At 40.2% G+C, this 288,358-nt stretch overlaps 2 protein-coding genes, 1 long non-coding RNA gene and 2 pseudogenes across 3 annotated transcripts; 3 read left to right on the top strand and 2 right to left on the bottom strand.

Annotated features, from left to right (window-relative positions):
* Window positions 1–6,799: 6,799 nt before the first annotated feature.
* Window positions 6,800–7,720, bottom strand: LOC131277864 (olfactory receptor 7A10-like; the record flags this gene model as incomplete). Its single annotated transcript, XM_058292961.1, has 1 exon — window positions 6,800–7,720. A coding segment is annotated over exon 1 (921 nt), but the record flags the coding sequence as incomplete, so codon positions are not given.
* Window positions 7,721–51,028: 43,308 nt separating this feature from the next.
* Window positions 51,029–54,946, top strand: LOC131277849 (uncharacterized). The gene is made up of 3 exons (XR_009184891.1): window positions 51,029–51,140; window positions 54,343–54,407; window positions 54,552–54,946. It is a non-coding gene; the product is annotated as an uncharacterized lncRNA (long non-coding RNA).
* Window positions 54,947–70,850: 15,904 nt separating this feature from the next.
* LOC139438556 (olfactory receptor 7A10-like) lies at window positions 70,851–200,987 on the bottom strand. The gene is made up of 5 exons (XM_071213666.1): window positions 200,065–200,987; window positions 126,104–126,170; window positions 125,485–125,643; window positions 74,283–74,454; window positions 70,851–70,939 (listed from the first exon to the last, which is right to left on the bottom strand). Exons 1-5 carry the CDS (start codon window positions 200,985–200,987, stop codon window positions 70,851–70,853), a joined length of 1,410 nt encoding a protein of 469 aa, XP_071069767.1.
* A 31,966-nt stretch (window positions 200,988–232,953) lies between these two features.
* LOC139438555 (olfactory receptor 7A10-like) lies at window positions 232,954–233,920 on the top strand (annotated as a pseudogene).
* Window positions 233,921–244,803: 10,883 nt separating this feature from the next.
* Window positions 244,804–245,761, top strand: LOC139438554 (olfactory receptor 7A17-like; annotated as a pseudogene).
* Window positions 245,762–288,358: the final 42,597 nt, after the last annotated feature.

The raw sequence follows: 288,358 nt of genomic DNA, 5'->3' as shown, positions 1-288,358 counted from the left end.
ATGGTGGTGAAAACAGCATGGTATTGGCATAAGGAGAGACACATAGACCAATGGAATCGAATTGAAAGCTCTGATATAGAACCTCACATATACAGCCACATAATATTCGATAAAGCCACCAAACCCTCTCAATTGGGAGAGAGTGGCCTATTCAACAAATGGTGTCCGGAGAACTGGATAGCCATATGTAGAAGAATGAAAGAGGATTACCATCTCACACCTTATACAAAGATCAACTCAAGATGGATCAAAGAAATAAATATAAGAGCCAAGACCATAAAAACCTTAGAAAGCAGTGTAGGGAAACATCTACAGGACCTTGTAATAGGAAATGGATTTATGAATATCTCACCAAAAGCACGAGCAGCAAAAGAACTAATAGATAAATGGGACTTCCTCAAAATTAAAGCCTTCTGCACCTCAAAGGAGTTTGTCAAGAAAGTAAAAAGGGAGCCCACACAGTGGGAGAAAATATTTGGCAAACATATATCTGATAAGAAACTTATAACTTGCATATATAAAGAACTCCTATATCTTGAAAATAAAAAGATAAACAACCCATTTAAAAAATGGGAAAAAGACTTAAACAGACACTTCTCTGAAGAAGAAACACAAATGGCAAGAAAGCACATGAAAAAATGTTCCAAATCTCTAGCTATCAGGGAAATGCAAATCAAAACTACAATGAGATACCATCTTACACCCATAAGATTGGCAGCTATGAAAAAAACAGAAGAATACAAGTGCTGGAGGGGATGTGAAGGAAAGGGAACACTCATCCACTGCTGGTGGGAATGCAGAAGGATCCAACCATTCTGTAGGACAGTATGGCAGTTTCTCAAAAAACTAGCCATAGATTTGCCATATGACCCAGCAATACCACTGCTGGGTATATACCCAGCAGAACTGAAAACAAGGACACAAACCGATATATGTACACCAATGTTTATAGCAGCATTGTTCACTATTGCCAAAAGTTGGAATCAACCCAAATGCCCATCAACAGATGAGTGGATCAATAAAATGTGGTATATACACACAATGGAATACTACTAGGCTATAAGAACAAACACACTACAAACACATGTGATAACATGGATGAATCTTGAGAACCTTATGTTGAGTGAAGCAACCCAGATATTGAAGGACAAATACTACATGACCTCAATGATATGAAATAAACAAGCTGCCCTAGATAGCAAGAGACTGAACGATAGGCTTACAGGAAATTGGAGGGTGGAGGAAGGATATGAGCCAATGTCTGAAGGGGTGGAATTTAAGATGAGATGGTGGTAAGTATGAACACAAAGAAGAGATAAAATGGGTGCAAGGGGTTGCCTTTGGTTGGGGCTTTACGGGTTTGAGGGTGGCTGGGGAGGGACGGTTGGGTAACGTTGCCCAAAAGTGGGGGGAGGGAGTGGTAGCATACGAACACAGGAGAGGGTCAGGAGGTGGTGGAGAGTAAAATGCCGAGAAAATCATATCAAAATATAATAAAGAGGGTTACCTGTTTAGAATGCTCGGAGGGGAGGGTCTGATGCAGGACGGGCTCCTGGGGAATGTCTAAATGCTCATTCTGCCAGAGTGGGTGACACCATGGGGTAGAATCCCAAGTAGTGAGAGTGGGGGTGGACCCACATCCTGGGGAGGACTAATGCCACCAAATAGAGGGAACTGTATCCCTCGAGAGAAAGGGTGGCTCCCAGGGCATTGGGGCAGTTGAGCAAGTTAGGCCCTGAACACTATTCCATCTATCTCTGGAAGTGGCTCCTCAGGAAACGGAGGTTGGCTGTCACTGTGGGCACCAAGGTGGAAGGGAAAATGGACGTTAAATGTGTGGAACCAAAGTAAATGGGGGGCAAGAGTGGAGTTTCTTGAGAGTACACAAGGATGGATATAAAACATGTAATATTACACCATAACATATAGGAGATGACAGACTGATAATGTAAACCATAATGTAAAACATAGGATAACTAAAAATGTAAAGAACTGTGTATCCTAAAGTATGCACCATAATGGAAGCACAGATATTACCTTGTTAGAAAGCTAATATCTCAGACTCTGTACATCACCTTAAGTAAATATGATGTGAATAGGGTGTAAGAGTATCGCTGTGGAAGGAAAAAGGTTTTGTGGTGGATGTATGGGAGTGCTGTATATTATATATATGCATTGCTGTGGTCTAGGACTCCTGTGAAGAAATGCTGAATAATTAGGGGGGGGGAAAAAAAAAGGATAGGATGTGGAATTTTTTCAAGTCAACATTCTTTATCTAAGTTCTTTATCTAACTTTATCCAAGTTCTTTATCTATCCTTTAAACCCATCGCTATATGCCATTCCCTAGTAAGGGACCATGACATTATATTGGGCTTCAAATTTCGGGGAGTTCTGGATCACAGAGTGTTTCAACAATGGCAATGGAGGGATACTGGTATGGGATACCAATGACAGGTGATATATGGCTGACAGGGAGCTGTACAGAACATATGTCCAGGGTGCATGGTAATGATTGGATATACTCATAGTGGCAACAATTAAAAACCACAGCAGGGGGGCTACTGGGTTCCTGGCCAGTGGTGCTCTGTCATAGTCCCTAGGGGAGCAGCGACAGTCTCCCAGGTACAGCGGCGGGGACCGGGAGGGAGTGAGGGTTCAACAGTGAGCCCCTGATGCTAATGACTATGCTTGTGAGCTGATAAACCTAAAATAAGAACAAGGCCTAGAGCAACATTGTGCCTGGGAATTTCCTCCTGTCAGCCTTCATGTTCCTCAAATGTGGCCAGTCTCGAAGCCACACTCAGCCTGTAAATGCAATGCCTTCCCTCCAGCGTGGGACACCCGGGGATGAGCCTCCCTGGCAACGAGGGACCACTATCAAATACCAACTGATGATGCAACTGGAAAAGGACCTTATACGGAAGGTTCAATGCGGATCAGCAGAATATCCATGTCTACATAAAATAACATGACTTTAAAATGCTGTTTGACCTAAAGTAAGGGGGAAATGGAAAGGAGAAATGAGTTTATATGGCTACGAGTTCCTAAAAAAGAGTCTGGAGGCTGGCAGAAGGATTGCCCTCATGCACAACTGAGCAGAGTCAGAGAGACAGATAAAGCAGATACAACCTCCAGATATTGGTTCCTTTGAAGGCTAAAGAGACCCATGAGAGTTATGGTCATGGCCGATGGGGTTAATACCAGGGCAGATGGCCCCTCTTTGGAAATGGTGTTTATGTGTGATGAATCTGGACTCAGATGGGATCTCCCTTCATAAAACTTTCATGCTAATGTGCTGGAGGTGCAGTTAACGTTGGGGTTTAAGATATATTTAGGGGATTTGAATCTCTGGACTGACAATGTGATAGCCAGGTCCTGAGCCTCAACAGACTCCAGCACCTACAATCTGATTTATTGGACTTACCACACTCAGCTAACATGGAGTTGAAGATGGACAATCACCACACCATGGAGCCTAGAGTGATTACAACTGAAAATGGGAGGATTGCATCCAGCATCCATGTGGAATCTGAGCCTTCTCTTGACATAGATGTGCAATGGACACAACCAATCCAATGTCCACATAGAAGAGGTGGCATTGGATTGGGAAAAGTGGACATGGTGGCTGATGGGTATGGGGAAAGGCAGGAAGAGATGAGAGGTGGAGGCGTCTTTGGGACATGGAGCTGTCCTGGATGGTGCCTCAGAGGTAATCACCGGACATTGTAAATCCTCACAGAGCCCACTGGATGGAATGGAGGAGAGTATGGGCCATGATGTGGACCATTGTCTATGAGGTGCAGAGGTGCCCAAAGTTGTACTTACCAAACCCAATGGATGTGTCATGATGATGGGAACGAGTGTTGTTGGGGGGGGGAGAGGGGGGGTGGGGGGGTGGGGTTGAATGGGACCTCACATATATATTTTTAATGTAATATTATTACAAAGTCAATAAAAAAAAAAGAAGAGGAATGTGTAGAAAGAGCACATCTGAGTCCAACTCCATCACACTTCAGAGCACAAATTCCAAAGTAAGGCCTACTGGCAAAGCACAGAACTCCAGAGCCATCTGCCATGACTGTAGGAATGAGGTATCTCTGTGTCCTCAGGAGAACGACTGCCTGGGGTAGTATCTACTTAGGCTGTCTCTGAGATCCTGCTGAAAGGTGCATATGCCTAACCCATCTGATGACCTCCTGACTCATTTTGAAGTCTCCTAGCTGTATGAACTCCTTTGTCTTTCCCATTTACCCTTTTTATTCAAGGTATTTTTCTAATTGTGTCACCAGCTGGTGCTTGGTAGTAATTCCTCAGCACCAGAGATTCTCAACCCAGGGGACATGTCTCATGCTTGAGGGAAGGTAATGTTGAGTTGACTTAGGGAGTGGCCACATTTGAGCAACATGGAGGCTCTCAGGAGGTTATTCTTAGGCACCCTGCAGCTCTAGACCTAGTTGAAATTTCAAGCTCAAAGCTCCTAAGCATAGTCATCAGTATCATGTGCAATCATTGAACCATCCTTCTTCACTGGTCTTTGTTCTTGCACTTGGGGGATAGTGGCTCCTCAATTGGGGAATGCAACATAGTTTCCCAGAACAGGAACTCAGCACTCCCTCAGTTGTCATGTGAATCTCTACCTACTATGAAAATACCCAATTAATATCCAAGTATATTTATATACCCTGTATGAATGTCCTGGAGAACTGCCTCCCACCCATACATCCCCCATTAATGACATCCCACACCACTGCTCCAGCCCTGCAATTGTGTAACCACTCTGTGATCCAAAACTTCTTCAAAATTATATGTTAATATATTTCCAAACTCAATTAATAGGAAAATGAAATAGCAGCGATAGGTTTAAAGATTAAAATTAGAATATTTTTATTCTATATTTAAGAAAAACTAAAATAAAGTAAAAAATAAATTGGGGTATTAAAAATGCAAAATATCATAAAATATAGTTGACATTTTGCCTTCCTTTCATCACTGTAATAGGTGTTGCCCTGTATGTACAGTAGTAAAGCTATCTCCTCCATTCATTTCTCAGGGTCTTCATCCTTTGTTTTAAAAAAATTTTATTATGTCTTCAAAAAAGTTTTAGATCACAATAAAGTCACATATAAAATATAGGGGAATCTGATATGCCTACATCAAACACTTTTCTCCCTTCCCCAGCAATTATCTTTTTAAGGTGCATATATTTGCTATAGTTGTTGTACAGATATTGAAACATAGATAAAAACCATGTTTCCACTATAGTTTACATTGTGGTTTATATTTTAGATTGTACAATTTTATAAAAATTTGGTTGTGTTATGGTTTACATTTAATTTTTTGGTGAAATTTAACAAGGCCTATATCCATCACTGCATGATCTTGTGGAACACTTCCATTGCCCCCAGTTGCCCTCTCTTCCTTCTATTCTATTCTTCTTTCCCCCACTCCTTGGGGCCCACAGTGACAACTAAGCTTCATTGCTTGAAGGACAAGACTCACAGATACTTGCAACAATGCTGAGGATTTGACACACTAGTCTGTCTGGAGAGAGTGGCCATGGGAGTTGCTGAGTGATGGAAGAAGGAAGATGTGTGATATGGAGGCATTTTCAGGGCTTGAAGTTGTCCTGAATGATATAGCAGGGACACATGAAGGACATTACATACCATGCCATAAGCCACTGAATGGACTGTGGGAGAGTGTAAACTACAATGCAAATGATAATCCACACAATCAGAGGTTTTTGATGTGAGAGGAGGAGGGTGGGGTGGGGAGTGGTATATATGGGAACCTTGTATTTTTAATGTTACATTTTGTGTGATCTATGTATCTTTTAAAAAAGACAACAAAATATTTCATTTTCAAAAAGAATCTTCTAGTGTTTGATCTCTGTTAATCATGAGCACTTTTGTAAACTTGAGACAAAGTATCCTTTTATAGACAGAATGTTTCCCAGCTTTTTATTTTTTTATTTTTTTATTTTTTTAAATTTTTTAAATTTTTTAAATTTTATTGACTTTGTAATAATATTACATTAAAAATATATATGTGAGGTCCAATTCAACCCCACCCCCCTACCCCACCTCTCCCCCCACCCCCAGCAACACTCCCTCCCATCATCATGACACATCCATTGGGTTTGGTAAGTACATCTTTGGGCACCTCTGCACCTCATAGTCAATGGTCCACATCATGGCCCATACTCTCCCCCATTCCATCCAGTGGGCCCTGTGAGGATATACAATGTCCGGTGATTGCCTCTGAAGCACCATCCAGGGCAGCTCCATGTCCCAAAGACGCCTCCACCTCTCATCTCTTCCTGCCTTTCCCCATACCCATCAGCCACCATGTCCACTTTTCCCAATCCAATGCCACCTCTTCTATGTGGACATTGGATTGGTTGTGTCCATTGCACCTCTATGTAAAGAGGAGGCTCAGATTCCACATGGATGCTGGATGCAAGCCTCCCACTTTCAGTTGTAATCACTCTAGGCTCCATGGTGTGGTGGTTGTCCTTCTTCAACTCCATCTTAGCTGAGTGTGGTAAGTCCAATAAAACAGATTGTAGGTGCTGGAGTCTGTTGAGGCTCAGGACCTGGCTATCACATTGTCAGTCCAGAGATTCAAATCCCCTAAATATATCATAAACCCCAAAATTAACTGCACCTCCAGCACATTAGCATGAAAGTGTTATGAAGGGAGATCCCATCTGAGTCCAGATTCATCACACATAAACACCATTTCCAAAGAGGGGCCATCTGTCCTGGTAGTTAACCCCATCGGTCATGACCATAACTCCCATTTTCCCAGCTTTTTAAAGGCCTGCTTTATGTCCTTGTTTCTAAGACTGTAAATAAAGGGGTTCAACATGGGTGTGACCACTGTATACATCACTGAGGCTATTGCATTTGCCCTTGAGTTTTGGGTAGCAGCAGAGCTAAGATACACTCCAAGACCTGTACCATAAAACAAGGTCACTACTGAGAGGTGAGACCCACAAGTAGAAAATGCTTTATATTTACCATGAGCTGTTGAGATTCTCAAAATTGAGGACATAATTTTATAGTAAGAGAAAAAGATCCCAGTGAGTGGTATAATCCCCAGAAGTCCACCTGCAAAATACATCACAAGGTCATTGAGGAAGGTGTCAGAACAAACATGTCTGACTACCTGATTAAGTTCACAGAAAAAGTGGGGCATTTCCATCTCTGTACAAAAAGACAATCTCAAAACCATTAAGTCATGCAAAAGAGAGTCCAAAACACTCAATAACCAGGATGCTAACAGCAGGAGGCCACAGAGCCAGGGGTTCATGATGACTGTGTAGTGCAGGGGGTGACAGATGGCCACAAAGCGGTCATAGGCCATTGTAGTCAAGAAGGAGTTATCTAGTTGTACAAAAAGCATGAAAAAATACATCTGGGTGAGACAGTTTTCAAAAGTAATGATTTTGTTGCCTGTCTGGATGTTCAGCAGCATCTTTGGTACCGTGGTGGAGGTGAAACAGATATCAGTAAAAGACAGGTTGGAGAGGAAGAAGTACATGGGTGTGTGGAGATGGGAGTCCAAGATGATGGCCAGGATGATGAGCAGGTTGCCAATGAAGGTGACCAGGTCCATGGACAGGAACATCCCAAAGAGGAGGGACTGCACCTCTGTATCTTCTGAGAGCCTCAGGAGGATGAATTCTAAACCATATGTTTGGTTTTCTGTTTCCATGTGGATGATGAATTTCCTGAGGAGATATTCAAAGCAGTGCAATTTAGCCTCAAGCAGTAATCAGAAAAATATCATAAATGGTACTGTTTGTATTGTAATTACATTAAGTTAATATTTTTATGGATTTTATAGAGATCTAGTACCCTTTTCTGAAAATGTCAGGGAAAACATATGTTCCTGCATCTTCTTAATAGTTGTGATGGCTAGAAACCCTGGGCCATAATAGAATACACTTTGCCAAGGCAATAATTTCCATGATAAATTCTCTCAGACTTTATTTTAAGCAACAAACATTATGAGGAGTTTTTTTGTACCCTGTAACAAAATAGAAAAGAAGAACAATATTGTAGGAATCATATTATTTGGTTGTAAGAGTTACTATAAAAACACAATAATTTAAAAAATTCTGTTGGTGAAATGGACAAATGACCCCACATAAATGGGTTCCACTGATGTTTCACAGAGGACAAGGGTAATTCAATGTAGAAAGTATGATCTTTTCAAGAAGTGGTGGTGGAACAAACGTGAAGCAGGCTAGTAAGGTAGGGAATAGATGGATCTGGAACCTGACAGAGAGTCCACATGGACATCAAAAACCCCCAAGATGGCTGCTGGAGGAATCTCTCCCCTGGGATTCTGCTACCCAGAACAAAGACTCCTTCCTGAAAATATGAAAAAGCCCGGATGTTCCCTGGGAACTTTATCATTGGGTCATCACTAAGGAATTTATGGGCAGGGTAATCAATCCAAACAGCAAACAACTGAAACCTCCTTCCCTGTCATTAGCAAAGGAGTGGAATAATTAGTTTAAAAGCAAACCATGAGGCTTGAGCTTGCTCTTGCCTAGCTTTTTGCCTATGGACCCATCTTGCCCTCTGCGTGTTGCTTTCATCATTTTTCCTCTGCCATGTGACCATGCAAGTTACTCTGGGGACTTATAATCTATAATGGAGAATTGTAGTTTCTAAATCAGCCCTCCTCATCACTTTTTATCCCCTTCCTCACCACCTGGGACTATGCTCTGTTATTTTCTCCCATTTCTCTTCCCTTCCTACCTGAATAAATTACTGGCCTAACTGACCTGGCATTCTCTTGAAATTCACGTCTGCAGCATAGCCAAGAACTTAGTTAGAATATGGTAACAATAGGATGCACTCATGCCAAACAAAAAAGGAACTTAGGTACTGATTGAATTCATTTCACAAAAATTAAATCAAAATGAATCATACCACTTTAAAGTAAAATACATTGTAAAAGTGCTAGACTAAAATGTGAAGAAAATCTAAGGGCCCATAGGTTGGAAATGAGTTTTTAGATATAGTAATGGAAGCATGATCCATGAGAGATTAAAATTTATAAGTCGGTTTTTATTCAAATGTAAAATATCTACTCTGTGAAAGACATTGATAAGGGGTTGTAAGAAAACATACAGATTTGGAAAAATACTTACAAAACACATCTGATAAATGATTTGTATACAAATGTAGAAATTAATATTAACACCACAAAATAAGAAAGCATATGCTGAATTTAAAAATCTGCAAAAGATATAAACAGAATCCTAACATAGGAAGAAATTCAAAATACAAATACAAAATACAAAATATAAAAAAAAAAATTCAACTTCACTGGCACCTAAGTATTATTACCAAATGCCAGCTAGCAATGTATCTGAAAAAGACCTTGACCAAAAAGGGGAAATATTCAGTGCAGATGAGATTTTATGGTTAAGAGATTTGAAAGTGAGTTTGGAGGTCATTACAGAGGTTATGCTTATGCTCATCTCAGCAGAATCTCACTATCTGTTACAGTAAACAGAGCCTCAAACAGTAGGGATCCTGATGGTTCTAGAGATAAGTAGTGCAGGAATCTCAGGAATTTGGCACCCTGTCAGTAGACCTTACTTTGGAATTTATGCTCCCCAGTGTAAAAGAGTTAGCCTCATTTGTAGATTCCGAACATATGGCTCTTCTCTATATGTTATTTACATAAAGCCATGTGTTGGCACTATCCTTGTTAAATACATGAGACAGAGCATTATGTTTTTGGTCTGTTCATGTGCCATTTGAACTCTTAATCTAAGCAGAGTTTCAACACTTACTCTCCAGGTCATTGGACCTATGTAGAACAACTAATAAGGAGATGGTAACGGACAACACCTATCCTAAGGAGCAAAGAATGTCCGCACCTCTAGGCAAGCTAGTTCCACCCATATATCCCAAGGGATCTAAGCCCCCTCTCAATTAGAAACAGTGGGCATCACCATCACAAAATCCTGAAGATTGGAGAATGAACAATGGACTAAAGTAGACATTATTTTTATATTATAGACTTATTATTCTAGCAATGGAAGAATGTCTATCATTGATATAAAGGCCAGGGCCACCAGAGATTCTGAGAGGAGGGAGCAGGCAGAATAGTTGTAATATCAGGGCATTTTCAGGACATTGGGATTGTTCTGCGTGACATTGCAATTACAGATACAGGCCATTATATGTTTTATCAATACCTAAAATTGTGCAGGACAGGCTATTAACTATAATATAAACTATAATTCATTGTTAACAGCATTGTTTCTATATGCGTTCGTCAATTGTAGCAAATATACTATACTAATGAAAGGTGTTGTTACTATGGGAAAGAGTGGGAGGGTGAAGGTGTAGGACATATGGGTCCCCTCTATATTTTATGTAACATTTATGTAATCTAAACCTACTTTAAAATTTTAAAAATTTAAATAAATAAATGAATAAATAAACTAATTAAAATCTTTTAAAAATTAAACATCATCTGTCATTAGGGAATTGGAAGACTATGAACACAGTGATATATGAACACACGCTTATTAGAAGAGATAAAAATCTAAAAACTGAGAATACCAATTGCTGTTGAGTATATGGAGCAATACATCTCTCAATCACTGCTAGTGAGAACACAAAATGGTTCGGCCAGAAGACAGTTTAAGTGTTTCTTGTAAAACTAAACATTGTCTTACCATACAATCCAGCAGTTTTGCTTATATATATATATATATATATATTATATGATATGAAAATTAGAGTCCACACAAAAGTCCACACATGAACGTTTACAGCAGCTATATTTGTAATCTCCAAATCTGAAAACAAACAAAATGTTGGTCAACCACCACAACAGGGAACAGAGACAGTCCACAACTGCAAGCAGAATTCCATCCATCAGACATGTGGGATCTAAGGCCCCTCTTGATTTAGAGGTGGAGTGGTCATCACCATCCTCAGGATAGAGAATAAAATAAGAAGTAGAGTGGACTTAATGGTATTCTACTATAGACTCATTGTGACTCTAGCAATGGAAGAAATTGTGTCATTGTCGTGGAGACAGTGACCATTGGAGTTGTTGAGTGCAGGGAGAGGGAAGAAGAGGGTGTGATATGGTGGCTTTTTTGGGGACTTGGAGTTCTCCTGAATGATATCACAGGGACAGATGCAGGATATTATATATCCTACCGTATCACACTGAATGGACTGGGAGAGAGTGTAAACTAACATGTAAACAATAATCCAAGCTTTGTAGCAATGATCCAAAATGTATTCATCAAAAGGAATGTGCCACACTGATGGAAGAGGTTGTTAATGTGGGAGGATGGGGAATTTAGGGAGTGGGTATATGGGAACGTCATATTTTTTAAAGTAAAATTTAGTGTGATCTATGTATCTTTAAAAAAGAAGACCATAAAAAATTTTGCTAAAGAAATCTCATAGCCCATTTATAAAAAAAAAAAAAAACAAGAAAAATATTTACCTCTCGGTGAACATACTCTAATAATGACTGAAGTAATAAATGCACAATTATGTCATTATGGCAACTACAACAAATTTTACATGTCACAGGAATTGTATGTTTTTAAATATGTATCAATAAAGTTGATTTCTTTTTTAAAAAGAACTATTTTTAAAACCTCACCACACCATATAATTATATTGACTCCATATTTGTGTCCATGTCATCTCTTCTTCATGTACTTCTATCCTTTTCTCCTTCTGAAATTATTCTAAATCCTCCTTCAAGGCTTATTACAATTAAAATCTCCCTTGTGATGCCTTTACTAACCTCCCCAAGATGAGTCTGTAATTTTTGATCCACTTCACCAGTATTCCAGAGCCACATATATTGAATGACTAAAAGAAAAAAAATGAATAAACACAGGTAAACAGATAATTTCTACAAGTGTAGAGAAAGAAGAATGAGTCAAACAAGTAAACAATGCTGCTGAGAGAGGGAAGACCCAAGAGTAAGAGATCAGAGGAAACAGATTGGGAAAAAAAATCTATTTTAGTTTATCTGCTATTTCCATGCAGGCTTTATAATAAGACAGAACTTTGTGTTTTAAGCTTTCTCTATGGTCATAATCTGTTGATTTCCTTAAAGCTTCTACCAATAAAAGGTGCCCATGGAGCCAAAAATACATTCTGCCAGTACCTGTGAAGATTCTGTAAGTCGCTCTGAAATTATCAAGTCAGGGTCTAAGTTCACCAATGCAGGTTCTTCCTTGAATGATGAAAGAAGTTGGAAGCTCTGCTCGCAAGAAGTAAAGTGAGATGGAATGAGCCATAAGGTCTGTAGAAGACACATTGTGTTTTCTTTGATATAGTGAAGGAGAAGCACATAGAGTATCCCAGCAATTAGGGATTTCATTCCCATGAACCACATTAATGAAGTATTCTTCTGTCTCAATCTCCCTGAGATAATTATTTCTCTGGAGATAAGAAAGGAAAACACAATGCAAATTTGAGCCAGTTTTGTCTCTTGTGACAGCTTTGGAGCTCCGTGATCATCACTTATCCCTGTGGACACCTACCTCCCAGGAGGAGGTCACCCTTAATAAGGTGTGGGCTCTAGTCTTGTCAGGTTTCCCATACTGATTTCCCTCTTGCTGTTTCTGGAGAAAGATTCTGAATACACTAAACTATCTTATTTCCCAATTTTTCTCCTCTGGAGTTGGCTGTCATGAATCATGAATGGAGACACCCATTCACAAGCGAATTTCCTCTTGTCTCACTGCTTCTCCTTTCTCCCCCATAATTAGCAATGCAGTATCTGTTCAACCCACACAACCATTTGGTTTCTCAGTCATTCAACAATATTTATTCATCAATACTGTATGGTAAATCCTAAAGTACATTCTGGGAATGAAGAGAAGTCAAAGGTACTGTGTTTCCAAACAAACTGTTCACAGTTTTAAAAAACCAAGAAATGAGCACTCACACAATCCCTAGAAGCCTGCCCCTGGTGCACCTTGTGCCAGATGTCCACCATCCAATACCCTAAAACAATAACCCTTCCTCATTATATTCTATACAGTGTTTTCTCAAGGATGGATATAAGACATGTTAAATTACACCAAAAATATATAGGGGCTGATAGCCTAAAATGTAAATCATAATGAAAAACATAAGATAACTAAAAATTTAGAAAATTGTATAGTCTAAAATATCAACCACAATGTAAACACAAATGTTACCTTGTTTGAAAGCTATTGTCTCAATAACTGTACATCAGTTTTAGTAAATATGGTATGAATATGTTAAAAGATTATTGCTGTGGAAGGGAAAAGGTTTAATGGTGGATGTGTGGGAGTACTGTATATTGCATATATGAATTACTGTGATCTAAAACTCTTGTGAAGATAAGCTTAATAATTACAAAGAAGAAAAGAAAAACATAGGATGTAGAATTTTTCCAAATTAGTATGTATTCTATATCTAACCTTTAAACTCATCGCTATGTTCCATTTTACTATTAAGGGAACCTGGCAATACATTATTGGGCTTCACTTTTCAGGAAGTTTTGGATCACAGAAAGGTTCAACAATGGCAGCGGAGGAATACTAGTGTGGATTGTTATGGGCAGGGGACACATGGTTGGAAGGGAGTTCTACCCGGCATATATCCAAGGTACATAAAAATGTTTGGATATTTTCATAGTGGAAACAATTAAAAACAACAACTGAGGGAGTGCTGAGTTCCTAGCCAGGGGAGCTCTATCACAGTCCTGAAAGGAACAGCAACAATTCCCCAAGTGCAACAACAAGGACCGAAAAAGAAGGAAGGTCCAACAATGAGCCCCTGACACTAATGACTATGTTTGTGAGCCTGTGCACCTGAAATAAGAACAAGGCCTAGAGCAGCAGTGTGTATAAGAGTTACCTCCTGAGAGCCTCCGTGTTTCTCAAATGTGGCCAGTCTTGAAGCCAAACGCAGCATGTAAATATGTTGCCTTCCCCCCAGCGTGGGACATGACTCCCAGGGATAAGTCTCCCTGGTGCCGAGGGATTACTATCTAGTACCAGCTGATGATGTAACCAGAAAATGACCTTGAATAAAAGGTTCAACTCAGACCAGCAGAATATCTCTGTCTACATATAACAACAGGAGTTAAAATGTTTTTTGACCTAAATCAAGGGGGAAATGGAAAGGACAAATGAGTTTATATGGCTATGAGTCTAAAAAAGAGCTGGGAGGTTATCAGAGGGTTTGCTCTTATGCACACCTGAGCAGAGTCCCAGAGACAGATAAAGTATATTCAACCCCAGGTATTGGTTCTTCTGAGGGATACAGAGACCCACAGGTATTATGGTCATGGCGGATGGAATTCACTGCCATGTCAGTTGGCCCTTCTTTGGAGTTTGTGTTTCTGTGTGATGGAGCTGGACTCAGATGTGACCTCTTTTCACAAGCCTTTCCTGTTACTTTACCAGAATTGTAGTTAGTGCTGGTGTTTAATATATACCCAGGGGATCTGAATCTCTGGACTGATCATATGATAGCCAGGCCCTGAGCCTCAACAGACTTCAGTTCCTACACTCTGGCTTTTTAGACTTACCCCACTCAGCTAACATGGAGTTGAAGAATGTCAACCACCACACCATGGAGCCAAGAGTGCCTACAACTGAAAGCAGGAGAATTGCATCCAGCATCCATGTGGAACCTAAACCCCCTGTTGGTATAGATGTGGAATGGACAAAACCAATCCAAGGTCCACAGGATGGAGGAATAGAATATGGATTAGAGTGGACTTACTGATATTCTATTCATGAACTATTGTGAATAGTAATCAAAGAAAATGTGGCATTGGTGTGGAGAAATTGGCCATGGTGGCAGCTGGGTGTGGGGAATGGGGTGAAGAGATGAGACTTGGAGATGTTTTTGGGACTTGGAGTTGTCCTGGGTGGTGCTGCAGGGACAATTACCAGACATTGTGGGCCCTCCCATGGCCCACTGGATGGAACATGGGAGAGTGTGGGGTATGATGTGGACCACTGACCATGAGGTGCAGCGATGCTCAGAGATGTATTCACCAAATGCAATGAATGTCTCATGATGATGGAGGAGAATGTTGTTATGGGGGGAGGAGTGGGGTGAGGGGGTATATGGGGACCTCATATTTTTTCAATGTAATATGAAAAAAATGAATAAAGACATAAAAAATGAAAATAAAATAAATAAATAAAGATGAAGAATGAGGATTATAGTAAAAAAAAAATAAAGTGTTTTCTCAACATTATAGTTTCAAACACATACCCATCAATCCTGCGTGTTCACCTTTTCCACCCCCAACATACCCACAATTCCATGGACCATCTGACCCAGTGTGTTATTTTTGTAGGTGTAGACCAATACAATGAGAAGGAATTGTTGTACACCGATAATGGAGAGGAAACATAGATGTTCTCAAATAGAGGGGAGAGTGTCTCTCAAGAGCAAGGCTGGCTCCTAATTTGAGAGGACTGACCAGTGTGTCAAGTCCTCAGCATTGTTGCAAGTATCTATGAATCTTGACCTTCAAGCAATGAAGCTTGGTTGCCAATGTGGGCCCCAAGGAGAGGGAGAGAGAGAGCGAGAATAGATGGAAGAGGGGGTAACTGGGGGTCAATGGAAGTGTTCTGTATGATCTTGCAATATGGATACAGGCCATGATAAATTTCAACAAAAATTTATAAAAGTGTATGGTCTAAAATATAATCCATATTGTGGACTACTGAGCATGGTTGGTAGCTATGTCCCAATATTTGTACATCAGTTGTAGCAAATGTAACATCCACATGTAAAAACATCATTGGTGAGGTAGAGGATGTTGGGTATATGGGAGATACCTATATTCTGTGTATGACTTTACTGTGACCTTAAAATTTTGAAGACATAATGAAAAATAAAAGAGGTAAGACACTGAGGAAGAAATAGAAAAGATTGCCTTGCCACTATATATACAGGACAACACCTATTAGAGTGATGAAAGGCAAAACCTTAAAAAAAAAATCATAAAAAGTTCATTTTTGTTTTCTTTATCTGAGGTCCTCATACACCCCCTCTATATGAAGTCCCCATATACCCCCCACCCCCCTTACCCCACTCCTCCCCCCTTAACAACAATCTCCTCCATCATCATGAGACATTCATTGCATATGGTGAATACATCTCTGAGCACCGCTGCACCTCATGGTCAGTGGTCCACACCATAGCGCACACTCCCACATTCCACCCAGTGGGCCATGGGAGGACATACAATGTCTGGTAACTGTCCCTGCAGCACCACCCAGGACAACTCCAAGTCCCGAAATCACCCCCACATCTCATCTTCTCCCACTCCCTACCCCCAGCAGCCACAATGGTCCCTTTCTCCACAGCAATGCCATATTTTCTTCGATTACTAATCACAATAGTTCATGAATAGAATATCAGTAAGTCCACTCTAATCCATACTCTATTCCTCCATCCTGTGGACCTTAGAATGGTTGTGTCCACTCCACATCTATATCAAGAGGGGACTTAGAGTCCACATAGATGCCAGATGCACTTCTCCTTTCAGTTGTAGGCTCTCTTGGCTCCCTGGTGTGGTGGTTGACCTTCTTGACCTAGATGTTAGCTGAGTGGGGTAAGTCCAATAAAACAGAGTGTAGGGGTTGCAAGTCTTTTGAGGCTCAGGACCTGGCTATCAGATGCTCAGTCCAGAGATTCAGGTCCCCTGGGTATACACTAAACTCCAGCACCAACTACAGATCCTGTAAAAGTAACAGGAGAGGCTTGTGGACAAAGAGCATATCTGAGTCCAGCTCCATCACACAGAAACACAAACTCCAAAGTAGGGCCATCTAATATGGCACTGAACTCCATCTGCCATTACCATAGATCCCGTAGGTCTCTGTATCCCTCAGAAGAACCAATACCTGGGGTTCTATCTAATTTATTTGTCTCTGGGACTCTGTTGAGGTGTCCGTAAGGGCAACCCCTCTGATAACCTCCCAGCTCTTTTTTAGACTCATAGCCATATAAACTCATTTGTCCTTTCTTTTTTTTTTCTTATTGATTTTGTAAAAATATTACATTAAAAAAATATGAGGTCCCATTCGACCCCACCACCCCCACTGCACCCCTCCCCCCCCCCCGAAACACTCACTCCCATCATCATGACACATCCATTGCATTTGGTAAGTACATCTCTGGGTATCTCTGCACCTCATGGTCATTGGTCCACATCATGGCCCACACTTTCCCCCATTCCATCCAGTGAGCCCTGGGAGGATTTACAATGTCCGGTGATTGCCCCTGAAGCACCATCCAGGGCAACTCCAAGTCCCAAAGGTGCCTCCACATCTCATCTCTTCCTGCCATTCCCCATACCCATCAGCCACCATGTCCACTTTTCCCACTCCATTGCCACTTTTCCTCTGAAGTCCTTGGATTGGTTGTGTCCGTTGCACCTCTATGTCAAGAGGAGGCTCAGATTCCACATGGTTACTGGATGCAATCCTCCTGCTTTCAGTTGTAGGCACTCTAGGCTCCATGGTGTGGTGGTTGCCCTTCTTCAACTCCATCTTAGTTGAGTGTGGTGAATCCAATAATTCAGATTGTAGGAGCTGGAGTCTGTTGAGGCTCAGGGCCTGGCTATCATATTGTCAGTAAAAAGATTCAATCCCCTAAATATATCTTAAGCCCCAATACCAACTACAATTCCAGTAAAGTAGCATGATAGTCTTATGAAAAGAGATCCCCTCTGGGTTCAGTTTCATGCAGAAACACCAGCTCCATAGAAGGGCCATCTGACATGGCAGTGAACCCTATCTGCCATGACCATAGAACCCATGGATCCCTTTAGCCCTCAAAGGAACCAATACCTGGGGATTGTATCTACTTTATCTGTCTCTTAGACTCTGCTCAGTTGTGCATAAGGGAAATCCTTCTGACAGCCTCCAGACTCTTTTTTTTTTAGAGACTCATAGCCATATAAACTCATTTCTCCTTTCTATTTCCCCCTTACATTAGATCAAACAGCATTTTAAAGTCATATTATTCTATGTAGACAGGGATAGTCTACTGATCCACATTGAACCTTCAATTCAAGGTCATTTTCCAGTTGCATTATCAGTTGTTAGTTGATAGTAATCCCTCGGTGCCAGGGAGGCTCATCCCTGGGTGTCATGTCCCACGCTGGGGGGAAGGCATTGCATTTAGATGTTGAGTTAGGCTTCGAGACTGGCCACATTTGAGTAACATGAAGGCTGTCAGGAGGAAATTCCCAGGCACAGTGCTGCTCTAGGCCTTGTTCTTATTTCAGGCCTATAGGTTCACAAGCATAGTCATTAGTATCAGGAGCTTACTGTTGGACCTTCATTCCTTCTCGGACCTTGCCGCTGCACTTGGGGGACTGCCGCTGCTCCCCTAGGGACCACGGCACAGTAACCCAGGCCAGGGACCCAGTACACCCCCAGCTTTAGTTTTTAATTGTCATTTGTCCTTTCCATTTCCCCCTTTTTTTCAGGTCAAAAAACATTTTTAACTCCTGGTATTCTATGTAGACTGAGATATTCTGCTGGTCTGAATCGACCCTTTTATTCAAGGTCATTTTCTGGTTACATCATCAGCTGGTACTTGGTAGTAATCCTTCAGTGCCAGGAAGGCTCATCCCCAGGAGTCATGCTAAGTTTGGCTTTGAGACTGGCCACATTTGAGCAACAAGGAGGCTCTCAGGAGGTAACTCTTAGGCACTCTGCAGCTCTAGGCCTTGTTCTTATTTCAGGTGCACAGGCTTACAAGCATAGTCATTAGTATCAAAGGCTCATTGTGGGACCTTCCTTCTTTTTTGGTCTTTGTTGTTGCAGTGGGGGGATTGTTGCTGTTCCTTTCAGGACTGTGATAGAGTTCCCCTGGCTCTGAACTCAGCATGCCCTCAGTTGTTTTTAATTGTTTCCACTATGAAAATATCCAAACATTGTTATGTACCCTGGATATATGCCCTGGAGAACTCCCTCCCCAATGTGCATCCCCTGCCCATAACATCCCCGACCAGTATTCCTCCCCTGCCATTGTTGGGCCTCTCTGTGATCCAAAACTTCTTCAAAAATGAAGCCCAATATATAGCCATGTTCCATTAATAGTCAAATGGAACATAGTGATGAGTTTAAAAGTTAGATATAAAATACATATTAATTTAGAAAAAATAAGGTAAAAATAAATTGGGGAATCAAAAAATTTAAAAAATGCAAAAGCTTTGTTTTTGATTCTCTGTCTTCCATCTCTGCAATACATGTTGCCCTGTATGCAAATTGGCAAGGCAACTTCTTCCGTCTTTTCCTCAGTGTCTATGTCCTTCCTTTTTCTTTTTTTCCTAATTATTAAGCTTATCTTCACAAAAGTTTTAGAGCACAGTAATTCACATATACAATATACAGTACTCTCACATATCCAACATTAAACTCTTTTCACTTCCACAGCAATAATTTTTTTTCACATGTTCATACTATATTTACTGAAACTGATGTACAGATATTGAGATGACAGCTCCCAAAAAAGGTAACAGTTGGGTTTACATTGTGTTTTATATTTTAGACTATACAATTTTCTAAATTTTTAGTTATTTTATGTTTTACATTATGATTTACATTTTAGCCTATCAGCCCCTATACATTTTTTGGTGTAATTTAACATGTCTTATATCCATCCTTGCGTAATCTTGTGGAACACTTCTATTGCCCACACAATTATAATGGTTCCATCTATTCAATACTTCTTTCCCCCTCCCATCAGGGCCCACAGTGACAGTCAATCTTCATTGCTTAAGGGTCATGTACAGAGATACTTGCAACAGTGTTGAGGGCTTGACATGCTCAACTGCCCTAATGCATTGGGAGCCACCATTTCTCTCAAGAGATATAATTTCCTCTATTTGAGAACATCAGTCCTCCCCAGGATGTGGGTATACCTTCACTCTCATTATATGGGTCTCTACCCAATGGTATAACCCACTATGGCAAAATGAGCACTCACACACTGCCTAGAAACCTGTCCTGCATCAGATTATCACCTTTGAGCATCTTAAATAGGTAACTTTCCTTATTATATTTTTGAAAAAGTGTTCTCAGCATTATACTCTCAACCAAATACCTGACAATCTCCTATGTTCCTATGTTCCCCCACCGTCTCCCTAATTTCTTGGGCAATATTTCCCATCCTCCCATCCCTAGCCCTCCTCAAGTCCACAAAGCCCTACCCAAAGTTAACCCTATGCACCATTTTACCCGTTCCGTGTACAAATACCGCCAGCTTATATAGATTTCTCCCATGTAGGTGTCAGCTTACATCCTTCCTCTACCCCTCAATAACCTTTAAGCCTATCATCCAGTTTCAAGCTCTCTGACGCAGCTTGGTTTACTTATTTCATATCGAGATCATGTAGTATTTGTCCTTCAATGCTTGGGATGTTTCACTCAGCATAAGGTTCTCAAGATTCATCCAAGTTATCACTTGTGTTTGCAGTGTATTCATTCTTAAAGCTGAGTAGTATTCCATTGTATGGATATACCACATTTTGTTTATTTATTTATTTATCCATTCATCTATTGGTGGGCATTTGAGTTGATTCCAACTTTTGGCAATAGGAAACAATGCTGCTATGAACATTGGTGTGCATATATCGATTTGTGTCCTTGTTTTCAGTTCTACTGGGTATATACCCAGCAGTGGAATTGCTGGGTCATATGGCAAATCTATAGCTAGTTTTTTGAGAAACTGCCAAACTGTCCTCAGGAATGGCTGGATCCTTCTGCATTTCCACCAGCAATGGCTGAGTGTTCTCATTTCTCCACATCCTCTCCAGCACTTGTAGTCTGTGTTTTTGATAGCTGCCAGTTTCATGGGAGTAAGATGGTATCTCATTGTAATTTTGATTTCTGTTTCCCTAACATCTAGTGGTTTTGAGTATTTTTCATGTGCTTTTTAGCCATTTGTATTTCTTATTTGGAGAGGTGTCTGTTTAAGTCTTGCCACTTACTAAGATGGATATGTTGTCTTTTTATTTTTTGAGATATAGGAGTTCTTTATATTTGAAGGATATTAGTCTCCTATCATATACACGGTTACCAAATATTTTTTCCCATTGGGTAGGCTCTCTTTTCATTTTCTTGACAAAGTCCTTTGAGCTGCAAAAGGCTTTAATTTTGAAGAAGTCTCATTTATCTATTTGTTCTTTTGCTGCTCGTGTTTTGGGTGTGAAGTTCATGAAGACATTTCCTATTACAAGGTCCTGTAGATGTTTCCCTAAATTGCTTTCTAAGGTCCTTAAAGTCTTGGCTCTTATATTTAGGTCTTTGATCCATCTTCAGTTGGTTTTCGTGTAAGGTGTGAGTTGGCAATTCCCTTTCAGTGGGTTTGGTTTCCTTGGGAATATCATATGTCTGTATCTATAAGGTTCTATATCAGAATTTTCAAATTGGTTCTATTGATCAGTGTGCCTCTCCTTGTGCCAATATCATGCTATTTTCACTAGTGTACTATGTTTTGAAGTCAGGTAGTGTGATTCCTCCAATTTCATTTTTCTTTTTCAATATGTATTTGGATATTCGTGGCCTCTTTCCTTTCCAAATAAATTTCATAACTAGTTTTTTCTAGTTCCTTAAAGAATGCTGTGTTGATTTTTATTGGAACTGCATTGAATGTGTAGATCAGTTCTGGTAGGCTAGACATCATAAGAATATTTAGCCTTCCTATCCATGAACAGGGAGTATTCTTCCATTTGTTTAAGTTTTCTTTGATTTCTTTTAACAGTGTTGTGTAGGTTTCTGTGTATAATTTTTTTTTCATCTTTAGTTAAATTTACTCTTAGGTATTTGATTTTTTTATTTACTATTGTAAATGGTATTTTTTTCTTGATTTCCTCCTCACATTTTTCATTATTGGCGTACTGATTTTTGCACATCGATTTTATAACCTTCAACATTACTGAACTCATTTATAAGTTCTAGAATTTACATTGTAGACTTCTCAGGGTTTTCTATGTGTAGGATCATATCATCTGCAAATAGTAAATTTTGACTTCTTCCTTTTCAATTTGAATGCCTTTTATGTCTGATTCTTGCCTCAATGCTCATGCAAGTACTTCTAACACAATATTAAATAGAAGGGGTGATAATGGGCATCCTTTCCTTGTTCCTGATCTTAGAGGGGAAGATTTTCAGATTTCAAAATTGTAAATGATGTTAACTGGGAGTTTTTCATATATATCTTTTATCATGTTCAGAAAGCTTCCCTCTACTCCAATCATTTGAAGTGTTTTTATTAAGAAATAGTGCTGTATTTTGTCAAATGCTTTTTCTGCATCTATAGATATGATCATATGATTTTTTTCCTTCAATCTGTTTATGTGATTTTTACATTAATGTATTTTCTTATGTTGAACCATCCTTGCATACCAAGAATGAATTCCACCTGGTCATGGAGTATAATTAATTTATTGTACTGTTGAACATGATTAGTAAGTATTTTGTTGAGGATTTCCACATCTATGTTCATTAGAGAGATTGGTCTGTAATTTTCCTTTCCTGTGGTGTCTTTATTTGGCTTTCATATTAGGGTAATGTTGGCATTGTAGATGAGTTATGCAATGTTCTTCTGTTTCAAATTTTTGGAAGAGTTTCAGCAAGATTGGTGTTAGTTTTTTATGGGAATTTTGGTAGAATTCACCTTTGAAACCATTTGGCCCTGGGCTCTTCTTAGTTGGGAGGTTTTTAATGACTGATTCTATCTCTTTACTTGTGATTAGTTTGTTGAGATCATCAATTTCTTCTTTCATCAATATAGGGTGGTTATGTGTTTCTAGGAATTTGTCCATTTCCTCTGAATTGTCATTTTTGTTGGAATATAGTTTTTCAAAGTATCCACTTATGATAGTCTTCATTTCTGTGGGGTCAGTGGTGATATCTCCTTTGTCATTTCTTATTTTGTGTATCTGCATCTTCTTTCTTTTTTTCTTTGTTAGTCTAGCTAAGAGTTTGTCAATTTTATTGACTTTCTCAGTGACCCAGCTCTTGGTCTTGTTTATCTTTTCAAGTGCTTTCTTATTTTCTATTTCATTTAGTTCTGCTCTTATCTTTGTTGTTTCCTTCCTTCTTCTTCCTGTGGGATTACTTTGTTGTTTTTTACTAATTCCTCCAAATATGCAGTTAGTTCTTCAATTTTTGCTCTTCTTTTTTGATGTATGAATTTATGGCTATAAATTTCCCTCTCAGTACTGCTTTTGCTGCATCACATAAGTTTTGGTATGTTGTGTTATAATTTTCATTAGTTTCAAGGTAGTTATTAATTTCTTTTGAGATTTCCTCTTTGACCCACTGTATTTCAAAGAGTGTGCTGTTTAATTTCCATATGGTGTGAAATCTGGGCCTCTGGCCCTTGCAGATTTCCAGTTGATAGTGGTGTATTAAAGCCCCCCACTGTAATTGTAGAGGCATCTATTCCTTCCCTTAGTTTCTCCAGTGTTTGCCTCAGATATTTGGATGTATTCTTGTTAGGAGCATAAATGTTTATAACTGTTCTTTCTTCTTGAATGATTATCCCTTTCACTAATATGTAGTGTCCATATTTGTCTCTCACAATTGTTTTGCATTTAAAGTCTGTTTTGTCTGATATTAACATAGTTACTCCTGCCCATTTTTGGTTATTATTTGCCTGTAAGATTGTTTTCCAGCCATTCACTTTCAACCTCCTTGAATCCCTGGGTCTAAGATGTTTTTCATGTAGACAACATATAGATGGATCATACTTTCTTATCCAATTTTCCAGTCTGAGTCTCTTGAGAGGTGAGTTTAATCCACTGACATTCACCATTATCATTTTCAAGGAATTATTTATATTCCCATGTTTTCTTTGGATTTGTGTTTGTTATATTTTGTTTGGTTTTTACTTTTTTTGTCTTTTTAGTTGTTCTTACACTCTCCTCCAACCCTGTCTCTCCTGTTTTTTTCTTTCCTCCTATACAACTTCCTTTAGTATTTCTTGAAGGCCAGGATTCTTGTTGGCATACTCTATTAATTTCTGTTTATCTGTGAGTATTTGAACTCTCTATCATATTTGAATGTTAGTTTACCTGGATAGAGTATTCTTTTTTGGAATTTTTTTTTTTTTTGTACCTTGACCTTGTCATACCACTGCCTTCTTGCCTCCATGGTTTCAGATCAGAAATCAGCACTCAATCTTATGAAGCCTCCTTTGTGTGTGTGGTTATTTTCTCTTGCTGCTTTTAGAATTTTCTCTTTGTCTTGAGCATTGAATAATTTGACAGGTATATGTCTTTGGGTAGGCCTGTTGGGATTTATGCTATTTAGGGTGCATTGTGCTTCCTGGATGTGAACATTCATCTCCCTCAATAGGTTTGGGAAGTTTTTATCCATTGTTTCCTCCAACACCCTTTCTGTTCCCTTTCCCTTCTCTTCTTTTTCTGGGATGCCTACAATGCCTATGTTTTCACATTTTGCATTGTCATTCCAGTCCCAAAGTCCCTGTTGAATTTTTTCCCTCTTTTTATCTATCAATTCTACTACCTGTTTGCTTTCAGATGTACTGTCTTCCACATCATTAGTTCCTCTCCCTCATAAAATGTGCTGTTATTTGCTGAGAGTGTGTTTTTGATTTCTTGGATTGTGCTGTTCCTCCCCATCATATCCGTTGTCTTTTTTTTTTTTCATGATTGCAATTTCTTCTGTATGCTCCCCAAGTGTTTTCTTCCTATTCTTATTTCTTCTTTCACCTCATTAAATGGCCCCTATTAAATGTTTTGAGAGCTTTAATTACTTGTTAGATATTCTACTCTTCTTCCTATTTTTTAGTTTGTTCATCCTATTGGGTCAAGTTTTCCTGATTATTGGTTTGGTTTGTAGTTTTTTGTTGCTGTCTGGTCATCATTTTATCTTGCTAGTTTGATTAACTTCTTTGTCTAGTCTCAGGGATAATTAGTTGTTGTTTTTGCATACATGTTAAGTCTTCTCTTTGCCATTTTGTTCTTCTTATTCTATTTCCTTGCTGTTGGCTCAGTTCACTTGAAGGAAAATATTAGGGCAAGTGAAAGCAAAACAAGTAAGAAAAGAAAAAACTATAATAGTAGTATTGATAGTAAATGTCAGCAGAAGAACCTTGTAAGATCTAGGAGAATGGGTATTAGACTCATGTAAGCTGTGTAGAGTTAGAACAGTAAGAAAAATGGAGTATGTATAATGAGACAGTAAACTGAATATGGTGAGGAATATAGTATGAATTAAAAGAGCAGTGTGGTCAGGAAAGTGGGAAAGAGAAAGGAAAGGACAATAATATAGAGAGTGAATAAAAGACAAAACAGCAGAAAGATATTAGAAATAAAAATTGAGGGCTAAATTAAGAGCAGTGGAATGTAAGAGAAACACTAAATGATGGAGGATAAAAAGATGTAGAGGAAAGGGGTTAGCATTGGAGGCCAAAGTCAGTACACACAGAAAAGAGGAAATCGAGGATGAGGAAACACAGCAAAAGTGAATCAATTCCTGCCACACCTAATATAAAAAAAAGAAGAGAAAGGGAAAAAAGGGGGTAAGGGGGAAAATGGGGGATAGAAATGCAAGGAAGAAAAACAGGAAAATGAGGAAGAAGAAGACAAGGAGGAGGAGGAAGGGGAGAAGGAGGAGGAGGAGGAGGAGGAGGAAGAAAGGGCTGTGGGGGTATAAAGAGGAAGGAAAAAATGAGAAAACAAACCAATAAAAAAGACCAAAGTTTCAAGCAAGGAATCCTTTCTGCATTTAAATAAAATGCTTAGGATTCTGACCTTCCCCCTTTCTCCCTTTCTCACTTCTCCCTCTCCCAGGGCAGCAGTGAAGCTGTTTGAGGTGTCCAGTAGGAGATTCAAGAGGGTCCTTGGTTAAACAAATCACCAGAGAAAACAAAATGTCTTAATTTCCAAAGACAGAGTGCCCACACCTCACCAGGAAACCCAAATATGCTAATGGAAGTTTTCAAAACACATCTTACAGTCCATGTCCCTTAGGTGTGTTATAGGAGGGCTATTTGATTTTCTGACTCCACCTTCTTCCAGACCAAGTTTCCTATGCCAGTACTTTTAGGTAAATTGGGCTTTCTCAGCAGATTTGTCTCTCCTTTCTTCCCCAGCTTTCCCCAAGCCAGCTGGTATGCTCCTCCAAGCTCAAAGTAAAAGGGGGGGCAGGACCTGAAAATTAAAACCACACTCATTTTTCTCCTCTGCACCTCCCACTCAAACCCTCCAACTTACAGAGTCAGTTCAAAACTGAAGGGCTAGTGTATTCCCTCACCACAGGGAGCCCTGGATTTGGGAATGGGAAGTCTGGCATATTGCAGACTTGGGGTCTGTGGGTCTGTGGAATGTGGGCTGTGGTGGCTTAGGGGTCACAAACCTGGCGACCATGCTTCTGGGGAACACAGGGCTTGGGAATGCCACCACACTACTGACAGTCCAGGGAACGCCTTAGGGGGAAGAATCCCACCTCTCCACAACTTCCGACCTCAGTGCTACAAACCTACAATTCTACCTTAGCGAGCATAATTTCTGTCTCTCCAAATCGATGTCCAAACACCTCCTGCCTTGCAAGTCCCCAAAACAGCCCACTGCAGCAAGATTCCAACCCTACTCAGCTGCTCTTTTGTGGGAGCAATTATGAAGTGCATTCACTCAGATGTCATCTTGCCCCACCCACCAGCTATCATCCTTTAATATCACCATTTGTTCACCCCAGCTTGTGCTTAAAAGGATAGTACATGTCCCTCATTATTTAATAAAAGATGAAGAAATGCAAATGCTGGCTGTTCTTTAATCCTCCCCTGGTTAGCCATGTATATCACTCTGGCTGCTTAGATCCTCCCGACAGTGAACTCAGACACTTGTTCTTGCTGGATTTGGGAAGTATCAGGTCTCAAACCTAATGCCAGGTTGCCTAAGTTTGTTTTTGCATTACTTTTTTCCTCTGGGTAGTAACACTAGGAAGCATTTCTACCAACTGCAAGGCACAAGGTAGAAAGTACAGTTAAAATAATGCAGCACTTATGCAGAGTATGTTGGAAAATCCAGTAACCCCCATGCTCACTGACTCCAGGAACACAGACTGGGTGAAAGCAGCTTCAATTGATCCTCTACAAACCCTTCACACATCTTCCATCTTGTGCAAGACACCTGGTCATTCTGGGAGAGGTGTGAAGGTAAGTCAGCCTGGTTGTTGTCCACAGTCACCCTGCTAAGGCCAACAAGGCAATCCTTAGTACTGTCTTAAAGTTCTTGAGAATACCAGGGGTGCCATACTGAAGGAACTTGTCTCACAGCTGCTGGAAATCCTGGTGTGCCTGTGCTCCAAGTCACTTTACAGGATGGGGAGGACAGAAAACCTCCCAGCATGGGCTCAGGGCTCCTGCTCCCACACCACCGCTGGCCAGAACAAACCCACCATATTTCAGCTTCCTCCCACTGCTGCCTTCAAGCTTGTCCACTTCTGGTGTGGGTCCACTGTGGCCTTCACTTCTGCAGAAAGCATCACCTCTAGTATGGCTCCTACACTCCGAGGTTAGCAAGAAGTCCAAACCATGGCCAGTGATAAAGCTTTCAGTGTTTGATACTGTGAAAACTGGATAGCTCTTTGGGTTAAAAATAAACTTGTATCTTCCCACTTCATTGTAGACAAAAGAAAATTCTGGATGGATTTTAAAAGGTAAGTGAAAAAACATCTCTAAGGGCCTTCTAATCATCAAAGCAATAGGGAGAAATCACAAAGAAAATATCAACCACTTTGACTATATGTATTAGTCAACAAAAGGGGTACTGATGCAAAGTACCAGAAATCTTTTGGCATTTACAAAGGGGATTTATTTTGGGTAGAAGCTTATAGTCACAAGGCCATAAAATGTAAGTTACTTCCCTCATCAAAGTCTGTTGCCACATGTTGGAGCAAGATGGCTGCTGGTCTCTGTGAGGATTCAGCCTTCTTCTTCAGACTCCATGGTTCCAGCTTCTTCTGGTCTCAGCTGTTGGCTGGCATAAGGCTTGTCTCTGTGTCTGGGGCTTGTTTCTTTATGGGCTTGGCTGCTCTGGTGTCTCCACAAGGTCAGCTGTAGACCATCAGGTTCTTTCTCTTCCCAGGCCTCTGCCATGTCTATGGAGCCATCTCTATTCCTCTGTGTTCTCTCCTGTGTGTTTACTTCCCCAGGTTCCAGCATCAAAACTCCAACTACTTCCTTTGCCATGTCTTTTTCTCGGTGAGTCCCTGCCCATCAAAGGGGGGGAAGAATCAATGTCCCACTGATATGGGCCATTCGAACCCCTGATCATAATTTAATAAAGTAAAAGTGAAACCTCTGAAATTAATACAATCTATTATGCCCAGAGGAAGAGATCAGTTTACAAACATAATCCAATATCTATGTTTGGAATTCATAAACAATATCATATGGCTACACTATAAAAAAATTGAAGATATTTGAATTAAATCAAATAAAATCCAACATTTTGAAAAATGCATTACACCATGGAGAGATCATATTATCCTTAACATACATAACGTAGGATGTTGATTGGCTGAGAGTCTCCTCTAGCTGACAGTGTTATGTCCCCTTGAAGGAAACTTTGTAGGCAAACCCCCAGACCAGAAGGCCCTTCAGGAACCCAAGGAAGCCCAAGTGTCCCACACACTCTCCTGGGATGATGGAAGGTCAATTCTCCAAAGGAGGAACTTGGTCTCCTGTCAGGGAAAGTTCTGGAATCCAGAGGTTCAGAGTTACTGCCCAGCCCACTTGAGGACAGCTGGCAAGAAAGAAAGATAACATGAACCCCTGAAAAAATGGCAGCGATATCATCCAGTGCTCTGGAGGATCTTAGAAGCTGGACAAAGACTCCATCAACATTGAATTGAAGAAAGAGGAAAATACCAGGTAAGACACAGGAGTGGCATGTAACTCTTGTGTTATTTAAGATTGGGATACAAGAAGAAAAAATTTGAACTCCAGGTGTCTTTTTCCAGACAGCTTTCTTCTTCTATTTGTGTGGATTTGAATGAAAATCCAGAGGAAGATAGATTGCAGCTGAGGTATTGACAATGGAATCACAGGAGTTAATTACCTTCAAAGATGTAGCTGTAGACTTTACCCAGGAAGAGTGGGACATGCTAGATTCCTCCCAGAGAAAGCTATTCAGAGAAGTGATGCTGGAGAATATCAATCACCTGGTCTCAGCAGGTAGCAAAAGTGTCTCTAAAAAATGGGAAATGATAGAAATGATATTCAACCCACCTATCTGTAAGAAAGATACTTCTGAAATCATGTCATTGAGATCTAACATTAAAAGGAATTCCTTCAAATACAATTATTTGAAAGAAGATACCACTGACAGATCCACAGTGACACAATATGCTTTAATTTGCAAGACACAGAAACCATATTTAAGGAGTTCAATGGCAAAATTACACAGGGACCTCTCAGTTATTAGTCAGCATAAGCAGATTCATGAATGTCACTATTCTCATTTTAGAGAAGATTAAAGAACTCATAGTGTCCAGAAACACTACTTATGCCATCTTTGGGGGAAATATTTTGTTCATTGCTCTTACCTTAAATGCCATGAGGAGACTCACTCTGGAGAGAAACCCCATGAATGTCTTCTATGTGGGAAATGTTTCAGTCAACATTCTTCCCTTAAACAACATGTGAGAACTCACACTGGTGAGAAATCTTATCAATGTCATCTATGTGGCAAAGGCTTCCATCAATATTCTAACCTTAAACAACATGTGAGGACTCACACTGGTGAGAAACCCTATGCATATTCTCTATGTGGGAAATGTTTCATTGATTACTCTTCCCTTAAACAACATGAGAGGATTCACACTGGAGAGAAACCCTATGAATGTCATCTTTTCGGGAAATGCTTCACTAATTGCTCTTCCTTTAAAAAACATAAGAGAACTCACACTGGAGAGAAACCCCATGAATGTCATCTATGTGGCAAATGTTTCAGTCAACATTCTCACCTTAAACAATATATGTTAACTCACACTGGACAGAAACCTCATCAATGTCATCTATGTGACAAAGGATTCATTGGACATTCTGAACTTAAATGACATGTAAGAACTCATATCGGTGAGAAACCCTATGCATGGCATCTATGTGGGAACAAGGAAATCAAAGAAGACGTAAATAAATGGAAGAATATTCCCTATTCATGGATAGGAAGACTAAATATTATTAAGATGTCTATCCTACCAAAACTGATCTACACATTCAATGCAATCCCAATAAAAACCAACACAGCCTTCTTTAAGAAACTAGAAAAACTAACTATGAAATTTGTTTGGAAAGAAAAGAGGCCCAGAATAGCCAAAGACATACTGTAAAAGAAAAAGGAAATTGGAAGAATCACACTACCTGACTTCAAAACATACTACAAAGCAACAGTAGTGAAAACAGCATGGTATTGGCATAAGGAGAGACACACAGACCAATGGAATTGAATTGAAAGTTCTGATATAGAACCTCATATATATAGCCATATAATATTCAATAAAGCCAACAAACCCTCTCAACTGGGAGAGAATGGCCTATTCAACAAATGGTGCCTCTAGAAATGGATATCCATATGTAGAAGAATGAAAGAGGATTACCATCTCACACCTTATACAAAGATCAACTCAAGATGGATCAAAGACCTAAATATAAGAGCCAAGAACATAAAGACCTTGGAAAGCAGTGTAGGGAAACATCTACAAACCTTGTACTAGGAAATGGCTTCATGAACATCACACCAAAAGCACGAGAGGCAAAAGAACCAATAGATAAATGGGACTTCCTCAAAATTAAAGCCTTCAGCACCTCATAGGACTTTGTCAAGAAAGTAAAAAGGGAACCTACACAATGGGAGAAAATATTTGGCCACCATTAATCCGATAAGAGACTTATAACTTGCATATATAAAGAACTCCTATATCTTGAAAATAAAAAGATAAGCAACCCATTTAAAAAATGGGAAAAAGATTTAAACAGACACTTCTCCAAAGAAGAAATACAAACGGCTAAAAAGCACATGGAAAAATGCTCCAAATCTTTAGCTATCAGGGAAATGCTAATCAAAACTACAGTGAGATACCTTCTCACTCCCATATGATTGGCAGCTATGAAAAAAAAACAAGAATACAAATGCTGGAGAGGATGTGAAGAAATGGGAACACTCATCTACTGCTGGTAGGAATGCAGAAGGATCCAACCATTCTGGAGGACAGTTTGGCAGTTTCTCAAAAAACTAACCATAGATTTGCCATATGAATCAGCAATACCACTGCTGGATATATACCATCAGACCTGAAAACAAGGACACAAACCGATATATGCACACCAATGTTCATAGCAGCATTGTTCACTATTGCCAAAAGTTGGAATCAACCCAAATGCCCATCAACGATGAGTGGATGAGTAAAATGTGGTATATACATACAATGGAATACTACTCGGCTGTAAGAACAAATACACTACAAACACACATGATAACATGGATGAATCTTGAGAACCTTATGTTGAGTGAAGCAACCCAGGCATTGAAGGACAAATACTACATGACCTCAATGATATGAAATAAGCAAGTTGCCTCAGAGAGCTAGAGACTGGAAGATAGGCTCACAGGAAATTGGGGTGTAGAGGAAGGATGTAAGCTGACATCTACATGGGCGAAATCTATGATAAGCTGGTGGTAAGTATGTGCACAAGGAAGAGATAAAATGGGGGCATAGGTTACATTTGGGTGGGGTTTGCGGGTTTGAGGGGGGCTAGGGATGGGCAGATGGGTAATATTGCCCAAGAAATTGGGGAGAGGGAGGGGCAACATACAAATATAGGAGATTGTCAGGTGTTGGTTGAAAGTAAAATGCTGAGAAAACCTTTTCAAATAGAATTAGGAAAATTACCTGTTTAAGATACTCAAAGGGGATAATATGACACAGGACAGACTCCTAGGGAATATATGAATGCTCATTTTGCCAGAGTGGCTTATACCATTGGGTAGAAACCCATATAATGAGAGTGAAGTTAGACCCACATCCTGGGGAGGACTAATGCCATCAAATAGAGGGAACTGTATCTCTCAAGAGAAAGGGTGGCTCCCAGGGCATTAGGGCAGTTGAGCAAGTCAAGCCCTCAACACTGTTGCAAGTATCTCTGAACATGGCTCCTTAAGAAATAAAGATTGACTATCACTGTGGGGCACAAGGGGAGGGGCAAATAGATATTGAATAGATGGAACCAAAGTAAATGTGAGGGCAAAAGAAGTGTTTCACAAGAGTTCACAAGGATGGATATAAAACATGCAATATTTCACCAAAAACATATAGGGGACGACAGACTAATAATGTAAACCATAATGTAAAACATAGGATAACTAAAAAAATTAGAAAACTGTATAGCCTAAAGTATAAACCACAATGTAAACACAAATGTTACCTTGTTTGAAAGCTATTGTCTCAATATCTGTACATCAGTTTCAGTAAATATGACATGAATAAGTTAAAAGATTATTGCTGTGGAAGGGAAAAGGTTTTATAATGGATATGTGGGAGTACTGTATATTGTATTGATTAATTACTGTGATCTAAGGCTCTTGTGAAGAGAAGCTCAATAATTAGCCAAAAAGAAAAGAAAAAGATAGGATGTAGAATTTTTCCAAATCAACATATATTCTATATCTAACTTTTAAACTCATTGCTATATTCCATTTTACTATTAAGGGAATGTGACATTATACTAGGCTTCACTTTTCAGGAAGTTTTGGATCAGAGAGTGGTTCAACAATGGCAACAGAGGAATACTGGTATGGGATGTTATTGACAGGCGATATATGGTTGACAGGGAGTTTTATACAGGGCATGTGTCCAGGGTGCATGGAAATGTTTGGATATACTCATAGTGGAAATAATTAAAGACAACAGCTGGGGGGGTACTGCGTTCCTGGCCTGGGGGGGGGGGCTCTATCTTGGTCCCTACGGGAGCAGCGGCAGTCTCCCAAGTGCAATGGTAAGGACCAGGAAAGAATGAGGGTCCAACAGTGAGCCCCTGATACTAATGACTATGCTTGTGGGCCTATACACCTGAAATAAGAGCAAGGCCTAGAGCAGCACTGTGCCTAAGAGTTCCCTCCTGACAGCCTCCGTGTTACTCAAATGTGGCCAGTCTCGAAGCCAAACTCAGCATGTGAATGCACTGCCTTCCCCCCAGTGTGGAACATGACACGCAGGGATGAGCCTCCCTGGCACTGAGGGATCACTACCAAGTACCAGCTGATGACATAACTAGAAAATGACCTTGAATTAAAGGTTCAACGTGGACCAGCAGAATATCCCTGTCTACATATAATAACAGGAGCTAAAAATGCTGTTTGACCTAAAGTAAGGGGGAAATGGAAAGGACAAATGAGTTCATATGGCTATGAGTCTCTAAAAAAAAGTCTGGAGGTTGTCAGAAGGATTGCCCTTATGCACACCTGAGCAGAGTCTCAGAGACAGACAAAGTAGATACAACCCCAGGTATTCGTTCTTTTGAAGGCTAAAGACACCCACAAGTTCTATGATCATTGCAGATGGGGTTCACTGCTATGTTAGTTGGCCCTTCTTTGGAGCTGGTGTTTCTGTGTGATAGAGCTGGACTCAGATGGGATCTCTTTTCACACGCCTTTCATGCTACTTTACTGGAATTGTAGTTGGTTCTGGGGTTTAAGATACATCTAGGGGATTTGAATATCTGGACTGACAAAATGATAGCCAGGCCCTGAGCCTCAACAGACTGCAGCTCCTACACTCTGATTTATTGAACTTACCCCACTCAGCTAACAGAGTTGAAGAATATCAACCACCATGCCATGGAGCCTAGAGTGCCTACAACTGAAAGCAGGAGGATTGCATCCAGTATCCATGTGGAATCTAAGCCCTCTCTTGACATAGATGTGGAATGGACAAACCAAGCCAAGGTCCACAGGGAGGGGGAATACAGTAAGGATTAGAGTGGACTTAATGATATTCTATTCATGAACTATTGTGGTTAATAATCGAGAAAATGTGTCATTGGTGTGGAAAAAGTCGCCATGGTGGCTGCTGGGGGCAGGGAATGGTAGGAAGAGATGAGATGTGGAGACATTTTCGGACCTTGGAGTTGTCCTGGGTGGTGCTGCAGGGACAATTACCTGACATTTTATGTCTTCCCATGGCCCACTGGATGGAACGTGGGAGAGTGTGGGCTATGGTGTGGAACACTGGCCATGGGGTGCAGTGATGCCCAGAGATGTACTCACAAGATGCAATGGATGTGTCATGATTATGGGGGAGAGTGTTACTTGGGGGGGAGTAGTGGGGTGGGGGCGGTGGGGGTGAATGGGGACCTCATATTTTTTTAATGTAATTTTTTTTTTAAAATGAGTAAATTGAGTAGAATTTGGAAAAAAATAAAATAAAAGATAACATGCTCCCCATCACTCACACCACCTCCGTATGCCCAGTAAATTAAGGACTTAGAAGGAAGCTGGGCTTCTGGTCATTCTGTGGTTTAATTCCCACCTGGCCAGCCCACCAGTGGAACACATGTGTGGCTGGAGAAGAGCCACAGGTTTCAACACATAGACCAGGCCTCCAGACACCTAGTGGAGAGGTGGGCGGCACCATCCTCTCTCACACCTGAAAGGCTGGTACCAAAGGGGATAGGGCAGCAAGTCATCCAGCAGGGGGCAGCGCTAATAGCAGGAGAACAGGGAAACAGAAGATACTCATGGAAAAGGCTAGACTTGGATTTTCTCTGACCCTTCTGAGCTGAGTAAGTCCCTAGGGTTCTTATTCTGAGGGGAAGATCCTAAAGGGGAAGAACGGACTCAAGAACAGAACATGCAACCACCCTGCACTGAATGTGAGAGCAAATGGCAATTTATTTTGTTCCCTAAGCTGGAGAAAACCAGAATAGAGTATGATATGCATAAAGACAGAAAAATGCTCATTTCTCGGCCTTCTAATCAGTTTTAAAACTCCCTTTAAAGTAAGAATGATGAGAAAGCAGCAATGTCTGCCTCCCATGCCCTGGATTAGTTACCAGGAGCCTATCATAGCTCAGAATAACCTTCCTTAGCGATGTTGGTGGATGTTATCAGAATCTCAGGCAGCTTTTCTTTGTAGGGATTTCGCATATTCAGAACTTCTGCAGAACAAAATGAATTTTTTTATCACAGAAAAATAAAGAAAATAATATTCATCACCAGCCAGCCTCAGTTAGTAACATGGCTATCCATTTCCAACAACTAATCAAACTGAAAAATCTGCTTTTCCTTGATTTGTTTCATCAGTTTTTCTTCTTTCCTCTTTTTTTTCTTTCACTACTTTATGGATTAAGCAGAATGTCATTAATAAAACCAATCCAGATTTAGATGCTACCACAAAACTGAGCTTCTGGGTTTATTGGTATTTCATTATTACCATTTCTCAATGGATTTCTTGTTTCACACAGGATGTTGCTTTTTTTTTATTGACTTTGTAATAATATTACATTAAAATATATATATATGAGGTCCCATTCAACCCCACCACCCCCACCCTATCTCTCCCCACCCAGCAACACTCATTCCCATCATCATGACACATCCATTGCATTTGGTAAGTACATCTTTGGGCACCTCTGCACCCCATGGTCAATGGTCCACATCATGGCCCATACTCTCCCCCATTCCATCCAGTGGGCCCTGTGAGGATTTACAATGTCTGGTGATTGCCCCTGAAGCACCATCCAGGGCAGCTCCATGTCCCAAAGACGCCTCCACCTCTCATCTCTTCCTGCCTTTCCCCATACCCATCAGCCACCATGTCCACTTTTCCCAATCCAATGCCACCTTTTCTATGTGGACATTGGATTGGTTGTGTCCATTGCACCTCTATGTCAAGAGGAGGCTCAGATTCCACATGGATGCTGGATGCAATCCTCCCACTTTCAGTTGTAATCACTCTAGGCTCCATGGTGTGGTGGTTGTCCTTCAATTCCATCTTAGCTGAGTGTGGTAAGTCCAATAAATCAGATTGTAGGTGCTAGAGTCTGTTGAGGCTCAGGACCTGGCTATCACATTGTCAGTCCAGAGATTCAAATCCCCTAAATAAATCTTAAACCCCAACACTAACTGCAACTCCAGCACATTAGCATGAAAGTCTTATGAAGAGAGATCCCATCTGAGTCCAGATTCATCACACATAAACACCAGTTCCAAAGAGGGGCCATCTGACCTGGTAGTTAACCCCATCTGCTATAACCATAACTCCCATGGGTCTCTTTAACCCTCAAAGGAACCAATACCTGGGGGTTGTATCTGCTTTATCTGTCTCTCAGACTCTGCTCAGTTGTGCATAAGGGCAATCCTTCTGACAGCCTCCAGACTCTTTTTTAGAGACTTGTAGCCATATAAACTCTTTTCTCCTTTCCATTTCCCCCTTACATTAGGTCAAACAGCGTTTTAAAGTCATGTTATTTTATGTAGACAGGGATATTCTGCTGATCCGCATTGAACCTTCCATATAAGGTCATTTTCCAGTTGCATCATCAGTTGGCAGTTGATAGTGGTCCCTTGGTGCCAGGGAGGCTCATCCCCGGGTGTCATGTCCCATGCTGGGGGGAAGGCATTGCATTTACATGCTGAGTTTGGCTCCGAGACTGGCCACATTTGAGTAACATGAAGGCTGACAGGAGGAAATTCCCAGGCACAATGCTGCTCTAGGCCTTGTTCTTATTTTAGGCTTATCAGCTCACAAGCATAGTCATTAGTGTCAGGGGCTCACTGTTGAACCCTCACTCCCTTCCGGTCCCCGCCACTGCACCTGGGAGACTGTTGCTGCTCCCCTAGGGACCATGACAGAGCACCACTGGCCAGGAACCCAGTACCCACCCTGCTGTGGTTGTTAATTGTTGTCACTATGAGTATGTCCAAACATTACCATGCACCCTGGACATATGTTCTGTACAGCTCCCTGTCAGCCATATATATACATATATGTATATATATACATATATACATATATATATACATATATATATAGGATGTTGCTTTTAAAACACAAAGCAAAGCAAACCCCATTTACCTTTCTCTCTTGATGTCCATTTGGCCCTTTGTGTTTTGGGTATTGTTGGAATTCAGTGTTTCCTGATACTGGTTTGGCTCTTGTTGCCTACCATCAGTTTTCTCTCATGAAATAGCTGATGTGTGAACAAAGTGGATGGTGACACAGAAATAGGGTTGTTGAGGTTGGTGGGGCTGCGGATAGGAAACAGATGTGACATTGGGGGAGACCTTGCTCCTGCCGGTAGAGCTGCTGGCTGAGAAACGGCACTTGGTAAGAGAAGCAAGGGCTTTCCAACGGTGGGAAATGGAGCCAGAGGCCCAACCCCAGAGGGCTCTTCAGGATCAGCTGAGTGGTAGACGGCACCAATAGCCAATTCTCCCCGACTCCTAGCCACCCACAGGAGTAACTGTCCCTGCTCCTCTGCTAGGTGCTTGCATGTGACCAAAGAGCCATGTGTGACTCTTCAGGCAGAAGCATGTAAGCACCCATGGCCAGGAGCTCCAGAGACTTCACACTGAAAGGACAACAGCCTGAGTGGTGGCCCTCCCTCCACCTTGGCTCCTGAGACTGGACTGAGCAGAACCTCCCTGCCACACACACACACCCACACCCACCCACACACACACACACACACACACACACACACACCTTGGGACAGGAAGTCTATCTTTACTTTTAGCCACTGTCTCAGTTTGCCAGGGCTGGTCTGACAATGCCCCAGAAACGCTCATTTAAGCCCCCAGGTTGAAGTTTCTATCATGTGCATCTCTGACAGTGACCAGATCAGGAAGGAAAGGCTTGGCCCTGTGGACCCAATCCTTAGCAAAAGGGCACTGACCGATTTTCAGGAGGAGGCAAGATGGCGGCTGAGTGAACTTCCCTGTTACTAGCTCCTGGAGGGAATCGGCTGGGAGGTGTCTGAGACTCCTTGGGACTGGGCTGTTTCTGGAGTTTTCCTGGTCCCAAGGTGTTTAGACATCGATTTGGAGGGAAGGTAACAGAGAGGGTCCATCCGTGAAATATACACAGAGATCCCAGCTACGTGTGGAGGATTCCCTCCTTGGGTAGGCAGAGCCGAGGCAGCTAGCACCGGGCCGAGCCCCGGCGGGCGGTGGCCAGGGTAGCCTAGCTGGGCCGCGGCGGGTGGCGGGTGGGGGATCCGAGCCACGCCGCAGTGGGCGGCGGGCGGGAGAGCCGATCCGCGCTGTGCCACGGCGGGCGGCGGGCAAGGGAGCCGAGCCCAGCCTAGCTGGGCCGCGGTGGGCGGCGGGCGGGAGAGCCGAGCCTCACTGTGCTGCGGCGGGTGGCGGGCAAGGGAGCCGAGCCCAGCCGAGCTGCGGCGGGCGGCGGGGGGCGGGCGGGAGAGCCGAGCTGCGCTGTGCCGCAGCGGGCGGCGGGCAAGGGAGCCGAGCCCAGCCAAGCCTAGCCGCGCTGCGGTGGGTGGCGGGCGGGGAAGCCGAGCCGGGCCGAGCCCAGCTGAGCCGCGGAGGGCGAGGGGGCCGAGCCCAGCCGAGCTCAGTCGAGCCCTGCCGCGCCGCGGAGGGCAGCGAGCGGGAGAGCCGAGTCGCGCTGCGCCGTGGAGGGTGGCGGGCAGGGAAGCCGAGCCAGGCCGGGCCCCGCTGAGCCCAGCCAAGCCACGGCAGGCGAGGGAGCCGAGCCGCGCTGTGCCGCGGCGGGCGGCGGGCGGGAAAGCCGAGCCCAGCCGTGCCCAGCCGAGCCGCGACGGGCGGGGGACCCGAGCCCAGCCGAGCCTAGCCAAGCCCAGCCGAGCCTGGCGGCGGGGTTTCTGTTCTTTGTTTTTTGTTTTTTGTTTTTGACTTTTTTTTGTTTTTTTTTATTTTATTTTATTTTTGTTGTTGTTGTTGTTGTTTTTAATCTTCTCTTTCCTGTCCCCAATATTCTTCTTATACTATTTTATCTTAACAATACAATAGGTTCTACAGGCAATACCTCACATTTGCTGGGTTTCCTCACCCTCCACTGCCTCATTTTTCTGTGAATAGATTTAGCCTATCTACACTATCCCCTTTCCCCTACAACTTGATATCCTCCACCATCTCCTATCTCTCCTATATTCCATCTCCCTTTCTTTGATCCGCAAAGTGTCTAACTCTTAATTTCTAATACCTTTGTTTAGTTTTCCATCTGGTATTCGTCCCTGAAACTATTACCTTTCTTTTCTCTTTCCCTCTCTCACGGAAACAATAGCCTCTAAGTACGTACCACATTCCTCCCATATTCAGTCGTCTACCTCATTATAGGTACTTTCCTACTACTATAACTCTACACAATTTACATGATCTAACCTCCATCCTCCCAGAACTCATATTGTTGCTTTGTTAACATATATCACCAATACTACTTCACACTTTTTCCTCCCTTACACAATTGCCTTTCCCCAGCACTAATACTTTCCTTTAAAGTGAGCTTAACTAGCAATAAGAAATTGGAATAAGAAGAACAAAGTGACAAAGAGAAGATATAACACTTACGCAAAAACAACAGCTAATTAATCTCCAAGACTAGACAAAGAAGCTAAGGAACTGATTAAACCCGTCAAGAAAAAATGTTGACAAGACAGCAACAAAAATCTACAAACCAAACCAGTAATCAGGAAAACATGGCTGAATCCAATCAGGAAGGGGGGCAGGACTTCGCACAAGCAATGAAAGATCTCAGATCATTTATCACCGACAAATTTGATGAAGTAATGAAAGAGGTTAATAGCATGAAGACAACACTTGGAGGGGAAATTGCAGACATGTGCAAAAAAATAATAGATATGATGGAAATGAACACCACAATTCAAGAAATCAAAAATACACTTGCAGCAAATATCAGCAGACTAGAAGAGGCAGAGCAGAGAATTAGTGATGTGGAAGACAGTGCATTGGAAATCAAACAGATAGTAGAAGTGGTCAATAAAAAGGTATAAAAAATCCAGATAGGACTTAGGGGCCTGAATGATAATGCAAAACGCTCAAACATACGTATTATAGGCATTCCAGAAGGAGAAGAGAAGGGAAAGGGGTCAGAAGGACTGTTGCAGGAAATAATGACTGAAAACTTCCCAAATCTACTGAAAGAGACACATGTACATATCCAAGAAGCACAGCGCACTCCACTGGTCATAAACCCCAACAGGCCCACCCCAGGACATATACTTGTCAAATTATCCAATGCTCAAGACAAAGAAAAAATTCTAAAAGCAGCAAGAGAAAAGAAAACCATCACATACAAGGGAAACTCCATAAGATTAAGTGCTGATTTCTCATCTGAAACGATGAAGGCAAGAAGGCAGTGGTATGATATAGTCAAGGTACTAAAGGAAAAAAATTTCCAACCAAGAATACTCTATCCAGCTAAACTAGCATTCAAAAATGATGGAGAGTTCAAAATATTCACAGATAAACAGAAACTGAAAGAGTATATCAACAAGAAACCTCCCCTTCAAGAAATTCTTAAGGGAGTTCTGCAGGAAGAAAGGAAAAAACAGGACAGTCAGAGATGGAGGAGAGTGTAAAACAACAAGAAAGACAAAAATAGAAGGGGAAAATAAAATAATACAAACAAAATATAACAAACACAAATCCAACCAAAATATGGCTACCACAAATAACTCTCTAAACGTAATAACACTGAATGTCAATGGACTAAACTCACCTATCAAAAGATTCAGACTGGGACACTGGATTAGGAAATATGACCCATCTATATGCTGCCTACAAGAGACACATCTTAGACCCAGAGACTCATGGAGGTTGAAAGTGAATGGCTGGAAAACAATCATACAAGCAAACAACAACCAATAAAAGGCAGGAGTAGCTATATTAATATCAGACAAAATAGACTTTAAATGCGAAACAATTGTGAGAGACAAAGAAGGATACTATATTTTAGTGAAAGGGACAATGTGTCAAGAAGATCGAACAATCATAAATGTTTATGCTCCTAACAAGGGCGCCTCTAAATATGTGAGGCAAACGCTGGAAAAACTAAGTGAAAGAATAAATGCATCTACAATTATAGTGGGGGATTTTAATACACCACTATCAACTCTGGACAGAACATCTCAAAAGAGAATCACTAAAGAAACAAAAAATTTGAACAGTATATTAGAAGAGCTGGATCTAATAGACATATATAGATCATTACACCCAAACACAGCAGGATATACATTTTTCTCAAGCGCACATGGAACATTCTCCAAGATTGACCATATGCTAGGCCACAAAGAAAGGCTTAATGAATTCAGAAAGATCGAAATCATACGAAACAATATCTCTGACCACAGTGGAGTGAAGCTGGAATTTTGCAAGGGACAGAGACCCAGACTCCACACGACAATTTGGAAATTAAACAGCACACTCTTAGAAAAACAGTGGGTCAAAGAGGAAATCTCAAAAGAAATCAATGACTACCTTGAAACAAATGATAATGATAAGACAACATACCAAAATTTATGGGATGCAGCAAAAGCGGTACTGAGAGGGAAATTTATAGCCATAAATTCATATATCAAAAAGGAAGAAAGAGCAAAAATTGGAGAACTAGCTGCACTTTTGACGGAATTAGAAAAACAACAACAAAGTTACCCAACAGGAAGAAGAAGGAAGGAAATAACAAAGATAAGAGCAGAACTAAATGAAATAGAAAAGAAGAAAGCACTTGAAAAAATAAACAAGACCAAGAGCTGGTTTTTTGAGAAGATCAACAAAATTGACAAACCTTTAGTGAGACTAACAAAGAAAAAAAGAGAAAAGATGCAAATACACAAAATAAGAAATGAGAAAGGTGATATCACCACTGACCCCACAGAAATAAAGGCTATCATAAGAGGATACTTTGAAAAACTATATTCCAACAAAAATGACAATTTAGAGGAAATGGACAAATTCCTAGAAACACATAAGCAGCCCATACTGACGAAAGAAGAAATTGATGATCTTAACAAAACAATCACAAGCAAAGAGATAGAATCAGTCATTAAAAATCTCCTAACTAAGAAGAGCCCAGGGCCAGACGGCTTCACAGGTGAATTCTACAAAACATTCCGGAAAGAACTAACACCAAGACACCACAAGAAAGGAAAATTACAGACCAATTTCTCTAATGAACCTAGACGCAAAAATACTTAACAAAATACTTGCTAATTGTATTCAACAACACATTAAACGAATTATACACCATGACCAAGTGGGATTTATTCCAGCTATGCAAGGATGGTTCAACATAAGAAAATCAATCAATGTAATACACCATATAAACAGATTGAGAGAAAAAAACCACATGATTATATCTATAGATGCAGAAAAGGCATTTGACAAAATACAGCACCCCTTCCTGATAAAAACGCTCCAAAAGATCGGAATACAAGGAAACTTTTTGAACATGATAAAGAGTATATATGAAAAACTGAAAGCCAACATTGTTTATAATGGCGAAATCCTGAAATCCTTCCCTCTAAACTCAGGAACAAGACAAGGATGCCCATTGTCTCCGCTCCTATTTAACTTTGTCTTGGAAGTACTTGCTCGAGCACTGAGACAAGAACCAGATATAAAAGGCATTCAAATTGGAAGGGAAGAAGATATAAAAGGCATTCAAATTGGAAAGGAAGAAGTCAAAATTTCATTATTTGCAGATGACATGATCCTATATATAGAAAACCCTGAGAGATCTACAACAAAGCTCCTAGAACTCATAAATGAGTTTAGTAAAGTCGCAGGTTATAAGATCAATGCGCAAAAATCAGTAGCATTTCTGTACACCAATAATGAGCAAGATCAGGAGGAAATCAAGAAACAAATACCATTCACAATAGTAAATAAAAAAATCAAATACTTAGGAATAAACTTAACTAAAGAGGTAAAAAACTTATACATCGAGAACTACACAAGATTGTTCAAGGAAATCAAAGAAGACCTAAATAAATGGAAGAATATTCCCTGTTCATGGAGAGGAAGACTGAATATTATCAAGATGTCTATCCTACCAAAACTGATCTACACATTCAATGCAATCCCAATAAAAATCAACACAGCCTTCTTTAAGGAACTAGAAAAACTAACTATGAAATTTATTTGGAATAGAAAGAGACCCCGAATAGCCAAAGACATATTGAAAAAGAAAAACGAAATAGGAGGAATCACACTTCCTGACTTCAAAACATACTACAAAGCTACAGTAGTGAAAACAGCATGGTATTGGCATAAGGAGAGACACACAGACCAATGGAATCGAATTGAAAGTTCAGATATAGAACCTCATGTATACAGCCATATAATATTCGATAAAGCCACCAAACCCTCTCAACTGGGAGAGAATGGCCTATTCAACAAATGGTGCCTGGAGAACTGGATAGCCATATGTAGAAGAATGAAAGAGGATTACCATCTCACACCTTATACAAAGATCAACTCAAGATGGATCAAAGACCTAAATATAAGAGCCAAGACCATAAAGACCTTAGAAAGCAGTGTAGGGAAACATCTACAGGACCTTGTAATAGGAAATGGCTTCATGAATATCACACCAAAAGCACGAGCAGCAAAAGAACAAATAGTTAAATGGGACTACCTCAAAATTAAAGCCTTATGCACCTCAAAGGAGTTTGTCAAGAAAGTAAAAAGGGAACCCACACAATGGGAGAAAATATTTCGCAACCATATATCTGATAAGAGACTTATAACTTGCATATATAAAGAACTCATATATCTTGAAAACAAAAAGATAAACAACCCATTTAAAAAATGGGAAAAAGACTTAAACAGACACTTCTCCAAAGAAGAAATACAAATGGCTAGAAAGCACATGGAAAAATTCTCCAAATCTCTAGCAATCAGGGAAATGCAAATCAAAACTACAATGAGATACCATCTTACTCCCATAAGATTGGCAGCCATGAAAAAACAGTAGAATACAAATGCTGGAGAGGATGTGAAGAAAGGGGAACACTCATCCATTGCTGGTGGGAATGCAGAAGGATCCAACCATTCTGGAGGACAGTTTGGTGGTTTCTCAAAAAATTATCCATAGATTTGCCATATGACCCAGCAATACCACTGCTGGGTATATACCCATCAGATCTGAAAACAAGGACACAAACCGATATATGTACACCAATGTTCATAGCAGCATTGTTCACTATCACCAAAAGTTGGAATCAATCCAAATGTCCATCAACAGATGAGTGGATCAATAAAATGTGGTATATACACACAATGGAATACTACTCAGCTGTAAGAACCAATACACTACAATCGCACGTGATAACATGGATGAACCTTGAGAATCTTATGTTGAGTGAAGCAACTCAGGCATTGAAGGACAAATACTATATGACCTCAATGATATGAAATAAGTTAACTGCCTCAGAGAGCTAGAGTCTGGAAAGTGGCTTACAGGAAATTGGGGTGTGGAGGAAGGATACGAGTTAATGTCTGCAGGGGTGGAATCTGTGATGAGCTGGCGGTAAGTATGAGCACAAAGAAGCGACAAAATGGGGGCAAGGGGTTACCTTCGGGTGGGGTTTTCTGGGTTTGAGGGGGGCTGGGGATGGGAAGAGGGGTAATATTGTCCAAGAAATAGGTGGGAGGGAGGGGCAACATACGAATATGGGAGAGTGTCAGAAGTTCGTTGAGAACTAAATGTTGAGTAAAACGTATCAAAGTATAAGTAGGAGGGTTACCTGGTTAGGACGCTCAGGGGGTATGGTCTGATGTGTGACGGACTCCGGAGGCAATAGCTGAAGGCTCATTTTGCCAAGGTGGGACTACCATTGGGTGGGGTGGACCCATATCCTGGGGAAGACTAATGCCGTTGAACAGAGAGAACTGTATCTCTCCTGAGAAAGGACGGCTCCCAGGGTATTAGATTGGCAGGCGTTGTGGGCCCTAAGGGGAGGGGAAAATGGATGTGGAATGGATGGAACAAAGGTAAATAAGGGGGCAAAAGAGGAGTTATGTGAGAGTACACGAGGATGAATATTAAACAGCTAATATTACACCAAAAACATATAGGGGACGACAGACTAATAATGAAAACCATAAGACCACATAGTAAGCACAAATGCCACCTTGTTTGAAAACTATAGTGTTGGAATCTGTACATCAGTTTCAGGAAATATGATATGAATAAGTTAAAAGATTATTGCTGTGCAAGGGAAAAGGTTTTATGGTAGATCTGGGGAAATACTGTATATTGTATATATGAATTTCGGTGATCTAAGACTCTTCTAAAGCTGACATTATGTTGGGATTCACTTTACGGGAAGTTTTGGACCACAGAGTGGTTCAACAATGGCAGCGGAGGAATACTGATATGGGATGTTATTGACAGGATATATATGGTTGACAGGGAGTTATACAGGGCATATGCTCAGGGTATATGGTAATGTCTATATATACTCATAGTGGAAACAAAAACAACAGCTGGGGGGGTACTGGACTCCTGGCCGGGGGGTCACTTGTGGGCCCTGGGAGAGCAGCGGCAATCCTCCAGGTGCAACGGCAAGAACCAGGAAGGAAGGAGGGCCCAACAGTGGGCTCGTGATACTAATGGTTACACTTTTGAGCCTATACACCTGCAATAAGAAGAAGGCCTAGAGTAGCATTGTGCCTGGGGGTTTCCTCCTGACAGCCTGCATGTTACTCAAATGTGGCCACTCTCACAGCCAAACTCAGCGTGTAGATGCTATGCATTCCCCCCAGCGTGGGACATGACACCCGGGGATGAGCCTCCCTGGCACCGAGGGATCACTACCACATACCAGCTGAAGAAGCAACTAGAAAATGACCTTGAATTAAAGATTCAATGTGGAACAGCAGAATATACCTGTCTACATATAATGACATGACTTCGGGAAGCTGTTTGACCTAATGTAAGGGGAAAATGGAAAGGAGAAATGAGATTATAAGGCTGTGAGTCTCTAAAAAAGAGTCTGGAGGTTGTCAGAAGGAATACCCCTATGTACAACTGAACAGAGTCTAAGAGACAGATAAGGTAGATACAACCCCAGGTATTGGTTCTTTTGAAGGATAAAGAGACCCACGGGTTCTATGGTCATGGCAGAAGGGGTTCACTGCCATGACAGATAGCCCTTCTTTGGAGCTGGTGTTTCTGCATGATGGAATTGGACTCAGAGGGTATCTCTTTTCACAAGACTTGCATGCTACTTTATTGGAATTGTAGTCGGTGCTGGGTTTAAGATATATGTAGGGGATTCGAATCTCTGGACTGATAATATGACACCCATGCCCAGAGCCTCAACAGACTTCAGCTCCTACACTTTGATTTATTGGATTTACTCCACTCAGCTAACATGGAGTTGAAGAAGGTCAACCACCACAACATGGAGCCTAGAGTGTCTACAACTGGAAGCGGGAGGAGTGCATCCAGTACCCATATGGAATCTAAGCCCTCCTTGACATAGATGTGCAATGGACACAACCAATCCAATGTCCACAGAGAAAATGTGGAATGGGTGTGGGAAAGGTAGCCATGGTGGCTGCTGGATGTGGGGAACGGGAGGAAGAGATGAGATGTGGAGGCATTTTCGGGACGTGGAGTTGTCCTGGATAGTGCTTCACGGACAATTACGGGACATTATAGATCCCCCAGGGCCCACTGGATGGAACATGAGAGAGTCTGGGCTATGATGTGGACCATTGACTATGGGGTGCAGTGATGCTCAGAGATGAACTTACCAGGTGCAATGGATGTGTCATGATGATGGGAGAGAGTATTGCTGTGGGGGGAGTGGGGGGAGGGGGGGTGGGGTTGAATGGGACCTCATATTTTTCATAATGTAATTAAAAAATAAATAAATTAATTAAAAAAAAGGACACTGACCATCACTAGCCAAAGCCAATTACAGTCTCTGAGGTGCAGCAGTGCTCCAAAATGTATTCAACAAATACAATAAATGTGGCACACTAATGGAAGAGGTTGTTGATATGGGAGGAGTGGAGTGAGGGGTGGGGATATACAGGAAACTCGTATATTTTTTGAATGTAACATTTTTTGTGATCTATGTATCTTCAAAAAATACAACTAAAAAATGATTGGGGTGGGTGGTGGGGAGTGGGGTATATGGGAACCTCTTATGTTTTTTAATGTAATGTTTTGTGTGATCTATTAACTTTAAAAAAAGGTAATTAAAAATTAAAAAATAAAAAAAAACAGTAATTAGAGCTCCACTGACCCAGGGCTTACTGTGAGCCACTGTATGCATGCTAAATACATTCATTCTCATAAGTGGTCCATTAGGTCGGTTCTGTTTGATCTGTCCTAGAATGGCAAAGTGAGACAGAGAGGCTGTGACTTGTGAAGGCTCCACTGCTAGTCACCACAGAGCTGATACTTCCACTTGGGGCTCCTCACCCAGGGCTGCTAACCAACACACTGACTACTGTTAACTGTGCTCCAAAGAAATTGACTTAGGAAGTAATTTGATCAGTTTTGGTAAGGCCTGAAATAACTTGCAGTGAATTTTGGGGCAGTTCAGTCTTTCAGCAAACCTGTAGTGTGGAATTCACCCTCTTTATGACCAATGATCCCAAGGTCAGAGGAACTGCTCCTGGAGCCCTGGAGTTGATCAGATACCAGTGCCCATAATCCCAATATTATGGTGTGAACATTGGTTCAAATAGACTTTGAAATGCTTTTTGCTGTTCTTGCTGCTTTTAAGGCTCTTTTCTTCAGATTTTAATTAATATTTATTTCGGTTGCATCATTTCCTTTTGGCATGTACAAAGCCCCAGGACTTGAATTTGCCTGTAACCTCAGCTAATCAAAACTGCCCTGAAATGCTTTAAACACAAAATCCCATTAGAATCAATGTATTCAAAAGACAATTCCCATTTTCCAGGGGGCAGTAAGGCATTCCAGCAGGAGTCAGTGACTTTGTCTGTGCAGGGCCAGGTGGGAACTCTCCTGGCCCTGAGGGCTCTGTCACTATCACTCAACCCCAACATCCTAGACAGAGATAATAGGAAATGAATGGGTGTGGCTGTGTTCTAATAAAACTTTGTCAAAACAGGCAGGGGCCAGGTCTTAGTTTGCCAACCCTGTCATATAGAAAGGAGTGCTTATGGCTCATTCCTGATTTCCTTCCAAGGGACAGAGCCCCAGTCACTTCCTACCTTGGGGCTCCTATCCGGCCCTTGTTCAGTCAGCCATGGAAGGCTGCCAAATTCAGACCGCCAAATTCAGGAAGGAGAAACTGAGTCTTCAGGCTCACTCTGCCCTTCTCCCTCTTGGGCCTGGCCCGCAGGGGGCAGGGGTTCTGCTCTGCTTTCCACCACATTCGAGCTTCAGAAGCCACAAGCCCCACTGTGCAGTCCTCAGTGGTACCTTCCATCAGTGGCACCCCATCGAGGAGCAGTCTACAGGCCACCTTAGGGTGCTATGGAAAGAGACTCCTCAAAGGAACAAACAAAAAGGTGTAGCGTGAACTCTCTTTGTTATTCTGAGAATCCAGATGAATTTTATATTCTCTCAATAAAGAAGCATTGAACAACTTCATACACCAAGATCCTGGCTTTTTGACTATTAGCTCATGATGGCCATCAACTCACTGGCAGTGTCATAGGTACCGTAGACTCAAAATGTAAACCCCACTTAATAAGTGAAACTATTTACAGTTGTTCAAAACCTATTGCTGACAGGAAGAAAACAGATGAGGTGTATGTTGGCAGAAGGTTGGGAACCCTTCTGTTCCACCCCCCTCCTGTTTTAATGGCCAGCAGAGTCAGGTACCTTGTCAGATGGCCCCGGAAATCCCCTTCCTCCATCCAGTCCATCCACACGCTAGAAGCCAGGCAGAGGGGTACCTCAGATGCAAGAGACATCCCGGGGGGCAGGCTGAGGGCCATGGTTGCTTCAACTGGAAAGTACGCTTCTGTGTGTGAAGTGAAGCTCATGAGACTCAATAGGCCTCCCACCAGTACTCCAGCGAGAGTTGACCTGAACTGGGGACTTACCTGGGCACCACTAATTGTGGGTGGCTAGGAGAAGAGGAAGGAGGCATTTTGTGGGATTATTTTATACACCATTAACTTCCTTTCCAAGGGAATCTGCGTTCCACATTATGGGTTGAGCTGTGTACCCCAAAAAGATACCCTGAAGTCCTAATCCCAGGTACCTGGGAACACAAACTTTTTGCAAAAGCGTTATTGCAAGCAGAATCATTTAAACTGAATGAGGCCGACTGCAGTGGGTGGACCCTTAGTCCAGGATGGCTTGTGTCTTTAGAAGGGGGGTGTGGGCACAGACAGAAGGGGAGGGCGCCATGGGAAGAGAGACAGAGCAGGCCATAGTGTGACTGAGGAGACACGGAAAACCCAAGGCTTGCTGGCCAAGGGACAGGCGCCCCAGGGGCCAGGACTGACACACCAGCACGGCCCATGCACTTGCGGCTTCAGCCTGCCGGGCTGAGAGAGCCGTTTCTGGTGTTTTTAGCCACCCAGTTCATGGCACTTGTGACAGCAGCCTGAGAAAAGTGAGGTGTCCCTCTTCTGGCAGTCCCATCCCTCCAGGAGGCCTGAGGGATAGCCCAGGTGCCCAGCTGTCCGCCAGGCTGAGGGTCCCCAATCAAGGCTTTTATCTAATCAGATGCCCTGAGGAACGCCCTGGGGACGGACAGAAACAATGTTGAAAAGAAAGGAATGAGAGACCTGGACAACTCTGAACACCCTTCTCTTCCTTCCTTCAGCCCTCTCTTGGGAGCTTCAGCTGCTTAGACCCCCGAGGTCTTCCCACCACGCACACCTTCCCAGAGGGGCCGGGCCAGACGGTGCAGACTTATTCCTTGTTCTCCTTGTCGGTGGGAAGGCAGCCCGAGGGTTCCAGTGGCCCAGGACCGTCCATCAGCCTGGTTGCTTATTCACGGCCGCGGGAACCACCGCACATACTGCTCAGGGGGCCGCACCCCACACACTGGATACCCTCGAGGCCCCCGTTCTAGACTGTCTGTGCGCCCTTGGATGGCCGCGAGACCCCTCCAGCTCCGGGGCGGGGTCGGGGGAGGGTGGTCTGTGTCTCGCAGTACTAAAAGCTCTGCTCTTTCGGGTCCAGGCACCCATCTCACTGACCCCACCGAGAGCAGCACCTGCCCCCTCCACCCCAGGGCGCCCCATCGAGTCTTCCGAGTCTTCCTCCCTGGTGAATATTCCCTCCTCCCTCCCCCGCCCCCCCCCCCCGCCCCTCGACCTTCCCGGTAGCCCTTTCCCACTATGATATCCTGCTCCCACCCCCACAGAGCATCCCCCACCCTGCCCGGGCCCCACCCCCAAGCCCTGCCTGGCCCCCAGACCCCTTCCACGCGGTGCCACTGGGTCTCCAGTCCCCGCTCCGGGTGGCAGAACCCCGCCCCAGCCCCTCCCTGGCAGGGGACACCTGCCCCCAGCCCCGCCTCACCCCAGCCGCGCGGTGCCGCCCCTCCCGCCTCACCCGGGCCTGGCGGGAGAAGTAGCTGCGCTCCTTGGGGTCCAGGCACCGTGGCGGGAAGTAGCTGAAGGCGGTCAGCGCCGAGATGGGCGGCGGCCGGGGCTTGCCCCGCAGCGTGGCGGCGGTGATCTCCTCCTTGTGCTCCAGGCCGCCCGCGTCCACCTTTTCCGCCGAGGCCAGATCGGTCCCATCCCGCCAGGGGCCCCGCCCGAGTCCGCCTCCTGGCTGCCCGGAGCCCGCGTTCCGCAGTTGCCCGGAAACCGCAGCCTCGCGTCACAAAGCTGGGCGGGGGGCGCAGGGCTGGGGTGCAGGGCCAGGGGCGCAGGGCGGAGGGCGCTGCCGGGATGGGAATGGGACCGTGCCCTCCCTTCTCCTTGCGGGTCCCTGGAGGGCCCACTTGGGACGCGAGGAGCCATCTGCTGGACTGGCGGCTTGCGTCGGCTTGCCCTTGCCCTTGCCCTTGCGCTCCCGGAAGGTTCCAAGCGGGCTGTCCAGGAGAAGTGCAGGCCACCCCAGCGCGGCATCTGAAACCCTCCAGGAGCTGCGGAACAGTAGTGGAAGGCACAGGTGGAATTCATTGCCTTCTTATATTAACTCTGTATCCGCAGCAGCATTGTGTCAACGTACAACGAGTTAGTTTTCAGCGCCTCGGTCAGCACGAGGGGCCACCGCTCACGGTACTGGCAGGTGCGGGTGTGCAGCGGCACGAATCCAATCCAGCCAAGTGGTATCTGGCAAAACTGAGCTGTTCCGCAGCGCTCTGCTGTTTCTTGAGTCAGATGCTGGTTCAAGAGGCGCGTTCCTTTTGTCGAAAATTCACTTAATTCTAAAGCCTCGAATGTGTGTGTGTATCAGTAAAAAGGAAAAGGGGAACTAAACAGGCCTTGGGAATACTTTAACCAGGGCGGCTCTAGGAAGGCTGGCTTGAAACATAAATGATAATGAGGAGCCAGACTTGTGAAATCTGGGGAACAGTCGGTCATTCCAGGCAGAGGGAAGAGCATCTGTGGTGACCCTGAGGCCGAGCCCATTGATGTGCAGGTGGCAGAACGGGAGGACAAGGGCTGTGCAACTTTCAGAAGGGGAAGGCAGCAGGGAGTGCAGGTGGACAGGCAGGCAGGGGAGGGGTTGTTCTCAGGCCCGGACCAACGAGCCCCCTCTCGTTGCTTCTTGCCTGCAGGTCGTTGACTCAAGCAGAGGTTTTTCAGTACCATGTCCTTGATGCTAATTAACAAAAACAATAACCACACGTTTACAGTGGCACCCCTACAAATAGAGCACCCTAGAAGTATGACACCCCTAGAAGTACAGCACACCTAGCAGTAGGGAACCCTAGAATTATGGCACCCCTAGAAGTATGACCCAGCAAGCCAGTCTGTGCTCATCCTACACCTCCTTACACATGGACACAACCATTCTAAGGCCCACAGGATGGAGGAATAGAGTATGGATTGGAGTGGACTTAACGATATTCTATTCATGAACTACTGTGATTAGTAATAGAAGAAAATGTGGCATTGGTGTGGAGAAAGTGGCCATGGTGGCTTGGAGTTGTCCTGGGTGTTGCTGCAGGGACAGTTACTGGATATTGTATGTCCTCCCATGGCCCACTGGGTGGACTGTAGGAGAGTGTGGGCTATGGTGTGGACCATTGGCCGTGAGGTGCAGTGGTGCTCAGAGATGTATTCACCAAATGCAATGAATGTCTCATGATGATGGAGGAGGTTGTTGTTATGGGGAGAGGAGAGGGGTGAGCGGGGTGGGGGGTATAGGGTGGGGCAGGGAGGGGAAGAGAGCTCACAGAAGGCAGAAGTGACACTGGGCTTGGACTCGGTAGTGAATAGGGACTGTGGATAGGTTTCTGAGGCATAGCATGATCCAGAATGGGGCTCAGACCCAAAGCCATGAACTGCTCTAAGAACTGTAAGTGAGACCACTTCACAGGTTTCCAAGAGATGTGAGAATCCTTTTGGCCTGGCCCCCAGGTGAGCGGCAATTCACTTGGGTATATGAAGGCATCCCAATCAATTGCAGCTCTCTCCTGGTCAATCTTTCATTTGCTTTTATTTGTCCCATTCCTTCTCTGCAAAGAAGCATAAAATTTAAAAGTGAACTTGGAGCTCTAGAATTCATAGAGTTTCAATAACCTATGCTAAAGTTTAAAAAACCTTAAAAATTAAAGATAAACAGATCTAAAAAGTTACAGCATGATGGGGTCATGCGATGGTTAATCACCGTCCAGTTGGTGCTGAGTCATTGGATGATGCAAGCCCTGGCCTGCCAGTGTGAGGGCATTCTGTAGGTGGCTTTAGACCATTAGGCAGTTGGTTGCAGCTATGGCTGATTATATCCACAAACAAGGGCGACTGCCTTCAGCAAGGAGGGGAGTCCCATTACCCCAGCAGCTGTAGGTCTTAAAGCAACACCGAGGCTCTCAGCAGTCGCGCACACATAAGAATGGAAGCTCCTTGAGGGCAAAGTCACAGCTATCTTACTCAGGTACTCCCAGAGCCCAGAACAATGCCTAGCGCATAATAAGAGCTCAATAAATATTTGTTGGTTAAATAAGAGGGATATTTAAAGAAGTATCAAATATGATTCCTGTCCTCAAAGACACAATCAATACTAGAAGTACACAACAAACCAGAGCAGCGTGTGTGAAGAAAATCAGCATTCCAGCTCTCAGAGGAGGTCAGGGTTTTAGGTTGTAGGGAAAGAAGAGACCTGAGTGGGGTGCTGCTGAGTGGACAGAATTTAGTCACTGGGAGATGCTGTCTGGAGGGAGAGGGGGCACCTGGGCAAAGGAGCAAGGTGAGAGAGAATGGAGTGGGTTAGGTGGGAGGGAAGAGACCACCAGCTTGGAGCCAGGCAACAAGGTGCAGCCTCAGGGGGTCCCAAAAGTCAAAGCAGAGGAGGTTCTACTGTATCCTGTGAGCAGGAAAGAAAAAAGGTTTCTGATCACAGGCTGGCATGCTGAGGGTTTTCAGAAGATTAATCTGGGATGTGCAAGATGAACTGGACAAGAGTAAGCCAGAGAGGAAACCAGGGAGCAGACTAGCACCAATACCTTAGAGAACTTGGGAAACTCATCTACATTCTAGTCACTCATCATCATAATGCCTTATTAAGTAACTTACAAAGGAAACAATAAGGTCTTAGGTATTAGGGAGTGATGAAGATTATGGTTTTAGTGAGTCATCTTGTCTATTCTTACACTTACATCAGGAGGAAATTAAAACAGATATTCCAATAATTTAATAAGATTCTCAGTCCACTGGGCTAGCAGACTACTTAGGACCCTGGAAAAAGCAAGTATGAATTAGGGATTACTTTGGGGGGTGGAGGGAATGGACCCATACCTGGACAACTTGATAACCAAATAAATGTAGTTGCCGTTGTTTAATAGCCTCTTTTCCTAGTAAATTTTTGCTGTTAAAACAAACTCTTTTGGGGCCATTGATGCATAGTGCTACTCTGAAAAAAAAATCAAAGAGAAATGAACTTAGTTTTTATAACCATCCAAAATATTATTTTTCTGGCCAGTTTACTCAAGATTTGGCTTTTCCTAATGGCCAGTACTCTCACATGAATCATGAATGTGTTACTCTTTAGTCTACTGAAAAAGTACTTGGCTTAATTAATGATCCTGTTTATAAAATATTACAAGGAATTTCCAAAAAACATATCCTGAAATGTACTTTTAATTTCTGGAATCATCTATTTTTCTCACCTTTTTAAGAAAATGATCCTTTTCTATTCACCTCAACAGGCCTTGTAACATAAAAACAACAGCAGTTTCTTTACCTTTGGGCCCATCTTCATCAACTGTAAAAGGTAATATAAATCCTTCTTTATCTAATTTAATTTCAATATCTGGTGAGATAAGAAAAAAGGTCTTCATGTGATACCCTCACAAACGTTATCTTCCTTTACTTCTTTGTTCTATTTTGATTTATTCCAAACTGTATTTATCAATAGGACAGAAGGCTGCAAAGAAATGACCACAACCAAATGAGGGTGAGGATGTTCACTCACTCAGCTTCAAGAACAAGCCTGTCAGCCTGAAATTAAGGAGGCTTCCTGGGCTAAAGCAAGGAGTAGGTCCTCAAATTAACAGGGGAGCAGTAGGAACCACATACTTCCTCCTTCTCCTTACAAATGGCAGCACACTTTGAATTCTGACAGTGAAGAAAATGTCCTAAGTTCAGCAAAATTAGACAACTAAGCAGCTCACCACATCCATCTCTTCCAGTGCCTCCTGACAGCTAATGCAGCCCATATCTGTGGCACCCCACAACTGCAACATCTGGCCAAGGGGCATAGCTAGAATTCCCTTCCCAGCCCTCTGGTGTATGCCATTCCTTCTGTAGAAAGGGCCATGAGACAGGTGAGGTGGAACATGTGACCATTTGAAACCTATTAGAGATGGTTCTCTTTGAGATGACTTTTTTTTTTTAAATTTATTTAATTCCCCTCCCCTCCACCGGTTGTCTGTTCTCTGTATCCATTTGCTGCATCTTGTTTCTTTGTCAGCTTCTGTTGTCAGCGGCACGGGAAGTGTGGGCAGTGCCATTCCATGGCAGGCTGCTCCCTCCTTCGCACTGGGTGGCTCTCCATATGGGCGCACTCCTTGCGCGTGGGGCTCCCCCACGCGGGGGACACCCTTGCGTGGCATGGCACTCCTTGCGTGCATCAGCACTGCGCATGGGCCAGCTCCACACGGGTCAAGGAGGCCCGGGGCTTGAACTGTGGACCTCCCATGTGGTAGACGGACGCCCTAACCACTGGGCCAAAGTCCGTTTCCCAAGATGACTTTTTAATTGATGAAAGGAAGGACTTGGACTCAAAGTCAGCATAGTCCAGCAGCTATTTCTGGGAGGATTTGTGTGCTTATATCTGTGCTAATGTGGTAGCCACCAGCTATGGGAGGCTTTGGAACACTTGAAATGTGATATATGATTAGGGAAATGAATTATAAACTTTACTTATGTTTAATTTAAATTTAAGTAGCCATCTGCACTAGTGGCTACTATACTGGACAGTGCAGGCCTAGACTATAAGAGCGGCTAAACAGACATGAGCACTTACTGTGTTATTCCCTCATGTATTCCTTCTTACCATAGGTGTTTGAGGTCAAATTTTACAGATGAGGAAGCAAACCGAAAAAAGTTAAAAAGGGTAAATACTCTGTGCAAAGGCATTCTGCTAATCTGTGGCAAGCTGGATTCAAATATAGTCTATATACTATATTCTACCATCTACACTCTAGAGCCATATGCAGGGCAGGGAAGATTCCATTTTGCATTCTGTGGCTACTAAGCTCCACCTGTCTCCCAAAGAGATAACAACTCACAAGGTTCTGTAAATAAATCCCCTGGTACTTACCTATTGTATACCAATAGGGTATTAACATTTTGGAAGCAAAGTAGGATCTTGCACCTAAAAGGTCGATCAATTCAATTACCTCAGATTTATGAGAGTGAAAATCCACAGGGGTCTCCAGGGAATGGTATGGAGTAAAAAAAGGTTTCATTTGATATTTAGGAAGGAGTTTGGGATTCTAAAAATCATATATTCAAGCATGAGAGAGAAAAATAAGGTACAAAACCAGAGAATAAAGTGAAGGTAGTGAGTTACCTATGTATAAAAGTTTGATACAAAATTCCTTTAACAAATGGTATTTTTCTAGGACTTAGGACTGATATCTTTCTTAACACAGCAATGAAAAATATTCTTGTTATAGTTAAAATCTAATAGCTCAAAATATCTTTAAAATGTGTTTTGAAAGTAGTCACTGTAAAAAAGAACAATAGACATCATGACAATGCTGTCAAATTCAAGAAACATCTCTGAAACTCTCAGAATTGCTTTAAGGACCTGAAGGACACTCAGTTAAAATTTTTAATCCAAGAAGAAATGATAAAACTGACATCTCAATTCAATAAATAAAGGATTGCAATGAAACAACTAGTGCTGGAAAATTGCCTATCTGTCTAGTAAAGAAGAGTTAAACTCCTACCAAACATCAGACTATGGGTATATATCCTTTTACTGAGTTTTGCTTTATTCCATTTTGCAGATATTGTGGGGGTTTTTTTCTAAATAAACTGAGGGTTTGTGGCAATCCTGTGTCAAGCAAGTCTATCAGTTCCAGTTTTCCAACAATGTGTACTCACTTCATCTGTGTCACATTTTAATTGGGGTATATACATTTAAAAATAAAAATAATGCTTTTGCATACTTAAAAGACTGTAGCATACATACACTGGGAAAGCAAAACATGCATGTAACTCACTTTATTATGGTGGTCTGGAACTGAACCTGCCAAATCTCTGAGGTATACCTATATAATAAATCACAGGTGGATTAAAGATCCAATGGGGAAAAATTAGTAAAATATTTGCACTAACATATATTTTGTGAAATAATCTTATGCATGATGGGAATATCAGGAACCATTAAAAGACAGGTAGATTTGGTCACACAAAACTTAAAAACACAACACAATAGAAAGATGAATTAGGGAGCAGGAAGGCAATTCCTAGGAAATACAAATGGCCAATAAGCATATGACAAAATGTTCAACTTCATTATTGCTCACTCAAATGCAATTTAAATACATGAGAAGTCACCCTTTTCCACTGAACTGAGTGGCAAAAGCTAACAGAACAAAAATACTGTGCAGTGGCAGTGGGGGTGACACAGCCACCTTCACTCTCTGCTGGGGAGGTGTGACATCTACCATTCAGAGTCACTATTTATTGACATTACACCAGTGGTCCCACTCTTAACATTCTAGTCTGCAGCTTAAAGGAACATGGGCCCCAGTAGAATGACATGCAAGAGTGTTTACTCTAGCACTGCGGATAGATGCCAAAGGTGGAAAGAACCTGAAAGATCATAAGCTGGGGAACTAGTAAGTCCCATAAAATACTGCACCACTTTGAGAAAGAACGTATTTGATCCACACACATTGGCCTTGAGGAAGGTCTATGTATACTGGACATAATGGTAAATTGTATGATATACTGGACATAAAGAGAAAAGAAAATTGGTTTATATATTTGTGTACATTTGGCATAGAAAGCACAGTTACAAATTTGTTATTGCAGGGAAGGGAGGTGGTTGGGGTTAACTAATTTTAGTGTTTATCTTTATAAGCCTTGGCATTGTTAAATTTTTTTAAAAGAGTAATGAATTTCCTTATATTTACTTTATGCCAAGAATATGATCCTGAGTCAAGTCTGAAGGACAAAGCAGAAGGTGATGAAGTCTGGTGAGACTATTTCCAATCACACAAAAAAAGGTGTGCTGTGAAATTTATGAGAGTGAATCTTTATAGCACAGATACCACCTAAACTAAAGTCTACCAGAGAAGAGTGAAATTTCTGACTTGGTTTAAAAATGCACTCAGAAATAATTATTATTTGTAGAGTTCAGAGATTCAGACTTCTTTTTTTTTTAAAAAAAGATTTATTTTTATTCATTTAATTCCCCTCCCCTCCCCCGGTTGTCTGTTTTCTGTGTCTTTTTGCTGCTTCTTGTTTCTCTGTCCGCTTCTGGTGTCGTCAGCGGCATGGGAAGTGTGGGCGGCACCATTCCTCGGTAGGCTGCTCCCTCCTTGGCGCTGGGCGGCTCTCCTTATGGGTGCACTCCTTGCGCATGGGGCTTCCCTACGCGGGGGACACCCCTGTGTGGCACGGCACTCCTTGTGCGCATCAGCACTGCGTGTGGGCCAGCTAAACACGGGTCAAGGAGGCCCGGGATTGAACCACGGACCTCCCATGTGGTAGACGGATGCCCCAACCACTGGGCCAAAGTCCGTTTCCCCAGACTTCTTAATCAAATGGCTATTGTGCATGCTAAACCCTTTAAAACCCTTGAAGTGAATCAAGGAATACTAAGACTCATACACTGTCAACACTTGAAACCGTCTAGAAATCTCATACAGCAGGAACTGGTCCTATAGGACAAGACAGAAATGGGGTCAATTTATCAAAGAGAAGGCCAGCTGTTCCACCTAGCTCCAAGTAAATGAAAGTTTTCCCTTTTAATAAAGTTATGGAGACAGGTCAAAAGAGAAGGGCCTTAGTTTTCAGAAGGGGCACAAGCAAACTGTTCTCCCTCAGTGAAATAATGCCATACACTTTTTGTTTTTACCTTATAGAAAGGATATTCTAGGACTGAGGATAAGTACAATTGTGTCAGTTGTGCTAGCCTCAGTCTGTCCAGACATGATTCTTCACCTGAAATGAAAAGCATCCCAATCAGTTATGCTTCAATTTTCCTACATGTAATGAAAAAAATCATGAACATCCAGAACAAATTAATTCATTCCAGAAGTGTGATGGATTTTTAAGTAACACTAGAAAATGAACTTGTTAGAATTATGCCCTCATGCTTGCTTAACCAGTGACATCTTATTTTGACTTCTACAAACCCAAGCTCCTAACTTCTGCCCCTTGTTGGGATTCAGGCAGTTACAGCAGCAGACCTCTGCTAATGGGAGCATCTCGATGATCCCCCACAGGAGCATGAATGGCCTGTTGAGGTGCTGATGTCTTCCACCTATAGGAAGCATATCCACCAGCCCATCAAGCCACTGAACCACCACCATGGCAGCACTAATCACATGAGGGCTGACTTCTACAGGAAGAAGGACATCCCCAGCATCAAGGTCCCGGCTTTGGGTACTTTTCTCCAGCCTGAGGGTCACCCCAGCCCCCAAAGGCCCAGGGGCTCCTTTCATGGGGGAGGAGGGATACCTGGGGCCTTACATCCTCATTGTGCTGACATCTAGAAACCACAGAGATTCCCCCATCTGGCCTTATGGTGGGGACAATGAAAGACAAGCAGCTTCCCTAAGGGGCCTTGGTCAAGAGCCTGGCAGACACCTTTAGGATTTAGGCACATCCAGCAGGTGGATTTTTACATTAGACTATTTCAGATTAAGTGATGCTGGTGACTCATTCACTGCGGGCACCTTCAAACCTTACAAATATCCCCCCAACTTAAGTGACTGGGATTTTTGTTCATGGGTTCTCTGCATTTGTATTTGGGGAGGGGTGTGCAGTTATTTTCCTAATAGTCTCAGAAGCCACAACTGCCTGATATTATCTCTAGTGTACATAAAACAATGCTTGCATTTTACTTTCTTTAAGAGGAAATATCAGGAAAGTTACATGTTAGCACAGTTGAACTCTAGACATACTGCAATGCACTTTCTCCCCAGTGATCTGAACTGCAAATAATGGAATTTTGTTAACTCAAGGACAAAAATCCCTAGGAAGGATGGATGGCCCTGGAGGCCAGCATTTTCTGTTGTCACCCTGTAAGTGAGAAGCAGCTGAGGTCATGAGGAATGCATGGGACTTGGCATTCACCAGGGTTGGGTAAAATTCTGGCTCCTCCATTTTCTAGCTCTGAGGACTAGTGTAAGTCATGTCCTGTTTGAGCCTACATTCCCCCATCTTTACAGTGGGGGATGCTAACCTCATCTGTCTGAGTCTGGCAGGTCGACTGTAACACATACCATAGGCAGCAGGAATTCAGTAACTCAGGGTTTGGAGGCTAGACATCAAATCAAGGGATTAGCAGCCACACAGTCCTGCAGGGGGGCATCCTGCTGGTGGCTCAGCCTCTGCTCATCTCATGGTCATCTGAATCCTGTGGTCTCCACTTCTGCACAGGGGTACATCTGCCTAGATCCTCTCCTTGTGAGGTCTCCAGTCCTGTAGGATGAAGGCCGTCCTGTCTCAATTTGGTTTCATCTTAAAAGGATCTTTGAGAATCTTCCAAATAGCTCCCACCCACAGCACCAGGGACCAGGATTTGAATGTGTCTTGGGGAATATGAGTCAGTCCCCATCACTAAGTCTTTGAGGGGCTTGGTGAGCTCTCAGAGTTGGTCATAAAACAGGTGGCCCTGTGGTACACCCCCTGCTCATCAATCATGGTGAGGATCCTCAAGTTTGGATGGTTTTTATTTTTTATTTTTATTTTTTTTGATTTTTAATTATTTATTTATTATTTTTTTAAATTACATTAAAAAAATGAGGTCCCATTCAACCCCACCGCCCCCACCCCCCACTCCCCCCACTCTCCCCACAGCAACACTCTCTCCCATTATCATGACACATCCATTGCACCTGGTAAGTTCATCTCTGAGCATCACTGCACCCCAGAGTCAATGGTCCACATCATAGCCCAGACTCTCTCACGTTCCATCCAGTGGGCCCTGGGGGGATCTACAGTGTCCCGTAATTGTCCGTGAAGCACTATCCAGGACAACTCCACGTCCTGAAAACACCTTCACATCTCATCTCTTCCTCCCATTCCCCAAACCCAGCAGCCCCCATGGCTACCGTTCCCACACCCATTCCACATTTTCTCTGTGGACATTGGATTGGTTGTGTCCATTGCACACCTATGTCAAGTGAGGGCTTAGATTCCACATGGGTACTGGATGCACTCCTCCCGCTTCTAGTTGTAGACACTCTAGGCTCCATGTTGTGGTGGTTGACCTTCTTCAACTCCATGTTAGCTGAGTGGAGTAAGTCTAATAAGTCAAAGTGTAGGAGCTGAAGTCTGTTGAGGCTCTGGGCCTGGGTGTCATATTATCAGTCCAGAGATTCAAATCCCCTACATATATCTTAAACCCAGCACCAACTACAATTCCAATAAAGTAGCATGCAAGTCTTGTGAAAAGAGATCCCCTCTGAGTCCAATTCCATCATGCAGAAACACCAGCTCCAAAGAAGGGCCATCTGTCATGGCAGTGAACCCCTTCTGCCATGACCATAGAACCCGTGGGTCTCTTTATCCCTCAAAAGAACCAATACCTGGGGTTGTATCTACCTTATCTGTCTCTTAGACTCTGTTCAGTTGTACATAGGGGTATTCCTTCTGACAACCTCCAGACTCTTTTTTAGAGACGCACAGCCTTATAATCTCATTTCTCCTTTCCATTTCCCCCTTACATTAGGTCAAACCGCTTCCCGAAGTCATGTTATTATATGTAGACAGGTATATTCTGCTGTTCCGCATTGAATCTTTAATTCAAGGTCATTTTCTAGTTGCTTCTTCAGCTGGTATGTGGTAGTGATCCCTCGGTGCCAGGGAGGCTCATCCCCGGGTGTCGTGTCAACTTTGGGTGGTTTTTAAAGCAGTCTCTTTTAACCTCACTTGGAAATGTTTACTTTGGATAAAATTTGAAAAATTGTTCGAGTGTTAAGATACCATCTATATTTTTAATGAAGTGATCCCTTGGAAGAGATAATCCCTCATCTTTTGTGATTAAATTCTCCAGTTTAGTGGTTGATGGATAGGTGATTTAGTTGATTTCAACCCCGATTCCTCAATCATTGGTTTTATTGTTTTGAAGACCAGGTCATTCTCAAAGGACCCATGACATTGAATGACTGGAATTTCAAGGCTGAGTGACTTCTAAATATGTCTTTATTAATTTGAAGCCAGCTTTTTTCACAGTATGTGCCTTTTATTTTTTTCAAACAATTAACAATATTTTATTCAGAATGCCTTTGGGTTCATTATATCATATTGGTTATACCATAAAAGAAAATATATAAAGTTTGGGTTATAGGCATTTTTATAAATAATTCTTTCTTCAGTCCAGATTACCAAGAAAAACAATGCATCTGTAGGAGATGCCTTCATCTGAAAGTGACAGCAATAAATTAATTTCAAACTTAAGTTATTTTCATTTAGTTTAAATTAGGTCTTTAACCTTTTAGTGCTTACTTTTAATAAGCAGGGTTTGAGATGGGCAAGATTTCAAAAGCTCTCATGTTTGTTAGACAGCTAGGGAAATTAAATGTATTTCTGTAGATGAGACGTTTTCAACTTAAATGTGTTAAGTATGCCCATTAAAGCCATATCAAGCAGAAACATATTCTTAGATTAAAATAATTTGTTTCACTTAATCAGATTTCCACCATTAGTCAAAAATGATTTTTCTATTGTTAGACATATCTAGAGCAAGGGGAAGTGGAGTGGTTGCTGCCTTTAAGAATTGCACATTGAGTTTGGAAAAAGAAAAATATAGAGGATTCAAGATAAAGCCTAGTCATTTCTAAACAGATGCTTTGAAATACAGGAATTTTAAAGGATGTGGACTTAAAGTGTTTGTGTGTTTTCTAAAGATTTTATTATTTATTCATTTATTTATTTAATTTATTTATATATTTCTTACCTGCTCATTGTTTATACTCACTGCCTGCTCTCTATGTCTAGTTCTTTTTTTTTTTTTTTAGGAGGCATTTGGAATAGAACCCAGGATCTCTCATATGGGTGGGAGGTGTTCAGCCACTTGAGCTACATCTGCTCCCTGCTTGTAGCATCTTTTGTAGTGTTTCCTCATTGTGTTGTCTCATTGTGTCATTTTGTTGTGTCAGCTTGCTGCACCAACCCTTTGCATCAAATCTCTGTCTTGTTAGTTTTCTTTAAGAAACACTGGGAACTGAAGCCAGGATTTCCCAAGTGGTGCCCAACTGCTTGAGCCACATCTGCTTCCCTTAAAGTGCTTTTCATGAAAGAATACTTCCTACAAACCTTAAGGGTTTAGGAGAACTTTGAGTATGTGCATTTTTACTCACCTATAGATGTCACTGTTCATTGGCTTGACAGAAGTGAACTCCAAGGTTTCTGATTTGCATTTTTAGCTCACAGAGTTGTTTTCAGTTGCCTGAAGCTTTGGGTAGGTTTTACTCTGTCTTAGAATTCAGGGAAGAGGCAATTTTCCATTCCATTCTTGCCTCAGTCATTGGCCAACTGTGAAAATTTGGAGAAGTCCCTTATCCTCTCTGCAACTCAGTTTTGTTTTTGTAAAATACAGGGGCTGGTTTAGTGCCTGGATTCTCAGCCACAGGGTCTTAAGATTGACCTTGAATCAGAGTCTCCTGGACAACTGTTAAATAAAACAGCCTGCCCCATCCCTGGAGTTTCTGATTCAGCAGGTCTGGATCTGGGTCTGAGAATTTGCATTTCTAACAAATTCCCAGGTGATGCTGTGACTGCTGGCAGGTGGGTTGGGGGAACCCCACTCAGCCAGGCCCTTGTATGCACAGAGTTTCATCAGGTAGACTCTGATCATAATGCTGATTGCTTTTAAGGCCTATTGCTTAGAAAGACTGCTGATAAAGCCTCAGGAAAGAAAAATCTTCCCTTTGTGTTCTTTTTGCCATAAACCCCAAATTGAGATAATCTCATGGGGGTAAAAGGGAGGGATCATATTTAAGAGAATTTAGCAACCACTGGCTGTGGACATTTCCATGGGCTAGCAAAGAGGAAGGTTTTGCTACCTCAGGAAGGTCACTGTGATGTGGGTTATGGGTGGGAGGGTCTTCGTCTCTTCAGAGATAACTTAAACATCTGACTTGTGGGTGTGAAATGGTAAGAGGCTGCAGTCCTGCCATTGGTGACAATGACAATGACTCCAGTCCCAGGAAACAGTTTAACAATGCAAGGTCTATAAACTTTAAGTATTTAGGGGAAATGCAAACAAAATATGATAAAAGCTTATCTAATATGTATGAAGTCCATGTTAAAAGCTTACCTAGAATGTGGAAGATATATATGCTAATTCAAGCCTTTTGAGAACTGAAACAAAGGGACCATTCAACGTTTCCTCTCTGTATAAAACAGATTCAAAAATATTGTTCGGGGCTCGGGATTGAAACAGAAAGCTCCAGAGTCTGGCTGGCCATCAATAAACCTTTTTTTCCTTCTCAAAATCATTCCTGAGTCCTGGCCTCTCTATATGCAAATAATTGAACCTCTCTCAAATTCTACAACATTTTTGGTGACTCTGGTGGGATTGCAAATGAAGGCCAGAGATGGTAGCATTTTGCTGACCCTTCCAAATCCCCAAGTGTGGCTGAGCATGAGGGTCTCGTCCTCGCTCAGGCCCAAGAGTCGGGGGGGCTTGCTCCTGTCGATCAGCCAGCAGGGGGTGCCCCGAGAGGGAGCACCGGTTCTCCAGGCGTGGGGGACGCGCGGTTGGGGAAAAACCATGGAGACCGCTTGAGCGCAAGAACAGGTCTGCTTTATTATGGAAGTACACTTAGCTATATAGGGTTGGGTAGAGGGAGGGGTGTGATGAAGGGAGGGTTGGCTAAGGGGCGGCTGTGGACAGGCTGAAGCTGATGGATAGACCTGAGGTAAGCAGTTACTGGGGAAGAGGGCAGATTGTGGGTTGGCAATATGGGCGGGACTGGCAGGAAGGATGGCGGGGGCTGGAAGGGGAGGAGGGGTGGAGAAAGGTGGCAACAATTGCTCCTTTTGTTTTTAAAAGGAAATAGAGGCAACAAGTTTTGGTGCGCACTGTGGGTGTGAATAACTCGGTGTGCGCAGCAACAAAAGACAAGGATTATGAGGAGGAGGAGGAAAAGGAGGTTATAAGGATGGGTATTGGAATAGGACGAGGGGTGGGGGGAGACCATGAGGACCTGAGGACCGGCTGGCCGTGAGCGGATGACATAGCATCTGGCCAGGACGCATGTGCCCGCCATTAGGGTCGGCGCACGCCGGTGCCTGGCGCGCGCCAAGCCTTGCTAGCGAAACGGGCTCGTGATGTCCCCGGACCCCCCGCCCGAGGGGGAGGAACAGTTGGGGAGAAGTGAGGGGAGGAATACAAGAAGCTATAGGCATGCGGTCTGGAGTAGCTGGTGCGGGCGGAAGGGGCGAGGTGGACGGCTGGGGGGGGACTCAGCGGTGGCGAGGCGTTGGTAGTGGACTTGTACAAAGGAGCTGAACACTGCATTGGCTTGATCTTTGGCAAGGTGGACTATCCTTCTGATGGCCCAGGGGCCCACAGTGAGGGCTAAGAGGATAATGATAAGGGGGCCTAGGAATGGGAGCAGGTATGGGAGGAGAGAGATAGGTAATATCTTGATCGACTGCCTGCCGGAGGGCAAGGGCGGCGGTCCCCGTGCCTGTTCCAGCGAGACCTAAAAGGGTGGCGATGGGAGGGGGCTGGGGTACAGAGTAGGGGAAGCGAGGCTTGGGGTTGTGGGAGGTGAGGGAGGCAGTGGCGGGGGGGGTGCCGGGCGAAGGAGCGGGCGAGGTGGAGTGGGGCAGAGAAGGGGGCTGTGCCTTTGGAGGATTGAAAATCTGATTTGGGCCCACTGGGGTGGAACGTGTGAGAATTGGCTCCTTTTTTATAGTGATAATGGCGTCGTAATTGTAGCCTACTGCATACAGGCGGGCTCCCCACATGCGGCCTCGTAACCAGAGGTCGGAGTTGGGGTCTTTGACTGTGAGTGTGATGGTGTTCCATCGAGTAGCATTACGCTGGAGAGTGAGGTATGGGTCTTTGTTAGGGGCGCTGGACCATCCGTGGGCGATGGTTTCGCACCCCCAGGAAGGACAGTAATAGAGCGTTGGGTCATGGCATCCTCTGGCGGAGGATGGGCGCATGTAGAAACCTGTGGCAGCAGGGTTGTGTCCCCCCCACTCATAAGACGGAAGGTTCGTGCGTCCAGTGAGGTTGGCGACATCAGTAGTGAAAGAGGGGGTGGAGGCGGTTACGTTCGAGGCGAGGAGCCATTTTTGTTGCCAGAGGGAGAGGGTCCAATTGAAGGGCTGGTGACTCGGGTTGGCAGTGGCTGGGAGAGCGAGGGAAGCCAGGACGAAGAGAACGGCTGCGAGGCTGTGTAGAGGCATCATCTGACGGTGCGGCATCTTGATGATGGCTGGTGCTGGATCCGGGTGAATGGGGCGACCTCTGGGCCGTATCCACTGTCAATGTTATCTCTCACTGAAGGCATAGGGTGCTGATCGTTCGGTGGAACTAGTGGGTCAGTGGCGGGCCGAATGCAACGCCCAGGAACCCAGAGCGGCTGCGGCTCAGACTCTGGAAAGACGCAAGCAAAGCCCCTCCCCTGTGCTAGGAGGGGAGCTGGATCTTGCCAACGATTTGTGGCAGGGTCTTTCCAATGGACAAGGGGAACTTGCGAGGGCTGCCACATGGGTCCCCAGTGCTTATGGGTAGGGGAGAATCCATTGTCATCGAAGGTCAGGAGATTGTGGTGAATGAGGCAGGCAGTTACGACGTCGGCTGGGGCCTTGTGGGGAGAAGAGGCCCTTTCTTTTTTAATAAGTAGCTTGAGCTGTTGGTGAGTGTGCTTGACGATTCCTTGCCCCTGTGGATTGTATGGAATGCCAAAATGATGCGTGATGTGATACATCTGCACAAAGCTGGTGAAGGCGGCACTGCGATACGCTGGTCCGTTGTCTGTTTTGAGATCCCATGGAATTCCCATGAACAAAATAGCTTGGCGAAGCACCTGGACGCAGTGTTTAGCACTTTCTCCCGCAAGAGGGACTGCATAGCACAGATGCGAAAAGGTGTCAATTGCCACATGAAGATATTTGAGGCGGCCGAATGCGCTGACATGAGTGACATCTAATTGCCACATTGAGTTTGGGCAGAGGCCGCGGGGGTTAACACCCTGAGGCTGCAAATGCCCAAGTGGCAACAATGGCACACAGGTCCTGCACACGCACGCAAGGTGTTTGCAAGTTTCAATGGGAAGGTCTGGGAAGAGCTTCTGGATGGACCGCGCAGAGAAGTGGAATTGGGAATGCAGGAGCTTGGCTTGATTAAGAAAGTCTCCAAGCCGCGGCCCGTCGGCAGGGCTTTCATGGAGGAGGACTGGGTTTACCTGGCGGCTGGACACAGAAGCATCAGCGAGGTCATTCTCTTGAGCCAGTGGTCCTGGTAGGCCAGAGTGGCTTCTGATATGAGCAATGAACCAGGGCTGCTGCCTCCGTTCAAGCAGTCGCTGTACGAAGGCGAGGGCCCGATCGATGTTTGAGTCACCTGGTAGGAAAGTAGCAAGCGGGAGGCTGTGACACACCTGAAGAGTGTATAGGCTGTCAGTAAAGATGTTGAGAGGCTGGTCTGGGTGGAGATTGAGGACTGTAGCGACAGCTAGAAGCTCGCCCACTTGAACAGAAGAGTCATTTGCGAACAGCAGTTGCCGTGGCTCAGGATTCTCAGGAGTGTATATGATGGCAGCAAACGCAGTTTTTGAGGCATCTGTGAAGGCAGTGATAGCAGAAGGGATCGGGTTCCGTGCGGGCAATGGACGGAACGGGTTGGAAAATGCCAATTGAGACATTCCCTGCAGCAATCGGTGATGAGGATAGTGGTTGTCAAAGGAGCCGCGAAAGAGCTCTACCAGGCTCTGCATTTGGGCATTGTTCATGATGAGGGAGGTAACTTCCTTGGCATCTAAAGGCCAAACAATAGTGTGTGGCGGGATGCCATACGTTTGTATGGAGAGAAGTACTAAGTCAGTGGCCAGCGCGATCCAGGCTCTTATGAAAGGGCAGATTTTCGGGAGTTTGCTCTTTGACGTATGCAGAAAAAGGAGAGGGCCATCTTGCCACAAGAGACCTGTGGGAGTGATTGGCGTTGGCAGAACTAAAGCCAAGATTGGAAGGGTGGGGGAGAACCGCTCCAGGCGACACTGTTGCAGGGCGGCGCTGACTTGTTGGACGGCTTCTCGAGCCTCTGGAGTGATGATGATGCTGTGAGTGGTCGCCGTTGGAGGGCTGTCCCTTGTCTGCAAAAGCTCAAAGAGAGGCTGCATTTGTGCTATTGTGATGGGAAGCGCCGAGCGAAGCCAATTGATTTGCCCGCAGAGCTGTTGGAGCTCAGGTAATGTCATCCTCGGAGAGAGGTGGATTTTTGGGCTTGTGGGCTGGATAAACCGATGAAAATGAAAGCCTAGGAATTGAAAAGGAGGCTGGAGGTTTATTTTGTTAGACTGCACAGTAAGCCCGAGGCTGGAGAGGTTTGTTATTATTGCCGAGAGCAGATCATTGAGGAGCGCACTGGAGCTCGCTGCTAAAAGGAGGTCGTCCATGTAGTGGAGGATGTATGTGTGCTCCGATTGAACTTGGAGCGCAGCGGCTCAACAGCATGGTTGACATACAGTTGGCACATAGTTGTGCTGTTGCGCATGCCTTGAGGCAATACTCGCCATTGAAATCGCTGAGCTGCGCCTTGGTTGTTGATGCGTGGAACCGTGAACGCGAATCGTGGACAGTACCGGGGGTGAAGAGGAATAGAGAAAAAGCAGTCCTTGATGTCAATGGATGCCGCATGAAAATGCTGGGGGACTGCGGTGGGGTGCGGGCATCCTGGTTGAGGTGATCCCATTGGCTTAATATGTTTGTTGATCTCACGGAGGTCGTGAAGAAGGCGGTATTTGCTGGTGTTCTTTTTGCTAATGACAAAGACCGGTGAATTGTAGGGACTAGTGGACAGTTCTATATGCCCTGCTTGTAGCTGCTCTTTGACGAGGGCAGAGAGAGCCTGCAATTTGTGAGCTGGCAAGGGCCACTGCTCGACCCAGATGGGCTCCTCTGTGTCCCATTCCAGAGGGATAGGGTCAGGTTTTGAGATGGGAGCAGTGGCCCCTAGAAGGGGGGGGGCAGCGCAGCTGAGAAGGCTTCTGTAGTGATTCGGGCCTTTAGCTGGCTGAGGACATCTCTCCCCCATAAGATGGTCTGGACTGATGAGAGGACGAGTGGACGAATTTGGCCTTCGTGGCCTTCTCAGTCGCTCCAATGTAGAGGCTGGGATGTTTTCAAGGAGGCAGCAGCTCCTGTGGCGCCGATGACTTGAGGGCCGGTTTCGAGGGGCCAGTGATTGAATGCGGTGATTTCGAAGGGAACACAGGAGACTTCAGCGCCAGAATCCAGAAGCCCATCAAGCCATTGCCCATTAATCTTAAGTTCTAATGAGGGTTTCTGGCGGTGTGTGATGGCATTGTCCACATTATGGCTTGGGAATTTTTCTGGGGGCCTCTTGGGGGTGGGGCTGAGGCCTGCCCCGCTGGAAGTTTAAAGGCTGCTGGGAACATTGGGCGGAACAGCAGTCGCGGGCCCAGTGATAACCTTTCCCACAACGCGGACACGGCGTAGAAGGGCCCCTTGGCCGTCACATCGGCGGGTCTGAGCGAGGCACTGGGCCTGGCTGGGAGCACTCGCGGATGAAGTGGCCCGGCTGGCCGCACCGAAAGCAGACGGAAGTGGGGCTGGATGAAACAGCCATGGCAGAGGCAAAGGCAGCGGTGAGTGTTTTGACTTGTGGGTCGACGTCACGGCAAGCAAGGACCCATTCGTGCAGAGCTTTGTCGCATATGGGAAGGATTACAGCCCGGAACGGTGCAAGGCACCCGTCAATGACTAACTCTTTGGCTAACGCAAATTGGGCATCCTCGCTGGAAATTTTCCGCTGACAAGCTTCCAGTACACGGGCGACAAATGCTGGGAAGGTCTCATTGGAGTCCTGTAGCAGCTGCATGAACTTGGTGGGCTGCTTGGTGGAAACTAGAGAGAATGACCACTGGACGAGAACCTTTACCCGGTGCCAAAACCCTGGGTCAATTTCGAGATAAGAACGAGGGTTTGCATAATTGTTGGTGCCCGTGTATGCATCGGAGGGATCGAGGACGCCAGCCTGGGCATTCTCCATGATTTGCCGGCCAACAGCCGCTTGGTAATGGGCGCGCCATTCGATAAATTGACCGGGCGTCAGGATGGCACGGGCTAATGCAATCCAGTCATATGGGAGAACGAGTTGGGTCCCCAACTCCTCAAGTAGTTGCTGCGCATAAGGGCTGCCAATTCCATCTTCCTTTACAGCTTTGCGGAGGGTCCTGACCTCTTCCGCTGTAAAGGTTAGCCAAGTTTGGGGTCGCTGCGGCGTGGGCTGTGGATTCAGCGGATATAGCTGGGGGGTTTGAGAAGACGTGGCACCGGGGACTGATGGAGCAGCCAAGGCAGGTGAAGGGCTATTGCCGTATGGCGGCGGCAAGGGATAAGCGGAACACAGGTGAGAAAATGGCAGCTTAGTGGCTTCCGGCCAACAACAAAATGGCGGCGGGACCCTTCCGGGCACCGGCAAAGATGGTGGAGCAGCGATATCTGGCAGCGGACAAGATGGCGCAAGGGGCGTTTCCGGTTTAGCGGAAGATGGCGACCATGTAGTTTCCGGGCCCGAACCAGATGGTGACTGGGCAGGAAGAGGCGGGTAGAGGCGGGAGGAGGACACCGGCAAAGAAGAAGCCAGATGCGCGCCATCTTCAGCAGAAGTGGGGGAAGAAGGCGGAAGTCCGCCATATTGGGGAGCGGCAGGAGTGGTTTCTGTCTGCTGCGGGGAGCTTGGGCGGGGAGGTTCGCGCTTGAGCGGCAGCAAGTTGGTTAGACAGAGAGTCAGTGTCGGCGGGCTCATCAGGATCACAGTCTAGAGGCCGTTTGGGAGAAGCTTCATATACGGCCTCGGTCGGAGTGCCAAGGAGACAGGCGCGATGGCAACGAGAACGGGTAAGAGGCCTGTTGGGAAGGTGCGTTTCTCGTGCTCCATGGCAGAGGTGACTCGATCTATGAGTCGCGAGTATGTGTCCGGGCTCCAGAGTTGGCAGGTGGCGAGCCACGGATTAAAAGGGAGCAAGAGATCCCAGTACTTTTGGAGCTGCCGCAAGGAGACGCGGACTCCATTGGCATCGAGCAGTGCAGCGAGGGCCCTGACTTGCGGCGCCTGATGCAATGACAAAGAGGCGCCCATGACGGGATAGGGACGGGACGACGGCGAGGGGTCCCTTGGGGCTCGTCCGGGTGAGGGGTCCCTACCTGGAGAGGAGGACGATCACAGCAGCAGCAGCAGCAGAGAGGGGCCGGGGGAGGAGCCGCCACGTTGGGCGCCAGTTGTAGCTGAGCGAGAGGGTTTCGTCCTCGCTCAGGCCCAAGAGTCGGGGGGGCTTGCTCCTGCCGATCAGCCAGCGGGGGGTGCCCCAAGAGGGAGCACCGGTTCTCCAGGCGTGGGGGACGCACGGTTGGGGAAAAACCACGGAGACCGCTTGAGCACAGGAACAGGTCTGCTTTATTACGGAAGTACACTTAGCTATATAGGGTTGGGTAGAGGGAGGGGCGTGATGAAGGGAGGGTTGGCTAAGGGGCGGCTGTGGACAGGCTGAAGCTGATGGATAGACCTGAGGTAAGCAGTTACTGGGGAAGAGGGCAGATTGTGGGTTGGCAATATGGGCGGGACTGGCGGGAAGGACGGCGGGGGCTGGAAGGGGAGGAGGGGTGGAGAAAGGCGGCAACAGGGTGTGGCTATGTTCTAATAAAACTTTATCAAAACTGGCTGGGGGCCAGATTTGGCCCACGGGTTTAGTGTGCCGACAGTGTCATATAGAAAGGCGTGCTTATGGCTCATTCTTGATTTCCCTCCAAGGGGCAGAGCCCCAGTCACTTCCTACCTCCAGGCCCCTCTCCGGCCCTTGTTCAGTCAGCCCTGGAAGGTGGGACTGCTTATCAGACCGGCAAATTCAAAAAGGAGACACTGAGTCTTCAGGCTCACTCTGCCCTTCTACGTCTTGGGCCTGGCCCGCAGGGGGCAGGGGTTCTGCTCTGCTCTTCACCACATTTGAGATTCAGAAGCTACAAGCCCCACTGTGCAGTCCTCAGTGGTACTTTCCACCAGTGACACCCTATCAAGGAGCAATCTACAATCCACCTTAGGGTGCTATGGAAAGGGACTCCTCAAAGGTACAAACAAACCGGTGTAGCATGAACTCTCTTTGTTATTCTGAAAATCCAGATGAATTTTATATTCTCTCGATAAAGAAGCATTGAACAACTTCAGACACCAAGAGTTCTGGCTTTTTCACTATTATCATATGATGGCCATCAACTCACTGGCTGTATCATAGGTACCATGGACTCAAAATGTAAACCCCACTTAATAAGTGAAACTATTTACAGTTGTTCAAAACCTATTGCTTACAGGAAGAAAATAAATGAAGTGTGTGTTGGCAGAAGGTCGGGAACCCTTCCGTTCCACCCCTCTCCTGTTTCAATGGCCAGCAGAGACAGGTACCTTGTCAGATGGCCCCAGAAGTCCCCTTCCTTCCTTCCTCCATCCAGTCCTTCCACATGCTAGAAGCCAGGCAGAGGGGTACCTCGGATTCAAGAGACATCCCGGGGGGCAGGCTGAGGGCCATGGTTGCTTCAACTGGAAACTATGCTTCTATGTGTGAAGTGAAGCTCATGAGACTCAAGAGGCCTCCCACTAGTACTCCAGCGAGAGTACTAGGGGACTCAGAACTAAGGGGACTCAGAACTGACCAGAACTGGGGACTCACCTGGGCACCACTGATATTGGGTGGCTAGGAGAAGAGGAAGGAGGCAATTTTTGGGATTATTTTACACACCATTAACTTCCTTTCCAAGGGAATCTGTGTTCCACGTTATGGGTTGAGCTGTGTACGCCAAAAAGATACCTTGAAATCCTAATCCCAGGTACCTGGGAACATGAACTATTTGCAAAAACATTATTGCAACCAGAATCATTTAAACTGAATGAGGCCGACTGCAGTGGATGGACCTTTAGTCCAGGATGGCTGGTGTCTTTAGAAGGGGGGTGTGGGCACAGATAGAAGGGGAGGGCGCCATGGGAAGAGAGACAGAGCAGGCCATAGGGTGAATGAGGAGGCACTGAAAACCCAAGGCTTGCTGGCCAAGGGACAGGTGCCCCAGCGGCCAGGACTGACCCACCAGCACGGCCCATGCACTTGAAGCTTCAGTCTGCAGGGCTGAGAGAGCGGTTCCTGGTGTTTTTAGCCACCTAGTTCGTGGCACTTGTGACAGCAGCCTGAGAAAAGTGAGGTGTCCCTCTTCTGGCAGTCCCATCCCTCCAGGAGGCCTGAGGGATAGCCCAGGTGCCCAGCTGTCCTCCAGGCTGAGAGTCTCCAACCAAGGCTTTTATCTAATCAGATGCCCTGAGGAACGCCCTGGGGACAGACAGAAACAATGTTGAAAAGAAAGGAATGGGTGACCTGGACAACTCTGAACACCCTTCTCTTCCTTCCTTCCACCCTCTCTTGGGTGCTTCGGCTGCTTAGACCCCAGAGCTCTTCCCACCACGCACACCTTCCCAGAGGGGCCGGGCCAGACGGTGCAGACCTATTCCTGGTTGCTGGTGGGTGGGAAGGCGGCCCGAGGGTTCCCGTGGTGGCCCAGGACCGTCCATTAGCCTGGCTGCTTATTCACAGCCCCGGGAACCACCGCACATACTGCTCAGGGGGACGCATCCTGCACGCTCCCTTTCTAGACTCTTCGAGCACCCCCGGATTGCCGCGGGGCCCCTCCAGCTCTGGGGGGAAGGGATGCCTCTGTGTCTCTCAGTACTAGAAGCTCTGCTCTTTCGGGTCCAGGTGCCCGTCCCAGCGAACCCGCCAAGCAGACCCTGCCCCCTCCACCCCGGGCGCCCCATGGAGTCTTCCTGGTGAGCACTCCCTCCTTGCCCCCCACCCCCCCACCGTCACTTGACCTCCCCGGTAGCCCTTTCCCACTATGATGTCCTGCTCCCACCCCCACAGAAGCATCCCCCACCCTGCCCGGGCCCCGCCCCCACGCCCTGCCTGGCCCCCAGACCCCTTCCACGCGGTGCCGCTGGGTGTCCAGTCCCCGCTCCGGGTGACACAGCCCCGCCCCAGCCCCTCCCTGGCAGGGGACCCCTGCCCCCAGCCCCGCCTCACCCCCGCCGCTCGATGCCGCCCCTCCCGTCTCACCCTGGCCTGGCGGGAGAAGTAGCTGCGCTCCTCGGGGTCCAGGCGCCGCGGCGGGAAGTAGCTGAAGGCGGACAGCGCCGAGGTGGGCGGCGGCCGGGGCTTGCCCCGCAGCGAGGCGGCGGCGATCTCCTCGTGCCCCAGGCCGCCCCGATCCAGCTTCTCCGCCCAAGCCAGGTCGGTCCCTCCCGGCCGGGGGCCCCGCCCGAGTTCGCCTGCCTGGCTGCCCGTCGCCCGCATTCGGCAGTTGCCGGGAAACCGCAGCCTCCCGTCACAAAGCTGGGCGGGGAGCGCAGGGCTGGGGCGTAGGGCCGAGGGCGCAGCCGGGATGGGGATGGGACCGTGCCCTCCCGTCTCCCTGAGGGTCCCTGGAGCGCCCACTTGGGACCCGAGGAGCCGCGTCTGCTGGACTGGCGGCCTGCGCCGGCTTGCCCTTGCCCTTGCCCTTGAGCTCGGGGAGGGTCCCAAGCGGGCTGTCTGGAAGAAGTGCAGGCCACCCGCGCGCTGCATCTGAAACCCTCCAGGAGCCGCGGAACAGTAGTGGAAGAAACAGGTGGAATTCATTGCCATCGTATATTAACTCTGTGTCCGCAGCAGCATCGTGTCAACGTGCAACGAATCAGTTTTCAGCGCCTCGGTCACCACGAGGAGTCACCGCTCACGGTACTGGCAGGTGCGGCACGAATCGAATCCAGCCAAGTAATATCTGGGAAAACTGAGCTGTTCCGCAGCGCTCTGCTGTTTCTTGAGTCAAATGCTGGTTCAAGAGGTGCGTTCCTTTTGTCGAAAATTCACTTAATTCTAAAGCCTCAAATGTGTGTGTGTGTATCAGTAAAAAGGAAAAGGGGAACAAAACTGGCCTTGGGAATACTTTAACCAGGGCGGCTCTAGGAAGACTGGCTTGAAACATAAATGATAATGAGGAGCCAGACTTGTGAAATCTGGGGAACAGTGGGTCATTCCAGACATCTGGAAGAGCATCTGTGGTGGCCCTGAGGCCGAGCCCATTGATGTGCAGGCGACAGAAAGGGAGGAGAAGGGGTAGGCAGCAGAGAGTGCAGGTGGACAGGCAGGCAGGGGAGGGGTAGCTCTCAGGCCAGGACCAACGAGCACCCCTCTCAAGGGGCTTCTTGCCTGCAGGTCCTTGATTCAGGCAGAGGTTTTAGTGATTTTTCAGTACCATGTCCTTGATGCTAATTAACAAAAACAGTAACCACACATTCACAGTGGCACCCCTAGAAGTAGAGGACCCTAGAAGTATGGTACCCCTAGAAGTACAGCACACTAGCAGAAGGGAACCCTAGAATTATGGCACCCCTAGAAGTATGACCCAGCAAGCCAGTCTGTGCTTCTCCTACCCTTCCTTACATGTACCCTCACCAAAAGCTGTGTCAATAAAATTTGACTGGAAAAGAAAGCACCCTAGCACCTCTATGAGAAGTGACGATAGCACCTGCCATTGACTAAGCTTTCCCTTCACTGTTTGCCAGGTGCTGCCCTAAGCAATTCCATGGCATGTTTCATTGACTATCCTACAATATTTAGACTACACTTGTTTGAAATTTTGGGGATATTTCAGCCTCCAGAGGTGCTCAGTTCACCAATGAGCCAAAATCCCTTCTGGATTTGTGGCCCAAGCCCTTGTGGTGTGGAGTATTTTTGGAGGGAACTGACTGCCCTTCTTCCACAGGAGTATCTCAACTACACTGATTTCTGCTCCTCCCTAGTTTTCCTTCCATCTGACAAGCATTCCCCAAGTTCCTTATGCACCAGCCTATGAAGGTTTGGAAGGCAGCAACTTTAGGACCACACACTCCACAGGCACCTCTCCCAGCAGCACCATCCCTCTGCTTCCAGGCCTGGCTCAGGCAAAGTGCTTCTTCACTGGGAGGAAGGTAAGCAGTGCAAGAGAAACTGCTCCCCTTTTGCTCAGCCGGAACTGTCACTGTACCGTTCTGCAGCTACTGCTCTGCCCAGCAATTACAGGATCCAGGGACCATCCAGAGTTTCAAGGGTGGCCAATAAATCTACTAAGTTTTGCTGCCCCCTACTGACCGGAGAATACCTCCATTGCTTAAGAGGTGATGCTCACAAGTACAGCTCTTTTTAATCATTTTCCTTTCTCTGCTTTAATTTTGAAGACTAATGGCAAGAAGATGCTGTGTTCAAAATTATCTTCAAATGCATGGCTCCAATACTTCCAACAGGGACACTGGGAAATGTTTTGCTAATCTCTAACCATTTATGTGAATGTCACCTCAAATTCTTCAGGGTCATCATCAGAGACCAGTGCTACGCAGTGAATACTAAAATGGTTTGAATCTTGGTTTCACTTGCTACTAGATGTCACCTGCTTTGTCTAACACCACTACAGAGTTGGTGGGCAGAGTATATGAGGAAGTCAGATGTGTGAAGTGTGCAGGGGGAGGCCAGATGAGGCAAGGGCTCCATGGAGGAGGGAACTGAAAGAGCAATGCAGGAAAAGGCCATGATGGATGAGGACCTGAGTGGAGAGGGTGGAGGAATGTTCTAGGCTGCACGTTTTCTTGACATTATTCACAACCACATTAACAATGTGCATGGCAATGTAGTCAGGTCTCCCCTCTTTAAACTCTAAACTCAGGGTTTACTTTCATACCAAGGGTGAGCTGAGAAACAAGGAGGATGGACTAGAGTTGTGGGTTGGTGGGGGAGGGCTGCAAGGTGGGGCAGAGAAGGACAAGAGAGCTCACAGAAGGCAGAAGTGACACTGGGCTTGGTCTCGGTAGCAAAGAGGGACTGTGGAAGGGTTTCTGAGGCATAGAATGATCCAGAACAGGGCTCAGGCCCAAAGCCATGAACTGCATGAACTGTAAGTAAGTACTGCTAAGAACTGTAAATGAGACCACTTCACATGTTTCCAAGATGTGAGAGTCCTTTCAGCCTGGCCCCCAGGTGAGTGGCAATTCACTTGGGCATATGAACACATCCGAATCGATTGCATCTCTCTCCCGGTCAATCTTTAATTTGATTCTATATGTCTCATTCCTTCTCTGCAAAGAAGCATAAAATTTTAAAGGGAACTTAGAGCTCTAGAACTCATAGAGTTTCAATAACCTATGCTAAAGATAAAAAAAAAAACTTTAAAAAGTAAAGATAAAGAGATCTAAAAAGTTACATGTGATGGTTAATCACCATCCAGTTGGTGCCGAGTCATTGGATGATGCAAGCCCTGGCCTGCCACTGTGAGGACATTCTGTCAGTGACTTTAGATTATTAGGCAGTTGGTTGCATCTAAGGCTGGTTACATCCACAAACAAGGGTGACTGCCTTCAGCAAGGAGGGGAGTCCCATCACCCCAGCAGCTGGAGGTCTTAAAGCAACACCAAGTCTCTCAGCAGTCACAACTCCTTTCTCTACTTCTCCAGCTTCTCCCGAGGAAGTCATCTCCTGTGCTGTTTCCAATGCATGGCCTGCCCTAGGAAATCTGAACTTGCCTATCCCCAGGGTCACTAAGCCAATTCTACTAACAAATCCCTTCCTATTTACATATGGCCCCATATCCTATTGGCTGTTTCTTCAGAGAACCCTAATATTGGTAGAAATGCAGACATTACTAGCTAATATGTCCTGTGATTACTTTGTGGTGGGCCTTTTGCTAAATGTTTTTATGTGTATTAACTCATTTCATCCTTATTTTCTGATTAGCCATTTGGAAATGAGGCCCAAGGTTATACAATTTGCAAGAGAGGTTGAAATCAACCCCACGTGCCTGACTCCTGAACACAGATTCTCAGTCCTCTGCTGCATCGCTGCTCAGACCAGGTTCAAGTCTCATCTTCACCCGTGGTTCTGTACCCAAGGCATGCATTGACCATCTCTGAGCTTTGGAGAGGGAACACTGCCCAAGTCCAAGGCCCCTGGAAGTCATACAGGCCTGTGTTCAAGTGCTTAGCATGGAGCTTGGCACAGAGCAGGTGAAAAGTAAATGGCAGCTACTTCCCCTGTTCAAGGTCCCAGAAATAGCCGGAGGTAGAAACCCAGTCTCCTAACTCTGCAGCCCTTTCCACACCTGCCTGCCTTGTCTTACTCTCCCCTTAAGCTTTAACCTGAGCGTAATGGGCATCTGTACTTCACTAAATACAATGTAATTCACTCATGATTTACATTTTAGAAGATTTCCCCCACAATCAAACCTGCCCCCTCACAACCCTCCCTAAATTTACTTTACTTCATTGTACATTTAAAATAAAAGCTCCTGAATACATATATATTTAAGATTTTATTTTAATTGACCCCCCCCAGTTGTTTGCACTTGCTGTCTGCTCATCTTCTTTTTAGGAGGCACTGGGAACAGAACCTGGGGCCTCCCATGTGGGAGGGAGGCACCTAATTACTCAAACCACCTCTGCTCCATTTGATATGTCTCATTGTGTTTCTTCACTGTGTCTCTTAGTTACATCACTCACTGCATCATCTGGTTGCATCAGCTCACTGTGTCACCTTGTTGCGTCTGCTCACCAAGTAGGCTCGTCCTGCAAGGTGCAGCCTGCAGGGGACACAAAAGTCAGCAGAGGAGGTTCTACTGTATCCTGTGAGTAGGAAAGAGACAAGGTTTTTGATCACAGGCTGGCATGCTGAGGGTTTTCAGAAGATTAGTCTGGGGTGTGCAAGATGAACTGGACAAGAGTAAGCTAGAGAGGAAACCGGGGAGCAGACTAGCACCAATACCTTAGAGAACTTTGGAAACTCATCTACATTCTAGTCACTCATCATCATAATGCCTTATTAAGTAACTTACAAAGGAAACAATAAAGTCTTAGGCATTAGGGAGTGATGAAGATATTGGTTTTAGTGAGTCATCTTGTCCATTCTTTCCCTTATATCAGGGGGAAATTAAAAAAGATATTCCAATAATTTAATAACAGACTACTTAGGACCCTGGAAAAAGCAAGTGCTGTCAAGGTCAAGAAACATCTCTGAAAATCTCAGAATTGCTTTAAGGACCTGAAGGACACTCAGTTAAATTTTTTAATCCAAGAAGAAATGATAAAACTGACATCTCAATTCAATAAATAAAGGATTGCAATGGAACAAATAGTGATGGAAAATTGGTTATCTGTCTAGAAAAGAACAGGTAAACTCCTACCAAACATCAGACTATGGGCATATCTCCTTTTACTGAGTTTTGCTTTATTGCACTTTGCAGATATTGTGTTTGTTTGTTTTTTTAAATAGACTGTGGGTTTGTGGCAATCCTGTGTCAAGCAAGTCTATCAGTGCCAGTTTTCCAATAATGTGTGCTTGCTTCATCAGTGTCACATTTTATTTTGCCCGTTTTCCAACAACATGTGCTCGCTTCATCTGTGTCACATTTTAATTGAAGTATATGTATTTAAAAATAAAAAATAATGTTATAGCATACTTAAAAGACTATAGTATATGTGCACTGGGAAACCAAAACATGCATGTAACTCACTTTATTATGGTGGTCTGGAACTGAACCTGCCAAATCTCTGAGGTATACCTATATAATAAATCCCAGGTGGATTAAAGATCCAATGGGGAAAAATTAGCAAAATATTTGCACTAACACATATTTAGTGAAATAATCTTATGTATGATGGGAAAGTCAGGAACCATTAAATGACATGTAGATTTGGTCACACAAATCTTAAAAACACAACGCAATAGAAAGATGAGTTAGGGAGCAGGAAGGCAATTCCTAGAAAATAGAAATGGCCAATAAACATTTGACAAAATGCTCAACTTCATTATTGCTCACTCAAATGCAATTTAAATACATGACAAGACACCCCTTTCCTCTGAATTGAGTGGCAAAAGCTAACAGGACAAAAAAACTGTACAGTGGAGGTGGGGTGACACAGCCACCTTCACTCTCTGCTGGGGAGGTGTGACATCTACCATTCAGAATCACTATCTACTGACATTACACTAGTAGTCCCACTCTTAACATTCTAGTCTGCCGCTTGAAGGAACATGGGCCCCAGTAGAATGACATGCAAGGATGTTTACTGCAGCATTGTGGATAGAGACCAAAGATGGAAAGAACCTGAAAGATTATAAGCTGGGGAACTGGTGAGTAAGTCCCATAAAATACACCACTTCGAAAAAGAACATATTTGATCCACACACATTGGTCTTGAGGAAGGTCTACGTATACTGGACATAACGGTAAATTGTATGATACACTGGACATAACAAAGAGAAAAGAAAATTGGTTTCCATATTTGTGTACGTTTGGCATAGAAAGCACAGTTACAAATTTGTTATTTCAGGGAATTGAGATGGTTGGGGTTAACTAATTTTAGTGTTTATCTTTATAGGCCTTGGCATTGTTAAAAAATTTTTAAAAGAAAAGAGTAATGACTTTTCATGTATTTAGCTTTTACCAGAATATGATCCTGAGTCAAGTTTGAAGGACAAAGCAAAAGGTGTTGAAGTCTGTTGAGACTATTTCCAATCACACAAAAAAGGTGTGCTGTGAAATTTATGAGAGTGAATCTTTATAGCTCAGATACCACCTAAAATAAAGTCTCCCAGAGAAGAGTGAAATATCTGACTTGGTTTAAAAATGCACTCAGAAATAATTAGGATTTGTAGAGTTCAGAGATTCAGACTTTTTAATCAAATGGCTATTGTGTGTGCTAAACCCTTTAAAACCCTTGAAGTGAATCAAGGAATACTAAGACTCATACAATTTCAACACTTGAAACCATCTAGAAATCTCATACAGCAGGAACTGGTCTTATAGGACAAGACAGAAATGGGGTCAATTTACCAAAGAAAAGGCCAGCTATTGCACATAGCTCCAAGTAAATGAAAGTTTTCCCTTTTAATAAAGTTATGGAGAAAGGTCAAAAGAGAAGCGACTTAGTTTTCAGAAGGAGCACAAGCAAACTGTTCGCCCTCAGTGAAATAATGCCATACACTTTTTGTTTTTACCTTATAGAAAGGATATTCTAGGACTGAGGATAAGTACAGTTGTGTCAGTTGTGCTAGACTCAGTCTGTCCAGACATGATTCTTCACCTGAAATGAAAAGCATCCCAATCAGTTACGTTTCAATTTTCCTACATGTAATGAAAAAAATCATGAACATCCAGCACTAATTCATTCATTCCAGAATTGTGATGGATTTTTAAGTGACACTAGAAAATGAACTTGTTAGAACTATGCCCTCATGCTTGCTTAACCAGTGACATCTCATTTTGACTTCTACAAACCCAAGCTCCTAACTTCTGCCCCTTGTTGGGATTCAGGCAGTTACAGCAGCAGACCCCTACTAATGGGAGCATCTTGATGATCCCCCACAGGAGCATGAATGACCCGTTGAGGTGCTGATGGCTTCCACCTATAGGAAGCACATCCACCAGCCCATCAAGCCATTGAACCACCACCATGGCAGCGCCAACCACGTGAGGGCTGACTTCTAAGGAAGAACGACATCCCCAGCATCAAGGCTCCTAGCTTTAGGTACTTTTCTCCAGCCTGAGGGTCACCTCAGGCCCCAAAGGCCCAGGATCTCCTTTCACGGGGGAGGACGGACACCTGGGGCCTTAAATCCTCATTGTGCTGACATCTCAAAATTGCAGAGATTCCCCCATTTGGCCTTATGGTGGGGACAATGAACGATAAGCAGCTTCCCTAAGGCGCCCTGGTCAAGAACCTGGCAGACACCTTTAGAATGTAGGAATATCCAGCAGATGGATTTTTACATGAGGCTATTTCAGATTAAGTGATGCTGGTGGTTCATTCACTGCGGGCACCTTCACAACATTAAAAATATCCCCCCCACCTTAAGTGACTGGGATTTGTGTTCATGGGCTTTCTGCATTTGTATTCTGAGAGGGGTTTGCAGATATTTTCCTAATAGCCACAGAAGCCACTACTGCCTGATATTATCTCTAGTGTACCTAAAACAATGCTTGCAATTTACTTTCTTCAGGAGGAAATATCAGGAAAGTTACATTTTAGCACAACTGAACTCTAGATATACTGCAGTGCAATTTCTCCCCAGTGGTCTGAACTGCAAATAATGGAATTTTGTTCACTCGAGGACAAAAATCCCTAGGAAGGATGGATGGCCCTGGTGGCCAGCATTTTCTGTTGTCACTCTGTAAGTGAGAAGCAGCTGAGGTCATGAGGAAAGCATGGGGCTTGGCATTCACCAGCATTGGGTAGAATTCTGGCTCCTCCATTTTCTAGCTCTGAGGTCTAGTGTAAGTCATATCGTCTCTCTGAGCCTACATTCCCCCATCTTTACAGTGGGGAATGCTAACCTTGTCTGTGTCTGAGTCTGACTGGTAAACTTTGACACATACCACGGGCAGCAGGAATTCAGTGTCTCAGGTTTTGGAGGCTAGACATCAGATCAAGGGATTAGCAACCACACAGTCCTGCAGGGGGGCATCCTGATGTTGGCTCAGCCTCTGCTCATCACATGGCCATCTGAATCCTGTGGTCTCCACTTCTGCAGAGGGGTACATCTGTCTAGATCCCCTCCTTGTGAGGTCTCCGGTCCTGTAGGATGAAGGCCCTCCTGGCTCAATTTGGTTTCATCTTAAAAGGATCTTTGAGATTCTTCCAAATAGCTCCCACCCACAGCACTAGGGACCAGGATTTGAATTTGTCTTGGGGGATATGAGTCAGCCCCCATCACTAAGTCTGTGAGGGGCTTGGTGAGCTCCCAGAGTTGGTCATAAAACAGGTGGTCCTCTGGTACACCACCCTGCTCATCAATCGTACTGAAGATCATCAACTTTTGATGATTTTAAAGCAGTTGCTTTTTTTTTTTCCAAATTCTACTCAATTTATTCATTTTTTTAAAAAGATATTACATTAAAAAAATATGAGGTCCCCATTCACCCCCACCAGCCCCACCCCACCACTCCCCCCACAGTAACACTCTCCCCCATCATCATGTCACATCCATTGCGTCTGGCGAGTACATCTCCAGGCATCGCTGTACCCCATGTCCCGTATTCCACACCATAGCCCACACTTTCCCACCTTCCATCGGGTGGACCATGAGAGGACAAACAACATCCGGCAATTGTCCCTGGGGCACCACCCAGGACAACTCCAAGTCCTGAGAATGCCTCCACATATCTTCTCTTCCTCCCCTTCCCTGCACCCAGCAGCCACCATGGCCACTTTTTCCTCATCAATGCCACATTTTCTCGATTATTAACCACAATAGCTCATGAATAGAATATCATTAAGTCCACTCTGATCCTTACTGTATTCCTCCTTCCTGTGGACCTTGGCTTGGTTGTGTCCATTCCACATCTATGTCAAGAGGGGGTTTAGATTCCACATGGATATTGGATGCAATCCTCCTGCTTTCAGTTGTAGGCACTCTAGGTTCCATGTTGTGGTGGTTGACATTCTTCAACTCCATGTTAGCTGAGTGGAGTAAGTCCAATAAATCAGAGTGTAGGATCTGAAGTCTGTTGAGGGCAGGGCCTGCCTATCATATTGTCAGTCCAGAAATTCAAACCCCCAAGATATATCTTAAGCCCCAGCACCAACTACAATTCCAGTAAAGTAGCATGAAAGGCTTGTGAAAAGAGATCCCATCTGAGTCCAGCTTCATCACGCAGAAGCACTAGTTCCAAAGAAGGGCCATCTGACATGGCAGTGAACCCCATTTGCCATGACCATAGAAACTGTGGGTCTCTTTAGCCCTCAAAAGGACCAATACCTGGGGGTGTATTTACTTTATCTGTCTCTAAGACTCTGCTCAGGTGTGCATATGGGCAATCCTTCTGACAACCTCCAGACTCTTTTTTAGAGACTCATAGCCATATAAACTCATTTGTCCTTTCCATTTCCGCCTTAATTTAGGTCAAACAGCATTTTTAACTCCTGTTATTATATGTAGATAGGGATATTCTGCTGGTCCGCATTGAACCTTTAATTCAAGGTCATTTTCTAGTTACATCATCAGCTGGTACTGGGAAGTGACCCCTCGGTGCCAGGAAGGCTCATCCCCGGATGTCATGTCCCACGCTGGTGGGAAAGCATTGCATTTACATGCTGAGTTTGGCTTCGAGACTGGCCACATTTGAGTAACACTGAGGCTGTCAGGAGGGAACTCCTAGGCACAGTGCTGCTCTAGGCCTTGTTCTTATTTCAGGTGTATAGGCTCACAAGCATAGTCATTAGTATCAGGGGCACACAGTTGGACCCTCATTCCTTCCTGATCCTTACCGTTGCACCTGGGGGACTACCGCTGCTCCCCTCCAGACAATGGCAGAACCCCACTGGCCAGTAACTCAGTACCCCCCCAGCGGTTGTATTTAATTTTTTCCACTATGAGTATATCCAAACATTTCCATACCTTCTGGATGTATGCCTTGTATAACTCCCTGTCAATCACATATCGCCTGTCAATAACATCCCATACCAGTATTCCTCCACTGCCATTGTTGAACCACTCTGTGATCCAAAACTTCCTGAAGAGTAAAGCCCAATATAATGTCAGGTTCCCTTACTAGTAAAATGGAATATAGCGATGAGTTTAAAGGTTAGATATAGAATGCATATTGATTTGGAAAAATTCTACATCCTATCTTTTTCATTTCTTTTTTCCTAATTATACAGCTTCTCTTCAGAGGAGCCCCAGATCACAGTAATTCATATATACAATGTATAGTACTCCCACACATCCACCATAAAACCTTTTCCCTTCCACAGCGATAATCTTTCAACTTATTCATATCATATTTACTGAAACTGATGTACAGAATCTGAGACAATAGCTTTCAAACAAGGTGACATCTCTGCTTACATTGTGGTCCATACTTTAGGCTATAAAGTTTTCTAAATTTTTTAGTTATCCTTTGTTTTACATTATGGTTTACATTATTAGTCTGTCATCCCCTATATGTTTTTGGTGTAATATTACATGTTTTATATTCATCCTTGTGTACTCTCACGAAACTCCTCTCTTGCCCCCACATTTACATGGCTCCATCCATTCAACATCCATTTTCCCCTCCCCTTGGGTCCCACAGCGACAGCCAATCTCCATTTCCCAAGAAGCCACGCCCAGATATACTTGCAAGAGTGTTCAGGGCCTGACTTGCTCAACTGCCCTAATGCCCTGGGAGCCATCCTTTCTCTCGATTGATACAGTTCCCTCTGTTTGATGGCATTAGTCCTCCCCAGGATGTGGGTCCACCCCCACTCTCCTAGTTGGGGCTCTACCCAATGGTACAACCCACCCTGGCAAAATGAGCATTCAGACATTCCCCAGGAGTCTGTCCCGCATCAGACCGTTCCCTCCGAGCATCCTAAACAGGTAACCCTCCTAATTATATTTTGATACGGTTTTCTCTGCATTTTACTCTCAACCAACACCTGACACTCTCATATGTTCATATGTTGCCCCTCCCTCCCCCAATTTTTTTCACAATATTACCCTTCCGTCCATCCCCAGGCCCCCTCAAACCCGCAAAGCCCCACCCAAAGGCAACCCCTTGACCCCATTTTATCTCTTCTTTGTGCTCATACTTACCGCCAGATCATCATAGATTCCACCCCTGCAGACGTCAGCTTACATCCTTCCTCTACCCCCCAATTTCCTGTAAGCCTATCTTCCAGTCTCTAGCTCTCTGAGACAGCTTGCTTATTTCATATCATTGAGGTCATGTAGTATTTGTCCTTCAATGCCTGGGTTGCTTCACTCAATATAAGGTTCTCAAGATTCATCCATGTTATCACGTGTGTTTGTAGTGCGTTTGTTCTTAAAGCCGAGTGGTATTCCATTGTATATATATACTACATTTTATTGATCCCCTCATCTGTTAATGCACATTTGGGTTGATTCCAACTTTTGGCAATAGTGAACAATGCTGCTATGAACATTCGTGGGCATATATCGGTTTGTGTCCTTGTTTTCAGTTTTGCTGCGTATATACCCGCAGTGGTATTGCTGGGTCAAATGGCAAATCTATGGTTAATTTTTTGAGAAACCACCAAACTGTCCTCCAGAATGGTTGGATCCTTCTGCATTCCCACCAGCAGTGGATGAGTGTTCCCATTTCTTCACATCCTCTCCAGCATTTGTACTCATCTGTTATTTTCATAGCTGCCAATCTTAAGAGAGTAAGATGGTACCTCATTGTAGTTTTGATTTGCATTTCCCTGATAGCTAAAGATTTGGAGCATTTTTTCGTGTCTTTTTAGCCATTTGTATTTCTTCTTTGGAGAAGTGTCTGTTTAAACCTTTCTCCCATATTTTAAATGGGTTGTTTATCTTTTATTTTCAAGATATAGGAGTTCTTTATATATGCAAGTTATTCATCTCTTATCAGATATATGGTTGCCAAATATTTTCTCCCATTGTGTGGGTTCCCTTTTTACTTCCTTGACAAACTCCTTTGAGGTGTAGAACGCTTTAATTTTGAGGAAGTCCCATTTAACTATTTGTTCTTTTGCTACTCGTGCTTTTGGTGTGATGTTCATGAACCCATTTCCTATTACAAGGTCTTGTAGATGTTTCCTGACACTGCTTTCCAAGGTCTTTATGTTTTTGGCTCTTCTATTTAGGTCTTTGATCCATCTATTTAGGTCTTTGATCCATCTTGAGATGATCTTTGTATAAGGTGTGAGATGGTAATCCTCTTTCATTCTTCTACATATGGATATCCAGTTCTCCAGGCACCATTTGTTGAATAGGCCATTCTCTCCCAGTTGAGAGGGTTTGGTGTCTTTATCGAATATTATATGGCTATATATATGAGGTTCTATATCAGAACTTTCAATTCAATTTCATTGGTCTGTGTGTCTCTCCTTATGCCCATACCATGCTGTTTTCACTTCTGTAGCTTTGTAGTATATTTTGAAGTCAGGTAGTGTGATTCCTCCAATTTCATTTTTCTTTTTCAATATGTCTTTGGCTATTCGGGGCCACTTTCCTTTCCAAATAAATTTCATAGTTAGTTTTTCTAGTTCCTTAAAGAAGGCTGTGTTGATTTTTATTGGGATTGCATTGAATGTGTAGATCAGCTTTGGTAGGATAGATATCTTAGTAATATTTAGTCTTCCTATCCATGAGCAGGGAATATTCTTCCATTTATTTAGGTCTTCTTTGATTTCCTTGAACAGTCTTCTGTAGTTCTCGGTGTATAAGTTTTTTTACCTCTTTAGTTAAATTTATTCCTAAATACTTGATTTTTAAATTTACTATTGTGAATGGTATTTGTTTCTTGATTTCCTCCTGATCTTGCTCATTATTGGTGTACAGAAATGCTACTGATTTTTTGCGCATTGGTCTTGTAACCTGTGACTTTACTAAACTCATATATGAGTTCTAGAAGCTTTGTTGTAGACCTCTCAGGGTTTTCTACGTATAGGGTCATGTCATCTGCAAATAATGAAATTTTGACTTCTTCCTTTCTAATGTGAATTCCTTTTATATCTAATTTGAATTCCTTTGAATTCTTGCCTCAGTGCTCGATCAAGTACTTCTAAGACAATGTTTAATAGAAGGGGAGACAGTGGGCATCCTTTTCTTGTTCCTGACTTTAGAGGGAAGGATTTTAGGATTTCTCCATTGTAAACAATGTTGACTGTAAGTTTTTCATATATACTCTTTATCATGGTCAAAAAATTTCCTTGTATTCCAATCTTTTGGAGTGTTTTTATCAAGAAAGTGTGCTGTATTTTGTCAAACACTTTTTCTGTATCTATAGATATAATCATGTGATTTTTTTCCTTCAGTCTGTTTATATGGTGTATTACATTGATTGATTTTCTTATGTTGAACCATGCTTGCATACCTGGAATGAATCCCACTTGGTCGTGGTGTATAATTCTTTTAATGTGTTGTTGAATATGATTAGCAAGTATTTTGTTAAGTATTTTTGCGTCTAAGTTCATTAGAGAAATTGGTCTGTAATTTTCCTTTCTTGTGGTGTCTTTGTTTGGCTTTCGTCCTAGGGTAATGTTGGCAAGAAAGAAGGAGTTAGGTAATGTTCCTTCTGTTTCAATTTTTTTGGAAGGGCTTCACCAGGATTGGTGTTAATTTTTTCCGGAATGTTTTGTAGAATTCACCTGTGAAGCCGTTTGTCCCTGGGCTCTTCTTAGCTGCAATGTTTTTAATGACTAATTCTATCTCTTTACTTGTGATTGGTTTGTTGAGATCATCAATTCCTTCTTTCATCAATATAGGCTGCTTATGTGTTTCTAGGAATTTGTCCATTTCCTCTGAATTGTCATTTTTGTTGGAATATAGCTTTTCAAAGTATCCTTTTATGATAGTCTTTATTTCTGTTGGGTCAGTGGTGATATCTCCTTTCTCATTTCTTATTTTGTGTATTTGCATCTTCTCTCTTTTTTCTTTGTTAGTCTTGCTAAAGGTTTGTCAATTTTATTCATGTTCTCAAAAAAACAGCTCTTGGTCTTGTTTATCTTTTCAAGTGCTTTCTTATTTTCTATTTCATTTAGTTCTGCTCTTATATTTGTTATTTCCTTCCTTCTTCTTCCTGTGGGATTACTTTGTTGTTTGTTTTCTAATTCCTCCAAATATGCAGTTAGTTCTTCAATTTTTGCTCTTTCTTCTTTTTTGATGTATGAATTTATGGCTATAAATTTCACTGCCAGTACTGCTTTTGCTGCATCTCATAAATTTTGGTATGTTGTGTTATCATAATCATTTGTTTCAAGGTAGTCATTGATTTCTTTTGAGATTTCCTCTTTGACCCACTGTTTTTCTAAGAGTGTTCTGTTTATTTTCATTATTTTGGTGTGAAATCTGGGCCTCTGGCCCTTGCAGATTTCCAGCTTCACTCCACTGTGGTCAGAGATATTATTTTGTATGATTTCGATCTTTCTGAATTCATTAAGCCTTTCTTTGTGGCCTAGCATAGGTCTATCTTGGAGAATGATCCATGTGCACTTGAGAAAAATGTATGTCCTGCTGTGTTTGGGTGTAATGATCTGTTTATGTCTATTAGACAAGCTCCTCTAATATACTGTTCAAATATTTCATTTCTTTGGAGATTCTCTTTTCAGATGTTCTGTCCAGAGTTGATAGTGGTGTATTAAAATCCCCCACTATAATTGTAGATGTGTCTATTCTTTCACTTAGTTTTTCCAGCATTTGCCTCACGTATTTGGAGGAGCTCTTGTTAGGAGCATAATTAGTTATGATTGTCCATTCTTCTTGACAGATTGTCCCTTTCACTAATATGTAGTATCCTTCTTTGTCTCTCACAATTGTTTCGCATTTAAAGTCTACTTTGTCTGATATTAATATAGCTACTCCTGCCTTTTTTTGGTTATTGTTTGCTTGTAAGATTGTTTTCCAACCATTCATTTTCAGCCTCCATGAATCTCTGGCTCTAAGATGTGTCTCTTGTAGACAACATATAGATGGGTCATATTTTCTTATCCAATGTTCCAGTCTGAATCTTCTCATAGGTGATTTTAATCCATTGACATTCAGTGTTATTACTTTCAAGATATTATTTATGTTAGCCATATTTTGATTGGACTTCTATTTGTCATATTTTGTTTGTTTTTTTTTTCTTCTTCTCTTTTTGTCATTTTTGTTGCTCTTACACTCTCCTTCAACTCTGCCTGTCCTGTTTTGTCCTTTCTTCCTGCAGAACTCCCTTTAGAATTTCTTGAGGAGGAAGTTTCTTGTTGGCATACTCTTTCAATTTCTGTTTATCTGTGATTATTTTGAACTCTCCATTATTTTTGAATGCTGGTTTATCTGGATAGGGTATTCTTGGTCAGAAATTTTTTTCCTTTAGTACTTTGACTATATCATACCACTGCCTTGCCTCCATGGTTTCAGATGAGAAATCAGCACTTAATTTTATGGAGCTTCCCTTGTATGTGACTGTTTTCTTTTCTCTTGCTGCTTTTAGAATTTTCTCTTTGTCTTGAGCGTTGGATAATTTGACAAGTATGTGTCTTGGGGTAGGCCTGTTGGGGTTTTTGATGTTTGGGGTTCACTGTGCTTCTTGGATATGTACATCTGTCTCTTTCAGTAGATTTGGGAAGTTTTCGGCCATTATTTCCTGCAACACTCCTTCTGACTCCTTTCTCTTCTCTTCTCCTTCTGGGATGCCTATAATACGTATGTTTGTGCATTTTGCATTGTCATTCATGTCTCTAAGTCCTAGCTGGATATTTTCTATCTTTTTATCAATCAATTTTTCTATCTCTTTGATTTCCGGTGTACTGTCTTCCACATCACTAATTCTCTGCTCTGCCTCTTCTAATCTGCTGCTATTTGCTGCAGGTGTATTTTTGATTTCTTGAACCGTGGTGTTCATTCCCATCATATCTGTTATCTTTTTGCATATGTCTGCAATTTCCCCTCCAAATGTTGACTTCATATTGTTAACCTCTTCCTTTACTTCATTAAATTTGTCTGTGATATATGTTCTGAGATCTTTAATTACTTGTGCGAAGTTCTGCTCCCCTTCCTGATTTTTAGTTCGTTCATTGGATTCAGCCATGTTTTCCTGATTACTGGTTTGTTTTGTAGTTTTTTGTTGCTGTCTGGTCATCATTTTATCTTGATGGGTTAATCAGTTTCTTAGCTTCTTTGTCTAGTCTTGGGGATTAATTAGCTGTTGTTTTTGTGTAAGTGTTATATCTTCTCTTTGTCACTTTGTTCTTCTCATTCTAATTTCTTGTTGCTGGATGAGTTCACTTTGGAGGAAAGTATTAGGGCCAGGGAAAGGCAATTGTGTAAGAAAGGAAAATGCATAAAGTAGTATTGGTAAGAAATGTTAACAGAGCAACAATATGAGTTCTGAGAGAATGGGTATTAAGTTCATGTATGTTGTGTAGAGTTATAGCAGTAGGTAGAGTACCTATAATGAGGTAGTTGACTGAATATGGGTGGAATATGGTATGAATTAAAAAGCTAGTGTTTTCGTGAGAGAGGGAAAGAGAAAAGAAAGGCAATAGTTTCAAGAGTGGATAAAAGACAGAAAACAAAACAAAGGTATTAGTAATTGACAGTTAGACAATTTTGGGGATCAAAGAAAGGGAGGTGGAATATAGGAGAAACAATAGATGATGGAGGATATCAAGATGTGGGGGAAAGTGGATAGTGTAGGTAGCCAAAATCAATTCACACAGAAATGAGGCAGTGGAGGATGAGGAAACCTAGCAAATGTGAGGTGTTCCCTCCAGCACCTATTGTATAAGTAAGATAAAATAAGAAGAAAATGAGTGACAAGAGAGAAAGAAGAAAAAAAAAAGACCTTGGGGGATACAATGGGAGAAAAGATTAGGAGATAATGCAATGTTATCAATCACTGCAATAAAAAATAAAAAAAACAAAACAAAACAAAACAAAAAAACAAAAAAGAAAAAACACAAATGTTGAGGGCTAGGACATTCAATGACATCAGATGGACCTCAGGGCGTGGTGGATTCAGGGATGGAAAGTCTGTGATATTGCAGACTCAAGAGGTGTGATTCTTGGGGTGTAGGTCACCAGGGTTTAGGGGACACAGACCTGGCAACCTCAAATCTGGTTAACAGGGAGCCTAGGAGCACCGCAGTGCAACACAGCCTTCAGGGATCCCCACAGCTCAGTGCCAGACCTATGGGGGAGATCACATCCACAAACTCTGACCTATGCTTCAGAACCCCACAATTCACCCTCTCACTAGTGTCTCCTCTGTGGCTATATCACTAATTCGACTTCAGGACAGCTCCCGCCCTGCAATCACCCGAAACAGCCACCTCTGGGTCCCTCTACACTGCAGCCAATTTAATGACACTGCAGATCAACAGCCAGGCCCAGCCGGCATGGCTCCAGCCGGAAGCGCAGATATCAGTGTCCTAACCCGAAATTCCCATGCCTCGCAAAAGATTCCCCTAATCGGCTTCCAGACATCTCCCACCCTGCAGGCCCCTGAACCAACCTCCTGGTGATGTCTTTTTTTTGTGTGTGATTTAAGGCTGCTACAGATTGGCAGCCAGCCTTGGGGTTGTGGCTCTAGCCGGAAGCACTATTATTCATGTCAGAAATAAAAAATTTCCCCATCTCACACAAAACTCCCATCTGTCTCCCCAAATCAGTCTGCAAAGGCCTCCTGCAGCTCCACTCACCCCAGCAGGGAACGTCCCACACACAGCCCCCACCACTGTGTAGGAGAAACTCAATTTTATCTTATACATGAATTTTCTCTATTGCCTTCCCACCAAATCAATGTCCAGACACCTCCTGCCCTGCAAAATCCTGAAACAGCCTGGTCCCGAAGAATTTCCAATGCTGCCCAGTTGCTTCTATGCAGGAGAGACACTCAGGTGCACTCACTCAACCACCATCTTGCCCCGTCCCTCTCCCCCTGCCTTTGAATTCAGCCCCCTGCCCTCCAGCAAGTGTGAGGGAGGAACAATTCTTATCCAACAGTGACCCCTAGTGGTGGTAGTTTTGCCTCTGACTTTCCACCACAGAGCCACTTTCTTTTTCCTATAGCTTCTTCTGCCTCTTTTCTTCCCATCAGACATACATGAGAGAACTGTCCAGGACACAAGAGCAGAGGTTCTCGTCTCACAAAATGATTTTAAGAGCCAAAGATGGGTTCCACATATTAGTAAAAGGGGTTAACTTTCAAGAAGAAAGAACGAAAATAAACTTTTATGCACCTAAGCACGAGGCTCAAAATACATGAGGCAAACACTGGGAAAATTAAGTGGAGAAATAGATGCTTATACAAGTATAGTGGGGAGATTTAATACAAAATTATTATGACTAGACAGAACATCTCAACAGAGAATCAATAAAGAAACAAAGACTCTGAATAATACACTAGAGGATCTCGACCTAACTGACATATACAGAACAATACACCCAAATACAGTGGGATATACTTTCTTCTCAAGTGCACATGGACCATTACCCAATATACACCACACACTAAGCCACAGAATAACACTCAAAGAATTAAAAAAGATTGAAATTATACAAAGTAATTTCTCTGATTATAATGGTATGAAGCTTGAAATTAGCAGCGGCCAGAAAACTAGGTCAGACACAAATATATGGAAATTAAACAACACACTCTACAACAAACACTGGGTCAAGGAGGAAATTACAAAAGAAATCAGGAAATACCTTGAAATGAATGAAAAGGACAACAATACATATCAAAACTTATTGGATTCAGCCAAAGCTGTATTGAGAGGGAAATTTATAGACATAAATATATAAATTAAAAAAAAAAAAAGAAGAGCAAAAATCAAAGACCTAACTACACACCTGTAGGAATTAGATAAAGAAAAACAAACTAACCCCAAATGAAGTAGAAAGAACTAAATAAAGATTAGAGTAGAATTAAATGAAATAGAAAATAAGAAATCACTAGAAAAAATTAAGAAAACTAAAACCTGGCTCTTTGAGAAGATCATTAAAATTTAAAAACTCTTAGCTATACCAACAAAGAAAAAAGGAGATAAGATGTAAATACACAAAATAATAAATGAAGAAGGGGATATCACCATTAACCCCATAGAAATAGAGTACCAGAAGAGGATACTTTGAGAAATAATATGCCAACAAGAAGGATAATTTAAAGGAAATGAAAAATTTCTTAGAAACACACAAGCAGCTTACATTGACAAAAGAATTTGAAGAACTCAACAGACCAATCACAAGTCAATATGGAATCAGAACCTCCCAAATAAGAAGAGTGCAGGATCAGACAGCTTCACAAGTGAATTCTACCAAACATTCCACAGAGAACTAACACCAATCCTGCTTAAACTCTTCCAAAAAAAACAGAAGTAGAAGGACCGTTGCCTAGCTCATTCTATGATGCCAACATTACCCTAAAAACAAAGCCAAACAAAGACACCACAAGAAAGGAAAAATACAGACCAATTTCTGCAATGTCCTTAGATGCTAAAATCCTCAAAAAAATACTTGCTAATCATATTCAAAAAAACATCAAATGAATTATATACCATAACCAAGTGAGTTTCATCCCAGGTATATAAGGATTATCCAACAAAAGAAAATCAATCAATGTAATACACCACATAAACAGATTGAAATAAAAAATCACATGATCATATCTACAGATGCAGAAAAGCATTCACCAAAATACATCACCCTTTTCCTGATAAAAATCCTGCAAAAGAGATAGTAATAGGAGGAAAATTTTTGAACAAGAGTATATATGAAAAAGCCACAGCTAACAACATGTACAATGGTGAAATCCTAAAACCTTTCCCACTAACATCAAGAACAAGACAAGGATCTCCACTGCCACTGCTTCTATTTCACATTGTGTTAGAAGTACTTACTGAAGCACTTAGGCAAGAAAAAGATATAAAATGCATCCAAATTGAAAGGAAGAAGTCAAAATTTCACTATTTGCAGATATCATGATCCAATATATGAAAGGCCCTGAGAAATCTACACCAAAACTTGTAGAACTTATAAATGATTTCAGTAATGTCACAGGTTATAATATTAATGCACTAAAGTCAGTAGCATTTCTGTACACTAGTAATGAGCAATCTGTGAAGGAAATCATGACAAAAATCCAATGTACAAGATCAAATAAAAGAATCCAATACCTAGGAATAAACTTATTGAAAATGTAAAGGATTTCTACACAGAAAACTACACAGCCCTGTTAAAGTAAATCAAAGAAGACTTCTTAAAAAATGAAGAATATTCCATTTTCATGGATGGGAAGACCAAACTTCATTAAGATGTCCATCCTACTGAAAATGATCTACACATTTAAAACAATCTCAATAGAAATCAACACATCCTTTTTATTGAATTGGAAAAACTAAATATGAAATTTAAATGCAAGGGCAAGTGTCCCCAAATAGCAAAAGATATATTGAAAAAGAAAAATGAAATTGGAGGAATCACACTTTTTGACTTTAAAACATTCTATAAAGCTACGGTGGTCAAAACTTCATGGTATTGACACAAGGATAAACATACCAACAAATTGAGCCAAATTGAGAGTTCTGATATAGAATCAGATATTCAAAAAGGCCACCAAACACATTCAACTGGGAGAGAATGCCATCTCCAACAAATTGTGCTTGGAAAACTGGAATCCATATCCAAAAGAATGTGAGAGAAACACCATCTCACACCATATACAAAAATCAACTCAGGATTGATCAAAGATCTAAATGTAAGAGCAAACAGCATAAAGACCTTGAAAGATAATCTAGTGGAGCATTTACAGGACCTTGTAATAGGGAATATTTTTTCATCTTTTTATTGTTTTTAATATTACATTAAAAAAATATGAGGCCTCCATATACCCCCCACCCCCCTCACCCCACTCCTCCCACATCAACAACTTCTTTCATCATTGTGGGATATTCATTGCATTTGGTGAATATAATTTGGAGCACTGCTTCACCACATGGATAGTGGTTTACATTGTAGTTTACACTCTCTCCCAGTCCACCTAGTGAGCCATGGCAGGACATACATTGCACAGTGTCTTTCCTTGCAGTACCACCGAGGACAACTCCAAGTCCTGAAAATGCCCCCACATCATATCTCTTCTTCCCTCTCCCTAACCTCAGCAGGTACTGTGGCCACTTTCTCCACATCAATGCTACAAATTCTTCCCTTACTAATCACAATAGTTCCATAGTTGAATATATCAGTAAGTTTACTCTAATCCATACTCTAATCCTCCAGCCTGTGGACCCTGGGATGTTTATGTCCACTCCACCTCTATATTGCAGGAGCTTAGGTTCCACATGGATGAAGGATGCAATTTTCCTGCTTGCAGGTGTAGGCACTCTTGGCTCTGTGGTGTGGTGGTTGACCTTCTTCACCTCTCTGTTAGGTGGCGAGGGTAAGTCCAATAAACCAGACAGTATAAGTTGGAAGTCTGCTGGGGCTTAGGGCCTGACTATCACATGGACAGTCCAGAGATTCAGGTCTCCTGAATATACACCAACTCCAGCACTAACCACAGGTCCAGTAAAAGTGACAGAAAAGCATGTATAGAAAGGTCATATGTGAATTCAACTCCATCACACTCAGGAACACAAACTCCAGAGTAGGGCCCACTGACATGGCACTGAACTCCAGAGCCATCTGCCATGACCATAGAACCTGTGGGTCTCTATAGCCCTCAAGATAACCAGTACCTGAGGTTGTATCTACTTTGGCTGTCTCTGGGACCTTGCTGAGGTGTGTGTAAGCACAACCTCTTTGATGACCTCCTGACTCTCTTTTAGAGACTCATAGCCATATAAACTCATTTGTTCTTTTCATTTCCCCCTTTTATTCAAGATCATAAAGCAGTTTTTAATGCCTAATATTACATGTAGGCTGAGGTAGTCTGCTCTTCTGAGTTGACCCTTTTATTCAAAGTCTTTTTCTAGTTACATCACCAGCTGGTGCTTGGTAGTAATTCCTCAGCACTAGGGAGGTTCATCCCTGGGAGTTGTGTCCCATGATGGGGGTAAGGTAATGCATTTACATTCTGAGTTTGGCTTGAACTTCACATCCAAATCCCAAGCAGTGAAAGAAAAAAAATAGATAAATGGGAACTCCTCAAAATTAAAACTTTTACACCTCAAAGGTGTGATGGAAGAAAATATTTGGTAATTATATATCTGATAGGAGCCTAACATACAGCATATATAAAGAAAACATATCTAAAAACAAAAGACAAACAACCCTTTTAAAAATGGGGAAAAGAGAAAGACAAAGTAGATACACCTCCAGGTATTGGTGCTCCTGAGAGGTATGGAGACACACATATTCTACGGTCATGGCAGATGGCTCTGGAGTGGGCCTTACTATGGAAATTGTGCTCCTGAGTGTGATGGAATTGGACTCAGATGTGACCTTTCTACACATGCCTCTTTTGTCACTTTTATTGAACTTGTAGTTTGTCACTGGGGTTGGTGTATCCTAAGAAGACTTGAAGCTATGGACTGGCCATGTGGCAGCTGGGCTCTAAGCCTCAGCAGATTTGAACTCCTATTCTCTGGTTTGCTGAACTTGCACAGGCCAGCTAACAGGAAAGTGAAAATGGCTAACCACCACACCAGGGAACTGAGATTGCCTACAACTTTAAGTAAGAGAATCATATCCACCAACCATGTTGGATATAAGTCCCCTCTCAATATAGAGGTGGAATGGACATCACCAACCCAGGGTCTACAGGATGGAGGAATAAATTATGGAATAGTGTGAACTTATTGGTATTCTTCTGTAAAATTATTTTGAATAGTAAGGGAAGCAGCTGTAACATTGATCTGGAGAAAGTGGCTATGGTAGTTGCTGAGGGAAGGGAGAAGGAAGAGTTGAGATGTGGGACATTTTTGCTACTTGGAGTTGTCCTAAATGATATTGCAGGGACAGATGCTGGACATTATATATCCTGCCATAACCCACTGAATGTACTGGGGAGAGTGTAAACTACAATGTAAATTATAATCCATGCGGTCTGGCAACGCTCCAAAATGTAGTCACCAAATGCAAATAATATGCCACAATGATAAACAAGGTTTTTGATGTGGGAGGAGTGGGAGGGTGGTGTGTCGGAAATGGAAGAACCTTTTACATTTTTTTAATACAACTTTATTTTGTGATCTATGTATCTTTAAGAAACATACAATTTAATAAGTAAAAAGAAAGAATACGGAACTAGCTCATGGAATAGCATGGATGAACCTTGAGGTCCTTATGTTCAGTGAAGCAAGTCAGACATTGAAGGACAAATATTACATGACTTTTGATATAAATTAAGCAAATCAAGCAGACTCAGAGAGCTATTGTCTGTAAGAGATATTTAGAGGAAATATAAAGGGAGAAGTTTGTGAGCCAATGCCCATATGGACCAAATCTATGATAAGGTGAAAGTGTGTCATTGGGTAGTGAAGGACTATGACAAAACATTGGTGATACTATTGGGTTAGGCATTGCTGGTTTGACAGGGATGGGGTAGTGAGGGTAAGTTGGACGGCTCATGGAACTGGGGGAGGGTTGGGCAATGGACCATGTGAACACTGGGAATTGTCAGGTATGTGGTTGAATGTAAAAAGTTGAGAACACTCCTATGGCAATATGACAAGGGAGGGTTACTGCCTTATGGTGTTGGATGGGGAGCATTCAGGACAGGGTGCACCTGGGGCAGGCTTCTAGGGAGAGTGTGCGTGATCATTTTGTCATAATGTTTTGTGTCGGTGTGTGGAAACCCACATAATGAGTGGGAAGCTGTTGAACTCCCATCCTGGGGAGAACCTATATCTTCTCAAACAATGGGACAGGAGTCATTTGAGGGCATAGGTGATTCCTAAGAGGGGAGGACAAACCAGAATGTCAGGACTTCAGTGTTGCAAGTAACTATGAAACTTATCCAAGTAGTGAAGCCAGATGATCAATATTGGCCCCAAGGGGAGGCAGAGGGAGCACACAGAGTATATGAAAGAGGGTTATTTATTGGGCAATGGAAGTGTTCTACATGATCTTACAATGATGGACACTGGTCATGTTAAATGTCATCAAAATTTATAAATGACCACACCATGGAGCCTAGAGTGTCTACAACTGAAAGCAGGAGGAGTGCATCCAGTCTCCATCTGGAATTTAAGCCCCCACTTGACATAGATGTGCAATGGACACAACCAATCCAATGTCCACAGAGAAAATGTGGAATGGGTGTGGGAAGGGTAGCCATGGTGGCTTCTGGGTTTGGGGAATGGGAGGAAGAGATGAGATGTGGAGGCACTTTCAGGATGAGGAGAAGTCCTGGGTGGTGCTTCATGGACAATTACAGGACATTGTAGATCCCCCCAGGGCCCACTGGATGGAACGTGGGAGAGTGTGGGCTATGATGTGGACCACTGACTAGGGGTGCAGTGATACTCAGAGATGTACTTACCAGGTGCAATGGATGAGTCACGATGATGGGAGAGAGTGTTGCTGTGGGGGGAGTGGGGGGTGGTGGTGGTGGGGTTGAATGGGACTTCATATTTTTTTAATGTAATTTTTAAAAATAAATAAATAATCTATTAAATAATTTATAAATTAATGTGCTGTAAAATGTAAACCATAATATAAACCATTGACCGTGGTTAGTAGCTATGATTTACTGCTTGTATAACAGTTGAAACAAATGTACCATCCACATGTAAAACGGTATTAACATGGAAAGGGGAAAAGGGGGGAGGATGTTGGGTATATCGGGTCCCCTATATGCTGTGTGTGACTTTTCTGTGACCTAAAACTTCTTTGAAAACAAAATTTTATATTTTGTTTAATGGAATAAACAAAATGGAGTAAATGGAAGGAAATGTCAGTATACACACAGTACAATATATATTAAACTGATGAAAGAAAAAAGTTTTTAAGAAAATAATAGTTTTCATTATTTTGTAATATCCCAAATTTTAAATTTTATTTTAATTTTTTTTGTATTTTATTTTTAATATTTAACCTATCATTATTATTTGATTTTCCTAATAATTGTATTTGGCTATTTTATTGGCTTCATTTTTGAAGAAGCTTTGGATCACAGAAGAGTTACAATTGGAGAAGGGGAGAATCATTAGTGTGAAGTGTCAGTAATGAGGGATACATGGGAGGAATTTCTCCTGGAAATACACGTAAGGTATATAAATGTTTTCACATATTCATGTGGCATTGCCACAGTGGGTGGAGAGACACACAATAACTGAGAGAATATTGAATTCTAATGCTGGAGAGCTCTGCTACATTCTCTAATGGAACAGCAGCAATCCCCCAAGTACAGGGGCAATGACTAGTGAAGAAAAATGGCCCATTGATGGACCCTTGATATTGATGACTATGCTTATGAGCCTTTGCTCTTGAAATTGAAACTTAGCCTTGTGTTTAGGGTGCCTAAAATTACCTTCTGAGATCCTCCTTGTTGCTCAAATGTAGCCTCTTTCTAAGACAAATTCAGCATACAAATGTGTTGTCTTCCCCCCAGAGTAGGACATGACTCCTAGGGATGAGCCTTCTGTACATTGAGGGATTACCATCACCAATCAAATAGCAGGGTAACTGGAAAAAGATGTAAAAGAAAAGGGGGGGAATGTAAAAACAAATGAGTTCAGAAGGCTGAGAGACTTCAAAGTGAATTGGGAGGTCATTTCAGAGGTAGCACTTATGCACATCTCAGCAGGATCTCATAGATTGCCAAAATAGATACTACCCCAAATAGTCTCCTGAGAGCTCTGGAGACACCTAGGTCCTATGGTCATGATAGATAGGTCAGGAATTTGGTGCCTTCCCAGTGGGCCTACCTTGGGGTTTGTGCTCCCCATTGTGACAGAGTTGGGACTCAGTTATGACTTCCCTACACATAGCTCATCTGTCCCTTCTATTTGAACTTGTACTTGGTGATGGTGTTAGTAGGTATACACCCAAGAAACTTAAGTCTTTGGACTGCCCATGTGCCAGCTGTGCCCTGAGCCTCAGTGGAGTTGCAACACCTACTCTCCAGTTCATTGGACCCACCCAGGGCAATTAACAAAGAGGTGAGGATGGGCAACCACTATACCAAGGAAATAAGAAAGCCTACAACTGCCAGCAAGAGCATCCCATCCATATATGGGATCAAACTCCCCTCTCAATTAGAGTTGGATTGGGCATCACCATCCCAGATTCCTTAAGAATGGGAAAGAACTATGGACTAGAGTGGACTTACTGGTATTCTTCTATAGCCTTATTGTCTATACTTATTGCTACTTATTGTAATTCTAGCAATGGAAGAAATTATAACATTGGTGTGGAGGCAGTGACCGCTGGAGGATCTGAGGGCAAGGAGAGGGAAAAACAGTTGTAACACGGGGGCATTTTGGGGACTTGGAGTTGTTCTGAATGGCTTTGCAATGAAAGATAAAGGCCATTATATGTCTTCCCATAACCTACAAAATTATGTGGGAGAGAGTGTCAACTACATTGTAAACTATAATCAATGCTCAGTAGCAATATCCTGAAATGTGTTTATCAATTGCAATGAATGTATGTTCCTAATGAAAGATGTTGTTTATGTGGGAGAATGTGGGAGCTACGAGGAGCAGGGCATATGGAAATTCCTACACTTTTTATGTAACATTTATGTAATCTAAGTACCTATAAAATAATTTTAAAAAAATATTTTTTAAAAAAGAAACCAGTCTAATAGGATAAGACAAAACAGCGAGATATTAGAATGATCACTGTTTGCCCAGGCCTTAGGCAGAGGGAGGTACATTGAGTAGGTGAAGCTCAGAAATTTTCAGAACAGTGAAATTATTCTCTATTATACTGGGATTGCAGGCATATGACATTATGCATTTTTCAAAACCCATTGAACTTGACAACATCCAAGTTCAAAAATAATCTAACTGTATTGTAAATGCATCAAATGCCCTATCTGAGGGGTATGGGAGGAAAAGATGTTGGATTAGTAATATTGGATATGAACAGTGTCTGTAATATGAAATCAATGGGCACTGTACACAGGTATGCTACTCTATTTGATATTGGGTCCCATCAGGGTATGGGTTAACAAATTTTACTTTTATACATGTACACTGGAATTAAGCAATGAAGTAAATGAATGGAATATGGGAAATATGCTTCCCAACATGGTGTGGAAGGATTCAGATAAGCAAGGGGAGGATGTTAGATTGTTCTGTTAATGATTTAGAGACAGACACATCAGTGTGAATTCGTGTGGAGGTAAATATAGTTACACAGGGTTGCTTGTAGAAATATTTGCAGATATGTATATATACATAGGATTGTGTACACACATGTGTGTTTTTGTAATATCCATGGAGATGGCCCAGTAGCAAGGCACATATATCATCCAGACTTTAGATATTAAAAGCATTTTTGCAAGAAGAATTTTCTTGGAGAAATAGCTGCCTGCAGGACTACGTCAAGAAATATACAAAAAGAGTCTGGAGTATCTCTTAGTACCAAAAAGTTAGTATGTGTTAAAATAAAACTGGTAATGTTGGGGATAATTTCAAATAGACACAGGACATAGCCAAAAGGGTTCCAAAGGTCAAAACTGGAATAAACTGAAAAACAAAATAAAGTAGTACTGTATCACAACACAAACTAAGAAATAAATGTCATGAGGCAATCGTAATATAAATAATTGATTTTTAAAAGATACATATTTATTGTGAAGATGAATTCCATAATATATGGAGATATTTTTCTCTCAAGGCAGTGGCACAAACATCACACTCCTGAATGTGGGCTTCATGTATTAATTTCATTCCAAAAGCCATATATGGAAATGCAGAGAATTGATGAGTATTGGGGAAGCTAGGGAAGCTCCAAACACTGTTGATCAAGGTCAACATCAAGAGTGATAAGTCATGTTGATAGGATGCACCCTAGATATGATGCAATGAAAATAACACATTATCCTGGTATCTTCCTCCAAAATCCCATTAACCCTGTCTAAACATGAGAAGAATATCAGGCAAATTCAGAGTGAGGGGCACTTTACAAAATACCCGACCTACACTCCTCAAAAGTATACAAGTCATAAAACATGAGGAGAAAATCTGAGACGTTGTCACTGCCTGAATGGCTTAAGAATTTTTGAAAATAAATATAATTTGCTATTCTGGCTTGGAGGTGTTAAGATATTGGAAAAGTATGTGAGAAGTTCTTGAAAATCTTCTCTACTATCCTTGCACCTTTTCTGTAAATCTAACACAGTTTTAAAATATTAATTTTATTAATAAATAAATTATTAGTTAAGTGCAAAATTCTAGAAACTTTGAACTCCAAGGTTCAATCCATGACAATTACATTTACATACCTTGGATAAGAATATAGCATTGCTGCCTCACATTATTCTTCCATTAAATCAGAATAGTGAAAAACAATTTTATGGAATAATTGAATTAAATGAAATAATGAATACAAAATGCCTGACATTGTGCTTAGGATAAAAATGAATATTTTTCTTTGTAGTCCAAGCCCACACAGATTCACTTCCCACTACAATTGTGCTATTTCCATCCCTCATCCTCTCTGTAGGGTTTTGGCAACAGCGATCGTCATGTTGACTGAGAGTAAGCTTTCATCATGGCAAGTAATTTCATGACCATCACCTTCTATAAACCTGCCCTGACTCTCAATAATTTAAAACATAAATATCCATGTTCTGCACAAAACACCAGGCTCTCTATACTATGGCTACTGCCAAACTGGTCAGGCTGCTTATCCCCTTTTCACATCCTACCCCTTCATTGTTCATCAGATAGCAAGAACTAATTTTAAAACCTCACCACACCATATGGTTACCTTGATTGGATTGTTTCCCTCTTGTTTCTTCTTGGTGCACTTCTGCACCTTTCTCCTCTTGAAGTTAGCCCAATCTCTACTTTCATTGTCAGTGCAGTCATCTCCCTTGTGAAGCCTTCACTTGTCTCCACAGAATGAGCATAAACTTTTAGATCCACTTCACCAGGATGTCAGTGCCATCTCAGGGTATTTCATGTAGTCACTACTATTTTTGCTTGCACATAATCTCTATAAGATGTGGAAGAATATTTTACTTATCTCTTTATTCACAAAATATTATTTAGTAACTTCCATGATGTGTTTGATGACTAAATGGTTGTTGAATGACTAAAATTAAAAATGAATGAGGGATGTGCAGAAAGGTCATATCTGAGTAAAATTCCATCATACTCAGGAATACAAACTCCAAAGTAGGGCCCACTGACATGGCACTGAACTCCAGAGCCAGCTGCCATGACCATAGAACCCGTGGTTCTCTGCAGCCTTCAGGAGAACTAGTACCTGGGCTTCTATCTACTTTGGCTGTCTCTGGGACCCTGCTGAGGCATGCATAAGCACGACCCTTCTGATGACCCCCTGACTCTTTTTTGGAAACTCATAGCCATATAAACTCATTTCTCCTTTCCATTTCCCCCTTTTATTCAAGGTCAAAAAACAGTTTTTAACAACTGTTATTACGTTATTACGTGAAGGTTGAGATATTCTGCTGGTCTGACTTGACGCTTTTATTCAAAGTCTTCTTCTAGTTACATCATCAGCTGGTGCTTGGTAGTAATCCCTCAGCACCAGAGAAGCTCATCCCTGGGAGTCATGTCCCATGCTGGGGGAAAGTAATGCATTTTCATGCTGAGTTTGGCTTAGAGAGTGGCCACATTTGACCAACATGGAGGATCTCAGGAGGTAACTCAGGCAAACTGCACCTCTAGGCCTAGTTCATATTTTAGGCACACAGGCTCATAAGCATAGTCATCAGTATAAAGGGCTCATTGTTGGACCATCCTTATTAGTCTTTGTCATTGCATTTGGGGATTGATGCTGTTCCATTGGGGAATGTGATAGAGTTCCCTAGTTTAGGAACTCAACATTCCCTTATTTGAAGTTTTTAATTGTAACCACTATGAAAATATCCAAACATTTTTATGTACCCTATATACATGCCTGGAGAATTCCCTCCCAACCATGTGGCTCCCATCAATAACATCCCACACAGTGTTCCTCCCCTGCCAGAGTTGAACCTCTCTGTTCACACTGAGACTATTTTAATATTTACTCTTTGAAATCTAAATGTGATTTTGAAAATAATTGATTCTTCCTTCCAATGTACAAGATATAGTCAAAATAACCTGCTGGATGTTGATTAAATTTAGAATATTAAAATTTTGTTCAACACACACACACAAAAAAACTTCTTAAAAAATGAAGCCTAATGTATTGTCAAGTTCCACAAATAATAAAGTGGAAGATAGTGATGGATTTAAAGGTTAGATATAGAATACATAGTAATTTAGAAAAACTAAATAAAGTAAAAATAAATTGGGGTATCAAAAAATGAAAATGCTTCATTTTTGATGTTTTGTCTTTCATTAATGCAATAGGTGTTGCCCCGTATGTACAGTGGCAAGGCAATTTCATTTCTTCCTCAGTGTCTACATCCTTTCTTTTTTTCTAATTATTTGTTTTGTCTTCACAAAATGTTTAGATCACAGTAATTCACATATATAATATAGGGTATTCCCACATATCCAATATCAAACATTTTGTCCCTTCCCTAGCAATGATATTTTTACATGTTCATATTGTGTTTGCTGCACTTGATGTACAGATATTGAAACATAGATTGCAACCAAGGTTCCATTTTGTCTTACATTATGATCTATATTTTAGACTATACAATTTTCTAAATTTTTAGGTATCTTATGTTTTACATTATAGTTTACATTTTAACCTATATACTTTTATACAATTTTGGTGTAATTTAACATGTCCTATATCCATCATTGCATGATCTTGTGGAACACTTCCATTACCCTACAGTTACCCTGATTCCATCTATTCAATACCCCTCTCCCCCTCCCCATAGCACCCACAGTGACAATCAGTCTTCATTACTTGAAGGACCATATTCAGAGATACTTGCAACAGTGTTGATGGCTTGACATACTCGACTGTCCTAACCCATTGAGAGCCACCAGTATTCTTGAGAGACACATTTCCCTGTTTGAGAACATCAGTCCTCAGGATGTGGGTATAACTTCACACTAATTGTATGGATCTCCACCAAGTGATATAACCCACTATGACAAAATGAGCATTCACACACTACCTGGAAGCCTGACCTGTGTAAGATGTCCCACCTTAAGCATCTTAAACATGTAAACTTCCTTATTATATTTTCTAAAAAGTTTTCTCAACATTACAGTTTCAACCACATACCTGACAATCTACTTTGTCCAAATATTTCCCCACCCTCCCCCCAATTTCTAGAGCCATCTGACCCTTCCTCCCATCCTTAGCCCCGCTCAAACCATTAAAGCTCCACCCAAGGCATCCGTATGCCCCCATTTTATCCCTTCCCTCTACAAATATTTACATACAGCTAATCATAGATTTCACCCATGTAGGTGTTAGCTCTCTTCCAAACTTTCTTTAAGCCTATCAACCAGTCTGTAGCTCTCTGAGACAACTTATCATGTAATATTTGTGCTTCAATGCCTGGGTTGCTTCACTCAACATAAGGTTTTCAAGGTTCATCCATGTTATCACATGTGTTTGTACTGTATTCCATCTTATAGCTGAGTAGTAGTCCATTGTATGTATATGCCACATTTTATTTATCCATTCATCAATTGATGGCCATTTGCATTGATTCCAACTTTTGACAATAGTAAATAATGCTGCTATGAACATTGGTGTGCATATATCAGTTTGTATCCTTGTTTTCAGTTCTACTGGGTAAATACCCACCAGTGGACTTGCTGGGTCATATGGCAAATCCATAGCTAGTTTTTTTTGACAAACCACCAAACTGTTCTTCAGAATGGCTGTATCCTTCTGCATTTCCACCAGCATGAGTGAGTGTTCCCATTCCTCCACATCCTCTTCAGTACTTGTAGTCTTCTGTGTTTTTGATGGCTGCTAGTCTCGTGGAAGTAAGATGGTATCTCATTGTAGTTTTGATTTGCATTTCCCTAATATCAAGTGATTTTGAGCATTTTTCATGTGCTTTTTAGTCATTTGCATTTCTTATTTGGAGAAGTTTCTATTTTTTTTATTTTTATTTTTTATTTATTTATTTATTTTTTATTGACTTTGTAATAATATTACATTAAAAAATATATATATATATGAGGTCCCATTCAACCACACTACCCCCTCCCCACCTCTGCCCCCCAGCAACACTCATTCCCATCATCATGACACATCCATTGCATTTGGTAAGTACATCTTTGGGCACCTCTGCACCTCATGGTCAATGGTCCACATCATGGCCCATACTCTCCCCCATTCAATCCAGTGGGCCCTGTGAGGATTTACAATGTCCGGTGATTGCCTCTGAAGCACCATCCAGGGCAGATCCATGTCCCAAAGACCCCCCGCCTCTCATCTCTTCCTGCCTTTCCCCATACCCATCAGCCACCATGTCCACTTTTCCCAATCCAATGCCACCTTTTCTATGTGGACATTCGATTGGTTGTGTCCATTGCACCTCTATGTCAAGAGGAGGCTCAGAATCCACATGGATGCTGGATGCAATCCCCCCACTTTCAGTTGTAATCACTCTAGGCTCCATGGTGTGGTGGTTGTCCTTCTTCAACTCCATCTTAGCTGAGTGTGGTGAGTCCAATGAATCAGATTGTAGGTTCTGGAGTCTGTTGAGGCTCAGGACCTGGCTATCACATTGTCAGTCCAGAGATTCAAATCCCCTAAATATCTCTTAAACCCCAACACTAACTGCACCTCCAGCACATTAGCATGAAAGTCTTATGAAGAGAGATCCCATCTGAGTCCAGATTCATCACACATAAACAGCATTCCCAAGGAGGGGCCATCTGACCTGGTAGTTAAGCCCATCGGTCTTGACCATAACTCCCATGGGTCTCTTTAGCCCTCAAAGGAACCAATACCTGGGGGTTGTATATGCTTTATCTGTCTCTCAGACTCTCGTCAGTTGTGGATAAGGGCAATCCTTCTGCCAGCCTCCAGACTCATTTTTAGAGACTCGTAGCCATATAAACTCATTTCTCCTTTCCATTTCCCCCTTACATTAGTCAAACAGCATTTTAAAGTCATGTTATTTTATGTAGACAGGGATATTCTGCTGATCCGCATTGAACTTTCCATATAACGTCATTTTCCAGTTGCATCATCAGTTGGCAGTTGATAGTGGTCCCTCGGTGCCAGGGAGGCTCATCCCCGGGTGTCATGTCCCACGCTGGGGGGAAGGCATTGCATTTACATGCTGAGTTTGGCTTCAAGACTGGCCATATTTGAGTAACATGAAGGCTGACAGGAGGAAATTCCCAGGCACAATGCTGCTCTAGGCCTTGTTCTTATTTTAGGCTTATCAGCTCACAAGCATAGTCATTAGCATCAGGGGCTCACTGTTGAGCCCTCACTCCCTCCCGGTCCCTACCGCTGCACCTGGGAGACTGTCGCTGCTCCCCTAGGGACCACAACAGTGCACCACTGGCCAGGAACCCAGTACCCCCCCCTGCTGTGGTTTTTAATTGTTGCCACTATGAGTATATCCAAACATTACCATGCACCCTGGACATATGTTCTGTACAGCTCCCTGTCAGCCATATATCACCTGTCAATGGTATCCTATACCAGTATCCCTCCATTGCCATTGTTGAACCACTCTGTGATCCAGAACTCCCTGAAATTTGAAGCCCAATATAATATCAGGGTCCCTTACTAGGAAAGGGCATATAGCGATAGGTTTAAAGGTTAGATAAAGAATACGTGATGACTTGGAAAAAATTCTACATCCTATCTTTTTCTTTTTTTTTTTTTTTCCCTAATTATTGAGCTTCTCTTCACAGGAGCCCTAGACCACAGCAATGCATATATATAATATACAGCACTCCCATACATCCACCACAAAACCTTTTTCCTGCCACAGCAATACCCTTACACCCTATTCACATCATATTTACTTAACGTGATGTACAGAGTCTGAGACAATAGCTTTCTAACAAGGTGACATCTGTGCTTACATTGTGGTGCATACTTTAGGATACACAGTTTTTTACATTCTTAGTTATCCTATGTTTTACATTATGGTTTACATTATCAGTCTGTCATCTCCTATATGTTATGGTGTAATATTACATGTTTTATATCCATCCTTGTGTACTCTCACGAAACTCCTCTCTTACCCCCCTTTTACCTTGGTTTGCGGGTTTGAGGGTGGCTGGGGAGGGGCGGATGGGTAACAATGCCCAGAAGTGGGGGGAGGGAGGAGTAGCATACGAACACAGGAGAGGGTCAGGTGTTGGTGGAGAGTAAAATGTGGAGAAAATCATATCAAAATATAATAAAGAGGGTTACCTGTTTAGAACGCTCGGAGGGGAGGGTCTGATGCAGGACGGGCTCCTGGGGAATGTCTACATGCTCATTCTGCCAGAGTGGGTGACACCATGGGGTAGAAACCCAAGTAGTGAGAGTGGGGGTGGACCCACATCCTGGGGAGGACTAATGCCATCAAATAGAGGGAACTGTATCCCCTCGAGAGAAAGGGTGGCTCCCAGGGCATTGGGGCAGTTGAGCAATTTAGGCCCTGAACACTATTCCATCTATCTTTGGAAGTGGCTCCTCAGGAAACGGAGGTTGGCTGTCAATGTAGGCAGCAAGGTGGAAGGGAAAATGGAAGTTAAATGTGTGGAACCGAGGAGTTTCTATTTAAGTCTTGCCACTTTTTAAAATGGGTGGGTTGTCTCTTTATTTTTGAGATATAGGAATTCTTTATATTTGAAGGATATTGGTCTCCTATCAGATATATGGTTACCAAATATTTTTACCCATGGGGTAGGCTCTCTTTTCATTTTCTTGACAAAGTCCTTTGAGGTGCAAAAGGCTTTAATTTTGAAGAAGTCTCATGTATCTATTTGTTCTTCTACTCGTGCTTCTGGTGTGAAGTACATGAAGCCATTTCCTATTACAAGGTCCTGTAGGTGTTTCCCTACATTGCGTTCTAAGGTCCTTATGGTCTTATGGTCTTGGCTCTTCTTTCAGGTCTTTGATCCATCTTGAGTTGATTTTTTTACAAAGTGTGAGTTGGTAATCCTCTTTCAGTGGGTTTGGTGGTCTTGTGAATATCCTATGACTGTATCTATGAGGAGCTATATCAGAATTTTCAAATTGGTTCCATTGGTCAGTGTGTCTCTCCTTGTGCCAGTACCATGCTGTTTTCACTACTGTACTATGTTTTGAAGTCAGGTAGTGTAATTACTCCAATTTTGTTTTTTCTTTTTCAATATGTCTTTGGCTATTCGGGGTCTCTTTCCTTTCCAAATAAATTTCTTAGTGAGTTTTTCTAGTTCACTAAAGAATGTTGTGTTGATTTTCATTGGGATTACATTGAATGTGTAGATCAGTTTTGGTAGGATAGACATCTTAATAATATTTAGCCTTCTTATCCATGAACAGCGAGTATTCTTCCATTTATTTAAGTCTTCTTTGATTTCCTTGAACAGTGTTGTGTAGTTTTCTGTGTATAAATGTTGTACATCTTTAGTTAAATTTATTTCTAGGTATTTGATTTTTTAATTTACTATTGCAAATGGTATTTTTTCTTGATTTCCTCCTCAGGTTTTTCATTAGTGTTGTACAGACATGCTACTGATTTTTGTGCATTGATCTCATAACCTGTGACATTACTGAACTCATTTATAAATTCTAGAAGCTTTGTTGTAGATTTCTCAGGGTTTTCTATGTATAGGGTCATATCATCTGCAAATAGTGGAATTTTGACTTCTTCTTTTCATATTTGAATGCCTTTTATGTCTGGTTCTTGCCTCAATGCTCAGGCAAGTACTTCTAACACAATATTAAATAGAAGGGGTAATAATGGGCATCGTTGTCTTGTTCTTGATCTTAGAGGGAAAGATTTTCAGATTTCAAAATTGTAAATGATGTTAACTGGGGGTTTTCCATATATATCTTTTATCATATTCAGAAAGTTTCCATCTACTCCAATCTTTTGCAGAGTTTTTATTAAGAAATAGTGCTGTATTTTGTCAAATGCTTTTTCTGCATCTGCAGATATGATCATGTGATTTCTTTCCTTCAGTCTGTTTATGTGGTGTTTACATTAGTGTATTTTCTTATGTTGAACCATCCTTGCATACGAGGAATGAATTCCTCCTGGTCATGGTGTATAATTCGTTTAATGTGCTGCTGAATATGATTAGTAAGTATTTTGTTGAGGATTTCCACATCTATGTTCATTAGAGAGATTGGTCTGTAATTTTCCTTTCCTGTGGCACCTTTGTTCAGCTTTGATATTAGGGCAATATTGGCATCATAGTATAAGTTAAGCAATGTTCTTCTGTTTCAATTTTTTGGAAGAGTTTCAGCAAGATTGGCATTAGTTCTTTATGGAAAGTTTGGTAGAATTCACCTCTGAAGCCATCTGGCCCAGAACTCTTATTAGTTGGGAGGCTTTTAATGACTGATTTTATATCTTTACTTGTGGTTGATTTATTGAGATTGTCAGTTTCCTCTTTCATTAATATAGGTTGCTTATGTGTTTCCAGGAATTTGTCCATTTTCTCTGAATTTTCATTTTTGTTGGAATATAGTTTTTCAAAGTATCTTCTTATTATAGTCTTTTTTTCTGTGGGGTCAGTGGTGATATCCCCTTTCTCATTTCTTATTTTCTGTATTTGCATCTTTTTTTTTTTCTTGTTAGTCTAGCTAAGGGTTTGTCAATTTTATAGATCTTGTCAAAGAACTGGCTCTTGGTTTTGTTTATTTTTTCAAGTGCTTTCTTATTTTTTCATTTAGTTCTGCTCTGGTCTTTGTTATTTCTTTCCTTTTCCTTTGCGTTTAGTTTGTCATTGTTTTTTTTTTTTTACTAAATCCTCCAACTGTGAAGTTAGTTTTTCAATTTTAGCTCTTCTTTTATCACGTGTGAATTTATGGCTATAAATTGCCCTCTCAGTACCACTTTTGCTGCATCCCATAAGTTTTGATATGTGCATTATCATTTTCATTTGTTTCAAGGTAGTTATTGATTTCTTTTGAGAGTTCCTCCTTGACCCACTGTTTTTCTAAGAGTGTGTTATTTAACTTTCATATCTTGTTGCCAAATCCAGGTCTCTGACCTTTGCAGATTTCCAGCTTCATTCCACTGTAGTCAGAGAAATTATTTTGTATGATTTCAAACTTTCTGAATTCACTGAGACTTTCTCAGCAACCTATCCTGTTGTCTATCTTGGAGAATGATCCATGTGCACTTGAGAAGAAAGTTTATCCTGCTTTATTTTTATGTAATGTTCTGTATATGTCTATTAGGTCCAGTTCCTCTAATATATTGTTCAAAGTCTTTTCTTCTTTATTGATTTTCTTTTGAGATGTTCTGTCCAAAGGTGATAGTGGTGTATTAAAGTCCCCCACTATAACTGTAGAGGCATCAATTCCTTCCCTTAGATTCTCCAGTGTTTGTCTTACATATTTGTAGGCACCCTTGTTAGGAGTGTAATGTTTTTGTTTGTTTTTGTTTTTGTTGTTAAAGATGTATTTATTTATTTCTCTCCCCTCCCCCACACACTAGTTGTCTGTTCTCTCTCTTTTTGCTGCATCTTCTTTGTCTGCTTCTGTTGTCAGTGGCATTGGAATCTGTGTTTCTTTTTGTTGCATCATCTTGCTGTGTCAGCTCTCTGTGTGTGCAGTGCCATTCCTGAGTAGGCTGCACTTTCTTTCACACTGAGCAGCTCTCCTTACAGGGTGCACTCCTTACGCTTGGGACTCCCCTACACGGGGACACCGCTGCATGGCACAACAATCTGTGTGCGCATCAGCACTGTGCATGGGCCAGGTCCACATGGGTCAAGGAGGCCCCAAGCATGTCCAGGGTTTGAACCGTGGACCTCCCATGTGGTAGACAGATGCCCTAATCACTGAGTCAAGTCTGATTCCCAGGAGCATAAATGTTTATACCTGTTCTTTCCTTTTTGAATGATTATCCCTTTCACTAATATGTAGTGTCCATATTTGTCTCTCACAATTATTTTGCATTTAAAGTCTATTTTGTCTGATATTAACATAGTTACTCCTGCCCATTTTTGGTTATTATTTGCCTGTAAGATGTTTTCCAGCTATTCACTTTCAACCTCCTTGAATCCCTAGGTCTAAGATGTTTTTCATGTAGACAACATATAGATGGATCATACTTTCTTATCCAATCTTCCAGTCTGAGTCCCTTGACAGGTGAGTTTAATCCATTGACATTCAGTGTTATCACTTTCAAGGAATTATTTATATTAGCCATATTTTCTTTGGATTTGTGTTTGTTATATTTTGTTTGGTTTTTTACTTTTTTTGTCTTTTTATTGTTCTTACACTCTCGTCCAACTCTGTCTCTCCTGTTTTTTATCTTTCCCCCTATAGAACTTCCTTTAGTATTTCTTGAAGGGCAGTATTCTTGTTGGTATAATCTATTAATTTCTGTTTGTCAGTGAATATTTGAACTCTCTATCATATTGAATGTCAGTTTAGGTGGACAGAGTATTCTTTTTTGCAAATTATTTCTTTTAGTACTTTGACTATATCATCCCACTGCCTTCTTGCCTCCTTGGTTTGAGATGAGAAATCAGCACTTAGTTTTATGAAGCCTCCATTGTATGTGATGTTTCTCTTTTCTCCTGCTGCTTTTAGTATTTTCTCTTTGTCTTGAGCATTGGATAATTTGACAAGTATATGTCTTTGGGTAGGCCTGTTGGGATTTATGCTATTTAGGGTGCATTGTGCTTCCTGGATGTGGACATTCATCTCCCTCAATAGGTTTGGGAGGTTTTCACCCATTATTTCCTCCAACACCCCTTCTGTTCCCTTTCCCTTCTCTTCTTATTCTGGGATGCCTATAATGCATATGTTTTCACATTTTGCTTTGTCATTCAGGTCCCAAAGTCCCTGTTGAATTTTTTCTCTCTTTTTATCTATCAATTCTACTGTCCGTTTGATTTAGGATGTACTATCTTCCATAGTGGAAGACAGTACATCACTAGTTCTTTCCTCTCCCTCTTCAAATCTGCTGTTATTTGCTGAGAGTGTATTTTTGATTTCTTCGATTGTGCTGTTACTCCCCATCATATCCATTGTCTTTTTTTTTGCATGATTGCAATTTCTTCTGTATGCTCTCTAAGTGTTTTCTTCATAGTCTTATCTCTTCCTTCACCTCATTAAATTGGCCCCTATTAAATGTTTTGAGAGCTTTAATTACTTGTTTGATGTTCTGCTCTTCTTCCTACTTTTTAGTTTGTTCATTGGATTGGGTCATGTTTTCCTGATTATTGGTTTGGTTTGTAGTTTTTTGTTGCTGTCTGGTCATCATTTTATCTTGGTGGGTTGATTAGCTTCTTTGTCTAGTGTCAGGGTTTAATTAGTTGCTGCTTTTCATGTGTGTTAAGTCTTCTCTTTGCCATTTTGTTCTTCTTATTCTATTTCTGTCCTGTTGGCTAAGTTCACTTGAAGGAAAATATTAGGGTAAGTGAAAGCAAAAAGAGTAAGAAAAGAAAAAAGTATAATAGTAGTATTGTTAGTAAATATTAGCAGAAGAACCATGTGAGATCTAGAAGAATGGGTATTAGACTCATGTAAGCTGTGTAGAGTTATAACAGTAAGAAAAATGGAGTATCTATAATGAGACAGTAACCTGAATATGGTGAGGAATATAGTATTAATTAAAAGACCAGTGTGGTCAGGAAAGTGGGAAGAGAAAGGAAAGGACAATAATATAGAGAGTGAATAAAAGACAGAAAACAGTACAAAGGTATTAGAAATAAAAATCGGGGGCTAAAATAAGAGCAGTGGAATGTAAGAGAAACACTAAATGATGGAGGATAGAAAGATGTAGAGGAAAGGGGTAAGTATTGGTAGCCAAAATCAGTACACACAGAAAAGAGGAAATAGAGGATGAGGAAACATAGCAAATGTGAATCACTCCCTGCCACACCTAATATAAAAAATATAAAAAAGAAGAGAAAGGGAAAAAAGGGGGAAAAGTGGGGGTGGAAATTCAAGCAAGAAAAGGGGGATGAAGAAGAAGAGGAGGAGGAGAAGGTGGAGGGGGAGGAGGAAAGGGCTGTGGGGTTATAAAGAGGAAGGAAAAACAAAAAAATAAGCCAATAAAAAAGACCAACATTTCAAGCAAGGAATCCTCTTTGCATTTAAATAAAATGCTTAGGAGTCTGACCTTCCCCCTTTCTCCCTTTTTCCCTTCTCTCTCTCCCAGGGCAGCAGGAAAGCTGTGTGAGGTGTCCAGTAGGAGAATCAAGTGGGTCCTTGGTGAACCAAATCACCAGAGAAAACAATGTCTCTTAATTTCAAAGACAGCGTGCCCACACATCACCAGGAACACCAAATATGCTAATGGAAGTTTTCAAAACACATCTTTTTTTTTTTTATTTTTTTATTGACTTTGTAATAATATTACATTAAAAATATATATGTGAGGTCCCATTCAACCCCATCCCCCCAACCCACCTCTCCCCCCCCCCCTCCAGCAACACTCGTTCCCATCATCATGACACATCCATTGGATTTGGTAAGTACATCTTTGGGCACCTCTGCTCCTCATAGTCAATGGTCCACATCATGGCCCATACTCTCCTCCATTCCATCCAGTGGGCCCTGTGAGGATTTACAATGTCCGGTGATTGCCTCTGAAGCACCATCCAGGGCAGGTTCTTGTCCCAAAGACGCCTCCACCTCTCATCTCTTCCTGCCTTTCCCCATACCCATCAGCCACCATGTCCACTTTTCCCAATCCAATGCCACCTCTTCTATGTGGAAATTGGATTGGTTGTGTCCATTGCACCTCTATGTCAAGAGGAGGCTCAGATTCCACATGGATGCTGGATGCAATCCTCCCACTTTCAGTTGTAATCAGTCTAGGCTCCATGGTGTGGTGGTTGTCCTTCTTCAACTCCATCTTAGCTGAGTGTGGTAAGTCCAATAAATCAGATTGTAGGTGCTTGAGTCTGTTGAGGCTCAGGACCTGGCTATCACATTGTCAGTCCAGAAATTCAAATGCCCTGAATATATCTTAAACCCCAACATTAACTGCACCTCCAGCACATTAGCATGAAAGTCTTATGAAGGAAGATCCCATCTGAGTCCAGATTCATCACACATAAACACCATTTCCAAAGAGGGGCCATCTGCCCTGGTAGTTAACCTCATCGGCCATGACCATAACTCCCATGGGTCTCTTTAGCCCTCAAAGGAACTAATATCTGGGGGTTGTATCTGCTTTATCCGTCTCTCTGACTCTGCTCAGTTGTGCATGAGGGCAATGCTTCTGCCAGCCTCCAGACTCTTTTTTAGAAACTCGTAGCCATATAAACTCATTTCTCCTTTCCATTTCCCCCTTACTTTAGGTCAAACAGCATTTTAAAGTCATGTTATTTTATGTAGACAGGGATATTCTGCTGATCCACATTGAACCTTCCATATAAGGTCATTTTCCAGTTGCATCATCAGTTGGTAGTTGATAGTGGTCCCTCGGTGCCAGGGAGGCTCATCCCCGGGTGTCATGTCCCACGCTGGGGGGAAGGCATTGCATTTACATGCTGAGTTTGGCTTCGAGACTGGCCACATTTGAGTAACATGAAGGCTGACAGGAGGAAATTCCCAGGCACAATGTTGCTCTAGGCCTTGTTCTTATTTTAGGCTTATCAGCTCACAAGCATAGTCATTAGTATCAGGGGCTCACTGTTGAACCCTCACTCTCTCCCGGTCCCCTCAAAACACATCTTACAGTCCATCTCCCTTAGTTGTACTACCGGAGGGCTAGTTGAATTTTTTTAAAAGATTTATTTATTTATTTCTCTCCCCTTCCCCCCCCCCCCAGTTTTCTGTGTCTATTTGCTGTGTCTTCTTTGTTCGCTTCTGTTGTTGTCAGGGGCATGGGAATCTGTGTTTCTTTTTGTTGCATCATCTTGTTGTGTCAGCTCTCCATGTGTGCGGCATCAATCCTGGGCAGACTGCACTTTCTTTCATGCTGGGTGGCTCTCCTTATAGGGTACACTCCTTGCACATGGAGCTCCCCTATGTGGGGGACCCTCCTGCTTAGCAGGGTACTCTTTGTGTGCATCAGCACTGCACATGGGCCAGCTCCACACAGGTCAATGAGGCCCGGGGGTTTGAACCGCAGACCTCCTATGTGGTAGGCAGACACTATAACAACTGGGCCAAGTCTGCTGCCTAGTTGATTTTCTGACTCCACCTTCTCCCAGACCAAGTTTCCAATCCCAGCACTTTTAGGTAAATTGGGCTTTCTCGGCAGATTTGCCTTTCCTTTCTTCCCCAGTTTTCCCCAAGGCAGCTGGAATGCTCCTTAGCTCAAAAAAAAAAAAGGGGGGGGTGTCAGGACCTGAAAATTGAACCCCCATCTCATTTGGCCCCTCTGCACCTCCCACCAAAACCCTCCAACTCACAGAGTCACTCCAAAACTGAACGGCTAGTGTATTCCCTTACGGCAGGGAGCACTGGATTTGGCAGAGCGCTGGATTTGGGAGTGGGAAGTCTGGGATATTGTCCGCTTGGGGCCTGTGGGTCTGTGGAAAGTGGGCTGCGGTGGCTTAGGGGTCATTGACCTGGGGACCATTCTTCTGGGGAACACAGGGCTTGGGAATGTTGCCACACTACTAACAGTTCAGGGAATGCCCTAGGGGGAAGAGTCCCACCTCTCCACAACTTCTGACCTCAGTGTTAGAAACCCACAATTCTACCCTTAGCAAGCACGACTTCTGTTCCAGTCTCTCCAAATCAATGTCCAAACAGTTCCTGCCTTGCAAGTCCCCGAAACAGCCCACTGCAGCAAGATTCCAACTGTACTCAGCCGGCCTTTTGCAGGAACAATTATGAAGTGCATTCACTCAGGTGCCATCTTGCCCCACCCATCAGCTATCATCTTTTAATATCTCCATTTGTTCATCCCAGCTTGTCCTTAAAGGGAAAGTACGTCTGCCTCATTATCTAAAAAAGATGAAGAAATGCACTTGCTAGCTGTTCTTTAATCCTCCCCTGGTTAGCCATGTATATCACTTTGGCTGCTTATATCCTCCCGACAGTGAACTCAGACACGTGGTCTTGCTGGATTTGGGCAGGATCAGGTCTCGAACCTAATGCCAGTTTGCCTAAGTTTGTTTTTGCCTTACTTTTTTCCTCTGGGTGGGTAACAAAAGGAAGCATTTCTACCAACTACTAGGCACAAGGTAGAAAGTACAGTTAAGAGAATGCAGCACATATGCAGAGTATGTTGGAAAACCCAGTAACCCCCAAGCTCACTGACTCCAGGAACTCAGACTGGGTGAAAGCAGCTTCAACTGAGTCTCTACAGACCCTTCACACACCTTCCATCCTGTGCAAGAAACCTGGTCATTCTGGGAGCGGTGTGAAGATAAGTCAGCCTGGTTGTTGTCCACAGCCACCCTGCTAAGGCCAGCAAGGCAATCCTTAGTATTGTCTTAAAGTTCTTAAGAACTCCAGGAGTGCCATGCTAAAAGAACTTGTCTCACAGCTGCTGGAAAATCTGGTGTGCCTGTGCTCCAAGTCACTTTACAGGATGGGGAGGACAGAAAACCTCCCAGTATGGGCTCAGGGCTCCTGCTCACACACCACCACTGGCCAGAACAAGCCCACCACACCTGAGCTTCCTCCCACTGTGGCCTTCAAGTATGTCTACTTCTGGCATGGTCACAGGGTGCCCTGGTCCACTGTGCCTGTCCACTTCTGGCATGGTCACAGGGTGCCCTGTTCCACTGTGGCCTTCACTTCTGTGGAAAGCATCTCCTCCAGTATGGCTCCTATACTCCTAGGTTAACAAGAAGCCCAAACCATGGCCAGTGATAAAGTTTTCAGTGTTTGGTACTGTGAAAACTGGATAGATCTTTGGGTTAAAAATAAACTTGTATTTTCCCACTTCATTGCAGACAAAAGAAAATTCTGGATGGATTTTAAAAGGTAAGTGAAAAAACAGCTCTAAGGGCCTTTTAATCATCAAAGCAATGGGGAGAAATCAAAAAGAAAATAGCAAACACTTTGACTATATGCCTTAGTCAACAAAAGGGGTACTGATGCAAAGTACCAGAAATCTGTTGGCATTGACAAAGGGGGTTTATTTTGGGTAGAAGCTTACAGTCACAAGGCCATAAAGTGTAAGTTATTTCCCTCACCAAAGTCTGTTGCCACATGTTGGAGCAAGATGGCTGCTGGTCTCTGTGAGGATTCAGCCTTCTTCTTCAGACTCCATGATCCCAGCTTCTTCTGGTCTCAGCTGTAGGCTGGCATAAGGCTTGTCTCTCTGTCTGGGGCTTGTTTCTTTATGGGCTTGGCGGCTCTGGTGTTGCCACAAGGTCAACAGTAGACCATCAGGTTCTCTCTCTTTCCAGGCCTCTGCCATGTCTATAGAGCCATCTCTGTTCCTCTGTGTTCTTCTCCTGTGTGTTTACTTCCCTGGGATCCAGCATCAAAACTCCAACTACTTCCTTTGCCATGTCTTTTTCTTAGTGAGTCCCTGCCCATCAAGGGGGTGAAGACTCAATGTCCTACTGACATGGGCCATTTCAACTCCTGATCATAATTTAACAAAGTAAAAGTGAAACCTCTGAAGTTAATACAATCTATTATGCCCATAGGAAGAGACCAGTTTACAAACATAATCCAATATCTATATTTGGAATTCATAAACAGTATCAAATGGCTATACTATATAAAAATTAAAGATATTTGAATTAAATCAAATAAAATTCAACATTTTAAGAAATGTAATACACCATGGAGAGATCACATTATCTTTAACATACTAAACATCCTAACACAACATCCTAACATAACGTAGGATGTTGATTGGCCGAGAGTCACCTCTTGCTGGCAGTGTTATGTCCTCTTGAAGGAAACTTTGTAGGTAAATCCCCAGATCAGAAGGCCCTTCGGGAACCCAAGGAAACCCAAGCACCCCACCCACTCCTCTGGGATGATACAAGGTCAATTCTCCAGAGGAGGAACTTGGTCTCCTGTCAGGGAAAGTTCTGGAATCCAGACCCTCCCCTCTGAGGTTCAGAGTTACTGCCCATTCCACTTGAGGCCATCTGGAAAGAAAAAAAGATAACATGGTCCCCATCACTCACATCACCTCCATATGCCTAGTAAATTAAGGACTTAGAAGGAAGCTGGGCTCCTGGTCATTCTGTGGCTTAAGTCCTTCCTGGCCAGCCCACCAGTGGAACACATGTGTGGCTGGAGAAGAGCCACAGGGTCCAACACATAGACCAGGTCTCCAGACACGTGGTGGAGAGGTGGGAGGCACCTTCCTCTCTCACACCTGAAAGCCTGGTGCCAAAGGGGACAGGGCAGCAGGGCAGCCAGCAGGGGGCAGCGCTAACAGCAGGGGAACAAGGAAACAGAAGATCCTCATGGAAAAGGCTGGGCTTGTGCTTCCTCTGACCCTTCTGAGCTGAGTTAACCCCTAGGGTTCTTATTCTGAGAGAAAGATCCTAAAGGGGAAGGATGGACTTAAGAACAGAACATGCAATTACCCGACACTGAATGTAAGAGCTAATGGCACTTTATTTTGTTCCCTAAACTGGAGAAAATCAGCATAATAGAGTATGATATGCAACATTATTGAAAAATGCCCATTTCTTTTCCTAATGAGTTCTAAAACTCTCTTTAAAGTAAGAATGATGAGTAAGCAGCAATGCCTGTCCCCCAAGCCCTGGATTAGTTACGAGGAGCCTATCATAGCTCAGAATAACTTCCCTTAGCAATGCTGGTGGATGCTATCACAATCTTAGACAGCTCTTCTTTGTGGGGATTTCGCATATTCAGAACTTTTGCAGAACAAAATGAAATTTTCTATCACAGAAAAATAAAGAAAAAAATATTCATCACCAGCCAGCCTCAGTTAGTAACATGACTATCCATTTCCAAAAACTAATCATACAAAAATCTGCTTTTCCTTGATTTGTTTCACCAATTTTTCTTCTTTCCTCGTTTTTTCTTTCACTACTTTATGGATTGAAGCAGAATGTCCTTAATAAAACCGACCCAGATTTACATGCTACCACAAAACGGAGCTTCTGGGTTTACTGGTATTTCATTATTACCATTTCTCAAGGGATTTCTTGTTTCACACAGGATGTTGCTTTTAAAACACAAAGCAAAAAGAACGCCACTTACTTTTCTCTCTTGATGTCCATTTGGCCCTTTGTGTTTTGAGTATTATTGAAATTCAGTGTTTCCTGATACTGGTTTGGCCCTTGATGTCTACCATCACTTTTCCCTCAGAAAATAGCTGAGGTGTGAACAAAGTGCAGGGTGACACAGAAGGAGGGTTGCTGAGGTTGGTGGTGCTGGGGGTGGGAAACAGACGTGACAGTGGAGGAGACCTTGCTACTGCAGGTAGAGCTGCTGGCTGAGAAAGGGCACTTGGTAGGAGAAGCAAGGGCTTTCCAACAGTGGGAAGTCGAGCCAGAGACACAACCTCAGAGTGTTGTTCAGGATCAGCTGAGTGGTAGATGGCACCAATAGCCAATTCTCCTCCTCTCCTGGTCACCCACAGGAGTAACCGTCCCTGCTCCTCTGCTAGGTGCTTGCATGTGACCAAGAAGCCATGTGTGACTCTTCAGGCAGAAGCATGTAAGCACCCATGGCCAGGAGCTCCAAAGACTTCACACTGAAAGGACAACAGCCTGACTGGTGACCCTCCCTCCACCTGGGTTCCTGAGACTGGACTGAGCAGAGCCTCCCTGCCACATACACACACACACACACACACACACACACACACACACACACACCTTGGCATGGGAAGTCTATCTTTACTTTTAGCCACTGTCTCAGTTTGCCAGGGCTAGTCTGACAATGCCCCAGAACTGCTTATTTAAGCCCCCAGGTTGAAGGTTCTATCATGTGCCTCTCTGACAGTGGTCAGAACAGGAAGGAAAGGCTTGGCCCAGTGGACCCAGTCCTTAGCAAAAGGGCACTGACCATCACTAGCCAAAGCCAATTAGTCTATGGGGTGCAGCAGTGCTCCAAAATGTATTCACCAAATACAATGAATGTGCCACACTAATGAAAGAGGTTGTTGATATGGGAGGAGTGGAGTGAGATGGTTGGGGGTATATGGGAACCTCTTATATTTTTTGAATGTAACATTTTTTGTGATCTATGTATCTTCAAAAAATACAACTAAAAAATTGATAGGGGTGGGGGTGGGGAGTGGGGTATATGGGAACCTCTTATGTTTTCTAATGTAACATTTTGTGTGATCTATTAACTTTGAAAAAAGATAATTAAAAAATAAAAAAATAAAAACAAAACAGTAATTAGAGCTCCACCGATCCAGGGCTTACTGTGAGCCACTGTGTGCCCACTAAGCACATTCATTCTCTTAAGTGGTCCATGAGGTCAGTTCTGTTTGATCTGTCCTAGAATGGCAAAGTGAGACAGAGAGGCTGTGACTTGTGAAGGCTCCACAGCTAGTCACCACAGAGCTGATACTTCCACTTGGGGCTCCTCAGCCTGGGCTGCTAACCAACACACTGAGTACTGTTAACTGTGCTCCAAGGAAATTGATTTAGGAAGAATTTGATCAGCTTTAGTACAGAGTTTGATCAGCTGTAGTACAGAATTCGCCCACTTTATGACCAATGATCCCAAGGTCAGAGAAACTTCTCCTGGAGCCCTGGAGCTGATCAGATACCAGTGCCCATAATCCCAATACCATGGTGTGAACATTGGTTCAAATAGACTTTGAAATGCCTTTTGCTGTTCTTGTTGCTTTTAAGGCTCTTTTCTTTAGATTTTAATTAATATTTATTTCAGTTGCATCATTTCCTTTTGGCATGCACAAAGCCCCAGGACTTGAATTTGCCTGTAACCTCAGCTAACCAAAACTGCCCTGAAATGCTTTAAACACATAAAATCCCATTTGAATGCATGCGTTCTAAAGACAGTTACCAGACATTGTATGTCCTCCCATGGCCCACTGGGTGGACTGTGGGAGAGTGTGGGCTATAATGGGGACCATTGTCCATGAGGTGCAGCGGTGCTCAGAGATGTATTCACCAAATGCAATGAATGTCTCATGATGATGGAGGAGGATGTTGCTATGGGGGGAGGAGAGGGGTGAGGGGAGTGGGGGGGTATATGGGGACCTCATATTTTTTGAATGTAATATTAAAAAAATAAAGACAAAAAAATAAATAAATAAAGACATTTCCCATTTTCCAGGAGGCAATAAGGCATTCGAGCAGCAGTCAGCGACTTTCTTTCTGGAGGGCCAGGGGGGAAGTCTTCTGGCCCTGTGGGCTCTGCCGTTATCACTCAACCCCAACATCCTGCACAGGAACGTTAAAGAAATGAATGGGTGTGGGTGTGTTCTAATAAAACTTTATCAAAACAGGCAGGCGGCCAGATTTGGCCTGCAGGCCTTAGTTTGCCGACCCTATCATATAGAAAAATGTGCTTATGGCTCATTCGTGATGTCCCACCAAGACATAGAGCCCTGGTCACTTCTTACCTTGGGTCCCCTCTCCGGCCCTTGTTCAGTTAGCCCTGGAAGGCAGGGCCATTTATCAGACTGCCAAATTCTGGAAGGAGACACTGAGTCTTCAGGCTCACTCTGCCCTTCTCCCTCTTGGGCCTGGCCCACAGGGGGCAGGGGTTCTGCTCTGCATTTCTACCACATTTAAGCTTCAGAATCCACAAGCCCCACTGTGCAGTATTCAGCGGTACCTTCCTTCAGTGACACCCCATCGAGGAGCAGTCTACAGTCCACCTTATGGAAAGGGACTCCTCAAAGGTACAAACAAAACGGTGTAGTGTGAACTGTCTTTGTTATGCTGAAAATCCAGATGAATTTTATATTCTCTAGATAAAGAAGATTTGAACAACTTCATACACCAAGAGTCTTGGCTTTTTGACTATTATCTCATGATGGCCATCAACTCACTGGTAGTATCATAGGTACCGTAGACTCAAAATGTAAACCCCACTTAGTAGTGAAACTATTTACAGTTGTTCAAAAGCTATTGCTCACAGGAAGAAAACAGATGAGGTGTGTGTTTACAGAAGGTCAGGAACCCTTCCGTTCCACCCCCCTCCTGTTTTAATGGCCAGAACAGATAGGTACCTTGTCAGACGGCCCCAGAAGTCCCCTTCCTCCATCCAGGTCTTCCACACGCTAGAAGCCAGGCAGAGGGGTACCTCAGATTCAAGAGACATCCCAGGGGCAGGCTGAGGGCCATGGTTGCTTCAACCAGAAACTACGCTTCTGTGTGTGAAGTGAAGCTCATGAGACTCAAGGGGCCTCCCATCAGTACTCAAGCGAGAGTTGACCTGAACTGGGGACTCACCTGGGCACCACTGATTGTGGGTGGCTAGGAGAAGAGGAAGGAGGCATTTTGTGGGATTATTTTATACACCATTAACTTCCTTTCCAATGGAATCTGTGTTCCACGTTATGGGTTGAGCTGTGTACCCCAAAAAGATACCTTGAAGTCCTAATCCTGGGTACCTGGGAACACGAACTTTTTGCAAAAGTGTTATTGCAAGCAGAATCATTTAAATTGAATGAGGCTGACTGCAGTGGGTGGACCCTTAGTCCAGGATGGCTGGTGTCTTTAGAGGGGGGTGTGGACACAGACAAAAGTGGGGGGCGGGAGCACCATGGGAAAAGAGACAGAGCAGGCCATAGGGTGACTGAGGAGGCACTGAAAACCCAAGGCTTGCTGGCCAAGGGACAGGCGCCCCAGCGGCCAGGACTGACACACCAGCACGGCCCATGCACTTGCGGCTTCAGCCTGCCGGGCTGAGAGAGCCGTTTCTGGTGTTTTTAGCCACCCAGTTCATGGCACTTGTGACAGCAGCCTGAGAAAAGTGAGGTGTCCCTCTTCTGGCAGTCCCATCCCTCCAGGAGGCCTGAGGGATAGCCCAGGTGCCCAGCTGTCCGCCAGGCTGAGGGTCCCCAATCAAGGCTTTTATCTAATCAGATGCCCTGAGGAACACCCTGGGGACGGACAGAAACAATGTTGAAAAGAAAGGAATGAGAGACCTGGACAACTCTGAACACCCTTCTCTTCCTTCCTTCAGCCCTCTCTTGGGAGCTTCAGCTGCTTAGACCCCCGAGGTCTTCCCACCACGCACACCTTCCCAGAGGGGCCGGGCCAGACGGTGCAGACCTATTCCTGGTTCTCCTTGTCGGTGGGAAGGCAGCCCGAGGGTTCCAGTGGCCCAGGACCGTCCATCAGCCTGGTTGCTTATTCACGGCCGCGGGAACCACCGCACATACTGCTCAGGGGGCCGCATCCTGCACACTGGATAGCCTCGGGGCTCCCTTTCTAGACTGTCCGCGCACCCCCGGATTGCTGCAAGGCCCCTCCAGCCCGGGGGAGGGGTGCCTCTGTGTCTCACAGAACTAAAAGCTCTGCTCTTTCGGGTCCAGGCGCCCATCTCACCGACCCTGCTGAGCAGCCCCTGCCCTATCCACCCCTGGGCGCCCCATCGAGTCTTCCTCCCTGGTGAGCACTCCCTCCTTGCTCGCCCCCCACTTGACCTTCCCAGTAGCCCTTTCCCACTATGATGTCCTGCTCCCACCCCCACAGAAGTATCGCCCACCCTGCCGGGGTCCCGCCCCCACGCCCTTGCTTGGCCCCCAGATCCCTTCCACGCGGTGCCGCTGGGTGTCCAGTCCCCGCTCCGGGTGGCACAGCCCTGCCCCAGCCCCTCCCTGGCAGGGGAACCCTGCCCCCAGCACCGTCTCACCCCCACCGCGCGGTGCCGCCCCTGCCGCCTCACCGGAGTCTGGCGGGAGAAGTAGCTGCGCTCCTTTGGGTCCAGGCGCCGCGGCGGGACGTAGCTGAAGGCAGACTGCGCGGAGATGGGCGACGGCCCTGGCGTGCCCCGCAGCGTGGCGGCGGTGATCTCCTCCTCATCCGCCAGGCCGCCAGCTTCCAGCTTCTCCGCCCAGGCCATGTCGGTCGCACCCGGCCGGGGGCCCCGCCCGAGTCCGCCTGCCTGGCTGCTCGGCGCCCGCGTTCAGCAGTTGCCGGGGAACAGCGGCCTCGCGTCACAAAGCTGGGCGGCGGGCGCAGGGCTGGGGCGCAGGTCCAGGGGCGCAGGGTGGAGGGCGCAGCTGGGCTGGGGATGGGACCGTGCCCTCCCGTCTCCTTGCGGGTCCCTGGAGGGCCCACTTGGGACGCAAGGAGCCGCGTCTGCTGGACTGGGGGCCTCCGCCTGCTTGCCCTTGCCCTTGCGCTCCCGGAGGGTTCCAAGCGGGCTGTCCGGAAGAAGAGCAGGCCATGGCAGCGCGGCATCTGAAACCCTCCAGGAGCCGCGGAACAGTAGTGGAAGACTCAGGTGGAATTCACTGCCGTGGTATATTAACTCAGTGTGTCCGCAGCAGCATCGTGTCAACGTGCAACGAGTCGGTTTTCAGCGCCTCGGTCACCACAAGCGGGCACCGCTCATGGTACTGGCAGGTGCTGTTGTGCAGCGGCACAAATCGAATCCATTCAAGTGGTATCTGGCAAAACTGAGCTGTTCCGCAGCGCTCTGCTGTGTCTTGAGTCAAATGCTGGTTCAAGAGGTGTGTTCCTTCTGTCGAAAATTCGCTTAACTCTAAAGCCTGGGATGTGTGTGTATCAGTAAAAAGGAAAAGGAGAACTAAACAGGCCTTGGGAATACTTTAACCAGGGCGGCTCTAGGAAGACTGGCTTGAAACATAAATGATAATGAGGGGCAAGACTTGTGGAATCTGGGGAACAGTCGGTCATTCCAGGCAGAGGGAAGAGCATCTGTGGTGGCCCTGAGGCCGAGCCCATTGATGTGCGGGTGGCAGAAAGGGAGGACAAGGGCTGTGCAGCTTTCAGAAGGGGAAGGCAGCAGGGAGTGCAGGTGGACAGGCAGGCAGGGGAGGGGGCGGTCTCAGGCCCGGACCAACGAGCACCCCTCTCAGGAGGCTTCTTGCCTGTATGTCCTTGATTCAGGCAGAGGTTTCAGAGATTTTTCAGTACCATGTCCTTGATGCTAATTAACAAAAGCAATAACCACACACTTACAGTGGCACCCCTAGAAGTAGAGCACCCTAGAAATATGGCACCCCTAGAAGTACAGCACACCTAGCAGTAGGGAACCCTAGAATTATGGCACCCCTAGAAGTATGACCCAGCAAGCCAGTGTGTGCTCCTCCTACACCTCCTTACACATGGACACAACCATTCTAAGGTCCACAGGATGGAGGAATAGAGTATGGATTGGAGTGGACTTACTGATATTTCTATTCATGAACTCTTGTGATTAGTAATTGAAGAAAATGTGGCACTGGTGTGGAGAAAGTGGCCATGGTGGCTCCTGGGGTTGGGAGTGGGAGGAAGAAATGTAAATGTGGGGGCATTTTCGGGATTTGGAGTTGTCCTGGGTGTTGCTGCAGGGACAGTTACTGGATATTGTATGTCCTCCCATGGCGCACTGGGTGGACTGTGGGAGAGTGTGGGCTATGGTGTGGACGATTGACCATGAGGTGCAGCGGTACTCAGAGTTGTATTCACCAAATGCAATGAATGTCTCATGATGATGGAAGAGATTGTTGTTATGGGGGTTGGAGTAGGGTGAGGGGGGTGGGGGGTATAGGGTGTGACAGGGAGGGACAAGAGAGCTCACAGAAGGCAGAAGTGACACTGGGCTTGGTCTGGGTAGCAAAGAGGGACTGTGGAAGGGTTTCTGAGGCATAGTATGATCCAGAATAGTGCTCAGGCCCAAAGCCATGAAATGCTCTAAGAACTGTAAGTGAGACCACTTCACAGGTTTCCCAGAGATGTGAGAATCCTTTTGGCCTGGCCCCCAGGTGAGTGGAATTCACTTGGGTATATGAACACATCCGAATCGATTGCAGCTCTCTCCTGGTCAATCTTTCATTTGCTTCTATTTGTCTCATTCCTTCTCTGCAAAGAAGCATAAAATTTAAAAGTGAACTTAGAGCTCTAGAACTCATAGAGTTTCAATAACCTATGCTAAAGCTTAAAAAGCCTTAAAAAGTAAAGATAAAGAGATCTAAAATGTTACAGCATGATGGGGTCATGCGATGGTTAATCACCGTCCAGTTGGTGCTGAGTCATTGGATGATGCAAGCCCTGGCCTGCCAGTGTGAGGGCATTCTGTAGGTGGCTTTAGACCATTAGGCAGTTGCAGCTATGGCTGATGACATCCACAAACAAGGGCGACTGCCTTCAGTAAGGACTGGAGTCCCATCACCCCAGCAGCTGGAGGTCTTAAAGCAACACCAAGGCCCTCAGCAGTGGCAAATCCTTTCTCTCCTTCTCCAGCTTCTCCCAAGGAAAGTCATCCCCTGTGCTGTCTCCAATGCATGGCCCTAGGAAATCTGAACTTGCCAATCCCCAGGGTCACTGAGCCAATTCTACTAACAAATCCCTCCCTATTTACGTATGGACCCATATCCTGTTGGCTGTTTCTTCAGAGAATCCTAATACTGGTAGAAATGCAGATGTTACTAGCTAATATGTCCTGTGATTACTTTGTGGTGGGCCTTTTTCTAAATGTTTTTATGTGTATTAACTCATTTCATCCTTATTTTCTGATTAGCCATTTGGAAATGAGGCCCTAGGTCATACAATTTGCAAGAGAGATTGAAATCAACCCCACGTGCCTGACTCTTGAACACAGATTCTCAGTCCTCTGTTACATTGCTGCTCAGACCAGGTTCAAGTCTCATCTTCACCCGTGGTTCTGTATCCAAGGCAGGCATTGACCATCTGTGAGCTTTGGAGAGGAAACACTGCCCAAGTCCAAGGCCCCTGGAAATCATACAAGCCTGTGTTCAAGTGCTTAGCATAGAGCTCAGCACAGAGCGGGTGAGAAGTAAATGGAAGCTCCTTTCCCTGTCCAAGGCCCCGGAACTAGCCAGAGGTAGAAACCCAGTCTCCAAACTCTGCAGCCCTTTCCACATCTGTCTGCCTTGTCTCACTCTCCCCTCAAGCTTTAACCTGACCGTAATTGGAGAGTGAAGCATCTGTATTTCACTAAATACAATGTAATTCATGCATGATTTACATTTTAGATTTTCCCCCAATCAAACCTGCCCCCTTACAACCCTACCTAAATTTACTTTACTTCATTGAATATTTAAAAAGAGAATACTCCTGAATATAAATATACTTAAAGATTTTATTTTAATTTACCCCTCTCCCCGGTTGTTTGCACTTGCTGTCTGCTCATCTTCTTTTTAGGAGGCACTGGGAACCGAACCTGGGGCCTCCAATGTGGGAGGTAGGCACCTAATTACTCAAACCACCTCTGCTCCATTTCATATGTCTCATTGTGTTTCTTCACTGTGTCTCTTACTGCCTCATCTTGTTGCATCAGCTAACTGAGTCATCTTGTTGCATCAGCTCACCAAGTCATCTAGTCCTGTCAGCTTGCTATTTGGCTCATCATCTTTACGAGGCACTGGGAACTGAACCTGGGATCTACCACAGTGTGGGTACGAGTCCAGCTGCTTAAGACACATCCACTTCCCTATATTTTATTAAAGGATTATTTCTGTATAATTCTACAATTATAAATGTTATAGTAATCCAAAGTGCTGTCATCTGTTTTCCCATTGCTCCTCCTCACCATACATTATATCTGCTAACAAAGTACATCAGGAAATGGGAAAAAAAACATTTCTTATATTTGTAGGAGGAGGAAATGAAGGTCTCTAAAAAGCATACTCTTTTCATTTAGCAGATAACTGTTACAAGATGGCAGATTTAAAAATAGTCATTCATTGTATTCATTTATTGTACTTGATCGATTCTGTTTGACATATAAAATCAAGTATCTATGATACTAATATTAAATTGAACTTCAATTTTAAATCAATCACTGACACTTGGCATTCATGGTATAGGGAAAATAAAGGCTCCTTCCATGTCTCTGTAAGATCTAGACAGATCCTTTTCAGATCACCAAATAGTCCATAATTCTGCAAAATGGCTAATTCACAAATAAGGCTCTTTTTATGCTGAGACCCATAAAAACACAACTTCTTTCATGATCTGAGTTCTGAAGTCACTATTCCTTCTTGTCAGCACTGAACCCCGGGGTTTTGAGAAAACAATTTTCTTGATAAAGATTTGACAAATTCAAGCCTTGATTTTAGCATCTCAGCCTCATGAAAATGGATCTGTTATGGGAAGAATAAAAAAAAAAGGAACTGGCTAGTATAATCCTTCACAATTGAAATTACCGTGTTGAACTTGTTTGTCTCTAACAACCTGCCCACAAATGCTTGCACACACATAAGAATGGAAGCTCCTCGAGGGCAAAGTCACAGCTATCTTACTTGTGTACTCCCAGAGCCCAGAACAATGCTTAGTACATAATAAGAGCTCAATAAATATTAGTTGCTTAAATAAGAGGGATATTTAAAGGATCAAAGATGATTCCTGTCCTCGAAGACACAATCAATACTAGAAGTATGCAACAAGCCAATGCAGAGTGTGTGAAGAAAATCAACATTCCAGCCCTCAGAGGAGGTCAGGGTTTTAGGTTGTGGAGAAAAAAGAGACCTGAGTGGGGTGTTGCTGAATGGACAGAATTTAGTCATGAGGAGATGCTGTCTGGAGGGAGAGGGGCACCTGGTCAAAGGAACAAGGGGAGAGAGAATGGAGTGGGTTAGGTGGGAGGGAAGAGACCCCCAGCTTGAAGACAGGTAACAAGATGCAGCCTCAGGGGATCCCAAAAGTCAGAGCAGAGGAGGTTCTACTGTATCCAGTGAGTAGGAAAGAAACAAGGTTTCTGATCACATGCTGGCATGCTGAGGGTTTTCAGAAGATTAGTCTGGGGTGTGCAAGATGAACTGGATAAGAGTAAGCCAGAGAGGAAACCAGGGAGCAGACTAGCACCAATACCTTAGAGAACTTGGGAAATTCATCTACATTCTAGTCACTCATCATCATAATGCCTTATTAAGTAACTTACAAAGGAAACAATAAGGTCTTAGACATTAGGTAGTGATGAAGATACTGGTTTTAGTGAGTCATCCTGTCCATTCTTACACTTACATCAGGGGGAAATTAAAACAGATATTCCAATAATTTAATACCTCTAAAAGCAGAGTTGAGCATATCTTATGAAGAATATAGGCATATTCTGCTTTTGGAAAACTGAAGATCAGAAAAGTCTGTATTTCAAGGGAAGCAGACTTGGCCCAGTGGTTAGTGTATCTGTCTACCACATGGGAAGTTCATGGTTCAAACCCCGGGCCTCCTTGACCCGTGTGGAGCTGGCCCATGCACAGTGCTGATGCACGCACGGAGTGCTGTGCCATGTAGGGGTGTTCCCCGCATAGGGGAGCCCCACACGCAAGGAGTGTGCCCCATAAGGAGAGCAACCCAGCATAAAAGAAAGTGCAGCCTGCCCAGGAATGGTGCTGCACACACGGAGAGCTGACACAACAGGATGACACAACCAAAAGAGACACAGATTCCCATGCCACTGACAACAATAGAAGCAGACAAAGAAGATGCAGCAAATAGACACAGAGAACAGACAACCAGGGTGGGGGTTGGGAGGGGAGAGAAATAAATAAAATAGATAAATCTTAAAAAAAAAAGAGAAAAATCTGTATTTCAAAACATAAGCCAAAGATTTATAAAAAATATCAAGTACACTGAAAAGCCTAATTAACAAAGTGGGTACTTCAATTAGAGATATAAGATTCTCAGCCCACTGTCCTAGCAGACTACTTAGGACCCTGGAAAAAGCAAGTATGAATGAGGGATTACTTTGGGGGGTGGAGGGAATGGACCCATACCTGGACAACTTGATAACCAAGTAAATGGAGTTGCCGTTGTTTAATAGCCTCTTTTCCTAGTAAATTTTTGCTGTTAAAACAAACTCTTTTGGGGCCATTAATGCATAGTGCTCCTCTGAAAAAAAAATCAAAGAGAAATAAACTTAGTTTTTATAACAATCCAAAACATTATTTTTTTGGCCAAAATTTACTCAAAATGTGGCTTTTCCTAATGGCCAGTACTCTCACATCAGTCATGAATGTGTTACTCTTTAGTCTACTGAAAAAGTACTTGGCTTAATTAATGATGCTGTTTATAAAATATTACAAGGAATTTCCAGAAAACATATCCTGAAATGTAGTTTTAATTTCTGGAATCATCTATTTTTCTCACCCTTTTAAGAAAATAATCCTTGCCTATTCACTTCAACAGGCCTTGTAACGTAAAAACCACAACAATTTCTTTATCTTTTGTGTACATCTTCATCAACTGTAAAAGGTAATAAAAATCCTTCTTTATCTAATTTAATTTCAATATCTAGTGAGAGAAGGAAAAAATTCTTCATGTGATACCCTCACAAACACTATCTTCCTTTACTTCTTTGTTCTGTTTTGATTTCTTCCAAACTGTATTTACCAATAGGACAGAAGGCTGCAAAGTAATGACCACAACCAAATGAGGATGTTCACTCACTCAGCTTCAAGAACAAGCCTGTCAGCCTGAAATTAAGGAGGCTTCCTGGGCTAAAGCAAGGAGTAGGTCCTCAAATTAACAGGGGAGCAGTAGGAACCACACACTTCCTCCTTCTCCTTACAAATGGGAGCACACTTTCAGTTCAGACAGTGAAGAAAATGTTCTAAGTTCAGCAAAATTAGACAACTAAGCAGCTCAACACATCCCTCTCTTCCATGTCTCCTGACAGCTAATGCAGCCCATGACCGTGGCACCCCACAACTGCAACATGTGGCCAAGGGGAGTGGCTGGAGTTCCCTTCCCAGCCCTCTGGTATATGCCATTCCTTCTGTAGAAAGGACCATGAGAGCAGGAGAGGTGGAACATGTGACCATTTGAAGCCTATCAGAGATGGTTCTCTTTGAGATGATTTTTAATTGATGAAAGGAAGGACTTCGACTCAAAGTCAGCATAGTTCAGCAGCTATTTCTGGGAGGATTTGTGTGTTTATATCTGTGATAATGTGGTAGCCACCAGCTATGGGAGGCTTTGGAGCACTTGAAATGTGATATATGATTAGGGAAATGAATTATAAACTTTACTTATGTTTAATGTAAATTTAAGTAGCCATCTGCACTAGTGGCTACTATACTGGACAGTGCAGGCCTAGACTATAAGAGCGGCTAAACAGACATGAGCACTTACTGTGTTATTCCCTCATTTATTCCTTCTTACCATAAGTGTTTGAGGTCAATATTCTTCTTAATCACATTTTACAGATGAGGAAGCAAACAGAAAAAGGTTAAAAAGGGTAAGTACACTGTGCAAAGACATTCTGCTACTCTGTGGCAAGCTGGATTCAAATATAGTCTATATACTATATTCTACCATCTACACTCTAGAGCCTCATGTGGGGCAGGGAAGATTCCATTTTGCATTCTGTGGCTACTAAGCTCCACCTGTCTCCCAAAGAGATAACAACCACTAAGGTTCTGTAAATAAGTCCCCTGTTACTTACCTACTGTATACCAATAGGTTATTAACATTTTGGAAGCAAAGTAGGATCTTGCTCCTAAAAGTTCGATCAATTCAATTACCAGAGATTTATGAAAGTGAAAATCCACAGGGGTCTCCAGGGAATGGTATGGAGTAAAAAATGATTTCATTTGATATTTAGGAAGGAGTTTGGGATCCTAAAAATCATATATTCAAACATGAGAGAAAAATAAGATACAAAACCAGAGAATAAAGTGAAGGTAGTGAGTTACCTATGTATAAAAGTTTGATACAAAATTCCTTTAATGAATGATATTTTTCTAGGACTTAGGACTGGTATCTTTCTTAACACAGCAATGAAAAATATTCTTGTTATAGTTAAAGTCTAATAGCTCAACATATTCTTAAAATGTGTTTTAAAAGTAGTCACTGAAAAAAGAACAATAAACATCATGACAATGCTGTCAAATTCAAGAAACATCTCTGAAACTCTCAGAATTGCTTTAAGGAGGACACTCAGTTAAAATTTTTAATCCAAGAAGAAATGATAAAACTGACATCTCAATTCAATAAATAAAGGATTGCAATGGAACAACTAGTGCTGGAAAATTAGTTATCTGTCTAGTAAAGAAGACTTAAACTCCTACCAATCATCAGACTATGAGCATATCTCCTTTTACTGAGTTTTGCTTTATTGCACTTTGCAGATATTGTGTTTGTTTGTATTTTTAAATAAACCAAGGGTTTGTGGCAATCCTGGGTCAAGCAAGTCTATCAGTTCCAGTTTTCCAACAATGTGTGCTTTCTTCATCTGTGTCACATTTTAATTGAGGTATATACAGTTAAAAATAAAAATAATGCTTTTGCATATTTAAAAGGCTATAGTACACGTGCACTGGGAAACCAAAACATGCATGTAACTCACTTTATTATGGTGGCCTGAAACTCGACCAGCCAAATGTCTGAGGTATACCTATATAATAAATCACAGGTGGATTAAAGATCCAATGGGGAAAAATTAGTAAATATTTGCACTAACACATATTTGGTGAAATAATCTTATGCATGATGGAAAAGTCAGGAACCATTAAAAGACAGGTAGATTTGGTCACACAAAACTTAAAAACACAAAGCAATAGAAAGATGAATAAGGGAGCAGGAAGGCAATACCTAGGAAATACAAATGGCCAAAAACATTTGACAAAATGCTCAACTTCATTACTGCTCACTCAAATGCTATTTAAATACATGACAAGACACCCTTTTCCACTGAACTGAGTGGCAAAAGCTAACAGGATTAAAAAAACACAGCCACCTTCACTCACTGCTGGGAAGGTGTGACATCTACCATTCAGAGTCACTACTGACATTACACCAGTGGTCCCACTCTTAACATTCTAGTCTGCAGCTTAAAGGAACATGGGCTGCAGTAGAATGACACACAAGGGTGTTTACTACAGCACTGCTGATAGAGACCAAAGTTGGAAAGAACCTGAAAGATCATAAGCTGGGAAACTGGTGAGTAAGTCCCATAAAATACTGCACCACTTTGAGGAAGAACGTATTTGTTCCACACACATTGGCCTTGAGGAAGGTCTATGTATACTGTACATAATGGTAAATTATATGATATACTGGACATAAAGAGAAAAGAAAATTGGTTTATATATTTGTGTATGTTGGGCATAGAAAGCACAGTTACAAATTTGTTATTTCAGGGAAGGGAGGTGTTTGGGGTTAACTAATTTTAGTGTTTATATGCCTTGGCATTGTTAAAAATGTTTAAAAAGAAAAGAGTAATGACTTTCCACTTCTTTACCTTTTACCAGAATATGATCCTGAGTCAAGTTTGAAGGACCAAGCAGAAGGTGATGAAGTCTGTTGGAACTATTTCCAATCACACAAAAAAGATGTGCTGTGAAGTTTATGAGAGTGAATCTTTATAGCACAGATACCACCGAAAATAAAGTCTACCAGAGAAGAGTGAAATTTCTGACTTGGTTAAAAAATACACTCAGAAATAATTAGGATTTGTAGAGTTCAGAGATTCAGACTTTTTAATCAAATGGCTATTGTGCGTGCTAAGCCCTTTAAAACCCTTGAAATGAATCAAGGAATATTAAGATTTGTATGCCTTCAACACTTGAAACCATCTAGAAATCTAACACAGCAGGAATTGGTCCTATAGGACAAGACAGAAATGGGGTCAATTTATCAAAGAAAAGGCCAGCTGTTGCACCTAGCTCCAAGTAAATGAAAGTTTTCCCTTTTAATAAAGTTATGGAGACAGGTCAAAGGAGAAAAGACTTACTTTTCAGAAGGGGCACAAGAAACCTGTTTGCCCTCCTTGAAATAATGCCATACACCTTTTGTTTTTACCTTATAGAAAGGATATTCTATGACTGAGAATAAGTAAACTTGTGTCAGTTGTGCTAGACTCAGTCTGTCCAGATATGATTCTTCACCTGAAATGAAAACATCCCAATCAGTTATGCTTGAATTTTGGTACATGTAATGAAAAAAATCATGAACATACAGCACTAATTCATTCATTCCAGAAGTGTGATGTATTTTTAAGTGACACTAGAAAGTGAAGTTGTTAGAATTATGCTCTCATGCTTGTTTAACCAATGACATCTCATTTTGACTTCTATGAACCCAAGCTCCTACCTTCTGCCCCTTTGCATGATTCAGGCAGCTACAGCAGCAGACCCCTGCTAATGGGAGCATCTCAAAGATCCCCTACAGGAACATGAATGGCCCATTGAGGTGCTGATGTCTTCCACCTATGGGAAGCACATCCACCAGCCCATCAAGCCACTGAACCACCACCATGGCTGTGCCAACCATGTGAGGGCTGACTTCTACAGGAAGAACGACATCCCCAGCATCAATTCCCCTGGCTTTGGGCACTTTTCTCCAGTCTGAGGCTCACCCCAGGCTCCAAAGGCCCAGGGTCTCCTTTTACAGGGGGTGGGGAACCTAGGGCCTTATATCCTGGTTCTGCTGACATCTAGAAACTGCAGAGATGCCCCCATCTGGCCTTATGGTGGGGACAATGAAAGACAAGCAGCTTCCGTAAGGGCCCTTGGTCAAGAGCCTGGGAGACACCTTTAGGATATAGGCACATCCAGCAGGTGGACTTTTACATGAGACTATTTCAGATTAAGTGATGCTGGTGACTCATTGACTGCAGGCACCTTCACAACATTAAAAATATCCCCCCACCTTAAGTGACTGGGATTTTTGTTCATGGATTCTCTGCATTTGTATTTGGGGAGGGGTGTGCAGTTATTTTCCTAATAGTCACAGAAGCCACTGCTACCTGATATTATCTCAAGTGTACCTAAAACAATGCTTGCATTTTACTTTCTTCAAGAGGAAATATCAGGAAAGTTACATTTTAGCACAATTGAACTCTAGATATACTGCAATGCACTTTCTCCCCAATGATCTGAACTGCAAATAATGGAATTTTGTTCACTCGAGGACAAAATCCCTAGGAGGATGGATGGCCCTGGTGTCCAGCATTTTCTGTTGTCACCCTGTGAGAAGCAGCTGAGGTCATGAGGAAAGCATGGGGCTTGGCATTCACGAGGGTTGGGTAAAATTCTGGCTCTTCCTTTTTCTAGCTCTGAGGTCTAGTGTAAGTCATGTCATCTCTTTGAGCCTACATTCCCCCATCTTTACAGTGGGTGATGCTAACCTCGTCTGTCTGAGTCTGGCTGGTTGACTGTGACACGTACCATAGGCAGCAGGAATTCAGTGTCTCAGGGTTTGGAGGCTAGACATCAAATCAAGGGATTAGCAGCCATATGATTGTGCAGGGGGGCATCCTACTGGTGGCTCAACCTCTGCTCATCACATGGCCATCTGAATCTTGTGGTCTCCACTTCTGCACAGGGGTCCATCTGCCTAGATCCTCTCCTTGTGAGGTCTCCAGTCCTGTAGGATGAAGGCCCTCCTGGCTCAATTTGGTTTTATCTTAAAAGGATCTTAGAGATTCTTCCAAATAGCTCCCACCCACAGCACCAGGGACCAGGATTTGAATGTGTCTTCGGGAATATGAGTCAGCCCCCATCACTAAGTCTGTGAGGGGCTTGGTGTGCTCCCGGAGTTGGTCATGAAACAGGTGGCCCTGTGGTACACCACCCTGCTCAACAATCGTGGTGATGATCACCAACATTGGGTGGTTTTTATGGCAGTCACTTTTAACCTCATTTGGAAATGTTTACTTTGGATAGAATATGAAAAATTGTTTGAGTTTTAAGATACTATCTATATTTTTAATGAAGTAATCCCTTGGAAAAGATAATCCCTCATCTTTTGTGATTAAATTCTCCAGTTCAGTAGTTGAAAGGTAGGTGATTCAGTTGATTTCAAGCCTGATTCCTCAATCATTGGTTTTATTGTTTTGAAGACCAGGTCATTCTCAAAGGACACATGACATTGAATTACTGGTAATTTCAAGGCTGAGTGACTTCTAAATATGTCTTTATTAATTTGAAGCCAGCTTTTTTCACAATATTTGCCTTTTATTTTTTTCAAACAATTAACAATATTTTATTCAGAATGCCTTTGGGTCCGTGATATCATATTAGTAATGCCATAAAAGAAAATATATAAAGTTTGGGTTATAGACATTTTTATAAATAACTCTTTCTTCAGTCTAGATTACCAAGAAAAACAATGCATCTGTGGGAGATGCCTTCATCTGAAAGTGACAGCAATAAATTAATTTCAAACTTAAGTTATTTTCATTTAGTTTAAATTAGACCTTTAACCTTTTAGTGCTTACTTTTAATAAGCAGTGTTTGAAATGGGCAAGATTTCAAAAGCTCTCATGTTTGTTAGACAGCTAGGGAAATTAAATGTATTTCTGTAGATGAGACATTTTCAACTTAAATGTGTTAAGTATGCCCATTAGAGCCATATCAAGCAGAAACATATTCTTAGATTAAAATAATTTGTTTTACTAATCAGATATCCACCATTAGTCAAAAATGATTTTTCTATTGTTAGACATATCTAGAGCAAGGGGAAGTGGAGTGGTTGCTGGCTTTAAGAATTGCACATTGAGTTTGGAAAAAGAATAATATAGAGGATTCAAGACAAAGCCTAGTCATTTCTAAACAGATGCTTTGAAATACTGGAATTTTAAAGGGTGTGGACTTAAAGTGTTTTTGTGTTTTCTAAAGATTTTATTATTTATTTATTTATTCATTTATTTATTTAATTTATCTCTATATTTCTCACCCTCTCATTGTTTGTACTCACTGCCCGCTATCTATGTCTAGTGTTTTTTTTGTTTTTGTTTTTTTTTAGGAGGCATCTGGAACAGAACCCAGGATCTCTCATATGGGTGGGAGGTGTTCAGCCACTTGAGATACATCTGCTCCCTGCTTGTAGCATCTTTTGTAGTGTTTCCTCATTGTGTTGTCTCATTGTGTCATTTTGTTGTGTCAACTTGCTGCACCAACACTTTGCATCAGCTCTCTGTCTTGTTAGTTTTCTTTAAGAGACACTGGGAACTGAAGCCAGGACTTCCCAAGTGGTGCCCAACTGCTTGAGCCAATTCTGCTTCCCCTAAAGTGCTTTTAATGAAAGAATACTTCCTACAAAGCTTAAGCGTTTAGAAGAACTTTGAGTATGGGCATTTTTACTCACCTATGGATGTCACTGTTCATTGGCTTGACAGAAGTGAACTCCAAGGCTTCTGATTTGCATTTTTAGTTCATAGAGTTGTTCAGTTGCCTGAAGCTTTGCATAGGTTTTACTCTGTCTTGGAATTCAGGGAAGAGGCAATTTTCCATTCTTACCTCAGCCATTGGACAACTGTGAAAATTTGGAGATGTCCCTTATCCTCTCTGCAATTCAGTTTTGTTTTTGGAAAATACAGGGGCTGGTCTAGTGCCTGGACTCTGAGCCACAGGGTCTCAAGATTGACCTTGAATCAGAGTCTCCTGGACAACTGTTAACTAAAACAGCCTGCCCTATCCCTGGAGTTTCTGATTCAGCAGGTCTGGATCTGGGTCTGAGAATTTGCCTTTCTAACAAATTCCCAGGTGAAGCTGTGGCTGCTGGTAGGTGGGTTGGGGGAACCCCACTTAGCCAGGCCCTTGTATGCATAGAGTTTCATCAGGTAGACTCTGATCATAATGCTGATTGCTTTTAAGGCCTATTGGTTAGAAAGACTGCTGATAAAGCCTCAGGAAAGAAAAATCTTCCCTTTGTGTTCTTTTTGCCATAAACCCCAAATTGAGATAATCTCATGGGGATAGAGGGGAGGGACCATATTTGAGAGGATTTAGCAATCACTAGCTGTGGACATTTCCATGGGCTAGCAAAGGGGACGGCTGTGCTACCTCAGGAAGGTCTCTATGACATGGGCTATGGGTGGGAGGCTCTTTGTCTCTTCAGAGATAACTTAAACTGTCTGACTTGTGGGTGTGAAATGGTAAGAGGCTGCAGTCCTGCCCTTGGTGACAATGGCAACATCTCCAGTCCCAGGAAACAGTTTAACAATGCAAGGTCTATAAACTTTAAGTATTAAGGGGAAATGTAAACGAAATATGCTAAAAGCTTATCTAGAATGTATGAAGTCCATGCTAAAACCTAACCTAGGATGTGGAAGATATATATGCTAATTCAAGCCTATTGAGAACTGAAACAAAGGGACCATTTAATGTTTCCTCCATATAAAAGGGATTCAAAAATCTTGTTCAGGGCTCAGGATTGAAACAGAAAGCTCTTGAGTCCGACCACCATCAATAAACCATTTTTCCTTCTCAAAATCATTCCTGAGTCCTGGCCTCTCTATACACAAATAATTGAACCTCTCTCAAATTCTACAACAATATCATACTATTTTCTGTCTTTTTACCATTTATTTCACCCTTTGTAATAATCTTCATTTCAACACTATTCTCCAAGTCTCCCTCTTTTTTTCCCTTTCAGGATGCAGTAGTCCCTTTTGTATCTCTTGTAAGTCTTTTGGTAACATTCTATTAGTGTTCGCTTTTTTTTTCCTGTGAAAACTTTGGACTCACCCTCATTTTTGAAGTTCAGTTTTACCAGATACAAAATTCTTGGCTGATGGATTTTTCTTTTTAAGTACATTAAGTACTTCATACCACTTTCTTCTCTTCTTCATGGTTTCAGATGTGAGGTCAGCACTTAATCTTACTGAGGTTCTATTGCATGTGATGCTTTTCTTTTGCTGCTTTCAGAATTCTTTTTATCTCTTATGTTTGTCATTCTGAATAGCAGGTGTCTCAGAGTAGGTCTATTTGGATTTACTCTACTTCTGGTGCATTGTCCTTCTTGGATTTTGATATTTATATCTTTCATAAAGGTTGGGAAGTTTCCATTTGCTATTCCCTCAAATATTCTTTCTACCCCTTTTCCATTCTCTTCTTCTGGGAAACCAATAGTGTAAATTTGTGTACTTTGCATTGTTTTTTGATTTCTTGAACACTTGTTTCACTTTTTCCACTGTCTTCTCTTTTACTCTCCTGTCTTTTCCAGCTCAGGTGTTCTGTCTTTGAAATCACTAATTCTGTCATTGAACATTGAAAATCTGCATTTATTGTCTCTAATGTATTTTTAAATTCATTGAACTATATCACTCATACATAAACATACATAAACAGTAAGTGTATAGTAGTTGTAAACTTACAAAACATATATAATATCAAACAAACATATATATCTCACCCTACCACCAATAACTTATATTATTTTTAAACTTTTTAACTAATAAAAAGTATCATCAAAATATTACTACTAAACAATTTTCCCCTAACCAATCCAATTATTATCTTTACATCATTCATATATGAGCATACATAAACAATTAAGTGTATAGTATAAGATGTGAACTTACAAAGCAAACCTGCATAACATCATACAGGGGTCCCATACATCAACCCTCCACCAACACCTTGCACTGTCATGAGACATTTGTTACAAATTATGAAAGAATATTGTCAAAATCTTACTATTAATCATAGTCCTTATGTTACATTTGTTGTGTTTTCCCCAACCCACCTCATTATTTTTTAAATATTTTCTATGACAGAAGTTGTAACCTTATAAAAAATCATGCATATGTGCAGAATTCGCAACCAACACTCTCCATCAACACACCACAATGTGGTGTGTGTCATTTGCTACAGATGAAATAATATCAACTGATTGTTACCATGTCCATAGTGTACATTTGGCTCGCTTTTTCTGTACTGCCTCAGTACCAACACAGTACATCTTTCACACAGATGCAAGAATATTACATTATTACTACTAACCACAGTCCATAGGTCACTCCAGCTGTGTTTTTCCCATCCTTCTCCATATTCCCAACACCCAGCAGTAGTGATCTACATTTGTTTTACCTAACAAAGGACACTCTTGCATCTGTATCATCAATCACAATTCTCACCCACCTCTTAGTTTACTATGCTACTCAGTTCCTAGATTATTTCCTAGCATTCTGTCAATTGGCATTTTCAGAACTAGACTACCATTTTCAGCCACATCTCCATTTATAAACTAGCTGTTACTCACTGTGTGTTACCATCCACTCTATATATTTCCATACCTTTACAGTAAAGCTAATTAAAAATTCTACATACATTAAACATCAGTAGTCCACTCAGTCCTTCTCTTATCTCTTCTAAGAATCCACCACCCACTACCAGGTATTGAAGATATTTTCCTAAAATGTCTTCTATAAATTTTATGGTGCTTACTTTTATTTTCAGTTTGTGATATATTTTGAGTTAATTTTTGGATAAGGTGTGAGATAGGAGTCCTCTTTCCTATTGTCAGCTATGGATGTCCAATATTTTCAGTGCCATTTGTTGAGTGGATTGTTCTGTCCAAGCTGTGTGACTTTGGCAGGCTAGTAAAAAATCACTTGAACATATATGTGAGTCTGTTTCTGAACCATAAATTTGATTCCATTGGTCTATTGTGTCTGTCTTTAGGCTAGAACCATGCTATTTTTACCACTATATGTAGGTATTATGATTTAAAGTCTGGAGATGAGGGCTTGCTTTTCCTTTTTATGATGTTTCTGGCTATTCAGGACTCCTTACCATCCCAAATAAATTTAATGATTGTGTTTTCAATTTTTTTCTTTAATGCTGGTGGAATTTTTATTAGGATTGCATTAAGTCTATATATCAACTTGAGTAGAATTGACATCTTGATGATATTTAGTCTTCCAATCCATGAGCATGGAATGTTCTCCCAGTTATTTAGGCCATTTTTGAATTGTTTTAACACTGAGTTGCAGTTTTCTGAATACAAGTGCTTTGCAACACTGGTTAGGTTTATTCCTGACTATTGAGTTTTATCTGTTATATTGTATTTTCACCACTCTTTTGACACTATTAGTTACTTTCATTGATATAATCTTCATTTCTATACTTTCTTCCAGGCCCCTCTCTCCTGTCTTTTCTTTTCAGGCTCTAGCACACCCTTTAGTATTTCCGAAAAATCTGGTCTCTTGCTTAGAAATTCTCTCAGTTTCTGTTCATCTGTGAATATTCTAATCTCACCCACATTTTTGAATGACAGACTTGCTGGATATAAGATTCTTGGCAGGAAGTTTTTCTCTTGTAGTATCTTAAATATATCAGACCACTGTCTTCTTGCCTCCATGATTTCTGGTGAGAAATCAGCATATACTCTTATTGGATATCCCTTATATGTTATGTATTTCTTTTCTCTTGTTGCTCTCAGAATTCTCTGTCTTAGGCCCTTGACATTTTGATGAATATGTGTCTCGGAGTTGGTCTATTTGGATATTTTTTGGATGGAAGTACATTGTGCTTCTTGGACAGGGATCTGTCCTTCAATAAGGTTGGGAAATTATCTACCATTTTTTCTTCAAATATTTCTTCTGCCCCTTTTCCCTTCATTTCTCCTTCTGGGACACCCATGACTTTTATGTTTGCATGCTTTTGCTGTCATTTCTTTCCCCAAGACCTTGTTCAATTTTTTTCCATTCTTTTCTTCATCTGTTCTTTTATATGTTCACTTTCAGAGGCCATTTCTTCAAGTTCACCAATCCTTTCTTCTGCCTCCTCAAATCTGCTCTTATATGATTCCAATGTTTTTAAAATTTCATTGATTGCACCTTTCATTCCCGTAAGATCTGCTATTTTTCTATGTATGTTTTCAAATTCTTCTTCTTGCTCATCCAGTGTCTTCTTTTTTTATTTTTTATTTTTTGTCTTTATTTTTATATTTTAATATTACATTAAAAAAATATGAGGTCCCCATATACCCCCCACTCTCTCCCTCCACCTCCCCCCATAGCAACAACCTCCTCCATCATCATGAGACATTCATTGCATTTGTTGAACACATCTCTGAGCACCACTGCACCTCATGGTCAATGGTCCACATTATAGCCCACACTCTCACACGTTCAATCCAGTGGGCCATGGGAAGACATACAATGTCCAGTAACTGTCCCTGCAGCATCACCCAGGACAACTCCAAGTCCCAAAAACACCTCCAGTGTCTTCTTAATATCCTTAATTTCTTTGGCCATCTCATTGAATTTATTAAGAAGATCTCTTTGAACATCTGTAATTAGTTGTCTCAACTCCTTTATGTCATCTGTAGGCTTATCTTGTTCCTTTAACTGGGTCATAGCTTCCTATTTCTTGGTGTGGATTGTACTATTTTTGTTCGTGTCTTGGCATGTGGCTTACTAGAGAATTTATTCTGGGTGCAGTTTTTCTCTTTAGTTTAGGGCTTCCTATCATTTCTCCCTTGCTGGTTGAGCAGTAGGAGCCAAGCATGTAGTTGGTGCTGTAAGCTATGGAGGCTCAAGCTGCCCTCATTGTGCCAGGGGCCAATGAAGCTTCTTCCAACTTTCTCCTTTGCCAGGGGTAGGGACAGAGTCACAGCTATGTAGAATAACCCAAGTGCATGCCTAGACTGTAGTTGCCCAGAGAGACTGATGAAGCTTCATAACTTTTTCTCCCCTGCCTGGGACAGGGATGGAGCTGCAGGTGTGGGCAGCAATCTATGCAGTGCAGGTCAAAGATGACTACAGTTGCCCTGGTAGACTTCTGATTTTTCAGTCTTTTACAGCCAAAGTTACCTGCAGTTACCTGTATAGGCTGGTGCAGGGATCCTCAGGCTTCTCCCTGCCAGAGGCAGGGCTGAAAGCCTAGGTGGGCTGCAGGCTGATCTGCATGAAAGAAACTGGTTCCTGCCAACACTGAGAATTTCAGTCAGCCTGGCTTCCCCTCAGGCTGTAGGTGAAGTCAGAATGATGGCTACTGGCCTCTTTTTGACTTGGGCTGGTTCACACCCCAGCTGTTCCCAGGGTTATATCTTAGCCAGCTGAGTCTACCAATCAGCAGCCCAAATTGGCAGCCAACTGTCTCCTCCTTCCCCATTTCTGGGAAATGGAGCTTCCAATTCCAGCCACAGAATAGCCTCTGGGGTGGCTCCTGAAGCCAGAGTAGGATAGTCACCAGCCTCCACGGCTTGGCTGGTAATTTCCCAGAGAGGCTGATGCAGGTCTCTGCAGCTTCCTCCCTGCTGAATAAGGCACTGGGGCCTAGGCTTGAGCTGTAATATGATCTGGGTGGGAAGAAGCCGGTCCCCACCAGCACTGGGATCCTCAGTCTACCCCGCTTCCCCTCATGCCAGGCGCAGAGTTAAGTTGGTGGCTCCCCACCTCTTTCTGACTTGGACAGTCTCAAACTTTAGCTGTTCTCAGGATTATACCATAGCACACTGAATTTACTCATCAGTAGCTGAAATTCGTGCCCAACTGACTCTTCCTCCCCCATTTTGGGGAAGTGGAGCTTTCAGTTACAGCCATGGAACAGCTCCCAAGGTGGCTTGTGCCTTCAGTGGATGATAAGCACCAACCTCCGTGGCATGGAGTACTCTACTTACGAGTCTTCTCTGAAGATTCATCTTCAGATGAATCGTCTACTCCTTCAAGGACATTGCAGGATGCTCTTCTGGCTTCCTGGAGCACCCAAAGAGGTGCTTCAGCTAGTTCCAGAGAGCTCTTTGTGTTTACTAACTGCCCCGTAGCAGGAGCTGATTCTAGGAGCTCCTTACTCTGCCACCATCTTGCTGGTTCCTCTAATATATATTTTATATATATATATAAATATTTTAAAGATACATAGATTACACCAAATGTTACATTAAAAAATATGGGAGGTTCCCATATGGCCCACCCCTACATCCCCCACTTTATCTTCATCAACAACTTCTTTAATTAGTGTGGTGCATTCATTGTATTTGCTGAATACATTTTGGAACACTGCTACACAGCATGAATTATAGTTTATGGTGTGGATTACACTACCCCAGTCCACCTAGTGGGTTATGTCCCTGCAATATCATTCAGGATAACTCCATGTCCCCAAAAAGCCCCATATCACACCTCTTACTCCCTCCCCCTGCCCTCAGTAGCTTCCATGCCCACAATCTCCACATCAGTGACATAATTTTCTTCCATTGCTAGAGTCACAGTAGTTCTATAGTAGAATACCAGCAAGCCCACTAAAATCTGTAATATATTCCTCCATCCTGTGTAACTTGGGATGGAGATGTACACTCCACCTCTAGAATCATCAAGTGGGGACTTAGATTCCACATGACTGATGGATGCAATTCTCCTGCTTGCAGTTGTACACATTCTTGGTTGCCTGGTGTGGTGGTTGACCATTATACTTCCCCATCAGCTGATCTGGGTAAGTCCAAGGAAACACAGAGTAGGTGTTCCAACTCTGTCGAGGTTCAGGGCCCAGATGACACATGGAGCATCCAGAGATTCCAGTCTTCTGAGCATACACAAACTGCAGCATCAGTCACAGGTTCAGTAAAAATGACAGAAGAGGCATGTGTAGAGAGGTCACATCTGAGTCCAACTCCATCACAGTCAGGAGCACAAATTCCAAAGTAAGGCCCACTGCAAGGCAATGAATTCCACAGTCATCTGTCATGACTATAGGACCTGTGTGTCTCTGTAGCCCTCAGGAGCACCAGTATGTGGGGTTGTATCTACTTTGGCTGTCTTTCAGATCCTACTGAGATGTGCATTAATGCGACCCCTCTGATGACCTTCCAACTCATTTTGAAATCTCTTAGCCATATAAATTAATTTGTCTTTACCACTTCCCCCTTTGATTTAAGGTCTTTTTCTAGTTGCATCACCAGCAGGTGATTGGTAGCAATCCATCAGCACTAGGTAGGCTCATCCCCGGGTGTCATGTCCCACGCTGGGGAGAAGGCAGTGCATTTACATGCTGAGTTTGGCTTAGAGAGTGGCCACATTTGAGCAACATGGAGGCTCTGAGGAGGTAACTCTTAGGCACCCTGCAGCTCATGGCCTAGTTTAAATATCAAGCACAGAAGCTCATAAGCATAGTCATCAGTACAAAGGGCCCATCATTGGGCCATTCTTCTTCATGGGTCTTTTCCCTTGCACCTGGGGGATTATGCTCTTCCACTGGGGGATGCAACAGAGCTCCCCAGGATAGGAACTCAGCACTCCCTCAGTTGTCATGTGTAACTCTACTCACTATGACAATATCCAATGAACATCTGAACATATCTATATATCCTATATGCATACCCTGGAGAACTCCCTCCCACCCATATATTCCCTTTCAATGACACCCCTCACCAGTACTCTTCCCCTGTCATAGTGGATCCTCTCTGTAATCCAAAACTTCTTCAAAAATTAAGTCTAATATATTGCCAAATCCAATTAGAAGGATAATGAAACAGTATTGACATGCTTATAGATTAGACATAGAATTTATAATAATTTAGAAAAACTAAAATAAAGAAATAAATTGGGGTATTAAAAAATGAAAAATATCATAAAACTTTGTTCCTGATGTTCTGTGTTTCATCATTGTAATAGGTGTTGCCCTGCAAGTACAGTGGCAAGGCAATCTCTTCCATTCCTTCTGCAGTATCTACATCATTTTAAAAAATTTTAATTTTAACTTCTAAAGTTTTAGATCACATTAAAGTCACATATACAATTAGGGGACCCCCATATACCCAATATCAAACCCTTTTCCCCCTTCCTCAGCAATGATCTTTTTACATGTGCATGTTGCGTTTGCTACAGCTGATGTACAGATTTTAAAATATAACTATTAACCATGATTCCGTTATGGCTAACATTATGGCTTATATTTTAGACTGTATACTTTTTGGTTACTGTATAGTTTACATTATGTTTTACATTTTTGACTATTCACTTTTATATATTTTTGGTGAAATTTAACATGGCTTACATCCATTTTTGTAAGATCTTGTGGAACACTTCCATTGCCCTCCAGTAAACCCCACTTCCATCTATTCTATTCCTCTCTCCCACTCCCCTCAGGGCCCACAGCGACAACCAAGCTTCACTGCTTGGAGAACAAGATTCATAGATACTTACAACAATGCTGAGGGCTTGACACTCTAGTCTATCCTCCCCCTTTGGGAACCACCCACGCTCTTTAGAGACACCTTCTCCTCTGTTTGAGAACATCAGGCTTCCCCAGGATGGGCGTACAATACCTTCCCACTCATTGTAAGTATCTCCACCCACTAATAAAACACAATATGACAAGATGAACCCTCACACACTCCCTAGAAGTCTGTCCCAGGTACATCCTGTGCCAAATGTTCCCCATCAAACACCTTAAACAAGTATCCTTTCCTTAATATATTTTCTAAAGAGTTTTCTCAACATGTAGTTTTAATCACATACCTGACAATCTCCCATGTTCTCCCCCTCCCCCAACCCTTGTCCTCAACTACATGGACCAGCTGACCCACCCTCCCAATCCTAACCCCCCAAGCCTTCAAAACCCCACCCAATAGTATACCTATGCCCTCATCTTATCCCTTCACTCCACAAAAACTTACCCACATTTTATCATAGATTTCTCTCATGTAGACATCAGCTCATACACACACACATTTCCTCTAAGCATATCGTCCAATCTCTAGCTCTCTGAAACAGTCTGATTTGCTTAATTCATGTCAGAGAAGATATGTAGTATTTGTCCTTCAATGTTTGGGTTACTTACTCAACGTAAGGTCCTCAAGGTTCATCCATGTTATCCCATGTGTTAGTACTGTATTCTTTCTTACAGATGAGTAGTATTCTGTTGTATGTATATACTACATTTTGTTTATCCATTCATCTTTTGATGGGCATTTGGGTTGATTCCAACTTTTGGCAAAAGTGAGTAATGCTGCTATGAACATTGGTGTGCATGTATCAGTTTATGTCCTGGTTTTCAGTTCTTCTGGGGATATACCCAGCAGTAAAATTGCTGGTCATATGGCAAATCTGTAGCTAGTTTTTGAGGAACTGCCAAACTGAACTCCAGAATGGCTGGATTCTTCTACATTTCCACCAACGGTGGATAAGGGTTCCCATTCATCTGCATCCTCTCCAACACTTGCACTTCTCTATTTCTTTAATAGCCTCAAGTCTAATTGGTAAGATGGTATCTCATTGTAGCTTTGCTATGTATTTCCCTAATAGGTAGTGATGTTGAGCATCTTTTCATGTGTCTTTTATCCATTTGTATTTCTTCTTTGGAGAAACATCTGCTCAAATCTCTTGCCCACATTTTGAATGGGTTGTTTGTCTTTTTATTTTTGAGAAATAGGATTTTTTATATATGTTGGATATTAGGATCCTATCAGATATATGGTTACTAAATATTTTCTTCCATTGGGTAAGCTGTCTTTTTACTTTCTTGATAATCTCCTTTGAGGTGCAAAATGCTTTAATTTTGAGGAGGTCCCATTTATCTATTTTTTCTTTTGCTTTTGTGTTTTGGGTGTGAAGTTTATGTAGCAATTTCCTATTACAAGTTCCTGTAGATACTTCCCTACATTGTCTTCCAAGGTCTTTATGGTCTTGGCTCTTATATTTAGATCTCTCATTTATTTGAGTAGATTTTTGTATAAGGCATGAGTTGGTAATCCTCTCCTTCTTTTGCATATGGATATCCAGTTCTCCAAGGACCATTTGTTTAATAGGCCATTCTTCCCAGTTTAGTGGGCTTTGTACTTTCTTGAATATCAGATGACTCTATATATGAGGATGTGTGTCTGAACTCTCAATTCAGTTTCATTGGTCAGTGTGTCTATCCTTCTGCCATTACGATGTTGTTTTGACCACTGTAGCTTTATTGTATGATTTAACATCAGGTAATATTGTTCCTCACATTTAATTTTTCGTTTTCAAATGTCTTTGACTGTTTGGGGCCACTTTCCCCTCTAAATCAATTTCATAGTTAGACATTCCAGTTCATTAAAAAATGCTGTGTTGATTTTTATTGGGTTTGCATTAACTGTGTAGATGAGTTTGGATAGGATAGTCATCTTAATGATGTTTATTCTTCCTATTCATGAACAGGGAGTATTCTTCCATTTATTTAAGTTTTCTTTGATTTCCTTTAACAATGTTGTGTAGTTTTCTCTAATATAAGTCCTTTACATGTTTAAATTTATTCCTAGGTATTTGATTTTTTAATTGGTATTGCAAATGGTATTTTTTTCTTGATTTCCTCCTCAGATTGTTTAATATTGGTGTGGAGAAATCCTACTGATTTTACACATTTGATATTATACCCTGTGACTTTACTGAACACATTTATATGTTCTAGAAGCTTTGTTTTAGATTTCTCATGGCTTTCTATGTAGAGAATCATGTCATCTGCAAAGAGTGAAATTTTACCTCTTCCTTTCCAATTTGGATACTTTTTATATCTGTTTCTTCCCTCATGCCCGACAAGGTACTTCTAACACAATTTTAAATGGGAGAGGTGATAATTGGTATTCTTGTCTTGTTCCAAATCTTAGAGGGAAAGATTTTATAATTTCAGCATGTATATGATGTTAGATGTGTGTTTTTCATATATATCCTTTATCCTGTTCAGAAAGTTTCCTTCTATTCTTATCTTTTGCAGTATTTTTATTGGGAAAGGGTGGGTAGTTTGTCAAATGCTTTTTTGTACATCTATAGATATGATCATGTGATTTTCATTTGACCTGATTATATGGTGTATTACTCTGATTAATTTTCTTATGTTTAGATTTCATTGCATACTAGGGATGAAATCCACTTTGTCATGGTGGATAATTCATTTGATGTGTTGCTGTCATTTCTTATTTTGTCTATTCACATCTTTGGTCTTTTCTCTGTGTTAAAAAAAAACACAGGAAAAAGCTAAGGGTTTGTCAATTTTATTGTCTTTTTCAAAGAACTAACTCTTTCTTTTGTTTATTTTTTCTAGTGCTTTCTTATTTTCTTTTTCATTTAGTTCTGCTCTGATCTTTGTTATTTCTTTCTTTCTTCTTCCTTTGGGGTTATTTATTCTTTCAAGAATTCCTCTAAATGTGCAGTTATTTGTTTGATTTTAGCTATTTTTTCTCTTATGATATATGAATTTATGGCTAAGAATTTCCCTCTCAGTACAGCTTTTGCTGCATCCCGTAAGTTTTAATATGTTGTGTTATCATTTTCACTTATTTCAAAGTAGTTGCTGATTTCTTTTGAGATTTCCTCCTGGGCCCACTGTTTGTCTAAGAGTGTGTTGCTTGACTTCCATATCCTTGTGCCTAATCTGGTTCTCCAGCCCTTGCAGACTTTCAGTTTCATCCCACTGTGGTCAGAGAAATTATTTTGTATGATTCCAATCTTTCTGAATTCATTGAGACTTTCTCTGTGGCCTAGCCTGTGTTCTATCTGGGAGAATGATCCATATGCACTTGAGAAGAATGTATTTATGCTGTATTTTGTTGTAGTGTTCTGCATATGTCTATTAGGTTCAGATCCTCTAATAAATTATTCAAATCTTTGTTTCTTTATTGATTCTCTGTCAAGATGTTCTGTCTAGTGATGATAATGGTATATTAAAGTCTCCCACAATGATTGTGGAGTCATCTATTCCTCCATTTAGTTTATCCAGTGTTTGCCTCATGTATTTTGAGGCACTCTGATTAGGTGCATAAATATTTATGATTGTTCTTTCTTGATAGATTACCACTTTTACTAATATGTAGTGCCCATTTTTGTCTCTCACAATAGTTTTGTTTTTAAAGTCTGTTTTGTCTGATATTAGTATAGTTACTTTTGCCTTTTTTGGTTATTAGTTGCTTGTAATATTATTTTTCAGCTATTCACTTTCAACCTTCTTGAATCACTGGGTCTATGGTGAATTTCATATAGACAGCATATAGATGGGTCACATTTCCTTATCCATTCTGCCAATCTGTGTCTCTTGACAGGTGAGTTTAATCCATTAACATTCACTGATATTACTCACAAGAAATTACTTACATTAGCCATATTTTCTTTGAAGTTGTGTGTGTCATATGTTGTTTTTATTTCTTTTTTGTCTTTTATGTTCGTCTTAAACTGTACTCCAACTCCGACTTCAGTTTTTTTCTTTCAAGCTACAGAATTCCCCTTAGTATTTCTTGAAGAGCACATTCATTATTGGCATACTCTGTTAGTTTCTGTTTATCTGTGAATATTTTGAGCTCTCCATCAATTTTGAATGCCAGTTCTACTCAATAGAGTATTCTTGGCTGGAAAATTTTTTCTTTTAGTATGTTGACTATGTCATACTACTGTCTTCTTGCATCCATGGTTTCAGATGAGAAATCAGCACTTAATCTTATTGAGCCTCCCTTGTGTTCGATGGTTCTCTTTTCTCTTGCTGCTTTCAATATTTTCTCTTTGTCTTGAGCATCAGATAATTTCGCAGATATGTTTTGTATTAGGTCTTTGGGATTTATACTGTTTGGGTTGTGCTGTGATTCCTGGGCATGTACCATCCATCTCTCTCAGTAAGTTTGGGAATTTTTCAGCCATTATTTCCTCCAAAAAACCTTCTGTCCCCTTTCCCTTATCTTCTCCTTCTGGGATATTTGTGCATTTTGTGTTGTCATTCAGATCCCTAAGTCTCTATTGAATTTCTTCTAAATTCTTATCTAATAATTCTACTCTTTCTTTGATTTCAGATTTAATGTTTTACACCTCAATGATTCTTTCCTCTGCCTATTCAATTCTGGTGTTATTTGCTTAGAGTGTTTTTTATTTATTTATTTATTTTTTATTTCTTGAATTGTGCCATTCATTACCAACAATTCTGTTATCTTTTTCCATATGTTTACAATTTCTTTAGTAGGCTCTGCAAGTGTTTTCTTAATATCCTTAATCTCTTCTTTCACTTCATTATAATGAGCCATGATATTAGTTTGGACATCTTTGTTTAGTTGTTCAAAGTTCTGCTTCTCTTTCTGGTTTTAAGTTTTTTTCATTGGTGTGGGCCATGTCTTCCTGATTATTGGTATGTTTTGTAATTTTTTATGGCTCTCTGCTCATCATTTTATCTTGATGGGTTTCTTCAGTTGGTTATGTCCTGCATGTAGTCTCAGGTTTTATTTAGTTGCTGTTTTTGTGGGTGTATTAAGTTTTCTATTTTACACTTTGTTCTTCTTATTCTATTTCCTTATTGTTGTCTAAGTTCCCTTGAATGAAAACGTTTACATCCAGGGGAAGCAAAAGAAGTTAAAAAAAAGATTTAATAGTAATATTGATAGTAAATGTTAGCAGAAGAATCATATAAGACCTAAGAGTTTGAATATTAAACTAATGTAACTGTGTAGAAATACAGGAATAAAAAAGTGGTGCACCTACAAGGAAATGGGAAACTGAATATCAAAAAGAATATAGTGTGAATTAACAGGTCAGTGTGATGAAGAGAGAGGGAAAGAGAAAAGAAAGGATAAAAATAGAAAGGTAATAAAGGATAGAAAACAGAACGGTTAGAATTAAAAAGTCAGGAAAATTGGGGACTAAACAAAGGTAATTGGAATGTAAGGACAACAACAGAAGGTGGAAGTTAGAAAGATGCAGGAGGGAAATGAGACAGCATTGATTGCCAAAATAAGTACACACAGAAATGAGAAAATCAAGAAAGTGGAATCACACCAATCAAGAAACAAGCTGGCAGCATCGAAATGACTCTCAGTCTCTTTGAAAGAGAGCACCCACACCTTGCTGGGAACCCTAAATATGCTCTTGGAAGCTTATTAAGCACTTCCTACTGTCCCCCTCCCTTAGAGGAGTTGCACAGGACTAGTTAATTGCCTGGCTCCACCTTCTCCCAGACCAATTTTCCCTATCCCAGGGAGGCAAGGTAAATCAGATGGCCTCAGCAGATTTACCTCTCCCATCTTCCTGGTTTCTCCAGAGGCCAGCTGGTATGCTTCTGAAAGCTAAAAAACGGGGGGTCCAGACCATAGAACCCACACTCAGGGGATCCCTCTCCACCTTTCACCAGAACCCTCCCACTCTCAGAATTTGTCTCTTTTAGATGACTGACTGGCAAGGGTCAGGGAATGCTGTGGCTCCTGCCCTGAGGGAGGGGCTCAGCTGTCCAATAGCTCCTGCCTGAAGCATCAGAAACTCATCGTTTGACCTTGCACAATCACGCTTTTTGTTATGCTCTCTGCAGATGAATGCCCTTAAGCCTCCTGCTTTTTGGGTTCCCAAAACAGCTCAGTCAGGAAGGATTTTGCTGAACTCAGTTGTTTTACTTAGGAGAGATGATGTAGGTGTACTTAATCTGTCACCATCTTGCCTCTCTCCATTTTTTTTTCTTGATTGAATTTTTTATACAAAGGCTTTGTTAATTTCAGAAGAAAAGAAGTTAATATAGGAAGTAAGAGAAGTTGGGAAGAGTGCTGGTGAAGGAAGGGATGGGTCTGTGTGAAAGGACCTTTGTGCAGGAATGCCAAACCCAGCAGTTAGATAGGGTGAAGGACATGTCACTGCTATTTGATAGGATTTGTTATCTTGTTGGTGAATGAATTGCAGTTGCTTAAAGAATTTTATCATATCACAGTTTACATAATGATTTCAAGTACTTTTCACAAGTGAATCAATTTTCTCAGTTTATTCAACTAATTTAAAAGCAGAAACCTGGGAATGATATCTACCCTTTCCCCCCACATACCAACTAACTCTGTAGGGCACAGCTTTCTACTGGGATTCCCTCATTTTTGTCTGGAGCCAGAACCCTCAGCCCAGAAGAGAAGTGGCTCTTCTCATTCAAGACCCCCAGCACTTGCCCTCTGAATTTGAGTCATTTTCTGGTTGCATAGCAAACAGGAAATCTGCTTCTCCTCCCTTGGGTCTGACCAAGGCCACCAGACATTGAGCAGTGGGGCCAGGTCTGATGAGACCACAGTAAGCAGTAGCCATGTTAAAGGGTAAAGAACACATGTTGACTAGGTGCCCAAAGATGTACTTACCAAATCCGATGGATGTGTCATGATGATGGGAATGAGTGTTGTTGGGGGGGGAGAGGGGGGGTGGGGGGGTGGGGATGAATGGGACCTCACATATATATTTTTAATGTAATATTATTACAAAGTCAATAAAAAAAATAAGTGATAAAAAAAATACACATGTTGAGGTCTGGATCTCAGAAATTCAGGGTCACCCCATTCCTCTCTGCACCCCACCTTGGTCTGCAGGCAACATCTTCAGACTATCACACATAGCTTCTGAGAGAGGGAACCCACCCCATTCCCCACAGACAAAACACCAAAGGTCAGCCCGAATAGGGGTCCTGAATGTGAAAGAGAGCCCAGTGCTGACCCTGGTTCTTCCTTGCCTCTTCACGTTTATGGGTCTTGGTCTGTCCCTTTCCTTCACATGGCCTCAGTGTCCCCATCCCTAAATGAGGGCCTAGGACTCATATGTCAGTTGTAGAATTGGAATAGAGCCTGAGGGAGCTTTTGTTGATTCACTATCTTTTACCTTATTTATCCTTGAGTAAGCCAGCATAAGCAAACTATGTCTAGAATTAAATTCATGATCATCTTTGGGAATGGTTATTATGAAAAGGAAACTAATATTTTAATCACAGATATTTTTTTGTTTAAAAATTATTTCAAAGCTGTTTTGACTCTTGACCCCTAACTGAAATCCTAAAATGACTGGGCATAAATAAGACATTAACAGAGTAAGGGATTTATTGTTCTTTTATTATTCTCCCAATTACTATGAACAATTAAAAGAAGCAGGGAGTTATTGTTAAGTAAAAACAGTTCAGGAGAGTGACTGTGGCTCATGTATTGAGTGCCTGTCTCTGACATGGGAGATCCTGGGTTTGGTTCCTGGTGCCTTCTGAAAAACACAACAAAAAAGAAACACCAAGGAAACAAATGAAAAAAAACCCTCAGGGGATAAGTGATGATTTCTCACTTAAAATGTCCCAGGTTCAATCTCTGGCCCTGGGACCTCAAAAAAACCCACCACATCACAAAAATTCAAAGCCCCTTATCTGGCAGATCCAGTCACAGAAATTCCTCTATTGTTTTATTTTTCCATAAATAATATAACACCAGTTTGTTATTTCATTTATATACCAAACTCTCCTAACTGGCTTTCCTGTTCATAGAAATCCTTTAAATAAAATACATTCCAAGAACTAAAAGCATCTGTAAGTAGTTAAGATTTCTACTTTGAAATCATCATCAGGACTAACAGGGATGCCTAGGCTTGCCATGACCCTGGACCACCACGTGGCATTAATCTGCATCTTCTGCCCACAGGATCAGAGCTGTGAAAGGGGGGCTGTGTATCTGTGGTTCTCGGGCCCAGGAGGAACAGGACTCAGAGAAGGTGACCACTCAGGGAATGGCTGGTCGGGAAAGACAGAGAATGAGCAGGATTCTGATGACCAAAAACAGCATTTGTCCTGAGCTTATGGAGGAATTGGAGGGTTAGGGAATATATAAAAAGGACAGGGGAGTGGGAAAGGAGTTGTCTTAAATTGTCATGTTTCCATGCAAAAAAAATCATGTACAATTGTGTTAAAGCACCTGTAAACAGAGTGATAGAGAGGGTATATTGTGTACTTTTAAGTTAATATGCATAGACAAATATAAATAGGTAAAAATTAATATTGGTGTGAATGTGTCTGTAGGTAAATATAGCCACAGTTAGTTTGGCCTCACTGGCCCCAGGGCCTATAGTCAGTCTTATTTAGGCAACTGCGTGAAGTAGGAAACAGGGTTGTGGTCTGTAGACCAGGACAGAAAGTGGTCATAAGAGACCCAGGTGGGACTTTGCCTTGATTTAGGAGTCCCCATGGAAGTTTACTTTAAGAAAGTCAGTTGACATTAAAAAAAGGATCAGGAAGCCATTATAAATGGCATTACTTGGCCTAGAATTGTCTCTTAATAAACAAACATCTATCTACTGTTATGGATTAGTGATATTAACCAGACTCAGACTTTGAATAAAGTTCCAATTGAGAGCTTCATTAGCTGTGCAGTGACTGTCTCATCCTATGCGGAGGAGACAGCAGCCCTGAGTTAAGGGAAGAGGTATTTTTATAGCCTTTGAGGATGGGGAGGGAGAGTTACTAGCAAGCAAGCAGGCATAGAAGCAGAACACTGTGGTTAGCTGAAGATAGTGTATCTATTTTTTTCTTTTTTAAATGCCCTTTCTTGTGATCAGTCCCATGTTATTTCTTGGCCCTTTTCTTGGGGACAGCCCTAAGTTATTTACTGACACTCTCCTTGGAGACGGCCGAAGTTATTTATTTATCTGAAGGCACATGCAATGCCCATTTCCTAATGTAGTTCTATTCCTATTTTCCCAATGTGGCCTTACCCTTACACTACCAAGAAATGAAAGACCTTCCAAATGGTGTGTTTAACTTTATGATGATTGTCATCCTGTGCAGCAGCCCTTGGGGATGCATCCCTAGAAGGCGGCTTCCCTAGGAATCCCTCCACATTGAAAGCCCTCAGGACAGGGTCAGGGACAAATCATTTGTGGGAGGGGCTTAGCAGTGTTGGGAATGCTGATGAGTCATTTCAGATATAGTAGCTTTAAAACTCTCATGACTGGCTTGCCTAGCTGTCACTTTTGCAGAAAATCCTCTTGAGAAAATACCTGTGAAGAAATAAATTTATTTTGAGATCTTTGAGGCACAGCAAAACTCAAATAATTACACTTGCAATTGTCTTAAAATTAGCCCAATAAACATTTTTTAGCCATTTAGCATTAACTGGCTTTGCATACCCCAGGAAACTAGCTCAACATAGGCTCTCAATTTGTAGGTAAGCAGGGATGTTTATATGGTCCCAAGCTGCCTTGGCACTCCTTGCCCTGCTTCCCCTTCAGCGGACTCCTTCCCACCTGTGGCCTTTGGAAGCTTTTCTGTAGGGGTCCATCCTACAAAACAGTCAACACCATGTCCAATGAATAGATTGTCACTGCCATCTGGTGGTTATGTCTTCTGGGTCAACGACAAAATCCTCCATTTAAATTCCCCACAGTTGCACATCCTGTTAATGTGCTTCCTGTGTTCCCTGAGCATGTGAATTGTGGAATTTCCTTTCCGACCCAAAAAGGGGCTTCACCTGGTGTTCCACTGCTTTTTCTTTAGCTGCCCCAAGGGTAGAGAGGGAAGCTGTGGAAGGGGAGCAGATACCTGGATCCTGGCCCCAGATTTGGACAGGAGTATGTCCCAAGTGGGAAACATGTCATGGGGAGTCAAGAAGGAGGAACAGGTGCCAGAGAGCATCCTCCCTTCACCCAGACTCTTCTCTCCATATTTTATCCCAGCTCCAGCTGTCACACCCAGGCTCCGATTGTAGCACTGGGGACATCTTGATCACACATATGTGATGTTACACTGGGGCACCACTTCACATCACCCTCCTCCCCCCAGGTGCTTGGCTCCCTCCATGGAATCCCCACACTCTCAGAGCCCTCCCTCTCTTATGCCCATCAACTCTCTGCTGTGTCCTTTCAGGAAATGTCCACAGAGATCTAGAAAGTTCATCTGGGTAGAAGCTAAATGTCTGCCTCCATGCCAGTGATTCTCTAATAGGGGTAGGAAAAGTGAGGAATGGGATTTGCCCCAGACTGGGGGTTTCCCAGAGGCCCTCTAATTTTCAACCTGCGATCTGGGTGGGGGGGGGGGAGTAGTTGAAAGAAGCCTGTGGCTGTATCCCATACTGCATTTACACTGATGCTTCTAGCTTTCAGAATGTCTGCATTTGAAAGAAGTGATTGAAATCTGCTATGGGTTTGGGAGCAAAGGTAAGGGATTGTATCTTTTTTTTTTCTATCTGGTTGCACCATCCTCTTTTTGGTGCTTCATTTTGCATGTGGGGGCAGGGGCTGCACCTCACTGCACAGGTCTGGGATGCCTTTATTTTTTAACAGGAGGTTCCAGGAATTGAACCTGAGTCCTACATATGGTAAATGGGAGCTCAATTGCTTGAGCCACAGCTGCTTCCTTAGAGTTGCATCTTAAACGATCAACCAAGCCTGAAGCCATCTATAGGAAATTATTCTCAGATAACTAAAAGAACTTCATTAATGCCACTTTTGGGAACCTGCACTACATTCCTGTGACAGTTGACATCCTTCCATCTAAGCTCAGAAGCTTCCTGTGGAATAACAGTGTGAGGACTGGTCTCTAAAGGTAAGTTAATTCTTAAGCTGAAATTCAACAAGTGTTTTAGGCAAAGTCCCCATAGTGGTGACCCATTTGGGGATGAGACCTTTATCCTGGGATTGCCCTTCATATATCTGTGCTTTGGGATCTGGTTTTGGCTGTGAAAATCCTGGGGAGGCCTGTGGAAGGAGGTTGGTAGGGGAAGACCATAGGATGGCCAGCCAGTGGCCACTATATGGAGCTGATGCCACCCTTGACCTGAGAACACAGAGACCGCTGATCCCCAGATCTTGGGGAAGGGCAAATGGGAACCATCTGTGATCTTATGTATGCAATTGTCAGGGATTCTGTTTATTCCAGGCAAGGTGTTAAGACATCAATAACAATACTACGGGAAGTAATACCAATAGAAGTGACTACTAGTCACTGCTCTCGGATAAGAATTGTTTCAATATTCACAGTTCCTCAAGGGGCAGGGGACTGGGCTTTTTATACAGGAGGAGGAGGCAGGGACACTTCTGTAAAGGGGTGTGTGGACCCATGTAGAGTGGGTGCCTGGGTTTGATCTGTGACTGATGTGTGACCCTCCCTCCTGCTGATAGCTCACCTGGCCCAAGGCTTGCTGGCAGTAGGAGCCTTGGTTGATCCAGGCTGCCTGGTAACATGGGCAGAGGGATTTCCTCACAAAAAATGTTCCATGACTGTGTCAAAGGGGCCTCCTCAAGGCTGGAGATATACTCAGGGTATCTTCTATCAGAAGGCTCAAAGAAAAGTTCTGTCCATAGCATCATCTCCATCTTTTTATGTAAAAACGTGGCCTTATGAATTGTTGGTGGGAATCTGCCTTGTCTATCAGCCAGCTCTGCAGAGAACTGTCTCTCTCCTTTTGTATGTAAATAGAGGAGGGCCTCAGAGTCTTTAGTGTTAGGAGTCAATTACCTCAGTCTCTTTTCTTTCTGGGATTAGAGGGGCCACTCACACCCCCAGTTACACTTACCAGGCTGCCCTTTCTCCTCATTCCTCTATTTTTCACCCTGTTCATGATCATTTTTATTTTTATTTTTTTGAGTTCTTGTGACCAAGAAAACAGCTGGTTAAAGATTTGTGTACAAGATTGTATGTGGAAATATTTTCCATTCTCTTGAGTAAATATTTACAAGTGGGACTAAAGGAATATTTGTTAAGTGTATGATTTACTTTAGAAGAAACTGATATTATATTCCAAAGTGGCAGTTTTGTTTTGTTTGGTATTCATATGAGTAAAACATATGAGTTCCTGTTGTTCTGCATTCATGCCACTAGTTGATATTCTCATTTTTTTCAAACTAGTGGTAGTGGTATCTCATGAGGTTCTAATTTGCATTTCTCTCATGGCTATTATGTAGAACTTTTTTTCATATATTTTTTCCTACCTATGTATTTTTTTAAAAGGTACTATTAGGATCACTTAGCTATTTCTTCATTTTTCTCCCCACTGAAAGCAACTGTGACATTCAGGACATAGCCTGCTGCAAACACACAATGAGACATTTAATCATGAGCTGTACTAGGTTAGACATGCTTATGATTAACCAGGAAAATAGATTCATGTGTTATGTTTCATTTTTAATTCTCCATCAATGATAGAAACAGGAGAATATATATGGTTGAGTTTTGAGAATTCTTTGTATATATCTCTAAGGAAGAAATACAAATGGCCAAAAAGCACATGAAAAGATCCACAGATCTGTGGTAACCGCTCTGGTCCAGGGCAGTCTGGGGCACCTCCCTGAAAAAAAACCCTCTTCCGAGTCCCGAGCTTATACTGACTTGCTTAGGCTAAGAGGCGCCTTGTGTTCCCACAATGGACACAGCTGGGGATGGTTGAAACAAAAGGCTGAGTGAGTGTTGTGCAGTGTCAACACACAGAGGAAACATGGGAAGCACAGAAAGTAGGACCCCATTAAGTTATATGCAGAAAAACTTTCCCTGAGTTTTCCACGAAGATGTGGCATAAAGTTCTAACCAGGAAATGTTAGAATGCTTTGTGAACTACAATGGCTGGCTTTTGGCATGGGCTGGCCCCAGGAGGGCACCTTTGATCCCGGATCATCTGTACAGTCCATGAGATGTTAACGAGAAAAAGAGAGTGCCCTGGCCAGTTCCCCTACATTGATGCCTGGCAGGACACTGCAAGTCAAAGTCCGCCCTAGTTAAGGGTGAGTAAGGAAGCCAGGATTTGCCTGATACAAAAGCTCACAGGTGCTGTCTCAGGAACCAGGCCAAACAGGTGCCTTGCAAAGGGTCCAGAGAAAGTAAGCCCCAAATCTAGTGACAACCCACCAATTCTAGAGGGGCCACCAACTTATGAGATTGTTCCTACAGTGCCAGTGCCGAGGAGTGGGGATGAGCCAATTTTCCCAAGCAATGCAACCTCGCTGCCCCGACTGCCATCTCCACTGCCGTCCTCCCTGAGCAGTATGACCTCGCTACCCTGACAGCTGTCTCCACTGGCATCCTTCCTGAACAGCGTGACCTCACTGCCCCCACACCCACCGTCCTCCCAGAGCAGCTCTACCTCGCAGCCGTTCCTGCAGCCGCTTCCACAGCCATTCCCACAGCCGATTCTGCAGCTGCTTTCTCCAAGCAACACAGCCCAGCTGTTCCTACAGCCACTCCCACAGTCCTTTCCACAGCCGGTTCAGTTCCACGGCCACTTTCTCCAAGAAACAGGAGCCAGCTGCTCCTGCAGCTATTTCCACAGCCGGTTTCGCAGCTGCTTTCTCCAAGCAACACAGCGCAGCTGCTGCAGCAGCCGCTCCCACAGCAGGTTCTGCTGGCAATTTCTCCAAGCAACATGGCCCAGCCACTCCCGCAGCCACTCCCACAGCCGCTTTCTCCAAACAGTGCAGCCTCTGCACCTCTGCAATGGCTGTCTCCACCAATCTTGACCACTGGCAGCATAGTGCTGGCCATCACTCAGGAGGAGTCCCTGAAAGATAGCAACTCAGACCACGAGGAGCCCCAGGGACAGGTGGAGCAGGGAGAAGGGCCACCCTGCAGCTACCTCTCTCTGAAGCCTGGGCTCCAATTTATTATGATGCTGATGACCATATACAAGGAGGACACTTCACTACTACTGATCTCTTTATCTGGAAAAGTCACACCCCACATACCTGGAGAAGCCTCAGGTCATGATGGACCTCTTCCAGTCTATCATTCAAACCTGCAAACCCACCAGGGCTGACTGACTGTAAGCAGCTCCTTATGACCTTACTCAACTTCAAGGAGAGAATGTGATTCACAAAAGGAGCTTTCACCTGGCTTAAAGAGCACCCATCTGGTGGAAGCCTGGACAGGGATCAATATGCCCACACTCAGTTCCCAGACAAGGACCCCCAATGGGATCCCAATGACATGACCAGGCCCAACTGATTAGAAACTTTCCATAGGGCCTTAGTTGAAGGTTTCAGAGCTGGGAGCCAAAAGGCAGTAAACATGGCAAAGACCACCCAAGTCCTACAGACTCTAGAGGGAAGTTGGCTCAATTCTGACAGGATTGACTCCTAACATTTATTTCAAACTTTGGGGTGTGATACAATACTACTTTTGTTGTTTATTTTCAATTTGTTCTACTTTTTAGCCATGGTAGCTCTTTGCAGTGCATCCTATTGGTCTTTACTATAACCCTATCATTGACGGGTTTATTTTACATCTATTTACTTTTTGGTACTACAAAATATTCCAGATCCTTCTTGCATATTTCTTTCCTAGAAAGAGCAATTTCTCTAAGAAGGCATTTATTGGAGAATGGTTTTAAAACCTAAAGTCTGGGCATTATCTCTGCTCATTGTTACTGCAGCCTTGAGGGCCTCTCTGCAGAGAGTGTAAGGAAATATATGTGTATATACTAAGATGTGTACATGCACATATCTAGAACAACAAGAAACCTCCCCTTTAAGAAATTCTAAAGAGAATTCTGCAGGAAGAAAGGAAAAAACAGGACAGGCAGAGTTCGAGGAGAGTGTAAGAGCAACAAAAAAGACAAAAAGACAAGGGAAAAAAAGCACACAAAATATGACAAACACAACTCCAATCAAAATATGGCTAACACAAATAATTCCTTGAAAGTGATAACACTGAATGTCAACGAACTTAACTCACCTATCAAAAGATTCAGACTGGGACATTGGATAAGGAAATATGACCCATCTATATGCTGTCTACAAGAGACACATCTTAGACCCAGAGACTCATGGAGGTTGAAAGTGAATGGTTGGAAAATAATCTTACAAGCAAACAATAATCAAAAAATTGCAGGAGTAGCTATATTAATATTAGACAAAATAGACTTTAAATGCAAAACAATGTTGAGAGACAAAGAAGGATACTACATTTTAGTAAAAGGGAAAATCTGTCAAGAAGATCAAACAATCATAAATATTTATGCTCCTAACAAGGGGGCCTCTAAATACGTGAGTCAAATGCTGGAAAAACTAAGTGAAAGAATAGATGCATCTACAATTATAGTGGGTGATTTTAATACACCACTATCAACTCTGGACAGAACATCTCAAAAGAGAATCACTAAAGAAACAAAACATTTGAACAGTGTTAGAGGAGCTGGATCTAATAGACATATATAGATCATTACACCCAAACACAGCAGGATATACATTTTTCTCAAGTGCACATGGATCATTCTCCAGGATAGACCATATGCTAGGCCACAAAGAAAGGCTTAATGAATTCAGAAAGATCGAAATCATACAAAATAATATCTCTGACCACAGTGGAGTGAAGCTGGAAATTTGCAAGGGTCAGAGGCCCAGATTTCAGACCATGATTTGGAAATTAAACAGCACACTCTTAGAAAAACAGTGGGTCAAAGAGGAAATCTCAAAAGAAATCAAAGACTACCTTGAAACAAATGATAATGATAACACAACATACAAAAATTTATGGGATGCAGCAAAAGCAGTACTGAGAGGGAAATTGATAGCCATAAATTCATATATCTAAAAGAAGAAAGCAAAAATTTAAGAACTAACTGCACATTTGGAGGAATTAGAAAAACAACAACAAAGTAATCTAATAGGAAGAAGAAGGAAGGAAATAACAAAGATAAGAGTAGAAATAAACAAAATAAAAAATAAGAAAGTACTTGAAACGATCAACAACACCAAGAGCTGTTTTTTTGAGAAGGTCAAAAAAATTGACAAACCTTTAGCAAGACTAAAAGCAAAAAAAGAAAAAAGATGCAAATACACAAAATAAGAAATGAGAAAGGCGATATTACCACTGACCCCACAGAAATAAAGACTATCATAAGAGGATACTTTGAAAAAACTATATTCCAACAAAAATGAGAATTCAGAGGAAATGGACAAATTCCTAGAAACACATAAGCAGCCCATATTGACAAAAGAAGAAATTGATGATCTCAACAAACCAATCACTAGTAAAGAGATAGAATCAGTCATTAAATACCTCCCAACTAAGAAGAGCCCAGGGCAAGACGGCTTCACAGGTGAATTCTACAAAACATTCCAGAAAGAACAAACACCAATCCTGCTGAAACTATTCCAAAAAATTGAAACAGAAGGAACATTGCTGAACTCCTTCTGTGATGCCAACATTACCCTAGTACCAAAGCCAAACAAATACACCACAAGAAAAGAAAATGACAGACCAATTTCTCTAATGAACTTAGACGCAAAAATACTTAACAAAATACTTGCTAATTGTATTCAACAACACATTAAACGAATTATACACCATGACCAAGTGAGATTCATTCCAGGTATGCAAGGATGGTTCAACATAAGAAAATCAATCAATGTAATACACCATATAAATAGATTGAAGGAAAAAAATCACATGATTATAACTATAGATGCAGAAAAACCATTTGACAAAATACAGCACACTTTCTTGATAAAAATCCTCCAAAAGATCGGAATACAAGGAAATTTTTTGAACATGATAAAGAGTATATATGAAAAACCCACAGCCAACATCATTTACAATGGAGAAATCCTAAATTCCTTCTCTCTAAAGTCAGGAACAAGACAAGGATGCCCATTGTCTCCCCTTCTCTTTAACATTGTCTTAGAAGTACTTGCTGAAACACTGAGGCAAGAACCAGATATAAAAGGTATTCAAATTGGAAAGGAAGAAGTCAAAATTTCATTATTTGAAGATGACATGATCCTATACATAGAAAACCCTGAGAGATCTACAACAAAGCTTCCAGGACTCATAAATGAGTTTAGTAAAATCGCAGGTTATAAGTTCAATGTGCAAAAATCAGTAGCATTTTTGTACAACAATAATGAGCAAGATCAGGAGGAAATCAGGAAACAAATACCATTTACAATAGTAAGTAAAAAAATAAAATATTTAGGAATAAATTTAACTAAAGATGTAAAAAACTTATACACTGAGAACTATAAAAGACTGTTCAAGGAAATCAAAGAAGACCTGAATAAATGGAAGAATATTCCCTGTTCATGGATAGGAAGACTAAATATTACTAAGATGTCTATTCTACCAAAACTGATCTACACATTCAATGCAATCCCAATAAAAAAAAACAGCCTTCTTTAAGGAACTAGGAAAACTAACTATGAAATTTATTTAGAAAGGAAAGAGGCCCAAATAGCCAAGGACATATTGAAAATGAAAAACGAAATTGGTGGAATCACACTACCTGACTTCAAAACATACTACAAAGGAACAGTAGTGAAAACAGCATGGTATTGGCATAAGGAGAGATACACAGACCAATGGAATCGAATTGAAAGTTATGATATAGAACCTCATATATATAGCCATATAATATGTGATAAAGCCACCAAACCCTCTCAACTGGGAGAGAATGGCCTATTCAACAAATGGTGTCTGGAGTACTGGATCTCCAGATGTAGAAGAATGAAAGAGGATTACCATCTCACACCTTATACAAAGATCAACTCAAGATCGATCAAAGACCTAAATATAAGAGCCAAGACCATAAAGACCTTGGAAAGCAGTGTAGGGAAACATCTACAGGACCTTGTAATAGAAAATGGCTTCATGAATATCACACCAAAAGTACGAGCAGCAAAAGAACTAATAGATAAATGGGACTTCCTCAAAATTAAAGCCTTCTGCACCTCAAAGGAGTTTGTCAAGAAAGTAAAAAGGGAACCCACACAATGGGAGAAAATATTTGGTAACCATATATCTGATAAGAGACTTATAACTTGCATATATAAAGAACTCATATATCTTGAAAATAAAAAGATAAACAACCCGTTAAGAAATGGGAAAAAGATTTAAACAGAACTTTTCCATAGAAGAAATACAAATGGCTAAAAAGCACATGAAAAAATGCTCCAAATCTCTAGCTATCAGGGAAATGCAAATCAAAATTACAATGAGATACCATCTTATTCCCATAAGATTGGCAGCTATGAAAAAAACAGAAGACTACAAGTGCTGGAGAGGATGTGAAGAAAGGGGAACACTCATCCACTGCTGGTGGAAATGCAGAAGGATCCAGCCATTCTGGATGACAGTTTGGTGGTTTCTCAAAAAACTAACCATAGATTTGCCATATGACCCAGCAAAACCACTCCTGGGTATATACCCAGGAGAACTGAAAACAAGGACACAAACCAATATATGCACACCAATGTTCATAGCAGTATTGTTCACTATCGCCAAAAGTTGGAATCAACCCAAATGCCCATCAACAGACGAGTGGATCAATAAAATGAGGTATATACATACAATGGAATACTACGCAGCTGTAAGAACAAATACACTACAAACACACGTGATAACATGGATGAATCTTGAGAACCTATGTTGAGTGAAGCAACCCAGGCATTGAAGGACAAATACTACATGACCTCAATGATATGAAATAAGCAAGCTGCCTCAAAGAGCTAGAGACTGGAAGATAGGCTTACAGGAAATCGGGGGGTGGAGGAAGGATGTGAGCCCATGTCTGCAGGTGTGAAATCTATGATGAGCTGATGGTAAGTATGAGCACAAAGAAGAGATAAAATGGGGGCAAGGGGTTGCCTTTGGGTTGGGCTTTGCAGATTTGAGGGGGGCTAGGGATGGGTGGTTGGGTAATATTGCCCAAAAATTGGGAGGAGGAAGGGGCAACATATGAACATAGGAGAGAGTCAGGTGTTGGTTAAGAGTAAAATACTGAGAAAATCATATCAAAATATAATCAGGAGTCTTATCTGTTTAGGATGCTCGGAGGGGATGGTCTGATGCGGGATGGACTCCTGGGGAATGTCTGAATGCTCATTTTGCCAGGGTGGGTTGCACCATTGGGTAGAGACCCAAGGAGTGAGAGTGAGGGTGGACCCACATCCTGGGGAGGACTAATGCCATCAAATAGTGGGAACTGTATCTCTTGAGAGAAAGGGTGGCTCCCAGGGCATTAGGGCAGCTGAGCAAGTCAGGCCCTGAACACTGTTGCAAGTATCTCTGTACGTGGCTCCTTGGGAAATGGAGGTTGACTGTCACTTTGGGCCACAAGGGGAGGGGAAAATGGATGTTGAATGGATAGAACCAAGGTAAATGTAGGGATAAGAGAGGAGTTCACGAGAGTACACAAGGATGGATATAAAACATGTAATATTACACCATAAACATATAGGGGATGACAGACTAATAATGTAAACCATAATGTAAAACATAGGATAACTAAAAATTTAGAAATCTGTGTATCCTAAAGTATGAACCACGATGTAAGCACAGATGTCACCTTGTTTGAAAGCTATTGTCTCAGAGTCTGTACATCAGTTTCAGTAAATATGATATGAATAAGTTATTAGAATATCACTATGGAAGGGAAAAGGTTTTATGGTGGATGTGTGGGAGTACTGTATATAATGTATATATGAATTACTGTGATCTAGGGCTCTTGTGAAGAGAAGCTCAATAGTTAGGAGAAAAGAAAAGAAAAAGGGAGGACATAGACACTGAGGAAAAGACGGAAGTACTTGCCTTGCCTTTTGCATACAGGGCAACACTTATTGCAGTGACGGAAGGTAAAACATCCAAAACAAAGCTTTTGCATTTTTAAATTTTTTGATACCCCAATTTATTTTTAACTTAATTTTTCCAAGTTAATATGTATTCTATATCTAACCTTTAAACTCATCACTATATTCCATTTTACTATTAATGGAACCTGGCAATATATTGGGTTTCACTTTTCATGATGTTTTGGATCACAGAGAGATTCATCAATGGCAGGAGAGGAATACTGGTGTGGGATGTTATTGACAGGGGACACATGGTTGGCAGGATGTTCTACAGGGCATATATCCAGGGTACATAAAAATGTTTGGATATTTTCATAGTGGATACAATTAAAAACAACTGAGGGAGTGCTGAGTTCCTAGCCAGGGGAGCTCTAACACAGCCCCTAAACGAACAGTAACAATCCCCCAAGTGCAATAGCAAAGACCAAAAAATAAGTAAGGTCCAACAATGAGCCCTTGATACTAATGAGTATGCTTGTGAGCCTGTGCACCTGAAATAAGAATAAGGCCTAGAGCTGCAGGGTGCCTAAGAGTTACCTCCTGAGAGCCTTCGTGTTGCTCAAATGTGGCCAGTCTTGAAGCCAAACTCAGCATGTAAATGTGTTGCCTCCCCCTTAGATTGGGACATGACTCCCAGGAATGAGCCTCCCTGGCATGGAGGGATTACTACCAAGTACCAGCTGATGATGTAACTAGAAAATGACCTTGAATAAAAGGTCAACTCGCACCAGCAAAATATCTCAATCTACATATAATACCAGGAGTTAAAAATGCTGTGTGACCTGAATCAAAGGGGGAAATGGAAAGGACAAATTAGTCTATATGGCTGTGAGTCTCCAAAAAGATCCAGGAGATTATCAAAGGGGTTGCCCTTATGCATTCCTCAGCAGAGTTCCAGTGACAGATAAAGTAGATACAACCCCGGGTATTGGTTCTTTGGAGGGCTACAGAGATCCACAGGTCCTATGGTCATGGCACTTGGAGTTCAGTGCCATGTCAGTTGGCCCTACTTTGGAGTTTGTGTTTCAGTGTGATGGAGCTGGACTCAGATGTGATCTTTGTTCACAAGCCTCTCCTGTTGATATAGATGTGGAGTGGACACAACCATTCCAAGGTCCACAGGATGGACGAATAGAGTATGGATTAGAGTGGACTTACTGATATTCTATTCATGAAATATTGTGATTAGTAATGGAAGAAAATGTGTCATTGGTGTAGAGAAAGCGGCCATGGTGGCTGCTGGGGGTAGGGAATGGGAGGAAGAGATGAGATGTGGGGGCATTTTCAGGACTTGAGGTTGTCCTGGGTGGTGCTGCATGGACAGTTACCAGACATTGTATGTCCCCCCATGGCCCAGTGGGTGGAATATGGGAGAGTGTGAGCTATGATGTGGACCATTGACCATGAGGTGCAGTGGTGCTCAGAGATGTATTCACCAAATGCAATGAATGTATCATGATGATGGAGGAGGTTGTTGTTAGGGGGGGAAGTGGGGTGAGGGGGTTGGGGGGTGTATGGGGACCTCATATTTTTTAATGTAATATTAAAAAATAAAGACAAAAAATAAATGATATTCACCTATTCCTAGAAAAATAAAAGTTGCCAAAAAATAGGCCCCCAAAATAAAAAATCTGAAAAGATTCATATCTTCTTCAGTGATTGAATCTATAGATTAAAACATTCTCATAAATTTTCATATTGACCAATGGCCTTATTGGGGAATTCCACTAAACTTTCAAGGAAAAATTATACTTATTTACTCAAACTTTTCCAAGGAATAGGAAAAAAATGGGAAAATATCTCCATTTATGATTACGGCTTAACATTTGTATCAAAATCTTATAAGGCCATTAAAAATAGGAAATTTACAGGTTTCTAGCTTTTTTAAACATAAGCTCACATATCATAAAAAAATAATCTGCAGTCTAATTCCAGCAATATTTTGTAAAGAGGATTTATCATGGCAAAGCAAGGTAATTCAGTATATGTACCCCCTGAAAAGTAGAAACTGTCATCTCAGTGAATGAAGGAAAATACTTAATAAAATTCAACACCCACCAGTGATTTTAGAACAAACAACAAAAGCATAACTTATCAAATAAAAATTCAGAAGAACCATCTTCATCCTTTTAAAGATACTTCCTGAAAACTAACACAAATTTCACATCATATTGAAGTATTTCATGCCTGGGAGATCAATAACAAAACAAAAATTTTCAATATTAACACATCTAACAATGCACTGGAGATCCTTCCCAAAGCAATATTGGCAAGAAAAAGATTGGAAGGAATAATTATTTGAAAGGATAAAGTAAAATTGACATAATTTGGAAAGGAGTTTATTGCATAAGTTGAAGATCTGGAAGATTTTATACACTCAGATTAGTGGTCTGAATACAAGGGTAATATAAAAGCTTCTTATATATGCAACTCATAGGGCTTTATAAAATGAAACTTCCAAAGATGATATTTAAAATATCTTGAAAGTATTAAATGCCTAAAAATAATATTTAGGAAAGTTTGGAAAGACATCTGTATAATAAAGGTATCAAGAAAAATTTAAAGAAAACTAAATAAATGGAGGGATGAACCATGTTCATAATTGAAAGGACTCAATATTGTAAAGATATCATTATTCTCCAAATTGATTGACTGAGTCAATGCAGTTGTTATCACAATCACAACTTTATGGGGCAATTACAACTTATTAAATCATTCCTATGAGATCATTTTCAAAAAGCTTTGCTAAGGCAAACTTTAAAACAAGGAGTGAAATGGGAATGCATATTCTACCTGTTTCTTTTTTTAAGTCACTATAATGTTGTTTCATCATAAGGATAAAAAGGAAATAAAAGGAACCAAATGACACATCTAGAAACAAATTGGTCACATGCAGATTCATCAATATCAGGAAAATTGTAATTCTAAATGTAAAAATAAAAACCTTAAAGAAACAAAAAGGAGAAGAATGTTTTCATTTTCAAAGGAGAAAATTTGTTTAATAAGACATGTATCATCATATATCATCAACCTTAAAGGAAAAGTTTAATGAATGTTAATTACATTAATACTGATATTTTCTGTTTGGCAATGAATGGTCAAGCCACAAGTGGAATAAATTATTTAACATAGATCTGGTCAATAGTGAATTACATCAAAATTATACAGGGACCATCTACAGAAACAAGCAGAAAATCCACTAGAAAAAGTATGATGTGTGGACAAGAAAAGAATGGAAGCTCAACAGTAAATAAATTACACTGTTATCAAATTGATGGACTGAATGTTTAAAAGAAAGCCAGAGGTCTAAGAGAAAGTTTAGGGAAGGAACAACAAGCACATTAAAGCACAGGGTTATTTAAAATCATCACAAGCTGGACAAATTTGGCTGAAATTGTCCAATGTTATTCTTTTGGGTCAAGTGAATAAGTGAGAATTACTGAACATGGGCTGATGACACTTTGCATTTCTCACCAGATGTAGAACACTGTGTGAAGTGTCCAGATCATCAGAATGCAAACAATGAGAGAACTCATTCCCTCCAAAAGACCCATTGGGGTTGACTCTGGTCTGCACAGCTCTTTGCTTCTCTTTCCTCACTACTGTTATTCTTGGGGTCTTTGTGAAGCACCAAGACACTCCCACCGTCAAGGCCAATAAATGGATCCTCAGCTACATCCCGCTCATCTCCCTTACCCTGTGTTTCCTATGCTCCTTGCTCTTCATCATTTATCCCAACACAGCCATCTGCATCCTCTGACAAATCACATTTAGAATTGTTTTTGCAGTGGCTGTGCCCACTGTTTTGGCCAAAACAATCACTGTGGTTCTGGAATTCAAGGTCCCTGCTCTAGGGAGAAGGATGAGGCAGTGTTTGGAATCAGGGCCACCTAACTTTGCTATTTCCATTTGCTCCCTAATCCAGATGATACTCTCTGGAATCTGGTTCAGAACCTCTCCCTCATTCATTGATAAAGATGCACACACTGAGCCTGGTTATATTACCATTGAGTGTCTTAAGGGCTCAGCTACTGCCTTCTACTGTGTCCTGGGATACCTGGGCTGCTTGGCCCTCTGCAGCTTCAATGTAGCTTTCATGGCCAGGAACCTGCTTGACACCTAGCTGGTGTTCTGCAGGGTTTGGGTCAGTTTCCTCTCTGTCTACCACAGCACCAAGGGGAAGGTAATGGCAGCCATTGAAATCTTCTCCAGCTTGGCTTCCAGTGCTGGATTACTAGGCTACATCTTTGCTCCTAGGTGCTATATTATTTTATTAAGACCAGATAGGAACACTCACCATGGATTATGGTATAGAACATATTCTGTGGACAATAAGACTTCTTAAGTTGTAACTGAATATTGTCCTGCAATAAATAGAATGCCTGAAGAAAATCAACACCATGCTTGCATTTACCTTCACCGATTAAGAAGTGAATCACATTTTTTCTCTAATAATGTCAGGAGAATGACAGTCACATCATCCAACTTTTCAACATTAAATTACATTTTTTTGTCCTTTTTCATTACATTAAATCTAATATTGAATACTCATATTTTAGTTAGTTTTGTATGTTTAGAATACATTTGAATAGACTTCCACTTTGGTTTTCAGTTTTTTGTTTATAAATTTCTTTTTTTCCTAATTATCGTGGAATGCATGATAAAGGTTTCCCTCCTTTCCTCTGTCTGTGGTTATTTTAAAGATCCAACAACATTTTGGGAATATTCCTTATTTTTCCACATATTTGAATTGCTATATATTGAGGATAATAAATACCTACCTATAAGTTCTGTTTCTGGACACACTCTGTAGCAGTTTGATATTGATTATGAATTCCAAAAATAGATGTTAGATTTTGTTTGTGAACTGGTCAGCTCCTCTGGGCATATTAGATTAAATTGATTCAGAGGTTTCACTTTTACTTGATTGAATAATAAGCAAAGCTTTGATCGGGCCACATCTGTAGCACACTGGGTGTCCATAACTTTGGTTTCTGAGATTCCAGCTTTTGGACTCAGAAACCAATAATTCCCCAACATCAGAATAGTTTGCAGTGCAAACAGTGCACAGATGAATACCCTGTTGCCCCTAGCCCTAGAGGTGCTCGCAGTCAAGACATGGAGACCAAGCTGATACGTAAACTTTAACTGACTTCTGTACCAAGAAACACAGCATTTTTCCATTACTAGAGGCTGCAGAAACAATGGCAGGCACAGACAAGTAGTTTATTGAGGAAATAGCATGGACCAGGTGTGAAAACCATGTGGTGTATGAATGGTGGAATGGACCATTGTATACCTCTTGCCCAGTCATTTTAGGTATCATATTAAAACAATTTTTGTACCCCTCTTTCACCTGAATGCATTAAAAATGAATATACTTGCTTACTGGAAGTACTAAAGTGGAAGATGGGATCAGATTTTTAATCACTCTACTTCTGAATCACATTTAAACTGGTATAATTTATAGTCACTAGTACTGAATTACTGGACCTGAATTTACCCTGACGTTGAAATGACATTATGCGTTTTACTCTTTAAGCCTTCAGAGGAAATGTTTCCTGTGCACAACACCTTGTGCACACTAGACATCAATATGTTAATTGAATAAATTTTGTGAATGTATAAAAGTGTGATACTATGTGTGCATTTCATTTGTGTGTTTATGTTCATTCATTCAACATGTCTGCATTAATACACCTTAAGTATTTATTCCATGAAGATACAAAATTGAATACCATAGAGCCAGAAACTGTCCTCATTAGACTAACTGAAAAGTTCAATTGTTGGCATTGGCCTTTGAAGGGAGATTCAGGATGCAATGAGAAAATAGAATGGGATGCCCTAATCTGGATATGGCAATAAGAAAAACCCTTCCATGGTAAGGAAATTAGAGAAGATACCTTGAGGAGGAGTAGGAATTGAGACTAGGCAGGGAAAGGGGACATAGATGTAGAAAATGATATTACAAGCATGGGGACAAGCTGAGCATAGACCCCAAGTTTGACAGGTGCACTGAAGAAGACAGAGGCTCTGGAATCCAATGAGGAGGGAGAAGTGAGAATAGATAGGCATGAGTCAGACTGTATGGTTTTTGTAGTTCATTTTAGGGGGAGTATGAACAATTTTATGCTACTTTTATGCTAAAAAACTAGACAATGTAGATAAATTAGAAAACTTCCTAAGAATGTACAAACAACCTACACTGATGCTCAAAGAAATAGAAGACTCAACAAACCAATCACAAGTAAAGAGATTGAAACAGTCATTTAACAGTTCCCCAAACTGAAAAGCCCTTGACCAGACAGTTTCACAGGTGAGTACTACCAAGCATTCAAAGAAGATTTAATACCAATGTGACTCAAGTTCTTCCAAAAAATTGAACAAGAAGGAATGCTACAAAACTCATTCTATGAAACCAATATCACCCTAACACTAAAGCCAAATAAAGCTATTACAAAAAAAATTGTTATAGGCCCATTTCTCTAATGAATATAGATGCAAAAATCCTCAATAAAATACTTGTTAATCAAATTGAACAACACATTAAAAGAATTATCCTTCTTTATCAATTGGATTATATACAAGGCATGTAAGGCTGGTTCAACACAAGAAAATCAATCAGCGTAATACACCACATTAATAAGTCAAAGAAATAAAATCACATGAGCTTATCAATTGACACAGAAAAGGCATCTGACAAAATACAGTATCCTTTCTTGAGAAAAATACGCAAAGAAATAGGAATTGAAGGAAACTTCTCGACATGATAAAAGCCATATAAGAAAAACCCACAGCTAACATTGTATTCAATGGTGAAAGACTGAAAACTTTCTGATTGACATCAGGGAAAGGACAAGGATGCTCACTAACCACATTGTTCTTCAATGTAGTGGTAGAGTTTCTAGCTAAAGCAATTAGACAAGAAAAAGAAATAAAAGGCATGCAAATTGGAAAAGAAGAATTAAAATTTTCACTATTCGCAGATGATGATTATATATCTAGAAAGTCCTGAAAAATCTACAACAATGCTGCTAGAGCTAATAAATTATTTCAGTAGAGTGTCAGTATTCAAGATCAATAAGCAAAAATCAGTAGTGTTTCTTTACATGAAAAATGCACAATCTGAGGAGGAAGTCAAGAAAAACACTCCATGTACAATAGCAACAAAAAGAATCAAATATTTAGGAATAAACTTAACCTAGGATGCAAAACACTTGTATTCAGAAAACTATAATGCATTGCAAAAAGGAATTTAAAACACCTAAATAATTGGAATGACATTTCTTGCTCATGGGTTGGAAGACTAAATATCATTAAGAAGTCAATTCTACCCAAATTGATATACAGATTCAATGCAATTCAAATAAAAATTCCACCAGTATTTTTTTTAGCAAATGGAAAACACAATTATCAAGTCTATATGGAAGTGTAAGAGTCCCCAAAAGACCAAAAACATTTTCAAAAGGAAAAGTGAAGTTGGAGGACTCTCACTTACAGACTTTAATTCATATAATTAGCTACAGTGGTAAAAACAACATGGTTTTGTCATAAACATAGACACATAGACCAATGGAACCAAATTGATGGTTCATAAACAGACACTCACATCTATGGCCAAGTGATTTTTGACAATCCTGTCAAGCCCTCCCAGTTGGGGAAGAAAAGCTTATTCAAAAAATTTTGTTGGGAGAACTGGATATCCATAGCCAAAAGAAAGAAAAAAGACCCCTATCTCACATATTATACAAAAATAAACTCAAAGTCGACCAAAGACCTGAATATAAAAGGAAGTACAATAAAGCCTCTAGAGGAATATGTAGGAAAACATCTTCAAGACCTGGTGGTAGGTGAAGGATTCATAAACCTTACACCAAAAGCACGAGCAAAAAAAGAATACATGGATAAATGGGACCTCCTCAAACTTAAACATTTCTATGAATCAAAGGGCTTCTTCAAGAAGGTGAAAAGGCATCAAGACAATGGGAGAAAATATTTGGAAACAAATTATCTGATAAGGGTTTGATTTCCATGCTATATAAAGAGATCATACAACACAACAATAAAAAAGCAAGCAATAAATTTAAAAATGGACCAAAGATTTAAATAGACATTTCTCCAAAGAGGAAATACAAATGGCCAAAAAGCACATGAATAAATGTTTCATATCACTAGCTATTAGGGAAATGCAAATTAAAACAACAATAAGATATCATTTAACACCACATAGAACGGCCATTATTAAAAAAAATAAAGAGACAACAATATGTGCTGGAGAGGATGTGGAGAAACAGGAACACTCCTTCACTGTTGGTGGGAGTGTAAAATGGTGCAGCCTTCATGGAATACAGTTTGGAGGTTCCTGAGGAAGCTAAATATAGAACTGTCACATGATCCAGCAATTCCTCTACAAGGAATATATCCAGATGAACTAAAAACTAGGCCATAAACAGACATCTGCACACCAATGTTCATAACGAAGTTGTTCACAATTGCCAAAGATGGAAAATCTCAAGTGTCCCTTCATGATTGAATGTATAAACAAATGTGGTCTATACAAAGGAATATTATGCTGCAGTAAAAAGAAATGAAATTGGGACATATGTGATAACATGGATGAGTCTTGAAGACATTATACTAAGTGAAGTAAGCCAGACACAAAAGGACAAATATTGCATGGTCTCATTAATATAAACTAAATACAAATAATAAACACATGGAATTGTATATGTTATTAGGAGATAAGAGGATTTTTGAGAATAAAGATGCTTAATGTATGTAGAAGTTTTTTCCTTTATTTTCTTTTAAATGTTACATTAAAAAAATAACAGGCCACTTTATACCTCCCACCACCCTCACCCCACTCCTCCCACAACAACAATCTCTTGCATCATCATGGCACATTCACTGCACCTGGTAAATACATTTTGGAGCACTGCAGTCCCGCATGTACATAGTAATCTACACTCTTCTCCAGTCCACCCAGTGGGTCATGGCAGGAAACACAATGTCCGGCAGCTGTCCTGCATCATCACCCAGGACAACTTCAAATCCTGAAAATGCACCCACATCATATCTTTTCTTCCTTCTCCCTAACATCAGCAGCTACCGTGACCACTTTCTTCACATCACTACTACAATTTCTTCCCTTACTAATCACAATAGTTCCCCAGCAGAACACCAGTAAGTCAACTCTAATCTATATCCTACTCCTCCATCCTGTAGACCCTGGGATGGTTCTGTCCAGTCCACCTCTACATCAAGAAGGGACTAACATTCCACATGGATGATGGATGCAATTCTCCTGCTTGCAGTTGTAGGCACTCTTGGCTCCCTGGTGTGGTGGTTGACCTTCTTCACCTCCCTGTTAGCTGGCCAGGATAAAAGCAATAAACCAGAGGGTAGGAGTTGCAAGCCTGCTGAGGCTCAGGGCCTGGCTGTCACATGGACAGTCCAGAGATTTAGGCCTCCTGAGTATACCCGAAACCCAAAGCCAACTACAGGTCTGGTAAAAGTAATAGAAGAGGCATGTGTAGAAAGATCACATCTGAGTCTAACTCCATCTCACTCAGGAATGCAAACTCAAAGCAGGGCCAACTGACATGGCACTGAACTGCAGAGCCATCTGCCATGAACATAGGGTCTCTGCAGCCCTCAGGAGAACCAGTACCTGGGTTTCTATCTACTTTGGTTGTCTCTGGGACCCTGCTGAGATGTGCATAAACGTTACTCCATTGATGACCTCCCAACTGTTTTTGGAGAATCATAGCCATACAAACTCATTTGTCCTTTCCATTTCCCCCTTTTGTCCAAGACAAAAAGCAGTTTTAAACACTTGATATTACATGTAGGCTGAGATATTCTGCTGGTCTGAGTTGGCCCTTATATTCAAGGTCTTTTTCTAATTACATCATCAAATGGTGCTTGGTAGTAATGCCTTGGCACCAGGGAGGTTCATCCCCAGAAGTCATGTTCCATGCTGGGGGGAAGGTAATGCATTTACATGCTAAGTTTGGCTTAGTGACCACATTTGAGCAACATGGAGGTCCTCAGGAGGTAACTCTTCAGCACCTGGCAGCTCTACGCCTAGTTCATATTTCAGGCACACAAGCTCATAATCGTAGCCATCAGTATCAAGGGCTCATTGCTGGGCCGCCCATCTTTATTGGTTTTTGACATTGCACTTGGGGTATTGTTGCTGTTCATTTGGGAATGTGATAGAGCTCCCCTGGATTGGAACTCAGCACTCCCTCAGTTGTCATTTTTAACTGAAACCACTATGAAAATACCCAAACATTTTCATGTACCCTGTGTACAGACCGTGGAGAACTCCCTCCCAATTATGTGCCCCCTTTCAATAACACACCACACCAGTATTCCTCCCCTGCCATAGTTGAACCCTTCTGTACTCCAAAACTTCTTTAGAAAGGAAGCCTAATATATTGCCAGATTCCATAAAGCGCAAAATGGTGTATAATGATGGGTTTAAAGGTTAGATACAGAATATATACTAATTTAGAAAAATTTAAAAAAGGAAAAATAAATTGGAGTATCAAAAAATGAAAAACTGAAAGTTCTGTTTTAACATTTTGCCTTTCATCACTGCTGTAGGTGTTGCCCTGCTGTAGGTATTGCCGTGGCAAGGCAATTTCTTCCATTTCTTCCTCAGTGTCTACATACTTTCTTTTTTTTTCTTCTTCCAACTATTAAGTTTATCTTCACATAAGTTTTAGATCACAATAATTCACATATACAATATATGGTACTCCCACATATCCAACATCAAACCCTTTGTCCGTTCTCAAACATTGATCTTTCTACATGTTCATATTCTATTTGCTGCAGTTCATGTACAGATATTGAAACAATAGCTTTCAAACATGATTCCATTTGAGTTTCCATTATGGTTTATATTTTAGACTATACAATTTTCTAAATTTTTAGTTATCTTATGTTTTACATTATCATTTATATTTTAGCCTATAGACTTTAATACATTTTTGGTGTAATTTAACATGTCCTATATCCATCATTGCATGATCTTATGGAATACTTCCATTGACCCACAGTTACACTGATTCCATCTATTCAACACCTTTTTCCCCATCCTCTCAGGGCCCACTGTGACATTCAATCTTCATTACATGAAGGACCATATTCAGAGAGACTTGCAACAATGTTGAGAGCTTGACGTACTCGACTGCCCTAACCCACTGGGAGCCACCAATTCTCTCAAGAGGTAAAATTCCCTGTATTTGAGAACATCAGTTCTCCCCAGGATGTGGGTATACTTTCACCCTCATTGTATGGGTCTCCACCCAATAGTATAACCCATTATGACACTCTCCCTAGAAGCTTTCCGTGTGTCAGACCCCCCCCTTTAAGCATCTTAAAACAGGTAACCTTCCATACTATATTTTCTAGAGTTTTCTCTAATTTATAATTTCAACCACATACCTGACAGTTTCCTATGTTCAAATGTTCTGCCCACCGTCCCCCCCAAAAATTGGGCCATCTGATCCATCCTTTCATCTCCAGGCCCCTCATGCTCACAAAGCCCTGCCTCGAGGTATCCTTATGCCCCCATTTTATCCCTCCTCTGTACAAATACTTATATTCAGCTTATCATAGCTTTCACCCATGCAGGTGTCAGCTTGCACCCTTTCTCTACTCCCCAACTTCCTTTAAGCATATCATCCAGTCACTCTGAAGCTGTTTCTATCTCTCTGAAACAGCTTGGTTTACTTATTTCTTATCAGAGAGGTCATGTAGTATTTGTCCTTCAATGCCTGGGTTACTTCACTCAATATAAAGTTCTCAAGATTCATCCATGTTATCATATATGTTTGTAGTGTATTTGTTCTTATAGCTGAGTAGTATTCCATTGTATGTATACACATTTTATTTATCCATTCATCTCTTGATGGCATTTGGATTGATTCCAACTTTTGCCAACAGTGGATAGTGCTGCTATGAACATTGGTGTGTGTATATCAGCTTGTGTCCTTGTTTTCAGATCTTCTGGGTATATACCCAGCAGTGGAATTGCTGGTTCATATGGTAAATCTGTACCTAGTTTTTTGAGAAACTACCAAACTGTCCTCCAGAATGGCTGGGTCCTTCTGCATTCCAACCAGCAGTGGATGAGAGTTCTCATTCCTCCACATTCTCTCCAGCACCTGTAGATCTCTGATTTTTTGATAGCTGCCAGAATTATGGGAGTAATATGGTATCTCATTGTGTTTTGACTTGCATTTCCCTAGTAGCTAGTGATTTGGAGCATTTTTTCATGTGCCTTTTAGCTATTTGTAAAACTTCTTTTGAGAAGCATCTGTTCAAATCTTTTTCCCATTTTTTAAATGGGTTGCTTGTCTTTTTATTTTCAAGATATAGGAATTCTTTATAAATGCAGGATATTTCTCCCATAAGGTATATGGTTACCAAATATTTTCTCCCAATGTGTAGACTCTTTTCACTTTCTTGAACAAAATCCTTTGAGGTGCAGAAGGCTTTAATTTTGAGGAAGCCCATTTATCTATTTGTTCTTTGGCTGCTCATGCTTTGTGTGTGAAGTTCATGAAGCCGTTTCCTATTACAAGGTCCTGTAGATGCTTCCCTACATTGCTTTCCAAAGTCTTTATTGTCTTGGCTCTTATATTAGATCTTTCATCCATCTTGAGTTGATTTTTGTAAAAGGTGTGAATTGGTAATCCTCTTTCATTCTTTTAAAAATGGATATCCAGTTCTCCAGGCACCATTTGTTGAAGAGGCCATTCTCTCACAGTTGAGAGGTTTGGTGGCCTTGTTGAATACCATATGGCTGTTTATTTGAGGATCTATATCAGAACTCTCATTTCAAGTCCATTGGTCAGTATGTCTATCCTTCTGTCAATACGATGCCATTTTCACAACTGTAGCTTTGTAGTACGTTTTGGGGTCAGGTAGTGTGATTCCTCCAATTTCATTTTTCTTTTTCAATATGTCTTTGGCTATTTGGGACCACTTTCCTTTTCAAATAAATATCATAGTAAGCTTATCTAGTTCATTAAAGAATGCTGCGTGGATTTTTATTGGGATTGCATTGAATCCATAGATCAGTTTTGGTAGGATAGACATTTTAATGATATTTAGTCTTCCTATCCATGGGCAGGGAATATTCTTCCATTTATTTAGGTCGTCTTTGATTTCCTTGAGCAGTGTTTGTAGTTTTCTGTGTATAAGTCCTTTACATCTTTATTTAAATTTATTCCTAGGTATTTTATTTTTTTTATTTACTATTGGAAATGGTATTTGATTTCTGATTTCATCCTCAGATTGATCATTATTGGTATACAGAAATGGTATTGATTATTGCATATTGATTTTGTAACCTGTGACTTTACTGAACTCATTTATGAGTTCTAGAAGATTTCTTGTAGACTTCCCAGGGTTTTCTATGAATAGGATCATATCATCTGCAAATAGTGAAATTTTCACTTCTTCCTTTCCAATTTGGATGGCTCTTATGTCTGGTTCTTCCCTCAGCGCTTGAGCAAGTAGTTCTAAGACAATGTTAAATAGAAGGGCTGATAGTGGGCATCCTTCTTTTTTTCTTGATCTTAGAGAGAAAGATTTTATATTTTCAACATTGTAAATGATGTTAGCTGTGGGTTTTTCATATATGCTCTTTATCATGTTGAGAAAATTTCCCTCTATTCTGATCTTTTGCATTGTTTTTATTAGGAAAGTGTGCTGTATTTTGTCAAATGCTTTTTCTGCATCTATAGATATGATCATGTGATTCTTTTTCCTTCAGTCTGTTTATATGGTGTATTACATTAATTGATTTTCCTATGTTGACCCATCCTTGCATACCTGGAATGAATCTCGCTTGGGCATGGTGTATAATTTATTTAGTGTATTGTTGAATATGATTAGCAAGTATTTCTTTGAGGATTTTCATGTCTAAGTTCATTAGAGGGATTGGTCTGTAATTTTCCCTTCTTGTGGTGTCTTTGGCTTTGGTATTAGAGTAATGTTGGCATCATAGAATGAGTTAGGCAATGTTCCTTGTATTTTTATTTTTTGGAAGAGTTTAAGCATGATTGGTGTTAGTTTTTTCTCGAATGCTTGGTAGAATTCACCTGTGAAGCTGTCTGGCCCAGGGCTCTTCTTAGTTGAGAGGTTTTAATGACTGATTCTATCTCTTTACTTGTGATTGGTTTGTTGAGATCATCAGTTTCTTCTTTCATCAATGTAAGCTGCTTATGTGTTTCTAGGAATTTGTCCATTTCCTCTAAATTGTCCTTTTTCTTGGAGTATAGTTTTTCAAAGTATCCTTTTATAATAGTCTTTATTTCTGTGGGGTCAATGTTGATATCTCCTTTCTCATTACTTATTTTGCATATTTGCATCATCTTCCTTCTTTTTTTCTTTGTTAGTCTAGGTAACGGTTTGTCAATTTTATTGATCTCAAAAAACCAGCTCTTGGTTTTGCTCATTTTTTCAAGTGCTTTCTTTTTTTCTATTTCATTTAGTTCTGTGCTGATCTTTGTTATTTCTTTCTTTCTTCTTCCTTTGTATTTAGTTTGTTGTTTTTTTCACTAATTCCTCCAATTGTACAATTAGTTATTCAATTTTAGCTCTTTCTTCTTTTTTGATGTATGAATTTATGGCTATAAATTTCCCTATCGGTATTGATTTGCTGCATCCCATAAGTTTGGATATGTTGTGTTATAATTTTCATTAGTTTTAAGGTAGTTATTAATTTCTTTTGTCATTTCCTCCTTGACCCACTGTTTTTCTAAGAGTGCTATTTAACTTCCAAATCTTGGTGCCAAATCTTGGTCTCTGTCCCTTGAAGATTTCCAGCTTCATTCTACTGTGGTCAGAGAAATTATTTTGTATGATTTCAGTCTTTCTGAATTCATTGAGACTTTTTCTGTGGCCTAGCATGTAATTGTACAAGTATATGTCTTGGGTAGGCCTGTTGGAATTTATGCTGTTTGGAGTGCATTGTGCTTCCTGGACATGTACATCCATCTCCCTCAGTAGATTTGGGAAGTTTTCAGCCATTATTTCCTCCAACACCCCTTCTGTCCCTTTTCCCTTCTCTTCTCCTTCTGGGATGCCTGTAATGTATATGTTTGTGTGTTTTCCATTGTCATTCAGATCCCGAAATCCATGCTGGAATTTTTCTTTCTTTTTATCGATCACTTCTACTATCTGTTTGATTTCAGATATAGTGTCTTCCACACCACTAATTCTTTTCTGTGCCTCTTTGAGTCTGCTGTTATTTGCTGAGAGTGTATTTTTGATTTCTAGAATTGTGCTGTTCATCACCATCACATCTTTTATCTTTTTGTGTATGATTGCAATTTCTTCTGTATTCTCTCTAAGTGTTTTTTTCTTCATATTCTTAATCTCTTCCTCCACCTCATCAAATTTGTCCCTAATATATGTTTTGAGAACTTTAATTACTTGTTTGATGTTCTGTTACTCTTCCTGATTTTAGTTTGTTCATTGGATTGGAGCATGTTTTCCTGATTGTTATTTTGGTTTGTAATTTTTTGTTGCTGTCTTGTCATCATTTTATATTGATGGTTTTAATCAGTTGCTTATCTTCTTTGTCTAGTTTGGTGTTTAATTAGTTGTTTTTGCATGTGTGTTAATTCTTCTCTTTGTCACTTTGTTCTTCTTATTCTATTTCCTTGTTGTTGGCTAAGTTCACTTGAAGGAAAATATTAAGGTCAGGGAAAGCCAAAAGAGTAAGAGAAGAAAAATGAACAATAGTAGCATTGATAATAAATATTAAGAGGAACCATGTGTGATCTAGGAGAATGGATATTTGACTCATGTAAGGTATGTATACTTATAACAGTATGAAAAGTAGTGTATATATAATGAGACAGTAAACTAAATATGGGGAGGAATATAGTGTGAATTAAAAGGCCAGTGTGTTCAGGAGAGAGGGAAAGAGTAAAAAAAGGACAGTAATATAAAGAGTAAATATAAGACAGAAAACAGAGCAAAGGTATTAGAAATAAATTCAGAAAAATAGGGGGGCAAACAAAGAGATGTGTAATGTAAGAGAAACAATAAATGATGGAGGATAGAAAGATGTAGAGGAAAGGGGATAGTGTTGGTGACCAAAATCAATATACACACAAAAGTGGAATGGAGGATGAGGAAATACAGCAAATGTGAAGCAGTCCCTGCAGCACCTAATATTTTAATAAATTTTAAAAAGGAGATGAAAGAAAGAAAAGGAAAAAAGGGACAAAAAGGAGGGGGTAAGTATGCAAGAAAAAGAAAAAGAGAAAAAAGAAAAAGAAAGAGAAAAAGGACCTTGGGGGATTAAGAGAAAGAAAACAAGAAGACAACCCAATAAAATGCCAGACAAAGTTTCAAGCAAGGTATCTCTTTGCAGTTAAATAAAATGCTTAGGGATTTGACATTCTCCTCTTTTCCCCTCCTTACTTCCCTGTCACCCAGGGCAGCAGGAAAGCTGCCTGAGAGGTCCAGTAGGAGATTCAAGTGGGTCCTTGTTGAACCAGCTCTGCACAGAAAACAGTGACGTTTGTTTTCCAGAGAGAGAGCACCCACAGCTCACCAGGAACCCCAAGTATGCTATTGGAAGCTTGGAAAGCACCTCCTACAGTCCCTCTCTTTTAGGTGTGCTATGAGAGGGCTAGTTGATTTTCCGACTCCACCTTCTCCCAGACCAAGTTTCATATCACAGGGTATTTAGGTGAATTGGGTTTTGTCAGCAGATTCACTACTCCTTTCTTCCCAGGCTCTCCCCAAGCCAGCTGGTATGCTCCTCGAAGCACAGATACACAGAAAAAGGAGGGAGGGAGAACCAGAAAATTGAACCTTCACTCGCTTGGCCCCTTTGCTGCACCTTCTACCGAATCCCTCCCACTCATGGAGTCAGTCCAAAACTGGAGGACTTGGGCAATCCCGGACCTCCAGAAGTGCTGGACTTGGGAAACGGAAGCCCAGGACACTGCAGACTCAGAGTATGTAGGTGTGTGGAATGCGGGCTATGGAGCTTAGGGGACACAGACCTGGGGACCACGTATCTGGGGATCATGGTGCCCAGGGACACCACCACACAACTGACAGTTCTCAGGGAACATTGTGGCCACCAGCCATAAGTGGAAGGGTCCCGCCTCCCCACAGCTTTCAACCTCTGTGCTTGTAACCTGCAATTCTACCTTTAGCAAGCACTACTTCTTTCACTGTCTCTAAAAAACAGACGTCCATACACCACCTGCCTTGCAAGGTCCTGAAACATTCTGCTCCGGCAAGATTCCAACACCACTTTGCTTCTTCTTTGCAGTTGCACTCACTCAGACACCACCTTGCCCTGCCTCCTCCTGTAGAAGTTTTAATTAACTGGACTTAAAAGTGTAGTGATGGATAGAGCTGATAATAACACATTATAGTGAGTAGTAACTGGATTATAAATGGGATTGTGGCTGAAAAAGTTAGTCTGGGGAAGTAAATGTCAATAGAAAGAAAGCTAAAGAATAACTGAGAGGGAAGCAGACTTGACCCAGTGGATAGGGCATCCATCTACCACATAGGAGGTCCGCAGTTCAAACCCCAGGCCTCCTTGACCCATGTGGAGCTGGCCCATGTGCAGTGCTGATGCACACAAGGAGTGCCCTGCCACGCAGGGGTGTCCCCGCATAAGGGAGCTCCATGCGCAAGGAGTGAGCCCCATAAGGAGAGCCGTCCAGTGCAAAAGAAATTTCAGCCTGCCCAGGAATGGCAGGCAGCACACAGCAAGATGACGCAACAAAAAGAAACACAGATTCCCATGCCACTAACAACAACAGAAGCGGACAAAGAAGAGCACACAGGAGATAGACACAGAGAACAGACAACTGGGGCAGGGTGGGGGGGAGAAATAAATAAATAAATCTTATAAAAAATAAAAGAATACCTGAAGGACTGAAATACACAGTAAACCCAGAGGCAGTTGAGAATTGTGGTTAAGGGTGCAAATACAAGCAAGTTCTTCTGTGAACTAGAGCAGATGTATATCACTATTGTATATACATGGAAAACTACAATTAGTGTGACCTATAGACTGTGGTTAACAGCAATACTATAATATTCTTGCATAAATATCAAACTGTACTGTGTTGATAAAGGAGGTGTATGGAAAAAGTGTGCTAAATGTATGCTATGGGCAGAGGACGTGGCCCAGTGGTTAGGGCATCCATCTACCACATGGGAGGTCCGCAGTTCAAACCCTGGGCCTCGTTGACCCATGTGCAGCTGGCCCATGTGCAGTCCTGATGCACACAAGGAGTGCCCTGCCATGCAGGGGTGTCTCCTACATAGGGGAGCCCCATGCACAAGGAGAGCACCCCAGAAGGAGAGCTGCCCAGCGTGAAAGAAAGTGCAGCCTGCCCAGGAATAGTGCCACACACACAGAGAGCTGACACAATAAGATGACACAACAAAAAGAAACACAGATTCCTGTGCTGCTGACAATAACAGAAGCGGACAAAGAAGACACAGCAAATAGACACAGAGAACAGACAACTGGGGTCGGGCTGGGGAAGGGTAGAGAAATAAATAAATAAATAAATCTTAAAAAAAAAAAGAAAGATAAAGGTTTGCATGACTCTAAAAAAAAAGCATGCTAGTGGACCATGATTGGTAGTAATAGTCTCGTCATAGTGTCTCATAATCTGTAACAAATGTTCAACAAGGGTGTGGAATTGTATGGGAAATTTACACATCTGTATGATTGTTTTGCAAGTTCACAATATTTGTAATAAAAATATATATTTAAAAAATAATATGGGTTGGGGAAAAAATACACCAAATGTAAGATAGGAACTATAGTTGGTAGTAATATTGTGATGATGTTCATGCACAGTTTGTAACAAATGTTTCACAATGCAAAGAGTTGGTGAAACGGTGATGTATGAGACACCTGTGTGATGTTATGTATGTATATTTTGTAAGATCACAATCTTTAGTGTGCATGTCAATGTATGAATGATATACTTCCATAAAATATAAAAAGTTTTTTTAAGAATAGAGTGTTCAGAGATGATGATGAAAGAGTTGGCCTTGCTGATTCTGAAACTTCAAGATTCAGAGAGCCACTTACGCACACATTGTTGTGACTGGCAATGGAAGAAATTGAGCATTGATGTGGAGTAAGTGGCCACAGTAGTTGCTGAGGGCAGGGAGAGGGAAGAAAAGAGGTGATGTGGGGACAATTTTGGGACTTGGAGTTGTCCTAAATGATATTGCAAGGACAGATGCTGGACATTATATATCCTGCCATAACCTACGGAATGGACTGGGGGAGAGTGTAAACTAAAATGTAAACTATAATCCACGTGGTGCAGCAGCGCTCCAAAATGTATTCACCAAATGCAACAAATGAACCACAATGATGAATGAGGTTGTTGATGTGGGAAGAGTGGGGTAGGGGGTTTATGGGAACCTCTTATTTTTTTGATGTAATTTGTGATCTATGTATCAATACACTTAAAAATGATGCAATTGGGGGTGGGGAGTGGGGTGTAAAGGAACTTATATTTTTTCAGTGTAACATTTTGGAAAAAAATCTACTCATTCCCTATAAATGTGTATTATTTTCATAATTAATTATCCTTAAAGACATTTTCAATGATATGTTTTAAACTTTAAAAAAAGAAGTAATATTGGATATGAATGGACTCTGTAAAATAAAGCCTAAAGAAACTATGAAAGTACAGTTCTATAATTAACAATGTACCAACCCACCATGTATGGATTAACAATTCTAATACTTCTATGCATTTGCACTGGAATCAAGTTTCATAGATAGTTGACAGATGAGGGAATATTTTCCACACTGTGAAATAGGTGATTATAGATAAGCAAGGGAGGAGACTAGAATGTTCTATATGTTAATAGTTTAATTTATTAACTCATGTATCAGTAAATATAGAGTGTTGTATGTAGGCATATTTATAAACATGTATATACACACATATGTTTCCTCACACTCTCTTCAGAGAGGCCTTAGAAGGCACAGTACCATGGAACTCAGAACATGGAATTTATCACCATTATCCAATAAGTGTCTTCTTGGAGAAATTGTTGACTCTAGGAGAGAAACATGCAAGAAATGACTGGCACAATTTATAGTACCATAGAGTAAATATGTGCTAAAATAAAACTCTCAATGATGGGGTTATACTACAGATAAAGAGTACAGCTGACATTTTACCCCCATGGCCAAAAGTGGAACAAATTAAACAAGAAAAGTAATATTGTATCACTACTAAAAGTATCATATAAATTTCATGAGTTCATCCTGATATTAATAAATAATTGATTAAATAAATAAGAAGAGACAAATCTCTCTTGCAGGAAAAAAATAAATAATTTATGGAGATATTACTTTTTCAAGGCCATGGAGAAAAATCCCACTCTTGAAGTATGGGTTTCACTTAGTGACTTCTTCCCAAAGGTGATATAAGGCAGGTTAGAGATATGAGGAACTTTATGCTGGGGAACCACAAAACACTGCTGAAAGAAGTCAATATCAACAATGATAAGTCATGTTGATAGGATGCACCCTAGTTATGATGGTATGAAAATGATACTTTATTTCTGGTGCATTCTTCCAAAAACCCATAAGCTCAGTCTAATCATGAGAAGAACATCAGAAAATTCAAACTGAGGGAAACTTTACAATATATCTTACCTACACTCCTCGAAAGTATCCAGGTTATCAAAACCAAGAAGAGTCTGAGAAGCTGCCACAATCACAAAGTGACTAAGAAGTTATGACAAATAAATAAAAGGTGTTATTTTGGATGGCAGATGGTACAAACAGGGGAAAGGGGGTAAGAGATTCTTGGAAACTATTTATAACATCCTTACAGGATTTCTGCAACTCTAAAACTGTCTAAATATTAAGTTTATTAAGAAGTAAAATTTTTGGTGAAATGCAAATTCCTGGGATCATAAAACTCCAAGATTCAATACCGACACAATTATATGCATTGGAAAATTACTCCGATTTCACAGAGTAATTGGAATAACTAAATAAAATGATAAACATGAAATGACTGACATTATGCCAAGCATTAATAGTGAAAACTTTATGATTCAACCCCACATATGCTAACTCATCACACCTCCTTCCATGCATCCACTCTTCTATTTTCATCCCTCATCATCTTTCCAAAGTTTTTACAACAGATAGAGTCATATTAACCCAGAGAAATCTTTCTACTTGGCAAGGGTTTTCATGAACATCACTCTCTCTAAACCATACACAGTCTCCAATAACCTCAAACATAAAGATCCAATTTGTGGACAGAATACAAGACTCTCTTTTACAAGGCTCATTTTCAACTTTTCATGAATGCCCATCATTGTTCATCAGATATTCAGAATTATTTCTAAAACTGCACCACATCCTATGGTTATACTGAACTCACATTTGTGTCCCTCTTATCTCTTTTTGTTGTGCTTCTACCTCCACATCCTCATGGAATTATTCCAATTCCTCCTTCAAGGCTCAGTTCAATCATGAGGTCCCATATGATGCCTTCATTAACTCACACAACACAGGATGAGTCCAAAGTTCTAGACCCTCTTCACTAGGAATTCAGAGCCAGCTCAGGATATTGCATGTACTCATTTCTATGTCTCTTAAATTGTTTAGATATAATCTTTTATAAAAGAAACAATGTGTCACTCAATTCTTCATTCCCAAATTCATATTTAGTTCTTCATATTGTTTGATGACTAAATGTCATGTGTTGAACCGGATTCTTCCCAAAATTTTAGAAAAAGAAAAAGCAGTGAAACAAAAATCTCTATCTATGAAATTATGTTCTGCTGTGTGTCTTCTCCAGTGTATCTTCATGAGTGAGTGTTCATTTATATAGGACACCAAGGGGGCAGGGACTCAACCATGAGTACCGCCAGTGATATGATCAAATCAAAGCTCTAATCTTGATTTAATTAAGTAAATGTAAAAAAATGAATTTAAATCAATCAAAGGGTATCATATACAGAGGAACAGACCAGTTTACAAACATAATTGAAATCTCTTCTTGGAATTCATAAATAGTATCAACCTGCCACAGAGACCTTTAGGGATTTCATTCCCATGAAACTCATTAATGAATTATTCTTTTGTCTCTCTTCTTGATAAGATACATACTTCTCTGGAGGTAAGAAAGAAAACCACAAAGCAAACTCGTGCCAGTTTTGACCCTCAGAAGACAGATAAGGAGAATCATGTCCATCTCTTATCCCACTGAACACCTTCCTTCCCTGTAGGAAGTCACCTTTCTTTAGATGTGAACTCTAATATTACAAGGTTTCCCAAAATGGTTTCTCTATCACTGATAGTAAAAAAGATTCTGGGTACACTAAAATATCTTGTTTCCAATCTGTCTCCTTTGGAGTCATGGGACTTCCCTCTCTCAACAAGATTTCCTTTTCTCTCCCTGCTTTTCCATTCTCCCCCAAAACTTAGCAATATATGTGCAACTCACTCAATGATTTATTTCTTAATCATTTGACAAATATTTATTCAACAATACTGTATGGTAAATAGTAAGTTATATTCTGGGAATGAATAGAAGAGTGAGATATTTTGCTTCTGCTCAAACAGCTCACAGACTTTAGAAGGCATGAGATAAGCAAATAAGTAAATGCAACATAATAAGATGGTACTGGAATCCTCCTGGAGTATATTTCTGTATATCAGGATCAGCTTTTCCATTTCTGCTAAAAAGGCTCTTAGGATTTAGATGGGAATTACATCGAAGCTGTAGATAACTTTGGGTAGTACTGACATCTTAACAATATTAATTCTCCCTATTCATGAACACAGAATACCTTGCCATTTACTTAGTTCTTTTATTATTTCATTCAACTTTTTTTTTTGAAGTTTTCATTGTGCATCCTTTTTAGTTAAAGTTATTCCTATGCATTTTCTTCTTTTAGATGGTATGGTGAGTGGATTTTTTTATTGTCCATTTAAGAATGTTCTTTCTGTTGTATAATATAAAACTTTTTTTTTTCATGTAAACCTGATAGGTTTCATTTGGTTGAATTCATTTATGATCTCTAGGGTTTTCTTGGGGCAGCTTGTCATGATATAGATAAGGATCACCACATTTCTTAAAACAGATGATTTTACTTTTTCTTTCTAAATTGGGTAGACTTTATTTAGTTTTATGGCCTAATTTCTTAACTTCCAGTATAATACTGAATAGCAATATTGAAAGCAGTCATCCTTGTTTTGTTCCAGATCTCAAAGAGATAACTTCCACTCTTTCAGGATTGAGGATAAGATTACCTGTGTTTTCTTATATATTTTGTTTATTCTGTTTAGGGAGTTATTTATATTCTTATTTTTCTAAGTATTTTTATCATGAAAAGGTGTTGGAATTTATCATTCACATTTTCTGCATCAATTAGATTTTCATGTGATTTCCTTTTCATTAGGTTAATGGGTATATTACATTGATTTTCTTAAGTTGAACATTTATTTTGAATCCCATTTTGTCTTAGTGGGTAATTCTTGTAATATTCTCTTGGATTTGACATGCTAGTATTTGTTAAGTGCTTTGCATCTATATTTATGAGAGAAATTGCTCCTTGCTTTACTTTCTTTGATATGCTTGATGTAGTTTTGGCATCAAAATAACTTTAGTCTCATAGAATGAGTTTGGAAGCTATATGTATCTTGACTTCAAGTTGGAAGGTTATGAAAAATATTGTCATTAATTCTTCTTTGAATATTTCATAGATTTCATTTTGGAAGATGTCTGATCCTAGACTTCTAGTTTTGAGAAGTTTTTGATAACTAATTGAATTTCTTTACTCATTATGTTTTTGTTGAGATCTATTTCTTTTCAGTGAATTTAGATAAATTGCATGTTTTTACGAATTGGTCCATTTCTTCTATTTTCTAGATTTCGGTAGACAATTATTCATAGATTTAATTCATAATCCCTTTAATGTCAGCAATATTTAGCAACATCCCTGATTACATTTTTTATTTTGGTAATTTACATCCTCTTTCTTGTTTCTTTTTCAATCTAAATAAACCTTTTCTATTTTATTGATCTTTTCCAAGAAACAATTTCATTGGTTCACACAATTGTTTTTTCTATACTCTAGTTCATTTCTCTTCACTGAAATCTATATTGTTTTTCTCCTTCTTCTAGATTTAGGTACAGTTTGCCCTTTTTTTCTATTTCCCACAAATCTGTAGTTAGGCTTTTTAAAAAAAAATTTCTCTCCCCTTACTCCCTGCCCCCACCCCCCAGTTGTCTGTTCCCTGTGTCTATTTGCAGCATGTTCTTTGTCCGCTTCTGTTGTTGTCAGCAGCATGGGAATCTGTGTTTCTTTTTTGTTGTGTCATCTTGCTGCGTGAGCTCTCCGTGTGTGCGGTGCCATTCCTGGGCGGGCTGAACTTTCTTTCACACTGGGTGGCTCTCTTTATGGGGTGCACTCCTTGCGCATGGGCCTCCCCTATGCAGGGACACCCCTGCGTGGAATGGTACTCCTTGCATGCAATAGCACTGTGCGTGGCCAACTGGACACAGGTCAAGGAGGCCCTGATTTGAACCGCAGACCTCCCATGGGGACCTCCCATGTGGTAGACAGATGCCCTATCCACTGGGCGAAGTCTGCTTCCCTGTAGATAGGTTTTTGATGTGTAATTTTTTAAAATATGAGGATTCACACCTACAAATTTCCCTGAATATTTCAAATTCATCCCAAATCTGGCCTAACAGAATGAATTAGTTTAGCCACAAAATAAATAATAAAATGGACTGTGATGTGTAGTGGATTTCAAATGCCAGCTGCAGTTTTGAGAGACTGTCCACATTAAGGAATTTGAGATTCCATATTACTAAATATGTTCTATATGAAAATGAATTAGAAAATTATCCTAAGTGGGAACTCTGGTAAGAGATTCCTGTATAAAAGATGGATCCTTAGAATTATAGTTGCATTGTAAAGGTTAACAAAGTATAAATACATTAATCAAGTATGTGTATGAAGAGACACACTTCTCCTGACCATGGTGCTACAAGTGCCAAAGCTCTCTGAATGAGGATCCAGCATGCAGTCTGAAATCACAGAAGCTTTGTGACCTTAAAGGCTCAAGGTGCACAACTTAACATTAAATTGTTTTAGCTTGCTAATTTCCAAATAATGTAAAACGTGAATCCTCTCTTTTCCACTGAGACCTCCAAGAATTCACACAAATATGTCCTCAAATTAAACAGCAGAACTTTAAAACTCAGTATATCAATGGATAAATTCTTACATTGCTAGAATCACAATAAGTCCATAGTAAGATACCAGTAAGTCTACTCTAGTCCAAATTTCATTCCCCAAACCAGAGGATTCTGGGATGGTGATGTCTACTCCACATCTCATAGAGAGGGGCTGTGATCCTTTAGAGCTGATGGATGGGACTATGTTGCTTGCAGTTTTAGGCTTTCTTTGTTACTTGGTATGTAGTTGTCCATCATCACCCCCTTGCCTGTTGTCTTGGGTGAAAGCAATGAACTGGAGAGTAAGTGTTGCAAATCTATTGAGGTTCAGGGCCCAGCTGGCACATGGGCAGCCCCCAAACTTAAGTCACTTGTACATAAACCTACAAACTCTAGTACTAATTACAAGTACAAATGAAAGGACAGAAAAGCCACATGTAGGGAATCTGAGGGTAGTGGTCACTGGAGGTTCTGAGGGTAGGAAACAGGAAAAACTGTTATAAGACAGGGGCATTTTTTGGAATTGGGAATTGTCCTAAAAGACATTGCAATAAAAGATGCAAACCATTATATATCTCCCCATAACCTACGGAATTGTGTTGAAGAGAGTGTAAACTGCAATGTAAACATTTGTCCATGCTTAGTGGCAATGCTCCACAATTTTTTCATCAATTGCAATGAATGTACCTCACTGATGAAAGATGTTGTTCATGTGGGAAAACGTGGGAAGTGTGGGGAGTGAGGCATATTAGAATCCCCTATCTTTTTCATATGATATTTGTGTAATCTAAGTATCTTTTTAAAAATTCAAAATATCTATACAGACCCTAAGAAAGCAAGTTATCATGACTAAAAGACAGAAAAAAAGACAGACAATAGGAATAAAAGCTTTTAAGTTTTTCAGATTTTGAAAATATTCAGAGAATATGAAACAACACTTTTTAATGAGTTTTAGAAGATTAAAAAGAATATTGCAATTATATAAAATGGTATATTTCAATAATTAAATAAATAGAACCTCTGAAGCTAAAATGTACAATGATGAAAATGTAAAATTTCCAAGTAGGAATGGGAGAAATTTATCTACAATGGAAATCAAAGACCCACTAATCCTGAAACAGAAATGGAAAATAAACCAAATTTATATCTGTGGACCTTCTACACTTGACATTTTATCCATGTCCCTCCATTTACTGCCAGTAAAACATTCCCTTTCATATTTTCTTTGCACAGTGAAACAGATCTACAGGTTGATTTCAGTGATTTATTGTTCCACTGATGTTTTCCTTCTTGGATAATAAATAAATACAAAATATTTTCATTCAGGAAACTTCAGGAAATGAAAAAATATATATTACCACACTTAGGGTGATGTATCTCAGAGCTATTAATATGCAGGTGCTTCCAATTCTTCTGAGAGGGATTATCTGGAAATGAGGAGAAATGGGAAGTGTGACATTGGGGAAAGACATTAGAATGTGAAATCCAGGACCTTCTCATTCAATACTGTTACTCTAGAATTTGCTTCTCTTGCAAACTCAGTTCTTGGCAGTGGAGGGAGGAGTAATTGCTCCTATGTTTGAAATATACTCACTTAGGCATGGGCTACCTTATTACAATGCATTATAATAGGTAAGCGTTCTGTTACAGTTTTCTACTTTCTCTTGGTTTAAATGATGTTCCTTGGACCTGGGTGTGTTTATTCTCACTTCCCCACTCTGGACAGTAAATCTTCAATTGGCAGTATTCATCTTTTCTAAATTTCTCATGTTAGGGTCCCAAAGTACTTATTCTACTCATAAAACATTCAATTAAACAGAACACAGATCACTCAAAATGTATCTTGCCCTCCTTCTATGTAACATATATTTCATGGTTTTCAGACAGCAAATAAATCCCCCACTTATCCAGGAAAAAAAAACAGTTTTTCCCTCTGTAACTTGGTGTTTATCTCTCACTGAAATTATGGAAGTGTCTTTCAATGAAATCTATATTTTAGGAACTCTCTGCAAGGTTTCCCTTTTTAAAAAAACCTAACTGTACTTAAGTTTCACTGATAAAAGACAATATGATGCTTTTTTCCCCTTATAGCCATTTATAGACTCTTAAGGAATAAACTTTGTTTTACATGAGAACAAATTTTACCCTCAGTTTAGAGTGAATCATTGTTTTCACATATTTTAGGATCCTGGAGAAGAAAAAATTTCTACTGACAAAACCAGGAATACTTTTTTATTTTAAAGGAAAAGAGAAGATGCAGGAATGGGGAAATAAGAAAAGATCTTTGTAATAACATAAGTTCGAGGAGAATATAATAGAGTTGAAAAGGTCTCCATCACTCACATATGATATTTGCTTAATAAAAATGTTACCTTATGAATCAGTGTACCAGCTAAATATTTAGAAAGGAAACAGGAAGTTTCTTAGGGGATTTTGAAAGATACCAATCACCCTCTCTTCATAAATACAATCAAAGTGTAAGTAAGTTTGGCCTCCGCAACTGAGTCTTCTTAGGGTGTGACTTCAGTAGGGTAGGTGATTCTTAGCAGTCTTTTCTCCCTCTTTCTGGTTTGTATTCCTGTCCTCCAGATGGGGAAACTGCAGGTGGTGGTGCCTATTTAATCAATACTGAAGACATGAGCCTCCTTCTCCCTGACTGCAGAAAGGGGGCATATTTGTGTGGTCAATAATTCCAGTGGAGTCTTCTTGATTATACAGTGTTCCTGATTATAACAGAAGTACCACCTTTCTTAGCTGGACTGTTTTTCACTCTTTTCCATACTTCCAAATATTGAAAGACATAACTCTAGTTTCTTCAGTAACATGAGTGTTCATGACTACCACGTTTTTTCTCAAGATTCTTTTTCAAAATTTTCTTAATGTTTTTATTTTTAAAGAAGCTTTAGATTACATAAATGTTACATTAAAAATACAGGAGATTCCCATATGCTCCAGCCCCTCAAGATCCCACACTTTACCACATTAACAACTTGTTTCATTAGAGTTGTACATTTGTTAACTTTGAAGGACACATATTGAAGCATTGGTACTAACCATGGACTACACTGTAGATTATAGTTTACCCTCAGTCTCAGACAATTTTATAGGCTGTGACAAAATGTATAATGGCCTTGTTTCCATCATTGAAAGGTCATGTAGGAGAATTCTTATGTCTCCAAAATGTCTCCATATTACTCCTTATTCTTCCCTTCCCTCCCCTCAGAACCTCTGGTGGCCAATGCCTTTATTTCAATGATAAAATTCTTTAATTACTATAATAACACATCTATAATAGAATAATAATATCTAGTTATTATAATGTACAATAGACTAAAGTAAAAATTCTTAAAAGCTTTTATTTGGAAAGAGATTTCTGCTCAAAAATAAGCCTTTCATGTAAACTATTTTGTACCAGAACTGATTACAAAATAGCAGTCTTGCAGGGTAGCAATTGGGAACTGATACATCAAATTGTTGGGAGTGAGAAGACCACTGACACTATTTCCATGTGGTAAATGTACATAATTGCTCTTGTATAGCTTGGAAAAAATGATTCACAGTATATTGTTTGCAGTAACATTTAAAGAAAGCACCTTGGAAAGGTATTGACAAACTGGTTTATGTGAAAACTGATTTTACTGAGAATCCTACTTCAAGTTAATGTGGAATAAGGTGGGGCTCTTACTTGCACTGGGGAGAATTCCAGAAAAAAGTGACAAGGTGAGGATTTTTAAATTTCAGATTAAGGTGTAATCAAAACATAGACATTTTATAAAACTGCATGAATGAAATATCTTTTCCTGAAAATTTCAGTTCTGATAAGTGTATGACTCACATCAGAGACTGAACCTGTGTGTCAATAAATTACAAGTGAAAATGAATTCACAGCTTTGCCAAAGAATTTGAAGTGAATACAAATATGTAAGCAATTATTAACATCTTCAAATATGACCATTAGCTCAGAGAAATCATTACCTCCAAAATGCCACTCTGGTTTGCCATTTGTAGTGATGGCAAGGAAACCAGTTGACGAATGAAGCAGTCACCTTAGTCTACCCAGAAGAAAACAGCAAGCTTACATAAAAGTCTGAAATTATGTCTTAATATCTGGGTTTAATATAAGAATAAGATATAGTAGGAAAGGCAGAAAAACACATATTTGCTTTTTATGACCCATACATGAGGACTATTATTGTAGGGAGTGCTGAAAGAAATTTCCAGAAAATATCCTTCAATATGGAAATATTTTTTAAAGGGCAAACTTACATCGCTGGAAGAATGATAGAAATTATTGAAACCATCATTGTTTGAAAAATCAGGGAATGTGTTGTTGATTACAACCTCACTTGAATTATGATTTTGAAGGTGCAGGAGAAAGGCACATATTGGAGATAGAATGTGGATTACTATAAAGCAGTCAGATGACATCTCCAGTTCAGGATGTGACCTCTTTCAGGAACTAATGAACAAGCCCTGGTAGCTGGTACAGAGCCTTTGCTAGGAGAGCTTATTTTTCACTAACACCATAAAAAACAAGCAGTTTCTTTCATCTGGGAGTGACTGCAATACACTTTCATCCCTCCAGCACCTGCTATAATTTTATATATACAGAATAAACTGAATGAAATATTTTACTGCTGAAAATCCAGGCAGCAGTTTCTATCTTCAATCCTGAATCCAGGAATACAATGAGGGAACACATGATGTAAAATATAAAATAATACAAAAGAAATAGGAATCCGTGATATACCAAAATGAAACAAATGTAAGTTTTTATTAGGCAAATGCAAGATTATCTCTCTATACACTTACAAAGTACCTAGATTAAGATCTCCTCTAATCCATATTTTATTCCTCCACCTTGTGTACCCTGGGATGGTGATGTCCACTCCACCTCTAAATTGAAAGTTGGCTTAGATCCCACATGGCTGATGGGTGGAATTCTCCTGCTTGCACTTGTAGACTCTCTCGGTTCCCTGGTATGGTGGTTGACCATCCTCACCTCCCTGTTAGCTGACACTGGCAAATCCAATGAATTGGAGAGCAGGTGTTGCAACTCTCCTGAAGCTCATTCAAGTCTCCTGACCATACAACAACCCCAGCACCAACAAAAGGTTGAGTAAAAGTGACAGAGAGGCACATGTAGAAAGATCACATCTGAGTCCAACTCCATCACACTTCAGGGTACAAGTTCCAAAGTAGTATCTTCTGGCAAGGCACCGAACTCCAGAATCATCTGCCATGACCATAGGAATGAGGTGTCTCTGTAGTCCTCAGGAGAACCACTACCTGGGGTAGTACCTACTTAGGCTGTTTCTGAGATCCTGCTGAAAGGTGCATAAGCCCAACTCATCTGAAGACCTGACTCATTTTGAAGTCTCTTAGCCATATGAACTCATTTGTCATTCCCATTTCCCCTTTTTATTCAAGGTATTTTTCTAATTGTATCACGAGCTGGTGGTTGGTAGTAATTCTTCAGCACCAGGGATTCTCAACCCAGCGGATATGTCCCATGCTGGAGGGAAAGTAATGTTGAGTTGACTTAGGGAGTGGCCACATTTGAGCAACATGGAGGCTCTCAGGAGGTTACTCTTAGGCACCTTGCATCTCTAGACCTAATTGAAATTTCAAGCACACAGGCTCATAAGCATTGTCATCAGTATCAAGGGCCCATCATTGGACCATCCTTCTTCACTGGTCTTTGTTCTTGCACTTGGGGGATAGTTGCTCCTCAACTGGGGAGTGCAACATAGTTTCCCAGAATAGGACCTCAGCACTTCCTCAGTTGTCATGTCAAACTCTACCTAATATGACAATTAATATCCAAAATATATTTATATACCCTGCATGAATGCCCTGGAGAACTGCCCCCTGCCCATGCATCCCCCATCAATGACATCCCACACCAGTGCTCCTGCCCTGCAATTGTTGAAACACTCTGTGATCCAAAACTTCTTCAAAACTATATGCTAATATATTTCTAAACTCAATTAACAGGAAAATGAAATATCAGTGATAGGTTTAAAGATAAAAAATAGAATATTTTTATTCTATATTTAAGAAAAACTAAAAGTAAAAAATAAATCAGGGTATTAAAATGCAAAATATCATAAAATATATTTTACATTTTGCCTTCATCACTGTAATAGGTGTTGCTGTGTATGTACAGTAGAAAAGCTCACTCTCCCATTCTTTTCTCAGGGTCTTCATCCTTCGTTTAAAAAAATTATAATGTCTTCAAAAAAGTTTTAGATCACAATAAAGTCACATATACAATATAAGGGAATCTGATATGCCAACATCAAACACTTTTCTCTCTTCGCCCTGCAATTATCTTTTTAATGTGCGTATATTTGCTATAGCTGATGAACAGATATTGAAACATAGATACAAACCATGGTTTCACTATGGTTTACATTATGGTTTATATTTTAGATTGTACAATTTTATAAAAATTTGGTTGTACTATGGTTTACATTTAATTTTTTGGTGAAATTTAACAAGGCCTACATCCATCACTGCATAATTTGTGGAACACTTCCACTGCCCCCAGTTGTCCCATCTTCCATCTATTCTATTCCTCTCTCCCCCACCCCTTGGGGCCCACAGTGACAACCAAGCTTCACTGCCTGAAATACACGATTCACAGATACTTGCAACAATGCTGAGGATTTGACACACTAGTCTGTCTGGAGACAGTGGCTGTGGGAGTTGCTGAGTGCTGGGAGAGGGAAGATGTGTGACATGGAGGCATGTTTATGACTTGAAGTTGTCCTGAATGATATAGTACGGATAGATGAAGGACATTACATATCATGCCATAAGCCATTGAATGGACTGTGGGGTGTTGCAAACTACAATGCAAATGATAATCCACACAACCATAAGTTGTTGGTGTGAGAGGAGTGGGGGTGGGGTGGGGAGTGGTATATATGGGAACCTCATATTTTTAATGTTACATTTTGCATTATCTATGTATCTTCAAAATAAGACAACAAAATATTTCATTTTCAAAAAAAGAATCTTCTAGTGTTTGATCTCTGTTAATCATGAGCACTTTTGTAAACTTGAGACAAAGTATCCTTTTATAGACAGAATGTTTCCCAGCTTTTTAAAGGCCTGCTTTATGTCCTTGTTTCTAAGACTGTATATAAAGGGATTCAACATGGGAGTGACTGCCGTGTACATCACTGAGGCTATTGCATTTGCCCTTGAGTTTTGAGTAGCAGCAGAGCTAAGATACACTCCAAGACCTGTACCATAAAACAAGGTCACTACTGAAAGGTGAGAACCACAAGTAGAAAATGCTTTATATTTACCACGAGCTGTTGAGATTCTCAAAATTGAGGATATAATTTTATAGTAAGAGAAAAAGATCCCAGTGAGTGGTATAACCCCCAGAAGTCCACCTGCAAAATACATCACAAGGTCATTGAGGAAGGTGTCAGAACAAGCATGTCTGACTACCTGATTAAGTTCACAGAAAAAGTAGGGCATTTCCATCTCTGTACAAAAAGACAATTGTAAAACCATTAAGTTATGCAAAAGAGAGTCCAAAACACTCAATAACCAGGATACCAGCAGTAGGAGGCCACAGAGCCAGGGGTTCATGATGACTGTGTAGTGCAGGGGGTGACAGATGGCCACGAAGTGGCCATAGGCCATTGCAGTCAAGAAGGAGTTATCTAATTGTCCAAAAAGCATGAAAAAATACATCTGGGTGAGACGGTTTTCAAAAGTTATGATTTTGTTGCCTGTCTGAATGTTCAGCAGCATCTTTGGTTTCGTGGTGGAGGTGAAACAGATATCAGTAAAAGACAGGTTGGAGAGGAAGAAGTACATGGGTGTGTGGAGATGGGAGTCCAAGATGATGGCCAGGATGATGAGCAGGCTGCCAATGAATGTAACCAGGTACATGGACAGGAACATTCCAAAGAGGAAGGGCTGCACCTCTGTATTTTCTGAGAGCCCCAGGAGGATGAATTCTAAAGCATATGTTTGGTTTTCTGTTTCCATATGGATGATGAATTTCCTGAGGAGATTTTCAATACAATGCAATTTAGCCTCAAGCCATAATCAGAAAAATATAATAAATGGTACTGTTTGTATTGTAATTACATTAAGTTAATATTTTTATGGATTTTATAGAGATCTAGTACCCTTTTCTGAAAATAGGGAAAACATATGTTCCTGTTTCTCCTTGATAGTTGTGATGGCTAGAAACCCTTGGTCATAATAGAATACACTTTGCCAAGGCAATAATTTCCATGATAAATTCTCTCAGACTTTATTTTAAGCAACAAACATTATGACCATGTTTTTGTACCCTGTGACAAAATAGAAAAGAAGAACAAAGTAGTAGGAACCATGTTATTTGGTTGTAACAGTTATTATAAAAACACAATAATTTAAAAAATCTTTTTGGTGAAATGGACAAATGACCCCACACAAATGTGTTCCACTGATGTTTCACAGAGGAAAAGGGTAATTCAGTGTAGAAAGTATGATCTTTTCAAGAAGTGGTGTTGGAACAAAAGTGAAGCAGGCTAGTAAGATAGGGAATAGATGGATGTAGAACCTGACAGAGTCCACATGGACATCAAAACCCCCTAATGATGGCTGCTGGAGGAATCTCACCCTGGGATTTGCTACCCAGAACAAAGCCTCCTTCCTGAGAATATGGAAAAGCCTGGATCTTCCCTAGGAACTTTATCACTGGGTCCTCACTAAGGAATTGATGGGCAGGGTAAACATTCCAAAGAGCAAACAGCTGAAATCCCCTCCCCTGCCATTAGCAAAGGGGTGAATAACAAGAAGTTTAAAAGCAAACCATGAGGTTTGAGCTTGCTCTTGCCTAGCTTTTTGCCTATTGACCCGTCTTGCCTTCTGCATGTCACTTTCATCATTTTTCCTCTGCCATGTGACCATGCAAGTTACCCTCGGGACTTATAATCTATAATGGGGAATTGTAGCTTGTAAATTAGCCCTCTTCATCCCTTTTCAGCCCCTTCCTCACTACCTGCTGGGGCCCTGCTCTGTTATTTTCTCCCATTTCTCTTCCCTTCCTACCTGAATTAATTACTGGCCTAACTCACCTGGCGTGTTCTTGAAATTCACTTCTGCAGCATAGCCAAGAACTTAGTTAGAATATGGTAACAATAGGATGCACTCATGCCAAATAAAAAAGGAACTTAGGCACTGATTGAATTCATTTCACAAAAATTAAATCAAAATGAATCATACCATTTTAAAGTAAAAGGCATTGTGAAAGTGCTAGACTAAAATGTGAAGAAAATCTAAGGGCCCATAGGTTGGAAAAGAGTTTTTAGATATAGTCATGGAAGCATGATTCATGAGAGATTAAAATTTATAAGTCAGTTTTTATTCAAATGTAAAATATCTACTCTGTGAAAGACATTGATAAGGGGTTGTAAGAAAACATGCAGATTTGGAAAAATACTTACAAAACACATCTGATAAAAGATTTGTATACAAATGTAGAAATTAATATTAACACCACAAAATAAGAAAGCATAAGCTGAATTTAAAAATCTGCAAAAGATATAAACAGAATCCTAACTTAGGAAGAAATTCAAAATACAAATACAAAATACAATATATAAAAAGAAATTCAACTTCACTGGCACCTAGGTATTATGACCAAATGCCAACTAGCAATGTCTCTAAAAAAGACCTTGGCCAAAAAAGGGGAAATATTCAGTGCAGATTAAATTTTATGATTAAGAGATTTTAAAGTGAGTTTGGTGGTCATTCCAGAGGTTATGCTTATGCTCATCTCAGCAGAATCTCACTATCTGTTACAGTAAACAGTGCCTCAAACAGTAGGGATCCTGATGGTTCTAGAGATATCTAGACACTGTAAATAGTGCAGGGAATCTCAGGAATTTGGCACCCTGTCAGTAGACCTTACTTTGGAATTTATGCTCCCCAGTGTAAAAGAGTTAGCCTCATTTGTAGATTCCCAACATGTGGCTCTTCTCTAAATGTTATTTACATAAAGCCATGTGTTGGCACTATCCTTGTTAAATACATGAGCCAGAGCATTATATTTTTGGTCTGTTCATGTGCCAGTTGAACCCTTAATCTAAGCAGAGTTTCAACACTTACTCTCCAGTTCATTGGACCTATGTAGAACAACTAATAAGGAGATGGTAATGGACAACACCTATCCCAAGGAGCAAAGAATGTCTGCACCTCTAAGCAAGCTAGTTCCACCCATATATCCCAAGGGATCTAAGCCCCTTCTCAATTAGAAACAGTGGGCATCACCATCACAAAATCCTGAAGATTGGGGAATGAACAATGGACTAAAGTAGACATTATTTTTATATTATAGACTTACTATTCTAGCAATGGAAGAATGTTTATCATTGATATAAAGGCCATGGCCACCAGAGATTCTGAGAGGAGGGAGCAGGCAGAATAGGTGTTATATCAGGGCATTTTCAGGACATTGGGATTGTTCTGCATGACATTGCAATGTCGGATACAGGCCATTATATGTTTTATCATTACCTAAAATTGTGCAGGACAGGCTCTTAACTATAATATAAACTATAATTCATGGTTAGCAGCATTGTTTCTATATGCATTCATCAATTGTAGCAAATGTACTATACTAATGAAAGTTGTTGTTACTATGGGAAAGAGTGGGAGGGTGAAGGGGTGGGGCATATGGGTCCCCTCTATATTTTATGTAACATTTATGTAATCTAAACCTGTTTTAAAATTTTTAAAATTTAAATAAATAAATGAATAAATAAACTCATTAAAACTCTTGTAAAAATTAAACATCATCTGTCATTAGGGACTTGGAATACTATGAACACAATAATATATGACCACATGTTTATTAGAAGAAATAAAAACCTAAAAACTGAGAATACCAATTGCTGTTGAGTATATGGAGCAATACATCTCTCATTCACTGCTAGTGAGAACACAAAATGGTTCATCCAGAAGACAGTTTCTTTTAAAACTAAACATTGTCTTACCATACAATCCAGCAGTTTTGCTTTTAGGTATATATATATACACACCATATCATATATATATATATATATATGATATGAAAATTAGAGTCCACACAAAAGTCCACACATGAACTTTTACAGCAGCTATATTTTTAAACTCCAAATCTGAAAGCAAACAAAATGTTGGCCAACCACCACACCAGGGAACAGAGAGTCCACAACTGCAAGCAGAATTCCATCCATCAAACATGTGGGATCTAAGGCCCCTCTTGATTTAGAGGTGGAGTGGTCATCACCATCCCAGGATCCTCAAGATAGAGGAATAAAATAAGAATTAGAGTGGGCTTAGTGGTATTCTACTATAGGCTTATTGTGACTCTAGCAATGGAAGAAATTGTGTCACTGTCATGGAGACAGTGACCACTGGAGTTGTTGAGTGCAGGGAGAGGGAAGAAGAGGGTGTGATGTGGTGGCTTTTTTGGGGACTTGGAGTTGTCCTGAAATATATCTCATGGACAGATGCAGGATATTATATATCCTACCATATCACACTGAATGGACTGGAAGAGAGTGTAAACTAACATGTAAACAATAATCCAAGCTTTGTAGCAATGATCCAAAATGTATTCATTAAATAAAAGGATTGTGCCACACTGATGAAAGGTTGTTAATGTGGGAGGATGGGGAATTTAGGGAGTGGGGTATATGGGAATGTCATATTTTAAAATGTAAAATTTAGTGTGATCTATGTATCTTAAAAAAAGACCATAATATTTTTTGCTAAAGAAATCTCATAGCGAATTTATAAAAACAAACAAGAAAAATCTTTACATCTCAGTGAACATACTCTAATAATGACTGAAGTAATAAATGCACAATTATGTCATTAAGGCAAATACAACAAATTTTACATGTCACAGGAATTGTATGCTTTTTAATATGTATCAATAAAGTTGATTTCTTTTTTAAAAAGAACTATTTTTAAAACCTCACCACACCATATAATTATTGACTCCATATTTGTGTCCATGTCATCTCTTCTTCATGTACTTCTAGCCTTTTCTCCTTCTGAAATTACTCTAAATCCTCCTTCAAGCCTTATTGCAATTAAAATCTCCCTTGTGATGCCTTTACTAACCTCCCCAGGATGAGTCGGTAATTTCTGATCCACTTCACCAGAATTCCAGAGCCACATATATTGAATGACTAAAAGAAAAAAAAATGAATAAACACAGGTAAACAGATAATTTCTACAAGTATAGAGAAAGAAGAATGAGTGAAACAAGGAAACAATGCTTCTGAGAGAGGGAAGACCCAAGAGTAAGAGATCAGAGGAAGCAGATTGGGAAAAAAATCTATTTTAGTTTATCTGCTATTTTCACTCAGGCTTTTTAATAAGACAGAACTTTGTGTTTTAAGCTTTCTCTGTGGTCATAATCTGCTGACTTCCTTAAAGCTTCTACCAATAAAAGGTGTCCATGGAGTCAAAAATATATTCCCCCAGTACCTGTGAAGATTCTGTAAGTCGCTCTGAAATTATCAAGTCAGGGTCTAAGTTCACCAATGCAGGTTCTTCCTTGACAGATTAATGAAGTTGGAAACTCTGTTCCCAAGAAGTGAAGTGAGATGGAATGAGTCATAAGGTCTGTAGAAGACAAATTGTGTTTTCTTTGATACAGTGAAGGAGAAGCACATAGAGTATCTGAGCAATTAGGGATTCCATTCCCCTGAACCACATTAATGAAGTATTCTTTTGTATCAATCTCCCTGAGATAATTATTTCTCTGGAGATAAGAAAGGAAAACACAATGCAAATTTGCACCAGTTTAGTCCCTTGTGACAGCTTTGGAGCTCCATGTTCATCTCTTATCCCTGTGGACACCTACCTCCCAGGAGGAGGTCACCCTTATTAAGGTGTGGGCTCTAGTCTTGTAAGGTTTCCCATACTGATTTCCCTCTTGATGCTTCTGGAGTAAGATTCTGAATACACTAAACTATCTTATTTCCCAATTTTTCTCCTTTGGAGTTGGCTGTCATGAATGGAGACACCCACTCACAAGTGAATTTCCTCTTGTCTCACTGCTTCTCCTTTCTCCCCCATAATTAGCAATATCTGTTCCACCCACACAACCATCTGGTTTCTCAGTCATTCAACAATATTTATTCAGCAATACTGTATGGTAAATCCTAAAGTACATTCTGGGAATGAAGAGAAGACAAAGGTACTGTGTTTCCTAACAAACTGTTCACAGTTTTAAAAAGCCAAGAAATGAGCACTCACACAATCCTTAGAAGCCTGCCCCTGGTGCACCTTGTGCCAGATGTCCACCATCCAATACCCTAAAACAGTAACCCTTCCTTATTATATCATCAACAGTGTTTTCTCAAGGATGGATATAAGACATTTAAAATTACACAAAAAATATATAGGGGCTGATAAGCTAAATATAAATCATAATTTAAAACATAAGATAACTAAAAATATAGAAAATTGTATAGTCTAAAAAATAAACCACAATGTAAACACAAATGTTATCTTATTTGAAAGCTATTGTCTCATATCTGTACATCAGTTTTAGTAAATATGGTATGAATGTAAAAAGATTACTGCTGTGGAAGGGAAAAGATATTATGTTGGATATGTGGGATTACTGTATATTGTTTATATGAATTACTGTGATCTAAAACTCTTGTGAAGATAAGCTTAATAATTAGAAAAAAGAAAAGTAAAAGATAGGATGTTGAATTTTTCCAAACTAATATATACTGTATATCTAACCTTTAAACTCATTGCTATATTCCATTTTACTATTAAGGGAACCTGGCAATATATTGGGCTTCACTTTTCAGGAAGTTTTGGATCACAGAGAGGTTCAACAATGGCAGGGGAGGAATACTGGTGTGGGATGTTATTGACAGGGGACACATGGTTGACAGGGAGTTCTACAGGGCATATATCCAAGGTACATAAAAATGTTTGGATATTTTCATAGTGGAAACAATTAAAAACAACTGAGGGAGTGCTGAGTTCCTAGCCAGGGAAGCTCTATCACAGTCCCTAAAGGAATAGCAACAATCCCCCAAGTGCAACAACAAAGACAAATAAGAATGAAGGTCCAACAATGAGCCCCTGATACTAATGACTATGCTTGTGAGCCTGTGCACCTGAAATAAGAACAAGGGCTAGAGCAGCAATGTGCCTTAAAGTTACCTCCTGAGAGCCTCCGTGTTACGCAAATATGGCCAGTCTTGAAGCCAAACTCAGCATGTAAATTTGTTGCCTTCCCCCCAGCATGGGACATGAATCCCAGGGATAAGCCTCCCTGGTGCTGAGGGATTAATAGCAAGTACCAGCTGATGATTTAACTAGAAAATGACCTTGAATAAAAGGTTCAACTCGGACTAGCAGAATATCTCTGTCTAAATGCTTTTTGACCTAAATCAAGGGGCAAATGGAAAAGGCAAATGAGTTTATATGGCTATGAGTCCAAAAAAGAGCTGGGAGTTTATCAGAGGGGTTGCCCTCATGCACAACTCAGCAGAGTCTTAGAGACAGATAAAGTAGATACAACCCCAGGTATTTGTTCTTCTGAGGGCTACAGAGACCCACAGGTTTTATGGTCATGGCAGATGGAGTTCAGTGCCATGTCAGTTGGCCCTTCTTTGGAGTTTGTGTTTCTGTGTGATGGAGCTGGACTCAGATGTGATCACTTTTCACAAGTCTTTCCTGTTACTTTACCAGAATTGTAGTTGGTGATGGGGATTAATATATACCCAGGGGATCTGAATCTCTGGACTGACCATATGATAGCCAGGCCCTGAGCCTCAACAGACTTCAGCTCCTACACTGGTTTATTGGACTTACCCCACTCAGAGAACATGGAGTTGAAGAAGGTCAACCACCACACCATGGAGTCAAGAGTGCCTACAACTGAAAGCAGGAGAATTGCATCCAGCATCCATGTGGAATCTAAGCCCCCAGTTGACATAGATGTGGAATGGACACAACCAATCCAAGGTCCACAGGATGTAGGAATAGAATATGGATTAGAGTGGACTTACTGATATTCTACTCATGAACTATTGTGATCAGTAATCGAAGAAAATGTGGCATTGGTGTGGAGAAATTGGCCATGGTGCCTCCTGGGTGTGGGGAATGGGATGAAGAGATGAGCTGTGGATGCGTTTTTGGGGACTTGGAGTTGTCCTGGGTGGTGCTGCAGGGACAATTAGTGGACATTGTAGGTCCTCCCATGGCCCACTGGATGGAACATGGGTGAGTGTGGGCTATGATGTGGACCATTCACCATGAGGTGCAGCGATGCTCAGACATGTATTCACCAAATGCAATGAACGTGTCATGATGATGGAGGAGAATGTTGCTATGGGGGGAGTAGTGGGGTGAGGGGAGTAGGGGATATATGGGGACCTCGTATTTTTTGAATGTAATAATAAAAAAATGAATAAAGACCAAAAAAGTGGAAATAAAATAAAGATGCAGAATCAGGATTATAGTGAAAAAAAAAAGTGTTTTCTCAACATTATAATTTCAACCACGCACACATCAATCCTGTGTGTTCACCTTTCCACACCGAACATACCCACAATTCCATGGACCAACTGACCCATGTGTTATATTCGTGAGTGTAGAACAATACAATGAGCAAGAATTGTTGTACACCGATAATGGAGAGGACACTTAGATGTTCTCAAATAGAGGGGAGAGTATCTCTCAAGAGCAAGGCTTGCTCCTAATGGGAGAGGATAGACCAGTTTGTCAAGCCCTCAGCATTGTTGCAAGTATCTATGAATCTTGTCCTTCAAGCAATGAAGCTTGGTTGCCAATGTGGGCCCCAAGGAGAGGGAGAGAGAGAGAAAATAGATGGAAGAGGGGGTAAATGGGGGTAAATGGAAGTGTTCTGTATGATCTTTCAATGATGGATACAGGCCATGATAAATTTCAAAAAAAATTTATAAAAGCATATGGTCTAAATTGTAAACCATATTGTGTACTACTGAGCATGTTTGGTAGCTATCCAATATTTGTACATCAGTTGTAGCAAATGTAACATCCACAAGTAAAAACATCATTGGTGAGGAAGAGGGATGATGTTGGGTATATGGGAGATACCTATATTCTGTGCATGATTTTACTGTGACCTTAAACTTTTTTGAAGACATAATGAAAAATAAAAAAGGCAAGACACTGAGGAAGAAAAGAAAGAGATTGCCTTGCCACTATATATACAAGACAACACCTATTAGAGTGATAAAAGGCAAAACCTTAAAAAAAATTATAAAAATTTTCATTTTTGTTTTCTTTATATGAGGTCCTCATATACCCCCTCTATATGAGGTCTCCATATACCCCCCACACCCTCACCACACTCCTCCCTCCATAACAACAATCTCCTCCATCATCATGAGACATTCATTGCATTTGATGAATACATCTCTGAGCACCACTGCACCTCATGGTCAGTGGTCCACACCATAGCGCACACTCCCACATTCCACCCAGTGGGCAATGGGAGGACATACAATGTCTGGTAACTGTCCCTGCAGCACCATCCAGGACAACTCCAAGCCCCAAAATCGCCCCCACATCTCATCTCCTCCCACTCCCTACCCCCAGAAGCGACCATGGCCACTTTCTCCACACCAATGCCATATTTTCTTTGATTACTAATCACAATAGTTCATGAATAGAATATCAGTAAGTCCACTCTAATCCATACTATATTCCTCCATCCTGTGGACCTTAGAATGGTTGTGTCCACTCCACATATATATCAAGAGGGGACTTAGAGTCCACATAGATGCCAGATGCACTTCTCCTGCTTTCAGTTGTAGGCTCTCTTGGCTTCCTGGTGTGGTGGTTGACCTTCTTGACCTTCATGTTATCTGAGTGGGGTAAGTCCAATAAACCAGAGTACAGGAGTTGCAAGTCTGTTGGGGCTCAGGGACTGGCTATCAGATAATCAGTCCAGAGATTCAGGTCCTCTGGGTATACACTAAACTGTAGCACCAACTATAGATCCAGTAAAAGCAACAGGAGAGGCTTGTGGACAAAGAACACATCTGAGGTCAGCTCCATCACACAGAAACACAAACTCCAAAGTAGGGCCATCTGACATGGCACTGAACTCCATCTTCCATTACCATAAAACCTGTGGGTCTCTGTAGCCCTCAGAAGAACCAATACCTGGGGTTGTATCTACTTTATCTGTCTCTGGGACTCTGCTGAGGTGTGTGTAAGGGCAACCCCTCTAATAAGCTCTCAGCTATTTTGGAGACTCAAAGCCATATAAACTCATTTGTCCTTTCAATTTTCCCCTTTTATTCAGGTCAAAAAACATTTTAACTCCTGGTATTCTATGTAGACTGAGATATTCTGCTGGTCTGAGTTGACCCTTTTATTCAAGGTCATTTTCTAGTTACATCATCAGCTGGTACTTGGTAGTAATCCCTCGGTGCCAGGAAGGCTCATCCCCAGGAGTCATTTCCCTCGCTGGGGGGAAGACAACACATTTACGTGCTGAGTTTGGCTTTGAGACTGGCCACATTGTAGCAACACGGAGGCTCTCAGGAGGTAACTCTTAGGCACCCTGCAGCTCTAGGCCTTGTTTTTATTTCAGGTGCACAGGCTTAAGAGCATAGTTATTAGTTTCAAGGGCTCATTGTTGGACCTTCCTTCTTTTTTGGTCTTTGCCATTGCACTTGGGGGATTGTTACTGTTCGTTTCAGGATTGTGATAGAGCTCCCCTGGCTAGGAACTCAGCACTCTCTTAGTTGTTTTTAATTGTAAGCACTATGAAAATATCCAAACATTTTTATGTACCCTGGATATATGCCCTAGAAAACTCCCTCCCAAACGTGCATCACCTGTCCATAACATCCCACACCAGTATTCCTACCCTGCCATTGTTGAGCTTCTCTGTGATCCAAAACTTCTTCAAAAATGAAGTCAAATATATTGCCAGGTCCATTAATAGTAAAAAGGAACATAGTGATGAGTGTAAAGGTTAGATATAGAATACATATTAATTTAGAAAAAATAACGTACAAATAAATTGGGGAATCAAAAAATTAAAAAATTCAAAGCTTTGTTTTTGATGCACTGTCTTCCATTACTGCAATAAATGTTGCCCTGTATGCACATTGGCAAGGCAACTTCTTCCGTCTTTTCCTCACTGTCTATGTCCTTTTTTTTCTTTTATTTCCTAATTATTAAGCTTACCTTCACAAAAGTTTTAGGGCACTGTAATTCACATATACAATATACAGTACTCTCACATATCCAACATTAAACTCTTTTCCCTTCCACAGCAATAATTTTTTTACATATTCATACTATATTTACTGAAACTGATGTGTAGATATTGACACAATAGCTTTCAAACAAGGTAACATTTCTGTTTACATTGTGGTTTATATTTTAGACTATACAATTTTCTAAATTTTTAGTTATCTTATGTTTTACATTATGATTTACATTTTAGCCTATCAGCCCCTATACATTTTTGGTGTAATTTAACATGTCTTATATCCATCCTTGCAAAACCTTGTGGAACACTTCTATTGCCCACACAGTTATACTGGTTCCATCTATTCAATACTTCTTTCCCCCTCCCATCAGGGCCCACAGTGACAGCCAATCTTCACTGCTTGAAGGGCCATGTACAGAGATACTTGCAACAGTGTTGAGGGCTTGACATGGTCAACTGCCCTAATGCATTGGGTGCCACCATTTCTCTCAAGAGATACAATTTCCTCTAATTGAGAACATCAGTCCTCCCCAGGAAATGGGTATAACTTTGCTCTCATTATATGGGTCTCTATCCAATTATATAACCCGCTATGGCAAAATGAGCACTCACACACTCCCTATAAGCCTGTTCTGCATCAGATTATTACCTTTGAGCATCTTAAATAGGTAACTTTCCTTATATTTTTGAAAAAGTTTTCTCAGCATTGTATTCTCAACCAAATACCTGAGAATCTCCTATGTTCCTATGTTCCCCCACCGTCCTCCTAATTTCTTGGGCAATATTAACCATCCTCCCATTGCTAGCCCCCCTCAAGTCCACAAAGCCCTACCCAAATTTAGCCCTATGTCCCATTTTACCCCTTCTTTGTGCAAATACCTTCAGCTTATATAGATTTCTCCCATGTAGGTGTCAGCTTACATCTTTCCTCTACCCCTCAATATTCTTTAAACCTATCATCCAGTCTCTAGCTCTCTGAGGCAGCTTGGTTTATTTATTTCATATCATTGAGATCATGTAGTATTTGTCCTTCAATGCTTGGGTTGTTTCACTTAGTATAAGGGTCTCAAGATTCATCCATGTTATCACTTGTGTTTGTAGTGTATTCATTCTTAAAGCAGAGTAGCATTCCATTGTATGGATATACCACATTTTATTTATTTATTTATCCATTCATCTGTTGGTGGGCATTTGGGTTGATTCCAACTTTTGGCAATAGTGAAAGATGCTGCTATGAACATTGGTGTGCATATATCGGTTTGTGTCCTTGTTTTCAGTTCTACTGGGTATATACCCAGCAGTGGAATTGCTGGGTCATATGGCAAATCTATAGCTAGTTTTTTGAGAAACTGCCAAACTGTCCTCCAGAATGGCTGGAACCTTCTGCATTTCCACCAGCAATGGCTGAGTGTTCCCATTCCTTCACATCCTCTCCAGCACTTGTAGTCCTCTGTGTTTTTGATAGCTGCCAGTCTCATGGGAGTAAGACGATATCTCATTGTAATTTTGATTTGCGTTTCCCTAACATCTAGTGATTTTGAGTATTTTTCATGTGCTTTTTAGCCATTTGTATTTTTTATTTGGAGAAGTGTCTGTTTAAGTCTTGCCACTTTTTAAGATGTGTAGGTTGTCTTTTTATTTTTTGAGATATAGAAGTTCTTTATATTTGAAGGATATTAGTCTCCTATCATATACATGGTTACCAAATATTTTTTTCCCATTGGGTTGGCTCTCTTTTCATTTTCTTGACAAAGTCTTTTGAGGTTCAAAAGGCTCTAATTTTGAAGAAGTCTCATTTATCTATTTGTTCTTTTGCTGCTCGTGTTTTGGGTGTGAAATTCATGAAGTCATTTCCTATTACAAGGTCCTGTAGATGTTTCCCTACATTGCTTTCTAAGGTCCTTATAGTCTTGGCTCTTATATTTAGGTCTTTGATTCACCTTGAGTTGGTTTTTGTATAAGGTGTGAATTGGTAATTCCCTTTCAGTGTGTTTGGTGGCCTTCAGAATATCATGTGTCTGTATCTATGAGGATCTATATCAGAATTTTCAAATTGGTTCCATTGATCAGTGTACCTCTCCTTGTGCCAATACCATGCTGTTTTCACTAGTGTACTATGTTTTGAAGTCAGGTAGTGTGATTCCTCCTATTTCATTTTTCTTTTTCAATATATCTTTGGATATTCGTGGCCTCTTTCATTTCCAAATAAATTTCATAGCTAGTTTTTCTAGTTCCTTAAAGAATGCTGTGTTGATTTTTATTGGGATTGTATTGAATGTGTAGATCAGTTTTGGTAGGATAGACATCATACGAATATTTAGCCTTCCTATCCATGAACGGGGAGTATTCTTCCTCTTGTTTAAGTTTTCTTTGGTTTCGTTGAATAGTGTTGTGTAGTTTTCTGTGTATAAATTTTTTACATCTTTAGTTAAATTTAATCCTAGGTATTTGATTTTTAAATTTACTATTGTAAATGGTATTTTTTTCTTGATTGCCTCCTCACATTTTTCATTATTGGTGTACAGACATGCTCCTGATTTTTGCACATTGATTTTATAACCTTCAACATTACTGAACTCATATATAAGTTTTAGAAGTTTCGTTGTAGACTTCTCAGGGTTTTCTATGTATAGGATCATATCATCTGCAAATAGTAAATTTTGACTTCTTCCTTTCCAATTTGAATGCCTTTTATGTCTGATTCTTGCTTCAATGCTCACCCAAGTACTTCTAACAAATATTAAATAGAAGAGGTGATAATGGGTTCCTTCCTTGTCCCTGATTTTAGAGGGAAAGATTTTCAGATTTCAAAATTGTAAATGATGTTAACTGGAGGTTTTCATATATATCTTTTATTATGTTCAGAAAGTTTCCCTCTACTCCAATTTTTGCAGTGTTTTTATTAAGAAATAGTGCTGTATTTTGTCAAATGCTGTTTCTGCATCTATAGATATGATCATGTGAATTTTTTCCTTCAATCTGTTTATGTGGTTTTTACATTAATGAATTTTCTTATGGTGACCAATCCTTGCACACCAGGAATGAATTCCACCTGGTCATGGAGTATAATTGATTTATGGTGCTGTTGAATATGATTAGTAAGCATTTTGTTGAGGATTTCCACATCTATGTTCATTAGAGAGATTGGTCTGTAATTTTCCTTTCCTGTGGTGTCTTTGTTTGGCTTTCATATTAGGGTAATTTTGGCATCATAGTATGAGTTATGCAATGTTCTTCTGTTTCAAATTTTTGGAAGAGTTTCAGCAAGATTCGTGTTAGTTCTTTATGGAAAGTTTGGTAGAATTCACCTGTGAAGCCATTTGGCCCAGGGCTCTTAGTTGGGAGGTTTTTAATGACTGATTCTATCTCTTTACTTGTGATTAGTTTGTTGAGATCATCAATTTCTTCTTTCATCAATATAGGCTGGTTATGTATTTCTAAAAATTTGTCCATTTCCTCTGAATTGTCATTTTTGTTGGAATATAGTTTTTCAAAGTATCCTCTTATGATAGTCTTTATTTCTGTGGGGCCAGTGGTGATATCTCCTTTGTTATTTCTTATTTTGTGTATTTGCATCTTCTCTATTTTTTTCTTTGTTAGTCTAGCTAAGTGTTTGTCAATTTTATTGATCTTCTCAAAGACCCATCTCTTGGTTTTGTTTATCTTTTCAAGTGCTTTCTTATTTTCTATTTCACTTAGTTCTGCTCTTATCTTTGTTATTTCTTTCTTTCTTCTTCTGGCAGGGTTATTTGTTGTTTTTTTCCTAATTCCTCCAAATGTGCAGTTAGTTCCTCAATTTTTCCTCTTTCTTCTTTTTTGATGTATGAATTTATGGTTCTAAGTTTCACTCTCAGTACTGCTTTGCTGCATCCCATAAGTTTTGGTATGTTGTGTTATCATTTTCATTAGTTTCAAGGCAGTTATTAATTTCTTTTGAGATTTCCTCTTTGACCCACTGTATTTCTAAGAGTGTGCTGTTTAATTTCCATATCTTGGTGTGAAATCTGGGCCTCTGGCCCTTGCAGATTTTCAGCTTGATAGTGGTGTATTAAAGTCCCCCACTATAATTGTAGAGACATCTATTCCTTCCCTTAGTTTCTCCAGTGTTTGCCTCAGATATTTGGAGGTACCCTTGTTAGGAGCATAAATGTTTATAACTGTTCTTTCTGTTTGAATGATTATCCCTTTCACTAATATGTAGTGTCCATATTTGTCTCTCACAAATGTTTTGCATTTAAAGTCTGTTTTGTCTGATATTAACATATTTACTCCTGCCCTTTTTTGGTTATTATTTGCTTGTAAGATTCTTTTCCAGCCATTCATTTTCAACCTCCTTGAATCCCTGGGTCTAAGATGTTTTTCATGTAGACAACATATAGATGGATCATACTTTCTTATCCAATTTTCCAGTCTGAGACTCTGGACAGGTGAGTTTAATTCATTGACATTCAGTATTATCACTTTCAAGGAATTATTTATATTAGCAATTTTTTCTTTGGATTTGTGTTTGTTATATTTTGTTCAGTTTTTTAGTCTTTTTAGTTGTTCTTACACTCTCCTCCAACTCTGTCTCTCCTGTTTTTTTCTTTCCTCCTATAGAATTTCCTTTAGTATTTCTTGAAGGGCAGGATTCTTGTTGGCATACTCTATTAATTTCTGTTTATCTGTGAGTATTTGAACTCTCTATCATATTTGATTGTTAGTTTAGCTGGAAAGAGTATTCTTTTTCGGAAATTTTTTTTTCATTTAGTATCTTGACTATGTCGTAAGACTGCCTTCTTGCCTCCATGGTTTCAGATTAGAAATCAGCCCTCAATCTTATGAAGCCTCCTTTGTATGTGTGGTTTTTTTCTCTTGCTGCTTTTAGAATTTTCTCTTTGTCTTGAGCATTGGATAATTTGACAAGTATATGTCTTTGGGTAGACCTGTTGGGATTTATGCTATTTAGGGTGCATTGTGCTTCCTGGATGTGGATGTTTATCTCCCTCACTAGGTGTGGGAAGTTTTTATCCATTATTTCCTCCAACACCCCTTCTGTTCCCTTTCCCTTCTCTTCTTTTTCTGGGATGCTTATAATGCATATGTTTTCACATTTTGCATTGTCATTCAGGTCCCAAAGCCCCTGTTGAATTTTTTCTCTCTTTTTATCTATCAATTCTACTGTTTGATTTCAGATGTACTGTCTTCCACATCACTAGTTCCTCTCCCTCTTCAAATGTACTGTTATTTGCTGAGAGTGTATTTTTGATTTCTTGGATTATGCTGTTCCTTCCCATCATATCCGTTGTCTTTTTTTTTTTTTTGCATGATTGCAATTTCTCGTGCATGCTCTCCAAGTGTTTTCTTCATATTCTTATCTCTTACTTCTTACATTAAATTGGCCCTTATTAAATGTTTTGAGAGGTTTAATTACTTGCTTGATGTTCTGCTCTTCTTCCTAATTTTAGTTTGTTCACTGGATTGGGTCATGTTTTCCTGATTATTGGTTTGGCTTATAGTTTCTTGTTGCTGTCTGGTCATCATTTTATCTTGCTGGCTTGATTAACTTCTTTGTCTAGTCTCAGGGATAACTAGTTGTTTTTGCGTGTGTGTTAAGTCTTCTCTTTGCCACTTTGTTCTTATTCTATTTCCTTGCTGTTGGCTAAGTTCACTTGAAGTAAAATATTAGGGCAAGTGAAAACAAAACAAGTAAGAAAAGAAAAAAGTAGAATAGTAGTATTGATAGTAAATGTTAGCAGAAGAACCATGTGAGATCTAGGACAATGGGTATTAGACTCATGTAAGCTGTGTAGAGTTAGAACAGTAAGAAAAATGGAGTATCTATAATGAGACAGTAAACTGAATATGGGGAGGAATATGGTATGAATTAAAAGACCAGTGTGGTCAGGAAAGTGGGAAAGAGAAAGGAAAAGACAATAATATGGAGAGCGAATAAAAGACAAAACCACACAAAGGTATTAGAAATGAAAATTGAGGGCTAAATTAAGAGCAGTGGAATGTAAGAGAGACACTAAATGATGGAGGATAAAAAGATGTTGAGGAAAGGGGTTAGCATTGGTAGTCAAAATCAGTACAAACAGAAAAGAGGAAATCGAGGATGAGGAAACACAGCAAATGTGAATCACTTCCTGGAACACCTAATATTAAAAAAAGAAGAGAAGGAAAAAAGGGAGGGAAGGGGGGGAAACGGGGGTGGAAATGCAAGCAAGAAAAACAGGAAGATGCAGAAAAAGAAGAAGAGGAGGAGGAGGAGGAGGAGGAGGAGGAGGAGGAGGAGGAGGAGGAGGAGGAGGAGGAAAGGGCTGTGGGGGTATAAAGAGGAAGGAAAAAATAAGAAAATAAACCAATAAAAATGACCAAAATTTCAAGCAAGGAATCCTTTCTGTATTTAAATAAAATGCTTAGGAGTCTGACCTTCCCCCTTTCTCCCTTTCTCACTTCCCTCTCTCCCAGGGCAGCAGAGAAGCTGTGTGAGGTGTCCAGTAGGAGATTCAAGTGGGTCCTTGGTGTACCAAATCACCAGAGAAAACAATGTGTCTTAATTTCCAAAGACAGAGTGCCCCCACCTCACCAGGAACCCCAAATATGCTAATGGAAGTTTTCAAAACACATCTTACAGCTATCTCCCTTAGGTGTGCTACAGGAGGGCTAGTTGATTTTCTGACTCCACCTTCTTCCAGACCAAGTTTCCTAACCCAGCATTTTTAGGTAAATAGGGCTTTCTCGGCAGATTTGCCTCTCCTTTCTTCCCCAGCTTTCCCCAAGCCAGCTGGTATGCTCCTCCAAGTTCAAAAAAAAAAAGGTGGGTCAGGACCTGAAAATGAACCCGCACTCATTTTGCCCCTCTGCACCTCCCACCCAAACCCTCCAACTCACAGAGTCAGTCCAAAACTGAATGGCTAGTGTGTTCTTTTACTGCAGGGAGCTCTGGATTTGGGAGTGGGAAGTCTGGGATATTGTAGACTTAGGGTATGTAGGTCTGTGGAACGTCCGCTGTGGTGGCTTAGGGGACATGGATCTGGAGACCATGCTTCTGGGGAACACAGGGCCTAGGAATGCCACCACACTACTGACAGTCCAGGGAATGCCTAAGGGGGAAGAGTCCCACCTCTCCACAACTTCCGACCTCGGTGCTAGAAACCTACAATTCTACCTTAGCAAGCATGATTTCTGTCTCTCCAAATCAATGTCCAAACACCTCCTGCCTTGCAAGTTCCCAAAACAGCCCACTGCAGCAAGATTCCAACCCTACTCAGCTGCTCTTCTAGGGCGCAATTATGAAGTGCATTCACTCAGATGCCATCTTGCCCCACCCATCAGCTATCATCTTTTAATATCTCCATTTGTTCACCCCAGCTTGTCCTTAAAGGGAAAGTACATCTGCCTCATTATCTAATAAAAGATGAAGAAATGCATATGCTAGCTGTTCTTTAATCCTCTCCTGGTTAGCCATGTATATCACTCTGGCTGCTTAGATACTCCCAACAGTGAACTCAGACACTTGTTCTTGCTGGATTTGGGAAGTATCAGGTCTCGATGCCAGGTTACCTAAGTTTGTTTTTGCATTACTTTTTTCCTCTGGGTAGTAATGCTAGGAAGCATTTCTACCAACTGCAAGGCACAAGGCAGAAAGTACAGTGAAGAGAATGCAGCACATATGCAGAGTATGTTGGAAAACCCAGTAATCCCCAAGCTCACTGACTCCAGGAACTCAGACTGAGCTTCAATTGAGTCTCTACAGACCCTTCACACACCTTCCATCCTGTGCAAGACACCTGGTCATTCTGGGAGTGGTGTGAAGATAAGTCAGCCTGGTTGTTGTCCACAGCCACCTGTTAAGGCCAACAAGGCAATCCTTAGTATTGTCTTAAAGTTCTTGAGAATTCCAGGGGTGCCATACTAAAGGAACTTGTCCCACGGCTGCTGGAAATCCTGGTGTGCCTGTGCTCCAAGTCACTTTACAGGATGGGGAGGACAGAAAACCTCCCAGCATGGGATCAGGGCTCCTGCTCCCACACCACGGCTAGCCAGAACCAGCCCCCCATACCCGAGCTTCCTCCCACAGCTGCCTTCAAGCTTGTCCACTTCTGGGATGGTCACAGGGTGCCCTGGTCCACTGTGGCCTTCACTTCTGTGGAAAGCATCACCTCCAGTATGGCTCCTACACTCCTAGGTTAACAAGAAGCCCAAACAATGGCCAGTGATAAAGTTTTCAGTGTTTGGTACTGTGAAAGTTGGATAGCTCTTTAGGTTAAAAATAAACTGGTATCTTCCCACTTCATTGTAGACAATAGAAAATTCTGGATGGATTTTAAAAGGTGAAAAACAGCTCTAAGGGTCTTCTAATCATCAAAGCAATGGGGAGAAATCACAAAAAAAATCAACCACTTTGACTATATGTATTAGTCAACTAAAGGGGTACTGATGCAAAGTACCAGAAAGCTGTTGGTATTTACAAAGAGGGTTTATTTTGGGTAGAAGCTTACAGTCACATGATCATAAAGTGTAAGTTACTTCCCTTACCAAAGTCTGTTGCCACATGTTGGAGCAAGATGGCTGCTGGTCTCTGTGAGGATTCAGGCTTCTTCTTCACACTCCATGGTCCCAGCTTCTTCTGGTCTCAGATGTAGACTGACATAAGGCTTGTCTCTCTGTCTGGCACTTGTTACTTTATGGGCTTGGCTTCTCTGGTCTCTCCACAAGGTCAGCCGTAGACCTTCAGGTTATCTCTCTTCCCAGGCCTCTGCCATGTCTAAGGAGCCATCTCTATTTCTCTGTGTTCTTCTCCTGTGTGTTTACTTCCCCAAGTTCCAGCATCAAAACTCCAACTACATCCTTTGCCATGTCTTTTTCTTGCTGAGTCCCTGCCCACCAAGGGGGTGAAGACTCAATGTCCTACTGACATGGGCCATTCAAACCCCTGATCATAATTTAATACGTAAAAATTAAACCTATGAAGTTAATACAATCTATCATGCCCAGAGGAACAGACCAGTTTACAAACATAATCCAATACCTATGTTTGGAATTCATAAACAATATCAAATGGCTACACTATATAAAAATTAAAGATATTTGAATTAAATCAAATAAAATCCAACAGTTTAAAAAACGTAATGCACCATGGAGAGATCACATTATCTTTAAAATACATAACGTAGGATGTTGATTGGCTGAGAGTCACCTCTAGCTAGCAGTGTTATGTCCTCTAGAAGGAAACTTTGTAGGTAAGCCCCTAGACCAGAAGGCCCTTCAGGAACCCAAGGAAGCTCAAGCACCCCACCCACACTCCTGGGATGTTGGAATGTCAATTCTCCAAAGAAGGAACTTGGTCTCCTGTCAGGCAAAGTTCTGGAATCCAGAGGTTCAGAGTTACTGCCCAGCCCACTTGAGGCCAGCTGGCAAGAAAGAAAGATAACATGCTCTCCATCACTCACACCACTCCCATATGCCCAGTAAATTAAGGACTTAGAAGGGAGCTGGGTTCCTGGTCATTCTGTGGCTTAAGTCACTCCTGGCCAGCCCACCCGTGGAACACATATGTGGCTGGAGAACACATAGACCAGGCCTCCAGATACCTGGTGGAGAGGTGGGAGGCACCTTCTTCTCTCACACCTGAAAGCCTGGTGGCAAAGTGTATAGGGCAGTAGGTCAGCCAGCTGGGGGCAACACTAACAGCAGTGAACAGGGAAAGGGAAGATCCTCATGGAAGAGGCTGGGCTTGTGCTTTCCTCTGATCCTTCTAGGCTGAGTAAGTCCCTAGGGTTCTTATTCTGAGGGGAAGATCCTAAAGGGGAAGAAGGGACTCAAGAACAGAACATGCAATCACCCTACACTGAATGTGAGGGCAAATGGCACTTTATTTTGTTCCCTAAGCTGGAGAAAATCAGCATAATAGAGTATGATATGCAACATGACAGAAAAATGCCCATTTCTTCTCCTTCTAATTAGTTCTAAAACTCTCTTTAATGTACGAATGATAAGAAAGCAGCAATGCCTGCCTCCCAAACCCTGGATTAGTTACCAGGAGCCTATCATAGCTCAGAATAACCTTCCTTAACAATGCTGGTGCATGTTATCAGAATCTTAGACAGCTCTTCTTTGTGGGGATTTCGTGTCTTCAGAACTTTTGCAGAACAAAATGAAATTTTTTTATCACAGAAAAATAAAGAAAATAATATTCATCACCAGTCAACCTCAGTTAATAACATGGTTATCCATTTCCAACAACTAATCAAACTGAAAAATCTGCTTTTCCTTGATTTGTGTCATCAATTTTTCTTCTTTCCTCTTTTTTCTTTCTTTCACTACTTTATGGATTGAAGCAGAATGTCATTAATAAAATTGATCCAAATTTAGATGCTACCACAAAACGGAGCTTCTGGGTTTATTGGTATTTCATTATTACCATTTCTCAAGGGAGTTCTTGTTTCACAAAGGATGTTGCTTTTAAAACACAAAGCAAGGCTATACTCAGGCAAGATGGCATCTGAGTGAGTGCACCTTATAACCTCTCCTGCAAAGAAGCAGCTGAATAGGGTTGGAATGTTGCTGGACTGGGCTGTTTCAGGCATTTGCAGGGCAGGAGGTGTCTGGGTATCAAATTAGTGGCATGGTGAAAAAGAAGATTCGTGTATAATGTAGAATTTTGGGTCTCTTTCATGGAGATTGGAGCTGCTCATACGAAGCTTCCCCCTGGGGTGGGCAGTCCTGGAGACTTTGCTGAACCAGGGAATTCCCAAGACCTGAGTGGGCTATTTGGGGGCTTGCAGGGTGGGAGGTGTCTGGAAATCGATTTGGTGAGACAGAGATGGAGGCATTCTTGCGAGACATGTAATTTTTGGTTTCTGACACAGAGATCAGAGCTTCCAGCTAGAGCCCCTCCCACTAGAGCAGACAGCCCATCTACCGCATCCCCAAACTGCTTGTAGTACAGCGGTGCCCCCAGCAGGCTGTTTCAGGGACTTGCAGGATGGGAGGTGTCTGGAAGCCAATTAGACAAAGACGGAGATTTTTGCGAGATGTGGAATTTTGGATTTCTGAGATGGAGCTCAGAGCTTCTGGCTAGAGCCCCTTCTCATAGGGCTGGCGGCCCATCTGCAGCAGTCCCTGAATTGTCTATAGTACAGTGGCATCCCCAGCAGGCTGTTTCAGGGGCTTGCAGGGCAGGAGGTGTCCTGAAGTTGACTTGGTGAGACAGTGACAGAAGAGACTCTTGTGAGAGGGGGAATTTTGGGTTTCTGACATAGAGGTCAGAGTTTGTGGGCGTGACCCCTCCCCATAGGGCTGGTGCCCAGCTGTGGGAATCCCTGAAGGCTGAGTTGCACTGTGTTGCTCCCAGGCTCCCTGTTAACTGGATTTGTGGTTCCCAGGTCTGTGTCCCATAAACCCTGGTGGCTTACACCCCAGAGACTCACACCTCTTGAGTCTGCAATATCACAGACTTCCTATCCCTGAATCCTCCATGCCCTGAGGTCCATCAAGGTCCTTGACTGTCCTAGCCCTTGGCATTTGTGGGTTTTTTTTTCCTTTTTTTTTTTTAACTGTCTTGGTTACTAATATTGCATTATCTCCTGGTCTTTTCTCCCATTGTATCCCCCAAGGTCCTTTTTTGTTTATTGGGTTTTTTTTTCTTTCTTCTTTTCTTTTCCTTGCTTGTTTCCCTCTCTTTTCTTTGCCCACCCCCTTTTTTCCTTCTCTTTTTTTATCTTTTCTCTCTTTTTCTTCCTATTTTATATTATTTTATTTATACAATAGGTGCTGCAGGGAGCACCTCACATTTGCTGTGTTTCCTCATCCTCCATTTACTCAGTTCTGTGTGAATTGATTTTGGTCACCTACACTAACCTCTTTCCCCCACATCTTTCTATCCACCACCATCTACTGTTTTTCTTACATTCCACCTCCATTTCTTTGGTCCCCAAATTGTCTAACTTTTATTTTCTAATACCTTTGTTCTGTTTTCTGTCTTTTATCCACTCTTGATACTATTGTCTTTCTTTTCTCTTTCCTCTCTCATGAAAACACTGGCCTTTTAATTCATACTATATTCTTCCCATAATCAGTTGACTGTCTCATTACAGATACTTTAATTACTGCTATAACTCTACACAACTTACATGAATCTAATATCCATTCTCCCAGATCTCATATTGTAGCTCTGTTAACATTTATTACCAATACTACTTTAAACATTTTCTCTTCTTATACAATTTCCTTTCCCTGGCCCTAATATTTTCCTTCAAAGTGAACTCATCCAGCAAGAAGAAATTAGAATAAGAAGAACAAAGTTACAAAGAGAAGATATGACACTTATGCAAGAACATCAACTAATTAATCCCCTAGACTAGACAAAGAAACTAAGGATGATTAAACTCATGAATTTAAAACGATGGCCAGACAGCGAAAAAAAGCTACAAACCAAAAGAATAATCAGGAAAACATGCTGAATCCAATGAACAAACTAAAAACCAGGAAGGGGCAGACCATTGGACAAGTAATTAAAGATCTCAGAACATATATTAGAGACCAACTTAATGAAGTAAAGGAAGAGTATAAAAATATGAAGAAAGCACTTGGAAAGGAAATTGCAGACATACACAAAAAGATAACAGATATGATGGGAATGAACACCACAGTTCAAGAAATCAAAAATACACCCGCAGCAAATAGCAGATTAGAAGAGGCAGAGGAGAGAATTAGCAACGTGGAAGGCAGTACATCGGAAATCAAACAGATATTAGAATTCATCGATAAAAAGATAGAAAAAATCCAGCTAGGACTTAGGGACCTGAATGACAATGCAAAATGCACAAACATACGTATTATAGACATCCCAGAAGGAGTAGAGAAGGGAGAGGGGTCAGAAGGGGTGTTGCAGGAAATAATGGCTGAAAATTTCCCAAATCTACTGAGAGAGACAGATGTACATATCCAGGAAGCACAATGCACCCCAAACATCATAAATCCCAACAGGCCCACCCCAGGGCATATACTTGTCATATTATCCAATGCTCAAGACAAAGAGAAAATTCTAAAAGCATTAAGAGAAAAGAAAATGATCACATACAAGGAGGGTCCATAAGATTAAGTGCTGATTTCTCATCTGAAACCATGGAGACAAGAAGGCAATGGTCTGCTATAGTCAACGTACTAAAAGAAAAAATTCCAACCCAGAATACTCTACCAAGCTAAACTAGCATTCAAAAATGATGGAGAGTTCAAAATATTCACAGATAAACAGAAATTGAAAGAGTATACCAACAAGAAACCTCCCCTTCAAGAAATACTAAAGGGAGCTCTGCAGGAAGAAAGGAAAATACAGGAGAGACAGAGTTTGAGGAGAGTGTAAGAGCAACAAAAAAGACAAAAAGAGAAGGAAAAAAACAAACAAAATATGACAAACACAAGTCCAATCAAAATATGGCTAACATAAATAATTCCTTGAAAGTAATAACACTGAATGTCAATGGATTAAGCTCACCTATCAAAAGATTCAGACTGAGACATTGGATAAGGAAATATGACCCATCTATATGCTGTCTACAAGAAACACATCTTAGACCCAGGGATTCATGGAGGCTGAAAGTGAATAGTTGGAAAACAATCTTACAAGCAAACAATAACAAAAACAAAACAAAAAAATATATTCATTTCCAGTACTAGTCTCCAGCACCTTTGCCTTCAGCCCCTCCTGTCAGGGCAAATTATACATTTTTTATAAAGTTTGATTTGCAAGAGATTTATTCTATCTGAGATTCCCTTGACCTTGTAATTGATTTTTAATTAGCATAATTAAGGTACATTCTTTGTGTTGACAAGTTAATTGTCTTTTAACAAATATACAATAACATGTATCTATAATTATACTAATACAGGATAAATTCAGTTTTCTAAAAAGCCCCCTGTGCTTCACCTATTCAACATTACTCTCTACTCAGGCAACTAGTGAATATTCTATTGTCTGATTGTTTTGCCATATCCAGAAAGTGATATAATTGATATCAACATATGCAGCATTTTAAAATTGGTTTCTTTAAGTTAGGAATAATCACTTAAGACACGATCAATACATTTTATGACTGGATGGAATATTTCATTTTTCTCGGTAATGTTCCTTTTTATAGATATAGCACAGTGAATTTAACTTTTATCCTATTGAACATCTTCATTGCTTTCAGGTTTTGAAATTACAAATACAGGTGCTATAGACATTCATGTGTGTGTTTATGTATGAAATTAAATTTTCATATCTATGCCTAGAAATTTTCATATGTATGCTTAGAAGCACAATTGCTGGATTGTATGGTGTGTTAGTCAACCAAAGGGGTGCTCATGCAAAGTACCAGAACTCTGTTGGCTTTTATAAAGAGTATTTATTTGGGGTATAGGCTATCAGTTATAGGCTCTAAACAGTCCAATTCAATGTACAGTAAAAGGTACTTTCTCACCCAATGTCTGTTGCCACATGTTGATACAACATGGCGGGCACTTTCTGCAAGGGCTCAGCCTTCCTCCCTCTTCTTAAGGCTCCAAGGCTCCAGCTTCTTCTGATCTAAGCTGTAAACTGGCAAAAGGTCTTTCTCTCTTCATGCGGCTCATTCCTTTCTGGTCTCAGCTTCTCTGGTCTCTTCACAAGGTCAGCTGCAGACTATCAGACTCAGCTTTCTTCAGGGACTCACAAATCCTGTCTGAAGACCTGTTTCTCTTCTCTGTGTTCTTCTCTGTTTTCTCCTTCACCATATGTTTACTAGAGTGTGAGAGTCTGTTTTACCCCCACCAAAGGGTTGGTGACTGAATCACGTATGCTCTAATGACTGGTCAAATAAAACCCCTGATCTTGATTTAATAAATTAAAAGTGAAACCTCTGAATCTAATGTAATCTAATATGCCCAGAGGAATAGAGCTTACAAACACAATTCAATATGTATTTTGGAATTCATTAATAATACATAAAAATTCTACATACTGTAATACTATGTTTATTTGTATAAGAAACAGCTAAAGTATATTCTGGTTGCACAATTTTGTGTTCTCACTAGCACTGAATGCAAGTTTTATTGTTCCACATTCCTAATAAAAATTGGTAGTGTAAGATTTTAGGTTTTTGTCTATTTTAATAAGTGGATGAAGATATATTATTGTGGGATTTTTAAAATGTATTGAATTTTTAAGTTATGATTTAAATATAAAAAATATCAAATTTAATTAATTTACAGCTATATTCTGGGAATTCTTCACATAGTATGAAAACAGTAGGGGGAAATGGAAAGGACAAATGAGTTTATATGGCTATGAGTTTCCAAAAAAGAGTTGGGAGGTCATCAGAGGGGTCACTCTTATGCATGCCTCAGCAGGGTGCCAGAGACAGCCAAAGTAGATACAAGTCCAGGTATTGGTTCTTCTGAGAGTTACAGAGACCCACAGGTTCTATGGTCATGCCAGATGGAGTTTGGTGCCATGTAAGTTGGCCCTGCTTTGGAGTTGTGTTTCTGAGTGTGATGGAGTTGAACTCAAATGTGATCTTTGTTCACCAGCCTCTCCTGTCACTTTTACCAAACCTGTGGTTGGTACTGTGGTTTGGTGTATGCTCAGGGGAGATGAATCTCTGGACTGTCCATGTGATAGCCAGGCCCTGAGCCTCAACAGACCTGGAACTCCTACCCTCTGGTTTAATGAACTTACTCCAGCCAGCTAACAGGGAGGTGAAGAAGGTCGACCACCACACCAGGGAGCCAGGAGTGCCTACAACTGTAAGCAGGAGAATTGCATCCATCATCCATGTGGAATCTAAGCCCCCACTTGATATAGATGTAGAGTGGACATCACCATCCCAGGGTCCACAGGATGGAGGAATAGAGTATGTATTAGAGCGGACTTACTGATATTCTATTCTGGAACTATTGTGATTAGTAATGGAAGAAAATGTAGCATTAATGTGGAGAAAGCGGCCATGGTAGCTGCTAAGGGTAGGGAGAGAGAAGAAGAGATGTGATTTGGGGGCATTTTCAGGACTTGGAGTTGTCCTGGGTGGTACTGCAGGGATAGTTGCTAGACATGGTAGGTCCTGCTATGGCCCACTGGGTGGACTGGGGAGAGTGTAAACTACAATGTAAACCACTATTCATGCGGTACAGCAGTGCTCCAAAATGTATTCACCAAATGCAATGAATGTGCAACAGTGATGAAAGAGGATATCGGTATGGGGGGAGTGGGGTGAGGGGGTGGGGCTATATGGGGACCTCATATTTTTTTAATGTAACATTAAAAAAATAAATTAAAAAAATATTAAAGGCCATAGTGTCAGTGTGTATAATTTTCAGCACTCAAGTAGCTTTTCAAACAAGCAACAAAACTCTTTTCAGCATGTCTCCCATTTAAAGGTATCCCTTCTGTTTAAAATATAACAAACTTATGCATTTTCCTGGTATATTTGCACCAGAATCATTTATACTGGAATGGCAAGACTTAGAAAGGTTTGACAACACCAAGTACTAGTGAGGAATAGAAGGAATGGCACTCTCATAAATTGCTGATGAGGGAATAAATTTGTGCAACTACTATGGAAAGCTGTCTGGTAGAATCTACTAAAGCTTAATATAGTAATACTCTCTTATTCAGAATTTCCACTCTGGTTATATATCCAAGAAAAGGAATATATATACGTGTGTGTGTGTGTATGTGTGTGTGTATGCCAAGAGATATGTTTGGGAATATTGAAAGCAGAATTATTTGTAACACCCAACACTTAAAACAAACCAAATATCTATCTACAGTAGAACAGATGCACAAATTATGGTATGTTAATGCAATGGAATACCACATAGGCATGAAAAACTTAAACTACTAATATTTGGGACAAATGAATGAATGTCCTTATGGGCATAATGAGGAGCAAAGAAGCCAGGCACAAATGAATAGTTATTGTATAATGCCATGCAAATAATATTTAAAAAACAGGCAAAACTAACTTCTTGAAATAGCAGTCAAAAGTGACTGTCAGGAAGTGAATGTGGTTCAACAGATAGAGCATCCACCTACCATATGGGAGGACCAGGGTTCAACACCCAGGGCTTCCTGGCTCATGTGGTGAGCTGGCCCATGAGCAGTGTTGATGCATGCAAGGAGTGCCAGCCCACACAGGGATGACCCTGTGTAAGGGTGCCCCCCAATGCAAGGAGTGGCCCCTGCACAAGGAGAGCTGTCCCATGCAAAACTGTAGCCCACCGAGGAGTGGTGACACACACACACAGAGCTGATGCAGCAAGATGACACAACAAAAAGAGACAGATCTCCAGTGCCACCTGATGAGAATACAAGTGGACATAGAAGAACACACAGTGACTGGATACAGATAACAGACAATGGGGGAGGAAGGAGAAATAAATAAATAAATGTGTTTTAAAAAGATGACTGTCTATTATTATTTAAAATTTTTTTAATATAATGGGCTTTATTTTAAAAGAGGTTTTATTTATAATTATTTTTAATTTTGTTGCTTTAGATTACAGAAAAGTTATATCGAAAGTATCAGGTGTTAAAAACTGCTTTTTGACCTTGAATAAAAGGGAGAAATGGAATGGACAAATGAGTTTATATGGTATGAGTCTCCAGAAAAGAGTCGGGAGGTTATCAGAAGAGTATTGCTTATGCACACCTCGGCAGGGTCCCAGAAACAGCCAAAGTAGATACAACCCCAAGTACTGGTTCTCATGAGGGCTACAGAGACCCACAGGTTTTATGGTTATGGCAGATGGCTCTGGAGTTCAGAGCCATGTCAACTGGCCCTACTTTGGAGTTTGTGTTCCTGAGTGTGATGGAGTTGGACTCAGATGTGACCTTTCTACACAAGCTTCTTCTGTCACTTTTTCTGAACCTGTAGTTGGCACTCAGGTTGTTGTATACTCAGGAGACCTGAATCTCTGGACCGTCCATGTGACAGCCATGCCCTGAGCCTCAGCAGACTTGCAACTCCTACCCTCTGGTTTATTGGACTTACCCTGGCCAGCTAACAGGGAGGTGAAGGTCAACGACCACACCAGGGAGCCAAGAGTGCCTACAACTGCAAGCAGGAGAATTGCATCTATCATCCATGTGGAATCTAAGTCCCCTCTTGATACAGATTTGGAGTGGACATAACCATCCCAGGGTCCACAGGATGGAGGAATAGGGTATGGTTTATAGTGGACTTAGTGATAATCTACTATGGAACTATTGTGATTAGTAATGGAAGAAATTGTAGCACTGATGTGGAGAAAGTGGCCATGGTAACTACTGACGGTAAGGAGAGGGAAGAGAGGATATGATGTGGGGGCATTTTCAGGACTTGGAGTTGTCCTGGGTGGTACTGCAGGTATAGTTGCTGGACATTGTGTGATCTGCCATGGCCCACTGGGTGGACTAGGGAAGAGTTTAAACTCTTCCCATGTAAACCATGTAAACCATTACCCATGTGGTGCAGCAGTACTCCAAAATGTATTCACCAAATGCAATGAATGTGCCATGATGAAAGAGGTTGTTGATATGGGAGGAGTGGGGTGTGGGTGTGGGGTATATATTGGGTCCTCTTATATATATATTTTTAATGTAACATTTAAAAAAAAATAAAGAGAGAGAAAATGTATGAGAGATTGCAATGTAAGCTCTCCATCCCCCATACCACCCTCCCTTTTTCAAGGTAGCTGTAACATTTATGATGTTCTATTTGTAAAAGCCATTCATTAAAAAATGCACATTTGAAAAAAATGACTCTCTTGTGGTAAAGACTAACCTACTTATAGCAATAATCTAAAAAATGAAAGCATCATTGTGACATTTATCACCACTTCACCCATCTAACAAATACTGAAAGAGGCAACTGCTATTGTTATAACCATTTTAAAACCAAAATCTTGAGCACAAATCAGAATTAAGAGAAACTACAGAATTTTCACATTTGCATGTATTTTTAGCTGAACTTTCAAAAATTCCACATATAATAAAACCACAACATTGAATCAAAACATTTAAGACTTGTGACAAAATTACTCTATAGAAGCAAGGAAAAGAGAGTGGAAATTTAACAGCAGTATATTTCTAGGATAAAATTCAATCAATTATTTCCTTTATCAAAAAACAAAAGTCAGTGAGTCAACATTTTAATAACAGTAATCAAGTTATTTACTATTCAAGAATTTGCATTTTAATTTGTACCTTTAATATGTATCCACCCATATACTTAGATTAAATTAAATTTGGCCATCAAAAACACTTCACTCAGAATTCTAATCTTAACCATAAACCATAACTTTTCAAAGCATAGTCAAAAACTATACAATAATGCTACCATTTAGATTTATATGCTTCATCTGAAAGTCTTATCTTACAAAAAGCAGTTTTGCCCTGTTTCTCTAGAATAAATATCCCTATGTCTAAACCTTTAAATGATAATAAAAAAGACAGATTCAAATAATTCATGCTATGCATTTTCCTTCATCGGAGTTTAATAAAAACAGAACCATCTGGTGGTGGAGCATCACCTTCCTTCCCAGTTAGTCTCTACCAACCCAGAAGCAGATGAGAGCTCTTTATTATATTTTTGGAAAAAAATAATACTTTAGAAAATATCACCCCATATACATTTTTATAATGTGTGATTTCACATTAATTTAGCTCATTGTTAACATCTGCCTTTATTTATAAGAATAGTATTTCATTGTGTTTTACACTTGTGAATTTTATTTGCATGAGGCAGCATGGTTTATCAATTTTTGCTATTTCTTTGTCATAAACCTGCGATGCTCAGGACAGCTTTGGTCATCTTTTCTTAGGACTTCTTATTAATGTGTTGCTCTGTTGTCAGTCTTTCTGATAATCTATTCTTCTGACTGCAAGATTTAGCACCGTACGTAATAGTCTTTCAGATGAATAGCTGCATTTCCATTTGTTTTTGGAGTTCTTGTGATTTCTTGGAAATCTTGTAGAATTCAGGGCAGAGTGGTGAATGTGATTTCTCAGCCATAGAAATTCCCAATTTAAATGGACAAGTACTGGCTTAGCTCTGCTAAACTACCCAGTGACCAGTTTTTTCCATGAAAGAACCAGCGTTGGTGCCAGATTGAATGTGTTTGGATGCCAGTGCCTCTCCTTTGAACCACCAGGCTGTTTCTTGTTTCTATTTCTAAAGCAGATCTTGCTACAACTAAAAATTACCAGTCCTGGGAAATAGTATTTTTATGTCTAAAATGTAGCTTTTGCCAATATATTCTGAGGTCTCATTGAGGTAAACAAAACAGGCTTAACTGAAGGGTGACTTCTACTTGTAAAAGCCGAACTTGGTATGAGTGAGAATAACATATTGCACTGTTAAAGCAATATCTGTTATATTTAAAATATAGCATTTGCCATAGACACTGACACCTAGGGAAATAGAATTGGTAAAATAAAGTGGGATTTTATTGTGAAAGTGCAACTTCACATGATTCAAAATATGCAGGAACCTTTAAACCAGAAGTGCCAATGCCTAAAATATCACATTCTAGCTGTATCTGGAGTTTGCTATATGCCAGCATTGCTCAGATAAATGAACAAAGTCTAGGCAAATCAGGATTTGTGCTTATTATCCCAAACTACTTAAGAAATACTGAGCTTGGCTAACCCAACGTTTTTTAGCGTTTATTTTTTATTGTGTTATTTGAAGATACATGGATCACAAAAAAAATGTTACGTTAAAAATTATGAGGTTCCCACATAACCCACCCCCCACCCCTCCACTCCTCCCACAGAATGCTTACTTGGAAGGGTATATATTCTTAGCTTAGGATTCTGTTCAGATCTTTTGACCATTTTTTAAATCAGCATTTGCTTTCTTATTTTGGGGTGTTAAGGCTTCTTTGTAAATTTGGATGTAAATCATTTAACAGGTGTGTTTTGTTAATATTTTTTTCCAAATCTGTAGATTTTCTCTTCAATCCTTTATCAATGTCCTGCATAGAGCAGAAATTTACATTGAATAGAAACAACTTATAAATTTTCATTTCTCATAGCTCATGCTTTGGGTGCTTTATCTAAAAATGCATTTCTGCACCCTGGGCCCCTATATTTCCTATATGTTTATTCTAGAAGTGTTATGCTGCATTTTACTTTTAAGTGATATGATTCATTTTTATTTAATTTTTATAAAATATTTACAATCTGTGCTTAAGTTCCTTTTTGTTTGGCCTGAATATAACTTATTGTTCCAATACCATTTGTCACGAAGACCAAGCTGTCTACATTAAATTGCCTCTGTGAAACACCCATTGAACACATTTGCAGGGTGTTTTATTCTATTTGTTTATTTGTCAACAGGATACTGTTTAATTATTGTGTTTTTATATTGTGTTGCTATTAGGTTATGTAGTTACTACAACTTTGTTCTTCTTCTTCACTATTTTGTCTCAGGTACAAAAAGACTGGTCATTAGGTTTGTTGATTAAAATAAAGTCTGAGATAATTTGTAGTGGCATAGTGTTTTTCATTTTGGATAAGTATGGCTAGTCAGAAATTATAAAGGAGAAACAGGAGCATTTGATTTCCCTGACATTTTTAGATAAGGGAATTAAATCTATATAAAATCTATAAAAATATAAATTTAATGTGCTTTTAAAACTAATCACACCATGTATTATATTTTTTATGATTACTGTGTGTGGCTAAATTTGCATTGCTCTGTTATCTCTTCTAGGAATTTCATCCTCTACATGGAAACAGAAAACCAAACATGTGTCTTAGATTTTGCCCTCCTGGGTCTCTCAGATGATACGGGAGTGCAGCCTCTCCTCTTTGGGCTATTCCTGTTGATATAACTGGTCACCTTCCTGGGAATCTGCTCATCATCCTGGCCATCATCTTGGACTCCCACCTCCACACATCTATATACTCCTTCCTCTCCAACTTGTCTTTTAAAGATATCTGTTTCACCTCCACCACAGTCCCAAAGATGCTGCTGAACATCTAGACAGAAAGGAAAATCATAACTTTTGAAAGTTGCTTCAGACAGATATATTTTTTCATACTTTCTGGACAATTAGATAACTCCCTCTTAACTGTGATGCCCTAAGACCACTTTGTGGCCATCTGTGACCCCCTGCACTACATGGTCATCATGAAACCCCAGCTCTGTGTCCTCCTGCTGCTGACATCCTGCTTATTGAGTGTTTATACTCCCTTTTATAATGCTTAATGGTTTAGCAATTACTTTTTTGTTCAGAGTTGGAATTGCCCTACTTTTTCTGTGAACTTAATCAGGTAGTCGACTTGCTTCTTCTTGATACCTTTCTCAATGACGTTGTGATGTATTTTGCACCTAGACTTCTGGGTTTTATTCCACTCAGTGGGATCCTTTTCTTTTTCTCCAAGTTTGTAGCCTCCATTTTCAGAATTTCATGAACTGAGGGCAAGTATAAATCATTTTTTACTTGTTGGTCTCACATCTCAGTTGTCACCCTGTTTTATGGTACAAGTCTCAGAGTGCATCTTAGCTCTACTGCTCCTGAAAACTCAAGGACAAGTGCATTAGTCTCAGTGATGTACATGGTGGTCATTCTTATGCTGACTCCCTTTATCTATAGTCTTAGAAACAAGGACACAAAGCAGGCCTTTAAAAACACTGAGACACATTCTCTCTATAAAAGGATTCCTGTCTCAAGTTTAGAAAATTGCTCATGACTAATAGAGATCAAACACTGGGAGATCTAAATTTATTCTTTATAAGTATATAGAAAGATAAGCTGTTATTTGTCTAATATCAGAACTCTATTTCTTTAATTTTTTTTATATCAAAGACACCTGTTTCTTTTGTATTATTTTACATCTTGTGGTCTTTCTTATTGTATTCCCTGAAATCAGTATTGAAGGTAGAAACTGCTGCCAGGATTTTCAATAGTGAAATATTTCACACAGGTAATTCTGTATATATAAAATTAAAGCAGGTGCTGGAGTGATGAAGGTGTACTGCAGTCACTGCCAGCACTTGTGTTTAATGGCTTTGGTGAAAATAATCTCTCTTAGCAAAGGCTGTGTACCAGCTATCAGGGTTTTTATTCATTGACTCCAGAAAGATGTCACATCCTGATCTGGAGACATCATCTAATTGGTTTACAATAATTCAAATTCCATCTCTGATATAATCCCTTCTCCTGCACATTCTAAATCATAAGTTATGTGAGGTTGTAATCAAGAGCACAATCTTTGATCCTTCAAACACTGATGGTCTCAATAATTTCTGTATTTCTCCCCAGTGATGTAAGGTTACCCCTTAAAACTTATTTTCATAGTTAAGGACATTTTTTCTGGAAATTTCACTAAGCCCTTCCTACAATAATAATTCATATTTACAGATCACAAAAATAAGGTGCATGTTTTCCCTATTTGCTATGATACTTTTTCTCAAATATTAAACCCAGATATTAGGACACAATTTTAGGTTTTTATGGAGACTTACTGTGGTTGCATAAAAATTTTTAAAAATTAGATTTTTTAAAGTACACCATTAGTGAAATATAAAGAGGATTTCAACTCTGTTATCTTTTCCTAGAATGTACCTACTTACCTAGACCTTTACTCACTCCCCTATTCCTGCATCTTCAATTTTTCTCTCAAAAAAATATATTCCTGGTTTTATCAGTAGATTTTTAGCCTTATCCAGGACACTAAAATATGTGGAAACAATGATTCACTCTAAACTAGGACATAAATTTTGCTCTCATGGAAAACTAAATTTATTCCTTAAGAATCTGTACCAAAAAAATACAAACATCAAGATACAAGAAAAAAAATCATATTGTGTGTTATTGATGAAACTAAACTGCATTTTAGGGTTTTTTAAAAATGGGAAACCTTGAAGAACAGCCTTAAAATTTGGCATTCAACTAAAGAAACTTCAATAAATTGAGTGAGAGATAAACACCAGGTTACAGAGGGAAACAATATTTTTTCCTGGAGAAGTGGGAGACTTGGTTGCTGCCTGTAAACCATGAAGTGTTTTTTAGACAGAAGTAGGTGAAGACTCATTGTGAGTGAGCTCTGTTCTCTTCAATTGTATTATGTTGTGTGTGTAAAATAATTATCTACTGGGACCGTACCATGAGAAATTTAGAGAAGATGAACACTGTCAATTGAAGATTAACTGTCCAGAGTGGGGGAAATTGAATGAACACGCTCAGGTCCAGGGAACATCATTTAAACTAAGACACAGTAGAAAACTATAATGGAGTCTTTGCCTCTTATAATTTACTGTAATAATGTAGCCAGTGTCTAAGTGACAATATTTCAAACATGGCAACAATGATTCCTTCCTCCACTGCCAGGAGCTGAGTTTCCAATAGAAGCAAATTCTAGGGTAACAGTACTGAATAAGAAGGTCCTGCATTTCACCTCCTAGTGTCTTTCACCAATGCCACTCTTTCCATTTCTCCTCAATATCAGATCACCCTTCTCAGAAGAACTGGAAGCACCCACATATTAAGAGCTCTGAGATACATCATCCTAAGTGTGGTTCATATATTTCATCTCCTGGAGTTTCCAGAATAAAGACATTTTGTATTTATTCATTATCCAAGGATGAAATCACCAGTGGAACAAAAAAATCACTGGAATGAGGCACAGAATTTCTGTTTTGCTGTGGGAAGATAATATCATGGGAGGGAATGCTTTACTGGCAGTAACTGCAGGGATACAGAAAAAGCCTCAGGTGTAAAAGTTCACAGATATAAATTTGTTTTTTTCTCCTGATTCCTCTCTGAGGTTGCAGGGGACTTTGGTTTTCATGGTAGCTAAATTTCTCACAGTTCAACTGCATAGAAATTTTAAATTTTCAGCATTGTATATTTCAGCTTTAGAGGTTCTATTTATTTCATTATTGAAATATGTTTATGCCATTTTATATATTTGCAATACTCTTTTTAATTTTATAAAACTCATTAAAAAGTGTTGTTTCATATACTGTGTCTGAACAATTTCAAACTCTGAAACAGTTAAAGGCTTTTTCCCACTGTTTGCTTTTCTTCTGGCTCTTAGTCATGGTAACTTGTTTTCTTAGTGTTTATCTGTATTTAAGATTGTGTTAAGTTCATTTGTTGGGCCCATATTTGTGTGAATTCTTGGAGGTCTTGGTGGAAAAGAGAGGATTTACATTTGAAATTGTTTTACCCTTCGGAAGTCAGAATCACTTAATGCTAATTTTTCCACCTACAGCTTTTCAGGCCACAAAGGGGCTTTGATTTCAAAGTGCACACTGGCTTATCATCCAAAGGGCTTTCCCAACAGGTAGCACCAGTGTCAGTGCAAGTGTTTATCTTGATATCCATATTGCATTAGTGTGTATATACATTCTTAACCTTTAAAATTCTGCTATAATTCCAAAAATATTACTTTTATACCGTAATATATACTGTATAAAACTCTTACCTGAGTTTTGACTTATGAGAATTTTGGACTTCATTTTCACGTGAAACCTATTCACTAATACAGAATCTCAAATTCTTCAGTGGGGACTATCTTCTAAAATGACAGCTGTCATTTGAAATCTACTATCCATCATGGTCCATTTTGTTATTTATTTTGTGGCTAAATTAATTTCTTTTGTTAGGCTAGTTTAGGGAGGAATTTAAAAGATTCAGGAAAACTTACAGGTGTGAACCCTCATATTTTAAAACATCGCAAATCAATAGCCTAACTACAGATTTGCAGTAACTAAAAATGAAGGGCAAACTGAACCTAAATATAGTAGAAGGATTTAAATAATAAATTTTTACATGGAAAGAAATGAAATAGAATAAAATAATTGAAAGAAGCAATGGAATTGATTCTTGGAATATTTCAATAAAATAGACAATGTTTATTTAGAATGGGAAAGAAAAAACAGAGAGGAATGAAATCACTAAAATTCAGAATGAAACCAGGGATCTTGCTAGATATTGGTGATATTAAAGGGATTATGAATGACTATTATGGACAATTGTCTGCCAATATCTAGAAAACCTGGAAGAAATGGACCAATTCTTAGAAACACACAATTTACCTAAATTGGCTGAAAAGAAATAGATCTCACCAAAAGTGTAACAAGAAAAGAGATTCAATAATTCATCAAAAACCTCCCCAAAATATGTGTAGAATCAGACAGTTTCCATAATGAAATCTATGAAATACTCAAGGATGAAATACTTATAATACTCAAAATCTTCCAACTGGAAGTCAGGGTATCTCTCCAAACTCATTCTACGATCCTAAAATTATTTTGATACCAAAGCTACATAAAGACATAAGGAAAGAAAACCAAGGAATAAATTTCTCTAAAAAAATATGGATCCAAAATCACTCAGCAAAAATCGGCATACCAAATCCAACAGAATATTAGATGTATCCATGTCCTAGTGAGATTTATCTCAGTACTCAAGAGTGTTCAAAATAAGGAAATCAGTGTAATATACCACATTAACACAACGAAGAGAAAAATCACATGAAAATCTCAATTAGTGCAAAAATGTGAGTGATAAGTTCCAACACTGTTTCATGATAAAAACACTCAGGATAATAAAAATAGAAAGTACCTTCCTCAACATGATTAACAGCATATATGTGAGAGCACAAGTAATCTTGTCCTCAATGCTGAAAGAATGAAAGCCATCCTCTTAAGCTCTGGAACAAGACAAGAATGGCTTCTTTCTCTATTGCTATTCAGTAATGTACTGGGAGTTAGGATATTAGGCCATAAAAATAAATAAAATGAATCCAAATTAGAAAGGAAGAAGTAAAACTATCTATGTTCATGATGTCACATTCCTTTATAGGGAATATGACAAAGTATCCACAAGAAACCTCTAGATCTCATAAATGAATGCAGCCAAATACAAGGTATGAGATATTTTTTTTAGTTTCTGGGGGTCAAGGATTGAACAATGAAGGTGTTCTAGCACCTGAGCCATACCCACTCCAAGCTGTGAAAGTAACATGCAAAAATTTGTCCTGTTTTATACACCTGCAAAGAACATTCTTAATTGTACATTTTAAAAATCCATATACCATAGCATCTAAAACAACAAATTACTTAGGAATAATTTTAACTGAATAGGTGAAGGACTTACACAACAAAAACTAGAAAATACTGTTGCAAGAAATTAGAGAGGGTGTAAGGAATTGGAAAAAATAATCTGTGTTCATGGATAGGAAGAATTCCTATTATTAAGTTACCAGTACTACCCAGCAATCCATTGCTTCATTTTTATCCCTGTCAAAGTCCCAGGAGACTTTTTAAGCAGAAACAGAAAGGGAAATCTTTATTCAGATGGAATTATATTTTATCAGGACTGAGTATACTATGTTAAGAAGATCTATTTATTTTCATGTCTTTGGCCTTTTTAGACTTGGAGATGTTTGCGAACAAGCATAATACCTTATACCTTTCATCATCCCCAGGATATAGTTTAGTGCTTACCTTACAGTATTCTGAAAAAATATTTATTTAATGACTGAGAAAACAAACAGTTGAGTGAGTTGAACAGATATTGTTAACTATGCTGGAGAAAACAGAAGCAGTGAGACATGAGGAAATCTTGTTTAGAGAGGATGGCCTCATGAATGAGAGCCAATGCCAGAAGACACAGGTAAGATTCAGAAGAGATTTTAGTGTATCCAGAATCTCTCTCCGGACTGAGCAATAGGGAAATCATTCAGGGGAATCTTGCAGTCCAAGAGCCCACACCTAAAGAGAGGTGACCTACTCCTGGGAGGAAGGAGTGCACTGGGAAAATAAATGAACATGGAGCTCCAAAGCTGTTTCACAAAGGTCAAAATTGGCACAAGATTTTATTGTGTTTTACTTTCTTTCATCTGGAAAATGAAATATCTCATGGAGGAGAAAAGCAAAAGAATACTTCATTAACGATGCTCACGGGAAAGACATCCTTCAAGGTACAGAAACCCTAAATGCTTCCCTAAACTACTGCAAGTCTACGTTTCTCTGATGATGAGGAAACACAATTGTATTTTCTAGAGACCTTGTGAGTGGGAGCATCTCCCTGACCTTCCTGGGAGCAGTGCTTCCACCTTCATCTTCATTCAAGAAAGAATTGGTGAGCTTAGACCCTTCCTTGGTAACTTCAGAGATTCCTCACAGGTACTGCGGGAATGTGTTATGGCTAAAAGTAACCCTGTTATTAGTGGTAACTTGAGACCTAACAGGGTACATACATAAAGGAAGCAAAATATTTCAAAGTTCTGCCTATCTAAACAGCCTGAGTGCAAGTAGATACTGGATACCTAAAATATCTTCCTTCTACAGTCTGTCTTTTCTGCCCTTAGCTCTCACTTATGGGGCTTCCCTTTCTTAGCAAGATTTTTTCTTGTTTCACTGCTTCTTCTTTCTCCACATTTCTTAGATGTGTCTGTTTCTTCACTTTCCTCTTTGTAGATATTACCAGTAGAGAAGTTGTGAGCTTAAAAAACAATCATCAAAATGGACACGATGCCCTCACAACACTGCTCTGAGACCACCTTACTTTGTTGTGGAATATTTGCTACAGATTGAGTTAATAAGAGGTGTATGCATTGGTGATGTGTCATTTTTTACTTTTCCGCTTAGGCTCACTGTATTGTATTAACTAACCCCCAAATAACTGACCTGCTTAAAAAAAAACAACAACAAGAAAAGAGGAAGGAAGGAAAGAAGGAAGGTAGGAAGGAAGGATGGAAAAGGAAAAAAGCTTTATATTGTGTTAATACTTTTTGTTGATCAAATCACAGGGAAACATGTACTGTAACTGAATAAAACATGTATCAAATTGTTGGTGTAAGTATTACTAATGGGTAGAATTACACAGCAAATATCAGATCATTCCTTGTATAGGACAATATGCCACTTAAAATAAATTTGAGATGAAAAGAAAAACATAATTTCCAAGCAATAACAGTACTTTATTATTTTAGGAAATGTGGTAGTATCTTCTACCACATGAACACACAGTTTGACAATTAGAAGGTGCAAAAGCTTTTTGAATACTTTTAAGAATTTGGTGTGGAAAGTTGACAAATGAGATGGTTCTTTCACTAAATAGTAACTAGGCCCATCATACCTTTTATTTATTTGGGGTGGTCTTTTTATTATATCTGACAGTTGAAGGTATTTCTGTCATAGCTGTAAACAAACTTATCATAAATATGTTAAAACATACTCTGCATACTATGATTTGCATATCTTTTTGACCTGAAAATCTGAAGGCTAATTCAAACTGGCAGGTTTTAGACATTTCAAGAAAATCAAAACCTATTTTAATACCAAATCTTTAGATTTCCTGAAGAATTTAGTGAGAAATGATAGAACATACATTAAAATTGACAAAATTTTGGAAGTTCAATTCAATAAAATATAATATAACCTTCAAAAACCTTTCAGATATTGTGTTTGAGGTTTTGTAATGTTTAAGTGATTTATGTTAAGCATAGTGCAATATCGTGAATTCATTTTTACCAGTAAACTATGAAATGCAAATTTTTGAGTTGCATTTATGTTACTATAATAAAAAATTAAAATATACAAATAATGTTCTTTTTAGTCTTTACTAAAATAAATTACACTTGATCTATTAACTAAATAATTTGAGCATTTTTAAAGTATATGGAGGAAATTAACTGAGACATTCACTATAAGATACATGGTATCTAAAAATCTCTCAATATAGTTCTCATAATCAGCAATCATTTTATAGATGAGGGGCTACATTATAGGTCTTAACATGTTACAAACATAATATTCCTAATAGATTTGGAATAACATGATCAATTAAAGGGTTTTAGCAGTTATGATTTTATGTCAGATGAACACAGATCTCTACTTTCTTGAAGAGAATGGCAATTTTCTGATAGTAACTCCTAGAGTACACTGTACCCAGAAACCATGCCAGTGATTTGTAAAATCAAGAGACCTAGGGCACATGGGCCCCTCAGTGTTAACTTTTGGAGTAAATTTTAAGTCAATGTTGGAGGTAAGTTACTACCAGGTTAGAGGTGTGGAAGAGAGGAAAGTTCTTGGAAGAGGAATAGTAAACTCTTGACTTCCCTGACTCATAACCCGGTGTTTGGAGAAGAGAAAATCAAGAAAAACAGTCTCCCTCCCCAGATCAATGTCAAAGAAGGAAATGATCAACAAAAAGGCAGATGCTCCCTAATGAGCAAATATCTCCTCTGCTGCACTCAGTTATCGTATGTACACTCAGGCTGGATGGCTTATGGGTGTTTCTTTGGGGTCCCAAGTCTGGTTTAAGGACTGATGCCCGACTCTCTTCTGCTGTCTTTTGTGGGGGTACAGCCTCAGTCTCCTTCACCAACCAAGGACTTTGGACTTCTACAGAAATACCATCTTACCAATTCCATCCAAGTGAGTCAGAGGGCTCAGCAGAACATGCAGGGAAGATTCTGGTTGGATGGAATTTGGGAGTTTTGACTTGAGCTCATCTGGGATCTACTCCAGCCTGACCCAGAGCTGAATGATCATTGTACTAGTTCTCAGGCCTGCTAAGATAAATGGATTTTTTTAATGTTAAAAATGATTGTCCATTTGAGTCAGAAATACAGGATACATTACAGATGACTAAGAAAGGAGAAAGGAAACCCATTTAGAAGGGGGAAAAGCAGGGATAAAGCAGTTCCAGGAAAAGGGAAATACCTGTTCAAGGAGTTTTGTAGTTAGGTGGGAATAGGGGAATGGGCTAGTAGCAGTGGCAGAATGTTCAGTGAATTCAGGCATTACTTTTTTTTTGTTTTACATTTAGGATGAGGTATATTTAAGCAAATGTCTCTTTGATAGGAAATATCTAATATAATGGAGGTAGATATTTCCTTTCAGTAGCATTTCATGAGGCATATACTCACACATTGGATAGTCACATAAAAAAAGTTGTTTTTATATAATGGGTGGAATTTATATACTACAACATTTACTCAGTGACCTTTTTTTTTTTTTAGAAAGATCAGGTCTTTACTGCAAAATTATTCAAAAATATCACAGCAGCACACCCTTTAAGGTATTACAAAGCACTCTTCAAGACCAGAGGCCCACAGTTTATTTCATAAAAGCACAATTTATTAATAGTGTGGGCTCCTGCACACTCAGGGACCTGGGGCAATTCTGGCTCTGTACAAGCCGAGTTTGTGGTTTGGCCTGAATGTTGCTGTTGGGGGCTGGAGAAAAGGACCTATTTTATTGTTTAAGAGACTCTGGTTTTCTGGTCACAGGCTTCCAGCTTGGGGATAGAGAAGCTGTGTGGCAGCCTCCTCCCCCTGCACCTCAGCAATTATGCCTATCGGGCAAGTGACATATGTTGTCCGTTGGTCATTTACATTCCCCATTGCAGCTTATTTTTGCAACTCTCTACCTTTATATATTAGGGTGTATGTCCTTCTTCTTTATAAGTAAACTTTCAATCAAAAAACTGCAAGTTTTTCCCTTCAACTTTGCTCTTTGCCATTTAGTTCTTCTATGTCTTTATAAACACTTTTGGAGGAATGTGTTAATGTCTATCATTATATATGATGTTCACCTCATTATTTTTCAAACTTAGAAAGTTCTGCTTCCATTAGATTAATAGATCAATTTTTAATTGCATTACCAACTGTTTTTCCTCATCGTGCCTTTTGCGGTTAGATCTACTTCTGAAATTGCATCACTTTCTGCCATCCTTTGGAAGGCATTTTACTTTGCAGTGGACCACAGGTTGCTTTTATTCTTTACATAATCTGGAACAATTTTCAGTCTGCTCTTGCTGGAAAAGCAACAATGGAACTGAAATAAGGCTGTTGAATAGGCTCTGAGAGATGCAGAAAGAATGACAATTGAGAGTCTAAAATTCAAAATAAGACATATCTGATTCCAAAAATTTTGCCCTTAATAAAATTTAAAAAGACATCAAATGCACCATATAAACATTCCCAACATTGTTGTACTAGTTACATATTTTCAGTTGTGAAACATTTGTTTATTCCCATAGGTCATTTTATGCTTGAAGCGACCATTCTATTAAGTGTCTTGTCATTGTAAAAAGATATCACTGCCTTTGTATTTTTTGTTAATTTCTTTTTGTTCTTTTTTTAGTTTTTCTTGGCTTCAAGGGTGATAAAACTGGAATTGGATTGCCATCAGAAGCAAGAAAGGATTTCTTCATCACAATTTCTCATGTGATGCTTGAGTTTTTATCTTTCAAGTCTATTTAATTCTTTCCTGTCTTATTACTGAGCAGATAATTTATGTTCCTTTATTTTATTTATTTATTTATTTATTTATTTTATTGACTTTGTAATAATATTACTTTAAAAATATATATGTGAGGTCCCATTCAACTCCACCCCCCCACCCCACCTCTCCCCCCCCCAGCATATGTTCCTTTAAATAAAGGGAATAAAGTGATCATAACAAAAGGGAGCTCTGTGTTTACATGAGCATGGGAGGCTTGTCAGCTAGAATTTCAGAGCACCATTTCTAAATACTTGGAGAATGGAAAAACTGATGTTGTCAGCTTGCATTTTATTTACTCCTGGATTATCTGTGCGGCTGAGTATGAGAAGAGCATGATGTTAACTCCTGCCCAATGATGCTAAGGTGTGCATTATGTGTGTGTGTGTGTGTGTGTGTGTGAAGTGTGTATGGGATGTGATGTGTGATGTGAGCAGTCCTCAGAGCAGTGGTATCTAAGCTCATATATTACAATAGGTGTCTTCTATAGTACAGAGCCTGGAGGCTATTCTAAAAAGGCCAATAGGACCAGTTCCATTCCATTTGGTGGGATAGCTTTGCATCCAAATTAATGAATAGTGAGAGGTTCAGAATATGGATGAAGACCTCCCTGAATTTGAAGATTCAGCAGCAACAAGGCTGCCTTGTTCTTAAACTTCCTCTGAAATGATCTCTATTCACTATCCTCTTAATCATTTCCCTGCCACACTGACCTCCTTGTTCACTCTGAACACTGGAAAAAAGTCATATTTAGGGTCTTTTTCCTAGAAGTTATCCCACTGGGCACAAATTTCCTCTTACATCCTCATGGCTACTGCCTTCTTTTCCTTTAGGTGCCTCTTTGAATTTCACATCATATATGGGACTTTTCTGAACACCAACTGAAAAACAGCTCCATCATTTCACTTTTTTTACCTGCTTTCTTTTCCTTAAAGCATGTGAAATCATCCCCTTTGTAATATGATTGTGTTTTAATTGCATGTATTCTATATGTGCTGATGGTTGGGACTTTTGAGTTACAGCATTGTAAACTCATTGCCACAACTCTACTTGCCTCTTAGTCACAACTCAATACATATTCCACAAATGAATGAATATCTCATGAAATCCATAGTGTTCATGAATTCTTGGTAAAGGGCTGAGTTTGGGGGATGGAATTCCTAGTCAGAGGTGGCACTACAAATACCCTAAAGGGATAAGATCTATATAAATAATATAATATTAAATTTATCACTGAAATAGGCAATGTAACATTTCTGTTTGGATAGTGCTACTTGCTTTGTGAAACTATCCATGTTCCTTTTTGTTTCTTCTTAGTCTCATCAGGCACATGGGACCTGGAAATGAAATGCAAATTTCAGAATTTCTTCTTCTGGGATTTACAGAAGTTCCAGAAGTGCAACCCCTCCTCTTTGGGTTGTTCCTGTCCATGTACCTGGTCACCATTTTTGGGAACCTGGTCATCATCCTGGCCATCTTCATGGACTGTCACCTCCACACACCCATGTACTTCTTCCTCTCAATCTTGTCCCTTTGTGATATTGGTTTATCCTCCACTACTGTCCCAAAGATGCTGGTGAACATCCAGGCACAGAGTAGAGTCATAACCTATGCAGGCTGCCTCACCCAGATGTATTTTTTCTTGCTCATTCTCCCTCCTGGCCGTGATGGCCTATGACCGTTTTGTGGCCATCTGCCACCCCCTTCACTATACAGTCGATATGAAACCCCAGATCTGTGTCCTGATGGCTCTGGGGTCCTGGACCATGAGTGTTATGGAATCCTGTTTACAGAGTTTATTGGTGTCACAACTGTCCTTTTGTTCAAGTGTAGAAATCCCAAACTTTTTCTGTGAACTTCGTCAGATGGTCCAACTTGCCTGTTCTGACACTTTTCTCAATTACTTAGTAATGTATTTAATAGCTGGAGTGCTGGCTGGGGGTCCCCTTGCTGGAATCCTTTTCTCCTACTATAAGATTGTTTCCTCTGTATTTGCAATCTCGTCAGCTCAGGGGAAATATAAAGCATTTTCAACCTGTGCATCTCACCTCTCAGTAGTCTCCTTATTTTATTTCACGACCATAGCAGTGTACCTCAGTCCTGCTGCTTCACACAACACACATTCAGGTGCACCAGCCGCGGTCATGTACACTATGGTCACACCCATGCTGAACCCCTTCATCTATAGTCTGAGGAATAAAGATATAAAGAAGGCTCTGAAAAAATGCTTTGGGAGGAAAGTCTGCAAAGTGTCATTTGTCTTGCAGCAGTTGAAAGGCCAGTTTTAGCAGCTCCTAAACCTTCAGAGCTACATATTTCCTTTCTTTGTTCAGTAGGTGCATATAGACCTGCCTAGAGTCAAGATGACCTCAAAAATGAAGAAGTAAAATTTTAAATCACACATTGTGTTATAGAGCAAGATTTTATTTTTGATAATGAAAGAGTTCTCCTTGAAGTATGCATGATTCATGTACATATTTAAGGAGTTTTTCAGTGTTGTTCAGGAATGGATTGCATTTTCTGAATAATTTCATTGGATCACCTCCTGTTCCTGCTTGAATTCTACCAATGCTGCCTATGAATATCACTTCTTGATTTCCTCTGAATAAAATATCTGCTTTTGTTCAAAACTGTCATAAAATTTAAAGAGGTGACAAAATACAACCTAGGTATTTCCTCTATCAGTCAGTAATTTATCTCTTGTATGTTCAAATCTCTAATCTATATTCTTTTCTTAAAAAATCAAATTTATTGATACAGCTTAATAAAGCATACAATCCACCCAGAGTGTTCAATTAATGGTATTTGGTTAATCACATAGACCTGTATTCATTAATTTCTAATATATATTCTTGATCAGATATGACTAAACACAGGAGGTTGACATTTTGGCTATCATACCTCTTTTAATGGAGTGTTCTGATTTGCAGCTATAAATTGCTACTGCCCAAACCTCCATGCCATTGCAAATACTTATGACTACCTAGATGGTGACATTCATTGTATGATATTTTAAAAAACAATTTTATTAAATAATAATCACACACTGTACAATACATACAAAGTGTACATTCAGTTGCCTTTGGTATAATTAAAGGCTTCTTCATTCATCACTGCAATCAACTTTATTTACTTTTACAATTTATTTTATTTTTTTATTTTTATTTATTTATTTATTTATAATTTTCTTAATTTTTTTTATTTTTTTATTCATTTTTTAAAAATATTACATTTAAAAAATATGAGGTCCCCATTCACTCTCACCACCCCCACCCCATCATTCCCTCCACAGCCACACTCTTCCCCATCATCACGACACATCCATTGCATTTGGTGAGTACATCTCTGGGCATCGCTGCACCTCATGGTCAATGGTCCACATCATAGCCCATACTCTCCCATGTTCCATCCAGTGGACTGTGGGAGGATCTACAATGTCCGGTAATTGTCCCTGCAACACCACCCAGGACAACTTCAAGTCCCAAAAATGCCTCCACATCTCATCTCTTCCTCCCATTCCCTGCACCCAGCAACCACCATGGCCACTTTTTCCACACGAATGCCACATTTTCTCAATTACTTACCACAATAGTTCATGAATAGAATATCATAAGTCCACTCTGATCCTTACTATATTCTTCTTTCCTGTGGACCTTGGCTTGGTTGTGTCCATTCCACATCTATGTCAAGAGGGGGCTTAGGTCCACATGGATACTGGATGTAATCCTCCTGCTTTCAGTTGTAGGCACTCTTGGCTCTGTGGTGTGGTGGTTGACATTCTTCAACTCCATGTTAGCTGAGTGGGATAAGTCCAATAAACCAGAGTGTAGGAGCTTGAAGTCTGTTGAGGCTCAGGGCCTGGCTATCATATTGTCAGTCCAGGTTTTCAGATCCCCTAGATAGATCTTAAACCCCAGCATCAACTACAATTCCACTAAAGTAACAGGGAAGGCTTGTGAAAAGAGATCACATCTGAGTCCAGCTCCATCACACAGAGACACCAACTCCAAAGAAGGGCCAACTGACATGGCAGTGAAATCCATCTGCCATGACCATAAAACCTGTGGGTCTCTTTAGCCCTCAAAAGAACCAATACCTGGGGTTGTATCTACTTTATCTGTCGCTGAGACTTTGCTCAGGTGTGCATAAGGGCAATTCTTCTGACAAACTCGACTCTTTTTTAGAGACTCATAGCCATATAAACTCGTTTGTCCTTTCCATTTCCCCCTTAATTTAGGTCAAACAGCATTTTTAACTCCTGTTATTATATGTAGACAGGGATATTCTGCTGGTCCACGTTGAACCTTTAATTAAAGGTCATTTTCTAGTTACATGATCAGCTGGTACTTGGTAGTGATCCCTCTGTGCCAGGCAGGCTCATCCCCGGGTGTTATGTCCCATGCTGGGGGAAAGGCAGTGCATTTATATGCTGAGTTTGGCTTTGAGACTGGCCACATTTGAATAACATGGAGGCTGTCAGGAGGGAACCCTTAGGCACAGTGCTGCTCTAGGCCATGTTCTTATTTCAGGTGTGTAGGCTCACAAGCATAGTCATTAGTATCAGGGACTCGCTGTTGGACCCTCATTCCTTCCTGGTCTTTGTTGTTGCACCCAGGGGACTGCTGCTGCTCCCCTAGGGACCAAGGAAGACCCCCCCACCGGCCAGGAACCCAGCACTCCCCCAGTTGTTGTTTTTAATTGTTTCCACTATGAGTATATCCAAACATTTCCATGCACCCCAGACACATGCCCTGTATAACTCCCTGTCAACCCTATGTTCCCTGTCAATAACATCCCATACCAGTATTCCTCTGCTGCCATTGCTGAACCACTCTGTGATCCAAAACTTCCTGAAAAGTGAAACCCAATATAATGCCAGGTTCCCCGAATAGTAAAATGGAATATAGCGATGAGTTTAAAGGTTAGATACAGGATACATATTGATTTGGAAAAATTCTACAGCCTATCTTTTTCTTTTTCTTTTTCCTAATTATTGTGCTTCTCTTCACAAGAGCCCTAGATCACAGTAATTCATATATACAATATACAGTACTCCCACATATCCAATATAAAATCTTTTCCCTTCCACAGCAATAATCTTTTAACATATTCATACCATATTTACTGAAACTGATATACAGATATTGAGACAATAGCTTTCAAACAAGGTAACATTTTTATTTACCTTGTGGTTTATACGTTAGGCTATACAATTTTTAAAATGTTTAATATCCTATGTTTTACATTATGATTTACATTATTAGTCTGTCAGCCCCTATATGTTTTTTGGTATCATATTACATGTTTTATATCCATCCTCGTGTACGCTTGTGAAACACTTCTATTGCCCTCACTGTTACGTTGGTTCCATCTATTCAATATCTATTGCCCCCCCTCCTTGGAGCCCACAATGACAGTCAATCTTCATTTCTTGAGGGCCATGTTCAGAGATACTTGCACCAGTGTTGAGGGCTTGACATGCTCAACTGCCCTAATGCCCTGGGAGCCACCATTTCTCTTGAGAGATACAGTTCCCTCTATTTGATGGCATTAGTCCTCCCCAGGATGTGGGTATACCTTCACTCTCATTATATGGGTCTCTACCTGATGGTATAACCCACTTTGGCAAAATGAGCATTCACATATTCCCTAGAAGTCTTCCTTACATCAGATTATCCCCTTTAAGTATCTTAAACAGGTTACTTTCCTTATTATATTTTGAAAGGTTTCCTCAGCATTATACTCTCAACCAACACCTGATATTCTCCTATGTTTGTATGTTGCCCTACCCTTCCCCCAATTTCTTGAGCAATATTACCCATCTTTCCATCCCTAGCCCCCCTCAAGCCCACAAAGCCCCACCCAAAGGTAACCCTATACCCCCATTTTATCCCTTCCTTGTACACATACTTACTGCCAGCTTATCATAGATTTCCCCTATGTAGCTATCAGCTTATATCCTTCCTCTGCCCCCTGATTTCCTGTAAGCCTATCTTCCAGTCTCTAGCTCTCTGAGGCAGCTTGGTTTACTTATTTCATATCATTGAGGTCATGTAGTATTTGTCTTTCAATGCCTGGGTTGCTTCAATCAACATAAGGTTCTCAAGATTTATCCATGCTATCATGTGTGTTTGTAGTGTATTTGTTCTGAAAGCCGAGTAGTATTCCATTGTATGTATATACCACATTTTTTTGATCCACTCATCTGTTGATGGGCATTTGGGTTGATTCCAACTTTTGGCGATAGTGAACAATGCTGCTATGAACATTGGTGTGCATATATTGGTTTGTGTCCTTTTTTTTTCAGCTCTGCTGGGTATATACCCAGCTGTGGAATTGCTGGGTCATATGGCAAATCCATGGTTAGTTTTTTGATAAACTGCCAAACTGTCCTCCAGAATGGTTGGATCCTTCTGCATTCCCACCAGCAGTGGATGACTGTTCCCATTTCTTCACATTCTCTCCAGTATTTGTATTCTTCTGTTTTTTTCAAAGCTGCCAATCTTATGGGAGTAAGATGGTATCTCATTTTAGTTTTGATTTGCATTTCCCTGATAGCTAAAGATTTGGAGCATTTTTTCATATACTTTTTAGCCATTTGTATTTCTTCTTTGGAGAAGTGTCTGCTTAGATCTTTTTCCCATTTTTTAAATGGGTTGTTTATCTTTTTATTTTCAAGATATAGGAGTTCTTTATATTTGCAAGCTATAAGTCTCTTATCAGATATATGCTTGCCAAATATTTTCTCCCATCGTGTAGGCACCCTTTTTACTTTCTTGACAAACTCCTTTGAGGTGCAGAAGGCTTTAATTTTGAGGAAGTCCCATTTATCTATTTCTTCTTTTGCTGCTCGTGCTTTTGGTGTGATGTTCATGAAGACGTTTCCAATTACAAGGTCTTGTGGATGTTTCCTTACACTGCTTTCCAAAGTCTTTATGGTCTTGGCTCTTATATTTAGGTCTTTGATCCATCTAGAGTTAATCTTTGTATAAGGTGTGAGATGGTAATCCTCTTTCATTCTTCTACATATGGATATCCAGTTCTCCAGGCACCATTTGTTAAATAGGCCATTCTCTCCCAGTTGAGAGGGTTTGGTGGCTTTAGTGAATATTATATGGCTATATATATAAGGTTCTACATCAGAACTTTTGATTCAATTCCATTGGTCTATGTGTCTCTCCTTATGCCGATACCATGCTGTTTTCAGTACTGTAGCTTCGTGGTATGTGTTGAAGTCAGGTAGTGTGATTCCTCCAATTTCATTTTTCTTTCTCAAAATGTCAAGTCAGGTAGTGTGATTCCTCCAATTTCATTTTTCTTTCTCAAAATGTCTTTGGCTATTTGGGGCCTCTTTCCTTTCCAAATAAATTTCATAGTGAGTTTTTCTAGTTCCTTAAAGAAGGCTGTGTTGATTTTTATTGGGATTGAATTGAATGTGTAGATCAGTTTTGGTAGGATAGACATCTTAATAATATTTAGTCTTCCTATCCATGAACAGGGAATATTCTTCCATTTATTTAGGTCTTCTTTGATTTCCTTGAACAGTCTTGTGTAGTTTATAGTGTATAAGTTTTTTACATCTTTAGTTAAATTTATTCCTAAATATTTGATTTTTTAATTTACTATTGTAAATGGTATTTGTTTTTTTATTTCCTCCTGCTCTTGCTCATTATTGGTGTACAGAAATACTACTTACTTTTGTGCATTGATCTTATAACCTGTGACTTTACTGAACTCATTTATGAGTTCTAGAAACTTTGTTGTAGACCTCTCAGGGTTTTCTATGTATAGGATCATGTCATCTGCAAATAATGAAATTTTGAGTTCTTCCTTTCCAATTTGAATGCCTTTTATACCTGGTTCTTGCTTCAGTGCTCGAGCAAGTACTTCTAAGACAATGTTAAATAGAAGAGGAGACAGTGGGCATCCTTGTCTTTTTCCTGACTTTAGAGGGAAGGATTTTAGGATTTCTCCATTGTAAACAATGTTGGCTGTAGGTTTTTCATATATACTCTTTATCATGTTAAAAAAATTGCCTTGTATTCCAATCTTTTGGAGTGTTTTTATCAAGAAATGGTGCTGTATTTTGTCAAAAGCTTTTTCTGCATCTATAGATATAAGCATGTGATTTTTGTCCTTCAATCTGTTTATATGGTGTATTACATTGATTGATTTTCTTATGTTGAACCATCCTTGCATACCTGGAATGAATCCCACTTGGTCGTCATGTATAATTCTTTTAATGTGTTGTTGAATACGATTAGCAAGTATTTTGTTAAGCATTTTTGTGTCTAGGTTCATTAGAGATATTGCCCTGTAATTTTCCTTTTTGGTTGTGTCTTTGTTTGGCTTTGGTACTAGGGTAATGTTGGCATCATAGAATGAGTTAGGCAATGTTCCTTCTGTTTTGAAGTTTTGGAAGAGTTTCAGCATGACTGGTGTTAGTTTTTTCCAGAATGTTTTGTAGAATTCACCTGTGAAGCCATCTGGCCCTGGGCTCTTCTTAGTTGGGAGGTTTTTGATGACTGATTCTATCTCTTTACTTGTGATTGGTTTGTTGAGATCATCAATTTCTTCTTTCATCAATGTTGGCTGCTTATGTGTTTCTAGGAATTTGTCCATTTCCTCTGAATTGTCATTTTTGTTGAAATGTAGTTTTTCAAAGTATCCTGTTATGATAGTCTTTATTTCTGTGGGGTAAGTGGTGATATCTCCTTTCTCATTTCTTATTTTGTGTTTTTGCATCTTCTCTCCTTTTTTCTTTGTTAGTCTCGCTAAAGGTTTGTCAATTTTATTGATCTTCTCAAAAAAGCAGCTCTTGGTCTTGTTTATCTTTTCAAGGGCTTTCTTATATTCTATTTCCTTTAGTTCTGCTCTTATCTTTGTTATTTCTTTCTTTCTTCTTCCTGTGATATTACTTGTTTTTTTTTTAATAATTCCTCCAAATGTGCAGTTAGTTCTTCAATTTTTGCTCTTTCTTCTTTTTTGATGTATGAATTTATGGCTGTAAATGTCCCTCTCAGTACTGCTTTTGCTGTATCCCATAAATTTTGGTATGTTGTGTTATCATTATCATTTGTTTCAAGGTAGTTATTGATTTCTTTTGAGATTTCCTCTTTGACCCACTGTTTTTCTAAGAGTGTGCTGTTTAATTTCAATATCTTGGTGTGAAATCAGAGCCTCTGGCCCTAGCAGATTTCCAGCTTCACTCCACTGTGGTCAGAGATATCATTTTGTATGATTTCGATTTTTCTGAATTCATTAAGCCTTTCTTTGTGGCCTAGCATATGGTCTATCTTGGAGAATGATCCATGTGCTCTTGAGAAAAATGTATATGCTGCTGTATTTGGGTGTAATGATCTGTATATGTCTATTAGATGCAACTTCTCTAATACACTGTTCAAATATTTTGTTTCTTTAGTGATTCTCTTTTGAGATGTTCTGTCCAGAGTTGATAGTGGTGTATTAAAATCTCCCACTCTAATTGTAGATGCGTGCATTCTTTCACTTAATTTTTCCAGTGTTTGCCTCATGTATTTGGAGGCCCCCTTGTTAGGAGCATAAATATTTATGATTGTTTGTTCTTCTTGAGACATTGTCCCTTTCACTAATATGTAGTCTCCTTCTTTGTCTCTCACAATTGTTTTGCATTTAAATCTATTTTGACTGATATTAATATGCTACTCTTGCCTTTTTTTGGTTATTGTTTGCTGGTAAGATTGTTTTTCAACAATTCACTTTCAGCCTCCATGAATCTCTGGGTCTAAGATGTGTCTCTTGTAGACAGCATGTAGGTGGGTCATATTTCCTTATCCAATGTCTCAGTCTGAATCTTTTTTATAGGTGAGTTTAATCCGTTGACATTCAGTGTTATTCCTTTCATGGAATTATTTATGTTCGCTATATTTTGATTGGACTTGTGTTTGTGGTCATATTTTGTTTGTTTGTTTTTTCTTCTCTTTTTTCTTATTTTATTGCTCTTAAACTCTCCTCCAACTCTGCCTGTCCTGTTTTTTCCTTTCTTCTTGCAGAACTCCCTTTAATGTTTCTTGAAGGGGAGGTTTCCTTTTGACATACTGTTTCAATTTCTGTTTATCTGTGAATATTTTGAACTCTCCATCATTTTTGAATGCTAGTTTAGCTGGGTAGAGTATTCATGGTTGGACTTTTTTTTCTTTTAGTACCTTGACCATATCATACCACTGCCTTCTTGCCTCCATGGTTTCAGATGAGAAATCAGCACTTAATCTTATGGAGCCTCCCTTGTATGTGATGGTTTTCTTTTCTCTTGCTGCTTTTAGAATTTTCTCTTTGTCTTGAACATCAGATAATTTGACAAGTATATGTCTTGGGGTGGGCCTGTTGGGGTTTATGATGTTTGTGGTACGTTGTGCTTCTTGGATATGTATATCTGTCTTTCACAGTAGATTTTGGGAATTTTTCAGCCATTATTTCCTGTAACACCCCTTCTGACCCCTTTCCCTTCTCCTCTCCTTCTGGGATGCCTATAATATGTATGTTTGTGCGGTTTGCATTGTCATTCCTGTCCCTAAGTCCTAGCTGGATTTTTTCTGTCTTTTTATCAATCAATTCTATTATCTGTTTGATTTCTGATGTACTGTCTTCCACAACACTAATTCTCTCCTCTGCCTCTTCTAATCTCCTGCTATTTGCTGCAAGTTTATTTTTGATTTCTTGAACTGTGGTGTTCATTCCCATCATATCTGTTATCTTTTTGCATATGTCTGCAATTTCCTCTCCAAATGTTTTCTTCATATTGTTAAACTCTTCCCTTACTTCATTAATTTTGTCATTGATATATGTCCTGAGATCTTTAATTACTTGTCTGAAGGGATTTAGCCATGTTTTCCTGATTACTGGTTTGGTTTGTAGATTTTTGTTGCTGTTTGTTCATCATTTTATCTTGACAGATTTAACCAGTCCTTAGTTTCTTTGTCTAGTCTTGGGGATTAATTAGCTGTTGTTCTTGTGTAAGTGTTATCTCTTCTCTTTGTCACTTTGTTCTTCTTATTCTAATTTCTTGTTGCTGGCTGAGTTCACTTTGAAGGAAAATATTAGGGACAGTGAAAGGCAATTGTGCAAAAAAGGAAAATGTGTAAAGTAGTATTGGTAATAAATGTTACCAGAGCAACAATATGAGATCTGGGAGGATTGGTATTAGACTCATGTAAGTTGTGTAAGTTATAGCAGTAAGTAGAGCACCTATAATGAGGTAGTCAACTGAATATGAGAGGAATATAGTATGAATTAAAAAGTGAGTGTTTTCATGTGGGAGGGAAAGAGAAAAGAAAGACAATAGTATCAACAGTGGATAAAAGACAGAAAAGAAAACAAAGGTATTAGAAATTAAATGTTAGACAATTTGGGGACCAAAGAAAGGGAGGTGGAATATAGGAGAGACAGTAGATGATGGAGGATATCAAGATGTGGGTGAAAAGGGATAGTGTAGGTGGCCGAAATCAATTCACACAGAAATGAGGCAGTGGAGGATGAGGAAACCCAGCAAATGTGAGGTATTCCCTGCTGCACTTAATGTATTATCAAGATAACATAAAATAAGGAGAAAAAGAGGGAAAAGAGGAAAAAAAAAGATAAGAAAAGACTAGGAGATAATGCAATATTAGCAACCAGGACACTTTTACGTGAACCTTCTCTGTCAGCATCCCACCAGATCGATGTCCAGACACTTCCTGCCCAGTAAAATCCCAAAACAGCCTGGTCCTGAAGAATTTCCAATGCTGCCCAGCCACTTCTTTGCAGGAGAGACTGTAAGGTACACTCACTCAGACACCATCTTGCCCCGCCTCTGACAATCTATCTTTTATATAGTTCTTAATGATTGTAATGTCTAAGAACTTTTGTCCTCTTTCAAAACTTCTTCTCACTTCTAAACTCTCTTACCTCTGACCAATTATGGCCTTATTTACTCCTTGGTCCATTAGACCACTGACTCCTAAGCTTTACTGTGCAAACAAATCATACCTCAATCCTGTAAAACATAGATTTCAAATCAGAAGGTGTGGGATGGGGTCCTAAAGTCTGAATTTCTGATGAGATCCTAGGTGAGGCTGATCCTGCTGGTTCTTGGACTCCACTTGTGATGCATCAGAAGGTTGTGGGCTGTATTTCCACCACATTAATAGGTTAATGAAGGAGAACTTTTCCTGGTGGTATGTGCTACTTTGTGAGCAAATCTCTTAGTCTTCGACTGATGTCCATTAGGCAAGAAGACCTCACCCCATTATTCATCACATACACAGATTTTGTTATTATAAAGATAATCTTCTTGGTGGAAATGGGCTCTTGTCACTGATCACATTCCTACTCAATCTATTTACACAGGGCTTTGCAAGTGAAAATGATTTCCACCTCATAGTCCTCAGTTAGGCCTACAAACACATCTCAGTTCAGTTTCTCACTCCAATATACCATGTTTTTGGATGTTGTCTTATTTTTGTAGCTCTTCTCTGGATGATTTCTACTGATGAGGAGTGAATATTATGTAACTCATTGTATGAGAATTCCCAATACCATCCATTCTGCAAAAGGTACATGGCACACACAAATGGACTGTTTGGTGATGTTTTCATAGAAAGGGAGTATATAGCCTTGAAAAGATTAAAGTTTGCAGTAGACCTTTACAATTTAACTAGAGAGTGCACAGGTTGTGCCAGGCAGCTATGTGCTTCAGGCTGTGTTTCATTTAAGTGGATACATCCTGATCTCCTGGCTCCCACACCCCTAAATATGAGAAAAGATATTCAAGCTCATTCCTCTTAAAGGAAATTCACATTAAACTGCACTAATATGACACATTTCACCTATTACTAAAATAATCCAAGGGAGTACTCTGCAGTACATATTTTCTGTGCCTGGCTGACTTCTATTCAGTTTCAGTCTCTTCCCTCCATTTCTAAGGAGACCTACATTTTAGGCTCAATTACCAACATAATCCCTTTCTTAGCATGAATCACAAATTGTAATTATGTGTCTGGAACAATATTGTGGGTGCCCAAACACTCACATCTCACAAGATGACAGGGGTAATTTGAACTATTAAGCATCTGGAAAATTATCCAAGGCATAGGAGTTGGAACTGCTGAGGGAGCTTTGGAGAAAAAATATAGGAATGTCTACTTCACAACTCCAAACAATCCAAAATAATTTACAAGCCACTTAGGTATATTTTATTATTGTTCTTTTCCATGCCCATTACAAATAATTCTGATGGTATAAAACTTTCTTCAAATTTACAGTCTCTTGAGAAAGTATCTTCACCAAGTTACGAACAAAGAGGATTGATTTTAAGAATGGAAAGTTGAAGAGAGTTAAGAGTGAGAGTTGTTCTTCAAGAGTAGAGGTGATTTGACCAAAAGAAATGAAAAGAAAAATTCTCCCCATATTCCTTTTCAAAGTACTATTGTATCAAGTATCTCAAAATCACATAGGATCATGTTTTCTATCCTTCTTCCCCCTCAAAAAGTTGATGATCCAATGTGATGGAATAATAGTAACACAGTTAGTTGCCTTTGAAATTCTTCCACATTTCTCCACAAGGCCTTATGTCATCTCTGTAGTCTAGACCTTAGAGAAGACATAGTCTCTTTTTTATATCAAATGAAAAGTGAAACCATTCACCAGAACTAGTGGGGAAGACAATTCTTAATATTATGTTGGTGGAGTTTTCTGTGCATGTTTTTGACTATTGGAGATTAGACTAAGACTGTGATTCTCAATCTCTGGGTATATCAGCATATCCTGGAAGAGTTTCTACAGATTACTGCCCAAACTGGAATTTTTTTTAGGTCTGAGGTGGTGCTTGATAATCTTGATTTCAACAATTCCTCTGACATTGCTCTCTCTTGGTTAATGTATGGCCATGATTCTTTACAAAGGACAACTTTAATGCCACTTGACTCCTCCCATTTCCTAGCTAAAAGTCTTGATAGTCATTAAATTTCCCCATTTCTTCATCAGCCATATAGAAAATAAGCCCTGCTTTCTTAAGCCCTCCTTAAAGATATCCAGCATAAGGAAAAACCATAAAGCAAGCCTACTCTAACTCCCTTTTATGGACAAGTTCCATGCTTCCTCATGGGTCAAGCTAGCAAACCTAACTTCGTTTAATAAAGGTGTCTTCCAGGTGATCTGTACATACTACACTTTATTAATACTTCCAGCTGCATTCTTGATTTGTGAAAACTGGTGATCCATTACTTGGTGCAAACCCACTGCAAAAGTAGCTTTCTATTATAATGGTATAAGTCATAGGGGGTGTGCAGGCAGTGCACTTTTGGCATTCATCCAAATCTCCAGAATGGAGTAAATAGTTCATTATCAAACCAGCCAAGTAGGCAAATACATATTCCACCTGTCTATTTAAGCTTGTCTCCAAGGTTAATCTGTGGTCTAATAACATAATTATTTAGAAGCACTTATTGAAAATATAGATTCACAGTCTTCTCTCAAACTCAGTAAATCAGAATTTAAAAGGTCAGGACTCAGAATGTAATTTTTTTTTTCACAAAGACACACCATATGAGTTCATTCATCATATATTTTTGGGGGGTCTGTCAGTAAGGATGGCTAGGCTAAGAAGATAAGAAGTTTCCTAAGTTACCAAGTGCTAGAGAAAAAATCACAGGGTGTTTTCTCTTAGAAGTAAAAGTGGGATTAGTGTTACACTGATAACTCCCAAGATTTCTCTCACTGTCAGATGAGAAGAGAAAACCACACCATTAATACACTGATAAACCTTGGTGACAGAATGTGGAAAAGTAGAGAAAATCCAGCATCTAGCTATATAATTCACATATATTCCTAGCCTTTGCTTTTGATAATAATGCATGAAGGATGTTCTCTTTGCTTACAAACATTTCTAAGTGTGAATTAGCAGTAATGATTAAAATCATAAGATGCAGAATGATCTTAACATTCGCTGTCATTATTAGAAGATTTAAATAAAAGAGTGAAGTCAGATGTATGCATTCAAATTACAGTTCTATTCCTGTTCTTTTCCTGGTATCTTTGTGTACTCTATTAAGACCTTTTTTTAGAATCTCATGTCTCTTTCTATAGAACTAGTTCAGTTTTGGTGCCCCTAACTCCATTCTTATTTTCTTCAAGAAAATGCTTAATTTTGCTCACCAATACATTACTCTGTATTGTTCATAAAATACCATCTTCCATAACTTGACGTAAATCCTATACTAAAAGAAAAGTGCTATTGCAAGTTGAATTTAGGGGACAAGGAGTGGAGATAATTCCACAGGTGACAGGAACTGTTGAAATCAGAAAAAGAAAAAGAACTTAGTTCAGGATGTGGCATCGCTATGTTCACTTTCTGCCCTTTCAGAATTTGTGATATGAGTGTTCTTATGAGTCAGTTTCCTACAGAGATGAACATGGCACTGTGTGTGTGTGTGTCTGTCACCACATAAATGTATGTTAAATGGATGAGCAATAAACCTGAGTGACACTGCCTGTTCATATTCATAGGAAAGAAAAGGAATTTGCTTCAGTAGGACTTAATAAACACCTTTTAGGAGACATGTAGGTGCAGTCCTCTTAAACATAAGGGTGAATAAATACTTCCTCCATGGCTTTCCCCAGGGGACATAGCGGATTAATAATTCTACTGTACATTCCATGTAATTTTCTGATCTTATAAAATGATTTTCTACCCTCTTGTTTTCTCTGAACAAATTTTAATCCAAATCATTCTTGAATTTAAACCCGTTGCAAATCTTCAAAATTTCCATTTTGGCCTGTTCTGTAAAATCCATTCAAAATGTTTACTATATTTACTTTCCAAAGAAAATCTATACATACTCATTTGATTGATATGCTTTGTGGACAAGAAAGAAGTGTATTCAACTAAAAAAATAGTCATATATTTTAAAAATACTGCATGATTTTAGCTTTTTAATTCACAGGAAGCTGTTTATGGCCACAGGAATTAAATAAAAAATGGAATTATTATATCTTTTGTCAAATGGAATGAGTACCCAAAACAAATATTATTCCTTAAAAATATTGAAGTAATATACAAGTCAATGTAGTTTTATATTATTTTGGTAAGGAGGTGGGATGATATAAAGAGGTCAAGTGTTCTGCCTTCTCAACCCATTGAACAATTCAGAATGTACTTCAATGAAGTTATGATTAAAACAATGGCAACATTAATGAGCATTTCTCAGATAACATGCACCATAAAATATCATCATCAGATGACATTATTTTCTTGTGTTTCCTTATAATAGATATACAGTATAAATACTATTATTCCAATTGAAAATTGAAAATAAAACAACTGAAAGTGGTTCTGAAATAACCCAAATTCATTTTCTGGAAACTGTTGGAGAAGAGATTCAAAGACAAATTTTCTGATTCCAAATAAAATATCTTTAGCTGTTCTTCTGCACATAATAGGAGAAGCTCCATTTCTATCTTTTTCCCCTTTCTCTATCCAAACATGTTAACAAATATCTTTGCCTTTCTTACCACGAACTGATTGTAAACCTGTGTTGAAAATACTCTGTCATAGAAGTGCAAGGTATACCAATTACTTCAGGTAAGTAAATGAAGTAATGGCACTGGCATGACTGCAAGATGTTGTTTCTATCCAATGGTCTTTCAAATATCTTTGGTGGAGAGATCATTTTAAAATTGTGAAATTACAACTGGGGATCACAATTGAGGTGATGAAGAGGCTGTTGGCAGAAGTGAAAGTTCTCACACTCTAAAACCTTTAAAATGTGGTAGGAAACTCATAATACACTAGTCAATTATCTCGGCAATATTTAGTTGGGATTACCACCAGTGCCACACTTTAATTATAAAATATTTTAAATTTAATGTCAAATTAGAGATGAATGGCTAGTATGTGTCAAGCTTTGATTTTCTGATTTTATCTTGTAATTATTACTTTGACCCTTTATCCCCCTCACCATCTACCCCACAACAACCAACATGCACTCACCACTACTAACAACAACCAAAAACAAGTTGTCAGGAATATGCAGTTGGATATAGCTATGCCAAAATTTAGGAGACCAAAGAAGAGGAAGACTTTAGCAGTAATATGAAGAGAGGTCTCTTAAGTGAGGCTCAACAAGTCATTTGAATGCTTGACTACATAAAATGCTTTTTTTGTATCTGGCAGGAAAATAAGCTTTTTGAACATACCCCAGAAAATCAAGACCCAACTTGTTGCCACTGTTTTAAAAGATGTTTCCTGCCAGAATTCAAGGACTTGTAGAGTCACGTGTTTTCCCTCATGTATTTCAGAAAGTTTAGAGATTTGATCTAGTTATAAAAATCAGTGTAAATTGTCCTTATTACAAATTTCATATTATTTTACTAGGAAAGCAAGTAAACAAAGAAGAAAACTAAAATTAAATCAACTTGCAGTGGATGTGTCATGATGATGGGAGAGAGTGTTGCTGTGGGGGGAGTGGGGGGTGGGGGCGGTGGGGTTGAATGGGACTTCATATTTTTTTAATGTAATTTTTAAAAATAAATAAATAATCTAAAAATAAATAAATAAATCAACTGTAAGTTGATAATTTAGATATTCTCTAAATATTTGAGTGCATATTTTCCTAGATATTTACTTAAGAAGCTCTGAAATTTCTAATACACTAATAAAGCTAGATTTCTATTAACCTAATTTTAGAAGTTTAGTCTTTGCACTTATTTCCCTGAAGGATATTTACCAGGCCTTCTCAGTGTGCTTACAGGAATAAGATAAAGTTTAAAAGCAAAAGGAGACAGAATGGTGTCAGGAGCACTTTACGAACCAGTAAATCTGAATTTTCTCAGAGACACAAAGCTTGATATCCTTAAGCATTTGGCACAACTATATCTAAAGAATGGTTTACTAGCTGCTGAAGTCAAGGACAGGTTGAAGGTGCTGAAACAATGCAGGACTGCAAAATTGCACATGTCCTCACCTCAAGACCCTGGCATCATTTGCTTTTTTTTAACTTGTTTTTCTTCTTACCTACCCCTCTCCTCTCCTCTCCTCCCTTCCCCTCCCCCCCTCCTCTCCTCCCCTCCCCTTTTCCCTTTTTCCTTTTCCCTTTTTTTTTCTCTTTTCTCTCCTTTTCTCTTTTTTCTCCTTTCCTCTTTTCCTTTTTTTTTTTTTTGCCTATAAAAATCCTAGCTCTCAATTTCATTCTCAACTCTTTAGGTAAGATTGACCCAATTATTTCCTGGCACACCTGTAATAAATCACATTCTCACTGAGAGACCTGTTTCTCCTTTGTGGTGCCAGATGGGGCAGTTGCCTCTATTATTTTGTATCTGCACTTAGGGTAACAATTTTGGATATCAGAGTCTAGAGTCATGTTTTTCTTGGATGCAGTCCCTTTAGCATTCCTGTGCAATTTTTTGACAACCGCAGGGTTTCTCTGGAACCCTTAGTTCTATATCTAGCAGCTGCCCAGGGATTTCCCTTGAGGTCAGAAACTGGAGGATCTGATTGGGTTTTCTGCTGTTCATTGGCACTGGGTGCTTTGAGTGAAGGTGATTTTGATGCTGGATTTTCTCTGTGTTAGATAAGATTGTGAAATACATTCTTCTCCCTGATTTGTGCTTACTTGACTTTCTCATTCTGCTCCTGCCAAGAAGAGTGTAGGATTGGTTTTGATGGCCTGCTCATACTGAAGGGACCATTGGATTGCCACTGTGGGTATGCTCGTGATAAGGGGACTGTTGAATTTTTAGTTGATCTGAACTGATTTATATGGACTTGGTGGGTTTCCATCCCATTATCCATGATCTCAGATTTGGGGTCCAACTGTTGATTTTGTCATTGCATTTTTGCTTTGATGTGAGAAACTGTTGACTTTGAGGAGCCCCTGATATTGATGTTCTGTTTATTATTCCTGTTGGTGCTTGTGTGTGCAGCTATATCTCATCTGGGATGTGTTTTGGAAAATTGGTCTGTATTTGGAAAAGACCCTCTTAAGAAAAAGAAAATGTTTTTCTATTTCAACATTGCCTGGCCACAGTATAAATGATGGTGTAAAGTAACATTTAAATGAGCTTTTAAATTTCAATACTTTCTTGCAATTAAATTTGCTTTGTAAAAGAAATCACCAGTGGAATTGGTTTAACTGTTGGAGAAGCAGAAAGCCTTAGCAAAATTGATGTTCTCAGTTTTGTTTCCATTTTAATTCTAATGGAATCTGTATAGCCACATTAATAACATTTGCGTTGTTAAAGTTCTGTAACTTTAGAACTAGACAACTCTATGAAAGTAACAGAGGGAGGAAAAAATAGAAAAAATGTTAGCCGCTTTTCTAAGCCTGCAATTTTACCATGACTTAGCATTGACAATGTGGCTATAGAACATTGTTCAGAAATGTGTCCTTGTAAGTTTTCTCAATACAGCTCTCTACAATACTGATAAAACAGTAAACTACCCATGACCTATCAGTGTTCTAGTAGTATTGGAAATGAAGTTATGTTTCCATATTACCAAACTGAATTATTATTCAGGCAAATTTACTTAGTGTTAATAGTAATTGTTTGTTATAAGAGCTTGCTTGGAGACAGTTTCCAAAGACATTATGGTAGTTTAAGTAACTATTGTATATAGAAAGTCATTTTTTTTATTAAAAAGAAATTAATTTTCTTCTAAGAAAATGAAATGACGGGTAATAAAGAAAGAAGAAAATGTGGTACAAAATCTAAATGATACAGAAAATTCAGAATACAGAAAAAATTTTTTTATCATCAAACTTAGATAAAGATATTAAGGGTCTATTTATAGTATTAAAAAGCCTTACCATCAAATAGTATACTCATGCAAAAGTAAAATTTGTTTTTTCTCTGTTATCATGAAAATGTTGCTTAAATCATTAGTATGGTTCAATAAAATTTCCTTGATTTTTTCCTCCTGAATAAGCAGTAAACAAAGCAGAAAGTCTGTTTTGTCAAAATAGCTTTTTGTGCTTTAACTCATTGTGTCCTTGGTTTAAGGGAAAACAGTCCTCTCACTTTAAACCCATAATGTCCAAGTAACAACTTTAAACATTTTGCTTTCTCAAAGGCAAATTCTGAACATTATCTTTTTATTTCAAATGATTTCAAAATATTTGTTCTTTCACCTTATAAAAATGTAAAGTACAAAAAATAGTTAAGTTCATTTGATATACTACAAATTACATTGGTAGTGATTAGAAAGTGTATAAAAATTTTTGAAGTTTGACTTCAGTGCCATAAGATTCTCTTGTGCATTTAAACCAGGCCCCTAGTGCTGTGCATGGTACCTCCCAATTTCAGTTATTAGCTCAATTGTTCTCTATGACCCCTAAAACAATAAAGGTATCTACCACATCTCCTGGTCATGCTCTTGAAATAGATGGAAATATGTTGGTCCATTGTATTACTTTGGCTCTGCCAACTGCAGATTCTTTGGCATTACCTCCATACTCACTCTGTTTCATTTACCAGAGATGCTATGCACCAAGCTTGTGGAATTTAAATGTATGCATATTTTAAGATTCCTGAAAAATATTTCCAACTTATCTTCCAAAATTGTTACTCTATTTATATACTATCATGAATGAACTATAGTAACTATTTCCACATCCTTTCTCTATGAGAGATTATTATTGTTTTCACTCTTGCAAAATGGTTGAGGAGTGCATGGATTCAAGGCTGGATGTGTTTTTATATAGGCAAGTATTGGGTATTGAATCATGACCCCCAAAAAGGCATGTACTGGTCCCAAACCCTGGTCCTGGGTGTGTGAACCCATTTGAAAACAGAGCCTTTGAAGAAGCTATTAGTTAAGCTGAGCCCAATTTGAGTGAGAGGAGGCCTTAATCCAATATGGCTGGTGGCCTTAGATGTAAAACTAATTGGAAGTCATTGGGAGCAATCAGATCAAGGAAATCAACAGAACACAGGGGAGGAAGGAAAATATATTGTTATGTGCATTTCCATATCACAGAAAAGCCAGAAACTGCAAATGTTGCCAGCCTATAAACCAAATGATACTGATCTTTGGATGAAGCAGTCTTTAACCTCTGAAATCATGAGCCGATAAATTTCTTCTTAACCCATGCCATTATATTATATCTGTTTTTAAACGTAGTAAACCAATACAAACCAGTTATATTCCTCTTTTTCTAATTGCTATTGGAGTATTTAACTTGTTCTTATTGATTTATAAGAGTTTATAAAAAACATAATGTCTATCATAGTTTACCTTTAATATTAGACATTTTATTTTTTTATCAAGATGCAAATTATTTATTCTTTTATCAAGGGCATTTCTGGCAAAGGAAATCTTTAATATTTATGGGGAATCAATTTCACTTATTTTGACCTATATGTCTTTTGGGTTTCATGCCATGCTTAGAAAGATCTTACAAAATCCATGGTAATTCTCCTGCATGACATTGCAATGAAGGATACAGACCATTATATATTTTTTCATAACTTACAAAATTATGCAGGGTGGTGTAAACTATAATATAAACCATAGTCCATGGTTTGTAGCAATACTTCAAAATTTGTTCATCAATTGTAACAAATGTACCACACTAATGAAAGATGCTAATATGGGGAGATGGGGGGGGAAGGAGGTAATTTTTTATAAAATTTAGGCAATCTAAAGCTTCTTTAAAAATAAAGTGTTAAAAATGAATTAAAAATAAAATCCATGCCTATGTAGGTAGTTTCCTTTTTCTTTAGAAATTTTGCAACTTTGTCTAAAATCATTTGTCTACAGAAGCATGGGTTAATTTCTGAAATCTCAATCCTATCGCATTGGTTTAAATATCTATCCCTCTAACAGTCCAAAATTTTTACATGATTGTATATTTGTAAAGTTTGGAAATTAGTAACTGCCAGTCTTCCAAACTAGTTCTTATTTTTCAAGAGTATTTTGACAAACTTGGGACATTTTGTAACTCTAAATAAATTTGAGTTTCACCTTTTCTATTTCTGAAAAATAAAAAATATTGATGGGATTACATTAAATCAGCAGATTTCTTTGGACTTTAGTGACGTCTTAACTATATTCTCTTTAAAATCTTAAGGTTGGGAGGTTAAATAATAATTTCCTGAAAAGAAAATAACAATAGTTAACTATTCTTTTAATGGAATCAGATAAAGACTCTGGAAAATTTAAGCTGAGCTGGAAAGGATGAACATGAATTACTTAGGTGAAAAGGTAAAAAACTCTTGAGGCTGATGGAAAGCTTATGCAAAAGGTCCTGCTAAGAAATAACTTGGAGTGGATGGAAAACTGAAATAAGACCCATCCATTTGAAGTGCAGGAATGAAGTGGGAGGAGGATGGACAAGATTGCAGGAAGGAAAGGGTGTTATTGGTTAGGTTAACTATTAAATTTATACCCAAAGAAAGGGAGAGACACTGAATTGTTTTTAGCAGGGTGATATTGTGAGGCAATTTACATTTCTGAAAGATTATCATAGCTGCTGTGTGAAGAAAGAATGAGGAAGAAGCAAGAGTAGTTGAAGAGAAATGCAGAAAGAACACAAGATGGTAAATTAGGCTTTGGAAAGTACTGTATCATGCATGATGAATAGATAATAGATTAGATGACTGAGATTTTATGACTGAATTAAGGATGACTCTCCAAGGATTTATATAACATGGGTCATGAAGACATTTTTATTAACCCTTGAGACCCATGCAAAGGAAAAGAGGGGCTTGGTTGGGTCAGAGCTTGAAGGAGTTTTAATGTTGGTCTAGGACTAAAGCATTTCTACTGAAAGTCATTGTCATGTCCTTCATCAGGTTCCAGTGGATGGTTTAAAGCAGGATGAGCTCAGGCACAAATGGGCAAGGCAAAGGAAAGAGAAGGTGATCTGGGCGATTGGAAGCCTGGTGTAGAGCAAATATTTGTCTGAAATTGGGCAGCTACTTCAGGATATCAACTTCACTTGAAGTCCAAAATGCATGATAGCAGAAAAGGGGCAGGTGGGAAACGGTATTATCAAGCACAGCAGGGGAATAGAGGGAAGTCGAATTAAGCAACAGCAAAAGTGAATATGAAATTTATGCAAAGTTCATTGAGAGGAAGGGCTTGTGCCAGACAAGTGACAATTCCCACATTGTATTACTTCTGGCATTTAAGATTCACCCATTCTTATGATTGTCTCCTTCTATGTTACCTTAGAAATTAAGTGTTTCTTTTAATTGACTGAATCTTGAATCCAAAGCCAGCTTTTTAAAATTTTTAAAAAATCTTCTGGTACTTTGTAAGCATTCTGATCTCTGTGTTTGATGTAAAAAAAAAAAATCTTCATAGACTGCAAATACATTCCAATGTATCTACAGGTGGACTGATTTATATTTATGTTACAAAGTAGCTCATATTGGTCATTTTAAGTGAAAAATATCAAGCTTACATTTTGGAAATTTCTCCCCCATTATTTCTTCTAATTTGGACTTTTTTATTATTCACTGTATTCTTTCTTTCTGAAATTTTTTAGTGACTGGAGCACTCAAGGTTTCAATAAAATGCATTTTATTTTGTATTTTTCACTTTTTCAATCTATTCTGAGTTCTTGGTAAATTCCACAGTTCTATGACAAATTCTAATCTCTGATTACTATGTTCAGATCTGGTCTAAGTGTTCTGAATAGTAAATCTGTATCATTTATTTCAACTAGTTTGTACATTTTTCCCTGATTTATGATTTTTCTTTTTCTTATCTGTTTTTGATTTCCATATGTCAATTTATTTCACACTGGGTTAATACACATAATATTCCTTACTTCTTTGAGGAGCTTAAATATACTTCATTTATTTCAGATGCACTGTCTTCCACATCACAAATTCTTTCCTCTGCCACTTCAAATCTGCTGTTCTTTGCTGAGAGCATATTTTGGATTTTTTGGATTGTGCCATTCATCACCAACATATCTGTTATATTTTTGCATATATTTCAATTTCTTCTGTATGCTTGCCAAGTGTTTTCTTAATATCCTTACTCTCTTCCTTCACTTCATTAAATTGGTACATGACATTTGTTTTGAGAGCTTTGATTAATTGTTTAATATTCTGCCCCTCTTCCTGATTTTTAATTTGCTCTTTGTATTGGGCCATGCTTTCTTGATTATTGGTATGGTTTGTAATTTTTTGTTGCTGTCAGGTCATCATTTTATCATGTTGGGTTTATTCATTTGATTAGATTCTCTGCCTACTCTCAGAGTTTATTTAGATATTGTTTTTGTGTGTATGTTAAGTCTTCTTTTACACTTTATTCCTATTACTCTATTTCCTTGTTGTTGTCCAAGTTCCCTTGAAGGAAAATGTTAGAGCGAAGGAAAACAAAAGAGGTAATAATAGCAAAAGTATAATAGCAGTATTAATTGTAAATGTTAGCAGAACCATCTGAGACCTAAGAGAATGTATATTAAACTTATATAAGCTGTGTAGATTTATAACAATAAGAAAGTGGAGTACCTACAGTGAGATGGTAAACTGAATATGGAGAAGAATACAGTATGATTTAAAAGGTCTGTGTTGTTAGGAGAGGGAAAGAGGAAAGAAAGGACAATAACATGAAAAGTGATAGAAAACAGAATAAAGGTGGTAGAAATAAAAACTCAGAAAAATCTGGAGCTAAACAAAGAGAGATAGAATTTAAGAGAAACAACAGAAGATGGAAGATAGAAAGATGTAAAAGAAAGGGAATAGTGTTGGTAACCAAAATCAGTACCCACAGAAAAGAGGAAATCAAGGATGAGGAAGCACAGCAAACAAGAAGCACTGCCTGCAACACCTAATACAAAAAAGAAAAAAAAAAGGAAAAAAAGAAGAAAAAAGGAAAAAGAAAAATAAAAGTTGGTGGGGGGATAAAGAGTTAGGAAAGTCAATGAAACAAATGAACAAAAAGGACCAGACAAGGCTTCAAGCAAGGAGTCATCTTTGCAATTGAATAAACTGCTTAGGAGTTTATCCTTCCCCCCTTCTCCCTTCTTCACTTCCCTCCCTCCCAGAGCAGCAGAAGGGCCATGTGAGTGCTCCCCTCTGAGATTCAAATGGGACCCTGGTGAACCAAATCACCACAGGAAATAATGACTCCTAGTCTCTTTCACAGAGAGCACCCACACCTTGTTGGGAACCCTAAATATGTTATTGGAAGCCTACCAAGCATTTCCTACTTTCCCCCTACCTTAGGTTTGTGCACAGTTCTAGTTAATTGCCTTTATCTGCCTTCTCCCAGAGGAATTTCCCTTATCCCAGGGTGTTTAGATAAATCAGCCTCCCTCAGCAGATTCAACTCTCCTCTCTTCCTAGCATCTCCCCAAGACAGCTGGCATGCTCCACTAAAAAAAGGGGCAGGGGGTGTTAGACAATTGAATCTGCATTCCTCAGGCCCCTCTGCACCGCAGCAGAACCCTCCCACTCTCAGAGTTTGTCTGATACTGGTGGGAAAGGGGAATGCTGGAGTTTTGGGGGGTGCTGGGTTCAGGGAACGTGGGCTTGGGTGAATGTGGGCTTGAGGAACACAGGGTCAGGAAACACAGGTTATGGAAACACAGAGTTTGGGGAATTCGAGCTTCTGGGAATGCAAGTTTGGGGATCATGGGTATGTGGAACAAGAAGCTTGGGAACACTGTCATGCAACCAGGAGTGTTCAGGGAATGCTGTGGCTAGCAGCCTTAGGGGAAGGGTTTAGACCTCCCACAGCTTCGGGCTCAACAGTCAGAAACCCACACTTATACCTTGAGCAAGCACTCCTTTTGTTGCACTCTCTCCAGATTGATGTCCAGAAACATCCTGCCTTGTGGATTCCCAAAACAGCTCTCTTGGCAGAATTCTGTCCCCACTTGGCTGTTTTATTGCAGAGAGTTGACAAGGGTGCACTCACTTGGATGCCATCTTGTCCCACCTCAATATACTTCATTTAAATTCATTCTGAGATTAACCTTTTGGTTCTATTTTCTGTTCAGTGAATGCATCTCCCATTTTTTGCAGGCTGAGCAGTATCAGTTACTAACAGTTTTCCTTATATCTTTCTCTCTCCTTCCATGCTCACTCCTCTCTACTTCAATCAGCACACAGGAACCTCTAACAAGTGATAGGATATTCATAAACATTTAAGAATAGTTTTTAAAATTCTGATCTTTCACAGGTAGGAGCCACAGAATTCCTTTGGAAAGACAGTTGCTGGAGGCAAGAAAGTAAGAGTGCTGAACTGCCCATCTTTGTGAGTAGTGGGCCAACTCATGGCCATCTTGCATGAGATGACAGGATCAAGAGTGGTGATGAGCTGCTGACTATCCATGCTCTAGACTTGACCAATTTAAATCCCAGTGAGGTGGTGGCTATTCTGAAAGCCAGAGCTGCTTCCCCAGCTGTCACCCTTAAAGCACTGGAGATCCAGATTTTGGAGGAGCCACCCCAGGCCATGGAAGAACACCAAGTGTTTTCAGTGAGAATGAATTCCATGCCAGGTGGTCCCCATCATGTTGCTTGGCCTTCCAAGAAACCTGCATGATTGCCATGATACAGTTTTAAGAGAAAGCTATTTGGGATGTAGGGGCCTTAGTATTTTTGGTGAATATGAAGAATGCCACACCGATCAGCCTTTCTTCTTTTTAACTATCATCCTGGGAATTCCTGCTTATTATGATGGAATTTTAAATTGTTATTTAATTGAGATCTCATTGTAGCAATGAATGGCCTATCCACCATGGGAATAAGCCATTCCACATTAGTCCCCATGCTAAAGGAGCAGAGCAATAAAATCACATTGACTGTTTTTCGTTGACCTGGAAGCCTCATGTAGATTTTTGAAGTTAGTTTTGAATTAAGCATCTTCTCTAGTGAAAAGAGGAATTTTTAAGGTAATTACAGTTGGTTGCTGAAGATCGTAAAATCTTCATTTACTTGAACAGTTCTGTAGCAGACATCACCTTCCCATGGTCACATGATGGAGGAATAAAATATGGATTAGAGTGCACTTGCTGATATTCTACTGTGGAACTCTTGTGGCTAGAAATGGAAGAAATTGTGGCATTGATGTGGTGAGAGTGGCCATGGTAGTTGCTGAGGGTAGGGAGAGGGAGGAAGAGATGTGTTGTGGGGGCATTTGGGACTTGGAGTTGTCCTAAATGATATTGCAGGGACAGATGCAGGACATTATATATCCTGCCATAACCCACTGAATGGACGGGGGGGAGTGTAAACTGCAATGTAAACCATTATCCATGTGGTGCAGCAGTGCTCCAAAATATCGTCACCAAATGCAATGAATGTGCCATAATGATGAAAGAGATTGTTGATGTGGGAGGAGTGGGGTGAGGGGGGGCAAGGGGTATATGGGAATCTCATGTTTTTTTAGTGTGACATTTAAAAAAAAGAAAGAAAGAAAAAGAAAGATTCATTTCCCAAGTAATTTTTTTTCACATTGGAAAATACTGAAGCAGGTTTTGCTAAAAATCATTTCTGGAGTTTGTGTTATACTTATCAGCCATCTTGGCTGGAAGTCTTTTTGTGATTTATGCAACTAAAATGGATAATGATAAAACCATACCTCTATTAGATATAAACTCACACCTATATATCACAGCTGAGTAAGAGAAGGAGATCATTTATTTTATTCTCATAAGTGTCTTGCATGTTTTAGAATCCCTTGTTTTCCCCATTATTTCTTTACTTATGAACTTAATTCAAGTAAGAGATTGAAAATTTCTTTTTTTAAAAATCTGAAACAGTAGGTTTTTTAAAGAAAGGTTTATTTATTTATTTCTCTCCCCTCCCCCTGCCCCAGTTGTCTGTTCTCTGTGTCTATTTGCTGTGTCTTCTTTGTCGGCTTCTGTTCTTGTCAGTGGCACGGGAATCCCTGTTTCTTTTTGTTGTGTCATCTTGTTGTGTCAGCTCTCTGTGTGTGTGGTGCCATTCCTGGGCAGGCTGCACTTTCTTTCATGCTAGGTGGCTCTCCTTAATGGGGGCACACTCCTTGTGAGTGGGGCTCCCCTATGCAGGGACACCCCTGTATGGCAGGACACTCTTTGTGCATATCAGTACTGCATGTGGACCCACTCCACACAGGTCAAGGAGGCCCGGGGTTTGAACCATGGACCTCTCATGTAGTAGTTGGATGCCCTATCCACTGGACCAAGTCCACTTCCCAACAGTAGGTTTTTGATGTTATCTTTCAATCAACTCCTGGTCATTAGACTATTTCATATTTTTGTAGTACTTTTGAAAGCAATGAGTACCCATTTTGCTGGCCCTTTATTCAATATGATTGTCCTCTGGAAGAACATAAAGAAGTGAATAAGAACAATTATCTTTATCTCACCAATATTATGCATAATTGAAAAAAGTTTCATTTAGAAACCAAGTTCAAAATCTGTCCTCATTTACAAATGACCTCTGAAGTAAATTGTCTGACCAGAAAATGTATTTCAAACACTGTATCTGTTTGAAGCATGACCTCTTTATTTCCCAACATAGTAGGTTCCTTGCTGGGATTTAGTGTATCTGCATGTCATTGATGATTTCAATTAGTTTAATAATGATTTAAAAAACATCTCTTTTGAATAAATGAGAAATGGGCATCATAATGCTTACTGATGTGTTCAACCCCTTTGTTACACTGTATGGTCAATATGTAACTGGGACACAGTGAAGTGACCCCTACATTGTATTACTGTTAGTGATGATTGGCTTTTGAAGTAAGTTGACATTGGAAGGCTTTGATATTCAGATTGATGTGGAACAAGTTTTATTCCCACTCTGTGGGTAGAATTTTATAACCTACTTTGCTATTTTTACAAACATTTTATAAGAGTACATCTTTTTCTTTGGAAGTAACCATCCATCTACAAATATCACAACTACTGGTTTGTTATATATGAAATACTTACATTGAATCCCATGGTATAAAGAGCATTTTTGGAGGAAAATTTTTTCAATGTTATTTTTATCATGGAAGACTTGGAATCAGCTTATACCATAGGTTTTTTCACAAAAGACTGTTGTTACTGGTCAGAATGATGTTTGGTGTTGGAAACTTATTCATAACTAATTGAAACTATGTAAATATTTGGATTTTTCTCATTTTAAGCTTCTCTGGCTAAATATTTTCATTTGCTCTGTGCCTTCTTTGAATTATTTCAGGATTTTTCACAGGTGTTTAGTTAATGATGTGTCTATTAGTCAGGGTTCTCTAGGGAATCAGAATCAACAAGAGATATTTGCTGAATGTAGAGGTTCTATAAGGGTCTTTCACATGACTATAGGTATGCACAAGTCCAGATTCCACAGGCAGGCTGCAGCCAGGGGCTCCAATGAAAGTCCAGAGACTGAAGTCCATGTAGCAGTTTGACAAAGTTATGAATTCCAAAAATAGATATTGGATTATGTTTACAATCTGGTCTGTACCTAGACATGATTAAGTTATGATTAAGACTTTGGGCTATGACATTCAGGTATTGAGTCCCCACCCCTTGGTGGATGGGGACTCACAGATAAAAGGCATGACAAAGGACTGAGTTGGGGGTTTTCAATGTTGGAGTTTTGATGTTGGAGTTTAATACTGAAGCCTTACACTGGAGCCCTGGATATAAGCTCACAGAGGAAACAGAAGCAAACCCCAGGAAGAAAGGAACTCTGAGCCTAGAGAGAAGCTAGTCCTAGGAAGTGAGGAACCCAGGAAGCCTGAACCCTCACAGACATTGGCAGTCATCTTGCTCCAACACATGAAAATAGCCTTGTTGAGGGAAGTAACTTATGCTTATGACCTGGTATCTGTAAGCCAATACCCCCAAATAAATACCCTTTATAAAAGCCAACCAATTTCTACTATTTTGCTTCAGCACACCTTTGGCTGACTAATACAATCCATAAATGCCCTTGTATTACAATTTGTCCAGTGCTTGCTTGACCAAACAACCTGGCACATTTATCTGGCTGAGTTGACACATTAGCCTAACCATCACAATTTGATAACCATTCTGGATGGAAACAGAAGTCATCCTTTCCATTAAAAAAATCCTGTCCTTAATCATAACAAATTCAGGAGACCTCAAGAGTTACATTTGCATCACAAGTTCTGAGACTTATCCCCTCTCAGACCAAATGAGTTACTCCACAAGCATACAATATTTTACAGACACATGCCAATGCATGGAGTTTCAATCCCTCATCCCACAAGGTTCCACGTACTCCTACCTTAGGTGGAAAATAGAATAATCAAAATTTCAGTCATCAATCCAAAAATTAAAAGGAAAGAAATTCAGTTTCATAGATGGCCATCTTTGTTTCATCATGAATTATATAAAGAGACATTGATCCTTGAAATATAACAAAGGGCAGGCCAGTTGGGCATGACTAGTTACATTTAAATTTTTTTTTATTTTTTCAAAATATTTTAGATTACATACGTGTTCCATGAAAAATATAGGGGATTCCTATATGTCTCACTCCCTCCCCCTCCCACACTTTCCCACATTAACAACATTCTTTGTTAGTATGGTAGATTTGTTACAATTGATGAACACATATTGAAGCATTACCATTAAGCGTGGATTATACTTTAAATTGTAGCTTACACTCTGTCCCACACAATTTAGTAAGTTATGACAAAATATATAATGGCTTGTATCCATCACTGCAATGTCATTCAGGACAATTCCAATGTCCACAAAATGCTCCATCTTATACCTGTTTTTCCCTTTCCCTACCCTCAGAGCCTCTGATGACTATTGTCTCCACCTCAATGATAAAAGATCTTACATTGCTATAATAACAATAAATATATAGCGGAATAACCATAAATCTTCTATAGTCCATCTTCATTCCCCAATCCTGAGGATACTCTGATGGTGATGCTAACCTCACCTCTCATTGAAAGGGTCTTAGATCCCATGGAGCTGATGGATAGGACTAGCAGTTTCAAATACTCTCTGTTCCCTGAGATGGATGTGGTCCATCATCATCTCCTTGATACTCGTCCTGGGTGAGTCCAATGAACTGGAGAGTAGGTGCTGGAACTCAGTTGAGATTTAAGGTCAACTGACACATGGAAAGCCCAAAGATTTAAGTCTCTTGGACATACACCTATCAAGTTTAGTACTAACTATAGGTTCAAATAGAAAAGGCAGAAGAGCTATGTGTAGGGAAACCACAAATGAGTCTAACTCTGTCTCACTGGGGAGCATAAATTCCAAAGTATGGCCCATTGGCAGGGTGCAAAATACAGTTACATTGTGAGAGCTCTTTCTGCCAATTCAAATCACTTGGATCACATACATCCCAATAAACTTCAGCATAGTATTCATCTCCCCACACAATTGTCTCAATACCCTCAAATATTGTAATGAACTTACCAGTACCTATGAGTGCAATAAAACCACAATGGAACATGTGTTATGTATGAACCTCACTACTACCAGGGATGGAGAGATAAAGCCCTTTGTCTGTCCATGTTTTCTGATTTCTATAGTGTTATAGGACCCCTCCATCAACAGCCTCAAGGATCATTAAGTGGCCACAGTCAGAGGAGGTACATTTGATGTGGTATTTCCAAAGCATAGAACTTCCTGCCTTGACAATTGAATAACTTGTAGGTGTATGTGCCTGTGAGATGGGCACAACTTTAAATTCCCTTCCAAGTTAGTGGCCATAAGCACTTCATTTTTCACTCCAGGGTAATAAAAAGTTATAGGTGTTGCCTGTGTCTTTGATGTTTGATATGGTAAAGAGTTTATGGGGTACTACTGTTCCCTGCTTTGGGGTGACAAAATTAAGTTTTTCTGACATAACCCTATGTTCCCATACAAGTGCAAATATTAGGGAAAACTATCTGTATGTGTAGAAATGAATCAGCATTACTTGCTGATCTGTGGTTTTAACATAGTTTACAGGGGCTAAGGAGTAGATAAGGGTGTCAAATTTTAGGAATTAAAAATGTAATTTCATTTTTGCATTTACCTTAAGCTACCAATTTTAATTTTTGAATTTCACAAGACTGCTGTTTCCCAGGCAGAGAGATATTGGATCGTCGGTGTTTCCGATCACAGGAATGGTATGCAGATCTCTATTTACCTTATGAGGCATGTTGTTTGCCTAACCTGAACCATAGTTGTGTGAGGCTGTCCATCCCTCTGTTGGGCCATGGAGTGCATGATTCCAGGATGTCCTTAGCTAAAACCTGACTGACATAAGCCCTTTTTGACAGAACAACCTTCTGATGCAATGAGCACCAGTTTATTGATTGGGCCTGGTTGATTGACAAGGGATAGCACTAAATCTTTCTGGAGAGAAGGTGGTCCCTGGGGCCTCACTATCCATGGCCTTGGGTGAAATCATAGCACATAAGTATAAGGAGGATAATCCAAAACATATTTTCCAACTCTTGTTTTTCACCTTGGCACAGAACCTCAGAGGCAGAACCCCAGGGCAAAAAGTTTTAGAGATCCCCCTGACATGTACCCATTGATTTTCATTTCCTGCTCCTGCAACTTCCCTTTCTGCATGGAGATTAACAGATCCTACCTGTTTCCAGAGAAAGAAACCCAGTGTATTTAGGGATAAAGATCTGACTATTGTGGGTTTTCTTTTCCCCCTTTATACATTTCTAACATACATTAGATTGGCTGAGCCTATCAAGGAAGTCTATTTGCAGCAGTAAGTGCCTTTTTCATTACTTTCTGCATCATTGTTATGATGAGCAATGCCTAGTCAATTTACAGATGGCTGGATCAACTGCTCCACATTATTGTCCATGCCTTCCTACCTGCTCACCCATATCCCAGCTAGTCCTTAAACTTATGACTGATTTTTCCTTTCAAAGGAAAGTGAGACTATTCTATTTTTCTTCATTTTAGTCCTCATGACTTTCTCTTTTCCAATTCTGGAACATAAGGGATATATCCTTCTCCACCAAACTCCCCTCTCCATGCCTCTCCTCTGGCCTTACCTGCCACCAGCAGTGGATGAATTTATATTTCTTAGAAACACAATCCACTGACATTAGGGCTTTGCTAGGAGGTTATAGAAAAATGCACCTCTTCCCCAAAGTAAGGGTCTGCTAATGATTCTTTCCCCTAGATATAATTGCTAATATTCCTACAAAGATGCCACAGATATCTGGGGTTCACTTGCATGGACAGATTTCTTACTGTTGACAGCTGGTTGTACTTTGAAATATCTTTATATCATAACCTGCTTGTTATCCTCTCTGCCTCCTTGAACTGCCAGACAGGCCAAGTTTAAAAGATGAAGGATCTGTGTGACATTTTCCACTCCAGCATGATTCTGATTCATTTAGGTATTTAAGCTAACTAGGTTTTTAGATTTATGTGAATGCCATTTCTTTAGCCAATGGTCTAATTAATGAACTGATAAATTAACACCTCAGGGGAACAGGTTTCAAAATTTAAAAAGGTTTTTGATGCGATTCCAAAGGGTACAATCAATGATATTTGTATAATCACATGGTTGTGTGTTTATCACTTCAATAATTATTAGAGCATTTTCATTATTCCAGAAATTATAAAAATAATAATAAAAGGAAATAATGGGAAAACTCATCACCTCTCAGTCTTTCTATGCTTCCCATGCCATACCTAGGTGCTCTTCTATTTCTGTCTATCCAGTTTATTTATATTTACATTTTGTAAAAAATGGTCTTATACATGCAATATTACCCATATTCATATTTCACATGCGGTTTTACTATGTTTTATAACCCAATGTTAAATTTTTTTAGCTATCCTCTAGTATTATACATTTTCCTATATTTTACTTTTTGTCCTTTATCTTATCCATATAACTCTGCTACTTACTAACACTATGATGTGCATTCTCCATTTCTATTCATTTCCAAAAATTTACAAGCACCATTTTTACAATTCTGCAAAGATTAACCATCAACTATTCATTCTGTACTGTCACTCCATTTTCTAATTATTAACTCCATGAATTTGCACAACATAATAGCACAATCATACAATATTTCTCCTGTGTTAACTTCTATAGAAATTTTATAGATTTGTTCTATCTTTGCAATACTGATTTTAGGACTTTTGCATTCATTGATAGAGATTTATGAACTTATTCACAGGAGACACAACAAATTTTAAATCTATTGCTATCATACATATATTCCCAAAAAGCTTTTATAAGCTATTTCTGTAATATTGAAAAGCCATTGACTGTTGTATTTATTTGTTTGATAACTGCCTTATCAATTAAATTTCCTATTCACATTTTCTCTTGGATTTCCCATTTGAACCATCTTATCCTCAGCAAAATACTGTGCTCATTGCTCTTTCCATTTTTTATTACCTGTTATTTTATTGCTTTATCTAATAATGAGCAGTTTCCTTCCATTCTTTCAAAGATGTTGCAAGATGCTCCACAGGTCTCCAGGGATCCCCAAACAGAAGCTTTAGATAGTTCTGCGTTATTACTAACTGTTCTGTAGGACAAGTTGACACTTGGAGCTCCTTATTTTGCCACCATATTGCCCTATCTATCCTCCATTCACTTTTATTTCTTTATTTTATTGGATGCTAATAATAAAATCGTGTTATGAAGCAGGGTTCACATAGGTTCATGGATGCTCCCTAATTTGGATATTCTGTCTTTAATCTTTGGACAAACTTCCTCACAAAATGATGTCTCTTTCAGCTGCACCCATTTCTAAAGAACATGCAATTTAAAAATCCTGCTGGTGAGCAAATGAATGTGGATGAGGCAAGGAAATTGGATGCCTGGTTTGACATTATTAACTTTTGGAAACTTCCAGAAGGTTTTGGTCTTAAAGCTAAGGTAGGACAATTTGCCTTAGATGTGTCAAAAAATCAACAATATTTTGTATCTGAGGAGATGATAGAGTGGAACGCAGGATTTTCAGAGGTGAGTATGACCAAATCATCATAGTTTATGCATAAAGAAAATCTCTTTATGGGGGGTTACTTCCTCCTTACTGCTCAGTAAATGGCCACATCTGGGTATTCAACAACTTACCTTTCAATTTGAAAATTTTTCTTACCCATTGTCAAATGGATGGAAAAAAACACATTTATTCAAAAATATATTTATGAAATATTATTTATTTCACATGTACAATGAAAATGGTATCCTATCAAATAAACTGATTTATGTATTTAAAATTTAAATTTGTGAATAATTCTATACCCCTAACACTGTAGTTATTGGAGAGTTAAAGTCACAGTTACTAAGACGTATTTGATTTTCTCCCTGGACTCCCCACTCAGAATGCAGTGAGAAGTGTGTTTCTGGATTCATGAAAACCTCTCAGGAGGGAAAGCCTGCCTCCTGCTCTTCGTACTGTGTGCCCAGAGAATGAGATTTCCAATGAGACAGATAAGTTCATGCCCAGAAGAAAGTCCCCACTTCTCCTTTATATCTCCCACTCATACAAGATATTTAAAATTATTTAGGAAACTGCAGAGTCAAAATTCATCCTTCCTTTATTTAGCAATTTAATTTTATAATCAATAGTATTTTCCATTGATATGATACCCCTTCTCTGCACTTATCTAGCTTATTTGATAAGCTTTATACCCATTGCTGGTAAAGTCATCCCTAAGAAACACTTTTCTTGACTCCATAATAGTAAACTATGTTTCATCCTTATATTGTAACTAATACATTGTTACCTGCTTTTCATTCTGTTTGAAAGGATATTTAAATTTTATCAAAAGCTTGGATCTTAACAATTTTCATGACTTACACTGAGATGAACAGATGCTCAGAAAGTTTGTGATGATTTTTAGAAATGTGTATTTCTAAAGTGTGCCACATGAGGACAATATAATGCACCCACAATGAATGGGTTTCAGTTTCTGTTCTCTCATATTTTACAACTGATTGAGGAGACAAAACATAGGGACACTTTGTATCCATCCTTAAAACTGTAATTTGTGCATGTACAGAAACTTATGGGGCAGCAAATTCATAGGTTTGAGTGGTTCCACAGAGCTTTTCATAGAGACAGTAGCATTAGTATTATGAAAGATGAATGAAAGGCAATAAATTCTTGGCAGAATTATTAATGACAAAAAGTAAATCACCACTGAATGTAGTATTCAGAGATTCAGAGAACTGGAAAACAAAGGTTCACTGTGACTAGCTCACAGAGAATATTGGGAATGGAGACTGAGACATGATATAGAAATGGAAGAGAAAATCTTATGCCATGTTTCTTTCATAATATAATTTCTGAAATTCAACATATTCCTGATACTACATGCATATTCATGATATTACATACTGGAATAACATCTATTGTGGGAAATTTCTTATTTTCATTTCTTGATTAATATGTGGTTTAATTTTCTAAAATACTATTATTTCATTTTTTAAAGATGTGTTGAGATTAATGATATAACCTTGCAGTGAATCAATTTGGGAAAATGATCCATGTACACATCAGTACAAGATAAGTTCAAGTATATGTTCTACATGTGCATATAAAGAATACTGTAACCATGAACTGCAGCTCCCACATGCTTGGAGATTAAGAAATATAATTTTCAACAACTTATTGTTTAATTTAGATAATATAAAAGTTTTTATAAAAATGTTTTGAAATTGAAAATGCTACATTTAAAGACTTATTATGGGATAGAGTTAAGGCTGTCTTTGGAGAAAATATGTATAATCCTAGAATATATAATTTTTAAATTATTTAGTACATATATTTAAATGAAAAGGCTGAACTAACTATTCATTGAAAAATTAATAAGAGCAAATAAAACCTAAAGAAAAGAGAAGATAGAAAGTAATAAATATAAGAAAGAAATTTAATAAAGGACAATACAGGTAGGATAAAAATGTCAAAGTGAACAGCAGATTTAGAAAAAAATATTAATAATCCCTAGAATGGTACATTAAGAATAAACAAAAAATTGCAAAATAAATAATACCAGGACTTAAGAATGTGCCCTCTGTGCAGAATTTTGCACCATAAAACTTAGCATAAATAATTACAGGCCCAAACATTTGAAATTATGAATCATATTCACCTATTCCTAGAAAAATAAAAGTTGCCAAAAAATATGCCCCCAAAATTACAAATCTGAAAAGTTTCGTATCTTATTTAGTTATTAAATCCATAGCTTAAAACATTCTCATAAATTTTCAAATTGACCAATGGCCTTACTGGGGAATTCCACCAAACTTTCAAGGAAAAAAGAATACTTATTTACTCAAACTCTTCCAAGGAATAGGACGAAAATGGGAAAACATCTCTATTCATTTATGATTACGGCTTAACATTTGTATCAAAATCTTATAAGGCCATAAAAAAATAAGAAATTTCAGGTTTCTAGCTTTTTTAAACATAAGCTCATATATAATAAAAAAATAATCTGCACTCTAATTCCAGCAATATTTTATAAAGAGGATTTATCATGACAAAGCAAAGTAATTCAGTATATGTGCCCCCTGAAAAGTAGAAACTGTCATCTCAGTGAATGAAGGAAAATATTTAATAAAATTCAATGCCCACCAGTGATTTTAGAACAAACAACAAAAGCATACCTTATCAAGTAGAAATAGAAGAGAACCATCTTCATCTCTTAAAAGATACTTCCTGAAAACTAACATAAATTTCACACCATATTGAAGTATTTCATGACTGGGAGATCAATAATGAAACAAAAATCTTCAATATTAACACATCTAACAATGCACTGGAGATCCTTCCCAATGCAATATTGGCAGGAAAAAGATTGGAAGGAATAATTATTTGGAAGGATAAAGTAAAATTGACATAATTTGGAAAGGATTTTATTGCATAAGTTGAAGATCTGGAAGCTTTTATAAACTCAGTTTAATGGTCTGAATACAGGGGTAATATAAAAGCTTCTTAAATATGCAAGTCATAGGGCTTTCTAAAATGAATCTTACAAAGATGATATTTGCAATATCTTGAAAGTATTAAATGCCTGAAAATAATATTTAGGAAAGTTTGGAAAGACTTCTGTATAATAAAGTTATCGAGAAAAATTTAAAGAAAACTAAATAAATGGAGGGATGAACCATGTTCATAGTTGAAAGGACTCAATATTGTAATGATATCATTATTCTCCAAATTGATTGACTGAGTCAATGCAATTGTTATCACAATCACAACTTTATGGGGCTATGACAACTTATTAAATCATTCCTATGAAATCAAATGCAAAATCTTTGCTAAGACAAACTTCAAGACAGAGAGTGAAATGGGAGTGCATATTCTACTTGTTTTTTTTTAAGTCACAATAATGTTGTTTCATCATAAGGATAGAAAAGGAAATAAAATGAACCAAATGACATATCTAGAAACAAATTGGTCACATACAAATTCATCAATATCAGGAAAATTGTAATTCTAAATGTAAAAATAAAAACCTTAAAGAAACAAAAAGGAGAAGAATGTTTTCATTTTCAAAGGAGAAAATTTCTTAAATAAGACATATATCATCATATATCATCAACCTTAAAGGAAAAGTTTAATGAATGTTAATTACACTAATACAGCTATTTTCTGTTAAGCAATGAATGGTCAAGCCACATCTGGAAGAAATTATTTAACAAAGATCTAGTCAATAATGAATTACATCAAGAGTATACAGGGACTGTCTACAGAAACAAGATAAGCAGAAAATCCACTAGAAAAAATACGATGTGTGGACAAGAAAAGATTGGAAGCTCAACAGTAAATAAATTACACTGTTATCAAATTGATGGACTGAATGTTTAAAAGAAAGCCAGAGGTCTAAGAGAAAGTTTAGGGAAAGAAAAGCAAGCACATTAAAGCACATGGTTATTTAAAATCATCACAAGCTGGACAAATTTGGCTGAAATTGTCCAATGTTATTCTTTTGGGTCCAGTGAATAAGTGAGAATTACTGAACATGGGCTGATGACACTTTGCATTTCTCACCAGATGTAGAACACTGTGTGAAGTGTCCAGATCATCAGAATGCAAACAATGAGAGACCTCATTCCCTCCAAAAGACCCTTTGGGGTAGACTCTGGTCTGCACAGCTCTTTGCTTCTCTTTCCTTGCTACTGTTATTCTTGGGGTGTTTGTGAAGCACCAAGACACTCCCATTGTCAAGGCCAATAACAGGATCCTCAGCTACATCCTGCTCATCTCCCTTACCCTGTGTTTCCTATGCTCCTTGCTCTTCATCATTTATCCCAACACAGCCATCTGCATCTTCTGACAAATCACATTTGGAATTGTTTTTGCAGTGGCTGTGCCCACTGTTTTGGCCAAAACAATCACTGTGGTTCTGGAATTCAAGGTCCTTGCTCTAGGGAGAAGGATGTGGCAGTGTTTGGTATCAGGGGCACCTAACTTTGCTATTTCCATTTGCTCCCTAATCCAGATGATACTCTGTGGAATCTGGTACAGAACCTCTCCCCCATTCATTGATAAAGATGCACACAATGAGCATGGTTATATTACCATTGAGTGTCTTAAGGGCTCAGCTACTGCCTTCTACTGTTGTCCTGGGATTCCTGGGCTGCTTGGCCCTCTGCAGCTTCAATGTAGCTTTCATGGCCAGGAACCTGCCTGACACCTTTGTTGGTGTTCTGCAGGGTTTGGGTCAGTTTCCTCTCTGTCTACCACAGCACCAAGGGGAAGGTCATGACAGCCATTGAAATCTTCTCCAGCTTGGCTTCCAGTGCTGCATTACTAGGCTACATCTTTGCTCCAAGGTGCTATATTATTTTATTAAGACCAGATAGGAACACTCACCGTGGATTATGGTATAGAACATATTCTGTGGACATTAAGACTTCTTAAGTTGTAACTGAATATTGTCCTGCAGTAAATAGAAGGCCTGAAGAAAATCAACACCACGCTTGCATTTTCCTTCACCAATTAAGAAGTGGGGTGCGGGGGTGGGGTTGAATGGGACCTCATATATATATTTTTAATGTAATATTATTACAAAGTCAATAAAAAAAAAGAAGTGAATCACATTTTTTCTCTAATAATGGCAGGAGAATGACAGTCACATTATCCAACTTTTCAACATTAAATTACATTTTTTGTCCTTTTTCATTACATTATATATAACATTGAATATTCATATTGTAGTTAATTTTATATGTTTGAAATACATTTGAATAGACTTCCACTTTGGTTTTCAGTTTTTTGTTTATAAATTTCCTTTTCCTAATTATCCTGGAAGGCATGATAAAAGTTTCCCTCCTTTCTTCTGTCTGTGGTTATCGCAAAGATCCAACAACATTTTGGCAATATTCCTTATTTTTCCACATATTTGAATTGCTATATTTTGAGGATAATAAATACCTACATATAAGCTCTGTTTCAGGACACATTGTAGCAGTTTGATATTGATTATGAATTCCAAAAATAGATGTTAGATTTTGTCTGTGAACTGGTCAGCTCCTCTGGGCATATTAGATTAAATTAATTCAGAGGTTTCACTTTTACTTGATTGAATAATGAGCAAAGCTTTGATCAGGCCACATCTGTAGGACACTGGGTGTCCATAACTTTGGTTTCTGAGATTCCAGCTTTTGGACTCAGAAACCAATAATTCCCCAACATCAGAATAGTTTGCAGTGCAAAAAATGCACAGATGAATACCCTGTTGCCCCTAGCCCTAGAGGTGCTCGCAGTCAAGACATGGAGACCAAGCTGATACGTAAACTTTAACTGACTTCTGTACCAAGAAACACAGCATTTTTCCATCACTAGAGGCTGCAGAAACAATGGCAGGCAGAAACAAGTAGTTCATTGAGGAAATAGCACAGACCAGGTGTGAAAACCACGTGGTGTATGAATGGTGGATTGGACCATTGTATAGCTCTTGTCCAGTCATTTTAGGTATCATATTAATCCATTTTTTGTACCCCTCTCTCACCTGAATGCATTAAAAATGAATATACTTGCTTACTAGAAGTAATAAAGTGGAAGATGAGATCAGATTTTTAATCACTCTACTTCTGAATCACATTTAACCTGTACAATTTATAGTCACTCATACTGGATTACTGGACATGAATTTACCCCTACATGAAATGGCATTATGAGTTTTACTCTTTAAGTCTTCAAAGGAAATGTTTCCTGTGCACAACACCTTGTGCACACTAGACATCAATATGTTAATTGAATACATTTGCGAATGTATAAAATTGTGATACTATGCGTGTATTTCATTTCTGTGTGTATGTTCATTCATTTAACATGTCTGCATTAATACATCTTAAGTATTTATTCCATGAAGATACAAAATTGAATACCATAGAGCCAGAAACTGTCCTCATTAGTCTAATCGAATAGTTCAATTGTTGGCATTGGACTTTGAAGGGCGATTCAGGATGCAAGGAGAAAATAGAATGGGATGCCCTAATCTGGATATGGCAATAAGAAAAACCCTTCCATGGTAAGGAAATCAGAGAAGATACCTCGAGGAGGAGCAGGAATTGAGATTAGGAAGGGAAAGGGGACATAGATGTAGAAAATGATTTTACAAGAATGGGGACAAGCTGAGCATAGACCCCAAATTTGACAGGTGCATTGAAGAAGACAGAGGCTCTGGATTCCAATAAGGAGGGAGAAGTGAGCATAGATAGACATGAGTCAGACTGTTTAGAATTTGTAGTTCATTTTAGGGGGAGTATGAACAATTTTATGCTAATTTTATGCTAAAAAACTAGACAATGTAGATAAAATAGAAAAATTCCTAAGAATGTACAACCTACTGATGCTCAAAGAAATAGAAGATTTATTAAACCAATCACAAGTAAAGAGATTGAAACAGTCATTAAAAAGTTCCCCACAATGAAATGCCCTTGACCAGACAGTTTCACAGGTGAGTTCTACCAAGCATTCAAAGAAGATTTAATACCAATGTGACTCAAGCTCTTCCAAAAAATTGAACAAGAAGGAATGCTACAAAACTCATTCTATGAAACCAATATCACCCTCACGCTAAAGCCAAATAAAGCTATTACAGAAAAATAAAGTTATAGACCCATTTCTCTAATGAATACAGATGCAAAAATCCTCAATAAGATACTTGCTAATCAAATCCAACAACACATTAAAAGAATTATCCTTCTTGATCAAGTGGATTGTATACAAGTCATGTAAGGCTGGTTCAACACAAGAAAATCAGCATAATATACCACATTAATAAATCAAAGAAGAAAAATCATATGATCTTATCAATGACACAGAAAAGGCATCTGACAAAATACAGTATCCTTTCTTGAGAACAATACTACAAAAAAATAGGAATTGAAGGAAACTTCTCAACATGATAAAAGCCATATAAGAAAAACCCACAGCTAACATTGTATTCAATGGTGAAAGACTGAAAACTTTCTGATTGAGATCAGGGAAAGGACAAGGATGCTTACTAACCCCATTGTTCTTCAATGTAGTGGTAGAGTTTCTAGCTAAAGCAATCAGGCAAGAAAAAGAAATAAAAGGCATCCAAATTGGAAAAGAAGAATTAAAATTTTCACTATTCGCAGATGATGATTATATATCTAGAAAGTCCTGAAAAATCTACAACAAAGCTGCTAGAGCTAATAAATTATTTCAGTAGAGAGTCAGGATATAAGATCAATAAGCAAAAATCAGTAGTGTTTCTTTACATGAATAATGGACAATCTGAGGAGGAAGTCAAGAAAAACACTCTATTTACAATAGCAACAAAAAGAATCAAATATTTTGGAATAAACTTAAACAAGGATGCAAAACACTTGTATTCAGAAAACTATAATGCATTGCAAAAAGGAATTTTGAAAGACCTAAATAATTGGAATAACATTTCTTGCTCATGGATTGGAAGACTAAATATCATTAAGATGTCAATTCTACCCAAATTGAGATACAGATTCAATGCAATACAAATACAAATTTCACCAGTATTTTTTTTTTTAGCAAATGGAAAACACAATTATCAAGTCTATCTGGAAGTGTAAGAGTCTCCAAATGGCCAGAAACATTTTCAAAAGGAAAAGTGAAGTTGGAGGACTCTCACTTTCAGACTTTAAATCATATTACCTAGCTACAGTGGTAAAAACAACATGATATGGTCATAAAGATAGACACATAGACCAATGGAACCAAATTGATGGTTTATAAACAGACACATCTATGGCCAAGTGATTTTTGACAATCCTGTCAAGCCGTCCCAGTTGGGGAAGAAAAGTTTATTCAAAAATTTTTGTTGGGAGAACAGGATATCCATAGCCAAAAGAAAGAAGACCCCTATCTCACATATTATACAAAAATAAACTCAAAGTGGATCAAAGACCTGAATATAAAAGGAAGTACAATAAAGCTTCTAGAAGAATATGTAGGGAAACATCTTCAAGATCTGGTGGTAGGTGATGGATTCATAAACCTTACACCAAAATCACGAGCAACAAAAAAAAAAAACATGGGTAAATGGGACCTTCTCAAACTTAAACATTTCTATGATTCAAAGGACTTCATCAAGAAGGTGAAAAGGCACCAAGTCAGTGGGAGAAAATATTTGGAAACCAGTTATCTGATAAGGGTTTGATTTCCATGCTACATAAAGAGATCATACAACACAACAATAAAAACCAAGCAATAAATTTAAAAATGGACCAAGGATTTAAATAGACATTTCTCCAAAGAGGAAATACAAATGGCCAAAAAGCACATGAATAAATGTTTCATATCACTAGCTATTAGGGAAATGCAAATTAAAACAACAATATATCATCTACCACCACATAGAATGGCCATTATTAAAATAAAAAAACAACAGACAACAATATGTGCTGGAGAGGATGTGGAGAAATAGGAACATTCCTGCACTGTTGGTGGGAGTGTAAAATGGTGCAGCCTTCATGGAATACAGTTTGGAGGTTCCTGAGGAAGATAAATATAGAACTGTCACATGATCCAGCAATTCCTCTACAAGGAATATATCCAGAAGAACTAAAAACTAGGCCATGAACAGACATCTGCACACCAATGTTCATAGCGAAGTTGTTCACAATTGCCAAAAGATGGAAACAACTCAAGTGTCCCTTCATGATTGAATGGATAAACAAATGTGGTCTATACAAACAATGGAATATTATGCTGCAGTAAGAAGAAATGAAATTGGGACATATGTGATAACATGGATGAGTCTTGAAGAAATTATACTAAGTGAAGTAAGCCAGACACAAAAGGACAAATATTGCATGGTCTCATTAATATAAACTAAATACAAATAATAAACACATGGAATTGTATATGTTATTAGGAGATAAAAGGAGTTTTGAGAAGAAATATAGATGCTTAATAAATGTAGAAGTTTTTTTTTCTTTATTTTCTTTTAAATGTTACATTAAAAAAATAACAGGTCCCTATATACCTCCCACCACCCTCACCCCACTCCTCCCACAACAACAACCTCTTGCATCATCATGGCACATTCACTGCACCTGGTGAATACATTTTGGAGCACTGCAGCACCACATGTATAGTGGTCTACATAGTAGTCTACACTCCTCCAGTCCACCCAGTGGGCCATGGCAGGACACACAATGTCCAGCATCTGTCCCTGCAGCATCACCCAGGACAACTCCAAATCCTGAAAATGCACCCATATCATATCTTTTCTTCCTTTTCCCTAACATCAGCAGCTACCATGACCACTTTCTTCACATCACTACTACAATTTCTTCCCTTACTAATCACAATAGTTCCCAGGTAGAACACCAGTAAGTCAACTCTAATCTATATCCTATTCCTCCATCCTGTAGACCCTGGGAAGGTTCTGTCCAGTCCACATCTACATCAAGAAGGGGCTTACATTCCACAAGGATGATGGATGCAATTCTCCTGCTTGCAATTGTAGGCACTCGTGGCTCCCTGG

This window comes from Dasypus novemcinctus, unplaced genomic scaffold (genome assembly GCF_030445035.2).
Source record: "Dasypus novemcinctus isolate mDasNov1 unplaced genomic scaffold, mDasNov1.1.hap2 scaffold_69, whole genome shotgun sequence".
Lineage (NCBI taxonomy): Eukaryota > Metazoa > Chordata > Mammalia > Cingulata > Dasypodidae > Dasypus > Dasypus novemcinctus.
Note: the sequence above shows the minus strand (reverse complement) of the source record. Positions and strands in the feature narration are given on the sequence as shown.

Coding starts and splice junctions, on each gene's coding strand:
- LOC139438556 (XM_071213666.1), bottom strand. CDS start 200,987: ATGGAAACAGAAAACCAAACATATGCTTTAGAATTCATCCTCCTGGGG. Junction 125,644..126,103: donor TGAAAACCGACTCGTTGCAC/GTTGACACGATG, acceptor TGGGCGGAGAAG/CTGGAAGCTGGCGGCCTGGC. Junction 74,455..125,484: donor ACTTCTCCCGCCAGACTCCG/GTGAGGCGGCAG, acceptor CTCCCCGCCCAG/CTTTGTGACGGGAGGCTGCG.